The sequence below is a fragment of the Bufo bufo genome, chromosome 6 (assembly GCF_905171765.1).
Source record: "Bufo bufo chromosome 6, aBufBuf1.1, whole genome shotgun sequence".
Taxonomy (NCBI): Eukaryota; Metazoa; Chordata; class Amphibia; order Anura; family Bufonidae; genus Bufo; species Bufo bufo.
The window spans coordinates 26,429,396-26,717,753 of NC_053394.1; the positions used below are offsets into that span (position 1 = coordinate 26,429,396).

Here is a 288,358-nt window from a genome sequence, read left to right on the forward strand (position 1 = left end):
CTCCTCTCTCACACAGACTGCTCCCCCATATCTCCTCTCTCACACAGACTGCTCCCCCATATCTCCTCTCTCACACAGACTGCTCCCCCATATCTCCTCTCTCACACAGACTGCTCCCCCATATCTCCTCTCTCTCACAGACTGCTTCCCCATATCTCCTCTCTCACACACAGACTGCTCCCCCATATCTCCTCTCTCACACAGACTGCTCCCCTATATCTCCTCTCTCACACAGACTGCTCCCCCCATATCTCCTCTCTCACACAGACTGCTCCCCCCATATCTCCTCTCTCAGACAGACTGCTCCCCCATATCTCCTCTCTCTCACACACAGACTGCTCCCCCATATCTCCTCTCTCACACACAGACTGCTACCCCATATCTCCTCTCTCACACAGACTGCTCCCCCATATCTTCTCTCTCACACAGACTGCTCCCCCATATCTCCTCTCTCACACACAGACTGCTCCCCCATATCTCCTCTCTCACACAGACTCCTCCCCCATATCTCCTCTCTCACACACAGACTGCTCCCCCATATCTCCTCTCTCACACAGACTGCTCCCCCCATATCTCCTCTCTCACACAGACTGCTCCCCCATATATCCTCTCTCACACAGACTGCTCCCCCATATCTCCTCTCTCTCACAGACTGCTCCCCCATACCTCCTCTCTCACACAGACTGCTCCCCCATATCTCCTCTCTCACACAGACTGCTCCCCCCATATCTCCTCTCTCAGACAGACTGCTCCCCCCATATCTCCTCTCTCTTACAAACTGCTCCCCCATATCTCCTCTCTCTCACAAACTGCTCCCCCATATCTCCTCTCTCACACAGACTGCTCCCCCATATCTCCTCTCTCACACACAGACTGCTACCCCATATCTCCTCTCTCACACAGACTGCTCCCCCATATCTTCTCTCTCACACAGACTGCTCCCCCATATCTCCTCTCTCACACAGACTGCTCCACCATATCTCCTCTCTCACACACAGACTGCTCCCCCATATCTCCTCTCTCACACAGACTGCTCCCCCCATATCTCCTCTCTCACACAGACTGCTCCCCCATATCTTCTCTCTCACACAGACTGCTCCCCCATATCTTCTCTCTCACACAGACTGCTCCCCCATATCTCCTCTCTCACACAGACTGCTCCCCGATATCTCCTCTCTCACACAGACTGCTCCCCCATATCTCCTCTCTCACACAGACTGCTCCCCCATATCTCCTCTCTCACACAGACTGCTCCCCCATATCTCCTCTCTCTCACAGACTGCTCCCCCATATCTCCTCTCTCACACACAGACTGCTCCCCCATATCTCCTCTCTCACACAGACTGCTCCCCTATATCTCCTCTCTCACACAGACTGCTCCCCCCATATCTCCTCTCTCACACAGACTGCTCCCCCCATATCTCCTCTCTCAGACAGACTGCTCCCCCATATCTCCTCTCTCTCACACACAGACTGCTCCCCCATATCTCCTCTCTCACACACAGACTGCTACCCCATATCTCCTCTCTCACACAGACTGCTCCCCCATATCTTCTCTCTCACACAGACTGCTCCCCCATATCTCCTCTCTCACACACAGACTGCTCCCCCATATCTCCTCTCTCACACAGACTCCTCCCCCATATCTCCTCTCTCACACACAGACTGCTCCCCCATATCTCCTCTCTCACACAGACTGCTCCCCCCATATCTCCTCTCTCACACAGACTGCTCCCCCCATATCTCCTCTCTCACACAGACTGCTCCCCCATATCTCCTCTCACACAGACTGCTTCCCCATATCTCCTTTCTCACACAGACTGCTCCCCCATATCTCCTCTCTCACACAGACTGCTCCCCCCATATCTCCTCTCTCACACAGACTGCTCCCCCATATCTCCTCTCTCACACAGACTGCTCCCCCCATATCTCCTCTCTCACACAGACTGCTCCCCCCATATCTCCACTCTCACACACAGACTGCTCCCCCATATCTCCTCTCTCACACAGACTGCTCCCCCCATATCTCCTCTCTCAGACAGACTGCTCCCCCCATATCTCCACTCTCACACACAGACTGCTCCCCCATATCTCCTCTCTCACACACAGACTGCTACCCCATATCTCCTCTCTCACACAGACTGCTCCCCCCATATCTCCTCTCTCAGACAGACTGCTCCCCCCATATCTCCTCTCTCTCACACACAGACTGCTCCCCCATATCTCCTCTCTCACACACAGACTGCTACCCCATATCTCCTCTCTCACACAGACTGCTCCCCCATATCTCCTCTCTCACACAGACTGCTCCCCCATATCTCCTCTCTCACACACAGACTGCTCCCCCATATCTCCTCTCTCACACAGACTGCTCCCCCCATATCTCCTCTCTCACACAGACTGCTCCCCCATATCTTCTCTCTCACACAGACTGCTCCCCCATATCTCCTCTCTCACACAGACTGCTTCCCCATATCTCCTCTCTCACACAGACTGCTCCCCCCATATCTCCTCTCTCACACAGACTGCTCCCCCCATATCTCCTCTCTTACACAGACTGCTCCCCCATATCTCCTCTCTCACACAGACTGCTCCCCCCATATCTACTCTCTCACACAGAATGCTCCCCCCATATCTCCACTCTCACACACAGACTGCTCCCCCATATCTCCTCTCTCACACAGACTGCTCCCCCCATATCTCCTCTCTCAGACAGACTGCTCCCCCCATATCTCCACTCTCACACACAGACTGCTCCCCCATATCTCCTCTCTCACACAGACTGCTCCCCCCATATCTCCACTCTCACACACAGACTGCTCCCCCATATCTCCTGTCTCACAGACTGCTCCCCCATATCTCCTCCATTATACAGACTGCTCCCCCATATCTCCTCTCTCACACAGACTGCTCCCCCATATTTCCTCTCTCACACACAGACTGCTCCCCCATATCTCCTCTCTCACACACAGACTGCTCCCCCATATCTCCTCTCTCACACAGACTGCTCCCCCATATCTCCTCTCTCTGTCACACAGACTGCTCCCCCATATCTCCTCTCTCACACAGACTGCTTCCCCATATCTCCTCTCTCACACAGACTGCTCCTTTATATCTCCTCTCTCACACAGACTGCTCCCCCCATATCTCCTCTCTCACACAGACTGCTCCCCCATATCTCCACTCTCACACACAGACTGCTCCCCCATATCTCCTCTCTCACACAGACTGCTCCCCCCATATCTCCACTCTCACACACAGACTGCTCCCCCATATCTCCTCTCTCACACAGACTGCTCCCCCCATATCTCCTCTCTCAGACAGACTGCTCCCCCCATATCTCCACTTTCACACACAGACTGCTCCCCCATATCTCCTGTCTCACACAGACTGCTCCCCCATATCTCCTCCATTATACAGACTGCTCCCCCATATCTCCTCTCTCACACAGACTGCTCCCCCATATCTCCTCTCTCACACACAGACTGCTCCCCCATATCTCCTCTCACACAGACTGCTCCCCCATATCTCCTGTCTCACACAGACTGCTCCCCCATATCTCCTCCATTATACAGACTGCTCCCCCATATCCCCTCTCACACAGACTGCTCCCCCATATTTCCTCTCTCACACACAGACTGCTCCCCCATATCTCCTCCGTCACACAGACTGCTCCCCCATATCTCCTGTCTCTCACAGACTGCTCCCCCATATCTCCTCCATTATACAGACTGCTCCCCCATATCTCCTCTCTCTCACACAGACTGCTCCCCTATATCTCCTCTCACACAGACTGCTCCCCTATATCTCCTCTCACACAGACTGCTCCCCCATATCTCCTCCATCACACAGACTGCTCCCCCATGTCTCCTCTCTCTCAGACACAAACTGCTCCCCCATATCTTCTCTTATCTTATCTCTCACACAGGCCGCCCTCCTCTTGTTCTCGTCACTCTTCTAGTATTAGATTAGCCCCTCCCCCTTTACCCGCCCACACCAGTAACTGGTAATATAATGTTTTGCATATTTCAGTTTTGAACTTCAGCAGCCGGAGATGAAGGAGAAGAGTCGTCCTTCGGTCGAGGGCTTCTTTGAGGTAATCTATGTACAAAGTGGCAGTTCATGCCGGGGTCTGCTGGGACTTGTGGTTCTCCTCTGTATCACTGTAGTTGTGCTCTGCAGGTTGTTCTGGGACTTGTGGTTCTCCTCTGTATGACTGTAGTTGTGCTCTGCAGGTTGTTCTGGGACTTGTGGTTCTCCTCTATCACTGTAGGTCTGTACTGTAATGTACCATCCGCAGAGCAGAGTGACAGCTGTGATAATAGACTGCGGGTTATTCTGGGACTTGTGGTTCTCCACGTGGTTGTCTGCCGCTCCATTCAGACGGGGAGCACAGACCCTGTTCTTGTGATCACCAGGGGCCCCAGTGGTCCGACCTCCGCCAAATGCTAGGTTTTGCCACCAGTGTCAGATGAGTGCTGGTCCCGCTCCCAGAATGAGGCCCCTGAAGTAAAGGAGAGGGCCCCCCGCATGCCTTGTATTCTCTCCATTCACAGCTATTAGATCTCTGAAAAGAGACGAGCGCTGAAGGGAGAGTGCACTGCGCATGCGTGGCCAAGTCTCCATTCACTGCTATGGGACCACCTGAAATAGGTCAGACAGTGCTCAGCTATCTTTGTATCTCCCATATGGAGACTGCGCATGCGCTGCCGCTCTCTGGTCACTTCGGAGGGCCCAGGGGTGGGACCTGCACCTATCTGACCTTGATGTAGTGCAGGTATCCTCAAACTGCGGCCCTCCAGCTGTTGTACAACTACAACTCCCACAATGCCCTGCTGTAGGCTGATACCTGTAGGCTGTTCGGGCATGCTGGGAGTTGTAGTTTTGCAACAGCTGGAGGGCCGCAGGTTGAGGATGCCTGATGTAGTGTCTGATTTAGGAATACCCCTTTAACCCCTCTAAGGCCACCTGCACATGTTGTGTATTACACCCAGTAGATGGGATTGAAATCCTCTTTACGTGTCGTGGAAACGTTCCGCACGATCACTGACTTCTGGAACGGATATAATTAGATTTTATATCGAGCGGATGTCATGCAGAAAATCCCCCTTGACTTCAGTAGTTAGGTGATAATCTGCAGGAGTAATTGCCGATATGGATATTGATGCAGATGATTTGCTGTGAATCTACAAAATCCCCAAGTCCTATATTGGGGGGGGGGGGGAAATAAAAAAAATACTTGACCCCGGTGTTTTCCTGGTCCGGTCCTCTGTACCACTCGTCCTCCTGATCCTAAAGTGACCAACATGGCGATCGCCAGGGGAGGTGAATATTTTTATATTTTATCTGCAGGTTTAGTGCAGATTTTCCACGTCTTGTGCAGGTGGCTCTAGGGCTCACGCACACGGCCATTGGTGGTCGGGGACCGCAAACAGCAGGACCGCAATATACAGGCATCGGACGCAGGCGCACAGTAGCACGGATGCGGACTCGTTCATTTGAATGGGTCCGCAATCCGGACGATACGGTGCGCATCGGATCAGAGTTTCAGATCAGAAACCCGCGGAAGCACTACAGCCTCTGCACCGGATTGAGGACCCCATTCAAGTAAATGGGTCCATGTCTGCGGACGGTGGGCACAAAGTGGGTGCCCATGCATTGTAGACCACAATGGGTCTGCAGCACGGGCCTTGCTGGCACATGTTCGTGTGCATGAGCCCTTAGGCTGAGTTCACACTGCAGATTTGGTCTACGGATTCCACGCCGAAACCTCCTGCCTCGCCATTCAGGAGGCCGCAGATTATTTACACATGGACATTTCACTTCTTGCTGCGGTTTCCATGCTGACACCACTGCAGTCCGCCTGCGGATTAGTCCTATTGAATGGAGCTAAAACTACGAGCAGACCCGCCGTGAAGGGCGAAGCCAGAGGGCTCCTGCTGTGGTGGATTCTGGTAAAATCCGCCCTATGAGCCCAGACTAAGCGTGTTCAGTCCAGGAAACACGCTCCATGTGTGAGGGTTATGCCCCCGTGACACGGACTCGTGTATAACGCTGGGGGCACATCTACAGAGACCGCCGCGCCCCTGCCTGACCTCCACTGTAATGAATTGTACTAACGGCAGGACCCCACAGTGTTATACATCATTATAACTAGGGCTGCAGCTATCGACTATTTTTGTAATCGAGTACTCTAATAACAAAAAACTAATTAAAAAAATGTTATTCTTTATAAAAACATCAGGTTCCTCCCCAGTGCCATCAGGCTGCACCTCCCCCTTATTCTGGGACTTGTGGTTCTCCTCGGTGTCACTATATAGGTCTGTACGGTAATGAGGAGGCTCGTCTCCTCAGAGATCCCTCAGTGCGCCTGCGCCGATGACGTCTTCTATTTCGATGATGTCATCGGCGCAGGCGCACTGAGGGAGCTCTGAGGAGACGAGCCTCCTCATCTCAGAGCGCCTGCGCAGATTCAACACAGGCACGCGATTTTTGAAATGCCGACAGGGCTGGCCGGAGGAGGAGATCCCGACTGGCCCTGTCAATCAACAAGAGGAGGGGGCGGATTTCTGCAGCAGCTACCAGCAAGTAGACGCCCTACTTGCTGGTAGAGACCGAATTTGCATATGATAAAACTTCGTTTTTTGACTAAACTGCTGGATCAAAGTAAGGAACACTATTATATTTTCATATATCGCAATATAACTAATTTAACTAGCCCAACAAAAAAAAAAATCACTTTAGTGGGGTGACAGAAGCCCTTTAATAGTTTTTAGTTCGTGACGCCAATTGCAATGTGCGCGGGTTATAGTCTCAGGGCCCTTTAAAGTGTTATAGCTCACGTACCAGGTGAGGAATGCCAGAGGGGGAATAATGTCTCTGTGTAGTGTCAACGGTGTCTCCTACCTTGGTACGGCTGGAGTTCTGTATCCTGGCTCACTTGCAATAAATTGAGTGTGGTTAATAGGAGTAACTGAGGAACTTTGATAGCAGTAAATGAGATTCAAACAGGTAATATGATTCAACTTGTCTTTACTGAATGGCAGCTTTAAATCCATACAAGTTACAGCAATAGTCTTGGGTCCCAGCAGGTATAGGCAATGTATGGCAGGGATCAGTATCTCTTCTGCTCCTATACTATGTGCCTGGAGAATCTGGCAGGTATTTATCTTCTGCTCTGTCTATCTTCTGCTTGGTATGGGCCTGACTAGCTGAGGAGGTATTGGGCTTCTCCTGGTCTCAGGATCTGTACTCACAGCTTGGCTCACAGGGAATGCTTCTTCCTGGAGGCTGGAGATGGCTGCTTTTCTTGTCAACCAGCTGAGGCTGATGGCTCAGGCTGGGAAGGGTGATCTTGGCTTCAGCCGAGGCTCGATCCTAGGTTGGGATCCCTGTTTCTGGGAGCTCCTACTGACACAGCCTTCCCCTAGCCGGGAGAGCTGGACAAAACTGGCTCTAACAGTTTTTTCCCTCCCTTGCCGCAGGGCGTGGGAAACTCCACTTCCCTTAAGCAGGGGGGACAGAACAGAACTGGAATGTTCGATTCTGAATGGCCATAACATTAAAACTATGCCTACCAACTATGCCGCCACCTGCTGGTAGACCTGAAACATTACAAAGGAAAATATAACATTTAAAATGGTTGCAACTGCACAGTAGTGAATGACATGAAGAAATCACATCAGCTGACAATATTAATATTAATGCTCTTAGCAGATTGTAGTGGGGTAAAAGCGTTTAGTAACCCCACTCTGGGATGTTACACTTCCATCAAATACAGATACAAGCGCTCATTGCTGGAGCTCTGGGAGCTGCGGTCCTGTCACTCACCGCTCTCCGCGCTCCTCCCCTCCGTCAGGCTGGGGACTGTCATGGACATTCCCGAGACAGGTGGCAGGAGATCGGTGAGACTGGCAACACGTGGTGTAATCTGACATGTTTTCAGTTTGGATCAAATGACCTTCTTTCCCCAGGTGTGGCTAATAGGGTCATTTAACCTTCTCTATAGTTGCTTCTCCCACAATGCTGTGCGGTTTATAGCTTCTGTTTGGACCTTTGGATAGATTGTGGTTGGCTCTCGGCTGTTCCTGGTGCTTCCATTGCTTCTTTAAAGTTAAGTCTTTTCTTTCTCTTTTGTATTTTGTTTGGGTTCTGTGTGTTGCATTTCCCTATTGTTTGTATTAGGCCTGAAGGAGACTCCTGTTCGTCCTTCCCTTTGGAGGAACAGGTAGTCCCGTCCCTGCCATTAGTACCAGGGTCCTATAGGTATTCCTGCGTATGAACTCACCTACCTCTGGGGTCTGTTCATACTGGTAGTGAGGATTTTGGTTAGGGTTTTCACTAGGAGGTGTCCATTTTCCTTCCCTAGTTCTCAGGCCTGATTCCCTGTCCCCCCTTCCCTCCCCCCTTCCCTCCTATGCTCGGTGTGGTGTTTCCCTCCCACACTGAAGCGTGACAGCGGCGCTCTGGATGGTGAAACAGGAAGACTCCCTGCTCCACCATTCAGGCACAGATTGGGCTGCTGGCCTTTGTGGGCAGAGCCTTCAGGCCGGAAATCTGCATAAGCTCCGCCCACACAGTGCTGCAGAGCGATCTGTGTCTGCAGGGGAGAGAGGACTGTGAGCTTCTGGAACGGGACAAGGTGAGTAGTTACTGTGTTTTGTATTTTTTTTTTTAATTTTTTTTTTTTACGGAGGGGGCACAGAGGACTTTATTACTATGGAGAGGGCACAGATGGCATTACTACCAGTGATGGTCAGTTCGCAGTGTTCGCCAGCGAACACATGCGGGCTGCCATCTTGACTTACATGTCCGGTGATGTACAAGTAAGCCCTTACCTGTGCCGGGAGCCGGTCTGAAATCAAATGCGGTCACCGGGAGCAGGCAGTTCCGAGAACAGCCCGATGAAGGCCCCCGGCGGCTGCCTGCTCCCGGTGACCGCATTTGATTTCAGACCGGCACCTGGCACAGGCACAGGTAAGGGCTTACCTGTGCATCGCCGGACGGGTGAGTCAAGATGGCAGCCAGCATGTGTTCGCTAGCAAACACTGCGAACGGACCATCACTGATTACTACTATGGAGCGCAGAGGCCATTACTATGATGGAGGGGGCGCAGAGGCCATTACTATGATGGAGGGGGCGCAGAGGCCATTACTATGATGGAGGGGGCGAAGAGGCCATTACTATGATGGAGGGGGCGAAGAGGCCATTACTATGATGGAGGGGGCGCAGAGGCCATTACTATGATGGAGGGGGCGCAGAGGCCATTACTATGATGTTGTCCCACTCCTCTACACAGATCTCCTCTAGATCTGTCCGGTTTCGGGGCTGTCGCTGAGCAACACGGAGTTTCAGCTCCCTCCAAAGATGTTCTATTGGATTTGGGTCTGGAGACTGGCTAGGCCACTCCAGAACCTTGATATGCTTCTTACGGAGCCGCTCCTTGGTTATCCTGGCTGTGTGCTTCGGGTGATTGTCATGTTGGAAGACCCAACCGCGACCCATCTTCAATACTCTGAGGGAAGGAGGTTGTTGCTCAAAATCTCACAATAAATGGCCCCATTCGTCCTCTCCTTAATACAGTGCAGTCGTCCTGTCCCCTTCGCAGAAAAGCACCCCCAAAGGATGATGTTACCACCCGCCCATGCTTCACAGTAGGGATGGTTCTTGGGATGCAATTCATCCTTTTTCCTCCAAACACGACGAGTGAAGTTTAGACCAAAAAGTTCTACTTTGGTCTCATCTGACCACATGACTTTCTCTGGTGCCTCCTCTGGATCATCCAGATGGTCATCGGCAAACTTCAGACGGGCCTGGACATGTGATGACTTGAGCAGGAGAACCTTCCGTGCAATGCATTATTTGAAACCATGACGGTGTAGTGTTCTACCGACAGTGACCTCTGAAACTGTGGTCCCAGCTCTCTTCATGTCATTGACCAGCTCCTCCCTTGTAGCTCTGGGCTGATTCCTCACCTTTCTTATCAGTGATACCCCACGAGGTGAGATCTTGCATGGAGCTCCAGTCCAAGGGAGACTGACAGTCGTCTTTAGCCTCTTCCATTTTCTAACAATTTCTTCAACAGTTGATCTATTTTCACCAAGTTGCTTGGCAATTGCCCTGAAGCCCTTTTCCAGCCTTGTGGAGGTCCACAATTTCATTTAATGCTTGTGTGTGTCGTTAAAAGATGTCGACAGTATCCCCTATAACGGTGACCTCCACAGCCCCACCACCCCTTAACACTGACCGCCCACAGTGCCCCGCCTCCTTAAAATGGGACCTCCACAGCAGCCCATGTACATATGTACAGAGCCCCATGCCGCACTTCAAATCTAGAAGGCGTTGTATTCGCACCCCAGTTGGTTTCCACATATCGGCACCCATGTTTGTGGGCAGTTGTTGCCTAGCAACAGCTATTGTGAGGACCATGCAGTAGTCACCGGGTGTGTACGATCCACATTTTAGTGCAGGCTAAAAATCCACAATGAATTGGCGGACATCCTGTGCAATTTTTATTTACATGTTATGAAAATTTTCCAGGCCTTTCAATTTATGCTGCGGATTTCCATCATGGATGCATTGCAAAGCGTACGGTAAAATCCTAAGTAACTGCGAAAAGATCCGTGTGCTGCGTTACGCTCCATTTGGACATAATCCCAGACGGACGTCTTCTGTGACCTGTCCACATCCATATGTCCGTTCCACAAATGATAGAACATGTCCTATTCGTGGCCACAACTGCGGAACAAGAACGCAATTGGTCTGTGTTAAAAATGGGGACGTCTTACGTATTTTGTGGATCTATGTTTTGAGAACCGCAAAATCCATACTGTCGCATGAATGCACCTTAAAGGGGTCATCCAAGTTCTCAAACAGCCCCCCTATGTGCTGGGCCCCTCACCGGTAATATACTTACCCCGCTCCTGGTCCCTGCACTGCCGCTCCTGCTTCTCTCCGTGTGTAGATGAAAACATCCGGTGTCGGGGAAGGGGGGGCAGCAGCCAATGGCAGGCGGGGACGAGCCTCCCTAGCGTCACCCTGCTGGGGCCTCTGCTAGTCCCGAGAGTGGGTGCCTGTGCTCCCCTGCTTAAATGGAGCGGCAGTAACGTATGTGCGCAGCCATACTGTACAGCTCTATGACACTGACGAGATACACTGACGAGCAAAAGGTTAACATTGTTTTGACTTTCAGGCTCCATAACTCACCATTCAGTACAGCTTTGAACGTGAGACTCCCATCATTGTATAGACAATCCTCTCGGCTATCTCATACATACACTGGACTTGCAGCTGTTTAGCATATGATCAGTTCTGCAGATTCTTGTCATGTAACTGCATCGTTACTGTTTTGCTCCCAGAGGTGGAACAACCTGCTCTTACTTTTCCTACTCGCTCAGTATATTATTCAGTTGATTCCCTAGTGAAAGATCACTGCTTCGAATCCAGGAGCCGCCAGCAGGGCTCCATGGACTGGTTCTGGAGAATCTCCCGGTGCAGGAGCTGAATCTGCACATGAAGATTTCGTGTTCTGCAAGGTGTATTGTGGACATGGTCTAGGAGACCTGGCAGACCCTATATGCAAAATCTAGGTGATAGAATTCCTTTAACCCATTAAGAACCAAGTTCCAGCGTCTGGGAGACAAATCTTCCGGGTGCTGCCATCATCCACATGTCGGTACCTGCGTGAGTCTCATTAGGCATAACCCTCACCAGGCGGCTCGCATGATGTTTTCCCGCTCCCTTGTTGTGGGGCTCGTTTTAGTCTACAGGGTGCAGAGTATTTTGGCTGTAGTCGGGTCTCTTGTGTGAACAGAGCAGTAGTGCAGGTGCGTGACCATCGCTCCATTCACTCTTTATGGGACTGCCAGGTGCAGCACTCTGCAGTCAGTCCCATAGAAGTGAATGGTGCCACGGTCACACGTGGGCATCCCCTCTCCATTCACACATCAGGTCACCTATCTTGTGGGCAGCTTACAAATGTTCTTTATGGGAGCAACCCCTTTAAGTCCCATAATTCCTCCGAGTATATTCACACGTGGCAGATTTGTTACATACGTTTCTGAAACTGAAAACCTGTACCCTTCGTAAGAAAAGGGCTGTTTGGGTTACACATGCGGATTCTTGCAAACTCTGTGGAACAGTCCCAGAAATGTCTAATCTACCAACATGTACATTCCCTGTAAAAGGATTTTTTGTTCTAGCCAAGGATCGCAGTGTATGAGGGCAGCCATAGAGATGAATGGGGTGACAGGGCGACTTCCATGTTTGCAAAAAATAATCAAGACCGTTATAGCAGTCGGGGAAGCAACTACTGTTTTTGAACTTAAAGGGACTGTCCACTTCTTTACAAGTGATGGCCTTTCCTCAGGACAAGCCAGTAATATCTGATCAGCGGGTGTCTGGCACCCCAAACCTCTACTGATCAGCTGTTCTGCAGTCGCTCTGCTATCCCATTGTGTGTATTTCCATGATGCCATATACAGTTGCAAGAAAAAGTATGTGAACCCTTTGGAATGATATGGATTTCTGCACAAATTGGTCATAAAATGTGATCTGATCTTCATCCAAGTCACAACAATAGACAATCACAGTCTGCTTAAACTAATAACACACAGAATTAAATGTTACCATGTTTTTATTGAACACACCATGTAAACATTCACAGTGCAGGTGGAAAAAGTATGTGAACCCCTAGACTAATGACATCTCAAGAGCTAATTGGAGTGAGGTGTCAGCCAACTGGAGCCCAATCAATGAGATGAGATTGGAGGTGTTGGTTACAGCTGCCCTGCCCTAAAAAAAAACCCACACACTAGTTCTGGGTTTGCTTTTCACAAGAAGCATTGCCTAATGTGAATGATGCCTCGCACAAAAGAGCTCTTAGAAGACCTACGATTAAGAATTGTTGACTTTCATAAAGCTGGAAAGGGTTATAAAAGTATCTCCAAAAGCCTTGCTGTTCATCAGTCCACGGTAAGACAAATTGTCTATAAATGGAGAAAGTTCAGCACTGCTGCTACTCTCCCTAGGAGTGGCCGTCCTGTAAAGATGACTGCAAGAGCACAGCGCAGACTGCTCAATGAGGGGAAGAAGAATCCTAGAGTGTCAGCTAAAGACTTACAAAAGTCTCTGGCATATGCTAACATCCCTGTTAGTGAATCTACGATACGTAAAACACTAAAGAAGAATGGATTTCATGGGAGGATACCACAGAGGAAGCCACTGCTGTCCAAAAAAACATTGCTGCACGTTTACAGTTTGCACAAGAGCACCTGGATGTTCCACAGCAGAACTGGCAAAATATTCTGTGGACAGATGAAACAAAAGTCGAGTTGTTAGGAAGAAACACTATGTGTGGAGAAAAAGAGGCACAGCACACCAACATCAAACTCATTCCAACTGTGAAGTATGGTGGTGGGGGCATCATGGTTTGGGGCTGCTTTTCTGCGTCAGGGCCTGGACGGATTGCTATCATCTAAGGAAAAATTAATTCCCAAGTTCATCAAGACATTTTGCAGGAGAACTTAAGGCCATCTGTCCACCAGCTGAAGCTCAACAGAAGATGGGTGTTGCAACAGGACAACGACCCAAAGCATAGAAGTAAATCAACAACAGAATGGCTTAAACAGAAGAAAATACACCTTCTGGAGTGGCCCAGTCAGAGTCCTGACCTCAACCCGATTGAGATGCTGTGGCATGACCTCAAGAAAGCGATTCACACCAGACATCCCAAGAATATTGCTGAACTGAAACAGTTCTGTAAAGAGGAATGGTCAAGAATTACTCCTGACCGTTGTGCACGTCTGATCTGCAACTACAGGAAATGTTTGGTTGAAGTTATTGCTGCCAAAAGAGGTTCAACCAGTTATTAAATCCAAGGGTTCACATACTTTTTCCACCTGCACTGTGAATGTTTACATGGTGTGTTCAATAAAAACATGGTAACATTTAATTCTTTGTGTGTTTTTAGTTTAAGCCGACTGTGATTGTCTATTGTTGTGACTTAGATGAAGATCAGATCACATTTTATGACCAATTTGTGCAGAAATCCATATCATTCCAAAGGGTTCACATACTTTCTCTTGCAACTGTACCTGCTTTATACATGGGATTTGTATCTTTCATATAGTTTGTATCATATATTTCAGGTCGTGGCAGAAAACAGATTTCCATTGAAAGGAGGTGAAAAATGTGAGACCCCAGGAAAGTCCTTCTTACAGCGTTTTGGTAAATGTCACTTCTCACATTGTGATGTCATCTTATTTTGCATTTAATGGGTTGTTCCACAAAACACATTAATTTCTTATCCACAGAATAGGGGGTAATGATCTGATCTGGGGGTCTGAACACTGGGACCCCCACTGATCACAGGTCCTGTGCCACTCCATTTTTTCTCTATGGATTAGCCAGACATCTCCCAAAGTCCCACAGCCCCAATTTCATGGTTTGACCCCCGCTGATCACTCATCCCCTATCATGTGGTTTTCTGGGACGACACCCCCCCCCCCCCCAACCCCATTTAATGGATAATTCAGGTTTTCTAGGTTTTTATAAATGATGGCCTTTCCCTGCGGACACTGCGTGGTGTCACAGACCGATAGGAACCCCCTCCTAAAACAAGAGCAATAAAGTTCTGAACTTCAGTTTTGTTTGTGAATCGGCTTTATATTTGTACAATGAGGAAAGTCCCAGGTGGTCGCCAGGCAGACTTCAAGGGGTTGTGCCAAGTTTATAAGTTATTCCCTATCCACAGGATATGTGATAAGAAGGTGATCGGTGCACGTGCACTGCCGCTCCATTCATTCTCGATAGGTCAGCGCTGTACTCCGCTATCTCTGGTCTGCCACTTCATCGGAACGGGACCCCCGTTCTCGTGATGGGTGGGGGTCCGACCGCTGATCAGCTAATTAGCCCCTGTGGATAGGGGATAACTTATAAACCTGGCACAACCCCTTTACAAAGAATATTCATGTGCTTCAGTTCTACAGGGAGTGCAGAATTATTAGGCAAATGAGTATTTTGACCACATCATCCTCTTTATGCATGTTGTCTTACTCCAAGCTGTATAGGCTCGAAAGCCTACTACCAATTAAGCATATTAGGTGATGTGCATCTCTGTAATGAGAAGGGGTGTGGTCTAATGACATCAACACCCTATATCAGGTGTGCATAATTATTAGGCAACTTCCTTTCCTTTGGCAAAATGGGTCAAAAGAAGGACTTGACAGGCTCAGAAAAGTCAAAAATAGTGAGATATCTTGCAGAGGGATGCAGCACTCTTAAAATTGCAAAGCTTCTGAAGCGTGATCATCGAACAATCAAGCGTTTCATTCAAAATAGTCAACAGGGTCGCAAGAAGCGTGTGGAAAAACCAAGGCGCAAAATAACTGCCCATGAACTGAGAAAAGTCAAGCGTGCAGCTGCCAAGATGCCACTTGCCACCAGTTTGGCCATATTTCAGAGCTGCAACATCACTGGAGTGCCCAAAAGCACAAGGTGTGCAATACTCAGAGACATGGCCAAGGTAAGAAAGGCTGAAAGACGACCACCACTGAACAAGACACACAAGCTGAAACGTCAAGACTGGGCCAAGAAATATCTCAAGACTGATTTTTCTAAGGTTTTATGGACCGATGAAATGAGAGTGAGTCTTGATGGGCCAGATGGATGGGCCCGTGGCTGGATTGGTAAAGGGCAGAGAGCTCCAGTCCGACTCAGACGCCAGCAAGGTGGAGGTGGAGTACTGGTTTGGGCTGGTATCATCAAAGATGAGCTTGTGGGGCCTTTTCGGGTTGAGGATGGAGTCAAGCTCAACTCCCAGTCCTACTGCCAGTTTCTGGAAGACACCTTCTTCAAGCAGTGGTACAGGAAGAAGTCTGCATCCTTCAAGAAAAACATGATTTTCATGCAGGACAATGCTCCATCACACGCGTCCAAGTACTCCACAGCGTGGCTGGCAAGAAAGGGTATAAAAGAAGAAAATCTAATGACATGGCCTCCTTGTTCACCTGATCTGAACCCCATTGAGAACCTGTGGTCCATCATCAAATGTGAGATTTACAAGGAGGGAAAACAGTACACCTCTCTGAACAGTGTCTGGGAGGCTGTGGTTGCTGCTGCATGCAATGTTGATGGTGAACAGATCAAAACACTGACAGAATCCATGGATGGCAGGCTTTTGAGTGTCCTTGCAAAGAAAGGTGGCTATATTGGTCACTGATTTGTTTTTGTTTTTGAATGTCAGAAATGTATATTTGTGAATGTTGAGATGTTATATTGGTTTCACTGGTAAAAATAAATAATTGAAATGGGTATATATTTGTTTTTTGTTAAGTTGCCTAATAATTATGCACAGTAATAGTCACCTGCACACACAGATATCCCCCTAAAATAGCTAAAACTAAAAACAAACTAAAAACTACTTCCAAAAATATTCAGCTTTGATATTAATGAGTTTTTTGGGTTCATTGAGAACATGGTTGTTGTTCAATAATAAAATTAATCCTCAAAAATACAACTTGCCTAATAATTCTGCACTCCCTGTAGATATTCATTTCTTTAAATCTTTCACACCTCCACATCTGTGCACGTCACTGCTGCAGCCAGTCACTGTTCACTGCGTTAGGCTATTTTCACGCTTCGGGCAGAGGATCTCAATACCGCAGAAAAATGTTTCCGTTTATTGTCAATGGGGACAAAACGTAACTGAACAGAAGAGAACAGAGAGCTCCAGAATGCATTCCGTGCCATTTGGCTGTGTTCCCATAATGGAGAGCAAACTGCAGTTTTCTTTCCATCGTGAGATGTGGACCAAAACCGGCATGACCCACAATGCAAGTCAATGGTGCCGGATGCGTTTCCCGGAGACAATAGAAAACTGATCCGTCCCCCATTGACTTTCAATGGAGTTTATGACGTCATTGCTATGTTAAAGATAATACAACCGGATCCGTTCAATAGATGGTTGTATTATCAGTAACAGAAGCGTGTTTGCTGATCCCTGCCGCATCAGGCAAAAACACAGGTGTGAAAGTAGCCTTAGACCACTGAGGACAGTGATTGGCTGCAGTGGTCATATTCAGTATAGCAGCACATCCCCGCAGTAGTTAGTAAACAAGCAGTGGAAGGAGGTTCGGACCAGCACCACAGAGTGAAAGAGAAGGCCGAACAGCTCCCCCGCATTGACATTGAGGATGCCATTTGCCTGCTATGGCAGCCTCGGGACTCCTGAATGCTCAGACCTTTTTCCAAAGTATTAAAACACAAGAAAAACTGTTATTGTTGTAATCGTACTGACCCGTAGAATGAAGGGAACAGGTAGTTGTGCTGCATAGGGTATGCTGAAAAAACACGAAACCCCCTAAAGCTGTGGCAGAATTGTGGGGATTTTTATTTTTTGTGTTTTTGTTTTTCAAATTCCAGCCCATTTGGAATGTTTTTTTTCCAGCTTCCGACTACATCTTTTGCAATAGTAAATGGTGCCATTAGAAAGAACAACTTGTCCTGCAGAAAAAAATCCCTCATACGGCTATGTGAATGGATAAAAACGGCCCTGCAATGAGCAGAAAACTTGAAACTAAAAACATAATCTAAATGGGGAGGGGGGGGGGGGTGTATAAGTGACCTTCTGTTTCATTTCAGTGCACATTTTATTTTCCAGGAAGAAGTGTGACCGTTCCCCTTTGGCTCCTCCTGATTCTACTGGTTATTATCGTATTAACCATTGTTCTACCGCTCGTCCTTGGTGGCACAGGTCAGTGTCCAGTATTTCATGTCCTCATTTAGGATGAAGTCATCACATAATGTTACCCCCACCCATGGGGCATTAAGACTGATTGCCGGGATCATGTGACTCATCTCCCTCCTCTGCCGTCCTGGGTGGCGCCCAATTATCCCCCGACTGTGCATGATGTCAGTCTAATACAAGGAGCGGTAAATATATCAGTGTGACTGAGATAATAATCAAAAATTGTCATTTTATAGAAGCCTGTATTAATAAGAATGCCGGGAGCATGAGGACATTTTATACGTTAAGTGAAAGTCCTTTATCCCGGCATCTGACAGTCCGTCAGTTTCACAAGATGGAAGAGCGGAGCCTAGAAAACTGCTTAGAGAATTCTTAGGATGTCTTCCAGGATGTTCTCTACCTTCCCAGTAATTAAAAATTCTGCGCACTAATCTCATACATGTCACACGTGATGTCCCGTTACAGGTGAATGTCCGGCCCCTGTGACCACCCCCTCTGACCCCTGTGACGACGGCTGGATCTGGTACAAGAAAAAATGTTATTATTTCTCCACAAATATTACCGAGTGGGAGAAGAGCCAGGAGTTCTGTGTCTCCAGGAATGCTACTCTTGCCATTATAGACTTAAGACCTGAACTGGTAGGTACCTATAGGATGTAGGGCTGGTTCCTAGACTCCAGAATGTACAAGGAGCGGCACCACCATCCTGCTCTACATTAACCACTTAACCTGAGCATCCATTGCTCCTGAGTTCCCTCTAGTGGCGGCTCTAGGTAGCCAGGTGTTTAACATTTGACTCTGTATTGTTTATTTATTAAAGGGGTCTTCCAGGACTAACACGGGTGACCTATCCATTGATCTGCTATTCTAGTAAATGGGAGCTGAGGTGCAGCACCTGAGAACTAATTCATGTACCCAATGGGCGGTCCAGGTATAATTCAAATAATATTCAAGCAAATGGCCCAAGACCATAATAACCCTGTTTCTGGCCTATCATTTAAAATGTAATTTTTATTTCTTATTATAATTAAAGAAAATGATAATCCCCAAAATAAAGAAAATATTAAAATCACACCCTGGTCAAACAGTTTTTCAGATATCAATATAATAATGATAATATCTCTAGAGATTTTCAGCACCTTTACATTCAGGCACTGGATTACTACAGAGGTATGGCTATCATTTCCAGCAAATGGTTTGGCTGGTTAATTGGCTGTCACTCCGGGGTGCACCTAGCCTTTCTGCTGCCTGAGGCGAAAACTGAAACCGCGCCTCCCCCCCAATGCCAATTTCTTAACCTAACCCCTTCCCTCCAGCCCATGGCCCTTCGGCTGCCCCTCTCTGGTGCTGCCTCATTGGTGGTGCACCCCTGCTGTCTCTTATACAAGTGTCCAACACTGTGCTCTCTATGCTCAGAGCTCTCACCTGCTGCAGTGCCATCTGCTGTTTATAAGCTGTCACTTCATTTATTATGTGAGCTCCGATGTCTCACCTGTACCGTGCGAGTTTGGGGTTTATCACTTAATCCGGTGAAAGGTTCTGTATTTGATATGCTCAAGTCTCCCACCTGATGCATAACTATTGAGGCTGTCACTTAATTCCGTGCACAGCTCTATATTATATATAGTGTAGTTCAAAATATGGTACTTTATTGTATATATACAGGTTTCTCACCAGTTCCGTGCCTTTTAGTGTTTGTAACAGTGTTTGTAACAGTATACAGCGATATATGCTCAGGTCTCTCACTCAGTGCAGTACTATTTGTTGTTTGTAGGCTAATCACTTAATTCAGTGTACAGCTATTATTATTATTTATTATTAAAGCACCATTCATTCCACAGCGCTGTACATATGATAGGGGGTGCACATACATAATACAGACAATTGCACTAATCATAAACAAGACTAGTTACAGACTGGTACAGAAGGAGAGAGGGCCCTGCCCGTGAGGGCTTACAATCTACATGGTATGGGAGAAGGACACAGTAGGGAAGGGTGAATCTGGTCATGGCGGTATAGAGGCAGCAGGGTCACTGGTTGTAGGCTTGTCCGAAGAGGTGGGTTTTCAGGTTTCTTTTGAAGGATTCCACTGTACGTGAGAGTCTGATATGTTGGGGTAGTGAGTTCCAGAGTGTGGGGGATGCGCGGGAGAAATCTTGGAGGCGATTGTGGGAAGAAGTGATAAGAGGAGAGAAGGAGGTCTTGTGAGGATCGGAGAGTGCGTGTGGGGATGTCTCGAAAGTAGCTCAGAGATGTAGGGAGGGGACAGGTCATGGACGGCCTTGTATGTATTTGTTAGCACTTTGAAGTGAATTCGCTGGGCAATGGTGATCCAGTGAAGAGAGGCAGAGGAGTAATAGGGTGAGAGGTGGATTAGTCGGGCAGCAGAGTTGAGGATAGATTGGAGGGGTGCTAGATGGAAGGCCACAGAGGAGTGTGTTACAGTAGTCTAGGCGGGAGATGATGAGGGCGTGTACAAGCATTTTTGAAAATTCAAAGTTAAGGAAAGCGCGGATGCGGGAGATGTTTTTGAGTTGGAGGCGGCAGGTGGTGGAAAGGGCTTGGACGTGCGGTCTGAAGGAGAGGGCAGAATCCAAGGTCACTCCAAGGCAGCGGACTTGGTTGACTGGGGAGAGTGCGCAGATCGTGATAGATAGGTCTGTTGGGGGGGTTGAGGAAGATGGGGAAAAGATGATGAATTCTGTTTTATCCATGTTAAGTTTTAGAAAGCGAAAGGCGAAGAAGGATGATATAGAAGATAGACATTGTGGGATTCTGGATAGTAAGGTGGTGATGTCTGGACCAGAGAGGTAGATTTGTGTGTCGTCAGCATAAGAGTGATACTGAAAGCCATGGGACTATGAGCTGTCCCAGGCCAAAAGTGTAGATAGAGAAGAGCAGGGGTCCTAGGACAGAGCCTTGCGGGACACCAACAGAGAGGGAATGAGACGAGGAGGTGGTGCGGGAGTTAAATACACAAAAGTCTCTCACCTAATACCATACTACTTAAAATTTGCAGATTGTCACTTAAATCCCTGTATAACACTGTATTATATATGCTCAGGTCTTTCACCTAATGCACTGCTACGTAGTGTTTATGAGCTGTCACTTGTTTTATATACAGCGCGTATTATACACTCGCCTAAAGAATTATTAGTGCCCCCATACTAATACAGTGTTGGACACCCTTTTGCCTTCAGAACTGCCTTAATTCTACGTGGCATTGATTCAACAAGGTGCTGATAGCATTCTTTAGAAATGTTGGCCCATATTGATAGGATAGCATCTTGCAGTGGATGGAGATTTGAGGGATGCACATCCAGGGCACGAAGCTCCCGTTCCACCACATCCCAAAGATGCTCTATTGGGTTGAGATCTAGTGACTGTGGGGCCATTTTAGTACAGTGAACTCATTGTCATGTTCAAGAAATTAATTTGAAATGATTTGAGCTTTGTGACATGGTGCATTATCCTGCTGGAAGTAGCCATCAGAGGATGGAGACATGTTCTCATTCTGTTTACGCCAAATTCGGACTTAAATGTCTCAACAGAAATCGAGACTCATCAGACCAGGCAACATTTTTCCAGTCTTCAACATTCCAATTTTGGTGAGCTCGTGCAAATTGTAGCCTCTTTTTCCTATTTGTAGTGGAGATGAGTGGTACCCGGTGGGGTCTTCTGCTGTTGTAGCCCATCCGCCTCAAGGTTGTGCGTGTTGTGGCTTCACAAATGCTTTGCTGCATACCTCGGTTGTAACGAGTGGTTATTTCAGTCAACGTTGCTCTTCTATCAGCTTGAATCAGTCGGCCCATTCTCCTCTGACCTCTAGCATCCACAAGGCATTTTTGCCCACAGGACTGCCGCATACTGGATGTTTTTCCCTTTTCACACCATTCTTTGTAAACCCTAGAAATGGTTGTGCGTGAAAATCCCAGTAACTGAGCAGATTGTGAAATACTCAGACCGGCCCGTCTGGCACCAACAACCATGCCACGCTCAAAATTGCTTAAATCACCTTTCTTTCCCATTCTGACATTCAGTTTGGAGTTCAGGAGATTGTCTTGACCAGGAGCACCCCCCTAAATGAATTGAAGCAACTGCCATGTGATTGGTTGACTAGATAATTACATTAATGAGAAATAGAACAGGTGTTCCTAATAATTCTTTAGGTGAGTGTATATGCTCAGGTCTAAAGCATACAACACTTCGCCATATGCACTATTAGGGACTATAACCCTCAGTAGTTGCTGACCTCCTGTATATCTAACCATTGTGCTATATGTACTTGGATATGTCTCTAGAGAACAAATACATTTAGGGACTGTTGCCCTTTTTTTTTGGAATACAGTACGGAACGGTTTAGGCTACTTTCACACTGGCGTTTCTGGGTCCGCTTGTGAGATCTGTTTCAAGGCTCTCACAAGCGGCCCCAAACTGATTAGTTCAGCCCCAATGCATTCTGAATGGATAAGGATCCGTTCAGAATGCATCAGTTTGGCTCCGTTCCGCCTCCATTCCGCTCTGGAGCGGACACCAAAACGCTGGTTGCAGCGTTTTGGTGTCCGCCTGGCGATGCAGAGCCAAACGGATTTGTGCTGACTTACAATGTAAGTCAATGGGGACGGATCCGTTTACGTTGACACAATATTGGTGCAATTGTAAACGGATCCGTCCCCCATTGACTTTCAATGTAAAGTCAGGACTGATCCGTTTTGACTTACACTTAGACTTAGACTTTTTTTGACTAAGTGTATGCAGACAGATCCGTACTGAACGGATACAAGCGTTTGCATTATAGGTGCGGTTCCGTCTGTGCAGATACCAGACGGATCCGCACCTAACGCAGGTGTGAAAGTAGCCTTAAAGACGGACACTGGTGGAATTTAAAAAAAAAACTAAACCCTTTTGCTCCCCCGATATGTTTCGCTGGATAACCAGCGTCCTCAGGGGTAACAGAGCAAATAGCAAACATCTGAGCTCACATAATAAAGTGCTGCGCACTAAATTAAGTGACAGCTTTATAAAGATCAGATAGCACTGCAAGAGGTGAGAGTCCTGAGCATCTAAAACTCAGTGTTGTACACTTGTAGAAGTGACAGCCTATTAATCAGCTAAACCATTTGCTGGAAATGATAGCCATACCTCTGTAGTAATGCAGTGCCTGAATGTAAAGGTACTGAATATCTCTAGATATATTATCATTATTATATTGATATCTGAAAAACTGTGGGGTTGAGCCCGCACAACCTGCCTGTAGGTGCAGATCACTATGGCGAAATACATAGGCATTTTCCGTTTGTATATCTGAAAAACTGTTTGACCAGGGTGTGATTTTAATATTTTCTTTTATTTTGGGGATTATAATTTTCTTTAATTATAATAAGAAATAAAAGTTACGTTTTAAATGATGGGCCAGAAACAGGGTTATTATGGTCTTGGGCCATTTGCTTCAATAGTACCTGAGAACTGCCACTGCACAGTGAAGGTTAATCTGGGTGTTACCAATTGGGGGGGTGTCCCTGCACCATCTGAAATGATTCAGTGTCGGACTGTGCAGGACACACCCCCAACTGGTAAGATCCATCTGGAACTTGACTGCAAACTGCTAGCAATTCACTCATAACGTCTAGCAGGAATAATAGAGGGATGGCTCAAAATAGGCATAAGAACAGATGCTCAAGAGTTGTCATTACATTGGGAATGCAAGTAGTTCCTAAAACAGACATGTCAGGAGAAGGGGACAGGACCTCTTTAAGACTGCAGTTTCATATGCTGTCATAAAAAAATTGGAGTAAGGTGCACCAAATTTTCTAAGAGGTTTGGGCATCTTGTGGCACCAGCTAATTAAACCAAATGATAGTAAATAATTTAGACCATGAGAGGCCACATCCCCTCTACCAGGCTCTTTCCGCTTACAAAAAAATGGGGTTGGGTGAGCAGTGTAAAAAACCCCAAAAGTCAAAAACGTGCACCTTTTTAATGACAAAATAGGAGAATATCTATCTATATTTTGAGACCTTGTTCATCACAGAATTTTGGAATGTGTGAAATGTGTACATTCTGTGTGGGTAATTTGGGACTAGATTTTTACTTATATTATTTTGTTTCACCCCATGTCCCTTTTTTATTATGCTGTTTTATGGCTGTATTTAGTGGTATTTTAATACCAGTTGAATATGCTATAAATGTCAGACTAGTGGGGGTCCCCCGACCATAAGCTCACTCTGCTGATCATGGTTACCCCTGAGTATCAACATTACCATCGCTAGATCAGTGGTGGTTCCATAAATTGGTCTCTGACCCATCACACAGTTCCGTGGTATCCAGTTTATATGTCCACAAATGTATATTGTGAAAGCCATTTTAGCACAAATTGTAGTTTTTTTTTAAACTCCTCTGAATTGAGAGACGTCTATGGTTGATGGCGGTTTTATTTGGTTTTATCTCCAGGATTTCATAATCCGATACAAAGGGCCTTCTGACCATTGGATTGGTCTAAAAAGGGAAAGTGATGGAAAGTCGTGGATTTGGGCAAATGGCTCAGTCTTAAAGAATATGTAAGTATGACTTTTTTTTTAAGGGTTCTGAAACATAATGGTATAAATAAAGTTTATTGAACTGAGAGATGGGTTTCCTTAAAGGGGGTATCATGCCATATTGATGACCTATCGTCAGGGTAGGAGAACAATTCACAGATGAGCAGCACTCTGAATCCACATAAGTAAAGCCGACTAAGTGTAGAAGTGTATCAGAAACCTCCTTCAGGAGTACCTGGTGCAAGCAGCATCAGATCCTGGCTCGCAATCCCAGCGACAGTAAATCCAAAAGATCAGCCACACTCTTCCAGTTATAGCCTAGTGGTTTTAATCACCAACAGACATCAATACATAGCGATGTTTCAACTTCAAAGAGTCTTCTGACAGATTTTCAATGTTAATCCATTTCTTCCTGTAACACAGCAAGGGTTAACAGCCAAACAAAACTCAATATCTATTACCCTGATTCTGCAGTTTACAGAAACTCAAAAATAAAATTAATTATATCACCACACTGGATTAATCTGTGGCGATATCTGATTACACCCAAATAATTATCAGATTCGTTTTGTAAACTGGGATTACTTTAAAACATAACATTTACTAAATCATTTAAAATAATGGTTTCTGCAAGGTGATGGACAACAACAATATCTCCAATATACCACTTCAAATGCATGAAAAAGGGTGGATCTTACCCCATTCTGTGGGATCCACATTCAATGGAGAAATTCCCTGGCCTTGAATAGTACCAGGAACCGGTGTGACCAGGGTGCTTGCGTCGGTATTGGCACTGCAGATAACTCCTAGTAGGCCCTATTCTGCCTTTCCTGCCTCGTTAGGGGTCAGGGGCTACAAGCAGCGCCTACCTATCACACATGGAGCACCCGCCCCGACAGGGGCGACCCCACACCGAACCTTTCCCTCAGTATGGGTCTAGTGTTCTATATGGCCCTAATTACAAAGCCCTACATGCCATGTTTCTGTCTTTCTTTTGAGACATCATCAGGGGACTTCACACATGTATTCAAGGGCAGCTGGAAATAAAAATCACAAACATACACTAAATACAGGTCACATATATTACTGAGTACCGCATATGAGATAGTTATCAGCAGGCTCAGGTTACTTACTAAAGATCAAGGTGGTTTTGGCCTCGTGTCTTCACTCAGGATATTCAGTTGTTCCTATCCATGCTGTACAATGAGAAGTGTCCCATGACAGCCAGTGTCTCACCACAAACAGCAATGATTTGGGTGAGCACTCAACAGTTGTTATCCTCATCCTTATATACCTCACCTTCCGGTTAATGTACGCCCCCCCTAATTACCTACCTCACCTGTCCGTATCCATTGTGGTGCATGTTGCTGCAAATGGAACGCACGCCGCTCGCATGCGTTCCACCGGACCGGAAGTTGTAATCACATGGGTCGGGTTGACCGGAAGTGAGGTAAAGACCTGCATCTAGGCGTCGCTGGTAACATAGCAACCTCCAAACGCACGGCCAGTTCCCAGGCATATGATAATTTGCCTGCTTTTTTCTATATGCACAATCGCATGCCGGATTTATTAGGCAGGATTGCCAAACTCGATCTCCCACTCATCACAGCCATTACCAAATAGGCCTGGGGGACATACGATATCAGAAATCCATCCGGAAGGGGAGCAAGTGGATCCATATTTATACCGAATCGGCCATCACATCTCACATTTTTATTATGAGCGATGATGTTTCCACTCTATCCCAGTAGATCTTCAGTATTCTGGTCAGATCATCCATTACATCTCACATGCCCATCACTATGGATGAGCTACTGTGAGTGGGAGGGAGATCTGGCCATTTTACAACACTAAACCGCTCCTAGGATTAAGGATTATTCATATAAAGCAGCAGTAATTTTGTTGTTCGTTTAGGACAAAAGGGTGAACTGTCTTCAAATAGAAGATCCATTTTGCTTCACATTGAAGGATCCTTCTATCAAAATCGCCCCTTCTTATTCCTGGCTTGATTTTTTCAATCCCCATAAAGGAGAGACAGTCAGGCCTGCCATCATGTTCAGTGTTCACGTGTCGTGCCACCGATGTATCTCTGCCATTTCTGATGTCGCTCACGTGTTCTCCTATCCTTCTCCTCAGTTCTCTCCCTGTCTTCCCCACATATTGCTTTCCACATTTACATGTAATTTTGTACACCAATCCCATGCTTTTACAGTTAATCATATCATTAACTGTATACATTTTGCCAGTGTTATTGCTCCTAAATGACTTTGCCTTGGCCATAAAGGGGCACGCCACACATCCTCCGCACCTGAAGTTACCACTGATGCCTCTCTCAAGCCATGTTTTTTTTATGAGGCACTGGTGTATAGTGGCTACGCACCATCATATCACGGATGCTTTTTCCACGTCTGTACGTGATGCTGGGGTGCCCCTTTATGACCTTGCAAATGTCCGGGTCCATCTGGAGCACATGCCAATGTCTTGATATAATATCTCTTATTGCCGAGGAACAGCCATTGTATGTGCTAATGAGTCGGATTTCCCTGTTTTCACTGGCCCCACTAGTCCTGGGGATATCAATTTTTGGGGCCAATAAAGACCCCCTGTCCTTGTTTAGGGCCATTTGGTACGCTGGGGTGAGTACACCTCCTGGGTATCCACGATCTAAGAAGCGGGTTTTGAGGTCATCAGCCTGTTTAATGAACTCAGAGCGCCTGGAGCAATTCCTCCTTAAACGTAGGTATTGCCCTCTCGGTATTCCCTTCCTGAGGGGATATGGATGGCTACTTTCCCATCTCAGGAGTGAATTTGTGGAGGTCGGTTTCCGATAGATGGATGTCTCCAGGCAGCCCATCCCGTTTATACTGACGCAAATATCCAGAAAGGGGAGTTTAGATGGATCGCATTCTGATGTGAAATGGAGGCCTATCTCGTTCTGGTTCATTTCTTGAACCCAGGCAGAGAACGTCTCCTTGCTCCCCTTCCAGATGACGAAAACGTCATCTATGAATCGCGCCCACTTTTGGACACACTGTAATTCCATTGTGGACTCATCCCCAAATACTATGGTGTTCTCCCACCAGCCCAGGAACAAATTAGCATACGATGGGGCACACCGGTTCCTGGTACCATTCAAGACCAGGAAATTTCTCCATTGAATGTGGATCCCACAGAATGGGGTAAGATCCACCCTTTTTCATGCATTTGAAGTGGTATATTGGAGATATTGTTGTTGTCCATCACCTTGCAGAAACCATTATTTTAAATGATTTAGTAAATGTTATGTTTTAAAGTAATCCCAGTTTACAAAACGAATCTGATAGTTTACAGAAACTCCCCATATGTGGTGGTAAACTGCTGTACAGGCACATGACAGGGCGCCGAAGAAAAGGAGCGCCATATGGTTTTTGGAGAACAGATTTTGCTGGGCTGGTTTTTAGACACCATGTCCCATTTGAAGCCCCCCTGATGCACCCTTACAGTAGAAACTCCCAAAAAGTGACCCCAATTTGAAAACTATGGGATAAAGGGACAGTTTTATTGGGACTATTTTAGGGTACATATGATTTTTGAATGCTCAATATTACGCTTTTTATGAGGCAAGGTAACCAAAAAATGTCTATTCTGGCACAGTTTTCATTTATTTATTTTTACGGCATTTACCTTAAAGGGTAGATTATCTGATATTTTTATAAAGCAGGTCGTTACGGATGCGGTGATCCCTAATATGTCTTTTTTTAATTTTTTTTAATTTTGGTTTTACACAATAAATTTTTATTTTTTAATAATCTTATTTTCAACCACTTGTAATGTATTACAATACATTCAGTGAGGCGGTTAAGTACAGTTACACAAAGACACATGCCATAGAAGTGAGTGTGTTGAATTGAGGCAGCAATACCAGCGATGGAAAAAAATATTCCAATGAGAGACAATGAAAAATTCTAACTATTCGACCTCCAAACAAATAAGGGTGGGGGGGGGGGGGAGAAAACAAGGGTCACAGGGAGGTAGAAAAGAGGGGAAGGATTTGTGAGGGGTAGGCCTTACCCAGGTCTGACGCACTAGAGATCTCTACCATTAATGCAGAGGAGCTGTCGCATCTAGAGCCGTCAAAGCATATCCTGTGTCTTTTTTCCAAGGGTCCTAGAGTACAGACCAAAAGTTTGGACACACCTTCTCATTCAAAGAGTTTTATTTATTTTCATGACTATGAAAATTGTAGATTCACACTGAAGGCATCAAAACTATGAATTAACACATGTGGAATTATATACATAACAAACAAGTGTGAAACAACTGAAAATATGTCATATTCTAGGTTCTTCAAAGTAGCCACCTTTTGCTTTGATTACTGCTTTGCACACTCTTGGCATTCTCTTGATGAGCTTCAAGAGGTAGTCCCCTGAAATGGTTTTCACTTCACAGGTGTGCCCTGCCAGGTTTAATAAGTGGGATTTCTTGCCTTATAAATGGGGTTGGGACCATCAGTTGCGTTGAGGAGAAGTCAGGTGGATACACAGCTGATAGTCCTACTGAATAGACTGTTAGAATTTGTATTATGGCAAGAAAAAAGCAGCTAAGTAAAGAAAAACGGGTGGCCATCATTACTTTAAGAAATGTCAGTCAGTCAGCCGAAAAATTGGGAAAACTTTGAAAGTAAGGGCTATTTGACCATGAAGGAGAGTGATGGGGTGCTGCGCCAGATGACCTGGCCTCCACAGTCACCGGACCTGAACCCAATCGAGATGGTTTGGGGTGAGCTGGACCGCAGAGTGAAGGCAAAAGGGCCAACAAGTGCTAAGCATCTCTGGGAACTCCTTCAAGACTGTTGGAAGACCATTTCAGGGGACTACCTCTTGAAGCTCATCAAGAGAATGCCAAGAGTGTGCAAAGCAGTAATCAAAGCAAAAGGTGGCTACTTTGAAGAACCTAGAATATGACATTTTCAGTTGTTTCACACTTGTTTGTGTATATAATTCCACATGTGTTAATTCATAGTTTTGATGCCTTCATAGTCATGAAAATAAAGAAAACTCTTTGAATGAGAAGGTGTGTCCAAACTTTTGGTTTGTACTGTATATTTTTGTGAATAGATGTAGCGTGTGAGATTCCCAATGGGCAAGCTGCTAAAACCTGTAGATCTGATCTCCCCTAGTCAACCATTGTGGGTTCTTTTTGTCTCCAGTATCTTCTACCAATATTCTAGCGGCAGCTAGAAGCAGATGAGTCCGCTTTTTAACAGTGTTAGGAGCTTTGGAGTCCAAAAGAAGGCTCAGAAGGCAGATTTTAGGTGATACAGGGATAGGGAACTGATTTCTATGGGACAGAATGGCACAAATGTCGGACCAGAAACCTGCTATCCGACGGCATTCTCACCATATATGAAAGTAAGAACCCCTCTCCATCCCACACCTCCAGCAGGGAATATGTTAGATAGTCTTACTGGAGTATAGTGCCATCTAGTGAGTACTTTATAGTAGTTTTCCTGAAGTTTCACACATGTAAATGATCTAGGGCAGTGATTGTGAACCTTTTACAGACTGCCCAAACTGCAACCCAAAACCCACTTATTTATCACAAAGTGCCAACAGCAATTTACTCTGAATACTACAGTCCAGTATAGTCTATCTTCCCTGTACTTTATAATTTAGCTATAATAGCTGCCTACATTCAGTGCGCTGCCTGTGCCGTTCATGGTGCGCCCTGCGCTGATGAATGGCAGGAAAAGTCCAAGGCATATTGGTACACCATAGACTTTTTCCAGGGTGCAGGTGCCCACCAAAAGGGCTCTGAGTGCCACCTGTGGCACCCGTGCCTAGGTTTGCCACCACTGATCCAGGGGTTACGGACAGAAGAAATACAGCCTCCTTGTCTATTAATTTCCCCCCAAGTCACTTTCCCATTTCAAAAGAAACCAGAATTCTGTGGGGGTCTGTCTTGGCAGCATTTGGGAATACATAGAATACATAGATGAGATCGTTTTCATAGGTTCAGCTTTTTGTAATGCAAGTTTCTGAAAATTGGAGAAAAGGGGTGCAACTGTCAGGGGTTCAGTGTGTGGCTTCATAGATGTTCTAAAGCAACATCCTCTTCTATCTTCCTTCCATGCTCATCACCTTATAAGATCCATTGAGGGCGGAGCGCCCATATCGCATAGACCCAGGAGAGGAATGCGCATAGGGTTCGTCCCTTTGCCCTTTCCCACATCAACTTGTGTAAGTGATAGCATGTTAGTCATCAAGGTCTGAGGCCTCCTGTTTGTCAGAGGGCCAAAGTATGCCTAGTCAGCAGATTAGGACCCTAGGGCATACGGTTGTGTGCAAGGGCCCTTATGGTGATCAGCAATGAAGAGTGGCAAGCCATTTGTCAACTAAGGTGCTTCGATCCCCTTGCTCCGCGGGAGAAGCAGGGGTTATAAAGCTCACTATAGTATGAGCAGAAGTGTTTTGCGATAAACTCAGATGTATGTACAGGTCGAGCATCAGGTGATTTCAATAGAGAAATGTAGGAATATAAAAGAAACCGCGCAGCTCTAATATCCGCAATGAAGATTTGGCCCTTCAAGGCACACAGCAAGTGTTTTCTGATATGTTGAAGCCCAGGTTTCCAATCCAGTGATCGACCGTAAGTCAATATTCTTATCTTCCTAAGGCCTCTTTCACACGAGCGGATTGGCTCCAGATGTGTTCAGGATGCGTTCAGAAACTTGCACCATTTTTGCAAGCAAGTTCAGTCAGTTTTGTCTGCAATTGCGTTCAGTTTTTTTCTACGCGGGTGCAATGCGTTTTGATGCGTTTTTTAACAGGCGTGATAAAAAACTGAAGGATTACAAACAACATCTCTTAGCAACCATCAGTGAAAAACGCATTGCATCCGCACTTGCTTCCAGATGCAATGCGTTTTTCACTGAAACCTCATTCACTTCAATGGCTGCATGAAAAACTCAGAATATAGAACATGCTGCGTTTTTCACGCAACGCAGAACTGATGTGTAAAAAAAAACAGCTCATGTACAGACGCATTGAAATGAATGGGTCAGGATTCAGTGCGGGTGCAATGCGTTAACGTCACGCATTGCACCCGCGCGGAAAACTCGCTTGTGTGAAAGAGGCCTAAGTAATAGAAGAAACAGCTCGACATGGTGAAGAACCGCAAGTTCTTAGTTAATCCAACTTCTTTATTATACTTGCAAAATTCCAAGTAAAACCGTCACATAAAATATAGTCAACCAAGAGCATATGGAAAAGAATGACTATATTTTATGTGACTGTTTTACTTGGAATTTTGTAAGTATAATAAAGAAGTTGGATTAACTAAGAACTTGCGGTTCTTCACCATGTCGAGCTGTTTCTTCTATTACTTCGTAAGATCAGAATATTGACTTTTATGTTGAAGCCCAGGTTTCCAATCCAATGATCGACCATATCAGAAAACACTTGCTGTGTGCCTTCAAGGGACAAATCTTCATTGCTGATATTAGAGCTGCGCGGTTTCTTTTATATATTTTAAGACCGAGTGTGAACTGAACCCCACTTCACCAAGAACCAGCTGCCCTCAAAAGATATTCGCGGTTTGAGACTTATTTTTATTTTTTTGTTTTCTAATATTTGTAAATTGTATTTTTTATGTTATTATTTTATTTGTTTCTATTCAAAAGAGGAATGTGGGATTTATTTTTAAATTTGGGATAGTAAAAGCTTAGAAGCTTTATCCCCGTGAGAGTAGTGTTTAAATTGTGAGGATAGGAAGAGTTTAGTGGTGCTATTGTACAATATGTTCCTGAGATCAGTGCGAGCACTAGTTAATTGGTCCAGGATTGCTGGTGTGGGAAGGCGTTTATGGGATTTCTCGAGACCCCTGTTTCTTATCTGCCTAAGTTTGTTTATATGGGAACCTAGAGCTATGAAGTGCCCTCTAATTCCCGATACGCCCTTGGAAATGTCTGTGGAATCATTCATTCGGAAGTGTTCCTCCAGGACCCCTTCAATTTGTTTAACATAAGCCATATTACTGAGAAGAGTATTGTTTAGACGCCATTTGTATGCAGTCTTGGGCAGTCCCTGGTCTGACAGTAAGATAGTTCCTATATCGGCTAATTTGCAAAGGTGTAGCTGGTGTGTTGGGACACAAAATATAATCTATCAGTGATAAGATTTGTGCAAACCTTTCTAAAGCCGTGACCCCTTAATACAGTTCCTCATGTTGTGGTGACCCCCAACCATTACATTTTTTTTCCTTGCTACGTCATAACTAATTTTGCTACGGTTATGAATTGTAATGTAAATATCTGATATGCAGGATGTATTTTTATTGCTACAAATTGAACATAATTAAAGCAGAGTAATTAATCACAAAGACAAAATGTTATATATTGTCAAATATTTATTTCTAATTACAAATGAAATTTTGTATTGAAGCATGGTGTATAAATCAGTGGTGCTTCAAGTCCCCCCCAAATAAATAAATCAGAAGTGCTCAGGGTCCCCCAAATAAATAAATCAGCAGCGGTGCTTCAGGTCCCCCCCCAAATAAATAAATCAGCAGCGGTGCTTCAGGTCCCCCCCCAAATAAATAAATCAATGGTGCTCAGGGTCCCCCAAATAAATAAATCAGCGGTGCTTCATGTCCCCCCCCCCCCCCCCCCCCCCCCAAATAAATTAAGCCTTGCTCAGCCAAATAATTAAAATAAAATTAGCCAGGCTCAATTAAATCATTGGTGGCAGTGGTGCTCAGCGGCGGTGTCATTAACGAAAAAACTCGGACCTCAGCAGACAGGCGGCCCGATTTACCCGTCCAGACGTCAGGCTCCTTCAAGCACAGGCAGTGATAGCACATCACTTCCTGTGCGCGAGGATAAGGGGCCGCTGCCGTTGTGCGGGCGACCCACAATAGGAAGCCTCAAACGACCCCCCGGAAAGGGCCGATCGACCCCTAAAGGGGTCGCGACCCGCTGATCTAGAGGGTGAAAAGATCTCCAGGCATCTTCGAGGGTCGCCTCTGACAGGGCCAGTCTGATTTTTGCCTAGTGCTACAGTAGGTAGCGAGGAGCAGAAAGTGGAAGCGTCAAGGTGAGGTTGTACTGTGGCATTCAAAGACATTTTTCTGAGTCTTAAAGGGAAATTCTCTGAAATGTGCCCTGCTGGAGCCTAAAAAAAAATTATTTTAGGCCACGGCAGCACGGGCCTTAAAAATTAGGCATTCACCTGACATAAAAGAAATTCTGATTATGTGGCTCGAGGTACATTATGCGGTCAATAAATAAAAATTGTACTGTAGGCCAGTGGAGAACAGGCCCCAAACATGATTAGGTTATTGGGGAATTCCCTTGGGTCCTCTATTCTCTCCCCATTATCCTCACACTCCCCAACCCTACCTCGTTACCATATCCCCCTCCAAAAAGGACACAAAGCCGAATATTGGAATTAAATGGCCACAGCAGCCTTATATTAATACAAACATAACATGTATCATATATTATATACCTAGACCTGACGAAGGAGGTCCTAGAAGCCCCGATTCCAGCTGGTGCACCAAACACCCGGCTCAATCCACCTTGCCTCCAGCCATATCACTCCAGCTCGGAGACACCGAGTGATGGACACCCCACTGAAACCAACCAATTTTCCAACCCTGGGAGTCCAGCCCCACCAATTGAGGCCCTCCCATCAACAAACACCAAGCCCTAGCACCGTCTTCCAGGACCTCCTACCGCCGACTGCTATGACAAAAACCCAATCCCCCCAAAAACCTTCCCAATAATACCCTACCCAAACCCCTTCTGCCCACCCCCCCCCCCTCCCAGCTACCCAAAAAAGGGAGGGTGGGCGGGAGCTTTCTTACACCTAAAATGGCACCTGGGTTCCCGCTTCCCTTCCTTAAAAACCCTACAGCTCCACCCCTTTCCCTTAACCCAACCTCCTCCCCACTTAACCTCTCACTGCCCTCATCTAGCCTGCCACTTCCCCTGACATCCCCTCGTCCCCAAAACCTATCATGGCAGCCTCCTTTTATGCTGCGCTCTAGTACAGCTGCACTTGACTAGGTTATTGGGGAATTCCCTCTGGTCCTCTATTCTCTCCCCATTATCCTCACACTCCCCAACCCTACCTCGTTATCATATCCCCCTCCAAAAATGACACAAAGCCGAATATTGGAATTAAATGGCCACAGCAGCCTTATATGTTACATGTTATGTTTGTATTAATAAATTATATACTTAGACCTGATGAAGGAGGTCCTAGAAGCCCCGATTCCAGCTGGTGCACCAAACACCCGGCTCAATCCACCTTGCCTCCAGCCGTATCACTCCAGCTTGGAGACACAGAGTGATGGACACCCCACTGAAACCAACCAACTTTCCAACCCTGGGAGTCCAGCCCCACCAATTGAGGCCCTCCCATCCACAAACACCAAGCCCTAGCACCCTCTTCCAGGACCATATACCGCCACAGATGCGCAACTTGATCTTCTACCTCAAGCTTGCGCGCCCCTCCACACACCCAAAGCTCGCTCGATCCCCCCCCTTGCAGACCTAACTACCACAGATCAATGCCCACTGCATTGAGGTGGACCCTGTCCGCCCTCCAAAACTCACCCACTCCAGGCTCTAACTCAAAATGCCCTACCACAACCGCCCCATTCCGTGCCACAAATTTTCCCACCGCCCTGTTAACTTTAATGCGGGCCTTGTTTATCCTCTCCACCGATCGTGCCTCCCGCCAACGCCGTCTAGGAACGATGTCCGACCACACCACTACCATCCCGGGGAACAAAGACCACAACCGTAACAGGTCAAACTTAATGTCCTGAATTAATTCTCTCACCGGCTTCATGCCCAAGTCGTTACCTCCAGCATGCAGCACCAATACATCCGGAGGCCGGTCCAGCTGCACAAAGCGATGAACCTCCCTCAAAACCCTCCCCCCACAACATACCTCGGTAACCCAGCCACCGGATGGCCGCCACCTCCCTGTCCAAGCCCAGCTGACGACCGTTCGGACGCACATCGGCCCTTAACGCCCCCCCAAAAAACTATCGAATGCCCGATGATCCACACCAAAGCCGGGGGAACACCTGAAATGAAACAAACATAACAAACACATTAATCCAGAAGCCCGCAACCCGCACCCTTTACAGACCGCCCAAACGCACATAAGATCGGAACCTACCCGATTCTCACCGACCTATCCTCTTAATGACCTCCTCACTCATACCCCGACGGGCTGCCTCCGTCGCCGCCCCAATCCGGAACTAGTGATTCGTGTAACACCGCGGATCCAACCCCAAATCCCCCAAACACCTCTTCAAAACTGCCAGAAACTGAAATCTGGATAAAGAGGACCTATCCGCATGCTTCAAAAATGGGGCCGCCCCTTCTCCCATACCCAAGCGATACTCCCGCAGGCAAACGACCGGACACATCAAGCATCCCGGCACTGCAAACAAGCAAACGCAACACCTTCGCCCCTCCTGATCCGTTTTAGACTTGCGTATCCGGACCACCACCCTGTCATGAAAGACATCCACATCCTCATCCCGCAACCCCCCGGCACAACTAACGCTCCTACTCACTAATTCTCCCAACCTAAATCTTCGGACCGCCAACCTCTCCGCCAACCCTTAAACACCTGCCGAACCATAAAAGCCTTGGTGCAATCCACTAGCCCTCTCAACTTGAAACCAATAGCCAATCCCGACATGCACCTATTTACCTGAGCCACCGACCACCCTTCTTCCTTTCTCCATCCCCAAAACAACACCAAGGGAACTTTACCCGCATCCACACCAACTCGCCCAGCCATCCCAAGCCTCGTCGTACGCTGCCCACGTACCGGCCGTTAGGGAGGCCCTGAATAACCCACTCACAGTACCTCCAAGATCTCCCACAGCAACCCCGGACACTCCAACCCGACGACCTCTGCCTCTGGCGCCAGCTGCCGAAAGCGCTCCCACTGCGAACGAGAGAGCATCCGCAATACTGTTAGAGCCCCCCGGCACATGAACCGCTACCACCCACACATTCAACGTTAAACAACGCAATACCATATGCTGCAACAACCTTACCACCGGCGGGGAGGAAGCAGACAAATTAGTAATTGCCTGCATCACCCCCATGTTGTCACAATGGAACCTCGCCTTTTTGTCACGAAACTTATTCCCCACAACTCCAATGCTAACACAATAGGAAAGAGCTCCAACAATGCCAGATTCCGAACCCAACCTCTTACCCCCCACGACTCAGGCCAGCGGTCCGCTCACCACTGCCCGTTGCAGTAGACCCCAAAACCAATACCCCCCGCTGCGTCCGAAAAAAAACCAAAATCCACACTATCCACCGCATCCCCCAAAACCAACGCCCTCCCGTTGAACTCTGACAAAAACCTAGCCCACACTTCCAAATCCCTTCGCAGCTCGCACCCCAACCGAATGAAGTGATGCGCCGCCGTCACAGCCGCGGTCGCAGCCGCCAACCGCCTGCAAAATATTCGGCCCATGGGCATAGTGCGACATGCAAAATTTTACTTCCCCAACAACGATTGCAAATCCCTTAAACGAATCTTAACCGACCTACCCGCCCTGTCGACCTCCGCCCGCAAATCCCACAATTTATCCTCCGGAAACCTACACTCCATGGGCACCTTGTCCAAAACAATCCCCAAAAAACTCAACTCAGTCGTAGGCCAAACCGTCTTCCCTTCTGCAAGCGGTACCCCAAAGGACGCAAACACCGACTGTAACGTAGAAAGCAACAGATGACATACCCGCGAACCTGCCGGACCCAAGCACAAAAAATCATCCAGGTAATGGATGACTGACTTACAACCCGAAACTTCCACCACCACCCACTCCAGGAAGGAACTGAAGGCCTCAAAATATGCGCATGACAAGGAACAACCCATCGGCAGACACCTATCCACGTAAAACCCCCCGTCCCAAAAACACCCCAATAGATGTAAGCTCTCCGGGTGCACCGGGAGCAGATGGAAAGCTGCTTCAATGTCTGTCTTTGCCAACAAAGTTCCCGGACCCACGCCACAGCCACGTCAAACGAGGTATAGACCACCGAACACAATTCAGGATCAATACCCTCATTGACCGACGCACCCTTTGGGAATGACAAGTGATGAATCAGCCGAAACTTGTTCGGCTCCTTCTTGGGCACCACCCCCAAAGGCGAAACCTTAAAATCAGCGAACGGCGGAGCCTCAAACGGCCCATCCATTCGCCCCAACAACACCTCCCTTGCCAGCTTATCTGAGACCACCTCCGCATGCTCCCCTGCCGAGCGCAAATTCCTACCCGTAAAGGGGGACAGCCCCGAGTCCGACGGGATACGAAAACCAAACCTAAAACCATCTAACAATAACTGAGCCGCAGACCGAACAGGATACCTATTTAAAAACGGCTCCATCCTTCCCACCCGTACCGGCGTCAAACCCTTTTCCACTGGATCCCCCCCCCCTTGGAAACATCTGGACGCCCCATGAGCCCCGCCGCAGGAAGTGCACTCGTGCTTGAATTTGCACTTCGCCCCGAATTTGCAGTTCCCTTCATTAACCACCTCAGCCCCCAGTGCTTAAACACCCTGAAAGACCAGGCCACTTTTTACACTTCTGACCTACACTACTTTCACCGTTTATTGCTCGGTCATGCAACTTACCACCCAAATGAATTTTACCTCCTTTTCTTCTCACTAATAGAGCTTTCATTTGGTGGTATTTCATTGCTGCTGACATTTTTACTTTTTTTGTTATTAATCGAAATTTAACGATTTTTTTGCAAAAAAAACGACATCCATATAGAAATTTTGCTCTAAATTTATAGTTCTACATGTCTTTGATAAAAAAAAAATGTTTGGGTAAAAAAAAAATGGTTTGGGTAAAAGTTATAGCGTTTACAAACTATGGTACAAAAATGTGAATTTCCGCTTTTTGAAGCAGCTCTGACTTTCTGAGCACCTGTCATGTTTCCTGAGGTTCTACAATGCCCAGACAGTACAAACACCCCACAAATGACCCCATTTCTGAAAGTACACACCCTAAGGTATTCGCTGATGGGCATAGTGAGTTCATAGAACTTTTTATTTTTTGTCACAAGTTAGCGGAAAATGATGATTTTTTTTTTTTTTTTTTTTTTTTCTTACAAAGTCTCATATTCCACTAACTTGTGACAAAAAATAAAAAGTTCTATGAACTCACTATGCCCATCAGCGAATACCTTGGGGTCTCTTCTTTCCAAAATGGGGTCACTTGTGGGGTAGTTATACTGCCCTGGCATTCTAGGGGCCCAAATGTGTGGTAAGGAGTTTGAAATCAAATTCAGTAAAAAATGACCTGTGAAATCCGAAAGGTGCTCTTTGGAATATGGGCCCCTTTGCCCACCTAGGCTGCAAAAAAGTGTCACACATCTGGTATCCCCGTACTCAGGAGAAGTTGAGGAATGTGTTTTGGGGTGTCTTTTTACATATACCCATGCTGGGTGAGATAAATATCTTGGTCAAATGACAACTTTGTATAAAAAAAATGGGAAAAGTTGTCTTTTGCCAAGATATTTCTCTCACCCAGCATGGGTATATATAAAATGACACCCCAAAACACATTCCCCACCTTCTCCTGAGTACGGAGATACCAGATGTGTGACACTTTTTTGCAGCCTAGGTGGGCAAAGGGGCCCTTATTCCAAAGAGCACCTTTCGGATTTCACTCGTCATTTTTTACTGAATTTGATTTCAAACTCCTTACCACACATTTGGGCCCCTAGAATGCCAGGGCAGTATAACTACCCCACAAGTGACCCCATTTTGGAAAGAAGAGACCCCAAGGTATTCGCTGATGGGCATAGTGAGTTCATAGAACTTTTTATTTTTTGTCACAAGTTAGTGGAATATGAGACTTTGTATGAAAAAAAAAAAAAAAAAAATCATCATTTTCCACTAACTTGTGACAAAAAATAAAAAATTCTAGGAACTTGCCATGGCCCTCATGGAATACCTTGGGGTGTCTTCTTTCCAAAATGGGGTCACTTGTGGGGTAGTTATACTGCCCTGGCATTTTCCAGGGGCCCTAATGTGTGGTAAGTAGGTAAATGACCTGTGAAATCCGAAAGGTGCTCTTTGGAATATGGGCCCCTTTGCCCACCTAGGCTGCAAAAAAGTGTCACACATCTTGTATCTCCATACTCAGGAGAAGGTGGGGAATGTGTTTTGGGGTGTCATTTTACATATACCCATGCTGGGTGAGAGAAATATCTTGGCAAAAGACAACTTTTCCCATTTTTTTATACAAAGTTGGCATTTGACCAAGATATTTATCTCACCCAGCATGGGTATATGTAAAAAGACACCCCAAAACACATTCCTCAACTTCTCCTGAGTACGGAGATACCAGATGTGTGACACTTTTTTGCAGCCTAGGTGGGCAAAGGGGCCCAAATTCCTTTTAGGAGGGCATTTTTAGACATTTGGATACCAGACTTCTTCTCACGCTTTGGGGCCCCTAAAATGCCAGGGCAGTATAAATACCCCACATGTGACCCCATTTTGGAAAGAAGACACCCCAAGGTATTCAATGAGGGGCATGGCGAGTTTATTGAAAAAAACATTTTTTGTCACAAGTTAGCGGAAATTGATTTTTTTGGATTTTGTTCTCACAAAGTCTCCCTTTCCGCTAACTTGGGACAAAAATTTAAATCTTTCATGGACTCAATATGCCCCTCAGCGAATACCTTGGGGTGTCTTCTTTCCAAAATGGTGTTATTTGTGGGGTGTTTGTACTGCCCTGGCATTTGAGGGTCTCCGCAATCATTACATGTATGCCCAGCATTAGGAGTTTCTGCTATTCTCCTTATATTGAGCATACGGGTAATGAGATTTTTTTTTTCCGTTCAGCCTCTGGGCTGAAAGAAAAAAATGAACGGCACAGATTTCTTCATTCGCATCGATCAATGTGGATGAAAAAATCTCTGCCAAAAAAAGAAAAAGGAGGGGAAAGGCGTCTGCCAGGACATAGGAGCTCCGCCCAACATCCATACCCACTTCAGCTCGTATGCCCTGGCAAACCAGATTTCTCCATTCACATCAATCGATGTGGATGAATAAATCATTGCCGGGATTTTTTTTTTATATATATACAAAGTGTTTGCCAAAGTATATGAACACCGCCACCTCCTCAGCTCATATGCCTCGGCAAACGTATCTTTTACTGCAGAGGAGAAATCTCGTCTTGCAGCGCCGCATACACCGACTTGCGTGTAATCTGACAGCAGCGCAATGCTTCTGTCCGAATGCACATCAGTGCTGCAGCTAGTCGATCGGTTGGTCCACCTGAAAGGTAAAAAAAACAAAACAAAAAAGAAAAAACCAGGCCGCAAAGCAATAACTTTATTAACTTTAGAACAGAACATATTAACTTTTTTTTAACTTTTTTACTTACCGGTAATTTTTTTTTTTTTTGTTTAGTTTTTTTTACCTTTATAGAACAAACCTCTCCTTCCCCATGGGACAATGTGCAAAGCGCAAATCGCCCAAAGATGTGGCGAAGTACGTTATGCACTTTATCCCAGGTGAAAGGAGAGGTTTGCAGCAGCTGAGAGTAAAAGGGCCCTAATAGCCCTGTGTGCCTGTCCTGTGAGATGCAATCCCTATGCTAGGTGTACCTGTGTGTGGTACTTCCGGAAACACTCACCAAAGCATAGGGCAGGGTGGTCAGGACAGTCAGGACAGAAATAGCGGGTGTCACGCCTTATTCCACTCCTGCTACAGACACGACATCTTTTTCGGGGTGACGGGTGGGTTGAGGTACCAGGAACGACACTGGGGAAATGTCGCTCGTGTAGACGGCTAACTACACTGGTGGATGGGGCCACGGAACCTCCTGGGTAAAGGAGGTTCTCGATGATCTCTTCCTGGAATTTGAGGAAAGATCGTGTTCTCCCAGCCTTACTGTAGAGAACAAAACTATTGTACAGCGCCAATTGAATTAAATATACAGACACCTTCTTATACCAGCGTCTGGTTCTGCGGGAAACTAAATACGGAGACAACATCTGGTCATTGAAGTCCACCCCTCCCATGAGCGCATTATAGTCGTGGACACAGAGGGGCTTTTCAATGACACGGGTTGCTCGCTCAATTTGGATTGTCGTGTCTGCGTGAATGGAGGAGAGCATGTAAACGTCACGCTTGTCTCTCCATTTCACCGCGAGCAGTTCTTCGTTACACAAGGCAGCCCTCTTCCCCCCTTGCAAGACGGGTGGTTACAAGCCGTTGGGGGAAGCCCACGCGACTAGTTCGCGCGGTGCCACAGGCGCAAATCCGTTCTAGAAACAAATGCCTAAAGAGGGCCACACTTGTGTAAAAATTGTCCACATAAAGATGGTACCCCTTGCCGAATAAGGGTGACACCAAGTCCCAGACTGTCTTCCCACTGCTCCCCAGGTAGTCAGGGCAACCGACCGGCTCCAGGGTCTGATCTTTTCCCTCATAGATCCGAAATTTGTGGGTATAGCCTGTGGCCCTTTCACAGAGCTTATACAATTTGACCCCATACCGGGCACGCTTGCTTGGGATGTACTGTTTGAAGCCAAGGCGCCCGGTAAAATGTATTAGGGACTCGTCTACGCAGATGTTTTGCTCGGGGGTATACAAATCTGCAAATTTCTGGTTGAAATGGTCTATGAGGGGCCGAATTTTGTGGAGCCGGTCAAAAGCTGGGTGGCCTCTGGGACGGGAGGTGGTGTTGTCGCTAAAATGCAGGAAACGGAGGATGGCCTCAAATCGTGCCCTGGACATAGCAGCAGAGAACATGGGCATGTGATGAATCGGGTGCGTTGACCAATATGACCGCAATTCATGCTTTTTTGTCAGGCCCATGTTGAGGAGAAGGCCCAAAAAAATTTTAATTTCGGAAACTTGGACTGGGAAATGTCGCTCGTGTAGACGGCTAACTACACTGGTGGATGGGGCCACGGAACCTCCTGGGTAAAGGAGGTTCTCGATGATCTCTTCCTGGAATTTGAGGAAAGATCGTGTTCTCCCAGCCTTACTGTAGAGAACAAAACTATTGTACAGCGCCAATTGAATTAAATATACAGACACCTTCTTATACCAGCGTCTGGTTCTGCGGGAAACTAAATACGGAGACAACATCTGGTCATTGAAGTCCACCCCTCCCATGAGCGCATTATAGTCGTGGACACAGAGGGGCTTTTCAATGACACGGGTTGCTCGCTCAATTTGGATTGTCGTGTCTGCGTGAATGGAGGAGAGCATGTAAACGTCACGCTTGTCTCTCCATTTCACCGCGAGCAGTTCTTCGTTACACAAGGCAGCCCTCTTCCCCCCTTGCAAGACGGGTGGTTACAAGCCGTTGGGGGAAGCCCACGCGACTAGTTCGCGCGGTGCCACAGGCGCAAATCCGTTCTAGAAACAAATGCCTAAAGAGGGCCACACTTGTGTAAAAATTGTCCACATAAAGATGGTACCCCTTGCCGAATAAGGGTGACACCAAGTCCCAGACTGTCTTCCCACTGCTCCCCAGGTAGTCAGGGCAACCGACCGGCTCCAGGGTCTGATCTTTTCCCTCATAGATCCGAAATTTGTGGGTATAGCCTGTGGCCCTTTCACAGAGCTTATACAATTTGACCCCATACCGGGCACGCTTGCTTGGGATGTACTGTTTGAAGCCAAGGCGCCCGGTAAAATGTATTAGGGACTCGTCTACGCAGATGTTTTGCTCGGGGGTATACAAATCTGCAAATTTCTGGTTGAAATGGTCTATGAGGGGCCGAATTTTGTGGAGCCGGTCAAAAGCTGGGTGGCCTCTGGGACGGGAGGTGGTGTTGTCGCTAAAATGCAGGAAACGGAGGATGGCCTCAAATCGTGCCCTGGACATAGCAGCAGAGAACATGGGCATGTGATGAATCGGGTGCGTTGACCAATATGACCGCAATTCATGCTTTTTTGTCAGGCCCATGTTGAGGAGAAGGCCCAAAAAAATTTTAATTTCGGAAACTTGGACTGGTTTCCACCGGAAAGGCTGGGCATAAAAGCTTCCCGGGTTGGCGGATATAAATTGTGTGGCATACTGGTTGGTCTCTGCCACGACTAAGTCCAAGAGCTCCGCAGTCAAGAACAGCTCAAAAAATCCCAGGGCCGAACCGATTTGAGCCGTCTCAACCCGAACTCCAGACTGGGCGGTGAAAGGGGGAACTACAGGTGCGGCTGAAGTTGGTGACTGCCAATCAGGGTTTGCCAGCACCTCAGGGATTCTAGGGGCTCTACGGGCCTGTCTGCGCGGTGGCTGCGACGGGGTAACTAGTGCACGTGCCACCGTACCAGCTTCAACTGCCCTTCTGGTGCTCGCCACGTCACCATGTTGTACGGCAGTGCTGGTACTAGGTCCAGGGAGGGCTGCGCTGCTGGTGTATGCCTCACCACGTGATCCGGCAGCGACAGCCCCACTCTGCTGCTCTTGAAGCGGATCCTGCATAACCTGTGGTCTAGCGACACGGGGCCGGGTACGCCTGGTGCTGCCAGGGACCTCCACCTCCTCGTCCGAACTTTGGGTCAGAGAGCCACTGCTTTCCACAGGTTCATATTCTGACCCGCTAGATTCATCAGATGAGGGTTCCCACTCCTCATCCGACTGGGTCAGAATCCTGTAGGCCTCTTCAGAAGAATACCCCCTGTTTGACATTTTGGACTACTAAATTTAGGGGTATTCCCTGAGACTACCCAAGAAAAAAAGCAAACCTGTCTTACAAAGGGGAGGCTAGCGAAGTACCGGAGGCCGCTGCGGTTGATAAAAAATATCAAAACTGATTTTTTTTATCGCCGCAGTGCGTGTAAAATGAAAGTGCAGTGATCAAAAAATATATATTTTTTGTCACTGCGGTGGGGCGGGCGTGGGTGAACGCACGTGTGGGCGACCGATCAGGCCTGATCGGGCAAACACTGCGTTTTGGGTGGAGGGCGAACTAAAGTGACACTAATACTATTATAGATCTGACCGTGATCAGTTTTGATCACTTACAGATACTATAAAAGTACAAATGCTGATTAGCGATACGCTATTCAGCGAATAAAAGTGACTGCGGTGCGGTGGGGTGGGCGCTAACTGACGCTAAACTACCTAACCAAGGGGCCTAAACTATCCCTAAAACCTAACAGCCAATACCAGTGAAAAAAAGTGACAGTTTACACTGATCACTTTTTTTCCTTTCACTAGTGATTGACAGGGGCGATCAAAGGGTTAATTGGGGTGCAGGTGGGTGATCAGGGGCTACAGTGAAGTGTTTGGTGTACTCACAGTTCAGTCTGCTTCTCTGCTGGATCCAACCGACGAAAAGGACCAGCAGAGGAGCAGAGAAGCCATATAACAGATCATATTTACTAATATGATCTGTTATATGACTTTTGATTGGATTTTTTAAAAATCGCCAGCCTGCCAGCCAATGATCGTTGCTGGCAGGCTGGTGACGAACTTCTTCTTTGAATTTTGCCGGCCCGCGATGCGCATGCGCGGGCCGGCTTGGAGCGAAATCTCGCGTCTCGCGAGATGACGCGTATATGCGTCATTGTGCGCAGCGCTGCCACCTCCGGAACGCGAATCTGCGTACAGCGGTCCGGAGGTGGTTAAAAAGAAAGCACAAACCCTTCGCCGCAGCCGTTAACATCCCCGACTGCCCTGCCCCGCTACCTGCGTCCCCCCAAAAGGACTGCCCCTGCCACCCCGGCGCGGTCACCCGCATCCACAAACCAATATCTTTGTGGTCCCACCGCATGTTCGGGCGGACCGCTTTCCTCTGCCTAAACTGCTCATCGTAACGAAGCCAGCCCACGCCCCCATACACCCCATACGCCTCCCCGATCGCGTCCATGTAACAAAACAGCGCGTAGCAACACTCCGGCGATTTTTTCCCCCCCCCCCAATGACTCTTGCCAGAATGGCAAACACCTGCAGCCAGTTGGAGAAGGTACGCGGAATCAGCCGATACCTGCGTTTTTCATCCTACTCTTTTTTCCCGTCCTCCCGCCGCGCCCTATCCAAGTTAAATCTCTCCAGGGGCAACAAGGAAAAAATCTCTATATACTCCCCCTTCCAAATACGCTCTTTCGCCTCCTGCTTCAAATGTCCCCACAATGGGCCTTCGAAACAGACATATACCTCCCCTTGCGCCGAGTCATCCACTTTCCGCCGCTCCTCCTCGCCCCCCGCTTGGGTCTGCACCGATACCGACTCAACCCCCCCCCCCCTCGCACCGGCGTACTAGCAACGCCCGGTATATATTATATACCTAGACCTGACGAAGGAGGTCCTAGAAGCCCCGATTTTCAGCTGGTGCACCAAACACCCGGCTCAATCCACCTTGCCTCCAGCCGTATCACTCCAGCTCGGAGACACCGAGTGATGGACACCCCACTGAAACCAACCAACTTTCCAACCCTGGGAGTCCAGCCCCACCAATTGAGGCCCTCCCATCCACAAACACCAAGCCCTAGCACTGTCTTCCAGGACCTCCTACCGCCACAGATGCGCAACTTGATCTTCTACCTCAAGCTTGCGCGCCCCTCCACACACCCAAAGCTCGCTCGATCCCCCCTTGCAGACCTAACGACCACAGATCAATGCCCACTGCATTGAGGTGGACTCCGTCCACCCTCCAAAACTCACCCACTCCAGGCTCTAACTCAAAATGCCCTACCACAACCGCCCCATTCCGTGACACGAATTTTCCCACCGCCCTGTTAACTTTAATGCGGGCCTTGTTTATCCTCTCCACCGATCGTCACTGGTGTTGAATTCCTCCGGGGCCGCAACAATTATTCATTCACCGGACAGAAAAGAACAAGTAAGTATGTGGCTGGAGGTAGATTATTCGGTCTTTGGATATCACTGCACTACCCAAATGCACTGTGTAGATAGTATATAATTGGTATATAACACCCCTGCCTCAATCACTTTTTTGGGGGGGCAACTGGTATATCACACCAGTAGAAATTATTTGTACCAAGAGCGTTTGGCACTCTGTGTAGCTGCAGTATCGCAGCAGAGCCGCACACAACTGCTGCACAATACAAATGCAGACCCTTGAGGAAGCCCTACTGCGCCGTTGGGCGTTTCTCATTCATTCAGGTCCAATGCACCAGCTCTCCACACAGGTTTTGGCTCCTGTTATTTGACCCCATTGTGGTCTGTTTTTTATTTTTTAGTGGCCTTACCTTATCTGACATTTTCTCTATGCTGTTCATAGGTGCATATTGTGTATAGCTTGGTTATATTGTATGTCCCTACTCAGTGGACGCTCAGTGGACTCTGTATGTCGGTGACATTCATTCTTATACCAACACGCTGTTTATTTTGTATACAATTTTAAATGTGTTTGTTGGTGTGTCTAATAAACTTTATATATTTTAATACCTGGTTAGTGTTGGATGTGCATGTATAGGGTGGTTCTTGTGACTCTCTCTTAGGTCAGGTGTATTTTATATCACACCCCTCAGTAAGTCACACCTGTCGATAGCACACCTATATCAGTCCTTAAAAGGACTTTTGTGGCCCTATTAGCTAGAGTTTGGTGTCCCTAACAGCCTGTCCCTGCTCCACACAGCAACCTCTCCCTACACTGGCAAAACACTGAATGTAAAATGGTGGCCAGATCAGGTCTATTTATAAGGTAGGGGGGTGTCCATGGGCTGAAACGTCTCAATTGGCTGTCCTGTACCACCTGATGGATGTGTCATGGGTCAAATTTCTTTACAATGTAAAATAATATGGGGCCGGCCGGCAGACATCGCCATATGTTCGCCCGTTCGGCGAACCGCAGGACAAGCAAAGCTCGCCGCGAAACAACTGCTGGGCGAACTGCAAGGCCATCTCTAACCACCATTGTTTATATATGAAATTACTAGTGTGATACCTATATTTATATATGTATTATGTCTCGAAATTATGGACTGATTTGCCTCCTATTTTCTCTTTTGTACACCAGCCTGATGAAGGGCTTTCCTTTAGCCCGAAACGTTGTATTGTTTGTGCACCATCATGTCCGGCTGAATAAATACACTAATTAGCATATCTACCAGTTGGAGTGCTGTCTAATTGTATAAATATTACAAGTGCGGATCCTTAGGTGGAGTCAGGAACAGAACCTTGACGAGCACCCTCAAATAAGCCAGACTACTGCTGAGTGCTGTGATCATTTGGGATTACACTATCGATTTCTTACAGTGATAACTCCTCTGTTGCTTGAACATTAGCTGTCATAGTGGTCTTGTATGAATGTCAACTTTCAAACAAGACCAGTTCCATGCTTCTAGCTGCTACTATTCAGGAGATAACAGCAGCTAAAGCAGCCACTCCTCCACTTCTGCCCGAGCTGAGCTTGGGCAAAACAGGTGGTTAAGAGACATTCCGTTTTGTTTGTCCTAATACATGTCTATAGGCACAAATAATGGTTCCGATTTCTTCCGTTATGCATGATGGGAAAAAAAGTCCTGTCGACAGAACAAAACAGAAACGTTATTTGTGCCCATAGACATGTATTAGGACAGAGCAAAACGGAATGCCTCTTTAAAGGTTTACTTTTTGCATTCCATCCTAAAATTCCATTAGAACACACCCTTAGTAGTAGGGCCCGTAGCAAATAAATGGACAAGTTGTTCAGGTGGTGTCAGGTCTGTCATCCACAGGCTGCTGAAGTCTTCTTGGAGTCATCTTTCCAGGGAAATGCCTCCCTCCCTGCTGTCTGGATGAGGTAACGGGTCTAGGGGGTGATCAGGGGTAATGACGGCAACAAAGCAATGTCTTATGCCAGATTAAAGTCCGGAATATCCAGTGCCTCAATATTCAAAGTTTCATAGATCTATTAGAGATGAGCAAATGCCCATATCACAATCTTTCTGTCTGGTGTATTGTTTAACAGCCCAAATGGATGCAACCATCGATATGTGATCTTTCTGCTCCGCAAGCTTTCTAATCAAGGACGTAAATAGTTTCTCTTGCTCAGGGTCATAGGGAACAAGTCCTGGTAAATGGTAGACCCTTCACACTCCAGGGAGGAGGCTGTTGGTGCAGCTGTCAAGATTTGTTCTTTAGTGTGGAAGCTTATCATCCCGCAGATAACCTCTCGAGGTGTTTCATAGGTTTAGGTGGGAGTCTCAGCTCCCTATGTGCCCGGTCCATGGTTAAATCTCCTGTCTCTTGACCCAACAGAGCAGTAAAGAAGGTGGTGAGGGCTAGCATAAGGGCTTCAGATGTGACAGGTTCAGGCATGCCTTTAAAGAGGACTTTTCATGGTTTTGTATTAATTGAGATAAATACCTTTTACTTGCTGATGCTGCCACCCTGCACGAATTTTTTTTTTTTATATCGCTCCTACGCCCCGCTGTGCCCCCCTGCACTTTTACCCCGCAAGTAAAGGTATTTATTTCAATTAATACAAAACCATAAATGTCCTGGTACTTAAGGACACAGGGCGTACAGGTACGCCCTGTGTATTTCCGATCACTGCCGCGTGGCGGGCGGTGTTCGGGACTGGGTGCCTGCTGAAATCAATCAGAGGGGGGTCCTGTATCAGCGACCCCCCCCCGTATCAGCGAACGCGGCATAGAAGGGGTTGGAGTGAGCCCATCGAGTCCCCGCACTGCTGTGGCGGGGACTCGATGTCTCAGAAGGCAGCCCGATGCCGTGAAGAGGCTGCCCAATGCCTTGCACGGCAACGGGACCTGCCTTCTACAGAAGCCGAGGAGATTCAGCCTCAGACACTGAGTCATACACTAACAGGCAATGCATTACAATACAGATGTATTGTAATGCATTGCAGAGGGGATCAGACCCCCAAAAGTGAACATCAGAAATAAAGTAAAGAAAAAAAAAGTGTGAAAAAAAATGATTTAAATAAAATTTATAAAGTAATAAAATTTATAAAGGAAAAAAAAAGGAAAAAAAACGCCCCTTTCCCCTTATTTTATAATAAAAAATAGAACCCCCCCCCCCACACACACATATTGGGTATCGCCGCGTCCGTAATGACCGGCTCTATAAATATATCACATGATCCACCCTATACGATAAATACCATAAACAAAATTAAAAATTAAAACGGTGTAAAAAAAAAGCCATTTTTGTCACCTTACATTACAAAAAGTACAACACCAAGTGATCAAAAAGGCGTATGCCCCCCAAAATAGTACCAATCTAACCGTCACCTCATCCCGCAAAAAAAATGAGCCCCTACCTAAGACAATCGCCCAAAAACTAAAAAAAACTATGGCTCAGAATATGGAGACACTAAAACATCATTTTATTTGTTTAAAAAATGCTGATATTGTGTAAAACTTAAGTAATTAAAAAAAAAGTCTTTATATTAGGTATCGCCACGTCCGTAAGAACCTGCTCTATAAAAATATCACATGACCTAACCCCTCAGGTGAATACCGTAAAAAAAGACATATTTTGTCACTTTACATCACAAAAAGTGTAATAGCAAGCGATCAAAAAGTCATACGCACCCCAAAATAGTGCCAATCAAACCATCTCATCCTGAAAAAAAAGAGCCCCTACACAAGACAGTCGCCCAAAAAATAAATAAAACTATGGCTTTCAGAATGTGGCTTTCAGAATATATATATATATTTTTTTATGCTTTATGTAAAACTTAAACAAATAACCAAAAATTTGGTATTGTCACGTCTGACAACCTGCTCTATAAAAATACCACATTATCTAACCTGTCAGATGAATGTTGTAAATAACAAAAAATAAAAACGGTGCCAAAACAGCTATTTCTTTTTACCTTACCTCACAAAAAGTGTAATATAGAGCAACCAAAAATCATATGTACCCTAAAATAGTACCAACAAAACGGCCACACTATCCTGTAGTTTCCAAAATGGGGTCACTTTTTTGGAGTTTCTACTCTAGGGGTGCATCAGGGGGGCTTCAAATGGGACATGGTGTCAAAAAACCAGTCCAGCAAAATTTGCCTTCCAAAAACCATATGGCATTCCTTTCCTTCTGCGCCCCGCCGTGTGCCCGTACAGCAGTTTACGACCACATATGGGGTGTTTCTGTAAACTACAGAATCAGGGCCATGAATAGAGTTTTGTTTAGCTATTAACCCTTACTTTGTAACTGGAAAAAATGGATTCAAATGGAAAATCTGCCAAAAAAGTGACATTTTGAAATTGTATCTCTATTTTCCATTAATTCTTGTGGAACTCCTAAAGGGTTAGCAAAGTTTGGAAAATCAGTTTTGAATACCTTTAGGGGTGTAGTTTGTAAAATGGGGTCATTTTTGGGTGGTTTCTATTATGTAAGCCTCACAAAGTGACTTCAGACCTGAACTGGTCCTGAAAATGTTGGTTTTAGAAATTTTCTAAAAAATTTCAACATTTGCTTCTAAACTTCTAAGCCTTGTAACGTCCCCAGAAAATAAAATGTCATTCCCAAAATGATCCAAACATGAAGTAGACATATGGGGAATGTAAAATAATAACTATTTTTGGAGTTACTATTATAAAAATAGAGAAATTGAAATTTGGAAATTTTTCCAAATTTTTGGTAAATTTGGTATTTTTTTTGTAAATAAAAATGATTTTTTTTAACTCCATTTTAGCAGTGTCATGAAGTACAATATGTGACGAAAAAACTATCTCAGAATGGCCCGTATAAGTAAAAGCGTTTTAAAGTTATTCACACATAAAGTGACACTGGTCAGATTTGCAAAAAGGTCCTTAAGGTGAAATATGGCTGTGTCCTTAAGGGGTTAAGTCTTAAGTTATTTCGGCACCCCTGATTACTAAGGAGTAAAGGTAGTTTACATGGGCTTGGCAGACATTAAGTTATGGGAGACTGCTGTATTAAACTGAACCACTGCAGCCTGGGAAGTTTCAAGAGCCTCAACTCTAGAGTGTATATGACGCAGGTCTTGTTTTATATCTTTCAGTTCGCGGAGCACAGGTTCATGGGAACTCGTCAACAAGGATTTAAGGTAGGACTTGGATATAACCTGGTCATCTCCACTGCAGGAGTCCTCCTGTTCGCTGTATGCTTCTACCTCTGAGCCATCTTCGGCATAGGCTAGCGGGTCACATAGCTTTGGCGGCGCCATCTTGCCGGATTGTTGTGTCATGGCTCCTGGTGTTCTGCGCATGAAACGCTTGATTTCTCTGTGAGCAGTCATGGCTCTAAAGAGGTTGTCTCATCTCAGACAATGGGGGCATATCTCTGGGACCCGCACCTATATCAGGAACGTAGCCCCACAAAGTGGTGGCTGGATGACTCCGGTCCGGCCACTACCAAGTGCTCTCCCCATAGAAGTGAATGGGGATGCACCGTGGATGACCGGCCAACGCTCCCATAATCTTCTATGGGCCCGACAGAAATATCTGAGCTAGCTCTCGGCTATTTTCGGTGGCCCTAAAGTAAATTAATGGAGGGCAGCTGCGTATGCACAGTGCGCCCTCCACCACTTTTGGGGCTCCATTCTCGACATAGGTGCGGGTCCCAGCGGTAGGACCCTCACTTATCGGACAATGGGGGAATATCCTAACGATAGGGGCTCATTTTTGCGGGATGAAGTTGACGATTTTTTTATACCCAGACCCACTTGGTTCTTGAAGATCCAGTGAGTTTGATGGCTATACAATACACTGCAATACACTGTATAGTGTATTGTCAGTGAAACTAATCAGGCTACCACCTCTGGCAGGACATGTCAGGCTTAGATACCATGGCAAGCCCAGATGCCTGCGTAAGGCGTCTGGTTACCATCGGGCTCCCTCCCTCTGTTGAAAATGAATAAATGAGGATAAAAGTAATTGTGATGCAAACCACACAAATACTAAGTGGTTTCAAACATATGTCAGAACTTAAAAATGTGGGTCTAGGTAAAAATATAATCCTGGTCCAACAGCAGCCAAAGCAGGCCCTTGCATATAAGACGGCATAAGGTAAGGGCCCATTCACACGACCGTATGGACGCCGTACCCATGTTGTAAACTTCGTGCTGCTGTGTGGAACCATTGACTTGAATAGGCTCATGATCCGCAACATACGGAAAAAGATAGGACATGTCCTATCTTTTGCGGTGCGCAGACACGGACCTGGAAGCCCATGGAAACACCATGTGCTCTCCGCATCCATATGTCCTTTCCATGGCCCTGCCCTGCGGACAAGAATCAACATTTCTAACAAAGGGTGGAAAATACTGATGCGCAAAATGTGCATCCCACATGGCCAGTAAAACTGTCACAGCTTCTTACGGTAGATATGATGGTGGCCGTTGAAGGATGGAAATGAGCATGTGCGACCACCTCAGTAGGTGGATGTGCACATTACTATTTAGATCAAACACCAGGAGGCGCTATTATTATGAAATGAAGAGAATATCTCACCACTGGAACATTTTTGTAACAAAGTAAATTTAATGGTAGCACAACCCCTTTAAGACCCCATGTATTAAAAGGGAAAGCGTATTATGGCTTTGCTCAGAAAAGAGAGGTGTAACATAGCCATGTGCCTGAGACCTTAAACTGGTTACTTACAGACGTGAAGGCGTATTGCTAGAATGCCATCATTTCATGAATGGTTGGGGTCCGATCTCTGGGACCTCCCCCAATCCTGAGAATGAAGGGGCGGCAGCGCTGACTGCAGCTCTCCTGACCGTGCGGGGACTCTGCTCCGTATACTTGGATGGGACCGTGCGTAGTTCTCTGCACAGCAGCTCCCCAGCCGTGAGGGGGCTACATCAACACAGCAGACCATTCATTCTCGGAGCAGGTGGGGTTTACCAGAGGTCAGCCCGCCACCGATCATAAAAAACTGACCTCCTAGAGAAATTCCATCACTTTATATGATGGGAACTTACATTTAGGTGAGATCTAGCTGCAGCTCGTGGGCAGAATTGTGGACTTCTTACATTGTCATTATCTCTTCTTCACCTCTAGGTTCCTGATGATCGGCGTTTCGGACTGTGCGCTTGTGAACATCGGTCGCATCTCCAGCGCTTTCTGTTACTCTCATAAACACTGGATCTGTAACAAGCCCGACACTTACAATTCTCATTTTTAATATGAGACGCTATAAGACCAAGTGCACAGATATATGCAGTTGCCTTGATGCTCCCACCCCCATATACAGGAAAATGGTGGCCTGTCCAGGTTCATCCCACTGCAAGGCTACACTGCACTATACTGTGGTCCACCCATTCCAGTTGTGCTCGGACTCTAATGGCGGAGTCATATGTGTACACCTAAAACGGAGAAGCCATGCGTGAGAGCCTCTAATGGCGGAGTCATATGTGTAAACTTAAAACTGAGAAGCCATGCGTGAGAGACTAATAGCGGAGCCATGCGTGAGAGACTAATGGCGGAGTCATATGTGTAAACCTAAAACGGAGAAGCCATGCGTGAGCCTCTAATGGCGGAGTCATATGTGTAAACCTAAAACGGAGAAGCCATGCGTGAGAGACACTAATGGCGGAGTCATATGTGTAAACCTAAAGCGGAGAAGCCATCCGTGAGAGACTAATAGCGGAGCCATGCGTGAGAGACTCTAATGGCGGAGTCATATGTGTAAACCTAAAACGGAGAAGCCATGCTTGAGAGACTCTAATGGCGGAGTCCTATGTGTAAACCTAAAACGGAGAAGCCATGCGTGAGAGACTCTAATTGCGGATTATAATTATAATTTTTTCTTTTTTTTTCTTTCCCTTCTAAACTATAAACCACTTAACCCCTTAAGGACATAGGACGTACCGGTACGCCTTATTTCCCGAGTCCTTAAGGACGTACCGGTACGTCCTAACTTTAAATAGGCATTCCGGTGCCCCAGGGGTTAATCTGAACAGGATGCCGGCTGAAATCATTCAGCCGGCATCCTGTCACAACGCCAGGGGGGGTCATGACCCCCCCCCCGTGTCGACAATCGCAGCAAACCGCAGGGGTACAGGTGGGGGCGTTGGGCGGGGATGGGGGCGTTGCCGGAGGCGGGCGGTGTGGCAGGCGGGATCGCGATCCCTCGCCCATCTCCCCTTGAAAATTCGTTGGCTTCTAGTGGGTTATACCAGGGTGCCAGCACACCGTATAAACGGCTGACATCTGTGCAGATGTCAGCCGTTTAACCCTTTCCATACCTCGGTCCATACGGACCGCTGTATGGAAAAAGTTAACTGTCATCGGTCAGGGAGCTCCCTCCCTCTCCATCGGGGGGCTGCTGTGCCTTTGCAGCCCCCCGATGGAGAGGGAGAGAGCCCCCCGACAGCCCCCCTCAGCCCTGTGCTTACCCTTCCCCATCTGCGAAGTTGTGGCAGACGGGGAAGGTTCCCATGGCAACAGGACGCCTGCTCAGGCGTCCTGCTGTCCATGGTGCTGAACAGATCTATGCTAAAAGCATAGATCTGTTAAGTGTAAGTAAAATACAGTACAGAGCCCTATATAGGGTTCTGTACTGTATTATACAGACATCAGACCCACTGGATCTTCAAGAACCAAGTGGGTCTGGGTCAAAAAAATAAAATAAAGTGAAAAAAGTTAAGATTAAAAAAAAAACATTTATCACTGAATAAAAAAAAAAAAAAAAAAACACTACAAATATTAGGTAGGGGTGGGCGATATGGCCTAAAATCTATATTGCGATATAATTTGAATCATGTGCGATATGCGATATATATTGCGATATAATATTTTCTTCTGTATGTATACAAAAAATGCAAATTAATAAACTTTGCAAGAAATTTTTAATGTGTATTGTGTAACACATCTTTTTCCAAACAATGTAAAGATGAAGTGTTAGTAAAACACAAGTTTCTTGAAAATAAAGTGCAAATTGCAAAATGTAAAATAATAAATAACATCACATTTCTTCCTCCTATCCTGATTACTTAGGCTCCCCTCCATCCATGAAAATTACATACGACCCACTAGCACGTATTGAGACTTTGCATATGAAATTTTTAATTGGTCAGGGAGACCACAATTGTCTCTAGGTTAATACGTGCTACTAAATGTATCAATAAATTGTATATAAAATTTAACGTTTATTTGATACTCTTAAAATTAGATGCCTAGAACTCACATATTAAAACTATCAGTGGTGCCAGCCCTGTTGCAATATATCTTATATTGTATCATTTTATATGTGCTTATTGACCACTGGGGGGCCCGCACTCAATTCCCTTTAGTAGTTCCTGCTATCTGTTATTCCCACAGATACTGCTCTAAACAGCGGGCTCCTTCCCAGTGTGCTGATTGATAACTAGCATGTACTGCTTATACTTGGCAGGGCACTCGCTGCCTAAAACCACATTTAACACACTCTGCCCCCCGACATGTTTCACCAAGCTATCTTGGCGTCTTCAGGGGAACGGGCTGTTATCTACCAGCATATTGGAAAAAAGCCTGAGGCTTAGAGAAGTACACTGTGGCAACAACAGTGCACTATGTAACAACTATGATCACTGCTGAACCGTGATAGCAGGAACTACTAAAGGGAATTGAGTGCGGGCCCCCCAGTGGTCAATAAGCACATATAAAATGATACAATATAAGATATATTGCAACAGGGCTGGCACCACTGATAGTTTTAATATGTGAGTTCTAGGCATCTAATTTTAAGAGTATCAAATAAACGTTAAATTTTATATACAATTTATTGATACATTTAGTAGCACGTATTAACCTAGAGACAATTGTGGTCTCCCTGACCAATTAAAAATTCCCCTCCATCCATATCACCGTTTCTCCTTTCCGTTCTCCGGCTCGGTTGAGGAGCAGGAGAACGGAAAGGACGGATTTGGCACATAACTGACCACTAACTGAGCATAACAGAGCCTAAAGACCCCATAGACAATAATGGGGTCCGTTCCATGTCCACTCAGAACATGATTTTTGAGCAGAGACAAAAGTAGTGCATGCAGGACTTTAGTCTCCGCTAAAAAATCATGTTCTGAGCAGACACGGAACGGACCCCATTATTGTCTATGGGGTCCTTAGGCTCCGTTACGCTCAGTTAGGTGTGTCAGTTATCTGCAGAATCCGTCCTTTCCGTTCTCCTGCTCCTTAATGGAGCTGGAGAACGGAAAGGAGAAACGGTGATGTGTGAACGAGCCCTTACTTATATTGCACAAAAATAAAAAGTTGCACATATTTGAACGAAAAAGCCTTCAAGTTCAACAGGTTTCTTAACGGTAAACTGTTAAAGGGAACTTGACACCTGTCATCAACTTTATGCTGCCGAAACTAACAGCAGCATAAAGTAGAGACAGGTGAGTTGATTTCATCATCAGTCTGCATAGTTTAAAAGTAAGTGGTTGCCCGAGAACCACCATCACATTAATTGCTGACTGGGCCTGGAAAAGAGTCCCGGCCACCTGAGAAGAGTCCTGGTTATTCATAAATTCCTGCTCTCCCTGCCCACCTGCTGATGACCGACAGGCTTCTACCTAGTTTTCTCCCTTTCTCTCTAGGAGAGAACTGCCAATCATCAGCAGATGGGTGAGAGAGCAGGAGATTATAATAACCAGGACTCTTCTCAGGTAGATCTGACTTTTCAAGGCCTGGGCTACAATGATTATGATGCTGGTTCTCAGCAACCACTTACTTTTAGTTAATGAGAGACACACCGCTGAAATCAGAATTTTTGTCATTATTTTATGCTGCGGTCAGTGAGGTCAGCATAAAGGTGATGACAGGACAGGTTCCCTTTAAATATATAACAAATTGCAAACTTGCAAATCAATATCTAGTGCGAGTGCGACTGAGCATCAGCCTTGCGTGCCGTCATTACATTTAATATCTCCTTATTGGTCCAGAGGACCTGAGCGAGCATTACTTTCGCACACTCACTGAATAGTTTTATTAAAATTCGACTTTATTGATTATATCCTTTAAAATCACTTTGTGTTAGACAAGGAACTCAAAAATGTGATTAAAATTACTCAGGGAGGCCACGTCCCTTCCCTATAACCTGAACTCCCTGAGTAATTTTAATCACATTTTTGAGTTCCACTTCCTTGTCTAACACTAAGTGATTTTAAAGGATATATCAATATCAATAAAGTAGAATTTCAATAAAACTATTCAGTGAGGGTGCGAAAGTAACGCTCAGGTCCTCTGGAGTCGCCAATAAGGAGATAATAAATACAGGAGTATAGCGTTGCACGCCTCCTGAGGGGTCCTGTCATTACATAATGCACTTCAGCCAAGGTTTTTCGCCAGGAACACAAGTTTGTCCACAGTCTCGGGCTTCAGTGCAGATCGGTGGCATGTTACTATATTGCCACTGGTGCTGAATGCCCTTTCTGAAGGGGCACTTGTGGCAGGAATGCAAAGATATTTCTTGGCTAGGCTTGCCACCCTGGGAAAATTAGCCTGGTGCAACCTCCACCACTCCAGTGGGTCAGCTTCTCCTTTTACATCCAGTGCCTGCAGGTAACTCTTAAGCTCAATTTTAATCGCTTCTCTGTCAGTGAGGGCAGCTGGGCCAGGCTGAGCAGATGCATTTTTTAAAAAGCTGCCCAGACTTCGTTTACTCCTCTTGGGTTCTCTCTGGGCTTCTCCAGCAGCTCCTGTGCTTGTGTGTGATGGTGATGATGACTCTGTGGCAGACACAGCTTGCGTCTCTAGCAGTGCCTGAATTTATGCTGCTGCCTTTGTGAAGATGAACTCTCTTCGGTCATCTGCTATATATGATGATCTGAAGCGTGGGTCGACCAAGGAGGCCATATCCAGGAGGTCATCAGTTGCAACGTCCGAGTACTTCTCATTTAAATACTTGAGGATGGCTGTCTTCATGTCCTTCATCAGTTCTGTGTCAATGTCGTCATCAGCTAGAGGAAGAACTGTGGTGTTTAGAAGGTGGAGCACAGGTTTGACAGTCGACACACTCACATACTCTTCTCCAGACAGAGCATCTGTAAACTCCAACAGGGGACTGAGGGTCTTGTTCATAGATTCTAACACATCAATGTCCTGCCAAGTTGGTACCAGGTGCCTGGTTTTCCGGTCTGCTTTCAGGACCTGTGATATGGCCTTCTCTTGTTCGAGCAGCCGCTGAATCATCTGCTGTCGAGACCCCCATCTTGTTGGTGTTTCAGTGATGAGGCGGTGAGGAGGCAGGTTTAGCTCAGCCTGGGCATTAGCCATTTCTCTCTTCCTTTTCCAAGCGTAAGAAAAGGCACATACATATTTTCTTGCATTTGCCAATGGCATGTTCAACACGGGCGTCTTTCACACTTCTCTCTAAGGACAAAATTGGAAGATATCATTAGCACATCAACCCCAGTGCATAATGTAACTAGTCTAGGACTAAAAGAAACGTCTACCTACCTATGGCAAGGTGGAGCCTGTGACCAAAGCACTGCAGTCTTGTCCAGCCGTTAATTTCCACTGCTTTCACAATATTTGCGCCATTGTCGGTGGTTATGCAGACTTGTATAAGTCCCCATGACTCGAGCGCTTCCTTCAATCCCTGAGATATCAGTTCACCCGTATGATCCTCGGGAAAATAAGATGTCTGTAGGCATCTGCTGCACAACTTCCACTCGTCATTGATGAAGTGGATTGTGAGACTAATGTAAGGCTCCATTGTGCGACTTGACCACAAGTCCGTAGTAGTTGCATAGTATTTTATGCTCCGGAGTTCGTTCTTTACTTGCTCACGGACTTTGTCATACAGTTTGGGCATTTCAGTTTGGCTAAAGTATTTGCGGCTAGGTACCTCGTAATGTGGATCGAGTGTCTTAATCATGTTCTGAAAGCCGCGTTTCTCCACTGTAAGAAACGGCACCATGTCCTTACACAGGTATAGGGTAATGGCATTTGTAATATCAATCCACCGCCGATTTCTTTTGTCATACGGAGTGCCTTTAGAAAATGCTTTCACAATATCGGTCTGCTGGTGGGCAGGGCCACCTTTTTTCTTTCCACTAGACTGACTGGCCGTTTGTGGAGGAGGGCGCAGTTTTTGGCTATCTTGGTATTCCAAAAGGTGCTTCATTTTGAGGTGATGAAACAAATTGGTTGTATTCCCTCTCTTTGCTATTATTGTCGCACGGCAAACTTTGCAGATTATATTTTTCTGCTCCACATCAGACTTCTTAAACCCAAACCAGGTCCATATGACAGACGTCGCACCGGTCTTCTTTATGAGCACCTCCTCCTCTTCCTCCTCCCCACATGCTGTAAGCTCCTCCATGAAGTTGACCAAAACAGGCACAACTTAAGTTGATCTTGATGACATATAGGGCGCCTGCAGGAAACGATTATTTTAGCTAGGGTTGTCCCGATACCACTTTTTTAGGACCGAGTACAAGTACCGATACTTTTTTTCAAGTAGTCACCGATACCGAATACCGATACTTTTTTTAAATGTCATGTGACCGTTTTGGGGGATCTGTGGATCTGTGGATGATGCACTGTCATGTGGGGGATCTGTGGATGGCACTGTTATGGGGGACCTGTGGATGGCACTGTTATGGGGGACCTGTGGATGGCACTGTTATGGGGGATCTGTGGATGGCACTGTTATGGGGATCTGTGGATGGCACTGTTATGGGGGATCTGTGGATGGCACTGTTATGGGGGATCTGTGGATGGCACTGTTATGGGGGATCTGTGGATGGCACTGTTATGGGGATCTGTGGATGGCACTGTTATGGGGGATCTGTGGATGGCACTGTTATGGGGGATCTGTGGATGGCACTGTTATGGGGGATCTGTGGATGGCACTGTTATGGGGATCTGTGGATGGTGCTGTTATGGGGGATCTGTGGATGGCACTGTTATGGGGATCTGTGGATGGTACTGCTATGGGGTGGGATATCTGTGGATGGCATTGTTATGGGGTGGGGGGATCTGAGGATGGCATTGTTATTTGGTGGGGGATCTGTGGATGGTGCTGTTATAGGGGATCTGTGGATGGAACTGTTATGGGGAGGATCTGTGGATGACACTGCTATATGTCATCCACAGATCCCCCTCATAACAGTGTCCCCCAATACACCGGGCCCCGCCGCTCACCGAAGTATTTATAAACGTGAATCCTTATCCTGTTATTAAGTTGAACTAACGCTGCCCTCTCCCATGTTCCCCTGTATCCCCACAGCACTTACTTAAGCTTCCATAGCAGGCAGAGCGGACGGCACCAGTAACGTCACTCACTGACGTCGCGCGTCTGCTCCGCCTGCTTCATTCATAAAGTGGGCGGAGCAGGCGCTCTACGTCAGTGAGTGACGTTACTGGTGCCGTCTGCTCTGCCTGCTATTGAAGCTTACAGGGGGATACAGGGGAACATGGGAACATGGGAGAGGGCAGCGTTAGTTCAACTTAATAACAGGATAAGGATTCACGTTTATAAATACTTTGGTGAGCGGCGGGGCCCGGTGTAAGAGTACAGTGACTGCACCGGGCCCCGCCCATAGTTACGGACTCCAGCCCCTCCTCTCTCCCGATGCTGCATCTTTGCCGGGCCGCAAAAATATTCATTGCGGGAAAAAAAAAAAGTATTCTATTTATGTATCGGGGCGGGGTATCGGCGGCTGAGTACCGCCGAGAAAACTCGGAATCGGTCCCGATACCGATACTAGTATCGGTATCGGGACAACCCTAATTTTAGCAATCGAGTACTCGTCTCTAATAAGACAAACCGTCTCTTAAACTATTGCTAACGTATTGCTAATTGCTTTTTAAAAACAATATTTTTATGTGGTAATAGTATAGCAAATCATCACCCCAATGCCATTTGCTGTCAGTCAGCGTCAGACAGACCCATGGCATTTGCCAATTGCCATCATCAGACATGTCACCCAGAGCCAGTGCCATCAGCCCCATGGCATTTGCCATCATCTATCAGACTGTGTGATGATGGCAAATGCCATGGGGCTAATCTGATGGCACTGGCTCACTGCTGGGTGACATGTCTGATGACGGCAAATGCCATGGGCATGGGGCTAATCTGATGGCACTGGCTCACTGCTGGGGGACACATGTCTGATGGCAAATGCCACATGGGGCTAATCTGATGGCACTGGCTCACTGCTGGGGGACACATCAGACATGCCCCCCCCCCCCCCCCTTCAGCATTTGAGCCAGTGCAATCAGATCAGCCCCATGTGGCATTTGCCATCATCAGACATGTGTCCCCCAGCAGTGAGTCAGTGCCATCACACTTGAGCTCAACAACCCCATGTGGCATTTGCCATCAGACATGTGTCCCCCAGCAATGAGTCAGTGCCATCACACTTGAGCTCAACAACCCCATGTGGCATTTGCCATCAGACATGTGTCCCCCAGCAGTGAGCCAGTGCCATCAGATAATGTGGCATTTGCCATCATCAGACTTCATGTGTCTCCTCCCCTGCTATACATTCAGAGAGCATGGTCTCAGACTCTCAGTGCCATCATAAGATGATCACTGCATGACTGCAGCATCAGCCCCCATGGCCATCCATTCCTTATCCACTCCCCCCCCCCTCCGATCCTCCAGCGTCCCCCTCCGATCCTCCAGCGTCCCCCTCCCGATCCTCCAGCGTCCCCCTCCCGATCCTCCAGCGTCCCCCTCCCGATCCTCCAGCGTCCCCTTCCCGATCCTCCAGAGTCCAGCGTCCCCCTCTCGATCCTCCAGAGTCCAGCGTCCCCCTCTCGATCCTCCAGCAAGAGTCCCAGACAGTCCCCCTACAAGAGCGAGAGCAGCTGTTATAAAACTTACCTTTCCTGCAGGGTGCTCGGCAGCGGCTGGCTAATGGAGTCCGCGGGCGGTGTGGCGTCTTCTTCCAGCACTGGCGGGACCTCACTGACGTCACACACAGCGTCAGCAAAGCGGCCTGACGCTGTGCGCACGCCGGCCCTGGCTAGTACAGCGGTATTGCGGAGTCGGGAGGCCAAAAGAAGCTTCTGGGTAATGATTCAGGTGGTCATATCGCACTACGGCGATATAGGCGATATGGCAAAAATCCATATCGTGGCCCAAATTTATATTGCATATCGCCTATACCGCCCACCCCTAATATTAGGTATCGCCGCGTCCGTAACGACCTGATCTATAAAACGGTCATGTTACTTTCCCCGCATGGTGAACGCCATAAAAATAAAAAAATAAAAACTATGAGAAAATTGAAATTTTGCCCACCTTACTTCCCAAAAAAGGTAATAAAAGTGATCAAAAAAGTTGCATATACGCCAAAATAGTACCAATCAAACAGTCATCTCATACCGCAAAAAATGAGACCCTACTCAAGATAATCGCCCAAAAAATGAAAACTATGGCTCTTAGACTATGGAAACACTAAAACATGATTTTTTTTTGTTTCAAAAATGAAATCATTGTGTAAAACTTACATAAATAAAAATAAAGTATACATATTAGGTATCGCCGCATCCGTATCGACCGGCTCTATAAAAATATCACATGACCTAACCCCTCAGGTGACCACCGTAAAAAAATAAAAATAAAAACGGTGTAAAAAAAGCCATTTTTTGCCATCTTGCGTCACAAAAAGTGTAATAGCAAGCGATCAAAAAGTCATATGCACCCCAAAATAGTGCCAATCAAACCGTCATCTCATAAAAAATGAGACCCTACTGAAGATAATCGCCCAAAAATTGAAAAAACTATGGCTTTTAGACTATGGAGACACTAAAACATTTTTTTGGTTTTAAAAATGAAGTTATTGTATAAAACTTACATAAATAAAAAAAATTGTATACATATTAGGTATCGCCGCGTCCGTGACAACCTGCTCTATAAAATTACCACATGATCTAACCTGTCAGATGAATGTTGTAAATAACCCCAAAAAAACGTGCCAAAAAAGCTATTTCTTGTTACCTTGCCGCACAAAAAGTGTAATCTAGAGCAACCAAAAATCACATGTACCCTAAACTAGTACCAACAAAACTGCCACCCTATCCCTTAGTTTCTAAAATGGGGTCACTTTTTTGGAGTTTCTACTCTAGGGGTGCATCAGGGGGGCTTCAAATGGGACATGGTGTAAAAAAAAACAGTCCAGCAAAACCTGCCTTCCAAAAACTGTATGGCATTCCTTTCCTTCTGCGCCCTGCCGTGTGCCCGTACAGCGGTTTACGACCACATATGGGGTGTTTCTGTAAACTACAGAATCAGGGCCATAAATGAGTTTTGTTTGGCTGTTAACCCTTGCTTTGTAACTGGAAAAAAAATATAAAAATGGAAAATCTGCCAAAAATGTGAAATTTTTAAATTGTGTCTCTATTTTCGATTAAATCTTGTGCAACACCTAAAGGGTTAACAAAGTTTGTAAAATCAGTTTTGAATACCTTGAGGGGTGTAGTTTCTTAGATGGGGTCACTTTTTGGAATTTCTACTCTAGGGGTGCATCAGGGGGGCTTCAAATGGGACATGGTGTCAAAAAAACAGTCCAGCAAAATTAGCCCTCCAAAAACCAAACAGCGCACCTTTCACTCTACGCCCCGCTGTGTGGCCGTACAGTAGTTTACGGCCACATATGGGGTGTTTCTGTAAACAGCAGAGTCAGGGCAATAAAGATAGTCTTGTTTGGCTGTTAACCCTTGCTTTGTTAGTGGAAAAAATGGGTTAAAATTGAAAATTAGGCAAAAAAATGAAATTTTCAAATTTCATCCCCATTTGCCAATAACTCTTGTGCAACACCTAAAGGGTTAACGACATATGTAAAATCAGTTTTGAATACCTTGAGGGGTGTAGTTTGTTAGATGGGGTCACTTTTAGGGAATTTCTACTCTAGGGGTGCATCAGGGGGCTTCAAATGGGACATGGTGTAAATAAACCAGTCCATAAAAATCAGCCTTCCAAAAACCAAACGGCGCACCTTTCACTCTACGCCCCGCTGTGTGGCCGTACAATAGTTTACGGCCACATATTGGGTGTTTCTGTAAACGGCAGAGTCAGGGCAATAACTCTTGTGCAACACCTAAAGGGTTAACAATGTATGCAAAATCAGTTTTGAATACCTTGAGGGGTGTAGTTTCTTAGATGGGGTCATTTTTGGGTGGTTTCTATTATGTAAGCCTCGCAAAGTGACTTCAGACCTGAACTGGTCCCTAAAAATTGAGTTTTTGTAAATTTCTGAAAAATTTCAAGATTTGCTTCTAAACTTCTAAGCCTTATAACATCCCCAAAAAATAAAATATCATTCCCAAAATAATTCAAACATGAAGTAGACATATGGGGAATGTAAAGTCATCACAATTTTTTGGGGTATTGCTATGTATTACAGAAGTAGAGAAACTGAAACTTTGAAATTTGCTAATTTTTCCAAATTTTTGGTAAATTAGGTATTTTTTTGACTTCATTTTACCAGTGTCATGAAGTACAATATGTGACGAAAAAACAATCTCAGAATGGCCTGGATAAGTCAAAGCGTTTTAAAGTTATTAGCACTTAAAGTGACACTGGTCAGATTTCCAAAAAATGGCCTGGGCACCCATACCGCGTGGGGAACCGCACAGCTCCCTGGCATTGTGCGCCGGTGCGGGAGTGCCCCCCCTCACCTAGGGGCTGGTTATTGTGACTGGAACCGGCTGGGAGACTGAGGCCTGACCGGACCAATTTGTGACCCTGAAGGCTGACCTCCCAGGCCGTGGCTGACCCGTGTGCATGTCGCGACTTCCCGTAGATGCCCACCAAGTGCCTGTGGTCAAAACAGGAGTGCAACCGAGTCTGTGGACGTGACCGACTAGCCCCTGTAGTCGTGAGGGGACCCTACATCGAGAGTAGCGGTAACGGATCATCGCCTGTAGACGTGGTAGTATTACATCACGAGTCTGTAGTCATGACAGACTAATGCCTGCAGTCGTGGCAGGGCTTTATAACGAGTCTGTAGTCGTGACAGACTAATGCCTGCAGTCGTGGCAGGGCTTTATAATGAGTCTGTAGTCGTGACAGACTGATGCCTGCAGTCGTGGCAGGGCTTTATAACGAGTCTGTAGTCATGACAGACTAATGCCTGCAGTCGTGGCAGGGCTTTATAACGAGTCTGTAGTCGTGACAGACTAATGCCTGCAGTCGTGGCAGGGCTTTATAATGAGTCTGTAGTCGTGACAGACTGATGCCTGCAGTCGTGGCAGGGCTTTATAACGAGTCTGTAGTCGTGACAGACTAATGCCTGCAGTCGTGGCAGGGCTTTATAACGAGTCTGTAGTCGTGACAGACTAATGCCTGCAGTCGTGGCAGGGCTTTATAACGAGTCTGTAGTGACAGACCTGGAAAAAAATTGTATATTTTTTTTTTCTTTTTTATTATGCCAACTTCCCACCCAAAGGCCATGACTGTAGGCGCCACCCTGCAAGACATGCGTCAGCGGCCTGAGCATAGATAGGCCACCATACCCAGTCCCCCAAGCCCACGCAGGAGTAAAGGGGTGGCCCACGCATGCGCACCACCCCTGACTCACCCGGCGGCCATGACAGCCACAAACCCTGCAGTATCGCAAAGTAGCCAAGCACCTGCGGACCTGAAAAAACAAGGACAGACGTGTGAGTGAGTAAGCGAACCCCAGCTGAGTGACCCCTCACCCACGCAACTGCTCCCTAGCTAACAACCAGCTTGTCGTGGCTGCGCCCCGAAACCGACCCACTAACTCCCAACGTACCGTATGGGCGGCCAGGCTACGTGCACGCGACGTAGTGGCAATCCTAACGGAGACGCTGCTGACAAACCAGTGGTTGCTAATTATGTCGCTCTGCCTCTGTACATGTAATTCCCCCTTTTCACCTTAACCACTCCTTTTATTTATATATATATATATATATATATATATATATTTTTTATTTTATTTTAACAACTGATGTCTGCCCCAGTGTGCCTAGAACTAGTGCTGAGCAAGTAGCCCAGTTCCTAGACTGCAGTACCAGAATGGCCTGTAGTTGTCGCCCTCTCTTGAGACAAGAACCTGCTGGAGCGCCGAAGGCCAGTAAGCCGCCCTGTGAAGCCGGTGAGCGGCGTGAACGCTGCGCGCGATGGCATGAGTGCAACTCGCCGCAGAGGAGCCATAGGTGAGGGGTGACCAGGAGCGGAAAGTGCGGGGCAGACACAGGTGCGGCTGGGGACAGACGGCAACGCTCGGCAGAATCACATAACATAAATAAATGAGACGGGTGGGCAGCCACCCGGCCTACCTATTCTCCGCAGCGATGAGCCCGACGCACCCGACCACGCGAACTAACAAAGAGACACGCAACTTCTCTGGAACGGATAGCCAACGCACGAGCCGATTCGAAAGCGTTCGAACCGACAAGTGGGGGCAGGAGAGCCAGGTTTAAATAGTGAAAGCCCCGCCTCCCCTCACACAAATACGGCACTCTTAATTGCCTACCACTTATTACTTTAGTTGCCCTCCTTTAGTATACTGCTACAGGTGGATCGGGAGAGATTGGAGGCTTGGGCAGAGAAGTGGCAGATGAGGCTTAACCTGGTGGGGACATGTGAGATTGTGAAACAGCTATTTCTGCATAATGTTTGTACTGAAACTGTCATTTGGCATTCCGGGCACTAGAGGCCACTGTTTTGTAGCTACAGCCAGCACACTCTGGGATTTGAATATGCAAAACAGATGATGACTCATGCTGTGTGTGCCAGACAGTGCAGGAAGTGTTGATCTGGCATGGTGGAAGGATTGTGCTGTGAGGGACTGAATCTGATTCCATCCTGGCTTGCAGATGGCCGGCAGTTAATGGACACTCAAAAGAAGGAGAGTAACTGTTATACCCTTACTGAATCAAGCTCTTTTGAAAGAGAGGTTGTCCCAGGAAGACCAGTTCAGTGTGTGGACAAGAAGGCCTCATCATCAAGCAAGGTTGCACGGTTGCTGAGAGGTTGGTGGCCATCCCTGGTAGGCTGCATCCTCGGGCCCAGAACGGACGCAGGTCAGTGCACCCGGTTACGGATTGTAATATATTGTGTGGCGCCTGAAGTAACAGACTAGCCTAGGCCTCGCGTTAGTTAGTTAGGATTATATCGTTTTGCTAGGCTTTTCTGTAATGGACTGCAGCGCAGTTATTGACTTGCAGGCTCTGCTGCGTCTGCCACCGGCTAGGGGTGTCCTCTGTAGCGGCACAGCACGACTTGCAGGCCCTGCTGTGTCTGCCATCGGCTAGGCCTGTCCAGTGGGCAGGGACATTGACTGTGGGTCCGGGATATAGCGTTTTTTCTATGCATGTTTGCATTGTTTTGGTTATGTTTGTGATATTACTTTTTGCATAAGCAAAGTTTCTGTTCTTGCATATAAAGCTGGTGTCAGTGTCGCTTTCCTTGTCTGTGACTTCGCTGTATCCTGGGTAGCCCACCCCGCTACATGGCTTACAACTATATGATGTACCGATACATCATGATGTCCTGGTACTTAAGGACATGTGTACTTAACTCCTTGACCGCCTATCGCAGGATCGCGTTCCGGAGGCGGCAGCTCAGCGCAGAGTCATGCATATACGCGTCATCTCGCAAGACGCGAGATTTCGCTCAAAGCCGGCCCGCGCATGCGCATCGCGGGCCGGCAAAAGTTCAAGGAGTATTTCGTCAGCAACCTGCCAGCCAATGATCGTCGCTGGCAGGTTGCTGATTTTTTAAAAATCAAATCCGAAGCAATCTAACACCTTATATTTAGAAATATAAGGTGTTAAATGGCTTCTCTGCTCCTCTGCTGGTCCTTTTGGTCGGTTGGTTCCAGCAGAGGAGCAGACATCACAGTGAGTACACCCAACACCACACTTAGCCCCCAGATCACCCCTTGATCGCCCCTGTCAATCACTAGTGAAAGGGAAAAAAGTGATCAGTGTAAACTGTCACTTTTTTTTTTTTTCACTAGTATTGACTGTTAGGTTTTAGGATAGTTTAGGTCCCTTGGTTAGGTAGTTTAGCGTCAGTTAGCGCCCAGCCCACCGCACCGCAGTCACTGATTCGCTGATTAGCGTATCGCTAATCAGCATTTGTACTTTTATAGTATCTGTAAGTGATCAAAACTGATCACAGTCAGATCTATAATAGTATTAGTGTCACCTTAGTTCACCCTCCACCCAAAACGCAGTGTTTGCCCGATCAGGCCTGATCGGTCGCCCACACGTGCATTCACCCACGCCCGCCCCGCCGCAGTGACAAAAAAATTATTTTTTTTGATCACTGCACAATCACTTTGCAAGCGCCGCGGCGATAAAAAAAAATCAGTTTTGATATTTTTTATCAATCGCAGCGGCCTCTGGTACTTCGCTAGCCTCCCATTTGTAAGACAGGCTTGCTTTTTTTCTTGGGTAGTCTCAGGGAATACCCCTAAATTTAGTAGTGCAAATGTCAAACAGGGGGTATTCTTCTGAAGAGGCCTACAGGCTTCTTACCCAGTCGGATGAGGAATAGGAACCCTCATCTGACGAATCTAGCGGGTCAGAATATGAACCTGTAGAAAGCAGTGGCTCTCTGACCCAAAGTTCGGACGAGGAGGTGGAGGTCCCTGGCAGCACCAGGCGTACCCGGCCCCTTGTTGCTAGACCACAGGTTGCGCAGGATCCGCTTCAAGAGCAGCAGAGTGGGGCTGGCGCTGTCGGATTACGTGGTGAGGCATACACCAGCAGCGCAGCCCTCCCTGGACCTAGTACCAGCACTGCCGTACAACATGGTGAAGTGGCGAGCACCAGAAGGGCAGTTGAAGCTGGTACGGTGGCACGTGCAGTAGTTACCCCGTCGCAGCTACCGCACAGACAGGCCCGTAGAGCCCCTAGAGTCCCTGAGGTGCTGGCAAACCCTGATTGGCAGTCCCCAACTTCAGCCGCACCTGTAGTTCCCCCTTTCACCGCCCAGTCTGGAGTTCGGGTTGAGACAGCTCAGATCGGTTCGGCACTGGGATTTTTTGAGCTGTTCTTGACTGCGGTGCTCTTGGACTTAGTTGTGGCAGAAACAAATCGGTATGCCACTCAATTTATAGCCGCCAGCCCGGGAAGCTATTATGCCCAGCCTTTCCGGTGGAAACCAGTCCAAGTTTCCGAATTAAAAACTTTTCTGGGCCTTCTGAACATGGGTCTAACCAAAAAGCATCAATTGCGGTCATATTGGTCCACGAACCCGATTCATCACATGCCCATGTTCTCTGCTGCTATGTCCAGGGCACGTTTTGAGACCATCCTGCTTTACCTGCACTTTAGCGACAACAGCACCTCCCGTCCCAGATGCCACCCAGCTTTTGACCGGCTCCACAAAATTCGGCCCCTCATAGACCACTTCAACCAGAAATTTGCAGATTTGTATACCCCTGAGCAAAACATCTGCGTAGACGAGTCCCTTATACATTTTACCGGGCGCCTTGGCTTCAAACAATACATCCCAAGCAAGCGCGCCCGGTATGGGGTCAAATTGTATAAGCTCTGTGAAAGGGCCACAGGCTATACCCACAAATTTCAGATCTATGAGGGAAAAGATCAGACCCTGGAGCCGGTCGGTTGCCCTGACTACCTGGGGAGCAGTGGAAAGACAGTCTGGGACTTGGTGTCACCCTTATTTGGCAAGGGGTACCATCTTTATGTGGACAATTTTTACACAAGTGTGCCCCTCTTCAGGCATTTGTTCCTAGAACAGATTGGCTGCTGTGGCACCGTGCGACCTAGTCGCCGGGGCTTCCACCAATGGCTCGTTACCACCCGTCTTGCAAGGGGGGAGAGGGCTGCCTTGTGTAACGAAGAACTGCTCGCGGTGAAATGGAGAGACAAGCGTGACGTTTACATGCTCTCCTCCATTCACGCAGACACGACAATACAAATTGAACGGGCAACCAGTGTAATTGAAAAGCCCCTCTCAGTCCACTAGTATAATGCGCTCATGGGAGGGGTGGACTTCAATGACCAGATGTTGGCTCCCTATTTAGTTTCTCGACGCACCAGACGCTGGTATAAGAAGATGTCTGTATATTTGATTCAATTGGCTGCATATAATAGTTTTGTTCTCTACAGTAAGGCTGGGAGAACGGGATCCTTCCTCAAATTTCAGCAAGAGATCATCGCGAACCTCCTGTATCCAGAAGGTTCCGTGGCCCCAACCACCAGTGTAGTGAGCCGTCTACACGAGCGACATTTCCCCAATGTCGTTGCTGGTACCTCAACCCAACCGTCACCCCGAAAAAGATGTTGTGTCTGTAGCAGGAGGGGAATAAGGCGTGACACCCGCTATTTCTGTCCTGACTGCCCTGACCACCCTGCCCTATGCTTAGGGGAGTGTTTCCGGAAGTACCACACACAGGTACACTTAGCATAGGGATTGCATCTCACAGGACAGGCACACAGGGCTATTAGGGCCCTTTTACTCACAGCTGCTGCAAACCTCTCCTTTCACCTGGGATAAAGTGCATAATGTACTTCGCCACATCTTTGGGCGATTTGCGCTTTGCACATTGTCCCATGGGGAAGCAGAGGTTTGTCCTATAAAGGAAAAAAAAAACACAAAAAAAAAAAAAACACCGGTAAGCAAAAAAACGTTCAGTTCAAAAAGTTAAATAAAGTTTATACACTGCTCAAAAAAATAAAGGGAACACTTAAACAACACAATGTAACTCCAAGTCAATCACACTTCTGTGAAATCAAACTGTCCACTTAGGAAGCAACACTGAGTGACAATCAATTTCACATGCTGTTGTGCAAATGGGATAGACAACAGGTGGAAATTATAGGCAATTAGCAAGACACCCCCAATAAAGGAGTGGTTCTGCAGGTGGTAACCACAGACCACTTCTCAGTTCCTATGCTTCCTGGCTGATGTTTTGGTCACTTTTGAATGCTGGCGGTGCTTTCACTCTAGTGGTAGCATGAGACGGAGACTACAACCCACACAAGTGGCTCAGGTAGTGCAGCTTATCCAGGATGGCACATCAATGCGAGCTGTGGCAAGAAGGTTTGCTGTGTCTGTCAGCGTATTGTCCAGAGCATGGAGGCGCTACCAGGAGACAGGGAGGAGGCCGTAGGAGGGCAACAACCCAGCAGCAGGACCGCTACCTCCGCCTTTGTGCAAGGAGGAACAGGAGGAGCACTGCCAGAGCCCTGCAAAATTACCTCCAACAGGCCACAAATGTGCATGTGTCTGCTCAAACGGTCAGAAACAGACTCCATGAGGGTGATATGAGGGCTCGACGTCCACAGGTGGGGGTTGTGCTTACAGCCCAACACCGTGCACGACGTTTGGCATTTGCCAGAGAACACCAAGATTGGCAAATTCGCCACTGGCGCCCTGTGCTCTTCACAGATGAAAGCAGGTTCACACTGAGCACATGTGACAGACGTGACAGAGTCTGGAGACGCCGTGGAGAACGTTCTGCTGCCTGCAACATCCTCCAGCATGACCGGTTTGGCATTGGGTCAGCAATGGTGTGGGGTGGCATTTCTTTGGAGGGCCACACAGCCCTCCATGTGCTCGCCAGAGGTAGCCTGACTGCCATTAGGTACCGAGATGAGATCCTCAGACCCCTTGTGAGACCATATGCTGGTGCGGTTGGCCCTGGGTTCCTCCTAATGCAAGACAATGCTAGACCTCATGTGGCTGGAGTGTGTCAGCAGTTCCTGCAAGACGAAGGCATTGATGCTATGGACTGGCCCGCCCGTTCCCCAGACCTGAATCCAATTGAGCACATCTGGGACATCATGTCTCGCTCTATCCACCAACGTCACGTTGCACCACAGACTGTCCAGGAGTTGGCAGATGCTTTAGTCCAGGTCTGGGAGGAGATCCCTCAGGAGACCGTCCGCCACCTCATCAGGAGCATGCACAGGCGTTGTAGGGAGGTCATACAGGCACGTGGAGGCCACACACACTACTGAGCCTCATTTTGACTTGTTTTAAGGACATTACATCAAAGTTGGATCAGCCTGTAGTGTGTTTTTCCACTTTAATTTTGAGTGTGACTCCAAATCCAGACCTCCATGGGTTGAAAAATTTGATTTCCATTTTTTTTTGTGTGTGATTTTGTTGTAAGCACATTCAACTATGTAAAGAACAAAGTATTTCAGAAGAATATTTAATTCAGATCTAGGATGTGTTCAGTGCTTTAAGTGGGCCAAAAGAGGTTCCGGTACTCTATTAGGCGCCGGTACTGGTACAGAGAGGAACGAATGTGCGGTGGTGGGGGGGGGGGGTCCTGGTACATAGAGGAACTAATATATATGTGTGTGATGGGGGGGTCTGATGTGCAGGGGCCCCCTACACTGGGAGGGGGGGGGCTAAGCAGACAGATTGCCAACAGGAAGGGGGGTTGGGGGTGCTAGCAGGCAGATCGACAACTGGGGGGGGGTCGGATTAAAATTTTTGAGAACAGGTTCCCTACTACGGCGGGCGCGTGGCGTCGGGACACGTACACCATATATATCCAACACACATACATATAAATACACCATATACATGGTACACATACATAAATACACTATACTATACAGCAGCACGTACCTCTCACATCCAGGGCCTCCCAGGTGACGTCTCCTCCGATGTAGATCTTCTCTGTCATCATCTTCTCCGTTTGGTCCAGACACTTCTTTCAGCCGCGTCTCGTCTCTGCAGAGTGTGAAACACGGACATCTTAGTGTCCTCACTTTTCTATCATCATCCCCCAACCTGGAGTCCCCACAGTGTTATCCTGCGGCTCGCTGTGCTCCCCAATACCCCCAAAAACTATCCTGAAGAAATAATAGTGCCCCCATAGTAATTGTGCTCCTCATAGTCCCACCCATAGTAATTCCCTTCTAGAGTTCCATAATTAGTAATACTGCCCCCTACACTGCCCCACATTAAGTAATATGCCCCCCACACTGCCCCACATTAAAGGGGTTCTGCACTTTTTTTTAACTGATGATCTATCCTCTGGATAGATCATGAGCATCTGATCAGTGAGGGTCCGACACCTCCGCCGTTCAGCTGTTTGAGAAGGCAGCGGCGCTATAGGAGCGCCGCGGCTTTCTCACTGTTTACCGCTGGTCCAGTGACATCATGACTAGTATCACTGGCCTGGGCGGGGCTAAGCTCTGTTCACTTGAATAGAGCTTAGCCCCGCCCAGGCCAGTTGATACTAGTCGTAATGTCACTGGGCCAGCGGTAAACAGTGAGAAAGCCGCGGCACTGCTATAGCGCCACTGCCTTCTCAAACAGCTGAACGGCGGGGGTCCCGGGTGTCGGACCCTCGCTGATCAGATGCTCATGATCTATCCAGAGGATAGATCATCAGTTAAAACAAAGTGCAGAATCACTTTAAGTAATATGCCCCCCCCCCCCCCCACACTGCCTCACATTAAGTAATTTGCCCCCCACACTGCCCTCCATTATGTAATTTGCCCCCCCCCACTAAGTAATTCGCCCCCACACTGCCCTCCATTATGTAGTTTGCTGCATTTCCAGGAAATGCACTTTAATGCTCCATGAGTCATAGAGCATTAAAGTGCATTTCCACCTTCTGTTCAAGCTTTAACCTGGCTGAACCTGGCTGGACCTGGAGGCCAACCCCCCCCCCAAAAAAATTTAATCAATACTATAATGGGGTATTAAATGAAATCATCTAAATATAAAGTCAATATGCGCTCTCTGCGCTACTTACCACACCTCCTCCTCCCTCAGGCGCGGCAGTGGCAGGTCTGGCTGGCTGTGTGAGTGAGTCACTGCTGTCACGTGACTCACCACCCAATCCATTAGCTCCAGACTCGAGTCCTAGGCCTGCTGGCTGCTCCTGCAGTGCATCCGCCGCGGCGCCACTCATCAGGCAGTCACACCCCCTTCACCACGTGACGGCCGGGCAGACGTGCTTGCGAGTAATAAGTAAGGAGAACTCCGGCGGCCAGCGGGTGACACCCCATCAGACTGGTGTCACCCGGTGCGGCCCGCACCCCCCTCGCAACGCCACTGGATACTGCCAGCTCTCCGCTGCGCTCCGGTACCGGAAACCCACGTACTGGGCGCACGGAGAGGTGCTGGTACTCTCCAGGGCAATTTTTGGAAGTGGCGGTACTGAGTACCGCCGCGTTCCAGCCCACTTCAAGCACTGGATGTGTTATTTTTGTGTTCCCTTTATTTTTTTGAGCAGTGTATGTTCCGTTCAAATTTTATTATAAAGTTAATAAATTTATTGCGTTGCGGCCTGGTTTTTTCTTTTTTGTTTTAGTTTTTTTTACCTTCTAGGTGGACCAACCGATGAACCAGCTGCAGCACTGATGTGCATTCTGACAGAAGCATTGCGCTGCTGTCAGATTACACAAAAGTCAGTGTATGCGGCGCTGCAAGACGAGATTTCTCCTCTGCAGTAAAAGATACGTTTGCCGAGGCATATGAGCTGAGGAGGTGGCGGTGTTCATATGCTTTGGCAAACACTTTGTATATAAAAATAAATAAATCCCGGCAATGATTTATCCATGAACATCGATTGATGTGAATGGAGAAATCGGGTTTGCCAGGGCATACGAGCTAAGTGGGTATGGATGTTGGGCGGAGCTCCTATGTCCTGGCAGACGCCTTTCCCCTCCTTTTTTTTTTTTTTTTGGCACAGATTTTTTCATCCACATTGATCGATGCGAATGAAGAAATCTGTGCCGTTCATTTTTTCTTTCAGCCCAAAGGCTGAACGAAAAAAAAATAATCTCATTACCCGTATGCTCAATATAAGGAGAATAGCAGAAACTCCTAATGCTGGCCATACATAATATGATTGCGGAGACCCTCAAATGCCAGGGCAGTACAAACACCCCACAAATGACCCATTTTGGAAAGAAGACACCCCAAGGTATTCACTGAGGGGCATATTGAGTCCATGAAAGATTGAAATTTTTGTCCCAAGTTAGCGGAAAGGGAGACTTTGTGAGAAAAAACAAAAAAAATCTATTTCCGCTAACTTGTGGCAAAAAAAAAAAAATTCTATGAACTCGCCATGCCCCTCATTGAATACCTTGGGGTGTCTTCTTTCCAAAATGGGGTGACATGTGGGGTATTTATACTGCCCTGGCATTTTAGGGGCCCTAAAGCGTGAGAAGAAGTCTGGGATCCAAATGTCTAAAAATGCCCTCCTAAAAGGAATGTGGGCCCCTTTGTGCATCTAGGCTGTAAAAAAGTGTCACACATCTGGTATCGCCGTACTCAGGAGAAGTTGGGGAATGTGTTTTGGGGTGTCATTTTACATATACCCATGCTGGGTGAGAAATATCTCGGTCAAATGCCAACTTTGTATAAAAAAATGGGAAAAGTTGTCTTTTGCCGAGATATTTATCTCACCCAGCATGGGTATATGTAAAATGACACCCCAAAACACATTGCCCAACTTCTCCTGAGTACGGCAATACCACATGTGTGACACTTTTTTGCAGCCTAGGTGGGCAAAGGGGCCCACATTCCAAAGAGCACCTTTAGGATTTCACAGGTCATTTTTTACACATTTTGATTTCAAACTACTTACCACACATTAGGGCCCCTAGAATGCCAGGGCAGTATAACTACCCCACAAGTGACCCCATTTTGGAAAGAAGAAACCCAAGGTATTCCATGAGGGGCATGGCGAGTTCCTAGAATTTTAATTTTTTGTCACAAGTTAGCGGAAAATGATAGATTTTTTCTTTTTTTTCTTACAAAGTCTCATATTCCACTAACTTATGACAAAAAATAAAAACTTCCATGAACTCACTATGCCCATCACGAAATACCTTGGGGTGTCTTCTTTCCAAAATGGGGTCACTCGTGGGGTAGTTATACTGCCCTGGCATTTTAGGGGCCCAAATGCGTGCGAAGTAGTTTGAAATCAAAATCTGTAAAAAATGGCAGGTGTAATCCGAAAGGTGCTCGTTGGAATGTGGGCCCCTTTGCCCACCTAGGCTGAAAAAGTGTCACACATGTGGTATTGCCGTACTCAGGAGAAGTTGGGCAATGTGTTTTGGGGTGTCATTTTACATATACCCATGCTGGGTGAGAGAAATATCTTGGCAAAAGACAACTTTTCCCATTTTTTTATACAAAGTTGGCATTTGACCAAGATATTTATCTCACCCAGCATAGGTATATGTAAAATGACACCCCAAAACACATTCCCCAACTTCTCCTGAGTACGGTGATACCAGATGTGTGACACTTTTTTGCAGCCTAGGTGGGAAAAGGGGCCCACATTTCAAAGAGCACCTTTCGGATTTCACCGGCCATTTTTTACAGATTTTTATTTCAAACTTCTTCGCACGCATTTGGGCCCCTAAAATGCTAGGGCAATATAACTACCCCACAAGTGACCCCATTTTGGAAAGAAGACACCCCAAGGTATTTCGTGATGGGCATAGTGAGTTCATGGAAGTTTTTTTTTTTTTTGTCACAAGTTAGTGGAATATGAGACTTTGTAAGAAAAAAAAATAATAAATCATCATTTTCTGCTAACTTGTGACAAAAAATAAAAAGTTCTATGAACTCACTATGCCCATCAGCGAATACCTTAGGGTGTCTACTTTCCGAAATGGGGTAATTTGTGGGGTGTTTGTACTGTCTGGCCATTGTAGAACCTCAGGAAACATGACAGGTGCTCAGAAAGTCAGAGCTGCTTCAAAAAGCGGAAATTCACATTTTTGTACCATAGTTTGTAAACGCTACTTTTACCCAAACCATTTTTTTTTTACCCAAACATTTTATTTTTTATCAAAGACATGTAGAACAATAAATTTAGAGAAAAATTTATATATGGATGTCGTTTTTTTTGCAAAATTTTACAACTGAAAGTGAAAAATTTCTTTTTTTTTGCAAAAAAATCGTTAAATTTTGATTAATAACAAAAATTTTTAAAATGTCAGCAGCAATGAAATACCACCAAATGAAAGCTCTATTAGTGAGAAGAAAAGGAGGTAAAATTCATTTGGGTGGTAAGTTGCATGACCGAGCAATAAACGGTGAAAGTAGTGTAGTGCAGAAGTGTAAAAAGTGGCCTGGTCATTAAGGGTGTTTAAGCTAGGGGGGCTGAGGTGGTTAAGGACACAGCCTTATTTCACCTTAGGCCTCATGCACACGACCGTTGTGTGTGCATCCGTGGCCATTGTGCCGTTTTCCGTTTTTTTTCGCAGACCCATTGACTTTCAATAGGTCCGTGGAAAAATCGGAAAATGCACCGTTTTGCAGCCGAGACCGTGATACGTGTATCCTGTCCGTCAAAAAAATAGGACCTGTCCTATTTTTTTGACGGACGACGGTTCACGGACCCATTCAAGTCAATGGGTCCGTGAAAGAACACGGATGCACACAAGATTGGCATCCGTGTCCGTGATCCGTGGCCGTAGGTTACTTTCATACAGACGGATCCGTCTGCATAAAAGCTTTTTCAGAGCTGAGTTTTCAATTTGTGAAAACTCAGATCCGACAGTATATTCTAACACAGAGGCATTCCCATAGTGATGGGGACGCTTCTAGTTAGAATATACTGAGGACTGTGTATATGACTGCCCCCTGCTGCCTGGCAGGTGCTGCCAGGCAGCAGGGGGCAGGCCCCCCCCCCCCGTAGTTAACTCATTGGTGGCCAGTGGGCCCCCCTCCCTCCCCTGTAGTTAACTCTTTGTTGTCCAGTGCGGCCGGCCCCCCTCCCTCCCCTGTAGTTAACTCGTTGGTGGCCAGTGGGCCCCCCCTCCCTCCCCTGTAGTTAACTCGTTGGTGGCCAGTGGGCCCTCCCTCCCCCTCCTAATTAAAATCTCCCCCCCTATCATTGGTGGCAGCGGAGAGTACCGATCGGAGTCCCAGTTTAATCGCTGGGGCTCCGATCGGTAACCATGGCAACCAGGACGCTAGTCCCGGTTGCCATGGTTACTTAGCAATTTGTAGAAGCATTATACTTACCTGCGAGCTGCGATGTCTGCTTCCGGCCGGGAGCTCCTCCTACTGGTAAGTGACAGGTCTGTGCGGCGCATTGCTTAATGATCTGTCACTTACCAGTAGGAGGAGCTCCCGGCCGGAAGCAGACATCGCAGCCTCGCAGGTAAGTATAATGCTTCTACAAATTGCTAAGTAACCATGGCAACCGGGACTAGCGTCCTGGTTGCCATGGTTACCGATCGGAGCCCCAGCGATTAAACTGGGACTCCGATCGGTACTCTCCGCTGCCACCAATGATAGGGGGGGAGATTTTAATTAGGAGGGGGAGGGAGGGCCCACTGGCCACCAACGAGTTAACTACAGGTGAGGGAGGGGGGGGGGGGGGCGGCCGCACGGGACAACAAAGAGTTAACTACAGGGGAAGGAGGGGGGCCCACTGGCCACCAACGTGTTAACTGCAGGGGAGGGAGGGGGGGCCCACTGGCCACCAACGAGTTAACTACAGGGGAGGGAGGGAGGGAGGGGGGCCGGCCGCACTGGACAACAAAGAGTTAACTACAGGGGGGGAAGGGGGGCCGGTCGCACTGGCCACCAATGAGTTAAAAACAGGGGAGGGGGGTCTGCCCCCTGCTGCCTGGCAGCACCTGCCAGGCAGCAGGGGGCAGTCATGTACACAGTTCTTTTAGTATATTCTAACCTGAAGCGTCCCCATCATCATGGGAATGCCTCTGTGTTAGAATATACTGTCGGATTTGAGTTTCACGATCTAACTCATAACCGACAGTATATTCTAACACAGAGGCGTTCCCATGGTGATGGGGACGCTTCAAGTTAAAATATACCATCGGATTGGAGAAAACTCCGATCCGATGGTATAAAAGGGACTCCTGACTTTACATTGAAAGTCAATGGGGATGGATATGTTTGCAATTGCACCATATTGTGTCAACGTCAAACGGATCCGTCCCCATTGACTTGCATTGTAATTCAGGACGGATCCGTTTGGCTTCGCACGGCCTGGCGGACACCAAAATGACTTTTTTTTCATGTCCGTGGATCCTCCAAAAATCAAGGAAGACCCACGGACGAAAAAACGGTCACGGATCACGGACCTACGGACCCCGTTTTTGCGGACCGTAAAAAAAAAAACGGTCGTATGCATGAGGCCTTAAAGGGGTTATCCGACTTAAATAAATCTATTCTAATTGCATTTATTGTAGACCAGTGAAAGATTCTTAAAATCACTTTCATCACCTATCTTTCACTGTTTGGCCAGTTCAGTTCAGGGTCATGTTACACCTGACGTCAGTAAGCCTGCTCTGCTGATGACGTTTCGTTTACAAGCTTCTCTCTGCTTGGGGGAGTGGCCAGGCTGTGTAAACGAGACGTCAGAGCCTCTGGTGCCCTCCCCCCTCCAGCTCTTGTCACTGCCTCGGCTCTGCTATGCGATCTCTTCTCTGGCAGCAGGGTATGTTTGTCCCTCCTGCATTCACTGAGGCTAGAGGTGGCAGTTTGTAAACGTTCCCCTCTGCATCTGGGGATCGTTATTACAGCCCTGCCCCCCCCCCCCCCCCCCCCACTAGTACACATTGAACACCCCCTGGGAAATATAAATAAATTATTGGCCATCATTATTATCATCATCATCATCATTATTCAGCTATATAAAATCCTTATCTGCCACCAATATATGGATCTATCTAAGCAATATCCATATTGAATATATATTTGAATAATATAGATATTGCTTAGATACATATAATGCTAATGATATTTTCACACTAGCGGCAGGACGTATCCGACAGGCTGTTCACCCTGTCGGATCCGCCCTGCCGCTATTTGACGGTGCCGCTGGACGGATCCGTTATTGCAATTAATTTCTAGACGGATCCGCACCTGGATCCGTCTACAAATGCTGTCACTTGTCACACTGATCGGCGGATCCAGCAGGCATGCAGCTCCGACGACGGAGCTGCCGTGCGGATCCGCCGTTGCAAAACAACTGAAGGACGGATCCGCCCTTCCGGTCTGCGCATGCGCAGAACATGAAAACTGTGAAAAAGACTGACAGAGGGATCCGTCCATCCACATGACAAGCGGATAGACGGATCCGTTATTGCAATGCATTTCTAGACGGATCCGCACCTGGATCCGTCTACAAATGCTGTCACTTGTCACACTGATTGGCGGATCCGGCGGGCAGCTCAGACGATGGAACTGCCTGCCGGATCACAGTAACACTAGTGTGAAAGTACCATAAAAGGTAGAAAATCCAGGACTTTTAGTCAAGTGGCCGCTCGCTGTGCACTGCCGTGCTGCGCCATAGCTCCACCACCGTCCCCTTTATAGTCAATGGGGACAGAGCGGCAGTCCAGCGGCACGGCAAAATAGCGGCTGGCCGGATCCGACAGGGTGAACAGCCTGTTGGATCGATCCTGCCTCTAGTGTGAAAGTACCCTTAGGCTCCATTCACACATCCGCAAATGGGTCCGCATTTGTTCTGCAATTTTGCGGAACGGGTGCGGACCCATTCATTTTCTATGGTGATGGAATTTGGAATTAGTGCAAATACGTCCTCCTTGATATACTGTAATAACAGAAAATAGACTAGAAACAAAACCAAACATGAAAGAAATGTATGTAAAATAACATAACTTACACTGTGCAGCTGCAATGTGACAGGGAGGTCTTCTGCCCTGTGTGTGTATTTTTTAATTTTTTTTTGCAAAGTGCAGAGCAGGGTGAAGGAAAGGTCAGATTGTTCACGCCCAGAAATATTCATGAGGCAGAGCTCAGGCTTTGTTGTTACACGCCCCCTCAGCATGTACTTCAGCATGTAAACAAAGCAATGACAGAACCATGAAAAGGTGCAAATATGGGTTTTAACTTGATGAAATCAAGCTTAACCAAATTATATGTATATCCAGATGGATTTTAAGTGTTTTTTTATTTTTTTTATTAACTCGGATAACCCCTTTAAGGACCAGGCCATTTTTTGCAAATCTGACCAGTGTCACTAAGTGGTGATAACTTTAAAACGCTTTGACTTATCCAGGCCATTCTGAGATAGTTTTTTCGTCACATATTATACTTCATGACACTGGTAAAATGGAGTAAAAAAATAAATCATTTTTATTTATAAAAAAAATACCAAATTTTGCCAAAAAATTGGAAAAATTTGCAAATTTTAAAGTTTCAATTTCTCTACTTCTATAATACATAGTAATACAAAGCAAGGGTTAACAGCCAAACAAAACTCAATATTTATGGCCCTGATTCTGTAGTTTACAGAAACGCCCCATATGTGGTCGTAAACTGCTGTACAGGCACACGGCAGGGGGCAGAAGGAAAGGAATGCCATACGTTTTTTGGAAGACAGATTTTGCTGGACTGTTTTTTTTTACACCATGTCCCATTTGAAGATCCCCTGATGCACCCCTAGAGTAGAAACTCCAAAAAAGTGACCCTATTTTAGAAACTACAGGATAGGGTGGAAGTTTTGTTGGTACTAGTTTAGGGTACATATGATTTTTGGTTGCTCTATATTACACTTTTTGGGAGGCAAGTGTCACGGATGATGTTGCAGATAGCTGGAAGTTATGGATAAACATCTGACTGGCTTGATCCCAAACTAAGGAGCATAAAGGTGACCCCTATAAAACCCTAAGAGCTCACCCTGACTGCTAAGCACATACAAGGGTCTCAGAAGTAGACGATTGCATGCCCTCGTACCTAGACTGTGTGACACCTGAAAACCCTATAATAGTGAGGGGACACGACCACCGGCTCCCTGCACTTAATACGGAGGGAGTCAGGGTCACCTAGAATGAAGCCAGCAAGGACACACAATACATGAAAGGACTTATCTGAACAAGCAGCAACATAAGTCTCCAGCAGTGAACACTTCAATCCAGGAAGTAGTATAAACCGCAGTGAGGCAGTATAGGAGGGAATATAAAGGAAAGAGGACTAGTCTAAATAGGTGACACCTGGGAGAAGGAAATGAGATGACAAAGTGAAACCAAAACAAAGAACATCATGCAAGAGGTATAAAAGGACGTCTGTCAGACCTTCTCACAGAAGTGGCGGTGACAGTACCCCTCCCTCTATGGGTGGACTCCGGACACTCAGAACCCACCTTCTCAGGATGAGACCTATGGAAAGCCTTGATGAGACGAGTGGCCTTAATGTCCGCCACTGGGACCCACATCCTCTCCTCAGGACCATAACTCTCCCAATGAACAAGGTATTAGAGAGAACCGCGGATAATGCGAGAATCCACAATCCTAGAGACCTGGAATTCAAGATTACCATCAACAAAAATCGGAGGAGGAGGCAAAGAGGAGGGTACAGTGGGTTGGACATAAGGTTTTAATAGGGACTTATGAAAAACATTATGGATCTTCCAAGTCTGAGGAAGATCAAGACGGAAGGCAACGGGATTGATGACGGACAAGATCTTGTAAGGCCCAATAAACTTAGGACCCAACTTCCAGGAGGGAACCTTCAGTTTGATATTCTTTGTAGACAACCACACCAGATCACCCACACTTAGGTCCGGACCAGGCACACGTCTCTTATCCGCCACACGCTTATTTCTCACTCATCCTCTTCAGATTACCCTGAATCTTCTGCCAAATAAATGACAAAGACGAGGAAAATCTCTCCTCATCAGGTAAACCAGAAGACCCCTCTCCAGAGAATGTCCCAAACTGTGGATGAAACCCATATGCACCAAAAAATGGTGACTTATCAGAGGACTCCTGGCGACGGTTATTTAAAGCAAACTCAGCAAGGGACAAAAAAGAATACCAATCCTCCTGATTCTCCGCCACAAAACAGCGCAGATATGTCTCCAGATTCTGATTGATGCGTTCGGTCTGACCATTCGACTGCGGGTATAAAGCAGAAGAAAATGACAACTAAATCCCCAAGCGAGAACAGAAGGCCTTCCAGAATCTGGAAACAAATTGCGTGCCCCTATCAGAAACAATGAAGGAATGCCATTCAATTTAACAATGTGATCAACAAACGCTTGCGCCAACGTCTTAGCTTTGGGTAACCCAGGAAAGGGAATGAAATGCGCCATTTTGCTAAAACGGTCGACTACCACCAGAATCGCAGTCTTCCCCGAGGAACGAGGTAGGTCCGTAATGAAGTCCATGGACAGATGCGTCCAAGGACGGGAAGGAATGGGTAACGGGAGGAGAGAACCCGATGGCCGTGAATGAGGGACCTTTGAACGAGCGCAGGTTTCGCAGGCTTCTACAAAACCCTCAACCGTCTTACGAAGAGCCGGCCACCAGAATCTCCGAGCAATGAGATCTACTATGGCTCTACTCCCCGGGTGCCCAGCAAGGACAGTATCGTGGTGCTCCTTAAAAACCTTGTGTCGTAAAGTGAGAGGCACAAACAACTTCCCAGGAGGACAAAGATCAGGAGCCTCTGCCTGGGCTGCCTGAACCTCTGCCTCCAAATCAGGATAAAGAGCAGAGACGACCACCCCTTCAGCCAAAATGGGACCCGGGTCTTCAAAGTTCCCCCCTCCCGGAAAGCAACGTGACAGGGCAACCACCTTCACATTTTTAACCCCAGGGCGGAACGTGACAACAAAATTAAACCTAGAAAAGAATAAAGACCATCTAGCCTGTCTCGGGTTCAGCCGTTTGGCTGATTCCAAGTAGGCCAGATTCTTATGGTTGGTAAACACGGTAATAGGGTGTCTGGCTCTCTCTAGCCAATGGAGCCATTCCTCAAAAGCTAATTTGATGGCCAACAACTCCCTATCTCCCACATCGTAATTTCTCTCTTCGGAGGAGAGTTTCCTTGAGAAAAAGGCACACTGTCGCCATTTGGCAGCAGAGGGACCCTGAGATAAGACCGCACCCACACCCACCTCAGAAGCGTCCACCTCCACAATAAAAGGTAGAGAGACATCAGGTTGTACCAAAATGGGAGCGGAAGCAAAACTCTTTGATACTAGAAAAGGCCTTAAGCGCATCTACCGACCAGGAGGAAAAATATACCCCTTTTTTAGTCATATCAGTGAGTGGCTTAACAACAGAGGAATAATTCAAAATGAACTTTCTGTAATAATTGGCAAAACCCAAAAACTGCATCAGTGCCTTCTGATTCTCAGGAAGCTCCCAATCAAGCACAGCGCGGACCTTCTCAGGGTCCATGCGAAAACCAGAAGCGGAGAGCATAAAACCAAGAAATTGAATCTCCGGAACTGCAAACACACATTTTTCCAGTTTAGCGTACAATTTATTGTCCCGCAGAATGAGCAAGACCTGATGTAGGTGGTCCCTATGAGTTTTGAAATCGGGAGAAAAAATCAAAATGTCATCTAGATACACCAGTACAAATTTCCCCATGAAATGATAAAAAATGCTGTTCACAAAATGTTGGAAGACGACCAGAGCATTCATCAAACCAAAGAGCATAACCAATTTCTCGAAATGACCCTCAGGGGTATTGAAGGCCGTCTTCCATTCGTCCCCTTCCCTGACCCTGACTAGGTTGTATGCCCCTCTTAAATCCAACTTAGAAAAAACTTTAGCCCCAACAATCTGGTTAAACAGGTCCGGGATCAGAGGAAGCGGATATGGGTCACGAATTGTGATACAGTTCAGCTCCCTGAAATCCAGACAAGGTCTTAAAGAACCATCTTTTTTCTTAACAAAAAAAAACCCAGCGGCAACAGGTGACTTCGAGGGTCGGATGTGTCCCTTTCTCAGGCTCTCAGAGATATAAGTACGCATAGCGACTCTTTCAGGTTGGGAGAGATTGTATAAACGTGATTTTGGCAGCTTGGCGCCTGGGATGAGATTAATAGGGCAATCGTACTCCCGATGAGGGGGCAACTCCTGGACACCACTCTCGGAAAACACATCCGAAAATTCAGAGAGAAAAGATGGCACAGTCTTGGTAGAAACCTCTGAAAGAGACGCCGTGAGGCAATTCTCTCTGCAAAACTCACTCCAACCATTTATTTGCCTCGCTTGCCAATCAATGGTGGGGTTATGTTAAGTGAGCCAGGGTAGCCCCAACACTAGAGGAGAAGGTAATCCGCTTAGGACGAAACATGACATATCCTCAACATGAGCATAACCCACAGTCAAACGGATATTGTGAACTATGCCCTTTAACGATTTTTGAGAAAGTGGAGCGGAATCGATAGCAAAAACAGGTATATCCTTTTCCAAAGTGCATACCTGGAAACCATGTGTTATAGCAAATTGATTATCAATGAGATTGACAGCTGCTCCACTATCTAGAAAAATCTCACAAACAATGTTCTTGCTATCTAGCGCCACCCTGGCAGGTAGGAGAAAACGGGAACTACAAGCAAATGGCAAACCTTCAATTTCCGCATCAACCTTGCCGATAGTAGCAAATGGAAAGAGGGTTTTAGAGGGTTTTTTTCTTTTTGTTTCTTTATTACCCTCAGAAAACTCCCTGATATTTCCTAGAGGGGCAAACATTAGCCAAATGATTTATACCCCCACAACAGAAACAAATCCTCCTCTGAGAGCTGAATCCTCTACTATCAGAGGCAAGCAAACCCAGCTGCATGGCCTCCTGCTCAGAGGGGATTGAGAGAGACTGAGGCCCCTGCGCACTGAATGAGACCGCCCCACTGTCCTTGGACTGAATATGACAGGAAGGAGTGGTCTCTCCTCTCTCTCTAAGACGCCTGTCAATACGAACAGCTAGAGACATGGCAGACTCCAACGAGGCAGGTCTCTCATGAAAAGCAAATGCATCTTTCAATCCCTCCGAAAGACCATGGCAAAATTGACTTCGGAGTGCAGCATCGTTCCAACCAGTATCAGCTGCCCATCTCCGAAATTCTGAACAGTATCTCTCTGTGGCGGTGATCGGAACTGGGTGCCTGCTGAAATCAATCAGCAGGCACCCTGTGACAATGCGCGGGGTGTCCTGTGACCCCCCGTATCGGTCAATTCAGACCTGCGGTTTGCGGCATTTCCGGGTTCGGGCGGCGAGTGCAGTGGCTGCTGTGACGGGGACCCTATAGCAGGGAAGGCAGTGCGATGCCTTCCTTAGGCATCGCGGCTGCATTCCGGTGAAGAGCCTGTGAGATTCAGCCCCCTGGATCTCACAGGCAGGAAGCTGTATGAGTAATACACACTGTATTACTTATACAGCCAATGCATTCCAATACAGAAGTATTGGAATGCATTGTAAAGGGGATCAGACCCCCAAAAGTTGAAGTCCCAAAGTGGGACAAAAAATGAAGTGAAAAAAAGTTGAAAAAATAAAGTTTTCCCGGCACAAAATTAAGTTTCAAGTAAAAAAAACTAAAACGTCATTTTCCCCAAATAAAGTAAAAAAGAATTGGTAAAAAATAGGGGGGGAAAAGTAGACATATTAGGTATCGCCGCATCCGTATCGACCGGCTCTATAAACATATCCTATGACCTAACCCCTCAGATGAATACCGTAAAAAATAAAAACTGTGCTAAATTTAAAAAAAATTGTCACCTTACATCACTAAAAGTACAAGCAATCAAAAAGCCGTATGCCCACCAAAATAGTACCAATCTAACCATCACCTCATCCCGCAAAAAATTAGCCTCTACCTAAGACCATCGCCCAAAAAATAAAAAAACTATGGCTCAGAATATGGAGACACTAAAACATCATTTATTTTGTTTTAAAAAAGCTGTTATTGTGTAAAACTTAAATCAATAAATAAAAGTATACATGGGTATCGCCGCGTCAGTAATAACCTGCTATATAAAAATATCACATGACTTAACCCCTAAGGTGAACACCGTAAAAAAATTCAAATAAAAACTGTGTAAAAAAAAGCCATTTTTTGTCACCTTACATCACAAAAAGTGTAATAGCAAGCGATCAAAAAGTCATGTGCACCCCAAAATAGTGCCAATCAAACCGTCATCTAGTCCCGCAAAAATTGAGACCCTACCTAAGATAATCGCCCAAAAACTGAAAAAACTATGGCTCTCAGAATATGGAGACACTAAAACATGATTTTTCTTTTTTGTTTTAAAAATATTATTGTGTAAAACTTACATAAATAAAAACAAAGTATACATAATAGGTATCACCGCGTCCGTAATAACCTGCTCTATAAAAATATCACATGACCTAACCCCTCAGGTGAATACCGTAAAAAAATAAAAATGATGTAAAAAAAGCCTTTTTTTTTCACCTTACATCACAAAAAGTGTAATAGCAAGCAATCAAAAAGTCATACGCACCCCAAAATAGTGCCAATCAAACCGTCATCTCATCCCGAAAAAAATGAGCCCCTACACAAGACAGTCGCCCAAAAAATAAATAAAACTATGACTTTCAGAATGTGGAGACACTAAAGAATCATTTTTTTTTTAAATGCTTTGTTATGTAAAACTGAAACAAACAACCCAAAAAAGTAGTCATATTTGGTATTGTCGCATCCATGACAACCTACTCTATAAAAATACCACATGATCTAACCTGTCAGATAAATGTTGTAAATAACAAAAAATAAAAACGGTGCCAAAACAGCTGTTTCTTGTTACCTTGCCTCACAAAAAGTGTAATATAGAGCAACCAAAAATTATATGTACCCTAAAATAGTACCAGCAAAACTGCCACACTATCCTGTAGTTTCCAAAATGGGGTCACTTTTTTTTAGAGTTTCTACTCTAGGGGTGCATCAGGTGGGCTTCAAATGGGACATGGTGTCAAAAAAACATTCCAGCAAAATTTGCCTTCCAAAAACCGTATGTATGGCATTCCTTTCCTTCTGCGCCCTGCCGTGTGCCCGTACAGCAGTTTACGACCACATATGGGGCGTTTCTGTAAACTAAAGAATCAGGGCCATAAATATTGAGTTTTGTTTGGCTGTTACCCTTGCTTTGTAACTGGAAAAAATGGATTCAACTAGAAAATCTGCCAAAAAAGTGAAATTTTGAAATGTTATCTCTATTTTGAATACCTTTAGGGGTGTAGCTTCTAGAATGGGGTCATTTTTGGGTGGTTTCTATTATGTAAGCCTCACAAAGTGACTTCAGACCTGAACTGGTCCTTAAAAAGTGTGTTTTTGAAAATTTCAGAAAAATTTCAAGATTTGGTTCTAAACCAAAAAATAAATTGTCATGCCCAAAATGATCCAAACATGAAGTAGACATATGCGGAATGTAAAGTAATAACCATTTTTGTAGGTATTACTATGTATTATAGAAGTAGAGAAATTGAAACTTGCTAATTTTTCCAAATTTTTTGGTAATTTTTTTTTCATAAGTAAAAATGAATTTTTTTTACTCCATTTTACCAGTATCATGAAGTACAATATGTGACGAAAATAACAATCTCAGAATGGCCTGGATAAGTCAAAGCGTTTTAAAGTTATCACCACATAAAGTGACACTGGTCAGATTTGCAAAAAATGACCTGGTCCTTAAGGTGAAAATAAGCCTGGTCCTTAAGGGGTTAAAGAGCTATTCCCATCACAGACAATGGGGGCATATCGCTAGGATGGAGCGGGGAGAGTGGTGTCTGGAGGAGCGCTCTCCCCATCCAATTGAATGGGAGTGCACAGCGCTTGTGCGGCCACTGCTCCCATTCATTTCTATGGGGCTGACGGAGTCAGTGCGGAAGATGAGGAGCTCGCTCATTTGTTTCACAGCTTTGGAGACTGTTACTTACTTTACTTTGCATGTTATCTTTTGTATATATTACAAGGAATTGCTATCTCTCTGGGGGTCGCAATCACAGACTTCTTCTCAGACAACGGAGTTCAAGTCCAAATGGTGCTTTATTTTGGCACTTCAGCACCAGCAGAAACATAAACCCAGCAAAAATAAACCCCTCCTGTCTAGGCACTTCCTAATAGATTTACCGTCTCTACCTCACCTATAGAGCGCAGTTCACAAACAGAGTATCAGGTTCCGACACTCAGCCAAGTCCAGGGGAGAGATCCGGCTTCTCTAAGCCGCATGGTCTAGCAGCCCACCTGGCTGTGACCACACAAGCCTCCCAGGCTTCCCTCTCTGTAGGGTCACTTCCTCTCCCCCCAGACTCCTACACTGAGGGTTGATTTATCCCAGCTGGCCTCACCTGGGACCAGGGAACCTGTAATGGACTGGGAGTAGACTGGAAGACTCCCACTACCAACCAACCCAGTCCAAAAAATCCAGTCCATACAACTTTAAATAAAAAACTGCTCCAGCAACTATGCCTGGCTGAAGTCATACCATTTCTGGATTTCAGTTCTCACCCAGCTAAACTAAAGAACCGCGTGAGATACAACCCCCCACCACCACCACCATACCTCTACCGTGCACTTTACTGTACACATTACCACAATATATATAGTAAACTTTTAAGAACCTAAGTCATGTTAAGTCGTTTTTTTTCCAGAATCCACATTAATACAGTAACCTACGCATATATTAGATGTATATATCACTATATATAGCCCTGTAATGATCCTTTACAAATTCATATACAGAGCTACTTCTTTTTGCAATGGTGTCTATTTCTATGTTTATTATTTGATTTATTCTTATCTTTTAATTTACTTTCATTTTATATAATTTTGATGCTTCATGAGATCTGGAACACTTAAATCATGTGACTTGTCTATACAATATATCATGTTTTTGCACAATACTTACCTCTGCCATTGTATATCTGTACACATCATGTTATTTATGGTATTTTCTGTTATTCTGTTATAGTTTGATAAAGGTGGAATTAGGCTGAAACGTAACTAATATCAGCCGCAGACTCAATAAAACACAATTCATCAAGAAACAAATATTTGTGATATTTCTGGAGTTTCTCTATATATCATATATTAGAAGAGTCAGACTCTCCACCACCAGTGGTTGGGTTTTCCTGCTTCATTACTCCCTTACCCATTTTCCATTTCGAATTTCTTCATGTTTGCAACAGAGCCAGTTTGATGCCATTTCCGAAACAGACTGAGTACAACGTTTCGCTGGCGGTTTTGTTCCTGGATACTTGTCAACAAAGGTCTATTGCGTTATCTTAATCGATCTGCTTCGCACATAGCTTTGCACAATCACTACTCACTGTTCCAGGGAGAAACACCATCTTTCTGACACAATAGACCACTTTTATCAAACTAAGGCCCCTTTCACACGGGCGAGTTTTCCATTCGGGTGCAATGCGTGAGATGAACGCATTGCACCCGCACTGAATCCGGACCCATTCATTTCAATGGGGTTGTGTACATGAGCGATGTTTTTCACTTGTGCATTGCGTGAAAATCGCAGCATGTTCTATATTCTGTGTTTTTCACGCAACGCAGGTCCCATAGAAATGAATGGGGATGCGTGAAAATCGCATAGCATCCGCAAGCAAGTGCGAATGCGATTTTCCTGCATGGTTGCTAAGGAAACGAGGGATGAGCGACCCGGGTCCTCATTTACTTTATTATTTTCCATTAAAACGTGGTTATAATGGAAAATAAAAGCATTCTTTAATACAGAATGCAAAGTAAAATGTCACTTGAGGGTTAAAAGATAATATAAACATTACTCACCTCATCCACTTGACCGCGCAGCCGGGATCCTCTTCTTTGTTCTTCTTGAAGGACCTGCAAAAGGACCTTCGCTGATGTCCGCGCTTAGTGACGTCAGCGCAGGTCCTTTTGCAGGTCCTTCAAGAAGAACAAAGAGGATCCCGGCTGCGCGATCAAGTGGATGGGGTGAGTAATGTTTTTATTATTTTTTAACCCCCAAGTGACATTTTACTTTGCATTAAATGCAATGCTATTATTTTCCATTATAACCATGTTATAATGGAAAATAATAAAATCTACAGAAAACCTTCAGTGAAGAAGTCCGGGTTTGGGTCTGGGTACCATATTCAGTTTTTTCTCACGCGCGTGCAAAACGCATTGCACTCGCGTGGAAAAAAACTGAACATCGGAACGCAATCGCAGACAAAACTGACTGAAATTGCGTGCCTACTCGCGCGGGTATCCCGCAATGCACCCTGAACGCATCCGGCCCTCACCCGCGACACCCGTGTGAAAGAGGCAAATCGTTCTTAGTTGTCCATAGCAGCCAATCAGAGCTCAGCTGTCATTTGTTTAGAGCCCTGTAGGAACTTAAAACTAAGAATGATTTATAGGGGTGCACCGAAATTCCGGCAGCTGAAAATATCGGCCGAAAATGTAACTAATCCATTTCGGCCGATATTGTTACATTCATTTTACCTTACAATCGTGACGCTCCAGTAACAACTCTGCAGCCAGAGCGGAGGGCGGCGTAACGTCACTTACTCACGTGACGCGCCTGCTCCGCCTCCTTCATTCATAAAGTGGGCGGAGCAGGTGCGTCACGTGAGTAAGTGACGTTACGCCGCCCTCCGCTCTGCCTGCAGAGTTGTTACTGGAGCGTCACGATTGTAAGGTAAAATAAAGATGCAGTGAGTGATGCTGTGAGCAGCAGGGCCGGGGCTGTTATGGGTAGGGGGATCGGTCTATGGCACTGCTATGGGGAGGGGGGATCTGTGCACTGTTATGGGGAAAGGGATCTGTGCACTGTTATGGGGAAAGGGATCTGTGCACTGTTATGGGGAAAGGGATCTGTGCACTGTTATGGGGAAAGGGATCTGTGCACTGTTATGGGGAAAGGGATCTGTGCACTGTTATGGGGAAAGGGATCTGTGCACTGTTATGCCCATAACAGTGCACATATCCCCCCCCTCCATAACAGCGCCACCCACAGATCCCCCTCTCCATAACAGAGCCACCCACAGATCCCCCTCTCCATAACAGCGCCACCCACAGATCCCCCTCTCCATAACAGGGCCACCCACAGATCCCCCTCTCCATAACAGCGCCACCCACAGATCCCCCTCTCCATAACAGAGCCACCCACAGATCCCCCTCTCCATAACAGCGCCACCCACAGATCCCCCTCTCCATAACAGCGCCACCCACAGATCCCCCTCTCCATAACAGAGCCACCCACAGATCCCCCTCTCCATAACAGAGCCACCCACAGATCCCCCTCTCCATAACAGCGCCACCCACAGATCCCCCTCTCCATAACAGCGCCACCCACAGATCCCCCTCTCCATAACAGCGCCACCCACAGATCTCCCTCTCCATAACAGCGCCACCCACAGATCCCCCTCTCCATAACAGCGCCACCCACAGATCCCCCTCTCCATAACAGCGCCACCCACAGATCCCCCTCTCCATAACAGCGCCACCCACAGATCCCCCTCTCCATAACAGCGCCACCCACAGATCCCCCTCTCTATAACAGTGCCACCCACAGATCCCCCTCTCCATAACAGCGCCACCCACAGATCCCCCTCTCCATAACAGCGCCACCCACAGATCCCCCTCTCCATAACAGAGCCACCCACAGATCCCACTCTCCATAACAGCGCCACCCACAGATCCCCCTCTCCATAACAGCGCCAATCATTAAAAAAAATGTATTTTAAAAGTATTTGGTTTCGGTCAAGGGCATCCTGAATTTTCGGTTTCGGTTTCGGACCAGAATTTTCATTTCGATGCACCCCTATTTATCATTAGGCAGTTCGATTTGGAGATATTTGAGGTGGGCTACTTTTCGTGGGCCACCCTCTATATGGCCTTAGAATCTGTGCCAGCAAAGAATTCACGGCTTAAAGGGAACCTGTCACCTGGAAAACACATATTAAACCAACCACAGTACCTTAAAGTATCCCCCAGTGTGTTGCTAATCATGATTTTCTTTCCCCATTCTGTCTCCTCGTATTTGTTAAAATCGCAGTTTTAATGTCTGTTGGCGCCTTCTCCAAGTCAGGTTTGAAGTCAAGGGGGCAGCGGCCTCCTTTCTTCAAGGCACGATAAGCCCGCCCCTTACCCCTCCTATCTACATTGTGACGGACATCTTGCCGTTATGCCGGCTCCCTCACTCACCGCCTTTATTTTGCAGACTGCGCATGCGCAGATCAGTTCCATCGCGCTCGCGCCTGGCCGTCTCGTCTTTAGCGTTAGCTTGATCACTGGCTTCAGGCACTGGAGAACGCAAGCCAGTGATCACGCTCACGCTAAACACGTGTGAATGGACCCTTAATATGTGTTTTCCAGGTGACAGGTTCCCTTTAAATGGCTTCTTCAGGACTGTAGGAAAAGATACAGTATAATGCCTTATTCACAGTCAGTGTTTGGTCATTGATTTCCATCCGTGATTTTGAGCCAAAACACAGAACAGGTGCAGATCTTTCCCTTATACCTTATTTCTGTGGAGGCTCCAATCCTGGTTTTGGCTCACAATCACTGATGGAAATCACTGACCAAAACACCAACGTGTGAATAAGGCATACATTGTATTTCATTGATCTACATCTCTGTTCAATCATTGCTTAGGAGTCCAGTTGGTGGTCCTTCTTAGTGATTGTCTACATAGATCACTGTCAGTCTTAAAGGGAAGGCTGTTAGTCACTGATAGGACCACCCACTGGACTCCTAAGTCCACAATGAGTAGAGATTTAGATTGATAAAATACAATTGAGACTGAAACTTTTCCTACAAAGTCCAGAAGAACTTTTGAACTTTTTGAGGGCACCCATTCTAATTCTCAATGTCGTGTATCTAGACTAAGACAAAAAAAATTTGTTTTAAGGACACTATTGTATATAAAAAAAACAACTATGTGATCACTGTGGTGACGCCTGTTGCTCAAGTTTTTATAATTTATTTTTTCACCACTTCAAAGAAGCTAAGCTACAAGGGGACAGATGAGGGGGGGGGGGAAGGGGTGCTGTTTTTGGAAGAAATCATCTTCTAATCCCAGATGGCTCATTAACAACTACCCCACAAATCATTTTGTGGAGCTCTGAGCAGCCGACACGATCCTTTCCCTCACATTTTAGATTGAAAATCCTATTTACAGGCACAATGTTCAAAGTTTATTTTTATTTAAACTATGGTAAATAAAAAAAAGTATTTTTGGAAATATCAGTGATATTTCTTCTTCTGAAAGCAGAACGACAGTCAATGAGGTGAACTGGAGTCCATTTCATTGGAATAAGGTAAGAAATAGAATACTTAGAAACATAAATATTTGCTTTATGTAAAAAAAAATTAAGTTACATTTTTCATTTTATACACTTTTTAAGGGAATCTGTCACAAGTTTTATTCCCCAGTCTGAGTGTGTTACAACCATCCTGAGAGGAGCAGAATGGAGGATGGGAGTAGTAGTGGATCTGGCTGCAACAGTCGGCAGTCACAATCCTCACACTGTAGCTCTCTAGGGCCAGGGCAGTGTTAGGAGGGTGCACCCTTTCTTCCCTCGGGGCACACACTGATGTTGGGGTGCCCTTGATGTTGTAGGTTTGGTACAGGGAGAAAGCAGGAGATGTAGGTGTAGTAGCCGGCAAATGGTGCTAGAGTCAGTAACCAGGCCAGGTGTGGAAAAATAGTACATCCAACGGTATTAAAGCACACTTCCAAATTTGAAAATATTCAGGAGGGAGCAGATAAGCTGTTATATTGCTCTAAGTTCCAGAGAAGTGGAGAGGAGGATGAGAGTGGTAGTGGCTCTGGCTGCAATAAATATTCACAGTGGCAATCCTCACACTGATACTCCCTAGGGCCAGGGCAGGAGGGAGTACTCTTTCTTTCATCGGAGCACACCATGATATTGGGCTCCTGCAGTTGGGGTGCCCTTGGTGTTATGAGAGTTGTATGGGTACAAGGCAGGAGATGTAGGAGCTGAGGCCGGCGAGTGGTGGTGGAGTCAGAAACCAGGCCAGTTGTAGAGGATAAACAGGTCTGTCTTTTCGGAAGTGCGACGTTGAATACCTTTGCATTAAATACAAAAGTATTAAGGGAGTGATACCTTTTATAGGATAACCAAAATATATATTGCAAGCTTTCAGAGCACAAAGGCTCCTTCTTCAGGCTAGATTGCAAATAAAAGACTGAGAAACAGGTGTAGTGTCCCACTACGTAAAGGTGGGCACTAGTAAGGGTTATGTTGCTCCCACCTCCTGTGGGAGAATGGTGTTTTGTATTGCATTGTAATGCCATGTTAATTCCTGTGTACCAGGTCTGTTAGGGGTGTAGTTTTTCCTCCCAAGCTGTAGAGGGAGCTAGGGCACCCCCTAGTATATATAGTTAGGCCAGACAGGAAAGAGTCAGTGCAGTATATTCCAGGAGGTTAGTTAGTGCAGTCTAGCCTGCCTGAGGTTCCTGAGCAAAAGAAGCTCAGAAGTTGCACCAGGAGAAGAGTCTGCCTCCTGAGAAACCAAGTTCCTATAAAAGTACAGTGCAGAGCCAAGTTTATTCCAGCCAAACAGAGAGCTGAAGGGCAGAAGGATATATTTACAGCAAGGAGACATATACCAGAGGAAGTTTTCCCTACCCAAGGATAAAGCCAGCAATAGGGCATACGGGCCTTGGAGAAAGACAGACAGGATCCTGAGGAAAAGTGCAGCCTGATCTGTAAGTGTTTAACCCTCTGAGTATCTTGCAAGGACATTGCCTGCCATTTGATATAAAGCCTGCCTGTCACAGCCTTTTACAAAGACTAAATAGTTGAACTGTTCAGTAAAAGGAAGTTTTGATTCACTGCAACGTGTGTTCCTCAATTATTACTACAAGAAATCGGTGTGCCACCGCTACCGGCACTGGCATCACGAACTTAAAGGGATCTTGCCACCGGCACATTAAACCTGCAACATCCAGGGCACCTCACCTACCACCTGGCCTGGTCCCTATACACAGAGAGTGCCCCAGAGGATCCATGTGTCAGTCTCTCCATCACTGCTGTACGCCTGCCCAGGGTATATAAAAACTGTGAGTACCAAGAGCAACCCTCGGTTTGTTAACTACCCCTGTGACCTCACACTCGCTCACCCTGCAGGGGCTGCGTACTGCACAGGCACAACACTTATAGGATGTTACAGCAAAACATGTACATGGGGGGTGCATAATGAGGATGAGGCCGAGCAACAAGTGGACGTGGTCAGCAAAGACAATGTAGATTAGGGACTGGGAGTCGAACTGAGGCAGGTGTGAATTTTTTCTAAATAGTGGGTCATAAAACCAGGGGTGAGATCCCGTCCATCACTTAATAAATTTAAATTCCCAAGTTTTCTTGTGTATCATTCTTAAAATGCCCTTTGAGAATTAAAACGTTTAAGTCGTCCATGGAGTGTCCTGGTCCAGATAAATGGATTCCCACAATTGTATTATGGATCTGTGCGGTTTCTGTTATGCAGGAGTCTTCTCCTGTATAACGGAAACCGGACAGATCCATTATGCTGGCCATAGACTTCTATTGTGAAGGAATGCATACCGGAATGCCTGTAAAGGCTCTAAAGACATTCTGTTATACATTCCGTCATGGAATTGCGTTATGGTCCGTGGTAACGGAATCCATAACGTAATTCAGCACATACCCGAACTTCAAAAACTGAAGTTCGCACATCACTATTAGACAGGCTTTACACTCTTCTATTGGTCCCTGCTCTCTCCCTATAGCGTGGATAATGCCTTCCTATTATATCCCTACACTATCACTAAGCTGTCCCTGAACTGCACAGTAGTAATATTTTGTGAATTAAGTCTTTCCTGATCACTGTCCCTACTGTAACGTCTCTCCCTGCACTAAGTTCACTGGAAAATGTTGGCGACCGGGCATGAGAAGACTTTTCATAGGGCTGTGACATCTCAGGGGCTGGCTATCTGCTGATTGGCTGTCTTTGTGGGTGCTCCTTTGTTCCCAGGCTTCTTACTTTCACTTTGTAAAATGTACAGCAGCCATTATAGAAAAAAAAAACATTTGTTACCACGAATCGCAAGGAAATTCGGCTTTGTGTCAAATCGAATTTTTTCTAAAATTTGGATAGAATTCCTCTTCGTCAACTTCAATTCTCTCAAAACTACCTAAAATAATCAGACTGGTTGCCTCACAACTCCATCAAAAACACTGTGGTTGTCAGGAAGCAAATACCACAGTGCAGGACACTAGACTGCCGCCTTCACCACAGTATTCATCTCTATCACAGTCCTGAGGAGAGCACCTGCAGGCTCCAGAGCATCAGATCGTTATGTACCTGGTCGGTGGCCGTGAGGAGGGCTTTGGCATCAGCACAATGGGAAATTTCCACGTAGGGTCTATGTCCAGTTCTCCTCTGCTGATATCTCTTTGCCCTCTCAGGAATGAAGACCCCCTGTGAAAACAACTGGATCTGGTCAAGGAAAAAGGACAACCGTAAGACCTATTTTAAAGGGGCTGTCCACCCACATATCAATATTAAAAAATTCCCCCCACCCTATGGGACCTGTGGGGTGAAGCATAATTACCTGCTCCCCGACTCTTGGTTTCGCTTTCTTCTCAGGACTACCAGTGACCACAAATGAATATCCAGCACAGGCGGAGGGGGGAGAAGTGCACCACTGAAGCCAAGAACTGACCCTAGCATTGACATGTCTCCCGAGTGGCAGTTAAAGGGGTATTCCATTTGTTACCAGTTATCCCTTATCCACAGGATAGGGGATAACTATTAGACCGGCGAGAGTCCTACCACTGGAGCCCCCCTCCCTCCCAGCGAAGGGAGATACCATACCCTTCAGAGCCCCTGAAATGAATGGAGCAGAAGATAGAGCATGCAGCGTACTCAAGTTAGGTTTTGAAATGTTCCTGGGTGTTGTAGTGCAATAGACACTAACCTGGGACGGCTGACTCTCTGCAAGGGCAGGTGATGATGAGAAATGTTCGTGACGCCAGTGCCAATTAAACAGTGGCACGCCGTTTGCTGATAGCAGGAATAACTGAGGAACCACGTGATGTTAAAACAGAATTCAAACTTTAGTAGTCATCATATAGGGACATTGACGGAAGCGCAGTTCCTTTGAATACAGTTGATTTTCAATACAGTTGATGCAGGCAATATATATGTATATAGCAAGGTGACTTTAGAGTGTTAAACACAGGACTTGCAGTACAGGCGGCTTGCACTCTATTCCTGACTGATCCTGGAACATAGAAACTCTTCTCCAAGGCCCAATACCCTAGCTCTGGCATATATCCTTGGCTTTATAATTATCAAGTACCTCCTCTGTTGTCTGTAGTACCTCTTGCTTTTCTGAACTTGCCTCTGTCTCTCCCAGCACAGACTCTGGAAACTTCTGACTGACTTCCTAGGCTAGGCCCTAGCCTATTTATACTGAACTGGGGGGCTCCCTCTGCTGGCAGGAGTAAAGATTGCCTGCAACAGGCCTAACTGGCTTAAAGGGAACTACACCTTATAATCTAGCAGTGTCGGGTAACCTACCCGTATGCTGCACACCCCCAGACTTTAACGTGAGTAAGGCCTCGTACTCACACACACCTTCCTGAACCGGCATAACATGGTACATAACATTATAAATATAATAAATAATTATTTCACACAGAAAACATAACATTGCCAACTTCATGAATAAAGGACGCAAGGGAAAGGGGCGTCTTCTTGCTTCTTAGGCACGGCCGCTGACCTGGCACAGCGGACTTAGGGTGAACCAGGTTAGTCCATTTTTCTTTGGTTACAGTATAATAACGGAACTACCCAGGAGTTTCCTGTGGGTGTATCACAGGCAAGGGCTCACGTGGAGGAGTCCATTCTTGCGCACAAATGTCAAGTAAGGTATTACCAGTAGCAACTGTTTGGGAGGAGACACCACCAGAATAGTCAAAGTCTCCTAAACGGACTGGCGGGCGTCCCCTGGTCATCCTGGTAGACCTTCTCAATACAGGGGTCTCCTCTTCCCTTAGCAACGAGGTAGAAGAGAGAGGAGCAACAGGAGGGTCTCCATCAGAGAGACCTTGGTCAGGAACAACAGGAACAACAGGAACAACAATATCCCCTAGAAGGGGGACTGGATCCGGGGCGTCTTGAACCGGCTCTTCTGGAGGTGAAGATACATTAGGTGCCGGAGCGGGCACCAACAAGTTCAACCATGGTGTCAGAAGCCAATGCATGGGATCAGAGTCATACCTTAGATGATTGACAGCCTGCATAGGATCCTCGGGCTGTATTGCTGACTCTGACACAGGGAATTCAGATCCAGAACTCTCGGCACTGGGTTCTGGTGTCAGGCAGAGCTTTAACCGGTTTCAGTGTACAATTTGGGATCCCTTGCCTTCCCGGGTGATCTCATAAGCATGAGTCCCAACATTTGGGATTGCAGTGACAACATAGGGACTTTGCTCCCATTTACTGTCCAGTTTACTTGTACGGCGGTTATTTTTTAACCATACCACAGCCCCTATTGTCAAGGGTTCTGCATGGGCTGCCTGATCATAGTCTCTCTGCTGTCGGTCTCTAGCATAGTCCATACGTTCCTGAACAATAGCTTTGGCCGTATTCAATCGCCTTTGGTGCTCAGCAACCCAGTCTGTATTAGGTAATGGGTTGATGCAATCAGGTACATGTATATCCAAGGAGTGATCAGCAGGCAATGTCCCTTGGCGCCCAAACATCAAGTAAAAAGGGGTATACCCAGTGGAACAATGTATGGTATGATTGTACGTGAACATGAGCTGTGGCAACAGATTAGGCCAATCTCCTCTGGTTTCAGGAGGTACGGCCCTCAGCATCTCTATCAAGGTCTGATTCATTTTTTCACATAATCCATTACCTTGAGGATGGTAGGCCGTTGTCCGGATCTTCTTACAGTTGTGTAAGCGGCACAGTTCATGGAATAGATGGGACTCAAAGGCAGGTCCTTGATCGGTGAGGATCTTTTCTGGACATCCGTAGGGCAGGAGGAAGTGTTTCCAGAACAGTTCGGCTGTAGTCTTGGCTGTCTGGTCTCTCACAGGCACCGCTACAACAAACTTAGTGAAATGGTCAATAATAGTCATGGCATAAGCATACCCTGAGCGACTAGGCTCCAGCTTCACATGGTCGATGGCGACAAGTTCAAGAGGACGGGTACTTACAATGGGTCTCAGTGGTGCCCTCTGATCATGGTGCTCACTCCGTTTTAAGGCACAGGCTACACACTCCCGACACCATTTCTCAATGTCTTCTCTCATGCCCACCCAGTAAAACCGCTGGCGGATATTAGCCTCAGTCTTTTGGACCCCAAAGTGACTGGATTGATTGTGGTACATCTCCAACACCATACCTGCATCTCGTCGGGGTATGAGAATCTGGTGTACTCTTTCGTTGGACACTGGGTCTAGGCTTCTCCGTAGCAATAGGCCCTTTTGTATGAAGAGTTGATGGCGCTGTCTCCATAGTTTGATGAGCTCAGGATCTGCACTCTTACGCCGAATCCTCTCAGGGGCTCTGCCACTAGTAATGAAGTCCAACAACTCACCCAGCACTCTACTTTCAGACTGTAGTTTCACCCACCTTTCTTCTTTAGGTTCAGGCCTACTGGAGGGTGAAGGAACTGCAGCTCTGTCATTGGTAGCTCGAGCCTGATCCTGTTGAGCAAATTTGTTATAGAAGGCCGGCATCTCTACATCTTCCCAAGCATCTCACACATCATCAGGAGCTGTCTCTGTGGGAAGCCTGGATAAAGCATCAGCATTATCATTAGTACGTCCAGCACGATATTTTACAGAGAAAGTCGAGAGGCCCATCTTTGCTCCAAGGCCCCCAATTTAGCTGTATTTAGGTGTGCCAGAGGGTTATTATCAGTGAATGCAATGAACGGGGTGGCGGCTAGATAATCTTTGAATTTTTCCGTCACCGCCCACACTAATGCCAGGAACTCTAGTTTGAAGGAACTATAATTCTGGTCATTTTTTCTCAGCCCCTTTCAGGGAGCGGCTTGCATATGCTATCACTCTCTCTTTTCCCTCTTGGATTTGGGCTAACACAGCTCCCAGGCCTCGCTTGCTAGCATCGGTATAAAGATGGAAAGGCTTGCTATAATCTGGATAACCTAACACAGGAGGCTCTGTCAGTTTTTTTTTTAGCAATTGGAACGCTATCTCTCTTTCCTCATTCCACTCAATGGGCACAGGAGTTCTAGGACTTTTCTTGGGTTGCCCCCTCAAGAGTTCCTGGATAGGATCAGCTATTTGAGCAAAATGGGGGATAAACCGTCTATAGTAGCCTGCAAAACCAAGGAAACCCCTCACTTCCTTGACAGTAGTAGGAACCGGCCAATTACGGACAGCTGCTAACTTATCAGGATCAGGTTGCACACCCTCTCCGCTTACCACATGCCCCAGGTATCTTACTGCAGGTTTGAGCAAGTGACACTTGGATGGCTTTACCTTCAAGCCATATTTGATAAGGATTTCAAATACTTCTGCCAAATGTTTCAGATGATCTTCATATGTTTTTGAGTACACGATGACATCATCTAGATACAGCAGCACTGTTTCGAAGTTTTTGTGACCCAAACACCGTTCCATTAGTCTCTGGAAAGTTCCTGGGGCATTACATAGCCCGAACGGCATACAATTGAATTCGAACAGGCCCATGGGAGTAGTGAAAGCAGTCTTTTCCCTATCTGCAGGGGCCATGGGTACTTGCCAGTAGCCACTGGTCAAGTCCAATGTGGAGAAATAGGCAGAGGAGCCCAAAGCAGTTAGTGACTCCTCAATGCGGGGCAGTGGGTATGCATCTTTGTGGGTTATTTGATTAATTTTCCTATAATCCACACAAAAACGGATACCACCGTCCTTCTTCTTTACAAGGACCAGGGGTGCCGCCCACGGACTATGGCTGTCCCGGATTACATTAGAGTCTTTCATCTCTTGGATCATTTCCTTTACAGTCTGATATGAAGTAGGCGGTAAAGGTCTGTATCTCTCCTTGATAGGAGGATGAGAGCCAGTAGGTATGGTGTGTTGTACGGCACTAACCTCTCCATAGTCAGTAGCATGCTTACTGAAGGCCTGGTGGTGCTCTTTGACAAGCTGTATAATCCCTTCTTGTTGTTGTTGGGGAGTAGTCTCGTCCCCGACATGGAGCTCTTCCCACCAGGGCACTTGTGGCGGGGTCACCGGCGAACATCCGCTGACTGTAGCTGGCGGCTTTTCTGTCACTGGAAGACGAATGATGTCTTGGAAGGACACCTGAGAAAGCTGGGCAACACGGCAATGCTTACTAAGCGCCACAGGATGATCACTCAGGTTAATCAGACGGACAGGTACTTTACCTTGGGAGACGTTCACCAGGCACTTGGCAGCTCTCACATAAGGGTAATCCTCCATCTGGATTGGTTCCACCAGGGCTGGATAATCTCGGCCTTGGACTCCCAGGACAGCACGACACCATAAAAGAGTTTGAGAATTAGGAGGCAAAGTCACAGGCTTAATATCACGGATCCTGGCAGTACAAATTTCTCCTTTCCCATTAGCAAACCTCTGCTGGGCACTTAACACAGTAATAGTCTTTTGAATCACCCTCCTGGAAGCAGAGGAAGCAGTGGGCAAAGTCTGGTGTAATACGGCAAGTATTTCTGAATAACAGTTTTTGAAGACATTGGTGCCTAGGATGACAGGATGTCCCCCTCTGTCGCCGGCCTGTACTACTATCACCCCCTGTTGAGGCAAGGTTACTTCTCCCACCTGCAGGGTGGGTTCCCAGTATCCGTGAATCTTTACTGGTTTGCCATTGCTGGCGATAATCTCCACCCAGGATTCAGGTGGCTGGGTTAACTGGTTGGTGTCCCAGAACCTTTCAAAGGCGGGCAGCTGAATAGTAGTGACCTGAGACCCAGTATCTAATAGGGCTTCAAAGGGGACCCCGTTGATCTCTATATTGATTTTAGGATGGGATCCTACATACCGTGGCATCCAATTTGGATCCTCTGGACCTAGTGTTCTACCTCCCGAGGGGTGGTCCCTTTAACTGCCAGCACGTGGATTCTGTGTGTCCCAGCTTTTTGCAGTATGTACACACGGGCCGCTTACGGCCTTTATTGCGCCTCCCAGGATCCCTGGGGTGAGTCTCTTGGTAAGGAGGTGGGAACGGCCTAGGAGGTGACAGGAACTCTTCCTCTGACATTATGGGTTTTTCCCATTCCTCTATCTTTCTGCACACTCTCTCTAGACTTTTAGTGAGGTGATTTACTTGCTCTGTCAGCATTGCGATAGTATCGGTAGCCGAAGCTTGAACAGCTTGACCGGCCTGAGCTTGGTTAATGATAAGCTGTTTTGGCCTGCAGGCTGATGACTCAGGTGGGGTGCCCAACTCCGTAGGTACTGCTGACCCCAGAATTTTTATAGCCAGTTCTTTAAAGTACAGAAAGGTACTGTTAGGGTGCTGGGCGGACAGCATCTTTAATTGGGTCCTTATTTGCTCACTAGACACCCCGTTGATAAATTGTTCCCTCAGGGTCTGGTCCTGGTTATCAGCCTCCTTGGGATCTATCTGGATTACAGCCCCTAAAGCCTCCTGAAGTGATAGAGCATAGTCACGGAGGGACTCACCGGATTTCTGTTTCTTGCCAAAGAAGTGCATCTTTATCTCTGAGGCAGTCCTAGTTTCAAACGTGGCCCTGAGGCGGGTGAATATCTGTTCTAGAGTACCCCGCTCAGTAACAGGCCAGGATAATACCTCCCTGCGGGCAGCTCCCTCCAGTTGCGCTAGCAGGATTTCCATTTGCTGGTCGGCATTTATAGGGTACAGTTTGAATAATGCCAGCAACTTTTCTTTAAAGTCTCTTAGGGTATGGGTCTCTCCTCCGTAGCGGGGGAACCATGGGGCCCCGAAATAGTAAGGCATGGTAAAGGGCATCATGCTGGGGGCTGTAGGATGATTAGGAGCCGCAAGCTCTCCCGGGGCCGGCTGCTCGGGAACTGCCGGTTCTGACATGTTAGATTATTGAGATGTGGCCGCTGGCGACAAAAGGGGCCGGAACAATCCCCTTCCCTCCGGTTACAAGTCCTTACTGGTATCGCCGGGCTTGCGCAGGCCAAGTCTCGAGAGATTCCGGACGTCCTGAGTACGCGGTGACGTAGAAGAAAAAGGGCCGCGGCGGTGCGATGGTGACGAGGGGCGGGATTTTCTGTGTCTTTGTAGGGATCCACCCACGAAGGTCCTCAGCAGCGCGGGAAACTTTACTCCAGGCGGCCGGTGGCCATCTTGGTCACCATTCCCTGACAGCAAGCAGGGTTGTTGAAAAGTCCATAAAACCACACTCCGGTGTGGCGATTTCCTTCCTCTTGATATTGCAACACTGCACAGTGCGTTTTGGAGGTTTTAGGTACACTTTGGGTATGTTTTTCAGTCCACAAAGTCCACTTTAATAAAACAGGCAATTTGTCACTTTGGTCACAGGGCAACTGTATAAGGCACAAAGTTCACGCTTCTTGCACCATAAAGCGTGCGTATCCTGTTCGTGACGCCAAAAGAGAGGTGCAGCGTACTCAAGTTAGGTTTTGAAATGTTCCTGGGTGTTGTAGTGCAATAGACACTAACCTGGGACGGCTGACTCTCTGCAAGGGCAGGTGATGATGAGAAATGTTCGTGACGCCAGTGCCAATTAAACGGTGGCACGCCGTTTGCTGATAGCAGGAATAACTGAGGAACCACGTGATGTTAAAACAGAATTCAAACTTTAGTAGTCATCATATAGGGACATTGACGGAAGCGCAGTTCCTTTGAAGACAGTTGATTTTCAATACAGTTGATGCAGGCAATATATATGTATATAGCAAGGTGACTTTAGAGTGTTAAACACAGGACTTGCAGTACAGGCGGCTTGCACTCTATTCCTGACTGATCCTGGAACATAGAAACTCTTCTCCAAGGCCCAATACCCTAGCTCTGGCATATATCCTTGGCTTTATAATTATCAAGTACCTTGGCAGGAGTAAAGATTGCCTGCAACAGGCCTAACTGGCTTAAAGGGAACTACACCTTATAATCTAGCAGTGTCGGGTAACCTACCCGTATGCTGCAAGCATGCAGACTGCCATTCCATTCATACCTATGGGAGTTCCAAAAATAGCAGAGTCCGGTACTCCAATACAAACGAATGGAGATGCAATGTGCATGCATGACTTGTCACTCTGTTCATTTTAGGGGGCTCCGAGGGGTATAGGGTCCCTGTTCTCATGATTGTGGGGGTCCAACAAGACAGGAAAAACATAGTTGAAGAAGGAGGAGAACTCATAGAAGATCCCAAACAGAACGTCCTGGTGACACTGCCCTAGGATCTGAGGACTGGACATCTTAGGACACACAAGCAATCTTCATGGGTGTCAATCTCGGTACTTCTCTATTCTCTTCTAATCTCCTTGTGAGTGACCCCTGATGATGATGATGGCAAGCAGTACATCATACATTTTTACATAAGGTGATGATAGGGTGAGGTATTCCTGTAATATCCCTGGTGGACTAGGGGGATGAAGAAGTTAATATTGTAAGTCATTTTCTTGATGGTCTAGGATAGTTATGGATTAATACATACGATTCCCAGAGGTCTACGGTGTAATAATAATATTTATTATTATATATTTTAAGATCCGCGAGTGGGTAAATGTTGGTCTAGCGCAAAAAAGCCAGTGTACCTTCAATTCAATTTCCAAATATATTTCTGCTACAGAGCTCCAAATTCCCTGCTTTCTGTCACACCACCACGCAGCAGCCACTAGAGGGAGCTCGCCGCACAGAGATTTATACAACCCTCTCTGCGCTCAGTAATAGTCATGGTGCGCTACAGCTCAGGACACACAAGAGCTGGTCTCCTATACAAAAAAATGCCAGTACTAAATACAGATGATCAAAAAATGAAGAAAAGTGGCCAGCAAACCAGTTTTTACACAATACTGTGCTGTTTTGTAACATTCTGCAAAGTGTATCCTAGAGACAGGGACGAGTCCATAGATTGCATGTATGTGTGATATTCTGCATTATGTAAAAAAATGGTGTTACTGGCCACTTGGATCAACGTTTTACCTTTTTTGATCATGTTTATGATTTTTATGCATTAGTTCTGGTATTTTTTGCAACAAAAGACTTGCAATTGTTTTCTCTGTGCAGTAGTGCGCTCTGTATATTTATTTTAACCCTTTCAGGACCCTGCCATTTTTCACCTTAAGGACCAGGCCATTTTTTGCAAATCTGACATGTGTCACTTTGTGGCGATAACTTTAAAACGCCTTTACTTATCCAGGCCATTCTGAGAATGTTTTCTCGTCACATATTGTACTTCATGACAGTGATAAATTTGAGTCAAAATATTTCATTTTTATTTATAAAAAAATGCAAAATGTATCAAACATTTAGAAAAATTTGCAATTTTCAAAATTTCTATTTCTCTGCTTTTAAAACAGACTTTTTTGGGGGACATTAGAAGGCTTAAAGGTTTAGAAACAAATCTTAACATTTTCATGAAAATTTCCAAAACCCAATTTTTAAGGACCAGTTCAGGTCTGAAGTCACTTTTTGGGGCCTACATAATAGAGACCACCCATAAATTGCCCCATTTTAGAAACTAAACCCCTCAAGGTATTCAAAACTGATTTTACTAACTTTAACCTTTTAGGTGTTCCACAAGAATTAAAAGAAAATGGAGATGAAATTTCAGAATTTCACTTTTTTTTGAATATTTTCCATTTTAATTCATTTTTCCAGTAACAAAGCAAGGGTTAACAGCCAAACAAAACTCAATATTTATTACCCTGATTCTGTAGTTTACAGAAACACCCCACATGTGGTCGTAAACTGCTATACGGGCATACGGCAGGGAGCAGAAGGAAAGGAATGCCATATGGTTTTTGGCAGGCAGATTTTACTGGGATAATTTTAAGTTGCCATGTCACATTTGAAGCCCCCCTGATGCACCCCTAGAGTAGAAACTCCCAAAAAATGACCCCATTTTGGAAACTACGGGATAAGGTGGAAGTTTTGTTGGTACTATTTTAGGGTACATTTGACCACAGAAGTCGTACATCGTTGCGTTTAAGGCGGTTCTCTAGATCATCAGTCTTGGAGATCTGCTGTTCATGGGCGCGGGATGCCCTGGTTAGAGGGGGCAACTTATCTTCCACCTCACTGACTCGGCCCTCCACCTCTACAATTCATTCATTAACTTTCTGTAAGTCATGGTGAATAAAGGAGAACTCTGGCTTCAGGGACCCCATTTGCTGTTGTAATGCTGAGTAATACTCCACACTGGGTAACTGCCCTGAAGACATCTTTTAATGTTGGCTCTGCACTCTGGGAAATATGGACCCCTTCTCCACTGCCACCACTGCCTTCTCAGCCCCTGCTGCACCAACCTCCATATTTTCATTTTCATTTTGGGCTCCTCCTGCAGTAGTCTTCTCCTCAGTGGGTCCTCAGTGGGAATCGCCTCCTCCACCTCCAAATCTTCTGCCATATAAGGCCCCTGCAGCTCTGGCATCTTCTGTAGTGCCCAGGAGCTCACCACACTCCGCACCGCTACCGGCACACCTCCCGCTCTGCCTTGTTTCTTCACTGCGAGGAGCACGCCAGCGCCATCTTGCGCAGCGTGCTCGGCACCTCCCGCCATCTCCCTGCTATTTTTAGCGGCGTGTCCGGCTATGGGACCCCTCCAGAAGGACACTGGGCTATGAAGGCTGAACTGGGGATGCTGTGATCTCTCCCAGGGAAGCTCGGGTAAGCCCATGGAGCAGGCTTTTGGAGTAAGGTGGCAGGAGCTAACTCTCGCTGCTGCCGCTCACATCCCCGGTCAGGCCACACTCCATAATGGTTCATTTTGGCTGGGGAGCAATCATTAGGAGAAATAAAATGGCCTCCGTCCTATTATTACACACAAAACCTGTCCTAATCACACAGCAGGACACAGCAACATCCCCACCTCCTCTCTGTACTTCATGTCTCCTCATGAACTCTATTCCCACAGAGATTCAGCTGAAGATCTTATCATCTATATTCAGGATCATAATCCCTGACAAGCAGAGCAGAGAGGAAGATGAGGCAGCTCTTTAGCTCAGTGCTCGGAAGTAACTTGTCCTCCTGTGTGATTAGGACAGGTTCTGTGTGTAATAATAGGACGGCGGCCATTTTATTTCTCCTAATGATTGCTCCCTAGACAAAATGAGCCATTATAACTAATAAAAGAATTTTTGGAATTTATTTATAATAAAGTAATATATTTACGTATTGTCATTTTATTAATTCCTGGAGAACCCCTTTAAATGACTCCTCATGAGGAATTCCTCAATCTGCAATAACTTTATTTTGATGTACAGTGCTCATACCACCATCGTCATGGTCAGCTCGGAAGGCATGGCGCAGGTGCAGATACCTGTAGAAATCAGAAGTCGGCAAACCAGATTCTGTCTGAAGCTGCTCATATGTTTTCAATACATTGTTATCAAGAAGTTGATGAACTCTAGTAAGACCCCTTCATCGCTATCCCCCCATACCCTGCAGAGAGCACATATGTGGTAGCCACGGGGTGTCCCATATCGAAGTATACTGAGTTATGCCTTTTATACCTTGCAGGTCTCTCAGTTTTCACCATGCCTTATGCAGGAGAAGTATAGTAGGGAACGCCAGACCCAACACTTTAGACTTATCTGCCTTTAATGCTTCATATAAATTGGATATCCTCAGAAAGCTCCTCAATAGCCGGCCTTGGGGATTCCCCCCCCCCCCCCCCCCCCCGCCCCGAATGTGCTGAAGCTGAGCAGACAAGAAGTACACCCAGGGGTTCGGAAGGGCTAGTCCTCCATCTGTCTCACACCTCTGAAGTGTCTCCAGTCTCAAACGTGCCAAGCCTCCACGCCATATAAGCTCCCTAAAGATTCTATTAATTGAATGGAAAAAGCTGAGCGGTAACCATATGGGAGCATTATGCAACAGATGAAGTAACTGTGGCATCCATACCATCTTAATAAGATTAATCCGTCCCACCACCGACAGTGGCAGCTTAGACCAGACATGCAGCTTCTGCTTAAATCTACCTATGAGAGGGGACAGATTCAGTTTCTCATACTTCATGAGTTTCCTAGACACAACTACCCCCAAATACTTAAACTCACCGACCACCTAAAGTCCTGCCTGGGCATAAACCCTGGGGTCATCCACATTATCTAAAGGGAGGAGGGATAATTTATTCCAATTTATAACCAAGCTGGAATAACGCCCAAAGGTACCAATCACATCCATAACAATAGGTAGGGGGTCCCTAGCATTGGCTAAGAACAACAGAGTGTCGTCTGCATACAATGCTATTTTCGCTTGAGACCTCCCCCGACCAAACCCAGTGATCCCAGCATGATCCCTGATAATAGCCGCTAAAGGCTCAATGGCCAGAGCAAACAGCAATGGGGATAAAGGAGAATCATGCCTGGTTTCATATATACCATATAACCAGAATCCTTCTGATAGGCACCCATTCACTCGTACCCGTGCTGTAGGCCTACCATATAACAACCGAACCCAGGCAATGAATCAATCCCCCCATACCAAACCTCTCTAGTACGTCCCAGAGATACTCCTACTCAAAGCTGTCAAACCCTTAGCGGCATCTAAGGAGCAGATGACCCTAACCCCTGGATTTTCCACCGGGATTTGCAAATTAGGATATAGGCGTCTGATATTAACCGCCGTGGATCTGGCCGGCATAAATCCGGACTGATCAGTGTTTATAAGGGAGGTGATAACCCTAGAGAGGCGCACAGCTGGCACCTTAGCCAGTATCTTAATGTCTGTGGGCAACAAGGATATAGGCCGGTATGAGTCTGGGAGGAGGGGATCCCTCCCTGGTTTGGGAAGAACGACTATAATAGATTCCTGCATAGACGCAGGAATGTACCCCGTTTCTGAAGCCTCCTGATAAACCTGCAACAACTGCTGTAGTAAGAGGTCTCCAAATTTCTTATATATTTCCACCGGCAATCCATCAGTCCGCGGCGATTTATTGTTCGCCGTAGAAGACACTGCTTCCTTGATCTGTAGTATACGGGGACTGTAATGCCCGTCACTACAAAAGGGACACCTTGTGTGCTGTCGTCCTCCCCTTACTTATGGGGAGGTTGGTTATAAAATGTAATTGAATGTAATGCTATGTATTTCCCTGTTACTGTGAAACTTGCATGTACAGGCCTGCTAGGGGTGTCATTCCAGCTTCTGGTCATTAGAGGGAGCTAGGGAGCCCTAGTTTATATAAGGCCCAGTCAAGGAAGGAAAAGTCAGTCTAGTCTAGAGTCTTAAGTGGGAGTCTACAGCTGCAGCCTGTAGTCTGAAGTTGGAGCTTAGACTATGTCAGAGACAAGTCCAGGCCTGAAGCCTGCGGACCAGGAGAGGGTATTGAAGTCCCTGTAACCGGGTTCCAGATCCAAGGAGAAGGTTCCCCTACTGAATTTATATATGCAGAAGCAGGAAGACCACTGTTAAACAGTCTAGAGTTCAGAAGTTTCTAGAGCTGGAGGAAGCTGAGAGGGACAGAGGCAAGCCAAGGAAAGCAAGAGGTACTTAAGACCACAGAGGAGGTACTTTATAAGGATAAAACCAAGGATATATGCCAGAGCTAGGGTATTGGACCTTGGAGAAGAGTTTCTAGGATCCAGGATCAGTCAGGAATAGAGTGCAAGCTGCCTGTACTGCAAGTCCTGAGTTAAACACTCTGAAGTCACCTTACTGTAACTGTATTGCCTGCATCGACCGTATTGAAAAATCGACTGTATGCCAAGGAACTGCGTTTCCGTTAATGTCCCTATATTCATGATAACTACTATAGTTGGAGTTCTGCTTTAACCTCACGTGTTCCTCAGTTATTCCTGCTATCAGCAAACGGCGTGCCACCGTTTAATTGGCACTGGCGTCACGAACATTTCCTATTATCACCTACCCTTGCAGAGAGTCAGCCGTCTCAGGTTAGTGACTATTGCACTACAACACCCAGGAACATTTCTAAACACAACTTGAGTACGCTGCACCGTTCTCTTTTGGCGTCACGAACAGGATACGCACGCTTTATAGTGCAAGAAGCGTGAACTTTGTGCCTTATACAGTTGCCCTGTGACCAAAGTGACAATTTGCCTGTTTTATTGAAGTGGACTTTGTGGACTGAAAAACATACCCAAAGTGTGCCTAAAATCTCCAAAAAGCGCTGTGCAGTGTTGCGCTACCAAGAGGAAGAAAATCGCCACATTGGAGTGTGGTTTTATGGACTTTTCATCATCCTGCTTGCTGTCAGGGAATAGACAGCATTTCTACCCAAAGATGGCCGCTGAGGCTACTGAAATAGCTGCTGCGTCATCTTTATCCCGAAAGGGTGGGAAAAATTGGCGCCTTTCTGAGGAAATAGCGGGAAGGAGTTCAAGGTCAGGCGCCACTGCTTATCTGGACATTTGCATGTCGGCCAGCATGGACTCCGCCTTCCATATCCTGGAATACCTGGGGGGCGGCCTCCCAGTGCAATGGGAGGAGCTGGCTGATTTAATTGACACGACCCTATCGCTCTCCAGAGAAGGATCGAGCATGTTGGAGAGTGAACAGAGCTTTGCTGCAACGTCCGCGCCTGAAATACCAGAGATGACTGAAATTGGTGTAGAGCCAGAGGAGGCTCCACCGGCCTACTCTCCGGGACCGGAGAAACCCGCCTGCCCGCCACGGGAGAAAGAACCAGAGCCCTGCTATGGCTCTTGGAGAGACTTCTTTCAGCCCTCTTTCAAGTGGTCTTCACTAATGGCAGAGATCCGGGAGGCCGCTATCAAGCGGAATACAAAGACTAAGATCTATTATGAGGAATTGACCAAGTCTATCCATGAACGACACACCAACACTCAACCCCGCCTGGAAAGGAGAAAGGGGTTGGTGGTGTCCTTTGACAAAGCCACGTGGCTACGGGTTCATCCAAGACTACCTAACTGGCAGAGACTTATATGTTAACAGAAGATCTGTCAAAAGAGACTACCTCCCTTCACATCTACATAACCTCCGCGAGGGAGAGGAAGTGGAGTTCACCCCTGCCGAGAGCCTGAGAGGCCCTTATGCAACTGCCGTGACCCGTCCCAAGCGAGGACCTGAGGACTGGGAGGCAGAAGAAGAAGACTACTCTGGCTGCGAGCGGGAACCGGAACGCTCTCCAGAGCCGGCCCATCACGCCTTCCAGGAGCGGAGCTCCTTCATTGGGCCTAACGTCTTCTGGCAGCCAACCGTGTTGGAAAAATGGGTGAGCCCTTATCCTTCCCCCGAGCTTCCCCGTCGGGAGAAGACCATACAAGATATGGAAAACTTAAAAGGACTTCGCAATACCTTTGAGAACCTCCGGAGGGGTCGGCGACCCGATGCACCACCAGAACCTGCAGAGGCCGAGTCCGCGCCATCGTTGACTGTACCTGCGCCGGCGGCGCCAGCAGATGACAGCGACTCTGACACAGAGAGCATCGGTGAGCAGATTGTCCGGCTGGAGGAAAAGTTGCGGGAGCTGCGCAAGATCGCGACCGCCAGGATCCAGACGCCGCCAAAGAAGGACGAGGTAAGGGTGCCTGTCACCACCCGTAAACCACCGTCTGCTAATGTTGCTCCGTCAAGGCCCCAAGGAAGACCCGTTATTCCTGTGAGTGGCTGCACCGAGCCCACCGGACCGCTTGCGGCGGCGGTACCAACTGCCTTACATCCCACAATTATCATGCCGGGACCGGTACGGTCCACCCAAGGGTTTACCCCTAGGCCCATGGGGCCAATACCTATTAGGGGCCCCTTTACCTTGCAGCTGCCCCCTAACACCGTTATGTGGGCACATCCTCCTGTAGAGGACTACTACAGGCCGTATTTGCCAGCAGGGCCAAGTGATTATGACATACCCCTGTGAATCAGCCTGCTAGGCCTTTGATTTATTTCACCAAAGAATGATGTTATTAACCCTTCCAGGACAGGAGTCCTATTTTTCCCTGGTCCTTTGTTGCTGCTGCCAGTTCATCCACGGCTCAGTGGTAGGTGTTAACCACTGAAATTACAAGGTCAACAAAGCCAAGTTTGTTTCCAGGATCTCCTGCCTGCTTTTGCTACCCCACGCCAAGTTGTGCCTGTTCCTTAGTTGCACCTTTTACCCTTTACCCCCTTTTCAGGTTGATCAGGGGTATTACAGTACTTGTTTTATATTGTGCAACTTGATACTAAGGAACCGTGCCCGGAGACAGACTCAAAAGAACCTGAGCCTCTGAGATTTTTGCTCTTTTAAAAGGAAATGTGCCCAGAGATGGACTCCACCGTACGAGAGCCTCTGTGATTTAATAGGAAAATAACCTGGGTACGGACTCATGTTTGTTCTTTGAGCCTCCAAAAACTTTTATACTGTTTTATCTATTTTACTGTTCTATTATGGACTTATTCATTGTCATGGACTATCCTGGTTATAATGTTACGCTGTGCCAGGTCAGCGCCCCAGTTCCATTCACTATCCTGAGAGAAGAGAACGACGCCCCTTGTCCCCACACTTCACTTTTGCCAATTGGACCTGATATGAATGTAAATGCAGATGAATTACATATATGTATGCCTGCATGTGTCTTTTCTGTTTCAGGTACAGATTCCAGTTGGGCGAGCCCTGATGGAGTACGAGGTCGTACTCAGCTTAAAGCAGTGGGGTATGTAGTGTACGGGGACGGTAATGCCCGTCACTACAAAAGGGACACCTTGTGTGCTGTCGTGTCCCCTTATTTATGGGGAAGTTGGTTATAAAATGTAATTGAATGTAATGCTATGTATTTCCCTGTTACTGTGAAACTTGCATGTACAGGCCTGCTAGGGGTGTCATTCCAGCTTCTGGTCATTAGAGGGAGCTAGGGAGCCCTAGTTTATATAAGGCCCAGTCAAGGAAGGAAAAGTCAGTCTAGTCTAGAGTCTTAAGTGGGAGTCTACAGCTGCAGCCTGTAGTCTGAAGTTGGAGCTTAGACTATGTCAGAGACAAGTCCAGGCCTGAAGCCTGCGGACCAGGAGAGGGTATTGAAGTCCCTGTAACCGGGTTCCAGATCCAAGGAGAAGGTTCTCCTCCTGAATTTATATATGCAGAAGCAGGAAGACCACTGTTAAACAGTCTAGAGTTCAGAAGTTTCTAGAGCTGGAGGAAGCTGAGAGGGACAGAGGCAAGCCAAGGAAAGCAAGAGGTACTTAAGACCACAGAGGAGGTACTTTATAAGGATAAAACCAAGGATATACGCCAGAGCTAGGGCATTGGACCTTGGAGAAGAGTTTCTAGGATCCAGGATCAGTCAGGAATAGAGTGCAAGCCCCCTGTACTGCAAGTCCTGAGTTAAACACTCTGAAGTCACCTTGCTATAACTGTATTGCCTACATCGACCGTATTGAAAAATCGACTGTATGCCAAGGAATGCGTTTCCGTTAATGTCCCTATATTCATGATAACTACTATAGTTGGAGTTCTGCTTTAACCTCACGTGTTCCTCAGTTATTCCTGCTATCAGCAAACGGCGTGCCACCGTTTAATTGGCACTGGCGTCACGAACATTTCCTATTATCACCTAACCTTGCAGAGAGTCAGCCGTCTCAGGTTAGTGACTATTGCACTACAACACCCAGGAACATTTCTAAACACAACTTGAGTACGCTGCAGATCTCTAGCAACTGTAATGGGCGTTAAGATACTCTCTATCCGTATCTGACAACATAGGCAAGGATACCCCTGTAGGTAAGATGAGACGTCTTCCCTGGTGCAAGCGAGCCAGGACCAATACAGATCAGTGTAGAAGGAGCAAAAAATGGACACTATCACTTGCGTATAAAAAACCTCTGTCCCATCCAGACCCTTCAAGGCAGTAACATACGCCGAGGCAGTATGGGCCCTAGATACGAGAGCTAATTGGTGGCCTGCCTTCTCCCCCTCATCGTAATACTTCTGACGCTGAAAGGAATGTTTTATGCGGGCAATTTTCACAACATGGGAGCTATATGCATCCTGTGCCTCCTTCCAGACAAAGAGAGCTGGTTGCCCTTCTCTACAAACTCCTCCTCCGTCACCCCCACCCGCTCCCGCAGAAAATCCCCAAACTGTCGACTTTTAAGTTTAGCCCTACTAATCCCCTGAATAAGCAAGCGTTCCCCGCAGACAAGCCTTCAAGGCGTCCCACACCACCCCGCTCGTTGCTGAGCTTGTATTTAGACTGAAATACTCCTGTATAGTATGAGTAATATACGAGCAGTCAATCACCTGTAGCCAAAAAGAGTTAAGTGCCCATAAACGCTGTATAGGCGAGGTGGACAGGCGCAGGAACAGACGGGAGTGGTCAGACAAAGCCCTGGTCAAGTATTTTACCTCCACCACCTCAAATTTGGACCGCAATGCCAAATCAATGCGGGATAAAGCCTCATGTGACTGGCGCAGCAAAAGAATTGACATATGATGGGATGCCGGACGTGCCACAGATCCACCAGAGACAATAATCTCCCAAATAAGGACAATCGGCCACCTGCTTCTGCCTGTGTCCCCCCATATCTATCCCAGTAGGGGTGAATGGTGTTATTAAAGTCTCCCACCATAATGACTGGCACATCAGGGTTATCATTGACAAATGTCAGGGCCCCTCTCAACGTCACACTGCTATAAGGAGGAGGTATATATAGTGATATTACTCCTGTGTAAATATTGTACAATGCAAATAGACAAAGCGGCCATCAGGGTCAACCCTAGACAACTGCACCTGAAAGGGGATGGACTTATGGACCAGGACACTAACCCCCCGGGCATAGCTAGAAAATGCCAGAGTGAAAAGTATGGCTCATCCACGGCCCGTGAAACGTCTGTGCCCTATCCATCGAAAAATGTGTTTCCTGTAAACATATAATAGCGGGAAGGTGCGGGCGTACATAATCGATGACGGAAAAACGCTTTGATGGGTCACCCAAGCCACGAACGTTCCAGCTCACAATATTAAATACATTAGCCATAATTAAACACTGGAAATATGATCAGATCAACTGTGTAACAGAGTGGGAGCAGTGCAACATGAAGCCACAAGATGGCGAAATAAGATCAATAATTAAGCTTAGTGTCACAGATATAGAGCATCAAAATGGAAAAGCTGTAAAAAATCCCCTGAAATAGAAAACAGTAAAAACTGAAAACTGGACCAAAAAAAGGGCCTGCATAATGTCATCTAACAGGCTGAGGCATAGGTCCTCCATGAAACCGGACAAAGTTCAGAACTAGCTGTTTTTGCTGAAAGAGGTCATCTTCCTCCACAGATACACGTGCTCCGTGGGCAGTTCAGTAGTAGAACAGTAGAGTCCCGACTGGTCACTCAGTAGAAACCAAGGGAGCAAACTTTGAATAGACGGACGGCCATCATCTCTCCTCTTGACGCAGTTGTCGCTCATGCTGGTCGCTCCATGTAGCTGCATCTTTAGGAGCATTAAAGAAATGAGTAGATCCCAGAGCATGGAGTAGGGCACTTGCAAGGAGCGAAGTCGCCGCTTTGCATCCAAGAACTGGTATCACTTCCTTTGGACTTTGAAGAAAAATCTTGAAAGAACGCAATTTTTTGCCTATTAATACAGTTCTGCCCATAATTATTCATACCCCTGGCAAATTTTGACTTAAAATTACTTTTATTCAACCAGCGAGTAATTTTTTGACGGGAAATGACATAGGTGTCTCCCAAAAGATAATACGACGATGTACAAGAGGCAATATTGTGGGGGAAAAAAACATTTTTCAGCTTTTATTTACATTTGAGCAAAAAATACAAGATGTTTCGCACTGGAAAATCTCAGAGGACGTGGTCGGAAGCCAAAAGTGACACCTGTGCTGCCAGGAGGATAGTTAGAGAGGTGAAAAAGAATCCAAGGATCACCACCAAGGCCTTCCTGGTGAATCTGGGCTCTGCTGGTGGCAATGTCTCAAGGCAGACAATCCAACGGACACTGCACACTGCAGACCAAGGAGGACGCCACTTCTCCAGATAAGGCACACAAAAGCTCGCTTGGCCTTTGCAAAAGCTCATCTGGACAAAGAAGAAGACTTCTGGTCTTCTGTGTTATGGTCAGATGAAACAAAAATTAAATTGTTTGGTCACAATGACGTTTCCTTCATTTGGCGTTAAATAGGAGAAGCCTTTAACCCAAAGAACACCATCCCCACTGTCAAACATGGTGGGAACCTAATGCTTTGGGGGTGTTTTTCAGCCAATGGACCAGGGAACCTAATCACAGTAGACGGCACCATGAAAAAAGAGCAATACATGAGGATTCTCACTGACAACATCAGGCAGTCTGCAGAGAAACTTGGCCTTGGCCACTAGTGGCCATTTCAGCATGACAATGACCCAAAACACACAGCAAAAGTGGTGAAGAAATGGTTAGCAGACAACAACATTAACGTTTTGGAGTGGCCCAGCCAGAGTCCAGACTGGAATCCAATTGAGAATCTGTGGAGGGAGCTAAAGATCAGGGTGATGGCAAGAAGACCCCCCTCCAACCTGAAAGATTTGGGGCTCATTGCTAAAGATGAATGCGCAAAAATACCTGTGGAGACCTGCAAAAAGCTGGTCTGCAATTATAGGAAGCGTCTGATTGCTGTAATATCCAATAAAGGCTTTTCTATTGATTATTGAGAAGGATATGAATAATTTTGGACTGGACACTTTTTGCTGAAATGTAAAAAAAGGCTGAGAATTTTTTTTCCCCACAATAATGCCTCTTGTACATCGTCTTATTATCTTTTGGGAGACGCCTATGTCCTTTCCCGTCAAAAAATTACTCGCTGGTTGAATAAAAGTAACTTTAAGTCAAAATTTGCCAGGGGTATGAATAATTATGGGCAGCACTGTAGTTATTTCAGGGCGATTCCTGGCTACCCGTAGAATAGTGTCTCGGTCCCTGTGGTGAAGTAGCTTAATCAGCACGGGTCGCGGAGGCGCCCCTGGTGGTAACGGTCTGGTAGGGATCCGGTGCGCCCGCTCCACAGCATATAATTGGGAGAGCACCTCTGTGCCAAAGACGTCTTTAAGCCGATTCTCAAAATAGGACGTAGGGTCCTGCCCCTCTGCCTTCTCAGGGACCCCCAGGAGTCGGACATTGTTACATCTAAGGCATCTCTAGGTCGTTGGATTTGGCTATTAGCGCTGAGATCTGCTGCTCATGGGTGCGGGACACTGGTTAGGGAAGGCAACTTATCTTCCACCTCGCTGACACGGCCCTCCACCTCTACAATTTTCTCATTAACTTTCTGTAGGTCATGTCGGATAAAGGAAAACTCCTGCTTCAGGGACCTCATTTGCTGCTGTAGCATGGTTAGGGCCACTCCACACTGGGTAACTGCCCTGAAGACATCCTTCGGTGTTGGCTCTTCACTCTGGGGAGAAATGTCCCCTCCTCTGCCATAACTGCTTCCTCTGGTACAGCTCCACTGACCTCCATTGCCTGGGCTTGATCACCTCCTGCAGAAGCCTCCTCCCTTGCATGGTCTGTCTCCTTCACCTGCAGCTCTTTCTCCACATAGGGCCCTTTCAGCCCTGGCATCTTCTGTGAGGCCTTAGAGCCAGCCAGAGCCTGCGCTGCAGCCGACACAGCTCCTGCCCTGCTCATCTTCTTCACTGATGTAACCCGTGTACCGGGGAGGGCTCCCCAGGATACAGCGAAGTCACGAACGAGGAAAGCAACTCCAACACCAGCTTTGTCAAAACAGAATTTTACTTAAACATGGTAATGAACACAACCACAAATGCTGGGAACACACAATAAATTTACATACACCCAGTCCGAAGGCTGAGACCCTTGTGCTGCACTGCGCGGCGCCCTCCGGTGGATGTTGGAGGTAAGAGCGGTAATTTACCTACTGGCGGGCACAACTAAACAGCCACGCCTTACCTGTTACCATAAAAAAAATCAGGAACAACTGTTTGGGTGCGTGGTGCGGGCTAGCCTGCGGTGCAGCATAACAGCTTACAATCTTGCAGTGCTCTACAGTATTCCCCCTCCCATAACTGGTCCTGTAGCACGTGCCTGAGTATTGCTTCTGAGCAAAACTCCAGCCTGGCTTGAGTTTTTGGGAAGTTTATCAGCTCTCCAGTGTGAAGAGTCTTTGCAATGAACAGCCAGCAACAGTTGTGGCCTGATACAAACAGAAACCCTATCTAACCAACTACAGGCCTGCTCTCAGTCTCTAGGATCCTAGGCGCCAACACTGTGATGAGGTGCGTGCATGATCAGTCTTACCAACCTGGGTCTGCTCTGCCTCCGCTGGGGACTGTGAACTGACCAAAAGCTTCTTCAACAAGCATGCGGTACCGTGAAGTATGTTGCTTTGCTCCTCAGCTCTCATCAGCATTCCTGGAAGCAATTCTCGTTCCTCTGGACAGTATCAGGGCCTCGGACACGATTATCTTCACTGGGCTGTAGTTCTGGTCACTGAAGGGTGCTCCCACACCTGGATGTCGACTGATTCTCCTCACACACAACACAGCCCCTGTATCCTCTGCCAAGCTCTGCCCAAGATAGCTGCTCTACCTCTTCCTGTTTAGGATTTGTAACTCCACCTCTCATAAATATGCAAAATATGCAGCCTGTTAGCTGTGTTTAGGAAACAGCGGCATCTTGTGGCCAAACAGCAGAATGTCAGTCCAGATAATTTTATTTAATTTAGGCAGTGTTCACACATTGAGAGCTGTTTCCCCATCTCACACTGAGAGGAGCGTCTTGGCGCCATCTTGTGCCCCACACTCCGCACCTCCTACCACCTCTTTACTCTTTTTACCAGCCAATCCGGCCATCGGGAGGACACCGGACAGGTAGGGCAGCAATAACTAGGGGGGCCACAGTGAGCCCACGGAGAGCAGGATACAGGCTCTATTAGCGGGAGCTCAACCTCAGTGCTGCTGCTCACATCTCCGGCCAATCCACGCCCCTGCTCCCCCAAATCTCCTCCATCACACAGACTGCTCCCCCATATCTCCTATCTCACACAGACTGCTCCTCCATATCTCCTCAGTTACACAGACTGATCCCCCATATCTCCTATCAGACAGACTTATGTTGACTACTCATAATACCCTCAAAGAACGGACTTTATAACACCGCCCCCAGCTCAGTTAAGCAATGCCCCGACCCAGTTAGGTCACGCACCCACCCAGCCCGCAGCTGACGGAGATTTAAAAAGTGAAAGGCAGTATTAACTTCAGGTCAGCTGCTAAGGCGGGAGGGAGGGAGACTTTATCGCTGCATCTCACCTTCAGACAGCACGGTGCTGCTGTCTGAGCGTGAGCTGTTCAAAAGAATATCTCTGTGTCCGTCCTGGCCCTGTGCCGGACGGAGGAGAGGGAGTTTAAAAACCAGACTGTCCGGCCTAAAACCGGACCTCTGGCCACCCTACACAGAATGCTCTTCCATATCTCTTCTTTCACACAGACTGCTCCACCATATCTCCTCTCTCACACAGACTGCTCCCCCATATCTGCTCTCACACAGACTGCTTCCCCATATCTGCTCTTGCAATGAGCAGGACCGTGGTACGGTTAGGCAGACGCCAAAATATGCAGTGGGTCCGGATATGGGTATAGAAGTCTATTGTTTTTGTTCGTGACGCCAATTGCAGCGTGCGCAGGGTACAGTCTCAGGGCCCTTTAAGGTGTTGCAACTCACGTACCAGGTGAGGAATGCTAGAGTGGTATAATGTCTCTGTGTGGTAGCAGTAATAGTGTCAACGGTGTCTCCTACCTTGGTACGGCTGGACTCCTGGATCCTGGCTCACTTGCAATAAATGAGTGTGTTGCTAGTAGGAGTAATTGAGGGATTTTGGTAGTAATGAATGAGATCCAGACTTGGGATATAATTCAACTTGTCTTTACTGGTTGCAGCATTAATCCATATGAGTTACAGCAACAGTCTTGGGTCCCAGCAGGTATTGGCAATATCTCTTCTGCTCCTATCATGTGCCTGGAGAATATGGCAGGAATCTGTCTTCTGCTCTGTTTATCTTCTGCTGTGTATGGGACTGACTAGCTGAGGAGGAATTTGGCTTCTCCTGGTCTCTGGATAGTACTCACAGTTATCTCACAGGGAATGGTTCATCCTGAAGTTCTGGAGATGGCTGCTTGCTTGTCACCAGTTGAGGCTGAAGGCTCAGGCTGGGAAAGAAGATTTTTGGTCTCAGCCGAGACGAGATTCTGGGTCGGGATCCCTAGAACTGGGAGCTCCTACCAGCACAGCCTTCCCCTAGCCGGGGTGGCTGGCACACACTAACTATAACTTCCTTCTCCTCCCCATGAGACAGGACATGGGCCAGCCCACTTCTGCTCATAGAGGGGGAGCTAAACTGGAATGTACTATTCCAGTCTAGATATGCTAAACTGACACTAAGGTCCTGCTAACACATTGCTGCCACCTGCTGGTGTACATGGAAATTACAGCAATTACCTTTAACAAGGCTTAGAAAATGCACATTTGTAATGAATATTACATAAAATCACATTAGATGACAAGGCACATGTTACCAACAAATAGTAGCTGGGAAAAGAGTTTAGTAACATAACTCTGGGATGTTACACTCTCTCACACAGACTGCTCCCCCATATCTCCTTAATCACACTGACTTCTCCCCGATATCTCCTCTCTCAAACAGACTGCTCCCCCATATCTCCTTTCTCACACAGACTGAGCCCCCTTATCTGATCTGTCACAAAGACTGCTCCCCGGTATTTCCTCACACAGGCTGCTCCCCCATATCTCCTCTCTCACACAGACTGCTCCTCCATATATCCTCAATTACACAGATTGCTCCCCCATATCTCCCCCATCACAAAGACTGCTCCCCCATATCTCCTCAGTCACAGAGTACTCCCCAATATCTCCTCTCTCACAAACTGCTCCCCCATATCTCCTCTCTCACATAGACTGCTCCCCCATATCTCCTTCATCACACAGACTGCTCCCCGATATCTCCTCAATCACACAGACTGCTCCCCCATATCTCCTCTCTCACACAGACTGCTCCCCCATATCTCCTCAATCACACAGACTGCTCCCCCATATCTCCTCTCTCACACAGACTGCTCCCCCATATCTCCTCAATCACACAGACTGCTCCCCCATATCTCCTCAATCACACAGACTGCTCCACCATATCTCCTCAATCACACAGACTGCTCCCCCATATCTCTTCCATCACACAGACTGCTCCACCATATCTCCTCAATCACACAGACTTCTCCCCCATATCTCCTCTCTCTCACAAACTGCCCCCATATCTCCTCTCTCTCACAGACTGCACCCACATATCTCCTCTCTTACACAGACTGTTCCTCCATGTCTCTTCTCACATAGACTTAGGGTGGCTACTCATACCATGACTTACTGCCTGAAAATAGCGCTTAACCGCCTCTGGACCGCCTAACGCAGGATCGCGTTCTGGAGGCGGTCGATTCATTCCGCCTTTACGCACCGGCGCGTCATCTCGCAAGACGCGAGATGACGCTCACAGCCGGCCCTCGCATGTGCATTGCGGGCCGGCAAAAGTTAGAGGAGTATTTAGTCACCAGCCTGCTAGCCAATGATCATCGCTAGCAGGCTGGTGATTTTCAAAAAAACAAATCACAAGCCAGTTAACACATTATATTTATAAATAATAATGTGTTAAATGGCTTCTGTGCTCCTCTGCTGGTCCTTTTCGTCGGTTGGTCCCAGCAGAGGAGCACACATCACTGTAAGTACACACCAACACTACACTTAGCCCCAGATCACCCCTTATCACCCCAATTAACCCCTTGATCGCCCCTGTCAATCACCTAGTGAAAGGGAAAAAAGTGATCAGTGTAAACTAGTATTGACGGTTAGGTTTTAGGATAGTTTAGGCCCCTTTGTTAGGCAGTTAGCGTCGGTTAGTGCCCAGCCCACCGCACCGCAGTCACTGATTCGCTGATTAGCGTATCGCTAATCAGCATTGGTACTTTTATAGTATCTGTAAGTGATCAGAACTGATCACAGTCAGATCTATAATAGGTATTAGTGTCACCTTAGTTCGCCCTCCACCCAAAACGCAGTGTTTGCCCGATCAGGCCTGATCGGTCGCCCACACGTGCGTTCACCCAACCCGGGAAGCTTTTATGCCCAGTCTTTCCGGTGGAAACCCGTCCAAGTTTCCGAATTTAAAACTTTTCTGGGCCTTCTCCTCAACATGGGCCTAACAAAAAAGCATGAATTGCAGTCATATTGGTCCATGAACCCAATTTATCACATGCCCATGTTCTATGCTGCTATGTCCAGTGCACGATTTGAGGCCATCCTGCGTTTCCTGCACTTTAGTGACAACAGCACCTCTCGTCCCAGAGGCCACCCAGCTTTTGACCGGCTCCACAAAATTCAGCCCCTCATAGACCACCTTAACACCAAATTTGCAGATTTGTATACCCCTGAGCAAAACATCTGCATAGACGAGTCCCTTATACATTTTACCGGGCGCCTTGGCTTCAAACAATTCATCCCAAGCAAGCGCGCCCGGTATGGGGTCAAATTGTATAAGCTCTGTGAAAGGGCCACAGGCTATACGCACAAATTTCGTGTCTATGAGGGTAAAGATCAGACCCTGGAGCCGGTCGGTTGCCCTGACCACCTGGGGAGCAGTGGGAAGACAGTCTGGGACTTGGTGTCACCCTTATTTGGCAAGGGGTACCATCTTTATGTGGACAATTTCTACACAAGTGTGCCCCTCTTCAGGCATTTGTTCCTAGTACAGATTGGCTGCTGTGGCACTGCGCGACCTAATCGCCGGGGCTTCCCCCAACGGCTCGTTACCACCCGTCTTGCAAGGGGGGAGAGGGCTGCCTTGTGTAACGAAGAACTGCTTGCGGTGAAATGGAGAGACAAGCGTGACGTTTACATGCTCTCCTCCATTCACGCAGACACGACAATACAAATAGAATGAGCAACCAGTGTCATTGAAAAGCCCCTCTCGGTCCACGACTATAATTTTCTCATGGGAGGGGTGGACTTCAATGACCAGATGTCGGCTCCTTATTTAGTGTCCCGTCGCACCAGACGCTGGTATAAGAAGGTGTCTGTATATTTAATTCAATTGGCTGTATATAATAGTTTTGTTCTCTACAGTAAGGCTGGGAGAACAAGATCCTTCCTCAAATTTCAGGAAGAGATCATCGAGAACCTCCTGTATCCAGGAGGTTCCGTGGCCCCATCCACCAGTGTAGTGAGCCGTCTACACGAGCGACATTTTCCCAATGTCGTTGCTGGTACCTCAACCCAAGCGCCACCCCGAAAAAGATGTTGTGTCTGTAGCAGGAGTGGAATAAGGCGTGACACCCGCTATTTCTGTCCTGACTGCCCTGACCACCCTGCCTTATGCTTAGGGGAGTGTTTTCGGAAGTACCACACACAGGTACACTATTAGCATAGGGATTGCGTTACACAGGACAGGCACACAGGGCTGTTAGGGCCCTTTCACTCACAGCTGCTGCAAACCTCTCCTTTCACCTGGGACAAAGTGCATAATGTACTTCGCCACATCTCTGGGCGATTTGCGCTTTGCACATTGTCCCATGGGGGAGAAGAGGTTTGTCCTATAAAGGTAAAAAAAATAAAAGATCACCGGTAAGCAAAAAAGTTAATGTTCTGTTCAAAAAGTTCAATAAAGTTTATAAAAGTTAATGTTCCGTTCAAATGTTATATAAAGTTAATGTTAATAAATTTATTGCGTTGCGGCCTGTTTTTTTTTTTTTTTTTTTTACCTTCTAGGTGGACCAACCGATGAACCAGCTGCAGCACTGATGTGCATTCTGACAGAAGCATTGCGCTGCTGTCAGATTACACAAAAGTCGGTGTATGCGGCGCTGCAAGACGAGATTTCTCCTCTGCAGTAAAAAAGATACGTTTGCCGAGGCATATGAGCTGAGGGGGCGGTGGTGTTCATATGCTTTGGCAAACACTTTGTATATAAAAAATATATTAAAAAATCCCGGCAATGATTTATTCATCCACATCGATCGATGTGAATGGAGAAATCGGGTTTGCCAGGGCATACGAGCTGAGTGGGTTTGGATGTTGGGCGGAGATCCTATGTCCTGGCAGACGCCTTTCCCCAGCTTTTTTTTTTTTGGCAGAGATTTTTTCATCCACATTGATCGATGCAAATGAAGAAATCTGTGCCGTTCATTTTTTCTTTCAGCCCAGAGGCTGAACGGAAAAAAAAATATCATTACCCGTATGCTCAATATAAGGAGAATAGCAGAAACTCCTAATGCTGGCCATACATGTAATGATTGTGGAGACCCTCAAATGCCAGGGCAGTACAAACACCCCACAAATGACCCCATTTTGGAAAGAAGACACCCCAAGGTATTCGCTGGGGGGCATATTGAGTCCATGAAAGATTGAAATTTTTGTCCCAAGTTAGCGGAAAGGGAAACTGTGAGAAAAAAAAAAAAAAATGCAATTTCCGCTAACTTGTGCCAAAAAAATAAATCTTCTATGAACTCGCTATGCCCCTCATGGAATACCTTGGGGTGTCTTCTTTCCAAAATGGGGTCACTTGTGTGGTAGTTATACTGCCCTGGCATTTTAGGGTCCCTAAAGCGTGAGAAGAAGTCTGGGATCCAAATGTCTAAAAATGCCCTCCTAAAAGGAATTTGGGCCCCTTTGCGCACCTAGGCTGCAAAAAAGTGTCACACATGTGGTATCGCCGTACTCAGGAGAAGTTGGGCAATGTGTTTTGGGGTGTCTTTTTACATATACCCATGCTGGGTGAGAGAAATATCTCTCTAAAATGACAACTTTGTATAAAAAAATGGGAAAAGTTGACTTTTAGAGAGATATTTCTCTCACCCAGCATGGGTATATGTAAAAATAAACCCCAAAACACATTGCCCTACTTCTTCTGAGTACGGCGATACCACATGTGTGACACTTTTTTGCAGACTAGGTGGACAAAGGGGCCCAAATTCAAAAGAGCACCTTTAGGATTTCACAGGGCATTTTTAACACATTTGGATTTCAAACTACTTCTCACTCATTAGGGCCCCTAAAATGCCAGGGCAGTATAACTACCCCACAAGTGACCCCATTTTGGAAAGAAGACACCCCATGGTATTTCATGATGGGCATAGTGAGTTCATGGAAGTTTTTATTTTTTTGTCACAAGTTAGTGGAATATGAGACTTTGTAAGAAAAAAAAAAAAAAAATCATCATTTTCCGCTAACTTGTGCCAAAAAAAAAAAAAAAAATTCTAGGAACTCGCCATGCCCCTCACGGAATACCTTGGGGTGTCTTCTTTCCAAAATGGGGTCACTTGTGGGGTAGTTATACTGCTCTGGCATTTTAGGGGCCCTAATGCGTGAGAAGTAGTTTGAAATCCAAATGTGTTAAAAATGGCCGGTGAAATCCTAAAGGTGCTCTTTAGAATGTGGGCCCCTTTGCCCACCTAGGCTGCAAAAAAGTGTCACACATGTGGTATCGCCGTACTCAGGAGAAGTAGGGCAATGTGTTTTGGGGTGTCTTTTTACATATACCCATGCTGGGTGAGATAAATATCTCTGTCAAATGACGACTTTGTATAAAAAAATGGGAAAAGTTGTCTTTTAGAGAGATATTTCTCTCACCCAGCATGGGTATATGTAAAAAGACACCCCAAAACACATTTCCCTACTTCTCCTGAGTACGGCGATACCACATGTGTGACACTTTTTGCAGCCTAGGTGGGCAAAGGGGCCCAAATTCTAAAGAGCACCTTTAGGATTTCACAGGGCATTTTTAACACATTTGGATTTCAAACTACTTCTCACGCATTAGGGCCCCTAAAATGCCAGGGCAGTATAACTACCCCACAAGTGACCCCATTTTGGAAAGAAGACACCCCAAGGTATTTTGTGATGGGCATAGTGAGTGCATGGAAGTTTTTATTTTTTTGTCATAAGTTATAAGGAATATGAGACTGTAAGAAAAAAAATCATCATTTTCCGCTAACTTGTGACAAAAAATAAAAAGTTCTATGAACTCACTATGCCCATCAGCGAATACCTTAGGGTGTCTACTTTCCGAAATGGGGTCATTTGTGGGGTGTTTCTACTTCCTGGGCATTGTAGAACCTCAGGGAACATGACAGGTGCTCAGAAAGTCAGAGCTGCTTCAGAATGCGGAAATTCACATTTTTGTACCATAGTTTTTAAACGCTATAACTTTTGCGCAAACCAATAAATATACACTTATAGCATTTTTTTTATCAAAGACATGTAGAACAATAAATTTAGAGAAAAATTTATATAGAAATGTAGTTTTATTTGAAAAATTTTACAACTGAAAGTGAAAAATGACATTTTTTTGCAAAAAAATTGGTAAATTTCGATTAATAACAAAAAAAGTAAAAATGTCAACAGCAATGAAATACCACCAAATGAAAGCTCTATTAGTGAGAAGAAAAGGAGGTAAAATTCATTTGGGTGGTAAGTTGTATGACCGAGCAATAAACGGTGAAAGTAGTGTAGGTCAGAAGTGTAAAAAGTGGTCTAGTCATTAAGAGTTTTTAAGCTAGGGGAGCTGAGGCGGTTAAAAACTGTTTTATTTAGATCACTAAAACTACGTGGCTATCCGCCAAATTACTAAATCCGGCTGCGTGCAGGAGGGTGGCTTCTTTTAGTTTCATTGTTTATCACATAGTCGCGCTTATGTCACACATAAAGTATTGTTGCCCAATCCGGAGATATATAGAGACATATATTGTACGTGTATTGTATCCTTCAATGCTATATACAGTATCTCCACACAATGTATCTCTCTTCATTTATACCATGGATAACAATTAGATCTTGGGGAGCTATTCTGGGATGTTATGTACGGCGAGTGCTATTATTTTTCATTCACAAAACCTCCCGTACCCCTAACTCAAAGCCCCAATCACTCCCACACGTCACTGTATTGCTTCCACATAAACCCTTGTAGAATTCTGCGTCTGCTCAACGCGTTTCTATGCCCCCTAGAATTATATTGGCGTGTCATCAGGAGCAGAAGGAGCAAAGTACAAGGTTAGTTGAGCACTGCATGCCCATATACTTGGCGTTTACCAGCATATAGTTACATAGTTAAAGGGCTTCTGTCACCCCACTAAAGTCATATTTTTTTTTTGGGCTAGTTAAATTTATTATACTGCGATATTTTATTATTGTGCAAAGAAGCACAGTAGACGTTCACATTACAGTCAGTAAAACCATTTGGACTTAATGATTTTATATCATACACCTGCTTTATCTATCCACAATAGACATTATCTATAGATCTTCTGTAGATTACTCCGTTTCATTTATGTTTTACTCTTTTTATGAGCTCTACATGTGGTGAATGTACATATTAAGGTGAGCAACATAGTCTTTGTCACAAACTATGCTGTAATAGTCCAGATTTTTGCTAAGTTGTCCCTACTGCTGTTGTGACCTTTCCTTTGTGATTTCTTACTATTAACATTGGTCATTGTATGGGTTGAAGGGTCTAATGCACCGCATTAGTAGGTAGAAACATGCTATCACCTATAGAATGGTAAGTGACCCCTACATGATTATGACCATCGTTATAACAATGATTCTGATAAGATAATGATGTTGCGTAGCGACATCATTAAAGTAGGTTTCTAATGAAACTATTGGATATTTTGTTATTGTGGCGGAATGAATACTAGTAAGGGTTAGACAGGTCCATCCTATTATGACCCCAGACACTAAAAGTTACGTGATGACAATTAAAATGTACCCACTAGAGCAGAGATGCTCAACCTGCGGCCCTCCAGCTGTTGTAAAACTACAACTCCCACCATGCCCTGCTGTAGGCTGAAAGCTGTAGGCTCTCCGGGAATTATGGGAGTTGTAGTTTTGCAACAGCTGGAGGGCCGCAGATTGAGCATGCCTGCACTAGAGCATATCGCCATATATAGAAGGCAGGGTGGAGAGAGGACTTACCACTCCTCATTAATCGCTCGCTCCCCGCTGTTTGGGCTCTGCCCGGTTGGCGTGCCTTCAGCTATATAAGCAGCGGCTGTTGGCGGCGGCGCTACGGCAAATACAGCGCCGGAGGCTAAACATTATTGTTGCTGCACGCCCGCCATCAGAGGCGTGCAACGTCCTTCTTTGGTTTCTTTTTTGAGTGGGTCTTAGTTATGAAGAAAAATTAAAAGAATTGAATTTATTTAGTCTTGAGAAGAGACATCTAATGGGGGACATGATCAACCTGTACACGTATATAAATGGGCCATACACAAAATATGGTGAAAAACTGTTCCATGTAAAATGCCCTCAAAAGACGAGGGGGCGCTGCCTCCGACCTGAGAGGAAAAAGTTCAGTCTCCAGAAGCATCAAAGCTTCTTTACTGTAAGAACTGTGAATCTGTGGTATAGACTCCTCAGGACGTGGTCACTGCAGGAACAGGGGACGGGTTTATAAAGGGTTTAGACGAATTCTTAAAAGTAAACAACATTAATGCTTATGAAAATGTGTACAAATCTGAGTCTCACTTCCTGCTGGGAAAGACTTATGTCTTATTTGAACAATATTAACTATGTGCTGGTATTTGTGCCTGCAGTGCTCAACTAACCTTGTACTTTGTATTAATGTGTAGAGAGAATCTGAATCGCACATCCTCATTCCTATGCTTCTGATATAATAACTGCCTCTTTATAGTGCACAGCAAATGATTGATAACATCGCTGTATAGCCATGTTTTATCAAATAGAAATGCTGATAATTGAAAACAGTTGTTATATCAGAAGCATAGGAATGAGGATGTGCGATTTAGATTTTCTCTACATATTAATAACCTTGTACTTTGCTCCTTCTGCTCCTGATAACACGGCAATATAAATCTTGGGGACAAAAGATACAAAACACGTATAATATATGTCTCTATATATCTCCAGATTGGGCAACAATACTTTATGTGTGACAGAAGGGCGACTGTGATAATGAAACTGATAGTAGCCACCCTCCTGCACGCAGCCTGTGGATAGCCACATAGTTTTAATGATCTAAATAAAACAGTTTTTAAGCGTTCTTTTTCAGGCAGTCATTTTTTGTTTTGCTGGTGACACAAACTGATGTATTATTTCTAAGTTAATCCCCTGGCTACTCATACCACCCTCAAAAGACGGACTTCCCGACCCTGTTAGGTCATGCCCCCACCCAGCCCGCAGCTGACTTTAAAAAGTAAAAGGCAGAATTAACTTCAGGTCAGCTGCCAAGGCGGGAGGGAGGGAGACTTTATCCCTGCAGCTCACACTCAGACAGAACAGTGCTGCTGTCTGAGCGTGAGCTGTTCAAAAGAATATCTCTGCGTCCGTCCAGGCCCTGTGCAGGATGGAGGACAGGGAGTTTGAAAGCCGGACTGTCCTGCCTAAAACTGGACCTCTGGCCACCCTACAGAGACTGCTCCCTCATATCTCCTCCATCACACACACTGCTCCTCCATTATACAGACTGCTCCCTCATATCTCTTCTCTCACACAGACTGGTCCCCCATATCTCCTCTCTGTCTCACAGACTGTTCTCCCATATCTACCCTCTCTCTCACACAGACTGCTCCCCCATATCTCCTCTCTCACACACAGACTGCTCCCCCATATCTCCTCCATCACACACACTGCTCCCCCATTATACAGACTGCTCCCCCATATTCCCTCTCTCACACACAGACTGCTTCCCCATATCTCCTCCATCACACACACTGCTCCCCCATTATACAGACTGCTCCTCCATATTTCCTCTCTCTCACACAGACTGCTCCCCCATATCTCCTCCATCACACAGACTGCTCCCCAATATCTCCTCTCTCTCACACAGACTGCTCCCCAATATCTCCTCCATCATACAGACTGCTCCCCCATATCTCCTCTCTCACACACAGACTGCTCCCCCATATATCCTCTCTCACACAGACTGCTCCCCCATATCTCCTCTCTCTCACACAGACTGCTCCCCCATATCTCCTCTCTCACACACACACAGACTGCTCCCCCATATCTCCTCTCTCACACACACAGACTGCTCCCCCATATCTCCTCTCTCACACACACAGACTGCTCCCCCATATCTCCTCTCTCTCTCTCTCACTCTCTCTCACACAGACTGCTCCCCCATATCTCCTCTCTCACACACAGACTGCTCCCCCATATCTCCTCTCACACAGACTGCTCCCACACATTTCCTCTCTCACACAGACTGCTCCCCCATTTCTCCTCTCTCACACACACAGACTGCTCCCCATATCTCCTCTCTCACACAGACTGCTACCCCATATCTACTCTCTCTCTCACACACACACAGACTGCTCGCCCATATATCCTCTCTCACACACACAGACTGCTCCCCCATATCTCCTCTCTCACACACAGACTGTTCCCCCATATCTCCTCTCTCACAAACACAGACTGCTCCCCCATATCTCCTCTCTCACACAGACTGCTCGCCCATATCTCCTCTCTCACACACAGACTGCTCACTCATATCTCCTCTCTCTCACACAGACTGTTCCCCCATATCTCTTCTCTCACAGACTGCTCCCCCATATCTCCTCTCACAGACTGATCCCCCATATCTCCTCTCTCTCACACAGACTGCTCCCCCATATCTCCTCTCTCTCACACAGACTGCTCCCCCATATCTCCTCTCTCTCACACACACACACACACTGCTCCCCCATATCTCCTCTCTCACACACACACAGACTGCTCCCCCATATCTCCTCTCTCACACACACAGACTGCTCCCCCATATCTCCTCTCTCTCACACAGACTGCTCCCCCATATCTCCTCTCTCTCTCACACAGACTGCTCTCCCATATCTCCCCTCTCTCTCACACAGACTTCTCCCCCAAATCTCCTCTCTCTCGCAGAGACTGCTCCCCCATATCTCCTTTCTCTCACACACACACATACACACACAGACTGCTCCCCCATATCTCCTCTCTCTCTCACACAGACTGCTCCCCCATATCTCCTCTCTCTCTCACACAGACTGCTCTCCCATATCTCCCTCTCTCTCACACAGACTTCTCCCCCAAATCTCCTCTCTCTCGCAGAGACTGCTCCCCCATATCTCCTCTCTCTCTCACACACACACACACACAGACTGCTCCCCCATATCTCCTCTCTCTCTCACACAGACTGCTCCCCCATATCTCCTCTCTCTCACACAGACTGCTCCCCCATATCTCCTCTCTCTCACACAGACTGCTCCCCCATATCTCCTCTCTCACACACACACACTGCTCCCCCATATCTCCTCTCTCTCACACACACACAGACTGCTCCCCCATATCTCCTCTCTCACACACAGACTGCTCCCCCATATCTCCTCTCTCACACACACAGACTGCTCCCCCATATCTCCTCTCTCACACAGACTGCTCCCCCATATCTCCTCTCTCACACAGACTGCTCCCCCATATCTCCTCTCTCTCACACACAGACTGCTCCCCCATATCTCCTCTCTCTCACACAGACTGCTCCCCCATATCTCCTCTCTCACACACACACACACTGCTCCCCCATATCTCCTCTCTCTCTCACACACAGACTGCTCCCCCATATCTCCTCTCTGTCTCACAGACTTCTCTCCCATATCTCCCCTCTCTCTCACACAGACTGCTCCCCCATATCTCCTCTCTCACACACAGACTGCTCCCCCATATCTCCTCTCTCACACACAGACTGCTCCCCCATATCTCTTCACACACACACTGCTCCCCCATATCTCCTCTCTCACACACACATACTGCTCCCCCATATCTCCTCTCTCTCTCACACAGACTGCTCTCCCATATCTCCCCTCTCTCTCACACAGACTTCTCCCCCAAATCTCCTCTCTCTCGCAGAGACTGCTCCCCCATATCTCCTCTCTCTCTCACACACACACACACACACACACACACACACACACAGACTGCTCCCCCATATCTCCTCTCTCTCTCACACAGACTGCTCCCCCATATCTCCTCTCTCTCACACACAGACTGCTCCCCCATATCTCCTCTCTCACACACAGACTGCTCCCCCATATCTCCTCTCTCTCACACAGACTGCTCCCCCATATCTCCTCTCTCTCACACAGACTGCTCCCCCATATCTCCTCTCTGTCTCACAGAATGCTCTCCCATATCTCCCCTCTCTCTCACAGACTGCTCCCCCATATCTCCTCACTCACACAGACTGGTCCCCCATATCTCCTCTCTGTCTCACAGACTGTTCTCCCATATCTACCCTCTCTCTCACACAGACTGCTCCCCCATATCTCCTCTCTCACACAGACTGCTCCCACATATCTCCTCTCTCACACACAGACTGCTCCCCCATATCTCATCTCTCACACACACACACTGCTCCCCCATATCTCCTCTCTCTCTCACACACACACACACACACACAGACTGCTCCCCCATATCTCCTCTCTCACACACATTCTGCTCCCCCATATCTCCTCTCACACAGACTGCTCCCACATATTTCCTCTCTCACACAGACTGCTCCCCCATTTCTCCTCTCTCAAACACACAGACTGCTCCCCATATCTCCTCTCTCACACAGACTGCTACCCCATATCTACTCTCTCTCTCACACACACACAGACTGCTCGCCCATATATCCTCTCTCACACACACAGACTGCTCCCCCATATCTCCTCTCTCACACACAGACTGTTCCCCCATATCTCCTCTCTCACAAACACAGACTGCTCCCCCATATCTCCTCTCTCACACAGACTGCTCGCCCATATCTCCTCTCTCACACACAGACTGCTCACTCATATCTCCTCTCTCTCACACAGACTGTTCCCCCATATCTCTTCTCTCACAGACTGCTCCCCCATATCTCCTCTCACAGACTGATCCCCCATATCTCCTCTCTCACAGACTGCTCCCCCATATTTCCTCTCTCTCACAGACTGCTCCCCCATATCTCCTCTCTCACACACAAACTGCTCCCCCATATCTCCTCTCACACACAGACTGCTCCCCCATATCTCCTCTCTCACACACACACACACTGCTCCCCCATATCTCCTCTCTCACACACACAGACTGCTCCCCCATATCTCCTCTCTCACACACACATACTGCTCCCCCATATGTCCTCTCTCTCTCACACAGACTGCTCCCCCATATCTCCTCTCTCTCACACAGACTGCTCCCCCATATCTCCTCTCTCTCACACAGACTGCTCCCCCATATCTCCTCTCTCACACACACACACACACTGCTCCCCCATATCTCCTCTCTCACACACACACAGACTGCTCCCCCATATCTCCTCTCTCACACACACAGACTGCTCCCCCATATCTCCTCTCTCTCACACAGACTGCTCCCCCATATCTCCTCTCTTTCTCACACAGACTGCTCTCCCATATCTCCCCTCTCTCTCACACAGACTTCTCCCCCAAATCTCCTCTCTCTCGCAGAGACTGCTCCCCCATATCTCCTCTCTCTCACACACACATACACACACACACAGACTGCTCCCCCATATCTCCTCTCTCTCCCACACAGACTGCTCCCCCATATCTCCTCTCTCTCTCACACAGACTGCTCTCCCATATCTCCCTCTCTCTCACACAGACTTCTCCCCCAAATCTCCTCTCTCTCGCAGAGACTGCTCCCCCATATCTCCTCTCTCTCTCACACACACACACACACAGACTGCTCCCCCATATCTCCTCTCTCTCTCACACAGACTGCTCCCCCATATCTCCTCTCTCTCACACAGACTGCTCCCCCATATCTCCTCTCTCTCACACAGACTGCTCCCCCATATCTCCTCTCTCACACACACACACACTGCTCCCCCATATCTCCTCTCTCTCACACACACACAGACTGCTCCCCCATATCTCCTCTCTCACACACACAGACTGCTCCCCCATATCTCCTCTCTCTCACACAGACTGCTCCCCCATATCTCCTCTCTCACACACACAGACTGCTCCCCCATATCTCCTCTCTCACACAGACTGCTCCCCCATATCTCCTCTCTCACACAGACTGCTCCCCCATATCTCCTCTCTCTCACACACAGACTGCTCCCCCATATCTCCTCTCTCTCTCACACAGACTGCTCCCCCATATCTCCTCTCTCACACACACACACACTGCTCCCCCATATCTCCTCTCTCTCTCACACACAGACTGCTCCCCCATATCTCCTCTCTGTCTCACAGACTTCTCTCCCATATCTCCCCTCTCTCTCACACAGACTGCTCCCCCATATCTCCTCTCTCACACACAGACTGCTCCCCCATATCTCCTCTCTCACACACAGACTGCTCCCCCATATCTCTTCACACACACACTGCTCCCCCATATCTCCTCTCTCACACACACATACTGCTCCCCCATATCTCCTCTCTCTCTCACACAGACTGCTCTCCCATATCTCCCCTCTCTCTCACACAGACTTCTCCCCCAAATCTCCTCTCTCTCGCAGAGACTGCTCCCCCATATCTCCTCTCTCTCTCACACACACACACACACACACACACACAGACTGCTCCCCCATATCTCCTCTCTCTCTCACACAGACTGCTCCCCCATATCTCCTCTCTCTCACACACAGACTGCTCCCCCATATCTCCTCTCTCACACACAGACTGCTCCCCCATATCTCCTCTCTCTCACACAGACTGCTCCCCCATATCTCCTCTCTCTCACACAGACTGCTCCCCCATATCTCCTCTCTGTCTCACAGAATGCTCTCCCATATCTCCCCTCTCTCTCACAGACTGCTCCCCCATATCTCCTCACTCACACAGACTGGTCCCCCATATCTCCTCTCTGTCTCACAGACTGTTCTCCCATATCTACCCTCTCTCTCACACAGACTGCTCCCCCATATCTCCTCTCTCACACAGACTGCTCCCACATATCTCCTCTCTCACACACAGACTGCTCCCCCATATCTCATCTCTCACACACACACACTGCTCCCCCATATCTCCTCTCTCTCTCACACACACACACACACACACACACAGACTGCTCCCCCATATCTCCTCTCTCACACACATTCTGCTCCCCCATATCTCCTCTCACACAGACTGCTCCCACATATTTCCTCTCTCACACAGACTGCTCCCCCATTTCTCCTCTCTCACACACACAGACTGCTCCCCCATATCTCCTCTCTCACACAGACTGTTACCCCATATCTACTCTCTCTCTCACACACACACAGACTGCTCGCCCATATATCCTCTCTCACACACACAGACTGCTCCCCCATATCTCCTCTCTCACACACAGACTGTTCCCCCATATCTCCTCTCTCACAAACACAGACTGCTCCCCCATATCTCCTCTCTCACACAGACTGCTCGCCCATATCTCCTCTCTCACACACAAACTGCTCCCCCATATCTCCTCTCTCTCACACAGACTGCTCACTCATATCTCCTCTCTCTCACACAGACTGCTCACTCATATCTCCTCTCTCTCACACAGACTGTTCCCCCATATCTCTTCTCTCACAGACTGCTCCCCCATATCTCCTCTCACAGACTGATCCCCCATATCTCCTCTCTCACAGACTGCTCCCCCATATTTCCTCTCTCTCACAGACTGCTCCCCCATATCTCCTCTCTCACACACAAACTGCTCCCCCATATCTCCTCTCACACACAGACTGCTCCCCCATATCTCCTCTCTCTCACACACACACACACTGCTCCCCCATATCTCCTCTCTCACACACACAGACTGCTCCCCCATATCTCCTCTCTCACACACACACACATACTGCTCCCCCATATCTCCTCTCTCTCTCTCTCACACAGACTGCTCCCCCATATCTCCTCTCTCTCACACAGACTGCTCCCCCATATCTCCTCTCTCACACACACACACACTGCTCCCCCATATCTCCTCTCTCACACACACACAGACTGCTCCCCCATATCTCCTCTCTCACACACACAGACTGCTCCCCCATATCTCCTCTCTCACACACACAGACTGCTCCCCCATATCTCCTCTCTCTCTCTCACACAGACTGCTCCCCCATTTCTCCTCTCTCACACAGACTGCTCCCCCATATCTCCTCTCTCACACAGACTGCTCCCCTATATCTCCTCTCTCTCTCTCACACAGACTGCTCGCCCATATCTCCTCTCTCTCACACAGACTGCTCCCCCATATCTCCTCTCTCTCTCACAGAGACTGCTCGCCCATATCTCCTCTCTCTCTCACACAGACTGCTCGCCCATATCTCCTCTCACACAGACTGCTCCCCCATATCTCCTCTCACACAGACTGCTCCCCCATATCTCCTCTCTCTCACACAGACTGTTCCCCCATATCTCCTCTCTCACAGACTGCTCCCCCATATCTCCTCTCACAGATTGCTCCCCCATATCTCCTCTCTCACAGACTGCTCCCCCATATTTCCTCTCTCTCACAGACTGCTCCCCCATATCTCCTCTCTCACACACAAACTGCTCCCCCATATCTCCTCTCTCACACACACACACACACACACAGACTGCTCCCCCATATCTCCTCTCTCACACACACATACTGCTCCCCCATATCTCCGCTCTCTCTCACACAGACTGCTCCCCCATATCTCCTCTCTCTCACACAGACTGCTCCCCCATACCTCCTCTCTCTCACACACACACATACACTGCTCCCCCATATCTCCTCTCTCACACACACACAGACTGCTCCCCCATATCTCCTCTCTCACACAAACAGACTGCTCCCCCATATCTCCTCTCTCACACAAACAGACTGCTCCCCCATATCTCCTCTCTCACACACACAGACTGCTCCCCCATATCTCCTCTCTCTCTCTCTCACACAGACTGCTCCCCCATATCTCCTCTCTCTCACACACAGACTGCTCCCCCATATCTCCTCTCTCACACACACAGACTGCTTCCCCATATCTCCTCTCTCACACAGAATGCTCCCCCATATCTCCTCTCTCACACAGACTGCTCCCCCATATCTCCTCTCTCACAGAGACTGCTCCCCCATATCTCCTCTCTCTCACACACAGACTGCTCCCCCATATCTCCTCTCTCTCACACAGACTGCTCCCCCATATCTCCTCTCTCACACAGACTGCTCCCCAATATCTCCTCTCTCACACAGACTGCTCCCCCATATCTCCTCTCTCACACAGACTGCTCCCCCATATCTCCTCTCTCTCACACACAGACTGCTCCCCCATATCTCCTCTCTCTCTCACACAGACTCTTCCCCCATATCTCCTCTCTCACACACACACACACACACTGCTCCCCCATATCTCCTCTCTCTCTCATACACAGACTGCTCCCCCATATCTCCTCTCTGTCTCACAGACTTCTCTCCCATATCTCCCCTCTCTCTCACACAGACTGCTCCCCCATATCTCCTCTCTCACACACAGACTGCTCCCCCATATCTCCTCTCTCACACACAGACTGCTCCCCCATATCTCTTCACACACACACTGCTCCCCCATATCTCCTCTCTCACACACACATACTGCTCCCCCATATCTCCTCTCTCTCTCACACAGACTGCTCTCCCATATCTCCCCTCTCTCTCACACAGACTTCTCCCCCATATATCCTCTCTCTCGCACAGACTGCTCCCCCATATCTCCTCTCTCACACACACAGACTGCTCCCCCATATCTCCTCTCTCTCTCACACAGACTGCTCCCCCATATCTCCTCTCTCTCACACACAGACTGCTCCCCCATATCTCCTCTCTCACACACAGACTGCTCCCCCATATCTCCTCTCTCTCACACAGACTGCTCCCCCATATCTCCTCTCTGTCTCACAGACTGCTCTCCCATATCTCCCCTCTCTCTCACAGACTGCTCCCCCATATCTCCTCACTCACACAGACTGGTCCCCCATATCTCCTCTCTGTCTCACAGACTGTTCTCCCATATCTACCCTCTCTCTCACACAGACTGCTCCCCCATATCTCCTCTCTCACACAGACTGCTCCCACATATCTCCTCTCTCACACACAGACTGCTCCCCTATATCTCATCTCTCACACACACACACTGCTCCCCCATATCTCCTCTCTCTCTCACACACACACACACACACACACACACACACACAGACTGCTCCCCCATATCTCCTCTCACACACATTCTGCTCCCCCATATCTCCTCTCACACAGACTGCTCCCCCATATTTCCTCTCTCACACAGACTGCTCCCCCATTTCTCCTCTCACACACACAGACTGCTCCCCCATATCTCCTCTCTCTCTCACACAGACTGCTCCCCCATATCTCCTCTCTCACACACACACACACACTGCTCCCCCATATCTCCTCTCTCTCTCATACACAGACTGCTCCCCCATATCTCCTCTCTGTCTCACAGACTTCTCTCCCATATCTCCCCTCTCTCTCACACAGACTGCTCCCCCATATCTCCTCTCTCACACACAGACTGCTCCCCCATATCTCTTCACACACACACTGCTCCCCCATATCTCCTCTCTCACACACACATACTGCTCCCCCATATCTCCTCTCTCTCTCACACAGACTGCTCTCCCATATCTCCCCTCTCTCTCACACAGACTTCTCCCCCATATCTCCTCTCTCTCGCACAGACTGCTCCCCCATATCTCCTCTCTCACACACACAGACTGCTCCCCCATATCTCCTCTCTCTCTCACACAGACTGCTCCCCCATATCTCCTCTCTCTCACACACAGACTGCTCCCCCATATCTCCTCTTTCACACACAGACTGCTCCCCCATATCTCCTCTCTCTCACACAGACTGCTCCCCCATATCTCCTCTCTGTCTCACAGACTGCTCTCCCATATCTCCCCTCTCTCTCACAGACTGCTCCCCCATATCTCCTCACTCACACAGACTGGTCCCCCATATCTCCTCTCTGTCTCACAGACTGTTCTCCCATATCTACCCTCTCTCTCACACAGACTGCTCCCCCATATCTCCTCTCTCACACAGACTGCTCCCACATATCTCCTCTCTCACACACAGACTGCTCCCCTATATCTCATCTCTCACACACACACACTGCTCCCCCATATCTTCTCTCTCTCTCACACACACACACACACACACACACACACAGACTGCTCCCCCATATCTCCTCTCACACACATTCTGCTCCCCCATATCTCCTCTCACACAGACTGCTCCCCCATATTTCCTCTCTCACACAGACTGCTCCCCCATTTCTCCTCTCTCACACACACAGACTGCTCCCCCATATCTCCTCTCTCACACAGACTGCTACCCCATATCTACTCTCTCTCTCACACACACACACAGACTGCTCGCCCATATCTCCTCTCTCACACACACAGACTGCTCCCCCATATCTCCTCTCTCACAAACACAGACTGCTCCCCCATATCTCCTCTCTCACACAGACTGCTCCCCCATATCTCCTCTCTCACCTCACAGACTGCTCCCCCATATTTCCTCTCTCTCACAGACTGCTCCCCCATATTTCCTCTCACAAAGACTGCTCCCCCATATCTCCTCTCTCACACAGACTGCTCCCCCATATATCCTCTCTCTCTGACACAGACTGCTCCCCCATATATCCTCTCTCTCTGACACAGAATGCTCCCACATATCTACTCTCTCACACACAGACTGCTCCCATATATCTCCTCCCTCACACACACAGACTGCTCCCCCATATCTCCTCTCTCACACAGACTGCTCCCCCATATCTCCTCTCTCACAAACACAGACTGCTCCGCCATATCTCCTCTCACAGACTGCTCCCCCATATTTCCTCTCACACAGACTGCTCCCCCATATCTCCTCTTACACAGACTGCTCCCCCATATCTACTCTCTCACACACAGACTGCTCCCCCATATTTCCTCTCTCACACAGACTGCTCCCCCATTTCTCATCTCTCTCACACACAGACTGCTTCCCCATATCTCCTCTCTCACACGCACAGACTGCTCCCCCATATCTCCTCTCTCACACGCACAGACTGCTCCCCCATATCTCCTCTCTCACACAGACTGCTCCCCCATATCTCCTCTCTCTCTTACACACACAGACTGCTCCCCCATATCTCCTCTCACACAGACTGCTCCCCCATATCTCCTCTCTCACACACAGACTGCTCCCCCATATCTCCTCTCTCACACAGACTGCTCCCCCATATCTCCTCTCTCACACACAGACTGCTCCCCCATATCTCCTCTCTCACACACAGACTGCTCCCCCATATCTCCTCTCTCACACAGACTGCTCCCCCATATCTCCTCTCTCTCACACAGACTGCTTCCCCCATATCTCCTCTCTCTCTCTCACACAGACTGCTCCCCCATATCTCCTCTCTCTCACACACAGACTGCTCCCCCATATCTCCTCTCTCTCACACACACTGCTCCCCCATATCTCCTCTGTCTCTCACACAGACTGCTCCCCCATATCTCCTCTCTCTCACAAACAGACTGCTCCACCATATCTCCTCTCTCACACAGACTGCTCCCCCATATCTCCTCTCTCACACAGACTGCTCCCCCATATCTCCTCTCTCTCTCACACACAGACTGCTCCCCCATATCTCCTCTCTCTCTCACACGGACTGCTCCCCCATATCTCCTCTCTCTCACAAACAGACTGCTCCCCCATATCTCCCCTCTCTCTCACACAGACTGCTCCCCCATATCTTCTCTCTCTCTCTCTCACACAGACTGCTCCCCCATATCTCCCCTCTCTCTCACACAGACTGCTCCCCCATATCTCCTCTCTCACAAACACAGACTGCTCCGCCATATCTCCTCTCACAGACTGCTCCCCCATATTTCCTCTCACACAGACTGCTCCCCCATATCTACTCTTACACAGACTGCTCCCCCATATCTACTCTCTCACACACAGACTGCTCCCATATATCTCCTCCCTCACACACACACAGACTGCTCCCCCATATTTCCTCTCTCTCACACACAGACTGCTCCCCCATATCTCCTCTCTCACACGCACAGACTGCTCCCCCATATCTCCTCTCTCACACAGACTGCTCCCCCATATCTCCTCTCTCTCTTACACACACAGACTGCTCCCCCATATCTCCTCTCACACAGACTGCTCCCCCATATCTCCTCTCTCACACACAGACTGCTCCTCCATATCTCCTCTCTCACACACAGACTGCTCCCCCATATCTCCTCTCTCACACACAGACTGCTCCCCCATATCTCCTCTCTCACACAGACTGCTCCCCCATATCTCCTCTCTCACACAGACTGCTCCCCCATATCTCCTCTCTCACACAGACTGCTCCCCCATATCTCCTCTCTCTCACACAGACTGCTCCCCCATATCTCCTCTCTCACACACAGACTGCTCCCCCATATCTCCTCTCTCTCTCTCACACAGACTGCTCCCCCATATCTCCTCTCTCTCACACACAGACTGCTCCCCCATGTCTCCTCTCTTTCACACACACTGCTCCCCCATATCTCCTCTGTCTCACACACAGACTGCTCCCCCATGTCTCCTCTCTTTCACACACACTGCTCCCCCATATCTCCTCTGTCTCTCACACAGACTGCTCCCCCATATCTCCTCTCTCTCACAAACAGACTGCTCCACCATATCTCCTCTCTCACACAGACTGCTCCCCCATATCTCCTCAATCACACAGACTGCTCCCCCATATCTCCTCTCTCTCACACACACACACTGCTCCCCCATATCTCCTCTCTCTCTCACACACAGACTGCTCCCCCATATCTCCTCTCTCTCTCACACGGACTGCTTCCCCATATCTCCTCTCTCTCACAAACAGACTGCTCCCCCATATCTCCCCTCTCTCTCACACAGACTGCTCCCCCATATCTCCCCTCTCTCTCACACAGACTGCTCCCTTATATCTCCTCTCTCTCACACAGACTGCTCCCCCATATCTCCCCTCTCTCTCACACAGACTGCTCCCCCATATCTTCTCTCTCTCTCTCTCTCACACAGACTGCTCCCCCATATCTCCTCTCTCTCACACAGACTGCTCCCCCATATCTCCCCTCTCTCTCACACAGACTGCTCCCCCATATCTTCTCTCTCTCTCACACAGACTGCTCCCCCATATCTCCTCTCTCACACAGACTGCTCCCCCATATCTCCTCTCTCTCTCTCTCTCTCTTTCTCTCTCTCTCTCTCACACGGACCGCTCCACCATATCTTATCTTTTATCTTATCTTCTCTTATATTACCTTCTCTTATCTCTCACACATGACCTCTTGTCCTCACACTCTTCTAGTATTAGAATAGCCCCTCCCCCTTTACCCGCCCACACCAGTAACTGGTAATATAATGTTTTGCATATTTCAGTTTTGAACTTCAGCAGCCGGAGATGAAGGAGAAGAGTCGTCCTTCGGTCGAGGGTTTCTTTGAGGTAATGTATGTACAAAGTGGCAGTTCATGTCGGGGTCTGCTGGGACTTGTGGTTCTCCTCTGTATCACTGTAGTTGTGCTCTGCAGGTTGTTCTGGGGCTTGTGCTTCTCCTCTGTATCACTGTAGTTGTGCTCTGCAGGTTGTTCTGGGACTTGTGGTTCTCCTCTGTGTTACTGTCGGTCTGTACTGTAATGTACCATCCGCAGAGCAGAGTGTCAGGTCTGAAAGGAGACTCTGGGTTATTCTGGGACTTGTGGTTCTCCACATGGTTGTCTGCCGCTCCATTCAGACGGGGAGCACAGGCCCCTGTTCTTGTGATCACCAGGGGCACCAGTGGCCCCACCTCCGTCGATCAGATTCTTAAAGGGGTTTTACTTTCTCATACATATCACTAGGTTTTGCCACCAGTGTCAGGTGAGACCTGTGTGAATTTGGCACCCCATGTTTTTACATTTCAAAAATAAATACACCATTCGTTTGTGCTGGTTTGTGCCGCAAAAATGAACGTTTGCGCCGCTTTGGCTTCCGAGATATTGCGCGCTTGATTTGCTGAAACCCCGCCCACTTTCCACCCCATGTTTTTAACCCTGACCCTAGACCCCCCTGGTGTGCTGCAGCTTGCCCCCCTCCCGCCCCCCCCCCCACAACTTTTTTTGGGGCACAAGCATATTATTTTATTTTTTTCTGCGTACGCTGACGGTGCCCGGGACTCTTAGCGTCCGGCCACTGTTAGGCTAGTTTCACACTTGCGGCTATTTCGCCGTGCCCCCGGTCCGCCGCTCCGTCCCCATTGACTATAATGGGGACGGGGGCGGAGCTCCGGCGCAGCACGGCGGTGCACAGAGAAAGCCGCCGGACTAAAAAACCTGACATGCAGTAATTTTAGTCCGGCGGCTTTCGCCGTGCACCGCCGTGCTGCGCCGGATCTCCGCCCCCGTCCCCCTTATAGTCAAGGGGGACGGAGCGGCGGCCCGGGGGCACGGCGAAATAGCCGCAGGACGGATCCGACATGGTGAACAGCAGCATGTCGGATCCGTCCTGCCGCAAGTGTGAAACTAGCCTTAGCGCATCGCACACCCCACCGCTGATCAACTTCGGACGGTTGATCAGTGAGTTTGAATTTGTTTTTAAAAAAAATTCACATTTTTGGGCTTTTTTTTTTTTGTCTGTTAGGTTTAGGATAGGTTTGCGAACACCCGTCCCCCCACACACACGCACACAAAATAAAGTTTATCACGCACACACTCCCCTATGGCCCGCCGGATGTTCTCAGCCGAGGAGGCATACGCCCAGCTTGCCTCCGAGTCCGAGAGCCCCAGTGAGGACGATGATGACCGCACTTTTCTTTTGTCATCCGCGTCCTCATCATCATCTAGCGATGATGATGAGACCCCAAAACGGCGCAGACACCGCCAGGCGGAGCAAGGGGACCGCCATAATAGGGACCCAGTGGCCCACACTGGTACGAGAAGCTCTGGGGCTCGTACTAGTTTTCCGGCCCACCAGTTAAGTCCACCGGAGCCCCCTACCGGTGAACTTGTCTGTATACCCCAGAGCGTTTTGAGCCAGTGATTCCTGATTTTGTAGGCCAACCAGCAATCCAGATTCCCACAGTGGGCTTCACTGAATACGACTACTTCAGTCTTTTTTTCAGTGACCACTTTGTGAATCTGATGTTGGAGCAGACGAACCTATACGCCCAACAGTTCGTCGCTCAACACCCGGGCTCCTTTTTGGCTAGGCCCGGTGGCTGGACTCCGTTCTGTGCAGCCAAGATAAGGACGTTTTGGGGCCTCGTGCTGCATATGGGCCTAGTCAAGAAACCCAGTGTCAGGCATTACTGGAGTGGGGACGTCCTCTCCCAGACCCCACTTTACAGTACGGCCATGACACGTACCCGGTTTGAGGCCATCCGGAAATGCCTGCATTATGCAGATAATGCAGCATGTCCCCCCCAAGGTGATCCTGCCTATGACCGCCTGTACAAAATCAGGCCGGTCATCGATCATTTTGGGGCCAAATTCATGGAGGCCTATGTACCTGGAAGGGAGGTCGCAGTTGATGAGTCTCTCATTGCTTTCAAGGGGAGACTCATTTTCTGCCAGTATGTTCCCTCTAAGTGGGCGAGGTATGGCGTGAAGCTGTACAAACTGTGTGAGAGTACCTCAGGGTACACTTACAAGTTTCGTGTGTACAAGGGGCGAGATTCCCGTATTCAACCACCAGAATGTCCCCCCACTCTGGGTGTTAGCGGGAAACTTGTGTGGGACCTTATGCACCCACTGCTAGATAAGGGTTACCACCTGTACGTGGATAACTTTTATACTAGTATCCCCTTGTTCCTGTCCCTCGCCGCCAGATCCTGGCAACACAGGGACATTCCTTCAGTTCTATGAGGCAGTCCTCAAGGACCTGATCTTTTCTGACCGGGAAAGAGCAGGCCGGAGTACCTCGGATCGTCCCTGGCCAACACTTTCCAGGTGTGGTCCCCCATACTGGAAAGAAGGGACAGACTCAAAAAAAGGTGCAGAGTGTGTCACAGGAAGGGGATACGGAAGGACACCACCACTCAGTGTGACACGTGCCCCGATCATCTGGGCCTCTGCATTATTGGTTGCTTCAGGGAGTATCACACTTCCATGGAGTACAAAATTTATATCCCAATTTAGCCACTGACAATCGGATAAAAAACTATGGTTCTCAGACTTGAGACACTAAAACAAAAAAAAAATGTTTTAAAAAATATTAGTAGACATATTAGGTATCGCCGCGTCCGTAAGAATCTGCTCTATAAAAATACCCCATGACCTAACCCCTCAGATGAACATGGTCAAAAAAGAAAATAAAAACGGTGCAACGGTGATGTAAGGTGACAAAAAAAACTTTTGTTTGCACCGTTTTTATTTTATTTTTTGACCGTGTTCATCTGAGGGGTTAGGTCATGGGGTATTTTTATAGAGCTGATTCTTACGGACGCGGCGATACCTAATATGTCTACTTTTTTTAATTTATTTTAGTTTTACTAAATATTTTTGAAAGAATATTTTTTTAGTTTTAGTGTCTCAAGTCTGAGAACCATAGTTTTTTTATCCGATTGTCAGTGGCTAAATTGGGGAAGGGGAACATAAATTTAGTACCCCATGGAAGTGTGGTACTCCCTGAAGCAACCGTCAATGCAGAGGCCCGGATGATCGGGGCACGTGTCACACTGAGTAGTGGTGTCCTTCCGTATCCCTTTCCTGTGACACACTCTGCACCTTTTTTGGGTCCGTCCCTTCTTTCCAGTATGGGGGACCACATCTGGAAAGTGTTGGCCAGGGACGATCCGGGCACCTCCAATTCCCAAGGTACTCCGGCCTGCTCTTTCCCGGTCAGAAAAGATCAGGGCCTTGAGGACTGCCTCATAGAACTGAAGTAATGTCCCTGTGTTGCCAGCGCTTCGGGATAGTACAAAAGAGTTGTACAAGGCAACCTGTACCAAGTAGACCGCAACTTTTTTGCACCATGCCCGGGTTTTGCGCATGGCGTTATATGGCGTGAGGACTTGATCAGAGAGATCAACTCCTCCCATATACCGGTTGTAGTCGTCGATACAATCGGGCTTGAGGACCGTTACCGCGGTACCTCGCACAGGGACAGGGGTGGTGCTGTTACCATGAATTGTGGACAGTACAAGGACATCCCTCTTGTCCTTATATCTGACCAGCAACAGGTTTCCACTGGTAAGGGCATGGGTTGCATCCCTGGGGATAGGTACCTGGAGGGGGTGGGTAGGTAAGGAGGCCGTGCTGATTTTTCCGCACGGTCCCACAAGCGGACGTGGATCTGGCGGCGAGGGACTGGAACAAGGGGATACTAGTATAAAATTTATCCACGTACAGGTGATAACCCTTATCTAGCAGTGGGTGCATAAGGTCCCACACAAGTTTCCCGCTAACACCCAGAGTGGGGGGACATTCTGGGGGTTGAATACGGGAATCTCGCCCCTCGTACACACGAAACTTGTAGGTGTACCCTGAGGTACTCTCGCAAAGTTTGTACAGCTTCACGCCATACCTCGCCCGCTTAGAGGGAACATACTGGCGGAAAATGAGTCTCCCCTTGAAAGCAATGAGAGGCTCATCAACCGCGACCTCCCTTCCAGGTACATAGGCCTCCATGAATTTGGCCCCAAAGTGATCGATGACCAGCCTGATTTTGTACAGGAGGTCATAGGCAGGATCACCTTGGGGGGGACATGCTGCATTATCGGAATAATGCAGACATTTCCGGATGGCCTCAAACCAGGTACGTGTCATGGCCGTACTGTAAAGTGGGGTCTGGTAGAGGACGTCCCCACTCCAGTAATGCCTGACACTAGGTTTCTTGACTAGGCCCATATGCAGCACGAGGCCCCAAAACGTCCTCATCTTGGCTGCACAGACCGGAGTCCAGCCACCGGGCCTAGCCAAAAAGGAGCCCGGGTGTTGAGCAACGAACTGTTGGGCGTATAGGTTCGTCTGCTCCAACATCAGATTCACAAAGTGGTCACTGAAAAAAAGACTAAAGTAGTCGTATTCAGCGAAGCCCACTGTGGGAATCTGGATTGCTGGTTGGCCTACGAAATCAGGACTCACAGGCTCAAAATGCTCTGGGGTATACCAGACAAGTTCACCGGTAGGGGGCTCCGGTGGACTTAAGTGGTGGGCCGGAAAACTAGTACGAGCCCCAGAGCTTATCGTACTAGTGTGGGCCACAGGGTCCCTATTATGGCGGTCCCCTTGCTCCGCCTGGCGGTGTCTCCGCCGTCTTGGGGTCTCATCATCATCGCTAGATGATGAGGAGGACGCGGATGACAAAAGAAAAGTGCGGTCATCATCGTCCTCACTGGGGCTCTCAGACTCGGAGGCAAGCTGGGCGTATGCCTCCTCAGCCGAGAACATCCGGCGGGCCATAGGGGAGTGTGTGCGTGATAAACTTTATTTTGTGTGCGTGTGTGTGGGGGGACGGGTGTTCGCAAACCTATCCTAAACCTAACAGACAAAAAAAAAAGCCAAAAAATGAGATTTCTTTTTTTTCAAAAAAATTCAAACTCACTGATCAACCGTCCGAAGTTGATCAGCGGTGGGGTGTGCGATGCGCTAACAGTGGCCGGACGCTAAGAGTCCCGGCCACAGTCAGCGTACGCAGAAAAAAATAAAATAATATGCTTGTGCCCCAAAAAAAGTTGTGGGGGGGGGGCGGGAGGGGCGCAAGCTGCAGCACACCTGGGGGGTCTAGGGTCAGGGTTAAAAACATGGGGTGGAAAGTGGGCGGGGTTTCAGCAAATCAAGCGCGCAATATCTCGCAAACCAAAGCGGCGCAAACGTTAATTTTTGCAGCACAAACCAGCACAAACGAATGGTGTATTTCTTTTTGAAATTTAAAAACATGGGGTGGAAAGTGGGCGGGGTTTCAGCAAATCAAGCGCGCAATATCTCGGAAACCAAAGCGGCGCAAACGTTTATTTTTGCAGCACAAACCAGCACAAACGCAGCACAAACGAATGGTGTATTTCTTTTTGAAATTTAAGAACATGGGGTGGAAAGTGGGCGAGGTTTCAGCAAATCAAGCGCGCAATATCTCGGAAACCAAAGCGGCGCAAACGTTAATTTTTGCGGCACAAACCGGCACAAACGCAGCACAAACGAATTGTGTATTTCTTTTTGAAATTTAAAAACATGGGGTGGAAAGTGGGCGGGGCTTCATAAAAATCTAACGCGCAATATCTCAGGAACCGAACCGGCACAAACGTTCATTTTGCGGCACCAACGAATGGTGTATTTCTTTTTGAAATTTAAAAACATGGGGTGCCAACTTCACACAGGTTCAGGTGAGTGCTGGTCCCACCTCTGTGTCCTGCTCCCGTCCCAGGACGGGGCCCCTGAAGTAAAGAAGAGGGCCCCCCACATGCCTGGTATTCTCTCCATTCACCGCTATTAGATCTCTGAAACGAGACGAGCGCGTGCAATTATTTCCCTTCGCGGTGAAGGGAGAGTGCACTGCGCATGCGTGGCCAAGTCTCCATTCACTGCTATGGGACCACCTGCAATAGGTCAGACAGTGCTCAGCTATCTTTGTATCTCCCATATGGAGACTGCGCATGCGCTGCCGCTCTCTGGTCACTTCGGGAGGGCCCAGGAGTGGGACCTGCACCTATCTGACCTTGATGTAGTGTCTGAGATAGGAATACCCCTTTAACCCCTCTAAGGCCACCTGCACATGTTGTGTATTACACCCAGTAGATGGGATTGAAATCCTCTTTACGTGTCGTGGAAACGTTCCGCACGATCACTGACTTCTGGAACGGATATCATTAGATTTTATATCGAGCGGATGTCATGCAGAAAATCCCCCTTGACTTCAGTAGAGAGGTGATAATCTGCAGGAGTAATTGCCGATATGGATATGACCCCCGGTGTTTCCTGGTCCGGTCCTCTGTACAACTCGTCCTCCTGATCCTAAAGTGACCAACATGGCGATCGCCAGGGGAGGTGAATATTCTTTAATATTTTCTCTGCAGGTTTAGGGCTCACGCACACGGCCATTGGTGGTCGGGGACCGCAAACAGCAGGACCACAATATACAGGCATCGGACGCGGGCGCACAGTAGCACGGATGTGGACCTGTTCATTTGAATGGGTCCTCAATCCGGACGATACGGTGCGCATCGGATCAGAGTTGCAGATCAGAAACCCGCGGAAGCACTACAGCGTCTGCACCGGATTGAGGACCCCATTCAAGTAAATGGGTCCATGTCTGCGGACGGTGGGCACAAAGTGGGTGCCCATGCATTGTAGACTACAATGGGTCTGCAGCACGGGCCTTGCTGGCACATGTTCGTGTGCATGAGCCCTTAGGCTGAGTTCACACTGCAGATTTGGTCCTCGGATTCTGCGCCGAAACCTCCTGCCTCGCCATTCAGGAGGAACATGGACATTTCACTTCTTGCTGCGGTTTCCATGCTGACACCACTGCAGTCCGCCTGCGGATTAGTCCTATTGAATGGAGCTAAAACTACGAGCAGACCCGCCGCCTTGAAATTGAAAAACCGTGGGCGAAGCCAGAGGGTTCCTGCTGTGGTGGAGTCTGACATTGGTAAAATTCACCATAGGAGCCGAGGCTAAGGCCTCATGCACACGACCGTTTTTTTTTTAAGGTCCACAAAAACGGGGTCCGTAGGTCCGTGATCCGTGTCCGTTTTTTCTTCTGTGGGTCTTCCTTGATTTTAGGAGGATCGAGGGACATGAAGAAAAAGTAGTTTTGGTGTCCGCCTGGCCGTGCAGAGCCAAACGGATCCGTCCAGACTTACAATGCAAGTCAATGGGGACGGATCCATTTGACGTTGACACAATATGGTGCAATCCGATCGGTAACCATGGCAACCAGGACGCTACTGCAGTCCTGGTATTCATGGTTACTTAGCAATTTTTAGAAGCATTATACTTACCTTCGCTGTCTGTGACCGGCCGGGCGCTCCTCCTACTGGTAATTGAAAGGTCTGTGCGGCGCATTGCCTACAGCACAGACCTGTCACTTACCAGTAGGAGGAGCGCCCGGCCGGTCACAGACAGCGAAGGTAAGTATAATGCTTCTAAAAATTGCTAAGTAACCATGAATACCAGGACTGCAGTAGTGTCCTGTTTGCCATGGTTACCGATCGGAGCCCCAGCGATTAAACTGGGACTCCGATCGGAACTCTCCGCTGCCACCAATGATGGGGGAAGGTGATTTTAATTAGGGGGGGGGGGGGGGAGAGGGGAGGCCGCATTGGCCACCAATGATGAAGGGGTGATTTTAATTAGGGAGGGGGGGGAGAGGGGAGGCCGCACTGGCCACCAATGATGGGGGAAGGTGATTTTAATTAGGGGGGGGGGGGGGAGAGGAGGCCGCACTGGCCACCAATGATGGGGGAAGGTGATTTTAATTAGGTGGGGGAGGGAGAGGGTAGGCCGCACTGGCCACCAATGAGTTAAATACAGGGGAGGGGGGTCTGGCCCCTGCTGCCTGGCAGCACCTGATCTCATACAGGGGGCTATGATACGCACAATTAACCTCTCAGGTGCAGCACCCGAGGGGTTAATTGTGCGGATCACAGCCCCCTGTAAGAGATCGGGTGCTGCCAGGCAGCAGGGGGCAGTCATGTACAAAGTTCTTAGTATATTCTAACTTGAAGCGTCCCCATCACCATGGGAACGCCTCTGTGTTAGAATATACTGTCGGATCTGAGTTTTCATGGAGTGAAAACTCAGCTCTGAAAGCTTTTATGCAGACGGTTCTGCGATCCGTCTGTGTGAAAGTACGGTAGCCTACGGCCACGGATCACGGACGCGGATGCCAATCTTGTCTGCATCCGTGTTTTTTCACGGACCCACTGACTTGAATGGGTCCGTGAACCGTTGTCCGTCAAGAAAATAGGACAGGTCATATTTTTTGAAGGGACAGGAAACACGGATCACGGCCGCGGATGAACAACGGTGCATTTTCCGAGTTGAAAATTGAAAGTCATTGAAAGTCATTGGGTCCGCAGAAAATCACGGAAAACAGAACAACGGGCACGGATGCACACAACGGTCATGTGCATGAGGCCTAACGCTGGGGGCACATCTACAGAGACCGCGGCGCCCCTGCCTGACCTCCACTGTAATGAATTGTACTAACGGCTTTATGTGAGTACAGTTCACTACAGCGGAGGTCCGGCAGGACCCCACAGTATTATACATCATTATAACTAGGGCTGCAGCTATCGACTATTTTTGTAATCGAATATTCTAATAACAAACAACTAATTAAAAGAACATTTTTCTTTATAAACTCATCAGCCCCTGTGCCATCAGCTTTTCCCCCCTAGTGCCATTAGGCTGCCTCCACCCCCCCCCCCCCCCCTCCAGTGCCAACATCTCCCCCTCTTAGCCATTTCCCCAGCACTAGTGAACTGAAATGTGCACCTTTCCTGTAGGGGCGCCGCTCCACAGCTCCTCCATCTTCTCCGCGCGCTGCACTGTTGTCCTGATGTCATAGTGCGCGCTTATATGCAGTGCGGGCCGGCGGGTGACGACAGAGCGTGAGTAACGGCAAGCGCTTCACTCGCGCTCTGTGGCCACATAACACAAAGGAATCCTTAATGCAAAAAATTTGCATCGAGGATTTTTTGTGTCAAGTTACTTGATTTAATCGAGTAATCGTCTCAGCCCTAATTATAATGCATTGATTCTACATCAAAGAGGCTGCGTTCAGATTATTAATCTAGATTATTTGTGTTTTTACAAAAAAAAAAACGATAGTGAAAAATGGATGAAAAAATATGCATTTTGAATAAGTAACTGAGGAATTTAAGGGGTTAAACGCTGTTGGGCCACTAATCTAAGGGTGGAAATATAAAGAGTAAGGACCCCTCCATAACACCCAACTGTACCCAGCCTGGCCCAAACAGTGGATTGGCAGGAAAACAGGTGCCAACCTTGCCAACTATATACATTTTCAACATTTTGAATAAGTAACTGAGTAATTTAAGGGGTTAAACGCTGTTGGGCCACTAATCTAAGGTTGGAAATACAAAGAGTAAGGACCCCTCCATAATACCCAACTGTATCCAGCCTGGCCCAAACTTTGGATTGGCAAGAAAACAGGTGCCAACCTTGCCAACTATACACATTTTCAGCATTTTGAATAAGTGACTGAGGAATTTAAGGGGTTAAATGCCGTTGGGCTACTGATCAAAGGGTTAAAATATAAAGAGTAAGGACCCCTCCATAATACCCAACTGTACCCAGCCTGGCCCAAACAGTGGATTGGCAGGAAAACAGGTGCCAACCTTGCCAACTATATACATTTTCAGCATTTTGAATAAGTAACTGAGGAATTTAAGGGGTTAAACGCTGTTATGCCACTGATCTAAGGGTGGAAATAGAAAAAGTAAGGACCCCTCCATAACACCCAACTGTACCCAGCCTGGCCCAAACAGTGGATTGGCAGGAAAACAGGTGCCAACCTTGCTAATATACATTTTCTAAATTTTGAATAAGTAATGGAGGAATTTAAGGGGTTAAACGCGGTTGGGCCACTAATCTAAGGGTGGAAATATACAGAGTAAGGACCCCTCTATAATACCCAACTGTATCCAGCCTGGCCCAAACTGTGGATTGGCATTAAAATAGGTGCCAACCTTGCCAACTATATACATTTTCAGCATTTTGAATAAGTAACTGAGGAATTTAAGGGGTTAAACGCTGTTGGGCCACTAATCTAAGGGTGGAAATATAAAGAGTAAGGACCCCTCCATAATACGCAACTGTACCCAGCCCGGCCCAAACTGTGGATTGGCATTAAAACAGGTGCCAACCTTGCCAACTATATACATTTTCAGCATTTTGAATAAGTAACTGAGGAATTTAAGGGGTTAAACGCCGTTGGGCCACTAATCTAAGGGTGGAAATATAAAGAGGAAGTGCCCCTCCATAATACCCAACTGTATCCAGCCTGGCCCAAACAGTGGATTGGCAGGAAAACAGATGCCAACCTTGCCAACTATATACATTTTCAGCATTTTGAATAAGTAACTGAGGAATTTAAGGGGTTAAACGCCGTTGGGCCACTAATCTAAGGGAGGAAATATAAAGAGTAAGGACCCCTCCATAATACCCAACTGTACCCAGCCTGACCCAAACTGTGGATTGGCAGGAAAACAGGTGCCAACCTTGCCAACTATATACATTTTCAGCATTTTGAATAAGTAACTGAGGAATTTAAGGGGTTAAACGCCGTTGGGCCACTAATCTAAGGTTGGAAATATAAAGAGTAAGGGCCCCTCCATAATACCCAACTGTATCCAGCCTGGCCCAAACAGTGGATTGGCAGGAAAACAGGTGCCAACCTTGCCAACTATATACATTTTCAGCATTTTTAATAAGTAACTGAGGAATTTAAGGGGTTAAATGCCGTTGGGCCACTGATCTAAGGGTGGAAATATAAAGAGTAAGGACCCCTCCATAATACCCAACTGTATCCAGCCTGGCCCAAACTGTGGATTGGCAAGAAAACAGGTGCCAACCTTGCCAACTATACACATTTTTATCATTTTGAACAAGTAACTGAGGTATTTAAGGGGTTAAATGCCGTTGGGCCACTGATCTAAAGGTGGAAATATAAAGAGTAAGGACCCCTCCATAATACCCAAATGTATGAGGGGTCCTTACTCTTTATATTTCCACCCTTAGATTAGTGGCCCAACGGCGTTTAACCCCTTAAATTCCTCAGTTACTTATTCAAAATGCTGAAAATGTATATAGTTGGCAAGGTTGGCACCTGTTTTCCTGCCAATCCACAGTTTGGGCCAGGCTGGATACAGTTGGGTATTATAGAGGGGTCCTTACTCTTTATATTTCCACCCTTTGATTAGTGGCCCAATGGCGTTTAACCCCTTAAATTCCTCCATTACTTATTCAAAATGTAGAAAATGTATATTAGCAAGGTTGGCACCTGTTTTCCTGCCAATCCACTGTTTGGGCCAGGCTGGATACAGTTGGGTATTATGAAGGGGTCCTTACTCTTTATATTTCCACCCTTAGATTAGTGACCCAACGGCGTTTAACCCCTTAAATTCCTCAGTTACTTATTCAGTTACTTATTCAAAATGCTGAAAATGTATATAGTTGGCAAGGTTGGCACCTGTTTTCTTGCCAATCCACAGTTTGGGCCAGGCTGGATACAGTTGGGTGTTATGGAGGGGTCCTTACTCTTTATATTTTAACCCTTTGATTAGTGGCCCAACGGCGTTTAAGCCCTTATATTCCTCAGTTACTTATTCAAAATGCATATTTTTTCATCCATTTTTCACTATCGTTTTTTTCAGTAAAAACACCAATAATGTAGATTTTTTTTTTATTAATCTGATTGTTCACAAATAATATTTAACATTTATGTAGAAAAAAACAGATTTACTGCAGAGGAATAAGAGGAAAAAAGGTTTATTTGTCATAGTAATGTATAAGAAACTGCCGAATAAGAAACCAACCTCAGCCTCGTGTGTAAGACTTCGATCGTGCTGAACATCCGATCAATGGAAGCCACAGATCACTACAAAGACCCGTCTGCTGTTATCACAGATCAACCATGAACAGTTCAGAAATCGGCGTCTGTTGTACGTCCGTCTTGTCGCTGCTCTCGGGGGCGGAGCTTCTGCCTACTGTGGATGGCGCCCGCGAGTGGTACGTGATTCAGTAGGTTAATGCATACAAGATGTGGGGCTAAGGGTCGGGCGCCATAAAGCAGCGATCTAATGGGTTAAATGGCCGTTCCCGCAGCTGGTGGGCTACCTTAGTGTTCCGGCACCAGGAACCTCCTTTCCTGCATCCGGACCGGGATCTCCTCCTGCAGCTGAAGCAGACATTTAACCCACCAGGATTACTGGTCAGAACCCGGGTCCAGGGGCCACACAGAGCTGAACAGGAATGGGTGCTTAACCCATTAAGAACCATAATCCACCTGCTGGGGGGCATATCTTCCGGTGCTGCCATCATCCACATGTACCTGGTACCCGCGTGAGTCTCATTAGGCATAACCCTCATCATGCGGCTCACATGAAGTCTTCCCGCTCCCTCGTTATGGGTCTCTGCCTGTTCCCCAGTTAGACAGATCATCATCGTTCCTATAAACCGCATCACTTAGGCTACATTCAAACTATTGCATTTCCGGTACGCATTTTTTGACGATCGCACGTGGACCCATTCATTTCTATGGAGGTTATCTGTGTGCTGTCCGCAGCTGTACAGAAAATTGTACAACCTGTCCTGTTCTTGTACGTTTTATGGACAAGAATAGTCATTTTTACCAGTGCGGGATGCAAAAAGACTGCATCCGTATTTTACAGATCTGTGATTTACGGACTGCAAAATTTATACGGTGTGAATGGGGCCTTATCCATAGGCTTGGTCATAAGTGTACGATTGCTGGGACCCCCGACAATTACTAGGACATGGGTTCCCAAGTCCCTGTGTGACTGGAGCCGTAATGTGCAGGTGTCACTGCTGGATTGCCAGTTAGGCCTCGTTCACGTCTCCATCAACCAGATCCGGCACAAGGCGGCCTGCTGGATTTCGCTGCATCTGGCATTGCTGGATTCTCTAGTTCACCCATTGACTGTAATGAGGTCCAGCAGTGATCCGACCGTCGGTATTTGTGCCGGATCTGCTTGAGGGAGATGTGAACAAGGCCTTACAGAGCTTTACTCTCCGTCCTATAGAAATGAATGGAGCAATCGTTACACGTGGGCACCTCCTCTCCATTCAGACAGGGGACTTGGAGACCCCCGCTCTCATGATCGGTGCAGATCTTGGCGATCAAACATTTATCACCTATTCTGTACAAAGCTTCTTTATGGGAAAAAACCCATTAAGTTCCAGTAAACCCCAGAGTATGTTCACATGTGGCCGATTTGTGGCATAAATTTCTGCGACTGAAAATTTGTAAAAGTGAGAATGGAAGACAGTACTGTATGAACATCACCCTGTAAGGGGGTTTTCAATTATAGATTTTCTATCTTAATCAAGTCAGTCATAGCAGTCGGGAAAGCAGCTACCATTGTTGGCCTTAAAGGGGTTGTCCACTTCTGTCCTCAGGACAAGCCATCGGTATCTGATCGGCGCCGCACACCTCAGCTAGTGCAGTAACCAGCTCCATCCACCATATAGACTGAGCTAGTGGCTCCTGCAGAACAGCTGGTGGGGGCTTGGGGTGTCAGACTCCCACCCTGCGTAAAGGAGGGGACAACCCCCTGTCCCATGGGGCTATAATTTCAGGTTTTCCAGACACAGACCCCTTATTTTCCAGGCGTTGTTGCTCAGCCCCTCCTTATGAATGCTGCAGGGTCTATCACATCTATCATCACGTGGGCAGATAATTACCTTTCACCCCCCCAGAGGAGAACGGCTGAGCCCTTATGTCCAGGCGCTGCTATCCCATTGTGTGTATTTCCATGATGCCATATACCTGCTTTATACATGGGATTTGTATCTTTCATATAGTTTGTATCATATATTTCAGGTCGTTGCAGAAAACAGGATTCCATTGAAAGCAGGTGGAAAATGTGAGACCCCAAGAAAGTCCTTCTTACAGCGTTATGGTAAATGTCACCGCCTCATAGTGTGATGTCACCTTACCTTGCATTACAGAGGTTGTCCCACAAAACCCATTTATTTGCTATCCACAGTATAGGCGCAGGGCTGGGCGACCTGCGGCGCTCCAAACTACAATTCCCAGCATGCTCCATTTATTACTATGAGAGTTCTGAGAAGAGCAGAGCAAGTATGGATGCTAGGAGTTGTAGTTTCACATCAGCTGGAGTGCAGGAGGTTGCCCACCCCTGGAGCATCTGATCAGCGGGGGTCTGACTGCTGGGATGTAGGAAGAGTATGGCATGCACGGGTATAGACCCCTATCTGCTGTAAAAGCCCCTTTATTTCTGTACAGTCAGGAAAGTCCCAGGAAAGTCCCAGGTGGTCACCAGGGGAACTGAATGTGTTTCAGGTCTAGATATTAATTTCTTAATAAACCTTTTGTACACCTGTACATCTGTGCACGCACCGCTGCAGCCAGTCACTGTTCGCAGAATTAGCAGTTTGAGTACTGACTTACAACCGCTGCACGAGAGATGAGTGATGCAGCACGCCGTCCCCACCCCTCCCCCACTGCAGTACAACTGTTGTACTTGGGATAGGAAACGATCAGTCATGGTCTGGAGATGGGGGTGGCTGCTGACACTCTCTGTGGGCTTTAGCGGGTCAGTACTGACAGACCGCTGAAATCAGACAGATCGACGCTACACTATATTGACTTGATGAAAGTAGGATACGGCTGCTCAATAGGAACGTAGTGAATATCCCATAGACTGCAATGGTTAATTCATTGCAGTCTATGGGAGAGGTGATAAGAGGATCACATGTTCAAGTCCCCTAGCAGAACTTAAAGGCTATGGACACCGTTGTAAAAAAAAATAAAAAGGTTTTTACAGTAATTAATTTATTTTGTGGAGAAAATCATTTCTCCAATTGGTTCTTTATCTTATTTTCGTTTTTGTTCTACAGCCTTAGGTGCTTCCTATGCACAGCAGGCTGCCCTCAGTCAGTTTACAGAGAATCCGTCATCAAAAGGGTATTTGGACAGCTAGTGAACTGGTTAACCCATTATACCAGAACGTGGATGCATTAGGTGGTGCAGGGACAGTGGATCAGTGAGATCACAGCAATAAACGGATAGTGTTTGATATCCCTGCATTTCGCTACATCGCACTGTGAAGTGAACAGTGTCCAAACCTAGGACCGAGCAAATAACCAAGTGACACTGCTGAGAATTTTAGATAGTTTTATTTAAATAGTACATGTTCATAATCATTAGCAACATTAAAGGTTACATTTTAATATGTAGTAAGGCGGGTCCAGAAGTGACCTTCTGCTTCATTTCAGTGCACGTTTTATTTTCCAGGAAGAAGTGTGACCGTCCCCCTTTGGCTCATCCTGCTTCTACTGGTTATTATCGTATTAGCCATTGTTCTACCGCGCGTCCTTCGTGGCACAGGTCAGTGTCCAGTATTTCATGTCCTCATTTAGGCAGCGTTCACATCTCTGTGTTGGAGATCTGGTGCAAATGCCGGCTGTTGGCCGGACAAAGAAAACACTGCATGCAATAGTTTTGCTCAGGTCAAGAAATCTGACGGATCACCGCCGGATCTCATTGCAGTTAGTAGAGGATCCGGCGGTGAAGTAGAGGATCCGGCAGGCGGCTCTGCACTGGAACTGCCTGCCAGATCTCTGATTGGAGGTGAAGGAGGCCTAAGGGTGAAGTCATTCCATAATGTTACCCCCCACCCATGGGGCATTAAGAATGATTGGCGGGATCATGTGACTCATCGCTTTCATCTGCCGTCCTGGGTGGCGCCCAATTATCCCCCGACTGTGCACAATGTCAGCCTGCTAAATATATCCGTGTGACCGACATAATAACCAAAAATGGTCATTTTATAGAAAGCTGTATAAATAAGAATGCCGGGAGCACAAGAACTTTTATACGTTAAAGGAGTTATTCCAAGACTATAAAATGTCCCCCCATATGCCGGGCCCCTCACAGTGAATATACTTACCTGGCTTCCCGCTCCCTGCGCCACTCCTGGTCCCCGCACCGCCGCTGATGCTTCTCGCTGTGCACGGATAAAAACATATGGGGGAGGGGGGGGAGCAGCCAATGGCAGGGACGGGGACGAGCCTCCCTAGTTTCGCGGGTGACGCTAGGGAGACTTGTCCCTGTCCCCGCCTGCCATTGACTGCTTCCCCCGACACAGTATGTTTTCATCCGTGCACGGTGAGAAGAAGCAGCAGCAGCGGCGGTGCGGGGACTGATTTCATAAATTGTGTTTGTATTATTATTATTATTATTATTAGCAGAGAAATAGCGAAGAAAGTAGTTTTTTTGTTAATTGGCCACTACAATCCCCTTACCATATATTACCTTACTGATCTGGACTCCCCCCCCCCCCCCACTCCCAGGACATTTTATGGCGCCCAGAAGTAGAAGCATACCTTTCAGCTTTATAGCGGCATTTTTTCCACAGGCCATTAGATGGCAGCATGTTGTCCTTGCAGTAAAAATCACCTAAAAAGGACACTACTGAGTAAAATAGACATCCCAAAGTATTCAAAGAGGGGTATATTGTAAAATTGCCATTTTCCATTTTTTTTCTACTTTTTGTTGGAAGATGGAGCAAAAAATAAAAAAACTGCATTTTTTCACTTTTGCTGCTAATTAAGTCCAAATTACTGCAAACCTGCTGCAAGCTATCAAGAAAAAGCACCACAATATCAACGCGGGAAACACTCCTGCAAAAAAAAGACACCCCAATTGTGGGCATCGCCCTCTCCCAGGGCATTTTATGGTGCCCAGAATTAAAGGCATACCTTTCAGCTTAGATACCAGCACGCTGTCTATGCTGCTGATTTTAGCTCAAACTACAAACCCTAAATGTGTACCAAAAAACAAAAAGGGAACAGCAATATTATAAATATTTTTTCTTTTGCAAGAAAATGTAAAAGCGTGCCCGCGTATGATACACTTTAAAACCGTTTCCAATACACAGTGGTGGCAGAGGAGGTCAGTCAGGGCAAAAGTATCTTGTGTCTCGTCTGATGCCTCGTTTTGTGCAGACACGGCGCCTCCTTCTTGGATGTTTTTGGTTTAGTGTTGGGGTATAGGTATGGGAAATAAAGTGCCTTTCAACCAATCTCCTTGAGGCTAGGTCTACACGACGACATTTGTTGCGCGACATTTTGTTGCACCAATGTCGCGCGTCAATTTTTATAATGGCAGTCTATGGTGTCGCACTGCAACATGCTGTGACTGCAACACAACAGTCGCCGAAAAATCCATCTCGAATGGATTTTCTGCGACTGTTGCGTCGCAGTCGCAGCATGTTGCAGTGCGACACCATAGACTGCCATTATAAAAATTGTCGCGCGACATTGGTGCAACAAAATGTCGCGCAACAAATGTCGTCGTGTAGACCTAGCCTGTTTCTTCTGCTTCCAGAGGGTGGGGCCTCTAACGGGGTACATTAATTTTTTGTAGATTTTTTTTTACCAGCAGGGATTGTGGAAAACCTCTGCGATTTCTCCTGAATGTGCCACATGCTCCTGTATTTGCTTCTTGCCGGCTCTGGAAAAGGGGAATACTTGTGTAGTAATTGTCTATAAATAATTTGTACCCCTTTTGTAACAGTGGAGCCATTAGTTCCCAGATGACTTTTGCATTTGTTCTTAAACCAGCTGGGCATCCTTGGGGGTTTAGTTCGCTGTCCCTCCCTTGGTACACTCGAAATGCAGAAGCGTAACCTGCTGTGTTTTCACCCAACTTCTAAAGTTTGATGCCATATCTGACGCTTGGATGGAAGGAATTGCTTGAAATGTAACCTTCTTTTAAATTTAACAAGTGACTCATGAGCTGATACATTTTCAGAGAGGGTATAAAGAGTTAAACATTTTTCAGACCGGTAATTTAGAAGTGGCCTAATTTTATATAACCGGTCGTAATCTGGAGAAGAATTTGGGGGACACTGACTGTTGTCATTGAAATGAAAGAATTTGAGGAGAATTTCTGATCGGTATCTGGACATAACAGTTGCAAAACTTGGGGTGCTATGGATGGGACTTCCTCCTAATAAGGCCTAGTTCACACAAACGTATGGCTTTTATAGTTTTTTGCGGTCTGTTTTTCACGGATCCGTGGTTCCATTTTTGAGTTCCGTTGTGTTTCCGTTTCCTTTCCGTTTTTCCGTTCCGTTTTTCCGTATGCCATGTACAGTATACAGTAATTACATAGAAAAAATTGGGCTGGGCATAACATTTTCAATAGATGGTTCAGAAAAAACGGAGCGGATACGGAAGACATACGGATGCATTTCCGTATGTGTTCCGTTTTTTTTGCGGACTCATTGACTTGAATGGAGCCACGGAACGAGATTTGCGGGCAATAATAGGACATGTTCTATCTTTCTACGGAACGGAAAAACGGAAATATGGAAACGGAATGCATACGGAAGGCCAGTATTTTTTTCATGTCATTCACATTTGTGGGTGTCCATTGTCCAGGCCGGGTATTGTAAGAGGAGTGTTTTTTTATTTATTTTTATTTTAAATATATTGAGCACCAAATTAAATGAGTCTCTTTTACAAAAAGTTCATCCGTTACAAACAGCTGAAAAAACTGTAGTGGGTCAATTCCAGTTACATCCAATGTAATACCTGGTACAGCAGTAAATTCTGGGACAAACGGGAAGCCTGTACTTGGGGGTTTGCCAATTCAGAGAAGTAACTTGAGGGAGCGGTTCAGGCACTTGTGCCTCTCTGCTGGCAGTTGGTATATCTCTGCTGGTGCCGAGGCGTGTCAGCATCTTGTGGTTTGCTGGTTCTGCAAATCTTTGATAATCGTCCTATCTGCACACTACTGTCTGTATATATATATATACACTTATAGAGATGGCTTTTTTTTTTTTTTCCCTACCTGACTAATCTGGTTCGGGCAAATGGGATTATATATTGGAGATGATATATATCTATATACTATGTATACCACTGTTTGTTCTTCACTCGATCGCACTGTGAAGTGAAGGCGGGGGAGTGCTGGAGCATGTAACCATATGACCACCTCGATTGGACAATCATGGTGGTCCGCCACTACTATTCTGCCCAGAAACCGATGCTATAGGCTTGAAGAATAAAGCTGGGTACATGGCGGGATGCTCTGCAGAGAGCAGTGAAGCAGCGCTCCCTGACTTTCAGGCTGCCAACATTTATACACGTGCCAACTGCACGGGGCATGTGTAGTTATCATGTATATAGCCGTATGGCAGCCGGGAAGGGGTTAAGTGAACGGCCTTTAATCCAGCACTTGTTTCCATCTTAGAATGGCAGAATGATTAATGGCCGTCCCATAATTCAGAATATAGAATTTTGTCTTTCACAAGATGGAAGAACGGCTTAGGGAATTCTTAGGATTTCTTCCAGGATGTTCTCTACCTTCCCAGTAATTCTGCGCACTAATCTCATACATGTCACACGTGATGTCCCGTTACAGGTGAATGTCCGGCCCCTGTGACCACCCCCTCTGACCCCTGTGACGACGGCTGGATCTGGTACAAGAAAAGATGTTATTATTTCTCTGCCAAAATTACTGAATGGGAGAAGAGCCAGGAGTTCTGTGTCTCCAGGAATGCTACTCTTGCCATTATAGACTTAAGACATGAGCTGGTAGGTACCTATAGGATGTAGGGCTGGTTCCTAGACTCCAGAATGTACAAGGAGCGGCACCACCATGCTGCTCTACATTAACCACTTAACCTGAGCATCCAACTAGTGTATGCCGTGAGCTCCTGAGTTCCCTCTAGTGGCGGCTCTAGGTAGCCAGGTGTTTATCATTTGACTCTCTAGTGGGAATTTATTAAAAGGGTCTTCCAGGACTAATATTGATGACCTATCCATAGGACAGGTCATTAGTTTTAGATGTATGTGGGTCTGACCTCCAGCATCTCCACTGATCTGCTGTTTGCGGCAGTAACTATTTGGAACACCACAGCTCCATGCACAGAGTAGTGGTCGTTGTCCGTTACTGCAGCCATTCAAGTGACTGGGAGCTGAGGTGCAGTACCTGAGAACTGCCACTACACAGTGTACGGCGCTGTGGTGTTACCGCTCCATACACTGTTTGCTAACCGCTGAGGGGTTCTGGGTGTTGGACCCACTGATCTGCTATTGGTGATTCAGTTTGTTAGTGCCGGAAAACCCCTTTAAACCCTTTGTAACCTTTTTTTGGCATGCTGTCTTGGTAACTACTTGCGTTACCGATATAATAATTCTGGAGCATCTTAATATTCTATGATGTAGCATTCCTTCATTATTCCTGCTAGAAGTTATGGATAAATCACCAGCAGTTTGCAAAGAAGGTCCAGATGAGTGTCTTCAGTTGGGGGCTGTCCCTGCGCAGTCTTCAGTCAGTGCTGCCAGCGTCAGACTGTGCAGCCCCCCCCCCCCCCCCGACCCCAATTGTTAACACCCATCTGGACTTTCATTGCAAACTGCTAGCAATTCATTCCTAATGTCTAGCAGGAATAATAGAGGAATGGCACAACATGCAAACATAAGAATAGATGCTCCAGAATGGTTATTACATGGGGAATGCAAGTAGTTACTAAAACAGACGTGTCTTAATTGCACTGGGGTGAGGTGCAGACATCATAGTACATTTGGCACATATTTCTGGCAGTTATTGCACCAGATAATCAGATGTATGCCAAATCTTATATTAACGCTATAATTTACAGCAGTTACTGGCAAAAACGGTAGTACGTCTTTTAGTCCACGGGAGGCCACTTCCCCCTCCTGCTGTCACCGATGGTGTACAGGAAACAAGACAATGCAATATAATCTATGACTCACTGGATCCGCAACTAAGGAACAAAAGGGAGACCCCTGCATGAGACCTGGAACTCTCCCTGACTGCTCAGCCTATGCGAAAACCCCAAAGGTGGATGGTCGCATATCCACGTACCTCGACTATCTAACGCCTGAAGACCCTACAATAGTGAGGGGACACGACCACCGGCTCCCTACACAGACACGGAGGGAGTCAGGGTCATCTGGATCCATCAAACAGAAAATCACAAATGAATGTACAGCACTTATCTTGTAGAAGACTGGGAAATAGGAACAGCATGCACACACACTTCAGGAAGTTGTGTAAGCCGCAACCTAATGCATTATAGGGAGGAATTTAAAGGGATGCAATCAGTCCAAACACATGACAGCTGAGAGAGGCCAACGAGATGATGAACTGAAAACCAAACAAAGAAACTCAAGGAGGAAGTTCTGAAAGGTTTCTGTCAGAGCTTCTCAGCTGTCTGGTTGTGACACCTGCAGGCCATGTCCACTTTAGATAAAATGGATGAGGGGTTAGCAGCGTAAAAACGAAATGTGCACCTATTTAATTGGATCCCTGTATAGTTTAATACGTTTTAACCCTTAATCTACTCTGGATTGAGAGACGTCGCTGGTTGATGGCGGTTTTATTTGTTTTATCTCCAGGATTTCATAATGAGATTTAAAGGGTCTTCTGATCATTGGATTGGTCTGAGAAGAGAATATGACGGAAGCCCGTGGCATTGGACAAATGGCTCAGTCTTTAACAATATGTAAGTATGACTCTTTTTTTTTTAAGGATTCTGAAACTTGATGGTATAAATAAAGTTTATTGAACTGAGAGATGGGTTCCCTTTAAATGGCTGTACACATCAGATTAATGACAGCGGAACCCGGCGGTTTTCTTGGGATCCGCCACCCTTTTTTATGTGTTTGGGGGGGGGGGGGGCGTCCCAACAAGGGAAATATCCGGATCAGTTACTAAGGAACTCTAGGTTGACTCCCAGTTGCTCAGATAAGGTGACAATAATTACGAGAGCCTAGTCCCAAAACTCCAGCAATAAAATATGAATGAAAGGACTGGCTGTGCAGGTAATATTGCCAAAAACAATATGTTGAAGATGCCCTCAATCAGGGCTAATTACGTTTGCTCTACTGCTCCAAATTGTTCTGATCCTAGGATTTTACATGCATGGAATAACCCACACTTACACCAGGCAAGGGTCAAAGCAGTTTCTTATTTATCACAGGAAGTTAAGTAGTATATACAGTCAGGTCCATAAATATTGGGACATCGACACCATTCTAAAATTTCTGGCTCTATACACAATCACAATGGATTTGAAATAAAACAAACAAGATGTGCTTTACCTGCAGACTGCCAGCTGTAATTTGAGGGTATTTACATCCAAATCAGGTGAACGGTGCAGGAATTACAACAGTTTGCATATGTGCCTCCCACTTGTTAAGGAACCAAAACTAATGGGACAGAATAATAATCATAAATCAAACTTTCACGTTTTAATACTTGGTTGCAAATCCTTTGCAGTCAATTACAGCCTGAAGTCTGGAACGCATAGACATCACCAGACACTGGGTTTCATCCCTGGTGATGCTCTGCCAGGCCTCTACTGCAACTGTCTTCAGCTCCTGCTTGTTCTTGGGGCATTTTCCCTTCAGTTTTGTCTTCAGCAAGTGAAATGCATGCTCAATCGGATTCAGGTCCGGTGATTGACTTGGCCATTGCAGAACATTCCACTTCTTTCCCTTAAAAAACTCTTTGGTTGCTTTTGCAGTATGCTTTGGGTCATTGTCCATCTGCACTGTGATGCAAACCACAGTGGAGTAAGACACAAATACTAGATGGTATCAAACATATGTAAGAACTTAAAGGCTATGGACACCTTTGGGGGCAATTCTTTTTTTATTATTATTGCATTGTAATTAGTTTGAGATAAAAATCTTTTTTTCAATTGGTTTTATTAACAATATGGAATCCTTTTTTCTGTACAGAGCTGAGATGCACTACTAGTTGCCTGTGGATATTTGTCTTTTCCATCAGACCAGGAGCTGACTGCTCCTTATCTCTGCTCTCTGACTTTATAAACACTCATTACCGCTCAGTTCTTATCTTAGGGATGGGGACTGAATGTGGCTGAAATAAGTGTTCATGACCTCTCTCAGTAGTTTATGATAAGGGCACAAAGTGAAAGTATCAGTCACACAGAGAAAAAGTTAACCCTTTGTGACAGAATGGCTTAATAGTATTAATAAAGGCCAATTGAAAATATGATTTTTAGCTGAAAATGAGTAAAATGCAAACCTAAACAAAAATTGCCTCCAAAGGTGTACATGGCCTTTAAAGGGGTTTTCCCATCTCATACATTTGGGGAATTTTGCTAGGATATGCCCCTGATGTCTGCTAGGCACGGATCTCCCCTCTGGGACCCGCACCTATCTCTAGAACGGAGCCTACATATTTAAGAAGAGCAGACCCCACATGCGCGGCCGCCCTCCATTCATTTCTATTATAGTGCCAAATATAGCCAGTTCGGCATGCTCGGCTGTAGAAATAACTGGATGGCGGGCGCGCATGTGGGGTCCGCTCTCCTTCAATTTGTAGGCACCATTCTAGAGATGGGTGCGGGTCCCAGAGGTGAGATCCGTGCCTAGCAGACATTAGGGGCATATCCTAGCGATATTCCCCAACGCGGGGCCCTCATGTATAAGGCAGATTATGGTGAGGCTGTAATTGCAGTCAGTACGGCTGGAACAGATAAGTAAGTGCTCGCCCCTTACAATATGGTAGTCAGAACCAAGGAGCTCGTACAGTAATTGACAAAGAAGAATAACAGAGTATATGAGAGAGGCCTCATGCACACGGCCGTAGTTTTGGTCCGCATCACATCTGCATTATTTGCGAAGTAGATGCGGACCCATTCATCTCAATGGGGCCGCAAAATTTGCGGACATCACACTGAACCGTATGCCCGTTCCATTGCCCCGCAAAAAATTTAGCACGTCCTACCGGCTCTCAGCCGGTATCTGTGTTTTGCAGACAGATAGACTCGTGGGCAGGAGCCCTAAGGCAGTTCATAGAGAGATGTGCTGTGATCCTCAGTGTTACTCGTAGTCGCCGTGTTACTTGTATGAAGCACTGCTGCTCTGAGCTCATTCCCCTAAGTTCACAGTAAGTTCGTGCGTAGTGCGAATGCTGAGACGCCGACGACACCTGGTGATTAGTCTGGTATCGAACTGAACTGGTTGCACTAGAGATGGAAGATTATTAATGTTGGGAAGATGGTTCTCCATGATATAATATATTGTAGACAGGCAGTCTTCAGTTGGAACTACTTCAAGAACAATGATTGCATGAATGTGTATCAAATATATATACTGTACGTTTATTAAAAAATATAAAAATATATATAAAATCCAGAGATAAAACCCCTAAAAAGATAAGGTTTAAACCATATTGGACAATAATAGCACAATGTCTGTCAGTCATATGGCTGCATACATATTATGTGATGTTACTGAATAATCTCCGTATAGTAGGTTATATGTATGACAGACACTGATTTCAGTAGCTGATTTTATACACAACATTGGTAGTTTACAGTAAATAAGGGAGGGATTCACTCTGACCGCAATATAATATATATATATATATATCTCAGTATATGGAGTTCATGTTTGTATTCAGTTCAAAAATTCTCCTCTGTCAATAAAGACTGAATAATGGTCTATATATTCAATTTACAGTTGGTGATATAATGTAAACCAGCTCTCTGTCCCAAGTAATGGGGACCTAATAACAGTCCAAATAATATATTCCACGTTGGTGGTATAATGTAAATCAACCTTGTATCACACGTGGTAGGCAACAAATATTTGACAAGATGACAGATAGTCCGTATGGTTTACTCACTGATGATGGTATAGTGTAAGCCGACCTGCATCCCACGTGGTTAACCGTAGGATGGCAGTGAGGCTCATCTTACCTCCGCATCTCCATATATAATGGGCGCCGTTACCCGCTGTTACCCGCTGTTACCCCCCTAGTGTCGGCGTCCCACGTGGTATCGCTGAGCTCAGCAGTTTGTGAATATTCTGTAAGTCCTTGGAGCGCTCCAACTTTTCTTTGAGGACAATATTCTAGCGGTAGATGAATATAATTCTGTGGGTCTTGGTTCGTGTTTGTTAGATATGTATTACCAAACGCATATCGGAGTATACCGCACTCCTTCCTCAGTGACCATATTTCATCAAGGAAACATCCCACTTATATACCCATATTCTGTTATTTGCAAGACCTGAAATGGATTATCTACTATCATCAACTCAAAATATTGGTGTTCTAGGAATATATATTCTCTCTGTTTCATTCATGTGGTTTTTCGTCTATATGTGTTTTTTTTGTATACAATTGCAACTTGTTTCCAATAATACACCTATATATTCATTTTCAACATATTATGAAAATATTGTGAAAGATATGCAAAATTAATAAATATCAGAAAAATATAATAACTAAAAATTAATGTAATTAAGTGGCAAATTGATGTTTTCTTGCTCATTATAGTTGTCTTGTCATTACTTCTAAAGAATGGGCTTCTTATTTTCCACAGAGGATCTATTGTTGAAATAGAGATGGGGGCCTCCCACCAAGGAGAGATCGGAGTGCAGGTAAACAGCCTGACGCCGATCTCCCGTCAGTGAAGGGCACCCATCCCTGATCTACAGGAAACCAAAAAGTTCTAGTTCAGCATTGAGTCCCCCAGGTAGAAGTGTCAAAATCAAAAATCCTCCTTGATTCGAAACGTGACATCCTTGTAACGTGGTTCCCTCCTCTCCAATGTATTTTCTCCTTTTCAAAGGCAGCGAAGGTCAAAACTGCTGGATCTTTATTATGAAACTGTTCAAAGTGTTTAGATAAGAAATGTTTTTCATAACCATTCCTTATATTTCCTATATATTCAGATATTCTCTTTTTAAGTGATCTTTTCGTCCTACCGATATATTGTTTTTTTGGAAGGACATTCAAATATATATATATTCAAATGCCCTTGCAAAAAACAATATATCGGTAACACAAAAAGGTCACTTAAAAAGAGAAAAAAATTAATATATATATATATATATATATATATATACACTCACCTAAAGAATTATTAGGAACACCTGTTCTATTTCTCATTTAATGCAATTATCTAGTCAACCAATCACATGGCAGTTGCTTCAATGCATTTAGGGGGGTGGTCTTGGTCAAGACAATCTCCTGAACTCCAAACTGAGTGTCAGAATGGGAAAGAAAGGTGATTTAAGCAATTTTGAGCGTGGCATGGTTGTTGGTGCCAGACGGGCCGGTCTGAGTATTTCACAATCTGCTCAGTTACTGGGATTTTCACGCACAACCATTTCTAGGGTTTACAAAGAATGGTGTGAAAGGGAAAAACATCCAGTCCTGTGGGCAAAAATGCCTTGTGGATGCTAGAGGTCAGAGGAGAATGGGCCGACTGATTCAAGCTGATAGAAGAGCAACGTTGACTGAAATAACCACTCGTTACAACCGAGGTATGCAGCAAAGCATTTGTGAAGCCACAACACGCACAACCTTGAGGCGGATGGGCTACAACAGCAGAAGACTCCACCGGGTACCACTCATTTCCACTACAAATAGGAAAAAGAGGCTACAATTTGCACAAGCTCACCAAAATTGGACTGTTGAAGACTGGAAAAATGTTGCCTGGTCTGAGTCTCGATTTCTGTTGAGACATTCAAATGGTAGAGTCCGAATTTGGCGTAAACAGAATGAGAACATGTATCCATCATGCCTTGTTACCACTGTGCAGGCTGGTGGTGGTGGTGTAATGGTGTGGGGGATGTTTTCTGGGCACACTTTAGGCCTCTTAGTGCCAATTGGGCATCGGTTAAATGCCACGGGCTACCTGAGCATTGTTTCTGACAATGTCCATCCCTTCAGGACCACCATGTACCCATCCTCTGATGGCTACTTCCAGCAGGATAATGCACCATGTCACAAAGCTCGAATCATTTCAAATTGGTTTCTTGAACATGACAATGAGTTCACTGTACTAAAATGGCACCCACAGTCACCAGATCTCAACCCAATAGAGCATCTTTGGGATGTGGTGGAACGGGAGCTTCGTGCCCTGGATGTACATCCCTCAAATCTCCATCAACTGCAAGATGCTATCCTATCAATATGGGCCAACATTTCTAAAGAATGCTATCAGCACCTTGTTGAATCAATGCCACATAGAATTAAGGCAGTTCTGAAGGCAAAAGGGGGTCCAACACCGTATTAGTATGGTGTTCCTAATAATTCTTTAGGTGAGTGTATATATAGTCCAAAAAATAGAGCAGCAGCAAGCTTGAGAAAGGCTTCGTGTTGGAGCCGAAGCGTTGCGTCATCAATGGGTGAATAAACCACTATTTTCCACATTATCCTGGAGTGCTGCTCTATTTTTTGGACTGGATTTTTGGGTAAGCTTGCCCTTTTGAGCTTGCACCCGCAGTATTGTTAATAGGTTGGTGCTGCCTTACTTTTTGTATTGTGTGTGTGTGTGTGTATATACAGTACAGACCAAAAGTTTGGACACACCTTCTCATTCAAAGAGTTTTCTTTATTTTCATGACTATGAAGGCATCAAAACTATGAATTAACACATGTGGAATTATATACATAACAAACAAGTGTTAAACAACTGAAAATATGTCATATTCTAGGTTCTTCAAAGTAGCCACCTTTTGCTTTGATTACTGCTTTGCACACTCTTGGCGTTCTCTTGATGGGCTTCAAGAGGTAGTCCCCTGAAATGGTCTTCCAACAGTCTTGAAGGAGTTCCCAGAGATGCTTAGCACTTGTTGGCCCTTTTGCCTTCACTCTGCGGTCCAGCTCACCCCAAACCATCTCGATTGGGTTCAGGTCCGGTGACTGTGGAGGCCAGTTCATCTGGCGCAGCACCCCATCTCTTTCCTTCATGGTCAAATAGCCCTTACTTTCAAAGTTTTCCCAATTTTTCGGCTGACTGACTGACCTTCATTTCTTAAAGTAATGATGGCCACTCGTTTTTCTTTACTTAGCTGCTTTTTTCTTGCCATAATGCAAATTCTAACAGTCTATTCAGTAGGACTATCAGCTGTGTATCCACCTGACTTCTCCTCAACGCAACTGATGGTCCCAACCCCATTTATAAGGCAAGAAATCCCACTTATTAAACCTGACAGGGCACACCTGTGAAGTGAAAACCATTTCAGGGGACTATCTCTTGAAGCTCATCAAGAGAATGCCAAGAGTGTGCAAAGCAAAAGGTGGCTACTTTGAAGAACCTAGAATATGACATATTTTCAGTTGTTTCACACTTGTTTGTTATGTATATAATTCCACATGTGTTAATTCATAGTTTTGATGCCTTCAGCGTGAACCTACAATTTTCATAGTCATGAAAATAAAGAAAATTCTTTGAATGAGAAGGTGTGTCCAAACTTTTGGTCTGTACTGTATATAATTTTTTTTAATTTTAATTTTTTATTTCATAGATAAAGGTGTTTTGTGTGGAGCAGATCTTAATCCTTTCATATTGAGCCAATTGTGCATAGAATGATCTCCCCTTTTTCTTAATTTAATAGAAGGTGCTATTTTTAATCCTAAATTTGGGGCCTTTGTATAGGTTATTTGAGGGGTGGTGTTCATCAGAGGGCTAATAACCTTGTCTTTCAAGATATAATGCCAATGACTTTTTATAATCTGTTCTATTTTCTTATATTGTATATTGAAAGGCAGGATGATCCGTATGATGTCATCCTTCTGATCCTCTCCTCTATCAATACTCTCTGTCATAAAGAAAGATTGTCTATCCATTTCTCTAACTTTAGATAGAGACGTTTCTATAACGTCAAGTGGATATTCTTTCATAATAAATTGTTTCCTCATCTCTTTGGCCTCCTCCTCAAATTTCTCATTATCTGTACAGTTACATTTTATACGACGGAACTGTCCCATGGGTATGTTTAACAACCATCGAGGTAGATGGCAACTTGAGTACAAAATAAAACTATTCTTAGTTATTGGTTTATGATATGTACTACGTATCAATTTATGATTCTGTACTGTAACTAATCCAAAAATTCAATTTGTTCTTTACTAATATTCAATGAAAAGCATAGATTGTTTGGATTATTATTTATCTCCTCCAAAAATAACTGAAGTTCTGGCTCTGTCTTTTGCCATATAAAAATAACATCATCAATGTATCTACGCCAGAGCACCAGTTCTGTCCCCAGCCTCGGCACTATATTAAGTTATTCCCATTGTGCCATAAATAGATTGCCGTAGCTGGGGGTAAATCTGGTGCCCATGGCAGTACCTCTCATCTATAAATAATAATCTGACTCAAAGAAAAAATTATTGTGTCAATATATAAATATATATCACACTCCTTCTGCTATGAAATGTATTTGTTCCACACAAAGCCGACCCCTGATCTCTAATTGTCTTCATTGCTGCAATCCCTTGATCATGATCTATTATAGTGTATAATGAATTCATGTCTAGTGTGCCTATAATCCAATGTGATTTATAATCTAAATTTTCAATAATTCGTATTATTTGTGTAGTATACTTTATATATGCAGAGCAGATCTATTTTTCACAATAGGTTGTAAGATTCGGTCAATATAAAGAGGTAACTGAATAATCTCCGTATAGTAGGTTATATGTATGACAGACACTGATTTCAGTAGCTGAGTTTATACACAACATTGGTAGTTTACAGTAAATAAGGGAGTGATTCACTCTGACCGCAATATAAAATATATATATACACATACTGAACAAAAATATAAACGCAACACTTTTGGTTTTGCTCCCATTTTGCATGAGCTGAACTCAAAGATCTGAAACATTTTCTACATTAACAAAAGACCCATTACTCCCAAATGTTGTTCACAAATCCGTCTAAGGGTGCATACACGACCGTAAGTGTTTTGCGGTCCGCACATGGCCGGTGCCATATAGAGAATGCCTATTCTTGTCCGCAACCGCAGACAAGAATAGGACATGCTCCATATTTTTTGCGGGGCTGCGGAACGGAACAACAGATGCGGACAGCACACAGTGTGCTGTCCGCATCTTTTGCTGCCCCATTGAAATGAATGGGTCTGCACCGTTCCGCAAAATTGCTGAAAGGATGCGGATCCATTTATACAGTCGTGTGCATGAGGCCTAAATCTGTGTTAGTGAGCACTTCTCCTTTGCCGAGATAATCCATCGCACCTCACAGGTGTGGCATATCAAGGTGCTGATTAGACAGCATGAATATTGCACAGGTGTGCCTTAGACTGCCCACAATAAAAGGCCACTTTGAAATGTGCAGTTTGATCACACAGCACAATGCCACAGATGTCGCAACGTTTGAGGGAGCGTGCAATTGGCATGCTGACTGCAGGAATGTCTACCAGAGCTGTTGCCCGTGCAATGAATGTTCATTTCTCTACCATAAGCCGTCTCCAAAGGCGTTTCAGAGAATTTGGCAGTACATCCATCCGGCCTCACAACCGCAGACCACGTAACCACACCAGCCCAGGACCTCCACATCCAGCGTGTTCACCTCCATGATTGTCTGAGACCAGCCACCCGGACAGCTGCAGCAACAATCGGTTTGCATAACCAAAGAATTTCTGCACAAACTGTCAGAAACCGTCTCGGGGAAGCTCATCTGCTCGTCGTCCTCATCGGGGTCTGGACCTGACTGCAGTTCGTCGTCGTAACCGACTCACCGGACATGTCACCCATTGAGCATGTTTGAGATGCTCTGGATCGGCGTATACGACAGCGGGTTCCAGATTCTGCCAAAATTCTGCAACTTCGCACAGAAGAGGAGTGGACCAACATTCCACAGGTCACAATCAACAACCTGATCAACTCTATGTGACAGAGATGTTACACTGCATGAGGCAAATGGTGGCCACACCAGATACTGACTGGTTTTCTCCCCCCTCCCCCAGTAAGGCGTGCACATTTCAGAGTGGTCTTTTATTGTGGGCAGTCTAAGGCACACCTGTGCAATATTCATGCTGTCTAATCAGCACCTTGATATGCCACACCTGTGAGGTGGAAAATGGATTATCTCGGCAAAGGAGAAGTGCTCACTAACAGATTTAGAACAATATTTGAGAGTAATGGGTCTTTTGTGTGTGTAGAAAATGTTTCAGATCTTTCAGTTCAGCTCATGCAAAATAGGAGCAAAACCAAGTGTTGCCCTTATATTTTTGTTCAGTGTACATCTCAGTATATGGAGTTCATGTTTGTATTCAGATCAAAAATGTGGAAGATAAGAATCCCATTCTTTAGAAGTAATGACAAGATGACTATAAAGAGCAAGAAAATATCGATTTGCCACTTAATTACATACATTTTTATTTATTATATTTTTCTGATATTTATTAATTTTGCATATCTTTCACAATATTTTCATAATATGCTGAAAATGAATATATAGGTGTATTATTGGAAACAAGTTGCAATTGTATACAAAAAAATGCACATGTAGACGAAAAACCGCATGCGTTTTTTTTTTTAGAGTGATGGGAGAATTTATTGTAAATAAAAAAGAAAGGAGGAGAGTCTAAGTATTGGACACATGAACGAAACAGAGAGAATATATATTCATAGAATACCAATATTTTGAGTTGATGATGGCAGATAATCCATTTCGGGTCTTGCAAAATATGGGTATATAAGTGAGATGGATCCTTGATGAAATATGGTCACTGAGGAAGGAGTGCGGTATACTCCGATATGCGTTTGGTAATGCAGAGCTAACAAACACGAACCAAGACCCACAGAATTATATTCATCTACCGCTAGAATATTGTCCGCATCAAAGAAAAGTTGGAGCGCTCCAAGGACTTTGTGAATATTCTCTAACAGCGGATCGGCTCGAGCAGAATTTGCATTGTATCACGTGCACCGCTGAGCTCAGCGATACCACGTGGGACACCGACACTAGGGGGGTAACGGCGCCCATTATATATGGAGATGCGGAGGTAAGATGAGCCTCACTGCCATCCTACGGTTAACCACGTGGGACGCAGGTCGGCTTACACTATACCATCAACCGTGAGTAAACCATATGGACTATCTGTCATCTTGTCAAATATTTGTTGCCTACCGCTACCACGTGTGATACAAGGTTGATTTGAACTGTTATTAGGTCCCCATTACGTGGGACATAGAGCTGGTTTACATTATATCACCAACGGTAAATTGAATATATGGACCATTATTGAGTCTTTATTGACAGAGGAGAATTTTTGAACTGAATACAAACATGAACTCCATATACTGAGATTTTTATATATATTTTATATTGCGGTCAGAGTGAAAACTCCCTTATTTACTGTAAACTACCAATGTGGTGTATAAACTCGGCTATTGAAATCAGTGTCTGTCATACATATAACATACTATACGGAGATTATTCAGTAACATCACATAATACAGGGAGTGCAGAATTATTAGGCAAGTTGTATTTTTGAGGATTAATTTTATTATTGAACAACAACCATGTTCTCAATGAACCCAAAAAACTCATTAATATCAAAGCTGAATATTTTTGGAAGTAGTTTTTAGTTTGTTTTTTGTTTTAGCTATTTTAGGGGGATATCTGTGTGTGCAGGTGACTATTACTGTGCATAATTATTAGGCAACTTAACAAAAAACAAATATATACCCATTTCAATTATTTATTTTTACCAGTGAAACCAATATAGCATCTCAACATTCACAAATATACATTTCTGACATTCAAAAAAAACCCAAAAACAAATCAGTGACCAATATAGCCACCTTTCTTTGCAAGGACACTCAAAAGCCTGCCATCCATGGATTCTGTCAGTGTTTTGATCTGTTCACCATCAACATTGCGTGCAGCAGCAACCACAGCCTCCCAGACACTGTTCAGAGAGGTGTACTGTTTTCCCTCCTTGTAAATCTCACATTTGATGATGGACCACAGGTTCTCAATGGGGTTCAGATCAGGTGAACAAGGAGGCCATGTCATTAGATTTTCTTCTTTTATACCCTTTCTTGCCAGCCACGCTGTGGAGTACTTGGACGCGTGTGATGGAGCATTGTCCTGCATGAAAATCATGTTTTTCTTGAAGGATGCAGACTTCTTCCTGTACCACTGCTTGAAGAAGGTGTCTTCCAGAAACTGGCAGTAGGACTGGGAGTTGAGCTTGACTCCATCCTCAACCCGAAAAGGCCCCACAAGCTCATCTTTGATGATACCATCCCAAACCAGTACTCCACCTCCACCTTGCTGGCGTCTGAGTCGGACTGGAGCTCTCTGCCCTTTACCAATCCAGCCACGGGCCCATCAAGACTCACTCTCATTTCATCAGTCCATAAAACCTTAGAAAAATCAGTCTTGAGATATTTCTTGGCCCAGTCTTGATGTTTCAGCTTGTGTGTCTTGTTCAGTGGTGGTCGTCTTTCAGCCTTTCTTACCTTGGCCATGTCTCTGAGTATTGCACACCTTGTGCTTTTGGGCACTCCAGTGATGTTGCAGCTCTGAAATATGGCCAAACTGGTGGCAAGTGGCATCTTGGCAGCTGCACGCTTGACTTTTCTCAGTTCATGGGCAGTTATTTTGCGCCTTGGTTTTTCCACACGCTTCTTGCGACCCTGTTGACTATTTTGAATGAAACGCTTGATTGTTCGATGATCACGCTTCAGAAGCTTTGCAATTTTAAGAGTGCTGCATCCCTCTGCAAGATATCTCACTATTTTTGACTTTTCTGAGCCTGTCAAGTCCTTCTTTTGACCCATTTTGCCAAAGGAAAAGAAGTTGCCTAATAATTATGCACACCTAATATAGGGTGTTGATGTCATTAGACCACACCTCTTCTCATTACAGAGATGCACATCACCTAATATGCTTAATTGGTAGTAGGCTTTCGAGCCTATACAGCTTGGAGTAAGACAACATGCATAAAGAGGATGATGTGGTCAAAATACTCATTTGCCTAATAATTATGCACGCAGTGTATGTATGCAGCTATATGACTGACAGACATTGTGCTTTCATTGTCCAATATGGTTTAAACCTTATCTTTTTTTGGGGTTTTTATTTCTGGATTTTATATATATTTGTTTTAAATAAACGTGTGTATATATACTGTACGTATTTAATACACACTCATGCAATCATTGTTCTTGAAGTAGTTCCAAGTGAAGACTGCCTGTCTACAATATATTATACACTGCTCAAAAAAATAAAGGGAACACAAAAATAACACATCCTAGATCTGAATTAATTAAATATTTTTCTGAAATACTTTGTTCTTTACATAGTTGAATGTGCTGACAACAAAATCGCACAAAAATTAAAAAAATGAAGTCAAGTTTTTTAACCCATGGAGGTCTGGATTTGGAGTCACACTCAAAACACACACTACAGGCTGATCCAACTTTGATGTAATGTCCTTAAAACAAGTCAAAATGAGGCTCAGTAGTGTGTGTGGCCTCCACGTGCCTGTATGACCTCCCTACAACGCCTGTGCATGCTCCTGATGAGGTGGCGGACGGTCTCTTGAGGGATCTCCTCCCAGACCTGGACTAAAGCATCTGCCAACTTCTGGACAGTCTGTGGTGCAACGTGACGTTGGTGGATAGAGCAAGACATGATGTCCCAGATGTGCTCAATTGGATTCAGGTCTGGTGAACGGGCGGGCCAGTCCATACCATCAATGCCTTCGTCTTGCAGGAACTGCTGACACACTACAGCCACATGAGGTCTAGCATTGTCTTGCATTAGGAGGAACCCAGGGCCAACCGCACCAGCATATGGTCTCACAAGGGGTCTGAGGATCTCATCTCGGTATATAATGGCAGTCAGGCTACCTCTGGCGAGCACATGGAGGGCTGTGCGGCCCTCCAAAGAAATGCCACCCCACACCATTACTGACCCAATGCCAAACCGGTCATGCTGGAGGATGTTGCAGGCAGCAGAACGTTCTCCATGGCGTCTCCAGACTCTGTCACATGTGCTCAGTGTGAATCTGCTTTGATCTGTGAAGAGCACAGGGCGCCAGTGGCGAATTTGCAATCTTGGTGTTCTCTGGCAAATGCCAAACGTCCTGCCCGGTGTTGGGTTGTAAGCACAACCCCCACCTGTGGACGTCAGGCCCTCATATTACCCTCATGGAGTCTGTTTCTGACCGTTTGAGCAGACACATGCACATTTGTGGCCTGCTGGAGGTCATTTTGCAGGGCTCTGGCAGTGCTCCTCCTGTTCCTCCTTGCACAAAGGCGGAGGTAGCGGTCCTGCTGCTGGGTTGTTGCCCTCCTACGGCCTCCTCCACGTCTCCTGATGTACTGGCCTGTCTCCTGGTAGCGCCTCCATGCTCTGGACACTACGCTGACAGACACAGCAAACCTTCTTGCCACAGCTCGCATTGATGTGCCATCCTGGATAAGCTGCACTACCTGAGCCACTTGTGTGGGTTGTAGACTCCGTCTCATGCTACCACTAGAGTGAAAGCACCGCCAGCATTCAAAAGTGACCAAAACATCAGCCAGGAAGCATAGGAACTGAGAAGTGGTCTGTGGTCACCACCTGCAGAACCACTCCTTTATTGGGGGTGTCTTGCTAATTGCCTATAATTTCCACCTGTTGTCTATCCCATTTGCACAACAGCATGTGAAATTGATTGTCACTCAGTGTTGCTTCCTAAGTGGACAGTTTGATTTCACAGAAGTGTGATTGACTTGGAGTTACCTTGTGTGGTTTAAGTGTTCCCTTTATTTTTTTGAGCAGTGTATATTGGGGTGATGGGGTGAATCCTACAGACAGAGCGCCTTTCTTCAGATTAAACGGGGTGGTGAGCCAACTAATATATGGATATACTCTCCATGATATTACCTGCTACTACTGAGGAATGAGGAAGTTTGCTCCGAAACGCGTTTGGCTGATAAAATCTTCAATTCTGAGCCGACTTTTTGCCATGTCATAGATACAAGGACATTTCCAGAAGGGAAGTGCTCTGTATAATTTATTTCCCCAAATGTATGTAATTTAAAGTTGAATCATGTTCTGGAACTTCCCAATATACTTTTATATTTAATTCCTCATCGCTTTCAGGATCTCTGCTTGCCATCAGTAGATGGAAATATTCTCTGTTAGCATCCAGAGGCTGAAAACCTGCCCTGATTATAAGGAAGGGCTCTGATACACTGTGACAACCAGCAGCTGTGTGAGCAGAATGGGATTTCAGTCTCCGGAGTAAACAGCGGAGCACATTTATAAAGTTTGCCTGTTTTTAGGCATAAAATTAGACGGGCGTATTTCTTTTTCCAGGTATTTATTAAAAGTCGCAAAGACGTTCATATATTAGACTAGGCGTATTTTTATTAGGCCTCATGGACACGGCTGCTGCTCGGCCATTCTGTGTATTGTGGACTGCAATTTGTGGTCCTGAAGGCACGGGCACTACCGGTGCGGCTGCTGCAACAGCTCTAGACCCATTCAACTTGAATGGGTACGTGATCCATCCGCACTGTAAAAAAAAAATTGAGCAAATAAAAAATTTTTGCGGAAAGGTTCTGTGCCTCCATTCCTCACCACGCATTCCAGATTCACTTGAATGGGTCCCCCTCCGTGATGTGGTGAGCCCACGGCTGGCGCTCACATATTGTGGAAACGCTGTTTACTGGCCACGGCCGTGTGCATGAGGCCTTAGTCTGACCTCTAGTGGTTGTTTTTTAGTATGACAGGTTCATATTCACTTAGACTGGTCTAATTTATTTGCGCATGAAAAAAGTTGCATGTCTCCAGGTAATAGTGACTTTTAATGCCCAAAAAGTCGCATTTCACTGCTCAAAATGCACAAAAAGTACGCCAGCCATGGAGTTGAGCAGAAATTAGACTGTTTTTGTGACAAATTCAGGCGCAAAAAAAGGTATAGGTCAGAAAATGGCCACAAAAGTTAGTAAACTTCTGAATTAGTCTAGCAAGACACAAAAGACTCCAAAACAGTCGCAATTTCTGTAGTAAATGCAAAAAAAATTAAAATAAGACCGCATTTCTTAGACTAAAAACACGAGCAAACACTTCAGTAAATGTGTCCCAGTGTTTTGAGTCTCTGACAGCAAGCAGGGATCTAGAAAACTGTACAGGAAAGAAATACTACTTGGGGCTCATTTACGTGGCCAAGTTATTGGGAATGAATGATCACACGGACTCCTGCTCATTGCCATATGTAAATGTGCCGCCAATCACTTAACATAAAATAAAACCGCCTGTTCTGCAAGTGATCTGCGGCAGATAAATTGGTTTGTCGGCAGCACATCGCCCTGTGTAAACCGGGAAGTGCTGCTGCAAACGCTGTGGAGCTGAAATCTATGGGGGCAGCTGTACTGGAGGGGCAGGAAGCATGCGCGATCGACCGCCATTCGAATCAAACAGAGACATGGGGCCCCTCGTGATTGCCAGGTCATCGTTATCTAATCGGTGGGGGTGCTACACCCGGGACCCCCGCCGATCAGCTGTCTGAGAAGGCCGCTTTTCATCGCTCACGTGCCTAGGCAATGAAGTGAATGGGGCTGAGCCACGATACCAAGCGCGGCCACTATACGGCGCTGTCCTTGGTAAGTAGAGAGCGCAGGTGCCTTCTCAAAAAGCTGATTGGTGGGGGTCCTGGGTGTTGGACCCCCACCGATCAGATAGAACCGATCAGTAAAAAATAACCTTTAGTGGGAAAGCCCCTTGAAGAGTATCTGACGAGCAGTACCAGAAACCTCTGAGCAGCACCTGCAGTTTCCTCTTCTGGATCTTCCCATACTGTGTGACATTCGTGTAGCTCTGTGTCACCTGAGCCCGTCTCACCCACACTAAGGAAGAACTCTGTATTTTTAAGATAAAGGTTATCAGACAGTCAGTGGCGATGAGGACGCCTGATAACAGGGAAAGAGGAACTAAACATTGCATCGGGGAAGGCGTTTAACCTGTTGTGCAAAATGGGCGTTCTCCATCCTTTAGTTTTGCCTCACTTCCCTGTTGTCTTGTCTGATTTTTGTTCTTACTTTGTGACCATTATTATGCATGATTTGTACAAGTTTGCATAAATTAAAATGAGATCACCCATCGTGGGTTAATTAAAGTTTTTTTTTTCGGTTATTAACAGCAGTTATCCCGTATCCACAGGATAGGGGACACCTATTGGATCAGTGGGGGTCCTACCACTAGGACTCCTACCGATCACAAGAATGGGGACCCCGTACTACCTGCAGCCCCCTGAAAAGAACGAAGCAGCTGGTCCATTCATCTCTATGGGAATTCCGGAGATAGGCGAGCGCTGTACTCGGCCATTTCCGGAACTCCCATAGAAATGAATGGAGTGGCTGTGTGCCTGTGCGACTGGCTGCTGTGTTCTCTGCATGGGGTACGGGACCCCAGCAGTAGGACTCCCACCGATCTAATACGAAAGGGGGGTAACTAGCAACAACCAGAATACTCCAAATTGATTTGCTGCTAGATGTGATCGCTTGTATCTTGTAAGGCCCCATGCACATGGTGAGAAATGAAAATACCTCCTAATATAAGGTTTGACCCATTTCAAGATTTTTCATACACATTCGACTGTGTACTGCCGGCTTACAGACGCAGGGGCTGTGCCATGACTGATGTAGAAAATGATCATCAGACATCATATAGGACATGACAATCTCTTTGTAAGGGCTCGTTCACACGACCGTACTGTTTTTTGCGGTCCACAATTTGCGGAATGGAACAGGAGGCCCATTATAGAGATGCCTATTCTTGTCCGCAAAACTGACAAGAATAGGACATGTCACATAATTTTTCCGGGGTCACTGAACGGAGCAACAGATGCGGACAGCACATGGAGTGCTGTCCGCATCTTTTGCGGACCCATTGAAATGAATGGTTCCGTATACGGAACGCAAAAAACGTTTGTGTCAACGAGCCCTAAGAAAGCTAGAACCAGCCCTGTACCTCACATGGATCCAGAGATCTCCACATTCATTATTCTGGATCCTATGCTAGATTCTCTTCAGTCTGGATGCTCAAGGGTTGGATTCTTTCTCAGTGGGAAGATCCTTTCTGCTGCAGCTCTCTCCCTATCACAGCTCAGGGTGTGTGTCCTTTCTCAGGGGGCATGTCCTTTCTTCTGCAGCTCTCCCTATTGCAGGTCAGGGGGTGTGTCCTTTCTCAGGGGGCATGTCCGTTCTTCTTCAGCTCTCCCTATCACAGCTCAGGGTGTGTGTCCTTTCTCAGGGGGCATGTCCTTTCTTCTGCAGCTCTCCCTATTGCAGGTCAGGGGGTGTGTCCTTTCTCGTGGGGTGTGTCCGTTCTTCTGCAGCTCTCCCTATTGCAGTTCAGGGGGTATGTCCTTTCTGCTTCAGCTCTTTTCATGTAACAGACGCAGCTTCTAACAGTAGATATGGGTGGTGGCAGTTAAAGGGTGAAACCGAGCGTGTGCGACCACCTCAGTAGGTCAACGTGCACATTCCTATACAGGTTAAACACCAGGGGGCGCTAAAATTATAAACTAGAAAATATCTCAGCACTGGAGCATTTTTGTAACAGAAGGTCAATTTAATGGTGGCACAACCCCTTTTAAGACCCCATGTATTAAAAGGGAAAGCGTATTATGGCTTTGTACAAAGAGAGGTATAACTTAGCCATGTGCCTGAGACCTTAAACTAGTTACTTACAGACGTGAAGGCGTATTGCTGGAATGCCATCATTTCATGAATGGTTGGGGTCCGACCTCTGGGACCTTCCCCAATCCTGAGAATGAAGGGGCGGCAGCGCTGACTGCAGCTCTCCTGACCGTGCGGGGACTCTGCTCCGTATACTTGGATGGGACCGTGCGTAGTTCTCTGCACAGCAGCGCCCCAGCCGTGAGGGGGCTACATCAACACTGCAGACCATTCATTCTCGGAGCAGGTGGGGTTTACCAGAGGTCAGCCCGCCACCGATCATAAATCGCTGACATCCTAGAGAAATTCTATCACTTTATATGATTGGAACTTACATTTAGGTGAGATCTAGCTGCAGTGCAGAATTGTGGACTTCTTCTTACATTGTCTTCATCTCTTCTTCCCCTCCAGGTTCCCGATCGTCGGCGTTTCGGACTGTGTGCTGGTGAACAGCGGTCGCATCTCCAGCGCTTCCTGTCACTCCGATAAACACTGGATCTGTAACAAGCCCGACGCTCACAATTCTCATTTTTAATAGGAGACGCTATAAGACTAAGTGCACAGATATATGCAGTTGCCCCTCCCCCCCCCCCCCCCCCCCCCCCCATATACAGTAAAATGGTGGCCTGTCCAGGTTCTCCCCACTGCAAGGCTACACTGCACTGACGAGTCCCAAAAAGGCAGAAATATTTGTGCAGGCGCTAGGGAGGGTCTCCAGCTGATTCGCTCAGTTGAGCATCTTGGATCTTTGAGTCGTATTCTGCAAATTAGTTCACAAGGAACGGAAGAGAAGCTTTTGTAAATTAATTCACCCTTTGTAGCCCGCTGGCTCGGTAGACTAATTGGGTGTAGCTGGTGCAGTAGTATTCATTTTTTTTAAGTTTGTATTGTCTGTGCCTCGTGGGCTGTGGTTTGCACTGAAGTCTGCGGGGTGTAGATACTTCCTGCACGAGTATTTTTACTACTGTCGCCTTCTCTGGCATGAAGTGCTCAATGAGCATCATGTCCGAGCGATATGTGATGATCGGCCCTCTGCTGCAGTGGTCACGTATCGGGACGGCTGTAGTGTCGGCTTCAACTCTTGAGGTAGAATAGTGTTCAAATCTTTAGAGTCTACTCCAACATTCAGAAAACTAAAAAAAATCCCTTTTAAGCTTTACTTTATGGGTTAACCAACCGTAACCTACTCGTATATTAGATGAGTAGGACTCTCGCCCCCCAGTGGATGGGTTTTTCCATTTGATTACTCTTTTTTAATAATTTTTTATTTAGAATTATTTGGCAATCAACCTAATACATAGAGGGATTTAAAGGGCATCTGTCAGCAGTTTTGTACCTATGACACTGTCTGACCTGTTACATGTGCGCTGAAGACATCTGTGTTGGTCCCATGTTCCTATGTGCCCGCATTGCTGAGAAAAATTATGTTTTATTATATGCAAAAGAGCCTCTAGGAGCAACGGGGGCATTACCATTACACCTAGAGGCTCCGCTCTCTCTGCAACTGCCGCGACCTCTGCACTTTGACAGGGCCAGGTGTAATGACGTAATGACCAAATGCTGACTTTATTACCATGGAAGAACAGATGAAAGCATCCATAAATCAGCCTGAGGATTCCATTATGGAATACAAGCATAATAAGTACCAACGGGATCTCCATGATTACATGTCCAATCAGGTCTATGAATGGGGGAGGCGGGATAATCTACATTCCACGCCCAAATCGATCCTGAAAAATCGGAAAAAGGAAAATTGCAAAAAAGAGTATCCCGAGTTAGCTTTTCTTCGGACACTGATATATCGGACTATTCAAATACAACCAGGACATTGGACATTGAGTCTGATGCGTCCGTCCCCCTTACATCATTTGACACCGGAGAGAATAAAACATCATATTATAAGAAATATAAATCAGATAAGGATAAAAGAAATCCGGTGTGTGCTACAAAAAACGCAGAACCAGAGCCGGACGGAAACACCAGGCAGCAACATCCGAGAACAACCCGACTTCAAACAAAACACAAATAACTCAGGATTATTTAAACGTTTTGAATTTGTCTAGTATTGTACTAAGCAAGGAACAGGAATATGTTTTGTTATTGGGGCTGAATTTTGCGCCATCTACACATTTTGTTTTCTACAATATTAGATATTAATAAGTTTGTGTGCAATTTAACAGTCTCCCGACACTTCCATGATATCCCCGTCCCTGCTGATCCCCCGCTGACACAGCCATTTATCCAGAATGAAAATATATACAAAGACTTACTGTTCAGTGAGCAGGTGTCACTGTGTTGTCTTGCGGGGCTCCAGCAGGAGCAGGGAATCATGGAAATAGCTAAACCGGGTAAGAAATTGCATACCCGTAACCCCCAATTTTACCCAGTCATGTCACGCACGGATAGCATGAATACATTCCAAGAGGTACTGGAAAAGGAGCTGGAAAGATTAGAATCAGAGAGAAATGATGCTAGTTCTTCTGACAATTTGACCCGCTCTCAGATCCAGGCCCTCACGGAATTGCAAAAAAGTGATGAAATTGTAATAAAAATGGCCGACAAGGGGGGGGGGGGCGGTGGTTGTTCTGGACAACAGGACATATAATAATCAAATGCAGGATATGTTATCAGACTCATCAACATACAGAACATTAGCCAGAAATCCACTCAAGGAGTATGAAACCAAGTACATGACCAGGTATATTTAATGAGACAGAGTTCAGATATCTGTGCGTTGATGCGCCTGTGACTCCCATAATGCATGCCCTGCCCACGATACACAAGGGCGTCCCCTTGCGCCCCATAGTATCAGGGATGGGGTCCCTTACTGAGCGCTTGGGCAACTGGTTGGATAATCTTTTGCAGCCGTTGGTCATGCGCACACCAGGCTTCTTAAAGGATACAGCGGATGTATTAAGAGCTATGTACAGTCTTAAATGGGAATCCAACTATAAATGGATTGCGGCGGACGTAATAGCTTTATATCCCTCTATTCCTCATGGAGTCGCCCTGTTAGCCATGGAGTGTCATCTCCATAGACATACGGGATTCAGTTCTGGATTTATAGATTATGCATGTGAGGTTGCGAATTTTTTATTAACCCATAATTATTTTATGTTTGACAATGCCTACTACTTACAAATACGTGGAGTGTCAATGGGAGCGAAATTCTCGCCCTCAATGGAAAATCTAACCATGGCATACTGGGAAGACAAATATGTCTACAGTGTGAACAGTCCATTTTTGTCTGGATTGGTCTGGTACGGCAGATACATCGATGACCTGCTCATGATTTGGGCAGGCGATGTATCTGCCGTCCCGGACCTTCAAACTTATTTGAATGCCAATGATTATAATTTGCGCTTCACGTGCGTGGTAGGTGAGTCCGGCATTGACTTCTTGGACTTGACACTCCATGGCTACCCAAATGAGACTGTGCATACTCGAACATATAGGAAAAAAGTGGCAGGGAATTCTATTCTGAACGCCAGAAGCCACCATCCTTTACAAACTATAAAAGCGATCCCGGTAGGAGAATATATCCGGGCTGCGAGAAATTGCAGTTTACCAATGTACCTAGAAGAGGAATTCAGTATAGTAGATAGGAGGTTAAAGGCGAGAAACTACCCTGACTGGATGTTGTTGAGGGGTAGGAAAATTGCGCTGCGGAAAAACAGATTTGATATGCTCTTTGCACCTGGAAAGGAAGGGAGCAAATTTAAAAATCCAGGAAGGAGGGTGGGGGTACATGGGGACGGAGACCAGGACGGAGTTCCGACCTTATCCATTAAATACAGTAAGGAATTTAATAAAAATCTGTTCTGTGGTCAAAGGATGCTTGCCGATACCGTAGGACGATGACATCCTCTATAATGCATTGAAATCTGGCTGCAGAATAGTTCCTAGCAGGGCTGCGACCCTGTCCTGCTCTCTGTCCCCATCTCTCTTCACTTCTAATAGTCGACATACAAACAAAAAGCAAAACTGGCTCCGCTATAAGGATTTCACTAGGTGCGGGGGCAATCCATTATATCAGTAATCCAAACGCATTAAATGTCTCTAATGCAGCGAGACACTTTGTGCAGATGCACGCCCGCAAAGTTAAAAGCTTCAATGTATATGCAATTGAAAAGGTAATTGCACCCTCAAGAGGTGGAGACCACCGCAAAAAACTCCTTCTGCGGGAGGCATTCTGGATATTTAGACTTAATACTCGAGTCCCGGCTGGATTAAACCTAAAAAGGGAGCTAATGTATATTTATTAACAAAATTGCTGAAAGGAAGTAATGTTTCTAAGTTTATATTTATCATTATTTGTATGCATAGATATCTTCCTCCTAGAGGCGACTAAGGCCTCTTTCACACTTGCGTTGTCCGGATCCGGCGTGTACTCCACTTGCCGGAATTACACCCCGGATCCGGAAAAACGCAAGTGTACTGAAAGCATTTGAAGACGGATCCGTCTTCAAAATGCGTTCAGTGTTACTATGGCAGCCAGGACGCTATTAAAGTCCTGGCTGCCATAGTAGGAGCGGGAGAGCAGTATACTTACAGTCCGTGCGGCTCCCGGGGCGCTCCAGAATGACGTCAGAGCGCCCCATGCGCATGGATGACGTGCCCATGTGATCACGTGATCCATGCGCTTGGGGCGCCCTGACCTCACTCTGGAGCGCCCCGGGAGCCGCACGGACGGTAAGTATACTGCTCCCCCGCTCCCCGCTACACTTTACCATGGCTGCCAGGACTTTAGCGTCCCGGCAGCCATGGTAACCATTCAGAAAAAGCTAAACGTCGGATCCGGCAATGCGCCGACATTTAGCTTAAGGCCGGATCCGGATCAATGCCTTTCAATGGGCATTAATTCCGGATCCGGCCTTGCGGCAAGTCTTCAGGATTTTTGGCCGGAGCAAAAAGCGCAGCATGCTGCGGTATTTTCTCCGGCCAAAAAACGTTCCGTTCCGGAACTGAAGACATCCTGATGCATCCTGAACGGATTTCACTCCATTCAGAATGCATTAGGATAAAACTGATCAGGATTCTTCCGGCATGGAGCCCCGACGACGGAACTCTATGCCGGAAGACAAGAACGCAAGTGTGAAAGAGCCCTAATAGATCCCTATGTTGAGAATCCATTGGCATGAATATGGCCATTCTAGTAATGTTATCATATGTTTTTATATGTAGTACATCATTCACATTGTGCGGTTTTTCTCCTTTCCATAGTCTAGTCAAATTCAACTAGGCGCAACCCATAAGGGGTTAATGGGTTTGAGAGCTTCAGCACAATGTGAAGGACATCTACTCTGTGATTAGCAGTGTGGATGATGGGTGTTCACCACAGTGAAACCACCAATGAAAAGGTGCTCTCCTCCCCAGATAGTTGGAAGGATGGGTTCAATATCTAGTTAAATTCTTGTGTTTCACTGTTCTGTACTGTTACGACTAAGGGTCTAGTACCCGAAACGAATCAACTTGTCTTGTGTACCAAGTGGCTGTCTGCTGTAAACGAATATTGAATAAAGAAAAAGACACAAATGCAATAGCACTCTGCAACCAGCACTCTGCCCTGCCTCTATGCTGGATGAGACATTGGTGTACATTTTGGCCAAAGCGTAATAAGCCACTCACCACGTCAAGGTCGCCTCTATGGAGTGGTCCCTAACACTACTTCCTGTTTATGGGCCATGACAGCCACACAAAGTCCAGGGAATGCAGGTGCAGCATGAACGCCAGGCACACTCTGCTTTTAACCCCGTCCGGTGCCATTACAGCTTTCATCGGATCCAGGGATGCAAGTACCAACATGCATGCTGAGCCCACTATATACTTCTCCTGGAGCCAAATGGCTACTGGTAGGTACTATATATGCAGACTCAGTTTTATACTGACTTTAAAACCAGCCTCCAGGACAGATTGACAGAGACAACAGATTCCTGCCATATTCTCCAGGCACATGATAGAAGCAGAAGAGATATTGATCCCTGCCATACATTGCCAATACCTGCTGGGACCCAAGACTATTTCTGTATCTCATGTGGATTAATGCTGCCTCCAGTAAAGACAATTTGAATTATATTCCAAGTCTGGATCTCATTCATTGCTACCAAGTTCCTCAATTACTCCTACTAGCAACACTCATTTATTGCAAGTGAGCCAGGATCCGGGAGTCCAGCCGTACTACGGTAGGAGACACCGTTGACACTATACCCACTACTACATAGAGACATTACACCACTCTGGCATTCCTCACCTGGTACGTGAGTTGCAACACCTTAAAGGGCCCCGAGACTGTAACCTGCACACGCTGCAATTGGCGTCACAAACAAAAAACTATAGACTTATATAGCCATATCCAGACCCACTGCATATTTTGGCGTCCGCCTAACCGTACCACGGTCCTGCTCATTGCATATAGACGTCAGGCAGCTCTTTAATCCAAGAACTGCAAAACGCTTGGATTAAAGCTTCTGCCCCTGGACTGCTGCTATCACGGACAGCATACAGTGCAGTAATGCCGGCAAGGGACCAATCAGAGTGGTCCCTTGCCAGCAATCAATCCGATTGGTTAGTCTTTGCAGACTAACCAATCGGATCGCGGCAGTGAAAAAATGTCTGTTCCAGGCTCTGATCTGAAATCGGGTAATGTGTCCTGGTGCCCCCCCTGTGTGCCTCCAAACCCCCCCTGTCCCCGCCTGCTCCTGATGCAGTTCCCCGCCGCCCCCATCCATATTCATGTATCCTGCCCATGATGCGGTCCTCCCCCTCCCGCCCCATACATTCATCCTGCCCCCATTTGTGCACCCACAATGCTGGCCGTACCTCCCCCCTTTCCAGCGCTGCCCCCTGCCCCCAATGCGGTCCCCCTGCTGTGTTTGATGGCGGCGGCTCCATTCCTGAGCCGCTGCCATCAGCAGTGAGTGTCAACTGTATGCTGACACTCTGCTGTAACCCTTTAGATGCCGCGGTAGCGGCTTCCATGGGGGTAATAGAGGGAAGGGACAACCTCTCTCAACCATCGGGGCTGCCGCGCTGCGATGGCAGCGCCCGATGGTTGCCATGGCAACTGGACGCTTTGCAAAGGCGTCCGGTGTTGCCATCTACAGGAAATCTGATAGTATTATACTTTGCAATGCAATAGCATTGCAAAGTATAGTACAGTCATCAGCACCACTGGATCTTCAAGACCCAAGAGGGACTTGATAAAAAAAAAATAACAAAATAATAAAAGTAAAAATAAAAAAATAAATTAAAATGTAAATTAAAAAAATCAAATTGCCTTTTCCTATAAAAAACAAAGAAACAAAACTATACATAATAGGTATCACTGCGTCTGTAACGACCGTCTCTATAAATATATCACATGATAGACCCCATCCGACACCAACACCATAAAAAAAAAATAATATGTAAAAAAAGCAATTTTTGTCACAGAAAGTGCAACACCAAGTGAGTGATCAAAAAGGTGTATATCAAACAAAATGGTACCAATAAAACCGTCACCTCATCCCGCAAAAAATGAGACCCTACATAGGAAAATCGCTAATTCTTAGAACATTGAGACACTAAAACATAATTTTTTTATTTCAAATATGCTATTATTGTGTTAAAGTGAAATAAATAAAAAAAAGTGTACATATTAGGTATCGCCGCATCCGTAAAAACATGCTCAATAAAAATATCACATGATCTAACCCCTCAGGTGAACACCGTTAAAAAAAAAAAAAAAACTGTGCCAAAAAAGCCATTTATGTCACCTTACATCACAAAAAGTGCAACACCAAGCAATCAAAAAGGCTTATGACCACCCAAAATAGTACCAATCAAACTGTCACCTCATCCCACAAAAAATTATACCCTATTTAAGACAATCGCCCAAAAAATAAAAAAGCTATGGCTCTCAGACTATGGAGACACTAAAACATAATTTTTTTTGGTTTCAGAATTGCTATTATTGTGTATAACTTAAATAAATAAGAAAAAGTATACATATTAGGTATTGCCACGTCCATAACTATCTGCTCTATAAAACTGTCACATGACCTAACCCCTCAGATGAACGCTGTAAAAATAAATAAATAAAAAAACTGTTACAAAACAGCCAATTTTTTGGTCACCTTGCCCCATAAAGTGTAATAATGAATGATCAAAAAATCCTATGTACCCAAAAATGGTACCAATAAAAACCTCAAATTTTTCTCCAAAAAACGAGCCCCTGCACAAGACGATCGGCAGAAAAATATATATTTTAACAATTTTACCAAAAGTAGTTAAAAATACAATTTTTTTGAGAAAATTGCTGCCTTTTTTGATTAATATCAGAAGAACGAAAAATCTCAGCAGCAATCAAATACCACCAAAAGAAAGCTGTATTTGTGAGAAGAAAAGGAGGTAAAATTCATTTGGGTGGTAAGTTGCATGACCGAGCAATAAACCGTTAAAGTTGTGAAGTGCCGATTTGTAAAAAAGGGCCTGGTCACTAGGGGGTATAAACCTGTGGTCCTTAAGTGGTTAATCACAGGATAGTGGATAACTATTAGACCGGCGAGGGTCCTACCACTGGAGCCCCCCCCCCTCCCCTCCCAGTGAAGGGAGATGCCATACCCTTCAGAGCCCCTAAAATGAATGGAGCAGCAGATCGTGCATGCAGACCGCCATTCCATTCCAAAAATAGCGGAGTCCGGTACTCCAATACAGATGAATGGAGAAGCAATGTGCATGCTTGACTTGCCACTCTGTTCATTTTAGGGGGCTCCAAGGGGTACAGGGTCCCTGTTCTTATGATTGTGGGGGTCCAACATGGCAGGCAAAACATGGTGGAATAAGGAGGAGGAGAATTCATAGAAGATCCCAAACAGAACCTCCTGGTGACCCTGCCCTAGGATCTGTGGCTTGAAGACTGGACATCAGTCATCTTAGGACACACAAGCAATCTTCATGGGTGTCAATCTCGGTCCTTCTCTATTCTCTTCTAATCTCGTTGTGAGTGACCCCTGATGATGATGACAAGCAGTACATCATACATTTTTACATAAGGTGATGATGGGGTTAGTAGAGGTATTCCTGTAATATCCCTGGTGGTCTAGAGTAGTAAAGTGGTAAACACCTAGGAACCCTGGTGGACTAGGGGGATGAAGAAGTTAATATTGTAAGTCATTTTCTTGGTGGACTAGGATAGTTATGGGTTAATACATACGATTACATACGAGGTCTAAGGTGGATTGGAGATGAACATTTAGCATTATGTAATAATAATATTTATTATTATTATATATTTTAAGATGGCGAGTGGGTAAATGTTGGTCTAGTGCATAAAAGCCAGCGTACCTTCAATTCAATTTCCAAATCTATTTCTGCTACAGAGCTCCAAATTCCCTGCTTTCCGTCACACCACCACGCAGCAGCCACTAGAGGGAGCTCTCTGCGCTCAGTAATACAGTCATGGTGCGCTACAGCTCAGGACACACAAGAGCCGGTCTCCTATACAAAAAATTGCCAGTACTTCAAAAAATGAAGAAAAGTGGCCAGCAAACCAGTTTTTACTCAATGCAAAATGTCAGAAAACAACACAGTAAGGGTCCATTCTCACGTCCGTAATTTGGGTCCGCATTCGTTCCGCAATTTGCGGACCCATTCACTTTCAATGGGGCTGGAACGGATGCAAATCCGCATTTATAGGATCCGCATTTTCGGTATCCGCATCCGTTTTTTCGGTATCCGCAATTCTGTTCCTGAAAAAAATAGAACATGTCCTATTATTGTCCGCAATTGCGGACCAGAAAAGGCATTTTCTATTATAGTGTCTGTGATGTGCGGTCCGCAAATTGCGGATCGCACATTGCAGGTGTCCATGTTTTGCGGATCCGCAAAACACTTACGGACGTGTGAATGGACCCTTAAGTGTATCCTAAAGACAGGGACGGGTTCATAGATTGCAAGTATTTAGGGGGCTCGCCCAGTCTCTAGGGTGTTCTGTACTGTACTTTGCTGATTATGTGTAATATTCTGCATTTTGTAAAATAATGGTGTTTGCTGGCCACTTGGATCAACGTTTTACCTTTTTTGATCATGTTTATGATTTTTATGCACTAGTTCTGGTGTTTTTTAGCTGTTTTTTTTGCAACAAAAGATTTGTAATTGTTTTCTCCGTGCAGTAGTGTGCTCCGTATATTTATTTTAACCCTTCATGACAGTGGTAAATTTGAGTCAAAATAGTTCATTTTTATATATTAAAAAAAAAAAAATTTACCAAAAAATTTTATTTCTCTGCTTTTAAAACAGATAGTGATACCTGTTTGGATCATTTTGTAAATTACTTTTTTGGGGGGACGTTAGAAGGCTTAGAAGTTTAGAAACAAATCTTAAAATTTTTAAGGAAATTTCCAAAACCCTATTTTTAAGGACCAGTTCAGGTCTGAAGTCACTTTTTGGGGCATACATAAAAGAAACCACCCATAAATGGCCCTATTTTAGAAACTACACCCCTCAAGGTATTCAAAACTGATTTTACAAAATGTAACCCTTTAGGTCAAGCATGTCAAACTCAAAGGCTAACATGGGCCAAAAAAACAAAATTTTAGTTTATGTGGGCCGCATCAAAAAAATAAATAAAATTTTTTACAATATAATGCAGACGGATCCGTTCTGAACGGATCCACCGTCTGCATTATATGAGCGGATCCGTCTCAGACGGATCCACTCTGAACGCAAGTGTGAAAGTAGCCTTAGGGGCGAGAACCTGGGATCTTTCATCCCTTGTCCTATTCAGCTCTATCAGGGTGAATAGGACTTCACACTGTCCCTGCTGCTCTGTGCCTTGTGCACACAGCATCAGGGATGTTACCATGGCAACCAGGGCTTCTGTAGCGTCCTGGCTGCCATGGTAACTGATCGGAGCCCCAGGCTTGCACAGCTGGGGCTCCGATCAGAAGCTGCCACTGCGCCACCAATGAGGGGGAGGGGAGAGGTCCCTGTGGCCACTGCCACCAATGATTTTAATACTGGGGGGGTTGAGAGGGGCTGGCGCACTGTTCCACCAATGATTTTAATGGGATGGGGGGTTGAGGGGGGGGGCACACTGCACCACCAATGATAAATTACCCCTTTATACAGGAGGCTGGTACTGGCAGATCAGCAGTTAACCCCTCAGGTGCGGCACCTAAGGGGTTAACTGCCTCTGATCGCAGCTCCCTGTCAGCGGCAGGGTGCCGGCAATGCGATTCTGCTGCCGGCACCCGCCTCCTGTATTGTGTTAAAGACTGACTTTCACTATCAGGCCACACAGAGCGGCGCCCAGCGATGTCTCAGCACTCACCATTAGTTCTGTTCGCCGCTCCGTTCGCCTGCAGTGCTCCATTACTGTCTCCTCTCCTGCTCCACATGCTGCTGATTACTATCGGAGCGATGGGAGGAGACATCAGCTTCACTAGTGGGCGTTCCTTCTTCCTGGCTGTAGCGCTGTCCAATCGCAGCGCAGGGAGAAGGAACGCCCACTAGTGAAGCTGATGTCTCCTCCCATCGCTCCGATAGTAATCAGCAGCATGTGGAGCAGGAGAGGAGACAGTAATGGGGCACTGCAAGCCAACGGAGCGGCGCCCAGGACTAATGGTGAGTGCTGAGACATCGCTGGGCGCCGCTCTGTGTGGGAAATGGGAATAGTCCTATCATTGGTGGCTCAGTGCGCCCGCCCCTCCTCCGCCCCTCTCTCCTCATTGGTGGCGCAGTGCGCCCGCCCCTCCCCCCCCCTCTCTTCTCATTGGTGGCAGCGGCAGCAGCACAGGGGGAGGGAGGACAGCTTCCTTCTCCCCGTGCTGCTGAGAGAACATGAGCGCGCCGATAGCAGCGCGCTCATGTTCAGAGATACTAGACTGCCGGGCCGCAAAGATATTCATTGCGGGCCGCATGTTTGACACCCATGCTTTAGGTGTTCCACAAGAGTTAAAGGAAAATGGAGATGAAATTTCAGAATTTCACTTTTTTGGAATATTTTCCATTTGAATCCATTTTTCCAGTCACAAAGCAAGGGTTAACAGCCAAACAAAACTCAATATTTATTACCCTGATTCTGTAGTTTACAGAAACACCCCATATGTGGTCATAAACTGCTGTACGGGCACACTGCAGGGCGCAGAAGGAAAGGAACGCCATATGGTTTTTGGAAGACAGATTTCACTGGGATAATTTTAAGTTGCCATGTCACATTTGAAGACCCCCTGATGCATCCCTAGAGTACAAACTCCAAAAAAAGACCCCGTTTTGGAAACTACAGGATAAGGTGGAAGTTTTGTTGGTACTATTTTAGGGTACATATGATTTTTGGTTGCTCTATATTACACTTTCTGTGAAGCAAGGTAACAAAAAAATAGCTGTTTTGGCACAGTTTTTATTATTTACAATATTCATCTGACAGGTTAGATTATGTGGTATTTTTATAGAGCAGGTTGTTACGGACGCGACAATACCAAATACGACTACTTATTTTGGTTGTTTCTTTTAGTTTTACATAATAAAGCATTTAAAAAAAATGGTTCTCATTTTATGCGGGATGAGATAACGGTTTGATTGGTATGATTTTGGGGTGCGTATGACCTTTTGATCTCTTGGTATTACACTTTTTGTGAGGTAAGGTGACAAAAAAATGACTTTTTTTACACCGTTTTTATTTTTTATGGTGTTCATCTGAGGGGTTAGGTCATGTGATATTTTAATAGACCTGGTTTAATAGACCCGGTTGTTACAGACACGGTGATACCTAATATGTCTAATGTCTAATTTTTTTTATTTTTTTGCTGTTATTGTGTTAAAAACATAATAACAGCATTTTTAAAACAAAAAAACATCATGTTTCAGTGTCTCCATATTCTGAGAGCCATATATATTTTTTTGGGGGCGATTGTCTTAGGTAGGGTCTCATTTTTTGCGGGATGAGATGACGGTTTGATTGGTATTTTGGGGTGCGTATGTCCTTTTGATTGCTTGGTATTACACTTTTTGTGATATAAGGTGATAAAAAATGGCTTTTTTACACCGTTTATTTTATTTTTTTAACGGTGTACACCTAAGGGGTTAGTTCATGTGATATTTTTAGGTTCCTACGGACGCGGCGATACCTAATATGTATACATATGTTTTACACCATTACAGCATTTTTTAAACAAAAAAAAATCATGTTTTAGCATCTCCATATTCTGAGAGCCATATTTTTTATTTTTTTTGCCCGATTGTTTTATGTAGGGTCTAATTTTTTGTGGGATGAGATGATGTTTAATGGGTACTATTTTGGGGTGCATACACCTTTTTGATCGCTTGGTGTTGCACGTTTTGTGATGTAAGATGACAAAAAATTATTGTTTTAGCACAGTTTTTATTTAAATTTTTCTACGGCGTTCAGGTGAGGGGGTGGATCACATGATACTTTTATAGAGCCGGTTGTTACGGACGCAGCAATACACAATATGTCTGTTTTTCTTTTTTTTCTATTGTTTTCACAATTTTATGTGTCTAAGGCCTCATGCACACGACCGTTGTTGTGTCCCGTTTCCGTTGTTCCGTTTTCCGTGATTTTCTGCGGACCCATTGACTTTCAACTAATACAGACATGTGATCCAGACACCTGACTCTGACATGTGACTACTATACACAAACATGTGATCCAGACACCTGACTATGACATGTGACTACTATACAGACATGTGTATGTTTAGTATTTTTTATTATTTGCCTATGCAGCAGTTGCATGTAGTTATAGGGTGTTGCTGAGATCATGCCGCCTGTGGCAGCGTCCTCACCCAGGTTCCTTCACTAATCTCCTCACGTCCACCCTCTGAGTAGAAAAATGTGCAGCTGGACCACGAATGTCACTTGTCAACTTAAAGGATGCTATTTCTGCCCTGTAAATGGTTGTAAACTTCGGTGGTCCTCTGCTATGGAATCTATATCTGATCGGGGGCACGGGGGATGGTGTTCCGACCACCCCTACGATCATCTGTATGAAAAGGTCACGCTACACACTGCTATTCCTAGGCCACAGATGTCATGTTTATCGGTCGCATGGCCTATGTGCAGTTTAATCCCAAGTGAATGGGTCTGAGCTGCAATACCAACCACAGCAACTCTACAATGGATGGCGCCATGCTTGGTAAGCTTTGAGGAGCTGATCGTCCGGAGTGTCTGACCCCACCGATCACATAGTGGATATGGAGCCTGTAATATACATTATGAGTCAAAGGTTATGACAATGTTCAGATTGTATGTTTAGAAAGACCAGCACTCCGTTTTGCTGAGCTGAAAACTTCTTTATTCGTCACCCATGTGACGCACGTTTCGGCATAAGGTTTGCCTTTATCAAATACAGGTGATGATAGCTCAATACAACACATGCAATGCACCATTTAAATACACCTTTTGAAATACCCGCCCCTCATCATGTGAGCGGTCATGTGGCTGTAATTAAAGGCATACGCCCCCAGCCACATGACCAGTCACCTGATCACGGCATCATGTTGCTATGTAACTCAGTATAAACAAAACTCAATCAATGGAAAGGAAATAGGATACGGCAGAGTCTGTATCTACATTCATACCATACTACAGCGTCTGAGTTATCAATGATCAATTATAGAACCAAATACAAACAAACATATTATAATATACATATATTCTTTTAAGTGAAACTGCTCAGTGAATATTCTTTATTGAGGCCTTTGGGGGCAAGCGTCTCGAGCCGATGGATCCAATATGCTTCACGCTGGTGAAGCCTCTGGATGCGGTTTCCTCCACGTCTTGGTGGGGTCACTTCCTCTATAATTTAGAAAAGTAATTGTGAGATCTGATGTTTTTTCTCAATAAAGTGTTGAGGGATAGGCAGCAAAATATTCTCTTTCCTGATTGTGGATTTGTGTTTTCCCACTCTATCTTTGATACGCATTGTTGTTTCTCCAACATAGCACAACCCACACGGACATTTTAGTAAGTAGATAACAAAGCTACTGTCACAGGTAAAGTGACCCCGTACTGGGATTTGTTGTCCTGTGTGTGGGTGCGATATGTTGGAGCCCTTAATGACATTGGAGCAATGAACACAGTTCAGACAGGGAAATGTTCCCTTCCTGACTGTGGAGAAAGTGAGCTGTCGCAATGACGTCCTGTCACTACCTATGTCCGCCCGGATGATCTTATCTCTAATATTTTGATTACGTTTATAACACATCATAGGGAACTCCCTATATTCCTGAATTGTAGGATATGATCTTTGTAATGTAAAATATGCCAGTGTTTATTGGCAATTGCTCTTACTCGATCCATCCAGGGGTGGTATTTGACGATGAGTGGTATTCTCTGTGTTTTTATCACCTTTTTTTGTGTTATTGTGGGATTTTCTACCTTGTGCCTTTGTTCATCTAACAGCTTAGACGGATAACCTCTGTTGACAAATTTTTGTGTGATTTCCTGCATCCTCAAACTACGTGTATCAGGATCCGTTACAATGTCGGCCACTCTTTTTAACTGTGAAAAGGCGAGTGATTTTTTTACAGCTGCAGGATGATTGCTGTGAAATGCTAACAAGTCTCTTTGACATATAAATCAGTTATAATCCTGTTATTAGTTCCCCTAATTACCCATGTGTCAAGGAAAGAAACACGGTGTGAATCTTGATGCAGTGTAAATTTTAGTTCAGGTCTTATACTGTTAATGTGATCTATAAAAGACACAAGGGTCTCAGTGCCGCACCGCCATACGCAAAAAATATCGTCAATAAAACGTTTCCAAAATATACAATGGTTTTGATATAGCACATTTGGGTAGATATACTCTCTCTCAAAATGTGCCATATAACAATTTGCGTAAGGCGGTGCGGCATAGGACCCCATCGCGGTCCCACACCGCTGCTGAAAAAATGTGTCTTGAAATAAGAAGTAGTTACGCCGTAAAACAATAGAAAGTAGAGACAGAAAAAAATCCTTTTCAGCCTGTGTGTATGCGCTCTCATCCAATAATGCACGGACGGCCAATAGGCCTTTTTCATGAGTGATACTTGTATATAGGCTACATACATCCAGGGTGACTAGGATACAATCCTGCGACAGCTCAATCTCACTTATTGTCTCCAAGAAATGTTGTGTATCCCTTAAGTATGAGGGAGCTTTTTTAGTAACAGGGGTCAACACTTTATCCAGGAAAATTGCAGGGGGAGAAAGGATTGAATCTGTGGCTGCAACTATTGGGCGTCCTGGGGGCCGCTCCAAGGATTTATGCACCTTGGGGAGTGTATAGAATACGGGTGTTACAGGGTGTTGGTTGATTAAAAATTCTGCTAATTTCTTATCAATAATATTCTGTTTTAAATAATTATCAACCAAGGCCTGTAATTCCCGTTTTATTGCCCAGACCGGATCTCCCTGCAAAATTTCATAAACAGTTTGATCAGACAGTTGTCCCAATATTTCCTTAATGTAGTAATCCTTGTCTAAAATGACAAGGGCTCCCCCTTTATCCGCAGGTTTGAAGATCAGAGAGTCATCATCAGTCAGATGATTAACTATCTGTCTCTCCTCAGCGGATAAATTGTGATTTATATAATGATCTCCTTTCTTATATTGCATAATTAACATGGAAATATCGCGCTGTACCAGTTGTATATATGTCTCACTCGGATGATATATTTTCGGAGGCATGTAGTGGCTCTTCAGCCTTAAACCGAATTGCTGCACAATAAACACTGGCATATTTTACAAAGATCATATCCTACAATTCAGGAATATAGGGAGTTCCCTATGATGTGTTATAAACGTAATCAAAATATTAGAGATAAGATCATCCGGGCGGACATAGGTAGTGACAGGACGTCATTGCGACAGCTCACTTTCTCCACAGTCAGGAAGGGAACATTTCCCTGTCTGAACTGTGTTCATTGCTCCAATGTCATTAAGGGCTCCAACATATCGCACCCACACACAGGACAACAAATGCCAGTACGGGGTCACTTTACCTGTGACAGTAGCTTTGTTATCTACTTACTAAAATGTCCGTGTGGGTTGTGCTATGTTGGAGAAACAACAATGCGTATCAAAGATAGAGTGGGAAAACACAAATCCACAATCAGGAAAGAGAATATTTTGCTGCCTATCCCTCAACACTTTATTGAGAAAAAACATCATATCTCACAATTACGTTTCCAAATTATAGAGGAAGTGACCCCACCAAGACGTGGAGGAAACCGCATCCAGAGGCTTCACCAGCGTGAAGCATATTGGATCCATCGGCTCGAGACGCTTGCCCCCAAAGGCCTCAATAAAGAATATTCACTGAGCAGTTTCACTTAAAAGAATATATGTATATTATAATATGTTTGTTTGTATTTGGTTCTATAATTGATCATTGATAACTCAGACGCTGTAGTATGGTATGAATATAGATACAGACTCTGCCGTATCCTATTTCCTTTCCATTGATTGAGTTTTGTTTATACTGAGTTACATAGCAACATGACGCCGTGATCAGGTGACTGGTCATGTGGCTGGGGGCGTATGCCTTCAATTACAGCCACATGACCGCTCACATGATGAGGAGCGGGCATTTCAAAAGGTGTATTTAAATGGTGCATTGCATGTGTTGTATTGAGCTATCATCACCTGTATTTGATAAAGGCAAACCTTATGCCGAAACGTGCGTCACATGGGTGACGAATAAAGAAGTTTTCAGCTCAGCAAAACGGAGTGCTGGTCTTTCTAAACATATTACTAGAGGGATCCGACCTACTGACCGCGCACCCGGACCTTACCAGAGCGCAGTGCCGTCCAATTGTTTGTTTCAATGTTCAGATTGTGACTGCGAATTACACAGCGTTTATTACATTTCCCCAAGATATTGGATAGGGACTCGGGATCAATTTGTATGTATGATGTCCGTGATAAGGTTCCACATCTAATGACCCGGTACTGATTCTTTACAAAACTAACTATACGATCATTGAAAAGCGTGGTTGGTTAATAGGACTGCGGTGTGGGGGGGGGGGGGACACACCGCTTACGACTATGGATTGTGCACGCCTGCGCAGTTCAGATATATATATATATTTTTTACTACCCTGTATTACCAATAGAGGTGTAGACCTTGGAGCATGCGCCATGGAGATATTTACAGGCGGTAAAGTTAAGTATGGTGTATCTGCCTTGTCAAACAGTTGATCATCAGGGGTCCCGGGTGTCGGACCCCCACGATCAGATACTGATGACCTATCCTGAGGATAAAAGTCAGTATAAGGGTCCATTCAGACGTCCGAAAGTGTTTTGTGCGGATCCGACCAGGAGGACCGCAGCACAGCGCGGTATTCGTGTGTAACAGAGCCAAGGACGCACAGCCTGGAGATCAGTGAACGGAGGTGACAGGTAAGAGGCTGTGCAAGGGGGACACCCCAGCCTTATTGTTGATACCTGGCCTCCAAAGAGACCAATTTCATCTGTTCCAATATTTTGGCAATTAACTCTTTACAGCGTCACTTACTAACAGCGATATTCACCTTTGGGAGAACAACTCCTAACCACTAAGCGGTGACACTCTTTTTATAGCACATCATATGGTTTCATATTTTTATCATTATTATTGATACACTATTGGATTATTTTAGAGCTTTAACACCTTAAGGACCAGGCCATTTTTTGCAAATCTGACCAGTGTCACTTTAAGTGGTGATAACTTTAAAACGCTTTAACTTATCCAGGCCATTCTGAGATTGTTTTTTCGGCACATATTGTACTGCATGACACTGCTAAAATTAAGTAAAATAAATAAATTTTTATTTATAAAAAAATACCAAATATTTGTAAAAAATTGCAAATTTCCAAGTTTTAATTTTTCTACTTCTATAATACATAGTAATACCTCCAAACATATTTATTACTTTACATACCCCATATGTCTACTTCATGTTTGCATCATTTTGGGAATGATATTTTATATTTTGGGGATGTTACAAAGCGTAGAAGTTTGGAATTAAATCTTGAAATTATTCTGAACTTTTCAAAAACCCAATTTTTAGGGACCAGTTCAGGTCTGAAGTCACTTTGTGAGGCTTATATAATAGAAACCACCCAAAAATGACCCCATTCTAGAAACTACACCCCTCAAGGTATTCAAAACTGATTTTACAAACTTTTTTAACCCTTTAGGTGTTCCATAATAATTAATGGAAAATACAGATACAATTTCAAAATTTCACTTTTTTGGCATATTTTCCATTTTACTATTTTTTTTCCAGTTACAAAGCAAGGGTTAACAGCCAAACAAAACTCAATATTTATGGCCCTGATTCTGTAGTTTACAGAAACACCCCATATGTGGTCGTAAACCACTGTACGGGCACACGGTAGGACACAGAAGGAAAGGAATGCCATACGGTTTTGGAAAGGCAGATTTTGCTAGACAGTTTTTTTTGGACACCATGTCCCATTTGAAGCCCCCCTGATGCACCCCTAGAGTAGAAACTCCATAAAAGTGACTCCATCTAAGAAACTACACCCCTCAAGGTATTCAAAACGGATTTTACAAACGTTGTTAACCCTTTAGGTGTTCCACAAGAGTTATTAGCAAATAGAGATGGAATTTCAATTGTTGGGCAAATTTTCCATTTTACTATTTTTTTTCCAGTTACAAAGCAAGGGTTAACAGCCAAACAAAACTCATTATTTATGGCCCTGATTCTGTAGTTTACAGAAACACCCCATATGTGGTCGTAAACCGCTGTACGGGCACACGGCAGGGCGCAGAAGGAAAGGAATGCCATACGTTTTTTGGAAGGCAGATTTTGCTGGACAGTTTTGTTGGACACCATGTCCCATTTGAAGCCCCCCTGATGGACCCCTAGAGTAGAAACTCCAAAAAAGTGACCCAATTTTAGAAACTACGGGATAGGGTGGAAGTTTTGTTGGTACTAGCTTAGGGTACATATGATTTTTGGTTGCTCTATATTACACTTTTTGTGAGGCAAGGTGACAAGAAATAGCTTTTTTGGCACCGTTTTTTTTTTTTTTTTGTTATTTACAACATTCATCTGACAGGTTAGATCATGTGGTAATTTTATAGAGCAGGTTGTCACGGACAACAAAAAAAAATAAATCATGTTATAGTGTCCCCATAATTTTTTTATTTTTTGGGCCATTGTCTCATGTAGGGTCTCATTTTTTGCGGGATGAGGTGACTGTTTGATTGGTACTATTTCGGCGTACATGCGACTCTTTTGATCACTTTTATTACCTTTTTTGGGAAGTAAGGTGGGCAAAATTTCAATTTCCTGATAGTTTTTATTTTTTTTATTTTTATAGCGTTCACCGTGCGGGGAAAGTAACATGACCGTTTTATAGATCAGGTCGTTATGGACGCGGCGATACCTAATATGTGTAGTGTATTTTTATTTTTTTTGTGATAAATGTGTTTTTACTATCTTTACTTTTTTTCACTTTTTTTGGACCCAGACCCACTTGGTTCTTGAAGATCCAGTGGGTCTGATGTCTGTATAATACAATACAGTACAATATATATTGTACTGTACTGTATTTTACTTACACAGAACAGATCTATACTTTTAGCATAGATCTGTTCAGCACCATGGACAGCAGGATGCCTGAGAAGGCGTCCTGTTGCCATGGGGACCTTCCCCGTCTGCCACAACTGAGCAGACGGGGAAGGGGAAGGAGGGGAGCTCCCTCCCTCTGTCCCCCCATCCATCTGAGGGCTGCAAAGGCACAGCAGCCCCCCGATGGCAGAGGGAGGGAGCTCCCTGACTTAACCCTTTCCATACCGCGGTCCGTACGGACCGCGGTATGGAAAGGGTGAAACAGCTAAACGGCTGACATCGCAGCGATGTCAGCCGTTTATACCAGAGTATCAGCAATGTACCACTGACCACCAATGAAATTTTAGCGGGAGGCGGGCGGGGGATCGCGATCTCGCCTGCCGCACCGCCCGCCTCCCGCAACTGCCGCACCGCCCACAAACCGCCCCCTGCACCCCACCACATAAATGAATTCAGGGGTGCAGGGGGGGGGGTTAAAAAAATATATTTTGCCCATTTTTAGGTTTCTGAGATCAGAAACTACATAAAGCGCTGCAAACCGCAGGTCTGAATTGACCTGCGGTTTGCAGCGATCGCCGATATGGGGGGGTCACAGGACCCCCCTCGGCATTGAGCCTGAGTGTGTGTAACAGCCGGCACTCAGCGCTGTCACCATGTCTGCAGACATGGTGACAGTTTAATGCCAGGACGAGTATACTCGTCCTGGTGCGCTAAGTACCAGTGTTCCAGGATGAGTATACTCGTCCAAGGTCCTGAAGGGGTTAAGGACTAGATATATTGTATAAATTTTGTGAAACACTTTTGCACTAGCCGTCACCAATCTAACTATTTTAGATACATTGTTTAAGCACTAATGCACATATTTACAATTAGCTAACACGATTGCAACATCAGAATTGCGAGGATTAGAGGTCTGGTGTCTAACTATTACAGTATATTCCAGGACTGTATGGGCAGTTACGGCATTTATTTTAATCCATTTTAATAAAAATATTTTTTAATTTTAATATGAATCAGATGGTGAGTGCCTGTTTCTTACATTTCAAATTATAACAAATAAAGGCTTGAAATATCTCGCTTTGCATGTACTGAGTCTATCTCATATATTAGTTTCACCTTTTAAGGCTACTTTCACACCTTCGTTCAGGTGTCCGCTCGTGCGCACCGTTTGAAGGGGCTCACGAGCGGCCCCGAACGCATCCGTCTGGCCCCAATGCATTCTCTATGGAGGCGGATCCACTGAGAATGCATCCGCCTGCCAGCGCTCAGCCTCCGCTCCGCTCAGTGAGCGGACACCTGCATGCTGCTTGCAGCGTTCGGTTGTCCGCCTGGCCGTGCGGAGGCGAGTGGATCCGTCCACACTTACAATGTAAGTCAATGGGGGCGGATCCGCTTGAAGATGACACAATGTGGCTCAATCTTCAAGCGGATCCGTTCCCCTTTGACTTTCAATGTAAAGTCTGAACGGATCCGCTCAGACAACTTTCACACTTAGAAAATTTTCTAAGTTTTAATGCAGACGCATCCGTTCTGAACGGATGTGAACGTCTGCATTATCGGAGCGGATCCGTCTGATGAAACATCAGACGGATCCGCTCCGAACGCTAGTGTGAAAGTAGCCTAAGTTGTATTACTGAAATAAATGAACTTTTGCACGATATTCTAATTTTTCGAGTTTCACCTGTACACACCTCAGCTGCTGCAGAACCTCATAATACACACCTCAGCTGCTGCAGAACCTCATAATACACACCTCAGCTGCTGCAGAACCTCATAATACACACCTCAGCTGCTGCAGAACCTCATAATACACACCTCAGCTGCTGCAGAACCTCATAATACACACCTCAGCTGCTGCAGAACCTCATAATACACACCTCAGCTGCTGCAGAACCTCATAATACACACCTCAGCTGCTGCAGAACATCACAATACACACCTCAGCTGCTGCAGAACATCACAATAGACATCTCTGCTGCTACAGGACATGGATGCCTCCTGCCTTATCCGTAGCCTTCTCTAAATTGGGACTGGTGCATCCAAACAAGGGGATTGAAGCATCTGCTACAGGAAGGAAACCTCATATACCTGCTGCAGTCCTGACTGGTAGTGGACGGTGATTAATGCAGGACGCATCATCCACGTGGGTTACAGATGAAAAGCTGGACACTTCCTAGCTAGGATTCAGTCCTCATTTACATACAGCGCAGGATATAGCACTTCTGGGGCACATTTTCCTGGAGTTTTTAAAAACAGATTTATCAATCTCTTACACCACAGAAGATGACTGTGCTCCACGCTTTCTTTATGGCTTGAAACAGTAAACAGATCTTTAACCCGAGACAGAAACTATAGACGGTGGATCTACTACAGTGTTTACATGTGACGTAAGTGACACGTGTCCTGTGACTAATGAACGCTACAAATAGCTCAGTGAAACCATGAATCATGCAGTGTGTGGAGTAAAAAGTTCTATGGACTTTCTAAGATACTTTGGGGGGAATTTTTTAAGATTCTCTACAGCCTGTGTTGGCTTTATTTAGCAATACGACTCTTGTCCTGAAGCGTTTGCCCATTTTTGTTACGCCGCCCCCTACTGGAGTGACATTGTGCCTCTTTGAAAAGCAGCCTGTGATACATCTGGAGTGAACCTATTTAAAGGGGTTGTCCACAATTTTGATATTGATGGCCAATCATCAGGATAAATCATGGAGGTCCTACTACCTCTCCCCCGCCGATCAGCTGAACAGGCAGTGGAGCCCCAGTGAGTGCTGCAGCCTCCTCTCAGCTACTTTCACATCTGCGTTTTTGCTGGATCCGCAAAAACACTTCCGTCATGATAATACAACCGTCTGCATCCGTTCTGAACGGATCCCGGCTGTATTATCTCTAAAACAGCCAAGACGGATCCGTCTCTAAAACCATTGTAAGTCAATGGGGGACGGATCAGTTTTGTACTGTGTCTGAGAAAACGGTTCCAGCACCACTGACTTACATTGTGGGTCATGACTGATCTTCTTGCTCCGCATCCCAGGACGGACAACAAAAAAAACGGCTTGCTGCGCTTTTGTGTGTGTTATGGGAACGCAATGCATTCTGGATCATTCTGTTCCCTTCAGTTCAGATTTGTCCCCATTGACAATGAATGGGGACAAAACGGAAGCATTTTCCTCCGCTATTGAGATGACTGATCACAATAGCGGAAAGGGAAAGCGCAGGTGTGAAAGAAGCCTTACCAAGCACAGCGCCATCCATTCTATAGTGGCTGTGCTTGGTATTGCAGTTCAGTTGATTAACTTGAGAGGGACTGAGCTGTGTCTAAACTATGTGACCGATGAACGGGATGCCAATGGCTAAGAAGAGGGCACAACGCTCAGGGAGCACCGCGGCCTCTTCATCAGAGGGGGGTCAGGGGGCAGGGCCCCTACCATCAGACATTGAGGATAGCTCATCAATATGAAAATCTCAGGAAACCCCTTCAAAATAGTTAACTACGTCCCATTTTCCCTCCCATATTAAAGTGGCGAGCGCATCCTTGCAGGTAACAATTTCCAACTTTTTGATGCCACTTACAATTGTATCCAGTCCGGACAATGCTCTGTGAGAGGTCCTCAAAACTGGGGCAAAAGACTTCAGTTCGATTTAACACATCAGGGTGTATCCGCTCCGTTCGGAGGCCGTTGTATTAAATCGAAACTGAACAAAACCAGATGCGTCACCATTGACTTACAGTGTATTTAGTGCCGGATCCGGTTTGTTCCGTTTCACAGAACGGACACAAAACCGCAGCTTGCAGCGGTTTTCTGTCCGGTCACAGAATGGAACAAACCGCTACGGAATGCATCCTGGTCTGTTTTGTCCTCATTGACAATGCATGGGGACAAAACGGAGGCGATTTTACAAAGTGATGTGTAAAGTACAGTGGATCAGTGGTCCCCAGCCCGGGCTCTATGCCCCCTGTTCTGGAGGCTCAGCCCTGGGGTTCTCAGTTATGACCGTACACTTTATTAATTGTCATTATCATAGACAGATCCTATCATCAAACAATACAATGTGGATAGTTAGGGCTCATTCAGACGGCCGTATGTGTTTTGCGGTCCACAAATTGCGAATCCACAACACGGATACCGGTCCGTGTGGGTTCTGCAATCTGCGGACCACACATGGCTGCCACTCTCATAGAAAATGCCTATTCTTGTCCGCAATTGTGGAGAATATGACATGCCATATATTTTTTGCAGGGACGCGGAACGGAACTACGGGTGCGGACCTGTTCATTCGGCCGTGTTAATGGGCCCCAAAACTCACCTCCCCAGGGCCCTAACATCTTTGTATTTTTCTCCCAACCAAAACCCATATAAAGCACCGCAGACTTGTACGGGTTAAAGGGGTTATCCGGTAATTATTACTGATGACCTATCCTTCGGACAGATTAATATTAGATTGGCGGGGGTCTGACACCTGGGACCCCTGCTGATCAGCTGTTAGCAGAGGACGGACGCTCCGTGAGCATTGCAGCCTTCTCCTAGGTCAGTGACGTCACGTTCATCTCTCACATGGCCTAGTTGCAGCTCAGCCCCATTGAAGTGAATGGGGCTGAGCTGCAATACCAAAAACAGCCACTATACAACGTGCGGCGCTGTGCTTGGAAAGCTGCCGGGAGCCCGCAGCGCTCACCATAGGTCTGACCAGCGCGGCAGTTCCCTGAAACAGCTGATCGGTGGGGTAACCGGGACTCAGACCCGGCCAATCTGATAATGATTACCTATCCTGAGGATGCGTAATAATATTACAGGCTATAGCTACTAGAGAGGGGTCGTTGATCCAGGGAGTTATTCTGATTGCCTGATTGGAGTCGGGAAGGAATTTTTTATTCCCCTAAAGTGGGGAAAATTGGCTTCTACCTCACAGGGTTTTTTTGCCTTCCTCTGGATCAACTTGCAGGATGACAGGCCGAACTGGATGGACGGAGGGCTTTTTTCGGCCTTATGTACTATGTTACTATTATCCATCACTGGTGAACCCTTTAATCTCTTAAAAGTCACGTTAAAATTGGAAAAATCCTTCCAAAAATCTCACTTTTTTTTTATCTTGTTGGCGCACAACTCAGGAGACACAATTGCATTTTTAACCCTATAGTGACATAATTAATTTTAGCCTTAACCTCCTCAGGACCGCCGTACGCAGGATTGCGTCTTTGCGGCGGTCCTGTTGTTCTGGGTGGACGCGCCGGTGCGTCCTCTCGCGAGACGCGAGATTTCCTGTGAACGCGCGCACACAGGCGCGCGCGTTCACAGGATCGGAAGGTAAGCGAGTGGATCTCCAGCCTGCCAGCGGCGATCGTTCGCTGGCAGGCTGGAGATGTGATTTTTTTAACCCCTAACAGGTATATTAGACGCTGTTTTGATAACAGCGTCTAATATACCTGCTACCTGGTCCTCTGGTGGTCCCCTTTGTTTGGATCGACCACCAGAGGACACAGGCAGCTCAGTAATATGTTGCACCAAGCACCACTACACTACACCCCCCCCCCCCCGTCACTTATTAACCCCTTATTAGCCCTTGATCACCCCTGATCACCCCATATAGACTCCCTGATCACCCCCCTGTCATTGATTACCCCTCTGTCATTGATCACCCCCCTGTAAAGCTCCATTCAGATGTCCGCATGATTTTTACGGATCCACTGATAGACTGATCGGATCCGTAAAAATCAGACGGACGTCTGAATGCAGCCTTACAGGGGAGTGATCAATGACTGTGGTGATCACCCCATATAGACTCCCTGATCACCCCCCTGTCATTGATTACCCCTCTGTCATTGATCACCCCCCTGTAAAGCTCCATTCAGATGTCCGCATGATTTTTACGGATCCACTGATAGACTGATCGGATCCGTAAAAATCAGACGGACGTCTGAATGGAGCCTTACAGGGGGGTGATCAATGACAGTTGGGTGATCACCCCATATAGACTCCCTGATCACCCCCCTGTCATTGATCACCCCCCTGTCATTGATCCCCCCCCCCCCCCCTGTAAGGCTGCATTCAGTCTTTTTTTTGGCCCAAGTTAGCGGAATTTTTTTTTTTTTCTTACAAAGTCTCATATTCCACTAACTTGTGACAAAAAATAAAATCTCACATGAACTCACCATACCCCTCACGGAATCCAAATGCGTAAAATTTTTTAGACATTTATATTCCAGACTTCTTCTCACGCTTTAGGGCCCCTAGAATGCCAGGGCATACCCCACATGTGACCCCATTTCGGAAAGAAGACACCCCCAGGTATTTCGTGAGGGGCATATTGAGTCCATGAAAGATTGAAATTTTTGTCCCAAGTTAGCGGAACGGGAGACTTTGTGAGAAAAAAATAAAAAATATCAATTTCCGCTAACTTGTGCCAAAAAAAAATAATTTCTATGAACTCGCCATGCCCCTCATTGAATACCTTGGGGTGTCTTCTTTCCAAAATGGGGTCACATATGGGGTATTTATACTGCCCTGGCATTCTAGGGGCCCCAAAGCGTGAGAAGAAGTCTGGTATCCAAATGTCTAAAAATGCCCTCCTAAAAGGAATTTGGGCCCCTTTGCGCATCTAGGCTGCAAAAAAGTGTCACACATCTGGTATCGCCGTACTCAGGAGAAGTTGGGAAATGTGTTTTGGGGTGTCATTTTACATATACCCATGCTGGGTGAGATAAATATCTTGGTCAAATGCCAACTTTGTATAAAAAAATGGAAAAAGTTGTCTTTTGCCAAGATATTTCTCTCACCCAGCATGGGTATATGTAAAAAGACACCCCAAAACACATTGCCCAACTTCTCCTGAATACGGCGATACCAGATGTGTGACACTTTTTTGTAGCCTAGGTGGGCAAAGGGGCCCACATTCCAAAGAGCACCTTTCGGATTTCACTGGTCATTTACCTACTTACCACACATTAGGGCCCCTGGAAAATGCCAGGGCAGTATAACTACCCCACAAGTGACCCCATTTTGGAAAGAAGACACCCCAAGGTATTCCGTGAGGGGCATGGCGAGTTCCTAGAATTTTTTATTTTTTGTCACAAGTTAGTGGAAAATGATGATTTTTTTTTTTTTTTTTTTTTTCATACAAAGTCTCATATTCCACTAACTTGTGACAAAAAATAAAAACTTCTATGCCCATCAGCGAATACCTTGGGGTCTCTTCTTTCCAAAATGGGGTCACTTGTGGGGTAGTTATACTGCCCTGGCATTCTAGGGGCCCAAATGTGTGGTAAGGAGTTTGAAATCAAATTCTGTAAAAAATGACGAGTGAAATCCGAAAGGTGCTCTTTGGAATATGGGCCCCTTTGCCCACCTAGGCTGCAAAAAAGTGTCACACATCTGGTATCTCCGTACTCAGGAGAAGTTGAGGAATGTGGAGAAGGTGGGGAATGTGTTTTGGGGTGTCATTTTACATATACCCATACTGGGTGAGATAAATATCTTGGCAAAAGACAACTTTTCCCATTTTTTTATACAAAGTTGGCATTTGACCAAGATATTTATCTCACCCAGCATGGGTATATGTAAAATGACACCCCAAAACACATTCCCCAACTTCTACTGAATACGGAGATACCAGATGTGTGAGACTTTTTTGCAGCCTAGGTGGGCAAAGGGGCCCACATTCCAAAGAGCACCTTTCGGATTTCACTCGTCATTTTTTACAGAATTTGATTTCAAACTCCTTACCACACATTTGGGCCCCTAGAATGCCAGGGCAGTATAACTACCCCACAAGTGACCCCATTTTGGAAAGAAGAGACCCCAAGGTATTCGCTGATGGGCATAGTGAGTTCATGGAAGTTTTTATTTTTTGTCAGAAGTTTGTGGAATATGAGACTTTGTATGAAAAAAAAATAAAAAAATAAAAAATCATAATTTTCCACTAACTTGTGACAAAAAATAAAAAATTCTAGGAACTCGCCATGCCCCTCACGGAATACCTTGGGGTGTCTTCTTTCCAAAATGGGGTCACTTGTGGGGTAGTTATACTGCCCTGGTATTCTAGGGGCCCAAATGTGTGGTAAGGAGTTTGAAATCAAATTCAGGAAAAAATGAGGAGTGAAACCCGAAAGGTGCTCTTTGGAATGTGGGCCCCTTTGCCCACCTAGGCTGCAAAAAAGTGTCACACATCTGGTATCCACGTACTCAGGAGAAGTTGAGGAATGTGTTTTGGGGTGTCTTTTTACATATACCCATGCTGAGTGAGATAAATATCTTGGTCAAATGACAACTTTGTATAAAAAAATGGGAAAAGTTGTCTTTTGCCAAGATATTTCTCTCACCCAGCATGGGTATATATAAAATGACACCCCAAAACACATTCCCCACCTTCTCCTCAGTACGGAGATACCAGATGTGTGACACTTTTTTGCAGCCTAGGTGGGCAAAGGGGCCCATATTCCAAAGAGCACCTTTCGGATTTCACAGGTCATTTTTTACTGAATTTGATTTCAAACTCCTTACCACACATTTGGGCCCCTAGAATGCCAGGGCAGTATAACTACCCCACAAGTGACCCCATTTTGGAAAGAAGAGACCCCAAGGTATTCGCTGATGGGCATAGTGAGTTCATAGAACTTTTTATTTTTTGTCACAAGTTAGTGGAATATGAGACTTTGTAAGAAAAAAAAAAAAAAAAAAAAAATCATTATTTTCCGCTAACTTGTGACAAAAAATAAAAAGTTCTATGAACTCACTATGCCCATCAGCGAATACCTTAGGGTGTGTACTTTCCGAAATGGGGTCATTTGTGGGGTGTTTGTACTGTCTGGGCATTGTAGAACCTCAGGAAACATGACAGGTGCTCAGAAAGTCAGAGCGGCTTCAAAAAGCGGAATTCACATTTTTGTACCATAGTTTGTAAACGCTATAACTTTTACCCAAACCATTTTTTTTTTACCCAAACATTTTTTTTTTATCAAAGACATGTAGAACTATAAATTTAGAGCAAAATTTCTATATGGATCTCGTTTTTTTTGCAAAATTTTCAACTGAAAGTGAAAAATGACATTTTTTTGCAAAAAAATCGTTAAATTTCGATTAATAACAAAAAAAGTAAAAATGTCAGCAGCAATGAAATACCACCAAATGAAAGCTCTATTAGTGAGAAGAAAAGGAGGTAAAATTCATTTGGGTGGTAAGTTGCATGACCGAGCAATAAACGGTGAAAGTAGTGTAGGTCAGAAGTGTAAAAAGTGGCCTGGTCTTTCAGGGTGTTTAAGCACTGGGGGCTGAGGTGGTTAAGGACCAATATTTCCCTCTGTGTTCTAGCAGTCATAACTTAAGAGGTATTGCCATCTCAGACAATGGGGACATATCGCTAGGATACACCCACATGGTCTGATAGGTGCGGGTCCCAGAGGTGGAACCTGCACCTATCTTGTAAACGCAGCTGAAAACAAAGATGGCAGAGTGGTGGCCAGCGGTTACGTGTCCAGCATGTGCGTGCGCTGTGCCTTCATTCACTTTTACTTCTGTAGAAATGTCCTATCCTGGTCCGCAAAACGGACAAGAATAGGACATGTTTTTATTTTCTTCCCGGGGCCGTGGAACGGACACACGGATGCGAAGAGTACACGAGGTGCTGTTCACATCTTTTGGGCCCCATTGAAATGAATGGGTGCAGAAACTACACATGGCTGTGTGCATGAGCCCCAGACACGTGCCGTGCTCCATCAGGATACAACGTCTCAGACCCAACCGACCAGCACGGCCATTTCTTTCCTAGAACACCTGTACTGGTGTCTAGTAGCTCCTCCGCGGTCCTGCCCCCTTCTGCGCCGGGCACCAGTGGAGCGCCAACTCCATGGTATGTCTCTGGTCCATACTGTACGCGGCAGGGATCAGCAACCTCCAGCACTCCAGCTGTTCTGAAACTACAACTCCCAGAATCCTCCTTTCACTGCTATGGGAGATACAAGAACAGACAAGTAAGAGTGCATGCTGGGAGTTGTAGTTCACAGCAGCTAGAGTGCCAAAGGTTACCGATCCCTGGTATACAGGACCCTGAAGAAGCTCCTGTCCTCACCAAGGAAAGGGATTTACAGCTCCCACCATCTAGTCCTGTCCGTTCTCTGTATCCGTCTTGGTTTTCTGCACTTTTCCTTATTCTGGGTGACATTTTTGGGCTCTGCAACCGATTACTGGTTTTCCATAGAGTTATGGACTCCTCTTACAATAGTTTCAACTTTCACCATAAAATATTTGTCGCAGCATCAATGAATGTTGTAACCGGAGGGACGACTGTACACGAAGAGACGCCCGGCGTCGGAGGGGGGGGACGTCAATCATGGAGTCTCATTCCTTCTTCCCACATGAGAGACTTTCCAAAGGAGGAATCCAGACTCCTGATATTCTCTGTGACACTAAGGGCTCATGCCCACAATGCACGGGCACCGACCGCGGGCCAGCCGCCTGTGGATCATGGACCCATTCACTCTTGAATGGGGTCCGCAATCCGCATCCAACGGTACGCACCGCAAAAAAGTAGTGCTTCTGTGGGGTTCCGATCCGTGTCTCCGTGATTGCGGACCCACTGAAGTGAATGGGTCCGCGATCCGTGGTGCACACAGTTGATGCCTGTGTATTGCAGATCCCCTGTATGCGGGCCGCAATACGGCCATGGCGGGGCAACGGGTATGAGCATGAACCCCCACCGCTCCCCCATCACACACAGACTGCTCCCCCATATCTCCTCCGTCACACAGACAGCTCCCCCATATCTCCTCCGTCACACAGACTGCTCCCCCATATCTCCTCTCTCACACAGACTGCTCCCCCATATCTCCTCTCACACAGACTGCTCCCCCATATCTCCTCCGTCACACAGACTGCTCCCCCATATCTCCTCCGTCACACAGACTGCTCCCCCATATCTCCTCTCTCACACAGACTGCTCCCCCATATCTCCTCTCACACAGACTGCTCCCCCATATCTCCTCTCACACAGACTGCTCCCCCATATCTCCTCTCACACAGACTGCTCCCCCATATCTCCTCTCACACAGACTGCTCCCCCATATCTCCTCACACAGACTGCTCCCCCATATCTCCTCACACAGACTGCTCCCCCATATCTCCTCACACAGACTGCTCCCCCATATCTCCTCTCTCTCACACAGACTGCTCCCCCATATCTCCTCTCTCTCACACAGACTGCTCCCCCATATCTCCTCTCTCACACAGACTGCTCCCCCATATCTCCTTTTTCACACACATAGACTGCTCCCCCATATCTCCTTTTTCACACACATAGACTGCTCCCCCATATCTCCTCTCTCACACAGACTGCTCCCCCATATCTCCTCTCTCACACAGACTGCTCCCCCATATCTCCTCTCTCTCACACAGACTTCCCCCATATCTCCTCTCTCACACAGACTGCTCCCCCATATCTCCTCTCTCTCACACAGACTGCTCCCCCATATCTCCTCTCTCACACACACAGACTGCTCCCCCATATCTCCTCTCTCACACACACAGACTGCTCCCCCATATCTCCTCTCTCACACACAGACTGCTCCCCCATATCTCCTCTCTCACACACAGACTGCTCCCCTATATCTCCTCTCTCACACACAGACTGCTCCCCCATATCTCCTTTTTCACACACATAGACTGCTCCCCCATATCTCCTCTCTCACACAGACTGCTCCCCCATATCTCCTCTCTCTCACACAGACTGCTCCCCATATCTCCTCTCTCACACAGACTGCTCCCCCATATCTCCTCTCCCACACAGACTGCTCCCCATATCTCCTCTCCCACACAGACTGCTCCCCATATCTCCTCTCTCACACAGACTGCTCCCCCATATCTCCTCTCTCACACAGACTGCTCCCCATATCTCCTCTCTCACACAGACTGCTCCCCATATCTCCTCTCTCACACAGACTGCTCCCCATATCTCCTCTCTCACACAGACCGATCCCCCGTATCTCCTCTCACACAGATTGCTCACACTCTTAGTATTAGATAAGCCCCTCCCCCTACACACCCACATCGGTCATGTGACCATTTTAACGCGCCTTTTACACATTTGAAGGTTTAAACTTTTTGAACTGTTACTAATACTGACTGATTACTCAGCAGCCGGAGATGCAGGAGAAGAGCCGAGCTCCGGCCGAGGACTGCCCTGAGGTAATCCATGTACAAAGTGGCGGTTCTCCTCTTTATCACTGTAGTTGTGCTCTGCAGGTTGTTCTGGCACTGGTTCTCCTCTGTGTTACTGTAATGTACCATCTGCAGAGTGTCGGGTCTGATAATAGACTGCGGGTTATTCTGTGACTTGTGGTTCTCCACATGGTTGTCTGCCGCTCCATTCAGACGGGGGGAGCACAGGCCCCTGTTCTAGGTTTTGCCACCAGTGTCAGGTGAGTGCTGGTCCGGCTACCAGAACGGGGCCCCTGTAGTAAAAGAGAGGGCCCCCCGCATGCCTGGTATTCTCTCCATTCACAGCTATTAGATCTCTGAAAAGAGACGAGCGCGTGCACTTCCCTTAGCGCTGAAGGTAGGATTGTACCGGGCGTCAGGACTGGGGGCTGCGGTCCGCCTCAGGTAACCCCTCAGGTGCCGGGCAGTGGCCACAGGGGGCCCTCCTCCTCATTGGTGGCAGTTCCGATCAGAGCCCCAGCAGTGTAAGGCCTCTTGCACACAAACTTTTTTTTTTGCCATTTACATTCCGTTTTTTTTTTTTCTTTAGGGTCCATTCACACGTCCGTAATTTGGGTCCGCATTAGTTCCGCAATTTGCGGACCCATTCACTTTCAATGGGGCTGGAACGGATGCAAATCCGCATTTCCTGGTTCCGCATTTTCGGGATCCGCATCCGTTTTTTCGGGATCCGCAATTTCGTTCTTGGAAAAAAAATTGAACATGTCCTATTCTTGTCCGCAATTGCGGACCAGAAAAGGCATTTTCTATTATAGTGTCTGTGATGTGCTGATCCGCAAAACACTTACGGACGTGTGAATGGACCCTCATTCTGTATATACGGAACCATTCATTTCAATGGATCTGCAGAAAAAACGGAAGGTACCCCATATGCCTTCCATTTCCGTTTTTCCATTCCGTTCAAAGATAGAACATGTCCTATTATTGGAACAAAAGGTATAGGACGGCTCACCCTTTTAATGGTGATGTATAGGTGCTCCAATCTAGTGCGACACCCTACTCACCAAGTCAGTCAAATATATAAAAGTGAATGGGCACTCTGATAAATGGAGTCACATATGGAAATAGATCAATATCGAGAATTTATTAGTATCACACAATAATATACCACATTGGTATATTGGTATTGACTATTAAAGGACCCTAACATATGTTAAAAAATATACAATAAGAAAAATATGTATATATATATATATATATAAAAAAAAAAAAATTGTACAATCAATATAAAATCATATAAAATATGAGTGGTTGGTTCCACCTATCGGATCCCAGACAGGAAGGAACCAGATGTTGGCACAATATGGAGGCTAAATCAAACAATCTCTATAAACATAACGGGCACAGTTCGCTCCGCAATATATGTATCCTGATAGGTTTCTATTGAAAAAGCCTCTGATGTAATGGGGCGGTTTGTAGGTAATATTCACAGATATGAGGTCAAAGTTCTAAAGTTCCTCAGAGATGAGTAAATGGTAATCCTACAATCGTACAAGCTTAGGTTTGCTTTTTGGAGAATAATAGTCCTTTCTTATTCCACAGTTATATGCGTGTATCGGTAATAGTATTCAACCGATTGGTGGACAATGACACTTTCAGATAGAACGTTGTTCTGAATAGATTACACAGCAGAAGGTGATTGTTAAAGGGCTTCTGTCACCCCACTAAAGTGATTTTTTTTTTTTTTTTTTGTGGCTAGTTAAATTAGTTATATAGCGATATATGAAAATATAATTGTGTTACTTACATTGATCCAGCAGTTTATTCAAAAAACGAAGTTTTATAATATGTAAATTGGGTCTCTACCAGCAAGTAGGGCGTCTACTTGCTGGTAGCCGCAGCAGAAATCCGCCCCCTCCTCTTGTTGATTGACAGGGCCAGCCGGGATCTCCTCCTCCGGCCGGCCCTGTCGGCTTTTCAAAAATCGCGCGCCTGTGTGGATTCGGCGCAGGCGCTCTGAGATGAGATGAGGCTCGTCTTCTCAGAACTCCCTCAGTGCGCCTGCGCCGATGACATCACCGAAAGAGAAGACATCATCGGCACAGGCGCACTGAGGGAGTGCTGAGGAGACGAGCCTCCTCATCTCAGAGCGCCTGCGCCGAATGAACACAGGAGCGCGAATTTTGAAAAGCCGACAGGGCTGGCCGGAGGAGGAGATCACGGCTGGCCCTGTCAATCAACAAGAGGAGGGGGCGGATTTCTGCAGCAGCTACCAGCAAGTAGCCGCCCTACTTGCTGGTAGGGCCCGCATTTACATATTATAAAACTTCGTTTTTTGAATAAACTGCTGGATCAATGTAAGTAACACAATTATATTTTCATATATCGCTATATAACTAATTTAACTAGCCCAAAAAAAAAAAACACTTTAGTGGGGTGACAGAAGCCCTTTAAGGCAGTTTAGTAAGCTCTCAGTGTGAGCAGATAGTACTCACGTTTAGCAGCCTCAGTTCGTGGCGTCCCACGTGCTGTAATTGTATGATAAGCTTACCTACTGTTTCATCTAATGTAAAAGATCTTTCTTTGGTTGTATACCGGATCTTTAATCTTCTGCTGGATTATAGCTGTGTCGAGCTGTTGCACACGCGATCCCGATATTTCCACTGGTTGTACAATCAGTGGGATTCCTTTAGCGTCCCACGTGTCTCAAAGTCTATAGAGCCCCAGTGTTTAATGGTGAGGCGGCTGTGTGCCGATTCCTTTCAGAATGGCAAAATCGGGATTCCGCTAGTGGGTACCTTTGGTGAAGCGCTTCACTTGTGGACCATCCGATCGGTGTTGTCCGACATATATGACCAGCTGTTTTAATCCAATGACCGAGTGTTACCGCCAGACGCGTTTCGGGGACTATTCTTGTCTCCTTCCTAGCCACTGAGGAAGGAGACAAGAATATTTTCATATGTGACTCCATTTATCAGAGTGCCCATTCACTTTTATATACCGTATTTTTCGCTTGATAAGACGCACCTAGGTTTTTGAGGAGGAAAATAATAAAAAAAATATTTTGAACCAAAAGGTGTGCTTTTGGTAGCTTTTGAACTAATGGTGGTCTGTGGATGACGCACTGTTATGGGGGGGATCTGTGGATGACACTGTTATGGGGGGGATCTGTGGATGACACTGTTATGGGGGGGGATCTGTGGATGACACTGTTATGGGGGGGGGATCTGTGGATGACACTGTTATGGGGGGGGGGATCTGTGGATGACACTGTTATGGGGGGGGATCTGTGGATGACACTGTTATGGGGGGGGATCTGTGGATGACACTGTTATGGGGGGGGATCTGTGGATGACACTGTTATGGGGGGGGATCTGTGGATGACACTGTTATGGGGGGGGATCTGTGGATGACACTGTTATGGGGGGGGATCTGTGGATGAGGCACTGTTACGGGGGGATCTGTGGATGACACTTATGTCATCCACAGATCCCCATAAGTGTCATCTACAGATCACCCATCAGATGCATCAGTGTGGAGGGAGGAGGCGGAGACACTCATGGCGGGGCCCGGTGCAGTGACTCTACTCTAATACACCGGGCCCTGCAACTGTTAAACATTCAATCGGATCTATATCTAATAGTATATGCTCTGTACGGCTCTTACTGTAGTACTGTAAGTATAGCACAGACCGGCATCTCCATTGGTCATGCGCCGCCTGCCCCAGCTCCCTCCTCATGCGCCGCCTGCCCCAGCTCCCTCCTCATGCGCCGCCTGTCTACTTATCTCACTTTATGAATGAACAGGCAGGCGGCGCATGGCAGAGGGAGCTGGGGCAGACGGCGCATGAGGAAGGAGGTGCGGCAAGCGGCGCATGACCGATGGAGATGCCGGTCTGCGCTATACTTACGGTACTACAGTAAGAGCCGTACAGAGCATATACTATTAGATATAGATCCGATTGAATGTTTAACAGTTGCAGGGCCCGGTGTATTAGAGTAGAGTCACTGCACCGGGCCCCGCCTCCTCCCTCCACACTGTCACTGATACTTCGCTGGCCGCGCTGTGCAGCATAGCAGCCAGCAAAGTATTCGCTTTATAAGACGCACGGCCATTTCCCCCCCACTTTTGGGGGGGAAAAAGTGCGTCTTATAAAGCGAAAAATACGGTACATGTCCTATTATTGTCCGCATAACGGACAAGGATAAGACTGTTCTATTAGGGACCAGCTGTTCCGTTCTGCAAGAAACATAATGCACACAGATGTCATCCTTTTTTTTGCGGACCATACGGTCGTGTGCAAGAGGCCTAATCCTGGGGCTCTGATCGGTTACCATGGCAGCCAGGACGCTACTGAAGCCGTCCATGGTCAGCTCCATGCTGCTGCGTGCACTATGCGCAGGGCAGCAGGGACCGTGTGAGGTCCTAGTCACCATAATAGACATCTATCAGGGTGAATAGGACAAGGGATGAAAAGATCCCGGGTTCTGGGCCCTAAGGGGGAAATAGTTATTAAATAAAAAGTAAAAAAAAATAAAATAAAAAATATTAAGCATAAATCACCCCCTTTCCCAATTTTACATATAAAATATATAAACAATAAATAAACATATTACATATCGCCACGTCCGAAAAGTCCAAACTATTAAAATAATAAAAAATCTCTCCTATGTGGTGAACTTCATAACAAAAATAAAAACCATTTTTTAGTCACCTTGTTCCCCCAAAAAATAGGATAGGACTGTTCTATTATGGGCCGGACGTTCCATAAAATGTGAAATGCACGCGGCTTTTTTGGTGTGTGTGTGTGTGTGTGTGTTTTTTTTTTTTTGGCCTGGTATCACAGTACTTTTTTATGGTATCGAAAACAAATCAAATTTCGGTATCGTGACAACCCTAAGGCCCCTTTCACACGGGCGAGATTTCCGCGCGGGTGCAAAGTGTGAGGTGAACACATTGCACCCGCACTGAATCCAGACCCATTAATTTCTATGGGGAAGTGCACATGAGCAGTGATTTTCACGCATCACTTGTGCGTTGCGTGAAAATTGCAGCATGCTCTATATTGTGCGTTTTTCACGCAACGCAGGCCACATAGAAGTGAATGGGGCTGAGTGAAAATTGCAAGCAAGTGCGGATGCGGTGCGATTTTCACGCACGGTTGCTAGGAGACGATCGGCACGGGGACCCGATCATTATTATTTTCCCTTATAACATGGTTATAAGGGAAAATAATAGCATTCTTAAAGGGTTCTGCACTTTGTTTTAACTGATCTATCCTCTGGATAGATCACCAGCTTCTGATCGGCGGGGGTCCGACACCCAGGACCCCTGCTGATCAGCTGTTTGAGAAGGCAGCAGCGCTCCAGCAACGCCACAGCCTTCTCACTGTTTACTGCTGGCCGAGTGACGTCACGACTAGTATCGACTAGCGTGGGCGGGGCTAAGCTCTATTCAAGGGAATGGAGTAAACAGTGAGAAGGCTGAGGGGCTGGAGGGGTAAAAAAAAAATTTAAATAATTTAACTCGCCTTAATCCACTTGCTCGCGCAGCCAGGCTTCTCTTCTGTCTTCATCTTTGCTGTGCACAGGAAAAGGACCTGTGGTGACGTCACTGCACTCATCACATGGTCCGTCACATGATCATTTTTTACCATGGTGATTGATCATGTGATGGACCATGTGATGAGCGCAGTGACGTCATCAAAGGTCCTTTTCCTGTGCACAGCAAAGATGAAGACAGAAGAGAAGCCGGGCTGCGCGAGCAAGTGGATTAAAGGGAGTTAAATTATTTTTTAAAGGTGTTGTCATATCCTAATTTTCACCCCGGCAGCCCCCCCTGATTTGAGCATCAGAGCAGTTCATGCTCCGATGCTCTCCATTGCCCTGCGCTAAATCGCGCAGGGAAAAGGCATTTTCCGGAGTTCCAGTGACTAACCGGGCTCTCCATGGGGCTGCCAGGAAGCCGGTGATGTCACCGGCACTGATGGGTGGGCTTTAGAGCTGCCCTAGCCAGTAAAATGGCTAGGGCAGTGCTAAAGCACGCCGCTCAGAGCCGGTGACATCTCCGAATACACTGCTGGGCGAAAGCCTCCGCCCTGCAGTGTGTTATTGTAAATAAAAGAGCCCGTGCCCTGCGCGATCTAACTCAAGGCAAGGGAGCGCATCGGAGCATCATCATGGGGGCTGCCTGGGTGAAAATATGGGTATGTCCAGGTTCAGAGCTGAACCCCTTTAATTAGCAGCACTTGTAAAGAGATGCTTATATGCAGTGCGGTGCGGGCCGGCGGGTGACGACGGAGCATGAATAACGGCAAGCGCTTCACTCGCGCTCTGCGGCCGAATAACACAAAGGAATCCTTAATGCAAAATATTTGCATCGAGGATTTTTTTGTTGAGTTACTTGATTCAATCGAGTAATCGTCTCAGCCCTAATTATAATGCATTGAGTCTACATCAAAGGAGCTGCGTTCAGGCCGGGAAATAGCGCTCACTCATTCCCGGAACAAACGCGTTCGTCTGAACTAGGGCTGAAACTATTACTCGATTTAATCGAGTAATTCGACACAAAAAAAATCCTCGATGCACATTTTTTGCATCGAAGATTCGTTTGTGTCATGTGACCACGGAGCGGGAGTGAAACGCTTGCTATTACTCCCGCTCCGTGGTCTCCCGCTGCGCTTGGAATACTTATCTTTCCAGCAGGCGGCCTCCGGACACTCCACAGTACGTCCATGGTCCCGCGCTGCTCTGACCTCCTGACGTACGCACGCCGTGACCTGACGCACTGTGTGACGTCAGGAGCAGAGCAGCGCAGAACTATGGAGTGTCGGCAGCGCCCCTGCTGGAAAGGTAAGTTGGTGAAACCGAGGGGGTGGGGCGCAACTAAGGCCAGGCGCCTGGAGTGCACAGCGTCATAGTAACCAATGACACTGTGCAATCCGGGTGTCAGGAGGAGCATGGCAGCAGAGATTATGGCACAATAGGGGGAGAGCTGATGGCACAATGGGGGCAGAGCTGATGGCACAATGGGGGCAGAGCTGATGGCACAATGGGGGCAGAGCTGATGGCACAATGGGGGCAGAGCTGATGGCACAATGGGGGCAGAGCTGATGGCACAATGGGGGCAGAGCTGATGGCACAATGGGGGCAGAGCTGATGGCACAATGGGGGCAGAGCTGATGGCACAATAGGGGCAGAGCTGATGGCACAATGGGGGCAGAGCTGATGGCACAATGGGGGCAGAGCTGATGGCACAATGGGGGCAGAGCTGATGGCACAATGGGGGCAGAGCTGAATGCTCTGGGGTGGGGGAGAGCTAATGGGGCAGAGCTGATGGCAAAAGGGGGCAGAGCTGTTGGCACAAGGGGGGCAGAGCTGATGGCAGAGCTGATGGCACAAGGGGGGCAGAGCTGATGGCACAAGGGGGGCAGAGCTGATGGCAGAGCTAAGGGGGCAGAGCTGATGGCACAATGGGGGGCAGAGCTGATGGCACAATGGGGGGCAGAGCTGATGGCACAATGGGGGCAGAGCTGATGGCACAATGGGGGCAGAGCTGATGGCACAATGGGGGCAGAGATGAATGCTCTGGGGTGGGGGAGAGCTAATGGGGCAGAGCTGATGGCACAAGGGGGCAGAGCTGATGGCACAAGGGGGGCAGAGCTGATGGCACAAGGGGGGCAGAGCTGATGGCACAAGGGGGGCAGAGCTGATGGCACAAGGGGGGCAGAGCTGATGGCACAAGGGGGGCAGAGCTGATGGTGTTGGGGACTAATGGCAGGGGGTCTGATGAGTTTTTATAGAGGAAAACAGTCTATTATTTTTTTCTTATTAGATTACTCGATTAATCGTAAAAAATAATCAATAGAATACTCGATTACTAAAATAATCGTTTACTGCAGCCCTAGTCTGAACCCAGTCTAAGACGCCGATCGTGCTGAACATCCAATCAATGGAAGCCACAGATCACTACAAAGACCCGTTTGCTGTTATCACAGATCAACCATGAACAGTTCAGAAATCGGCGTCTGTTGTACGTCCGTCTTGTCGCTGTTCTCGGGGGCGTAGCTTCTGCCTACTGTGGATGGCGCCCGCGAGTGGTAGGTGATTCAGTTGGTTAATGCATACAAGATGTGGGGCTAAGGGTCGGACGCCATAAAGCAGCCGATCTAATGGGTTAAATGGCCGTTCCCGCAGCTGGTGGGCTACCTTAGTGTTCCGGCACCAGGAACCTCCTTTCCTGCATCCGGACCGGGATCTCCTCCTGCAGCTGAAGCGGACATTTAACCCACCAGGATTACTGGTCAGAACCCGGGTCCAGGGGCCACACAGAGCTGAACAGGAATGGGGGCTTAACCCATTAAGAACCATAATCCACCTGCTGGGGGGCATATCTTCCGGGTGCTGCAATCATTCACATGTCTATACCTGGTACCTGCATGAGTCTCATTAGGAATAACCCTCATCATGCGGCTCACATTATGTCTTCCCGCTCCCTCGTTATGGGTCTCATTATAGGCCCCTTGCAGACGAGCGTGTCCGGATTAGGTGCATTGCGGCAAAATCGCGCGAGTAGGTACGCAATTGCAGTCAGTTTTGACTGCGATTGCGTTCCGTTGTTCAGTTATTATCGCGCGGGTGCAATGCGTTTTGCACACGCGTGATAAAAAACTGAATGTGGTACCCAGACCCGAACTTCTTCACAGAAGTTCAGGTTTGGGTTCAAGGTTGTGTAGATTGTATTATTTTCCCTTATAACCATGTTATAATTTAACTCCCCTTAATCCACTTGCTCGCGCAGCCCGGCTTCTCTTCTGTCTTCATCTTTGCTGTGCACAGGAAAAGGACCTTTGATGACGTCACTGCGCTCATCACATGGTCCATCACCATGGTAAAAAGATCATGTGACGGACCATGTGATGAGTGCAGTGACGTCACCACAGGTCCTTTTCCTGTGCACAGCAAAGATGAAGACAGAAGAGAAGCCGGGCTGCGCGAGCAAGTGGATTAAGGTCAGTTAAATTATTTAAAATTATTATTTTTTTAACCCCTCCAGCCCTATTGTACTTTGCATTCTGTATTACAGGGGTTCTGCACTTTGTTTTAACTGATGACCCCTGCTGATCAGCTGTTTGAGAAGGCAGCAGCGCTCCAGCAGCCCCTCAGCCTTCTCACTGTTTACTCCGTTCCCTTGAATGGAGCTTAGCCCCGCCCACGCTAGTCGATACTAGTCGTGACGTCACTCGGCCAGCAGTAAACAGTGAGAAGGCTGTGGCGTTGCTGGAGCGCTGCTGCCTTCTCAAACAGCTGATCGGCAGGGGTCCTGGGTGTCGGACCCCCGCCGATCAGAAGCTGGTGATCTATCCAGAGGATAGATCAGTTAAAACAAAGTGCAGAACCCTTTTTGAATGCTATTATTTTCCCTTATAACCATGTTATAAGGGAAAATAATGATCGGGTCCCCATCCCAATCGTCTCCTAGCAACCGCGCGTGAAAATCGCACTGCATCCGCACTTGCTTGCGGATGCTTGCGATTTTCACGCAACCCCATTCATTTCTATGGGGCCTGCGTTACGTGAAAAACACACAGAGGAGCATGCTGCGATTTTCACGCAACCCCATTCATTTCTATGGGGCCTGCGTTACGTGAAAAACACACAGAGGAGCATGCTGCGATTTTCACGCAACGCAAGTGATGCGTGAAAATCACCGCTCATCTGCACAGCCCCATAGAAATGAATGGGTCCGGATTCAGTGCGGGTGCAATGCGTTCACCTCACGCATTTCACCCACGCGGAAATCTCGCCCGTGTGAAAGGGGCCTTAGTCTTCAGGGTGCAGAGTATATTTGCTGAAGCGCTGCTGCCTGTTCACCAGTTAGACAGATCATAATCGTTCCTACTATTCAAACTATTGCATTTCCGGTACGCATTTTTTGGCGATTCCACGTGGACCCATTAATTTCTATGGAGGTTATCTGTGTGCTGTCCGCAGCTGTACAGAAAATTGTACAACCTGTCCTGTTCTTGTCCGTTTTATGGACAAGAATAGGCATTTTTACCAGTGCGGGATGCAAAAAGACTGCATCCGTATTTTACAGATCCGTGATTTACGGACTGCAAAATTTATACGGTGTGAATGGGGCCTTATCCATAGGCTTGGTCATAAGTGTACGATTGCTGGGACCCCTGACGATTACTAGGACATGGGTTCCCGAGTCCCTGTGTGACTGGAGCTGTAGTGTGCAGGTGTCACTGCTGGATTGCCAGTTAGGCCTCGTTCACGTCTCCATCAACCAGATCCGGCACAAGGCGGCCCATTGACTGTAATGAGGTCCAGCAGTGATCCGACGGTCGGTGTTTGTGCCGGATCTGCTTGATGGAGATGTGAACAAGGCCTTACAGAGCTTTACTCTCCGTCCTATAGAAATGAATGGAGCAATCGTTACACGTGGGCACCTCCTCTCCATTCATACAGGGGACTTGGAGACCCCCGCTCTCATGATTGGTGCAGATCTCGGCGATCAAACATTTATCACCTATTCTGTGCAAAGCTTCTTTATGGGGAAAACCCTTTAAGTTCCAGAAAACCCCAGAGTACGTTCACATGTGGCCGATTTGTGGCATAAATTTCTGCGACTGAAAATCTGTAAAAGTGAGAATGGAAGACAGTACTGTATGAACATCACCCTGTAAGGGGGTTTTCAATGATAGATTTTCTGGGTATTCCCGTCTGAAAGATCATCAGATCATCTTTTAAAAGTTTACACTGGTGCCATACAGATTTTTTGTAAATAGCTTATATGATTATTATTTTTTATAATGCACCCATTTAGAGAAATGCACTTCCCTCTTACCCCATTGTTGACTTTTGCCAACCCATAGATACGGCCACCTCTATAGGCCGCGCTTGCGCGGACCACTCTCCCTTTTCACCCAGGCGGCCGGCGATTCAGACTAGTACGCGCACGTCAGTCATAGCAGTCATGGAAGCAGCTAACATTGTTGGCCTTAAAGGGGTTGTCCACTTCTGTCCTCAGGACAAGCCATCGATATCTGATCGGCACCGGCGCACACCTCAGCTAGTGCAGTAACCAGCTCCATCCACCATATAGACTGAGCTAGTGGCTCCTGCAGAACAGCTGGTGGGGGCTTGGGGTGTCAGACTCCCCCCCAGGTTTTCCAGGCGTTGTAGCTCAGCCCCCTACTCCTGAATGCTGCAGGGCCTGTTGTCGATCACCTCTATCATTCCGTGGATGTCATATACCTGCTTTATACATGGGATTTGTATCTTTCATATAGTTTGTATCATATATTTCAGGTCGATGCAGAAAACAGGATTCCATTGAAAGCAGGTGAAAAATGTGAGACCCCAAGAAAGTCCTTCTTACAGCGTTATGGTAAATGTCACCGCCTCATAGTGTGATGTCACCTTACCTTGCATTACAGAGGTTGTCCCACAAAACCCATTTATTTGCTATCCACAGTATAGGCGCAGGGCTGGGCGACCTGCGGCGCTCCAAACTACAATTCCCAGCATGCTCCATTTATTACTATGAGAGTTCTGAGAAGAGCAGAGCAAGTATGCATGCTAGGAGTTGTAGCTTCACAACAGCTGGAGTGCCGCAGGTTGCCCACCCCTGGAGCATCTGATCAGCGGGGGTCTGACTGCTGGGATGTAGGAAGAGTATGGCATGCACGGGTATAGACCCCTATCTGCTGTAAAAGCCCCTTTATTTCTGTACAGTCAGGAAAGTCCCAGGTGGTCACCAGGGGAACTGAATGTGTTTCAGGTCTAGATATTAATTTCTTAATAAACCTTTTGTACACCTGTACATCTCTGCACGCACCGCTGCAGCCAGTCACTGTTCGCAGAATTAAGCCTCATGCAGACGTCCGTGGAGCACAGACCGCGAAATACTGGACTGGCATTGCAGGAGCGCACAGAGTCATTGGTTGCTATGACGCTGTGTGCTTCATGCCGCTGCTGCTGTACAGTAATACACTCGTATAGATCATACGAGTATATTACTGTACTGCTGCGGCGGCACAAATCGCACAGCGTCATAGCAACCAATGACTCTGTGCGCTCCTGCAATGCCAGTCCGGTATCTCACGGTCTGTGCTCCACAGACGTCTGCATGACGCTTTAGCGGTTTGGGTACTGACTTACAACCACTGCGAGAGAGGTGAGTGTGATGCAGCACGCCGTCCCCACCCCTCCCCCGCTGCAGTACAACTGTTGTATTCAGGATAGGAAACGATCAGTCATGGTCTGGAGATGGGGGTGGCTTCTGCCGCTCGCTGTGGGCTTTAGCGGGTCAGTACTGACAGACCGCTGAAATCGGCCAGATCGACGCTACACTATATTGACTTGATGAGAGCAGGATACGGCAGCTCAATAAGAATGTAGACTGCAATGGTTAATTTATTGCAGTCTATAGGAGAAGCGATCAGAGGATCACATTTTCAAGTCCCCTAGCAGGACTACGGACACGTTTTGTAATAAATAAATAATAAATTAACATTTTTACACTAATTTATTTGGTGGAGAAAATAATTTCTCCAATTGGTTGTCTTTATTTTTCTATTCTTCTTTTTGTTCTACAGCCTTAGGTGCTTCCTATGCACAGCAGGCTGCTCTCAGTCAGTTTACAGAGAATCTTGTATCTGACGGATTCTCTGTAACTCCTCCTCACTCCACACGGGAGCGCGCACTGTCATTTACTCCCCCCCCCCCCTTTCAGGATAGCCGAGCAGTGCAGAGTGTCAGCTGTAACATACAGCTGACACTCTGCTTGAAACGGCAGACATAACCCCTTCCATGCTGTAGTCCTTAGGAACTGCTGTATAGAAGGGGCTAACCATTAGGGTGGGAGGGGTTAACCCCCTCCCACCCTGTTCAGTATGGCCCCCCCTCCACCCTCTCAACGCTGCCGGACAGAACACTGCCTGCATCTGGCTTGCCATGGTTTTTCTGTAAATGAAAATACACTGCAGTACACTATACAGAAGAGCCATCAGACCCACTGGATGTTCAAGAATTAAGTGGGTCTGGGTCAAAGTGTTAAAAAAAAAATATTTATTTTTTTAAAGGAAAAGAAATGAAGAAAAAAAACTTCTTCCTATATCCACACATATAATTGTTTAAAAAAAATTAAAAACACAAAAAATGTTTGGCATCGCCGCGTCCGTAACGACCTGATCTATAAAAGGATCACATTACTTTTACCACACGGTGAATGCCCCCAAAAAATAAATAAAAATAAGCTGTTATAGTAACAATCAAACCGTCATCTAATCCTGCAAAAAATTAGACCCTACCTAAGACAATCGTCCAAAATATGGCTTTCAGAAAGTGGAGACACAAACGCTTTTATTGTGTAAAACCGTAATAAATAAAAATGCCCATATTGGGTATCTCCGCGTCTGTAACAACCTTTCTGGTGAATGCCAGGAAAAGAATAAAAAAAAATAAATAAAAAAAAGCCATGTTTTATCACCTTTTCATAAAAAACAAACAAAAAAAAACAATAAAAAAGTTATGTGCCCCAGAATGGTACCAATCAAACCGTCATCTCATCCCGCAAAAACGGAGACCCTACCTAAGACAATCGTCCAAAAAATAACAAAAAATAATTAGCTTTCAGAAAGTGGAGACACAAAAACATGATTTAAAAAAAAAAAAAATGCTTTTATTATGTAAAATAAAATTTTAAAAATGCAAATATTAGGTATCGCCGTGTCCGTAACAACCTGCTTTATAAAAATATCATGTGATCCAACCTGTCTAGTGAATGCTGTAATGTTCACAATTAACATTGACAACCCCTTTTAATAAGCTAAAAACAATCCAGATTTTGGGTGGGTCCAGAAGTGACATTCATTTCAGTGCACATTTTATTTTCCAGGAAGAAGTGTGACCGTCCCCCTTTGGCTCCTCCTGCTTCTACTGGTTATTATCATATTAACCATTGTTCTACTGCTCGTCCTTGTTGGCACAGGTCAGTGTCCAGTATTTCATGTCCTCATTTAGGCAGCGTTCACATCTGTGTTGGAGATCCGGTGCAAATGCCGGCTGTTGGCCGGACAAAAAACCACTGCATGCAATGGTTTTGGTCAAGCCAAAACCCGGCATTTATGCCAGAAATCTGACGGATCACCGCCGGATCTCATTGCAGTTAGTAGAGGATCCGGCGGTGAAGTAGAGGATCCAGCAGGCTGCTCTGCACTGGAACTGCCTGCCAGATCTCTGAACGGAGATGTGAAGGAGGCCTAAGGGTGAAGTCATCCCATAATGTTACCCCCTACCCATGGGGCATTAAGAATAATTGCCGGGATCATGTGACTCATCGCTTTCATCTGCCGTCCTGGGTGGCGCCCAATTATCCCCCCCACAATGTCAGCCTGGTAAATATATCCGTGTGACCGACATAATAACCAAAAATGGTCATTTTATAGAAAGCTGTATAAATAAGAATGCCGGGAGCACAAGGCCTTTTATACGTTAAAGGGGTTATCCAATGCCCCCCCGGCAGTGCTGGGAGGTCAGGACGGGAGCACTCGCTGACTGACACTCTTGAGAGTCCAATGCATGGAGCTCGCTTGTGTAAGGCCTCTTTCACACGGGCGTCATGTTTTTTGCCCGGATAAGATGCGGGAAAATGTGCGTTTTTTTTTTTTTTTCGCACGAGTGCAAAACATTATAATGCGTTTTGCACGCGCGTGAGAAAAATCGGAATGTTTGGTACCCAAACCCGAACTTCTTCACAGAAGTACCGGGTTTGGGTTAGGTGTTCTGTACATTATTATTTTCCCTTACGCTGGGTTCAGACCTGAGCGCTCTGTATGCGCGATTGTATCGCGCGTTTACAGACGCGGCTCCGGAACAAGCGAACGCCCATTGTCGCGCGTTCCCACTGAAGTCTATGTACGGGAACGCGCGACAAGACGCCCCAAAGAAGCTCCTGTACTTCTTGGGGCGTCGGGCGTTTTACAGTGCGATCGTACGCGCTGTAAAACGCTCAGGGGAGAACCATTTCCATAGGGAATCATTGGTTCTTGCCTGTTGAGCGTTTTACAGCGCGTAGGAACGCGCTGTAAAACGCTCAGGTCTGAACCCAGCCTAATAACATGGTTATAAGTGAAAATAATACATTCTTAATACAGAATGCTTAGTACAATAAGGCTGGAGGGGTTAAAAAAAATAATTTAACTCACCTTAATCCACTTGATCGCGCAGCCGTCATCTCTTCTGTCGTCTTCTTTGCTGTGTGCAGGAAAAGGACCTGTGGTGGCGTCACTGTGCTTATCACATGGTCCAATCACATGGTTCATCACCATGGTGAGGGACCATGTGATTGGATCATGTGATGTGACGTCACCACAGGTCCTTAGCCGGCAGCTCAACATTACAGAAGAAGACAGAGATTCGCAACTACGCGATCAAGTGGACTCGGTGAGTTAATTTATTTTTATTTTTAACCCCTCCATCACTATTTTACTTTGCATTCTGTATTCAGAATGCTATTATTTTCCTCATGCACACACATTATTTTTTGTCTGTGTCCGTTCCATTTTTTGGGTGGACCTGATGTTGAACCATTCACTTCAATGGGGCCGCAAAAAAAATGAAATGTCTGTCTGTCTGTCTGTCTATGTCCGTTCTGCAAAAAAAAAAAAAAAAAAAAAAAAGGGGACATGTCCTGTTCTTGTCTCTTTTAGGGACAAGAACAGACATTGTTACAATGGATCCGCAAAAAAAACAAAAAACGGATGCAACACAGGTGTCACGCACATGTGATCAATTTTTTTGCGGACCCCAAAATTCATACGGTATGTGCATGAGCCGTAAGATGTGCAAGAGACGGCATCGCTAACATGATATATATGGTAAATTATATAAGAAAAAGAAGCCGCAGCGTGTCCAACTTCAGTGAAGAAAGCAGTGTCCTTTGGATATAGTGCGGCTTCTTTATCTTCTCTAACGCCTCATTCACACATCAGTGCTCCACATGTGCAGGATGCCATCCATGTTTCACGGATCATTAGGAGGAGATGCTTTGAAAATTATTTTTCAGCTGTGCAGTGTCGGTGAAACACGGATGACACACGGACAGCAAAAAACGGACACACGGACATCTTCACAGAGGCTGCAGTATATCGCTCGGCACTGCGGGAAATAGAGTGGCAGTGCACGTGTCCCAGGGCGGCCGTCACATGTAGTTAAGAGGGAAAAAGGACCGGCGCTCGCTGTTGGTATATAATCCTGTTGTGATTTATTGTCACGTTCCAGTGACTCATTTCGGCACGCAATCTGCCTTTATCAAACCGTGAACCAGCACCTGTTTAAATAACCCGCCAAACCTCAGACACTGCGTGAGGTAGTCATGGCAACACAAGAAAGAGAAAAAACTGAAAAAGGGGAAGGGTGGAGGAGGGGAAGTCACTGAACGCCAAGAGTCTACAAGATAATAGAAGATGTGGTCATTAGAGGTCATGGTAATCCATCTTGTCGTTGTGTAATCCTAACTTCATTTCACGTCCGCTGTAAGAAATTATATACGTGATTATTATCTTAATCAAAGAAAGTCATAAAAAGCTATTTCATGCGTAGTCCCGATTCAGTCCTCTGGGTTCCAGTGTCTGGAGACGATGAATCCAGTAAGCCTCTCTCTTGGGCCGGAGTTTGTACCTGTCGCCACCACGCCGTGGTTGGGAGACGCTATCAATGATCTGGAAGCGTAATTGCGCAATTGTATGTCTATGTGAGTGAAAGTGAGGTGGAACGGGTAAGATCAGGTTTCCTTTTCGTATGGTGGATTTGTGTTGTGAGAATCTGTCCTTCATTCTCGTGGATGTCTCCCCTACATATACCGAGCTGCGCGGGCACTTCAGGATGTATACGATGAACTGGCTGTTACACGTAAATGTCCCTCGTGTAGGTGAGTGAGGTGTGCGCCTCTTATAATGCTGGAGCAATGCATGCAACTCGGGCAAGTCTCTGTCTGGAGAACCCTCTATTACTCCCAATGTCAGCTCTGATTATTTAGTCCCTGATGTTTGCTCTTTTAGAACAGACCATCGGTGGTCTCTGGAACTCTTCTACCTGTAGATAGGACTGGGCTATCACATTCCAGTGTTTATAAATGACCGACCTGATCTTGTTCCTCCAAGGGTGATATTTCACAATTGGGGGAAAGCGCGGTTTCTTGGCAATTTTCTCTGTTTGTAACAGATCTACCTTCTTCCGTTGTTCTACCAGTAAAGATTCGGGATAACCTCTGGCCAAGAATTTATTAGTCGGACTCATTTCATTTAATCTGACCTCACGGTTTTCTCTTGTATAGAAAGGACCGGCACTCGCTCTGGTAGTAATTTTCAAGTGATTTTAACGGTCACATACATGTGGTAAGTGACATGTTTGACAAAGGCTCATAGTAGCCGAAACGCGTCACTTACCACATGTATGTGACCTTTAAAATCACTTGAAAATTACTACCAGAGCGAGTGCCGGTCCTTTCTATACAAGTACGTGCGGACCTCCCCTGGACACGCGCACCGCATCACTGAAAGCGGAGTGCCGCCTGTATCTTCTTTGGATCTCACAGTTTTCTCTATCGTAACTATTTCAGTTTGATAAAGGCAGATTGCGTGCCGAAACGCGTCACTGGAATGTGACAATAAATCGCAACTAGGGGTGCACCGAAATGAAAATTCTGGTCCAAAACCGAAAATTCAGGATGCCCTTGACCGAAAACCGAAACCGAAACGGCCTTTTTGCCCAAATACTTTTAAAATACTTTTTTTTTAATGATTTTATTAATAATTCTTTTTCATGAATGAAATTCATCTGTGGGTGGCGCTGTTATGGAGAGGGGGATCTGTGGGTGGCTCTGTTATGGAGAGGGGGATCTGTGGGTGGCGCTGTTATGGAGAGGGGGATCTGTGGGTGGCGCTGTTATGGAGAGGGGGATCTGTGGGTGGCTCTGTTATGGAGAGGGGGATCTGTGGGTGGCTCTGTTATGGAGAGGGGGATCTGTGGGTGGCGCTGTTATGGAGAGGGGGATCTGTGGGTGGCGCTGTTATGGAGAGGGGGATCTGTGGGTGGCGCTGTTATGGAGAGGGGGATCTCTGGGTGGCGCTGTTATGGAGAGGGGGATCTGTGGGTGGCGCTGTTATGGAGAGGGGGATCTGTGGGTGGCGCTGTTATGGAGAGGGGGATCTGTGGGTGGCGCTGTTATGGAGAGGGGGATCTGTGGGTGGCGCTGTTATGGAGAGGGGGATCTGTGGGTGGCGCTGTTATGGAGAGGGGGGTCTGTGGGTGGCGCTGTTATGGAGAGGGGGATCTGTGGGTGGCGCTGTTATGGAGAGGGGGATCTGTGGGTGGCTCTGTTATGGAGAGGGGGATCTGTGGGTGGCGCTGTTATGGAGAGGGGGATCTGTGGGTGGCGCTGTTATGGAGAGGGGGATCTGTGGGTGGCGCTGTTATGGAGAGGGGGATCTGTGGGTGGCGCTGTTATGGAGAGGGGGATCTGTGGGTGGCGCTGTTATGGAGAGGGGGATCTGTGGGTGGCTCTGTTATGGAGAGGGGGATCTGTGGGTGGCGCTGTTATGGAGAGGGGGATCTGTGGGTGGCGCTGTTATGGAGAGGGGGATCTGTGCACTGTTATGGAAAGTGGATATGTGCACTGTTATGGGCATAACAGTGCACAGATCCCTTTCCCCATAACAGTGCACAGATCCCTTTCCCCATAACAGTGCACAGATCCCTTTCCCCATAACAGTGCACAGATCCCCCCTCCCCATAGCAGTGCCATAGACCGATTCCCCTACCCATAACAGCCCCGGCCCTGCTGCTCACAGCATCACTCACTGCATCTTTATTTTACCTTACAATCGTGACGCTCCAGTAACAACTCTGCAGGCAGAGCGGAGGGCGGCGTAACGTCACTTACTCACGTGACGCACCTGCTCCGCCCACTTTATGAATGAAGGAGGCGGAGTAGGCGCGTCACGTGAGTAAGTGACGTTACGCCGCCCTCCGCTCTGCCTGCAGAGTTGTTAGTTACTGGAGCCTCACGATTGTAAGGTAAAATAAAGATGCAGTGACAAAGTAAACCGCCCGCCCGGAGATGGTGGGTGACAAATCCCACACCCAATATTTTCGGCCGATATGTAACAATATCGGCCGAAGTGGATTAGGTGCATTTTCGGCCGATATTTTCGGCTGCCGGAATTTCGGTGCACCCCTAATCGCAACAAGATTATATACGAACAGCGAGTGCCGGTCCTTTTTTCCTCTTATCTTCACTGACCACCTTTTCATGGATTTGAGCAAAGACACGGACGTGTGAATGAGGCTTAACTGGCAGATGGTTAATCCCATCTAAACTGCTGTCACTCCGTCCACTACCACATGGACAGCGCTGCTTCGAATGTAACAGTGTATATATAGAAATAGACCGAAATGACTTTTTTCCCTTCACCCACGAGAGAGAGGATCCACCCCCATAGACAGGAAAGACTCTCCTCCCAGTTCAGTGTGGTTTCCAGTCTCTGCTTCAACCTCAGCTCTCCCACCCTGAACTTTCCTCTGGTAAATCACTCGTGGTCCTGTCGTGGGTGAAGGGGAAAAAATGTTTATTACTCAGCGGTAATTGGATTTTCCAGAGCCCATGACAGCACCCTTATTTTCCCTCCCTTCTTGGTTATTCTGGTTCTCTTATTCTAACATATCTGCAGTATAAAAGAGAGAGAGAAAGTAAGAGAAGTGGCGTCCTTTATTCCCCCAAGCAGCGACGTTTCAGTCCTCTCACTGGTACGAAGCCGATTATCTCCCAGTAAGAACTAAAACATCACTAAAGGACACCACTTTTTTCAATTTACCTGGATGTGACGCTGTGTGTGTGTGTGTGTGTGTGTGTGTATATATATATATATATATATTATTATTATTATTATTATTATTATTATTATTTATTATTCACACAAGTATATTTTATCTATTTCATTTAATGTTTGAGTGTGTTAAGATATCCACAGTGACCTCCACAGCCCCCACCCCTTAACACTGACAGTGCCCCACCTCCTTAAAATGGGACCTCCACAGCAGCCTGCCCCTTTAACAGTGAGTTCCACAGCACCCCACCCCATTGACACTGACCTCTCGCCCCCTTAACAGTGACCTTTACAGCACCCGCCCCTTAACACGGACTATAGGTTACAGTCCCCTTAACTGTGACCTCCACCATTCCCAGCCCCTTAACAGAGACCTCCACAGCAACTGCCCCTTTTAACAGTGACTGCCACAGTACCCCACTCCCTTATCAGTGACCTCCACTGTACCCTGCTGCCCCTTTTAATAGTGGCCTCCACAGTCCCCTCTTCCCTTAACAGTAACCTCCACAGTGTCCGCCCCTTTAACAGTGACCCCGCCCCCTTAACAGTGGCCTCTACAGCAATCTGCCCCTTAACACTGACCTCCATAGCAGCCTGTCCCTAGGGAGGCCAGAGGTCCAGTTTTAGGCCGGACAGTCCGGCTTTCTGACTCCCTGTCCTCTATCCGGCGCAGGGCCTGGATGGACACAGGGATGTCCTTTTGAACACCTCACTCTCAGACAGCAGCACCGTGCTGTCTGAGTGTGAGCTGCAGGAAGAAAGTCTCCTTTCCTACCCACTCCTGCAGCTGACAGAAGTTGATTTTTACCTTCATTTTTTCAATCCCTATTGGCTGCAGAGTGGGAGGGACCAGGGGAGTGGCTTAGCTTGACCTGGGGGCGGGGTTTTTAAGTCCGTCTTTTGAATGGCCACCCTACCTGCCCTCTAAACTGTGACCTCCACAGCACAGCGCCCTGCCCTTTTTAAAGGAAATCTGTCACCAGGATAATCGCTATTGAAGTAAAGCCATGGCCTAATAGCACTTAGTACCTTATTTCCAGATGTGCCTTTGTTCCAGCAATAGATGTTTTTTATTCTCTGAAAATCCGGTTTATTTGGTATGCAAATGAGCCGGTAAGGTGCTCAGAGGGGCCTCACTCTTGCAGGAAGGAGCCCAGACACGCCCCCTGCCACAATGTGTCCGCCCACCCCTCCTCATCACATTCAAGCCATAACTCTGCCCCCATCATGAGGGCGGGCCTGGGCTCCTTTCTGTAAAGTGACATAAGACTGTGGCTTTACTTCAATAGCGATTATCCTGCTGACAGATTTCCTTTTTAAAGCTCTCCTACAGCAGTGAAGATAAATGGCTGGGTTCTTATTAGGGATCGACCGATTATCGGTTTGGCCGATATTATCGGCCGATATTGAGGATTTTGAACGTTATCGGTATCGGCATCTATTTTGCCGATATACCGATAACTTATTGGGAACACAGAACGCGCTGCTCTCAGCGCTCTCTGTGTTCCCTCCGCAGCACAGGGGAGAAGGAAGCAGTGTCTCCTCCCCCTGTGCTGCTGCTGCCGCTGCCGCCAATGAGGGGATAGAACATAAGACGAGGGGAGGGGCTGTGGCCGCTGCGCCACCAATGAAGATAACTCTCTCATTAATTCATATACAGGAGGCGGGAGCTGGCTGCAGAATCACATAGCCGGCTCCCGACCTCTATGAGCAATAGCTGCGGTCCGCGGTAGTTAACTCCTCAGGTGCCGCGGATCGCAGCTACTGCTGATAGAGGTCGGGAGCCGGCTATGTGATTCTGCAGCCAGCTCCCGCCTCCTGTATATGAATGATCGAGAGACTTATCTTCATTGGTGGCGCAGTGCGCCCCCCCAAGTCCCCCAGTATTAATCATTGGTGGCGCAGTGCGCCCCCCACCCCCATCCCAATCCCGGCCAATAGTAAAAACATTGGTGGCGCAGTGCGCCCCCCCCCCACCCCCCACCCACCCAGTATTAATCATTGGTGGCAGTGGCCACAGGATCCCCTCTCCCCTGCTCCTCCGATCGGAGCCCCAGCTGTGTAAGCCTGGGGCTCCGATCGGTTACCATGGCAGCCAGGACGCTATTGAAGCCCTGGCTGCCATAGTCAGTAACCTTGCTGCTGTGTGCACAAAGCACAGAGCAGCAGGGACAGTGTGAGATCCTATTCACCCTGATAGAGATCTATCAGGGTGAATAGGACAAAGGTTCTAGTCCCTAAGGGGGTTAAAAGTTAGTAAAAAAAAAAACACAAATTTATTAAGTATAAATGAAAAAGATTTATAAAAAAAAAAAATACACATTAACAATAAACAAAAAAAATACACATTAACAATAAACATATTAATTTTCAGCAGATTTGTGTAGGAATTTTTTTTCTTCTCAAAAATGAAAATTCCCAGAATATCGGTATAAATTATCGGCTATCGGCCTGAAAGTTCACAAATTATCGGTATCGGCCCTAAAAAATCAATATCGGTCGATCCCTAGTTCTTATGGAAACCTGGAGTAAAACTGTGTATGTGGCCTGTGAGCTTCTATTGGCTGGTAAGGGTCATGTGACCAGGCTTCTATTGGCTAATGAAACCGATGCTATAGGCTCCGTTATGGCTGGGCTGAAGAATAAAGCCGGGTACATGGCGGGGATGCTCTGCAGAGAGCAGTGAAGCAGCGCTTCTTTACTTTCAGGCTGCCAACATTTATACACGTGCCAACTGCATGGGGCATGTGTAGTTATCATGTATATAGCCATATGGCAGTCGGGAAGGGGTTAAGTGAACGGCCTTTAATCCAGCACTTGTTTCCATCTTAGAATGGCAGTATGATTGATGGCCGTCCCATAATTCTGAATATTGAATTTTGTCTTTCACAAGATGGAAGAACGGCTTAGGGAATTCTTAGGATGTCTTCCAGGATGTTCTCTACCTTCCCAGTAATTCTGCGCACTAATCTCATACATGTCACACGTGATGTCCCGTTACAGGTGAATGTCCGGCCCCTGTGACCACCCCCTCTGACCCCTGTGACGACGGCTGGATCTGGTACAAGAAAAAGTGTTATTATTTCTCCACAAGTATTACCGAGTGGGAGAAGAGCCAGGAGTTCTGTGTCTCCAGGAATGCTACTCTTGCCATTATAGACTTAAGACATGAGCTGGTAGGTACCTATAGGATGTAGGGCTGGCTCCTAGACTCTAAGGTTACTTTCACACTCGCGTTTTGGGCGGATCAGTTATGGATCTGCAAAAACAGATCCTGTACAAAAATTCAACCGCATGCATCCGTTCTGAACGGACCAGGTTATATTATGTCTTCTATAGCCATGACGGATCCATCTTCAACACCATTAAAAGTCAGTAGAGGACGGATCCGTTTTCTATTGTGTAAGATTGTGTCGGAGAAAACAGATCCGTCCCCATTGACTTACATTGTGTGCCAGGAAGGATCCGTTTGGCTCCGCTTCGTCAGGTGGACAGCAAAACGCTGCAGGCGGCGCCTCCAGAGTGGGATGGTGACTGAACGGAGGCAAACTGATGCATTCTGAGCGGATCCTTTTTCCATTCAGAATGCATTAGGACAAAACTAATCCGTTTTGGACCGCGTGTGAGAGCCCTGAACGGATCTCGCAAACGGAAAACCAAAACGCGAGTGTGAAAGTAGCCTAAAATGTACAAGGAGCGTCACCACATGTTGTTCTACATTGACCACTTAACCGAAGCATCCATTTTTTAACACCAACTAGTGTATGCCGTGAGCTCCTGAGTTCCCTCTAGTGGCGGCTCTAGGTAGCCAGGTGTTTATCATTTGACTCTCTAGTGGGAATTTATTAAAGGGGTCTTCCAGGACTAACCTATTGATGACCTAACCATAGGACAGGTCATCAGTTTTAGATGTATGTGGGTCTGACGTCCGGCATCTCCACTGATCTGCTGTTTGTGGCAGTAACGATTTGGAAGACCACGGCTCCATGCACAGAGTAGTGGTCGTTGTCCGTTACTGCAGCTGATGCAGCCGTTCAAGTGAATGGGAGCTGAGGTGCAGTACCTGAGAACTGCCACTACACAGTGTACGGCACTGTGGTGTTACCGCTCCATACACTGTTTGCTAACCGCTGGGTGTTGGACCCACTGATCTGCTATTGGTGATCCAGTTTGTTAGTGCCGGAAAACCCTTTTAAACCCTTTGTAACCTTTTTTTGACATGCTGTCTTAGTAACTACTTGCGTTGCCGATGTAATAATTCTAAGCGTCTTAAGATTCTATGATGTAGCATTCCTTCATTATTCCTGCTAAGTTAGGGGTAAATTACCAGCCGTTTGCAAAGAAGGTCCAGATGAGCGTCTTCAGTTGGGGGCTGTCCCTGCGCAGTCTTCAGTCAGTGCTGCCAGCGTCAGACTGTGCAGGACCCCCCCACCCCCCACCAATTGTTAACACCCATCTGGACTTTCATTGCAAACTGCTAGCAATTCATTCCTAATGTCTAGCAGGAATAATAGAGGAATGGCACAACATCCAGACCTAAGAATAGATGCTTCAGAATGATTATTACATGGGGAATGCAGACGTGTCAGGAGAGGTGACGCGTCATATGCGGTCTTAATTGCACTGGGATGAGGTGCAGACATCATAGTACATTTGGCACATATTTCTGGCAGTTATTGCACCAGATAATCAGATGTATGCCAAATCTTATATTCACGCTATAATTTACAGCAGTTACTGGGAAAAACGATAGTACGTCTTTTAGTCCATGGGAGGCCACTTCCCCTCCGGCAGGCCATTAACCTTTAATCTGCTCTGAAATTAGAGTTTTTTTCTGATTGATGGCGGTTTTATTTTTTATCTCCAGGATTTCATAATCCGATTTAAAGGGTCTTCTGATCATTGGATTGGTCTGAAAAGAGAATATGACGGAAGCCCGTGGCTTTGGACAAATGGCTCAGTCTTTAACAATATGTAAGTATAATAAAATAAATATATATACAGTACAGACCAAAAGTTTGGACACACCTTCTCATTCAAAGAGCTTTCTTTATTTTTATGACTATGAAGGCATCAAAACTATGAATTAACACATGTGGAATTATATACATAACAAACAAGTGTGAAACAACTGAAAATATGTCATATTCTAGGTTCTTCAAAGTAGCCACCTTTTGCTTTGATTACTGCTTTGCACACTCTTGGCATTCTCTTGATGAGCTTCAAGAGGTAGTCCCCTGAAATGGTCTTCACTTCACAGGTGTGCCCTGTCAGGTTTAATAAGTGGGATTTCTTGCCTTTATAAATGGGGTTGGGACCATCAGTTGCGTTGAGGAGAAGTCAGGTGGATACACAGCTGATAGTCCTACTGAATAGACTGTTAGAATTTGATTTTTTCTTGCCATAATACAAATTCTAACAGTCTATTCAGTAGGACTATCAGCTGTGTATCCACCTGACTTCTCAACGCAACTGATGGTCCCAACCCCATTTATAAGGCAAGAAATCCCACTTATTAAACCTGACAGGGCACACCTGTGAAGTGAAAACCATTTCAAGGGACTACCTCTTGAAGCTCATCAAGAGTGTTGCTAAGCAGTAATCAAAGCAAAAGGTGGCTACTTTGAAGAACCTAGAATATGACATTTTTTCAGTTGTTTCACACTTGTTTGTTATGTATATAATTCCACATGTGTTAATTCATAGTTTTGATGCCTTCATAGTCATGAAAATAAAGAAAACTCTTTGAATGAGAAGGTGTGTCTAAACTTTTGGTCTGTACTGTATATATATTTTTTTAAAAGATTCTGAAACGTGATGGTATAAATAAAGTTTATTGAACTGAGAGATGGGTGTCCTTAAATTGGCCTTACACATCAGATTAATGACAGCGGAACCCGGCGGTTTTCTTGGTTGCTGAGATGGGCGGACAATAATTACGAGAGCCTAGTCCCAAAACTTCAGCAATAAAATATGAATGAAAGGACTGGCTGTGTAGGTAATATTGCCCAAAACAATCTATCACTATAATGTACATAAAAACCCATATAGAAACAGAAATCCCATAAACAGAGTATGGATTGGAAACTCATATGAGTTTTACTGAATGCGCCTATCTGGGTATATATAGAAATGTGGTGATATATCACACAGGCTGCACACTGTAGGGCTGTGCATAAAAAAATAAGGATAAAAGTCATTGTGATGCAAGCCACAGTGGAGTAAGACACAAATACTAGATGGTATCAAACATATGTAAGAACTTAAAGGCTATGGACACCTTTTGGGTTAATTTATTTTATTTTATTATTGTATTGTAATTATTTTGAGCTAAAAATCATTTTTATAATTGTTCTTTATTAACAATATGGAATCCTTTTTTCTGTACAGAGCTGAGATGCTCTACTAGTTGCCTGTGGATATTTGTCTTTTCCATCAGACCAGGAGCTGACGGACTCCTTATCTCTGCTCTCTGATGTTATAAACACTCATTACAGCTCAGTTCTTATCTTACTGATGGGGACTGAATGTGACTGAAATAAGTGTTCATGACTTCTCAGTAGTGTAAAGATAAGGGCACAAAGCAGTGGCATGCCAAGGGGGGTGTGGGGGGGGGGCTATCCGCCCTGGGCGCCTGCTCTCAGGGGGTGCCAGAGCCTAGAAGCAATGAGCGCTTCAATCAATATAGATGGAAGCGCTCACTGCTGGAGCACAGGGAGCTGCAGTCTTGTCACTCAGCTCCCCGCGCTCCGTCTCTCCCGCATTGAATGGTGAAGCAGGAAGACTTCTCCCTGCTCCACCATTCAGCCTGCAGGCACGGATCGTGCTGCTGGCCTGTGTGGGCGGAGCTTGCAGCCTGGGAATCTACATAAGCTCCACCCACACAGTGATGCAGAGCGATCTGTGCCGGCGTGGAAGAGAGGACTGTGAGCTTCAGGAACGGTGTGTGTGTGTATATATATATATATATATATATATATATATATAATATTTATTTATTTATTTAACAGAGGGGGCACAGAGGGCATTTCTACTATGGAGGAGGCACAGAGGACAAAATTACTACAAAGGGGGTACATAGGGCATTATTACTACTACAAAGGGGGCACAGAGGGCAATACTACTACAAAGGGCATTACTAGTATTAGGGGGGCACAATGGCCATTACTACTGTGAAGGAGGCACAGTTGGCATTATTACTATGAAGGGGGCACAGAGCATTACTCTTGTAAAGTGGGTGGGCATAAACGTTATGGGGCACTGAGTGGGCATTATTACTGTTATGGGGGCACAGTGAGGGCAGAACTACTCTGAAGGGGCACAGAGAGGGTATTACAACTGTGAAGGGACACCGGGCATTACTACTTTGAAATGGGCACAATGTGGGCACTACTATGAAAGTTGTACAGTGAAGGCATAACTACCATGAGAGGGCACAAATCTGGACAAAACTACTGTAAAGGTTGTACAATGAGGCCAATACTACTGTAAGGGGGTACAAATATTTTAAAGTATTGTTGGGGGGTGCCAGAGAAAGTACCCGCCCTGGCTGCCAAACACCCTAGGCACGCCACTGGCACAAAGTGAAAGTACCAGTCACACAGTTAGAGAAAAATGTAACCCTTTGTGACAGAATGGCTTAATAGTTTTAATAAAGGCCAATTGAAAATATGATTTTTAGCTGAAAATGAGTGGTTTTCCCATCTCATACATTTGGGGAATATCGCTAGGATATGCCCATAATGTCTGCTAGGCACGGATCTCACCTCCGGGACCCGCACCTATCTCGGACCAGAGCCTACAAATTTAAGGAGAGCGGACCCTACATGCCCGGCTGCCCTCCATTCATTTCTATTAGAGTGCCAAATATAGCCTGTTCGGCATGCTCGGCTATTTTTGGCAGTTCTACAGAAATAAATGGAGGGTGGGCGCACATGTGGGGTCCGCTCTCCTTCAATTTGTAGGGCCCGTTCTAGAGATGGGTGCGGATACCAGAGGTGAGACCTGCACCTGGCAGACATTAGTGGCATATCCTCCCAATATATAAGATGGGACAACCGCTTTAAAAATGCTGGTCTAGATAACCATATAATCGTGGTCCAAGAGCACCCGACGCGGGGCCCTCATGTATAAGGCAGATTATGGTGAGGCTGTAATTGCAGTCAGTACGGCTGGAACAGATAAGTAAGTGCTCGCCCCTTACAATATGGTAGTCAGAACCAAGGAGCTCGTACAGTAATTGACAAATCAGAATAACAGAGTATATGAGAGAGGCCTCATGCACACTGCTGTAGTTTTGGTCCACATCAGATCTGCATTATTTGCGGATTAGATGCGGACACATTCATCTTAATGGGGCCGCAAAAGATGCGAACACCACACTGAACCGTATGCCCGTTCCACAGCCCCGCAAAAAATAGAGCACATCCTACCGGCTCTCAGCCAATATCTGTGTTTTGCAGATATATAAGAGTCGTGTGTAGGAGCCCTAAGTCAGTCTATAGAGATGTGCTGTATCCTCAGTATTAGGCCTCATGTACACGACCATGCTGTTTTTTGCAGATCCGCAAAAAAACGGAAGCCGCTCGTGTGCCTTCTGCAATTTACGGAACGGGCGGCCCATTGTAGACATGCCTATTGTAGACATGCTGCAAAACGGACAAGAATAGGACATGCTATATATTTTTTTTGCGCGGCCTCTGAACGGAGCAACGGATGCGGACAGCACACTGTCCGCATCTTTTGCGGCCCCATTGAGGTGAATGGGTCCGCACCAGAGCCGCAAAAACTGCGGCTCGGATGCGGACCTGAAAAACTGTCGTGTGCATGAGGCCTTAGGGTCCATTTACATGTCCGTAAGTGTTTTTGCAAAACACTGACACCGGCAATGTACGTTTCACATTTCGCGGACCGCACATCGCCATCACTATAATAGAAAATGCCTTTTCTTGTCCGCAGTTGCTTGTATGAAGCACTGCTGCTCTGAGCTCATTCCCCTAAGTTCACAGTGAGTTCGTGCGTAGTGCGAATGCGGAGACGCCGACGTCTCCTGGTGATCAGTCTGGTATCGAACTGAACTGGCTGCACTAGAGATGGAAGACGGTTCTCCATGATATATAATATATTGTAGACAGGCAGTTCTCACTTGGAACTACTTCAAGAACAATGATTGCATGAGTGTGTATCAAATATATATACGTTTATTAGGACATATATATAAAATCCAGAAATAAAAACTCCAAAAAACAAACCCTAAAAAAGATGATTTCAGTAGCTGAGTTTATACACCACATTGGTAGTTTACAGTAAATAAGGGAGGGATTCACTCTGACCGCAATATAAAATATATATAAATCTCAGTATATGGAGTTCATGTTTGTATTCAGTTCAAAAATGTGGAAGATAAGAATCCCATTCTTTAGAAGTAATGACAAGACAACTATTAGGCCTCTTGCACACGACCGTATGGCTTTTTCAGTATTTTGCGGTCCACAAAAAATACGGATGACGTCCGTGTGCATTTCGTATTTTGCGGCACAGAACAGCCGGCCCCTAATAGAACAGTCCTATCGTTGTCCGTAATGCGGACAATAATAGGACATGTTCTGTCTTTGAACGGAAATACGGAAAGGGAAGGCATACAGAGAACCTTCCTTTTTTTTTTTTTTTTGCAGATCCATTGAAATGAATGGTTCCGTATATGGAACGCAAAAAACGGAACATAAAAGGGGGGAAAAAAAGTTTGTGCATGAGGCCTAATGAGCAAGAAAACAACGATTTGCCACTTAATTACATTAGTTTTTATTTATAATATTTTTTATATTTATTAATTTTGCATATCTTTCACAATATTTTCAAGATGTTGAAAATGAATATATAAGTGTTTTATTGGAAACAAGTTGTAATTGTATACGAAAAACTGCATGGAAAACGCAATAGGGGTACTTTCACATTACCGTTTTTCTTTTCCGGCATAGAGTTCCATCACAGGGGCTCTATACCGGAAAAGAACTGATCAGGCATATCCCCATGCACTCTGAATGGAGAGCAATCCGTTCAGGATGTCTTCAGTTCAGTCATTTTGACTGATCAGGCAAAAGAGAAAACCGTAGCATACTACGGTTTTATCTCCGGCGAAAAATACTGAAGACTTGCCTCAATGCCGGATCCGTAATTTTTTTCCATAGGAATGTATTAGTGCCGGATCCCGCATTCGGAATGCCGGATCCGTCCTTCTGGTCTGCGCATGCGCAGACCTTTTTAAAAATGAGAAGAAAAAAAAACAGATCCATTTTGCCTGATGACACCGGAAAAACTGATCCGGTATTGCAATGCATTTTTCTGACTGATCAGGATCCTGATCAGTCTGAAAAATGCCTGATCAGTCTGAAAAAATTACATACGTTTGCATACAGTTTGCCTGATCAGGCAGGCAGTTCAGGCAACGGAACTGCCTGCCGGAATCAAACAACGCAAGTGTGAAAGTACCCTAAGGGCTCTTTCACACCTGCGTTATTGTCTTCCGGCATAGAGTTCCGTCGTCGGGGCTCTATGCCGGAAGAATCCTGATCAGGATTATCCTAATGCATTCTGAATGGAGAGTAATCCGTTCAGGATGCATCAGGATGTCTTCAGTTCCGGTACGGAACGTTTGTTGGCCGGAGAAAATACCGCAGCATGCTGCGCTTTTTGCTCCGGCCAAAAATCCGGAACACTTGCCGCAAGGCCGGATCCGGAATTAATGCCCATTGGAAGGCATTGATCCGGATCCGGCCTTAAGCTAAACGTCGTTTCGGCGCATTGCCGGAGCCGACATTTAGCTTTTTCAGAGTGGTTACCATGGCTGCCGGGACGCTAAAGTCCTGACAGCCATGGTAAGTGTAGCGGGGAGCGGGGGAGCAGTGTACTTACCGTCCGTGCGGCTCCCCGGGCGCTCCAGAGTGACGTCAGGGCGCCCCAAGCGCATGGATCACGTGATCGCATGGATCACGTCATCCATGCGCATGGGGCGCTCTGACGTCATTCTGGAGCGCCCCGGGAGCCGCACGGACTGTAAGTATACCGCTCCCCCGCTCCCCGCTCCTACTATGGCAACCAGGACTTTAATAGCGTCCTGGGTGCCATAGTAACACTGAAAGCATTTGGAAGACGGTTCCGTCTTCAAATGCTTTCAGTACACTTGCGTTTTTCCGGATCCGGAGTGTAATTCCGGCAAGTGGAGTACACGCCGGATCCGGACAACGCAAGTGTGAAAGAGGCCTAAAACATTTTTTAGAGTCATGGGAGAATTTATTGTAAATAAAAAAGATAGGAGAGGCTAAGTATTGGACACATGAACGAAACAGAATATATATTCCTAGAATACCAATATTTTAAATTGATGAACCCATTATATATGGAGATGCGGAGGTAAGATGAGCCTCACTGCCATCCTACGGTTAACCACGTGGGACGCAGGTCGGCTTACCGTCTTTATTGACAGAGGAGAATTTCTGAACTGAATACAAACATGAACTCCATATACTGAGATTTATATATATTTTATATTGCGGTCAGAGTGAATCCCTCCCTTATTTACTGTAAACTACCAATGTTGTGTATAAACTCAGCTACTGAAATCCGTGTCTGTCATACATATAACCTACTATACGGAGATTATTCAGTAACATCACATAATATATGACTGACAGACACTGTGCTTTCATTGTCCAATATGGTTTAAACCTTTTTTATATTTTTTTTTTTGGGGGGGGGGGGGGGGTTATTTCTGGATTTTATATACCGTATTTCTTGCCCCTGCGTCTTATGGGGCAAATACTAATGACGCGCTTCCATTTTGGAAGTGCTTCATTAGTACCGGAGGACCGGGAAGCGGTGAAGGATCTGTACTCACCGCTTCCTGGTCCTCCGCTCGGCTGTCTGCTGCGCACCATGTGACCTCACTGTGCGCGGCCTTCACAGCTGACAGCCGAGAACCAGGAAGAAGAGAGAGAGCGCTGGTGGTGAGGAGCGGCGGCGTCCAGGAGCAGGTGAGGTAAGTTGTTTTTTTATTTGCGCTGATGGCTGACACGGGGGGCTGATCTGAGGTCTGATTAACATTGGGGGTCTGATTGCTGGTCTGACCTGAGGTGTAATGGAAAATATTTGTATTCTTATTATTCTCCTCTAAAACCTATCTGCGTCTTATAGGGTGAAAAATACGGTATTTTTTTTATAAACGTTTATATATTTGATACACACTCATGCAATCATCGTTCTTGAAGTAGTTCCAAGTGAAGACTGCCTGTCTACAATATATTATATATTGGGGTGATGGGGTGAATCCTACAGACAGAGCGCCTTTCTTCAGATTAAACGGGGTGGTGAGCCAACTAATATATGGATATACTCTCCATGATATAACCTTCTTATGTTGCCAATTGTGTTTCGGAGATTACCTGCTACTACTGAGGAATGAGGAAGTTGGCGCCGAAAAGCATTTGGCCGATACAAGGACATTTCCAGAAGGGAAGTGCTCTATGATTTATTACCCCAAATTTATGTAATTAATGTTGAATCATGTTCTGGAACTTCCCAATATACTTTTTATATTTAATTCCTCATCGCTTTCAGGATCTCTGCTTGCCGTCAGTAATTGGAAATATTCTCTGTTAACATCCAGAGGCTGAAAACCTGCCCTGATTATAGCCAGCTGACAACTATGGCAAGGAAGGTCTCTGATACACTGACAACCGGCAGCTGTGTGAGCAAAATGGGAGATTAGTCTCCGGAGTAAACAGCGGAGCACATTTATCAAGTTCGCCTGTTTTTAGGCATAAAATTAGACGGGCGTATTTTCTTTCTTTTTCTCTTTCTTTCTTTCTTTCTTTCTTTCTTTCTTTCTTTCTTTCTTTCTTTCTTTCTTTCTTTCTTTCTTTCTTTCTTTCTTTCTTTCTTTCTTTCTTTCTTTCTTTCTTTCTTTTTTTCTTTCTCTTTCTTTTTCTTTTTCTTTCTCTTTCTCTTTCTTTTTCTTTCTCTTTCTCTTTCTTTTTCTTTCTCTTTCTCTTTCTTTTTCTTTCTCTTTCTTTTTCTTTTTCTTTCTCTTTCTCTTTCTTTTTCTTTCTCTTTCTCTTTCTTTTTCTTTCTCTTTCTCTTTCTTTTTCTTTCTCTTTCTTTTTCTTTTTCTTTCTCTTTCTCTTTCTTTTTCTTTCTCTTTCTCTTTCTTTTTCTTTCTCTTTCTCTTTCTTTTTCTTTCTCTTTCTCTTTCTTTTTCTTTCTCTTTCTTTTTCTTTCTCTTTCTTTCTTTTTCTTTCTCTTTCTTTCTTTTTCTTTCTCTTTCTTTCTTTTTCTTTCTCTTTCTTTCTTTTTCTTTCTCTTTCTTTCTTTTTCTTTCTCTTTCTTTCTTTTTCTTTCTTTTTCTTTCTTTTTCTTTCTCTTTCTTTCTTTTTCTTTCTCTTTCTTTCTTTTTCTTTCTCTTTCTTTCTTTTTCTTTCTCTTTCTTTCTTTTTCTTTCTCTTTCTTTTTCTCTCCGTTCTGCACCACGCCTTCCAGATTCACTTGAATGGGTCCCCCTCCGTGATGTGGTGAGCCCACGGCTGGCGCTCACATATTGTGGACCCGCTGTTTACTGGCCACGGCCGGCAACAGCCGTGTGCATGAGGCCTTAGTCTGACCTCTAGTGGTTGTTTTTTAGTATGACAGGTTCATATTCACTTAGACTGGTCTAATTTATTTGCGCATGAAAAAAGTTGCGTGTCTCCGGGTAATAGTGACTTTTAATGCCAAAAAAGTAGCATTTTTACTGCTCAAACGCACAAAAAGTACGCCAGCCATGGAGTAGAGCAGAAAATTCAGGCGCAAAAAAGGTATAGGTCAGTTAGTAGTTAGTAAACTTCTGAATTAGTAAAAAAAAAAAAAAGTAAATTATCTAACAAGACACAAGTCTCCAAAACAGTCTCAATTTCTGTACTAAATGTGACATAAATAAACGAGACCGCATTTCTTAGACTAAAAACAGGAGCAAACACTTCAGTAAATGTGCCCAGTGTTTTGAGTCGCCTAACATAAAATCAAGCCGCCTGTTCTGCAAGTGATCTGCGGCAGATAAATTGGTTTGTCGGCAGCACATCGCCCTGTGTAAACCGGGAAGTGCTGCTGCAAACGCTGTGGAGCTGAAATCTATGGGGGCAGCTGTACTGGAGGGGCAGCAAGCCTGCGCGACCGACCGCCATTCGAATCAAACAGGGACACGGGGCCCCTTGTGATTGCCAGTGGTTTTCTAAGGTTTTTTTTTTTGTACTGCTGCCCTATCCTCTGGGTAGGTCATCTTTATCTACACCCGGGACCCCCGCCGATCAGCTGTCTGAGAAGGCAGCTTTTCATCGCTCACGTGGCCTAGGTGCAGCTGAGCTTTAATACCAAGCGCGGCCACTATACGGCGCTGTCCTTGGTAAGCAGAGAGCGCAGATGCCTTCTCAAAAAGCTGATTGGTGGGGGTCCTGGGTGTTGGACCCCCACCGATCAGATAGAACCGATCAGTAAAAATAACCTTACGAGCAGTACCAGAAACCTCTGAGCAGCGCCTGCAGTTTCCTCTTCTGGATCTTCCCATACTGTGTGACATTCGTGTAGCTTTCATGCTCGTGACGTCGGCTCTGTCATCTGAGCCCGTCTCACCCACACTAAGGAAGAACTCTGTATTTTTAAGATAAAGGTTATCAGACAGTCAGTGGGGAAAGAGGAACCAGACATTGCATCAGGGAAGGCGTTCAACCTGTTGTGCAAAATGGGAGTTGTCCGTCCTTTTAGTTTTGCCTCACTTCCCTGTTGTCATGTCTGATTTTTGTTCTCGCTTTGTGACCATTATTATGCATGATTTGTACAAAGAGAGGAGTAACATAGCCATGTACCTGAGACCTTAAACTGGTTACTTACAGACGTGAAGGCGTATTGCTAGAATGCCATCATTTCATAAATGGTTGGGGTCCGACCTCTGGGACCTCCCCCAATCCTGAGAATGAAGGGGCGGCAGCGCTGACTGCAGCTCTCCTGACCGTGCGGGGACTCTGCTCCGTATACTTGGATGGGACCGTGCGTAGTTCTCTGCACAGCAGCGCCCCAGCCGTGAAGGGGCTACATCAACACTGCAGACCATTCATTCTCGGAGCAGGTGGGGTTTACCAGAGGTCAGCCCGCCACCGATCACAAATCGCTGACATCCTAGAGAAATTACATCACTTTATATGATGGGAACTTACATTTAGGTGAGATCTAGCTGCAGTGCAGAATTGTGGACTTCTTCTTACATTGTCTTCATCTCTTCTTCACCTCCAGGTTCCCGATCGTCGGTGTTTCGGACTGTGTGCTGGTGAACAGCGGTCGCATCTCCAGCGCTTCCTGTCACTCGGATAAACACTGGATCTGTAACAAGCCCGACGCTCACAATTCTCATTTTTAATAGGAGACGCTATAAGACCAAGTGCACAGATATATGCAGTTGCCTTGATGGCCCCCCCTATACAGGACAATGGTGGCCTGTCCAGGTTCTCCCCAATGCAAGGCTACACTGCACTGACGAGTCCCAAAAAGGCTGAAATATTTGTGCAGGTGCTAGGGAGGGTCTCCAGCTGATTCGCTCAGTTGAGCATCTTGGATCTTTGAGTCGTATTCTGCAAATCAGTTCCCAAGGAACGGAAGAGAAGCTTTTGTAAATTAATTCGCCCTTTGTATCCCGCTGGCTCCGTGGACAAACTGGGTGAAGCTGGTGCAGTAGTATTCATTTTTTTTTAGAGTTTGTATTGTCTGTGCCTCGTGGGCTGTGGTTTGCACTGAAGTCGTCTGCGGGGGTGTAGATACTTCCTGCACGAGTATTTTTACTACTGTCGCCTTCTCTGGCATGATGTGCTCAGTGAGCATCGTGTCCGAGCGATATGTGATCATCAGCCCTCTGCCACGGAGGCACGGCTGCAGTGGTCACGTATCGGGACGGCTGTAGTGTCGGCTTCAACTCTTGAGGTAGAATAGTGTTTAAAATCTTTAGAGTCTACGCCAACATTCAGAATACTAAAAAAAATCCCTTTTAAGCTTTACTTTATGGGTTAACCAACCGTAACCTACTCGTATATTAAAGAAGTAGGACTCTCTCCCTCCAGTGGATGGGTTTTTCCATTTGATTAGTCTTTGCCAAATAATTCTAAATAAAAAATTATAAAAAAATCAACCTAATACATAGAGGGATTTAAAGGGCATCTGTCAGCAGTTTTGTACCTATGACACTGTCTGACCTGTTACATGTGCGCTCAGCAGCTGAAGGCATTTGTGTTGGCCCCATGTTCCTATGTGCTCACATTGCTGAGAAAAATGATGTTTTATTATATGCAAAAGAGCCTCTAGAAGCAACGAGGGCGTTACCATTACACCTAGAGGCTCTGCTCTCTCTGCAACTGCTGTGCCCTCTGCACTTTGACACGGTCAGGTGTAATGACGTTTACACTGCCTGGCCCTGTTAAAGTGCAGAGGGCGCAGCAGTTGCAGAGAGAGCTGAGCCTCTAGGTGTAATGGTAATGCCCCCGTTGCTCCTAGAGACTCATTTGAGTATATTTAAAAACCCAATTTTTCTCAGCAATGCGGGCACATATGAACATGGGACCAACACAGGTGCATTCAGCTGCCAAGTGCACATGTAACAGGTCACCCAGTGTCATAGGGACAAAACTGCTGACAGATGTCCTTTAAGAACCTAAGACACATGCAGAATTGTGAATGCTGCTCTGGAGTATAATAGATTATAAAACTAGTAAGTCAAGATCAGGCCAGGGTAACGAATGTCAGGGCATGTTCACATGGTTGTTTTTTCACACTGATATTCTGCATGAAACCTGCCTCCCATTTTTTTTTTCTGTGAAATTTTTGCAGTGCCAACCGTATAGCTGTGGAATTTGTCCCCTATGGATTGCCAAGTGCCATTTCTTAGGAGGGGGGACATCACATCTGCATAGGTTGAACCTCTGTATCTGCCCTGGTAATGGACATGGTGGTTCAGATGTTCTTCAGCATTTTTACTGTCTGCACTGAAGCCCACACTGAGCATGTATATACTAGGATTCCTTTAGAAGGATTTTCCGGGATTATAATATCTGATCATCGGGGGTCCGACACTGCCACCAATCTGCTGTTTCATTAGGCGGCCGCCTCCTCCTCGTCAGCCCAGGTAACTTGACGTCACCAGCCTAGGTCTGGGCCGCAGCTTCTTCAAACGGCTGATCAGCAGAGACGTTGGGAGTTGGACCCCCACCATCCCCAATAAAGTGTCTGTGTGTCCTGAGGATAGACCATCAATGTTCTACTCCTGGAAACCCCTCTAATCTGGAGGATTCTTTATTCTCATATTAAGCTACCGCAGTGGGGGTCCACAGTCGGCCATTGAAATTAATGTAGAATGTTGTGTACATATTTCATACAGTTTGCCTAATGGTGACTACTGTGGGGCCCTTCATAACCTGCGTACAATTCAGGGGATCTATAATTTTCAGTCCCGCAAGATTAGAGCTCAGGCAGACAGTAAAATTGCTCTCATCACATTTGTGTACAGGGTCTCTTAGTCGTCTCCTATTAACATTGTGTTGGCTAATACATTCCGTTTTTAGTTTTATATAATTAATGTGCTATTTATATTTTCTAAGACAACTAAAGGGTCTCGTGCCACTAGTGCTTGAAAGTGTGTGAACCCTTCACAGTTTTCTATATATCTCCATAAACTGGACCTACAAATAAAGATGACCAAATCAAACAATGGAGTCAAAAATATTAAACTTACTGAGAAAATGATCCAATATGACATCTCTGTGGTCAAAAGTATGTGAACCTTTGCTTTCAATATCTGGTGTCACCGCCTTGTGCAGCAGTAATTGCAGCTAAACGTTCCAGGTAATTGTTGATTAGTCCTGCACATCGGCGTGGAGGAATTTTAGCCCAATCCTCCAAAACAGCTCCAAGTTCAACCCTGCTAGGTTTGTGGTTTCCTACCATGAACTGCTCGCTTCAGGTCCTTCTAGAACATTTCTATTGGATTGAGGTCAGGACTTTCCAGAACTTTACCCTTCTTCTTTAACCATTCTGTCGTATAATGACTTGTGTGCATAGGGTCCTTGTCTTGCTGCTTGACCCACATTTTTATGAACAATTGTCCTGACATTGTCCTTTAGAATTTGCTGGTATAATTCAGAATTCATTGTTCCATCAATGATGGCAAGTTGTCCTGGCCCAGATGCAGCAAAACAGGCCCAAACCATGATACTACCACCACTGTGTCTCATAAATGAGATGAGATTTTCATGCTGGGATGCAGGTTTTTTTTTCTCCAAACATAACACTTCTCATTTAAACCAAAAAGTTATATTTTGGTCTCATCTGTTCACAAAACCTTGTTCCAGTAGCCGCCTGTCTCGTCCAGGTGATCTTGAGCAAACTGCAGATGAGCAGCAATGTTATTTTTGGAGAGCAGTGATTTTCGCATTGTAGTCCTGCTTTGTTGTGACCTCCTGATGGTGGACTCATGAACATTATAGGGGTTGTCCAGGATTTAAAAAACATGGCTGCTTTCTTCTAAAAACAGCACCACCCCTGTCCAATGCATATATAGTTATATACCGTATTTTTCGCTCTATAAGATGCACCTAGGTTTTGCAGTGTCCTAAAACACACTGCTTAATATTGTGTTTCATAAAAATGTGCTTGTGCCTGAGTTCCCATAAAGTTGCATAGGGAGGTTCTATCAAGGGCCGACCTCGCCCTGCTCTGAGTAGGAGGAGGAGGAAAAGCTGCACCTCAGCAGCCATTTTGGAGAGTTATCTAAACTCCAGAGTTAGTTCCATGTGCCAGCCCATAGATGGAAAATATTATAGAAGATCCAGGCAACCCAGAGAGGGAGTGAGAATATTGGCAAAGGAAGGTAATTGTCGTTTATCAGGTTCCAGTCTCCTTTGCATTAGGTGGAGCGATTCTAAGCTCCCAGCTGCCCACCATAACCAAGGACAGAAAGGCCACCTTTCAGGAGATAGTATTCCTAGACAGGATACAGAAGTATATGATTATACAGTATAGCAGAGATAGTCCATCCCTTCAGCCTGGAGAAACAAGGGAGGAAAATTGATTGCTATAGAGTGAAACTACCCCTTATGCAACTTCTGGGAACTAACCTGAGCTATTGTAGAAGCTGCCTTGCTATAAATGACTTTTGCGCACATTGATGACCTTTTGGATCAGCTTCTGTAAAGTACTGGGAATTTGTAAAGAGAACTGGCCTCCTTATTGTGTGAACTTATCACCTATTTGCACCTTACGATGATGGCGTCAGGAACACCAGGGCCCCTGCCTCCGCGTCACCTTAAATACCACACCACCAAGGGCACCTCAACCACCATCTGGTGGGAGTCCCTGGACAATGTGCCCCGAAGGAACTGGTGCTGTCCTTCCATTCACTGCACGCCGGCACAGGGAGCTCTACAGAACAGTGAGTAAACAACTACTAGCCCCATCGACCCACCATAATTCGCACATATTGCCCCAATATTAATTAGACCTCAGAACCCCAATATACCAGACCCCCTTAAGCACCAGGCACATTTTTTTTTGTTTTGCATTTTTGTTTTTCCTCCCCACGTTCCAATAGCGATGTCTAAAAGTGACACGACATTCTTATTCTGCAGCTCTATATGAATCCAGCAATACCAAACTTGTGTAGTTGTTTTTTTTTTTTTTTTTAATAAAAGCCTTTAAAAAAAATCTAACTTTTCTTTGCATTGCTATTTTCCGACAGCCATAAGGTTTTTATATTTTGGTTTACAGAGCTGTACGAGGGCTTGTTTTTGGCGTAATGAACTGTAGTTTTTATTGGTACCATTTTTGGGGTACATATGATGTTTTGATCACCGTTATTAAAAACTTTTTTGGGGGAAAAAGGTGACAAAAAACGGCATTATGGCATTTACCGGAGAGGGATTTCAAAAAATATATATATTTTAATAGTTCAGACATTTTTGGATGACCATACCTAATATGTTTATTTTTTTTAACTGTATATATGTTTTTATATATAAATTGGGAAAGGGGGTGATTTAGACTTATTTTTTTTGTCTAATAGCACCCTTAGAGATATAGAACCTGGGATCTTTACATCTCTTGTCCTTCGCATAAAACTTTGTTCAAATACTGTACTGAGCAGGAGCTTCGTACAGTATTAGAATGTATTGGCTCCTGTGAGCCAAAGTTATTGCTTGGCGAAGTCTCGCGAGACTTCGCACAATAACTTAATAAATTAATTTGTACTGTAAACAAACATCTGCCGAACTCGGGTTTGGTTTCAAGTGGTACCTCTCCATTTATTGCGACTAATGTCCTCACTCGTACAACGATATATATCTCCAATAAAAACCAAACTTATACGACGACATTACTATACGAGCTGTACATTGACCACAGTTATAATTTCCTAGACTAGTCAGACCATTAAAAACAAGGTAGTACACAGCACTTTTGAAAGCAGGAAAGAGAACTGGTTAGAAAAGGGAATCCCACAAGGAAATTATAAATGTGGTCAATGTACAGCTTGTAGGTTTATAATTAGATCTAGGAATTTGAATATGGGGGGAGTGGAACATGTTAGAAAGTTTATTTTATGTAAAACACAGTTCCTGGTTTATGTCATTTTTTGTCCATGTGGAAGGTTCTATATAGGGAAAACTATAAGATGTCTGTAAGGTTCAGAGAGCATAAGAAATCTATACAAACAGGGATAGGTTCACCGAGACTGATAGAACATATTATATAAGCACATGGGGGGGGGGGGGCAGTAATGTCCTCACATGTGCAGGTATACTGTAGAAGTAGAGGGAATGTTAAAGAATGGAGGCGATAGACTTCGCCATTTACTTCAAAAGGAGGCCTCTTGAATAATGAGAACAAATGCCATAGGACCTTTTGGGTTAAAATTATAGAAAAGCTGTTTTCATTTAGTAATGTAGTCGTATAAGTTTTGTTTTTATTAGAGATATATTGTTGTGCGAGTGATGACGTCAGTCGCAATAAATAGAGAGGAGCCTACTGACGCCATCACGTGAGTGGCCAGGCGAAGTGCCCGTACCCCCAACAATGTTTTTATGACTCTGAATAAATACTGCAAGTAAATGGGGTGAGTGCCGCAAGTTTTTTTCCAATTTTTCACAAAAGAAGCAATAACTTTGGCTCATCAGAGCCAATACATTCTAATACTGTACAGAGCTCCTGCTCCTTACAGTATTAGAACGAAGTTTTATGTGAATCGACTTTGGATGTTTCATCCGAAGTTAATTCGTTCATCCCTACTTGTCCTATTCACCCTAATAGAGATCTATTAGGGTGAATAGGATTTTCACAGGCTTAGTGGTGTCCTGTGCTTTCTGCACACAGCAGCAGGGAGCTTACCATGGCAGCCATGAATGGCTTCAGTAGCGTCCAGGCTGCCATGGCAAGCAATCGGAGCCCCGCCATTTCACTGCTTGGGGAACAATCGGAAGGCAGTGGGAACCGCATACCTCTGCCTTCATTCACAGGTGCCGCAATCAGTGTTGATCGCTGCACCTGAGGGGTTAAATGACAGGGGCAACGCGATCGCCAACGTCAGTGGGGCCGGGTGCAGGTGGTATACAGCCAGCACCCACTGTGTATGGAGCAGGCCTGCCGCAGATCCAGCGCTGTTTTGTGACCCGAAGTTGCACAGCGCGAGTTCACTGAGTGTGCAAGTGACAGCACAAGGTGTGGCAGCGGCAGAAGGAGACCAGGGAGCGGTGAGTAGAGCCAGCACAAGGTAAGCTGTATTCTTCACACTCCGGTCCTTCCATACTAATCAGCATTTACATAATGGAAGCGCTCATTATTCACACCATAAGACGCACAGCCATTTTCCCCTCACTTTTATGGGGAAAAGGTGCATCTTATAGGGTGAAAAATATGGTATGTTTATATGTGTGTGCATAATGTAGGTGTATAGGTCTCCATTTTCTACTTTCACAGATAGCCCACTGTAACTGCTGCATGTGCTCCACGCTTTCCTCGTTGAAGCATATGGTGAATCGGCGCTCCTAGAAGGGTGGACATCTAATTGCTGAAATCCAATAAAATGGCCTTTATCAGAGCATTCTTTGAAGATCAACCCACGTTTGTTGCATGGACCTGGACCCTCTCACATACTATATAGTCGGCCAGTCCAGCTGTCTGATGTGTATGGCCATCACGTTACACTGTCGTCTCCTTACACTACCTCAGTCGGCATACTGTACTTTACACCAATATCTGTAGTCATTAATAAATTTGGTGTTTTACAAATCTTCCAAGTCATGTCCTATTTTCTACATTCCATGTCTAAAACACCCTGAATTGGGTGCAGAACACGTACTCAACATTTTGGTGGCACCTAAGAAACCTTTTTCAAATCGTCCTCTATGACAGCAGCACTGGCGTAGACCCTTAGGCCCCTTTCACACGGCTGAGTATTCCGCGCGAATGCGAGAGTTGAACGCATTGCACCCGCACTGAATCCTGACCCATACATTTCTATGGGGCTGTGCACACGAGCGGTGATTTTCACGCATCACTTGTGCGTTGCGTGAAAATCGCAGCATGCTCCTCTTTGTGCGTTTTTCACGTAACGCAGGCCCAATAGAAATGAATGGGGTTGCGTGAAAATCGCAAGCAAGTGCGGATGCGGTGCGATTTTCACGCACGGTTGCTAGGAGACGATCGGGATGGAGACCCGATCATTATTATTTTCCCTTATAACATGGTTATAAGGGAAAATAATAGCATTCTGAATACAGAAAGCATAGTAAAATAGGGCTGGAGGGGTTAAAAAATAATTAAGCTCACCTTAGTCCACTTGATTGCGCAGCCCGGCTTCTCTTCTGTCTCCTCCTTTGCTGATTGCAGGAAAAGGACCTGTGGTGACATCACTCCGGTCATCACATGATCTTTTATCATGGTGATGGATCATGTGATGACTGGAGTGACGTCACCACAGGTCCTTTTCCTGCAATCAGCAAAGGAGGAGACAGAAGAGAAGCCGGGCTGCGCAATCAAGTGGACTAAGGTGAGTTTAATTATTTTTTAACCCCTCCAGCCCTATTTTACTATGCATTCTGTATTCAGAATGCTATTATTTTCCCTTTATAACCATGTTATAAGGGAAAATAATACAATCTACAGAACACCGATCCCAAGCCCGAACTTCTGTGAAGAAGTTCGGGTTTGGGTACCAAACATGCGCGATTTTTCTCACACGAGTGCAAAACGCATTACAATGTTTTGCACTCGCGTAGAAAAATCGCGCATGTTCCCGCAAGTACCCGCACCTTTTCCTGCAACGCCCGTCTGAAAGAGGCCTTAAACTCTAACAGATCCAGGAAACAGAAAAAATCCTAGTGAGTTGCGATGGCCACACACCTCAGAGGAAATTCATCTGGACTGGCCGATTTACACTGCCTGTCTAAAAAACAAAAGTTGCCACAAAAAAAAAAATCTTAGTGGGGTTCAGGTCTGGACTCTGTGGTGGCCAATTCATGTGTGAAAATTATGTCTCTTGCTTTGAACCACTCTTTCACAATTTGAGCCCAATGAATCCTGGCATTGTCATCTTGGAATATGCCTTTGCCATCAGGGAAGAAAAAAAATCCATTGATGGAATAACCTGGTCACTCAGTATGTTCAGGTGGTCGCTGACCTCATTCTTGGAGCACATACTGTTGCTGAACCTTGACCTGATTAACTGCAGCAACCCCAGATCATAGCACTGCCCCCACAGGCTTGTACAGTAGGCATGATGGGGGCATCACTTCATCTGCCTCTTTTCTTACCCTGATGCGCCCATCACTTTGACTCCTCAGACCACATCACCTTCTTCCATTGCTCCAGAGTCCAATCTTTATGCTCCCTAGCAAATTGAAGCCTTTTTTCTGGTTTTCTTATGGTTACACAGCTGTTCAGTCCCAATCCCTTGAGTTCCCTTTGCATTGTGCGTGTGGAAATGCTCTTACTTTCACTATTAACCACCTCAGCCCCCCTAGCTTAAACACCCTTAATGACCAGGCCACTTTTTACACTTCTGACCTACACTACTTTCACAGTTTATTGCTCGGTCATACAACTTACCACCCAAATGAATTTTACCTCCTTTTCTTCTCCCTAATAGAGCTTTCATTTGGTGGTATTTCATTGCTGCTGACATTTTTACTTTTTTTTTGTTATTAATTGAAATTTACCTTTTTTTTTTTTTTTTTTTTTTTGCAAAAAAGACTTTTTTCACTTTCAGTTGTAAAATTTTTCAAATAAAACTACATTTATATATAAATTTCTCTAAATTTATTGTTCTACATGTCTTTGATAAAAAAAAAATACAATAAGTGTATATTTATTGGTTTGCGCAAAAGTTATAGCGTTTACAAACTATGGTACAAAAATGTGAATTTCCGCTTTTTGAAGCAGCTCTGACTTTCTGAGCACCTGTCATGTTTCCTGAGGTTCTACAATGCCCAGACAGTAAAAAAAAAACACAAATGAACCCATTTCGGAAAGTAGACACCCTAAGGTATTCGCTGATGGGCATAGTGAGTTCATAATAAAAGTTTTTATTTTTTGTCACAAGTTAGCGGAAAATGATTTTTTATATTTTTTTTTTTCTTACAAAGTCTCATATTCCACTAACTTGGGGCAAAAAATAAAAACTTCCATGAACTCACTATGCCCATCACAAAATACCTTGGGGTGTCTTTCCAAAATGGGGTCAATTGTGGGGTATTTATACTGCCCTGGCATTTTAGGGGCCCTAAAGCGTGAGAAGTAGTCTGGAATCCAAATGCCTAAAAAATGCCCTGTGAAATCCTAAAGGTGCTCTTTAGAATTTGGGCACCTAGGCTGCAAAAAAGTGTCACACATGTGGTATCGCCATACTCAGAAGAAGTAGGGCAATGTGTTTTGGGCTGTATTTTTACATATTCCCATGCTGGGTGAGAGAAATACCCCATATACCCATTTTTTTTTTATACAAAGTTGTCATTTTAGAGAGCTATTTCTCTCACCCAGCATGGGTATATGTAAAACGACACCCCAAAACACATTGCCCTACTTCTCCTGAGTACGGCGATACCACATGTGTGTCACTTTTTTGCAGTCTAGGTGCGCAAAGGGGCCCAAATTCCAATGAGAATCTTTACGATTTCACGGGGCATTTTTTACGCATTTGGATTCCAAACTACTTCTCACGCTTTAGGTCCCCTAAAATGCCAGGGCAGTATAGTGACCCCATTTTGGAAAGAAGACACCCCAAGGTATTCCGTGAGGGGCATGGCGAGTTCCTAGAATATTTTTTTTTTTTTGGCACAAGTTAGCGGAAAATGATTTATTATTTTATTTTTTTTCTCTTACAAAGTCTCATATTCCACTAACTTGTGACAAAAAATAAAATTTTACATGAACTCGCCATGCCCCTCAGCGAATACCTTGGGGTGTCTTCTTTCCAAAATGGGGTCACATGTGGGGTATTTATACTGCCCTGCCATTTTAGGGGCCCTAAAGCGTGAGAAGAAGTCTAGAATATAAATGTCTAAAAAGATTTACGCATTTGGATTCAGTGAGGGATATGGTGAGTTCATGTGAGATTTTATTTTTTGGCACAAGTTAGTGGAATATGAGACTTTGTAAGAAAAAACAAAAACACATACGGACGTCTGAATGGAGCCTTACAGGGGGGTGATCAGGGAGTCTAGATGGGGTGATCAGGGGTTAATAAGCGACAGGGGGGGGGGGGGGGTGTAGTGTAGTGTTGTTTGGTGCTACTTATTACAGAGCTGCCTGTGTCCTCTGGTGGTCGATCCAAGCACAAGGGACCACCCGAGGACCGAGTAGCAGGTATATTAGACGCTGTCAAAACAGCGTCTGATATACCTTTTTGGGGTTAAAAAAAATCGCATCTACAGCCTGCCAGCTAACGATCGCCGCTGGCAGGCTGTAGATCTACTCGTTTACCTCCGGTTCCTGTGAACGCGCGCTCCTGTGTGCGCGCATTCACAGGAAATCTCTCCTCTCGCGAGAGGACGCGCCGGCGCGCCCAGGAGGAATGACAGGGCCGCCGCCAGGATGCAATCCTGCGTACGGCGGTCCTGAGGTGGTTAAACATAGCCCTGGGTTCTACTGTTGTTTTTCTTCAATTTGATTTCACCAAACCTTTAAGTGATCACCGATCACAATCATTCAGGATTTTAATTTTTTTGGCCACATTTCTTTCTCGAATACGATGGTTCCCACTATCCTTCCAGTTTTTAATAATGCGTTGGACAGTTCTTAACCTAATTTTAGTAGTTTCTGCAATCTCCTTAGATGTTTTCTCTGCTTGATGCATGCCAATGATTTGACCCTTCTCAAACAGACTAACATCTTTCCCACGACCACGAGATGTGTCTTTTGACATGAATGTTTAAGAAATGAGAAGCAACTCATTGCACCAGTTGGGGTTAAATAACTTGTTGCCAGCTGAAAGATAATCGCCCAGTAATTATCCAATAGGAGGCTCAGAACTATTTGCCTAGTTAAATCCAGGTGGCGACTTTTTTTTTTGTTGGACAGGCAGTGTATGTAATACGTATGGGGGTCCAAGCCCAGAACTGAGGAGTCTTCTGCTAAAGTAGGACGGAGTGTGTATGCTTCTGTTCCCACGCCTGGGGTAGGTGCTTCCTTTCACTCTGAATTTACATAGCACATTGTGAACCTTGGTCCAGGAAGTTCCTCTTCTGCTATGGGGTATTTTACTTATTTCCTTCTTCCTTCTCTTACTGTGATCGGGATGGGTCCCAAAAAGGTTGAAGGTCATGCAAGCTTTCAGAAAAGCCCCTCTGTCTGTCAGCCCTGTACTGCAAAAAAAAGAAAAAATTTTGATGGGATTAAAGGGAATCTGACCACAATTTTGGACTATTATCTCGGGTAATACATCAATATTACTGTAGCTGAGGAGTCCAGTACCTTTTTATATTTTCCTACTGACCCCCACCCTCAGGTTCTCCTGCTGTCAGCTCTCAAACCTGCACTAAAATACAGTCAGGACTGTTCTGCCATGTCAACATAATGGAGAGGACTTGTGTCCAACACCAGGTGCCATTAGCTACCATGGCCATTCCCATCTGGTATTTGTGGAACACTGACCAGCCTTTGGTATGTTCAGGACATATGCTGAGGGCAGAGCTGTGTTCTAGCATGTACACATTATATAAACTACTTAATTTAGCCTTACCATGTGGACAATACAGGTTTTCTATGCTTAGGCTACTTTCACACCTGCGTTTAGGTGCGGATCCGTCTGGTATCTGCACAGACGGATCCGCACCCATATGCAAACGCTTAGATCCGTTCAGAACGGATCCGTTTGCATTACCATGAACAAAAAAAAAAAATTTTTTTTTTTTTTTTTGTTCATGATAATGCAAACGGATCCGTTTTGACTTTACATTGAAAGTCAATGGGGGACGGATCCGTTTGAAAATTGAGCCATATTGTGTCAACTTACATTGTAAGTCTGGACGGATTTGTTTGCCTCCGCACGGCCAGGCGGACACCCGAACGCTGCAAGCTGCGTTCAGGGGTCCGCCTGCTGAGCGGAGCGGAGGACAAACGGTGCCAGACTGATGCATTCTGAGCGGATCCGCATCCACTCAGAATGCATTAAGGCTGGACAGATGCGTTCGGGGCCGCTTGTGAGAGCCTTCAAACGGAGCTCACAAGCGGAGCCCCGAACGCTAGTGTGAAAGTAGCCTTAGAAATACATATTAGTTGTTTATTCACAGGCACAGTATATGATTATAAAGACACCAGTAATAATATTAGCTTTCTAAGTATACAAAACCACACTTCTCAATATGATAAGGCTGGAGCTTGGAGGTAAGTGGTCAGCCCTCTATGTAGCTGTCCCTGGTTCAAATCCCAGGAGAGACTTAGAATTTTATTTCTATTTTATGTTTTTCTCTGTAAAATTTTACCCATGATAAAAGGCTATATATAGCCTTACTATTAGAGATGAGCGAATTTCAAAATATGAAATTCGTTCACGCTTCGTTTGGTGGTAAAATCAAAATTGCGTTATGGATTCCGTTACCACGGACCATAACGCATTTCTATGATGGAATGCATAACGGAATGCCTTTACAGCTGATCTAGGGGGGTCCCAGGTGTCTGACTCCCACCGATCAGATACTGATCACTTATCCTGAGGATATTTTATCAATAAAAAAAACTCTGAAAATCCCTTTAAAGGGGTTTTTGACTCTGTACAGGAACAGTATACCCTAAGCGTAAGATTACAGCGTTATTGCACTATTGTTTTTAACCAATGCCAAATGGATAATATATGATTACAGCTTCTGGTTCCCAGTTGCATACTGAATCCTGCAGAGATTTACTTTTCTAGGCATCGCCTGTTGTTATCAAAACTGTTTACTTACTGTACGCTTCACAGATGACATTGGGTTTTTCCATTAGCAAAAGCAATTTTATTATTTCACCAGGCCCACGGAAGGAGTAAGGTTATTTTCACACTAGCGTTATTCTTTTCCGGCATAGAATTACGTCAAAAGGGCTCTTTGCCGGAAAAGAACTCATCAGGCATATCCCAATGCATTCTGAATGGATAGAAATCTGTTCAGTTTGCATCAGTATGCCTTCTGTTCAGTCATCGTCTGGCGTTTTGGCCGGACATAATACTGCAGCATGCTGCGGTATTATGTCCGTCCAAAATGCCTGATCAGTCGCCAGAATGCCGGATCCGGCATTAGTTCCCATTGACTTGCATTAGTGCCGACATTGCAAAACAACTAAAGGATGGATCCGTCCTTCCAGTCTGCGCATGCGCAGACTGGGAAAACTGTGACAATGACGTCATGCGGATGGACGGATCCGTCTCGCAAAGCGGAGAGACTGATCCGTTCTTGCAATGCTTCTTTAGACAAATCCGCCTATAAAGAGAAATTTTATAAGACTGGTGTTTCAGATAGAATAAGATATTTCAACTTGGTGGCTCACTTCCCTTCTTCACTATGTATAAGGTGCTCTGACTGTTTGACTCAGTGTGTGTGTGTGTGTGTGTGTGTGTGTATATATATATATATATATATATATATATATATACACTGCTCAAAAAAATAAAGGGAACACAAAAATAACCCATCCTAGATCTGAATTAATTAAATATTCTTCTGAAATACTTTGTTCTTTACATAGTTGAATGTGCTGACAACAAAATCACACAAAAAAAAATAATATGGAAATCAAATTTTTTAACCCATGGAGGTCTGGATTTGGAGTCACCCTCAAAATTAAAGTGGAGAAACACATTACAGGCTGATCCAACTTTGCTGTAATGTCCTTAAAACAAGTCAAAATGAGGCTCAGTAGTGTGCGTGGCCTCCACGTGCCTGTATGACCTCCCTACAACGCCTGTGCATGCTCCTGATGAGGTGGCGGACGGTCTCCTGAGGGATTTCCTCCCAGACCTGGACTAAAGCATCTGCCAACTCCTGGACAGTCTGTGGTGTAACGTGACGTTGGTGGATAGAGCGAGACATGATGTCCCAGATGTGCTCAATTGGATTCAGGTCTGGGGAACGGGAGGGCCAGTCCATAGCATCAATGCCTTCGTCTTGCAGGAACTGCTGACACACTCCAGCCACATGAGGTCTAGCATTGTCTTGCATTAGGAGGAACCCAGGGCCAACCGCACCAGCATATGGTCTCACAAGGGGTCTGAGGATCTCATCTTGGTACCTAATGGCAGTCAGGCTACCTCTGGCGAGCACATGGAGGGCTGTGCGGCCCTCCAAAGAAATGCCACCCCACACCATTACTGACCCAATGCCAAACCGGTCATGCAGGAGGATGTTGCAGGCAGAAGAACGTTCTCCACGGCGTCTCCAGACTCTGTCACGTCTGTCACATGTGCTCAGTGTGAACCTGCTTTCATCTGTGAAGAGCACAGGGCGCCAGTGGTGAATTTGCCAATCTTGGTGTTTTCTGGCAAATGCCAAACGTCTTGCACGGTGTTGGGCTGTAAGCACAACCCCCACCTGTGGACGTCGGGCCCTCATATCACCCTCATGGAGTCTGTTTCTGACCGTTTGAGCAGACACATGCACATTTGTGGCCTGCTGGAGGTCATTTTGCAGGGCTCTGGCAGTGCTCCTCCTGTTCCTCCTTGCACAAAGGCGGAGGTAGCGGTCCTGCTGCTGGGTTGCTGCCCTCCTACGGCCTCCTCCACATCTCCTGATGTACTGGCCTGTCTCCTGGTAGCGCCTCCATGCTCTGGACACTAAGCTGACAGACACAGCAAACCTTCTTGCCACAGCTTGCATTGATGTGCCATCCTGGATAAGCTGCACTACCTGAGCCACTTGTGTAGGTTGTAGACTCCATCTCATGCTACAACTAGAGTGAAAGCACCGGCAGCATTCAAAAGTGACAAAAACATCAGCCAGGAAGCATAGGAATTGAGAAGTGGTCAAGTAACCACCTGCAGAACCACTCTTTTATTGGGGGTGTCTTGCTAATTGCCTATAATTTCCACCTGTTGTCTATCCCATTTGCACAACAGAATGTGAAATTGATTGTCACTCAGTGTTGCTTCCTAAGTGGACAGTTTGATTTCACAGAAGTGTGATTGACTTGGAGTTACATTGTGTTGCTTAAGTGTTCCCTTTATTTTTTTGAGCAGTGTATATATCAACTTCATTTGTGACTGTAGTCAGGCACACTTCATTTGGAGGCCACCAGAGAAAATATGTCTGTTTTCCAAATATTCAATTTATTAGTTAATAAATAATAAGATAAAAAATATGTATATAAAGAAAAACAAAAAAGAAAGAAAAAAATAAATATATATACACACACAGTACAGACCAAAAGTTTGGACACACCTTCTCATTCAAAGAGTTTTCTTTATTTTCATGACTATGAAGGCATCAAAACTATGAATTAACACATGTGGAATTATATACATAACAAACAAGTGTGAAACAACTGAAAATATGTAATATTCTAGGTTCTTCAAAGTAGCCACCTTTTGCTTTGATTACTGCTTTGCATACTCTTGGCATTCTCTTGATGAGCTTCAAGAGGTAGTCCCCTGAAATGGTCTTCCAACAGTCTTGAAGGAGTTCCCAGAGATGCTTAGCACTTGTTGGCCCTTTTGCCTTCACTCTGCGGTTCAGCTCACCCCAAACCATCTCGAATGGGTTCAGGTCCGGTGACTGTGGAGGCCAGGTCATCTGGCGCAGCACCCCATCACTCTCCTTCATGGTCAAATAGCCCTTACTTTATTTTTCGGCTGACTGACTGACCTTAATTTCTTAAAGTAATGATGGCCACTCGTTTTTTTCTTTACTTAGCTGCTTTTTTCTTGCCATAATACAAATTCTAACAGTCTATTCAGTAGGACTATCAGCTGTGTATCCACCTGACTTCTCCTCAACGCAACTGATGGTCCCAACCCCATTTATAAGGCAAGAAATCCCACTTATTAAACCTGACAGGGCACACCTGTGAAGTGAAAACCATTTCAGGGGACTACCTCTTGAAGCTCATCAAGAGAATTCCAAGAGTGTGCAAAGCAGTAATCAAAGCAAAAGGTGGCTACTTTGAAGAACCTAGAATATGACATATTTTCAGTTGTTTCACACTTGTTTGTTATGTATATAATTCCACATGTGTTAATTCATAGTTTTGATGCCATAGTCAGGAAAATAAAGAAACTTTTGGTCTGTACTGTGTGTGTGGATATAGATATAGATAAAATGGCGGCACTGACTGCAATCAAAAAAGGGTGGGTCCACATTCCAGGGGAATCGACCTGTTACCCCAATAAATGGATGGCACTCCAGCAGGATAAAAGTGAAGTTTTCTTTATTCAACCATACGGTGCAACGTTTCGGCTCCAAAAGTGAGCCTTTCTCAAGCAGAGATACAAACCAAGTGAAGGCAAATATATAGGTGATTAATGAGTATACAAATCATGTGACCATGCCACACCCAGTGGGCGTGTTACAAAAATGACAACATCTGAATCATGATAAAATACAATAAAAGAAGTGCATAATAAGGCAAATGAAATAATTATATATATCTGACATTTGCATACATAAGTGAATAAAGGGACAGACCCATCGATCAGGTACACATAAAGGTCAACAATCGATGGATGCGTCCAGTGAATATAATATATATGTGCACAATTATTATAAAAACTGATTATTGTGTAAAATATGAATTGTAATTCATTAATTATATTATTAATAAAGTACTTTGTTTCTCCATTTCCCTGCAAGTTTGTTGTAGAGAAATAAGTAGGAACAACCTTAGGTATTTATACTTTTGTTATACAGGTTACTGAAGGAAATGGAGGAAATAAGTAAGAACAACCTTAAGCGTATATATTCTTATTGTACAAATGTTCCTCATTGGTTATTTCTCATATACATTCATATGTCAGTTTAATATCTATATACACTGCTCAAAAAAAAAAAAGTGAACACAAAAATAACACATCCTACATCTGAGTTAATTAAATATTCTTCTGAAATACTTTGTTCTTTACATAGTTGAATGTGCTGACAACAAAATCACACAAAAAAAAAAAATGGAAATCAAATTTTTCGACCCATGGAGGTCTGGATTTGGAGTCACACTCAAAATTAAAGTGGAAAAACACACTACAGGCTGATCCAACTTTGATGTAATGTCCTTAAAACAAGTCAAAATGAGGCTCAGTATTGTGTGTGGCCTCCACGTGCCTGTTTGACCTCCCTACAACGCCTGTGCATGCTCCTGATGAGGTGGCGGACGGTCTCCTGAGGGATCTCCTCCCAGACCTGGACTAAAGCATCTGACAACTCCTGTACAGTCTGTGGTGCAACGTGACGTTGGTGGATAGAGCGAGACATGATGTCCCAGATGTGCTCAATTGGATTCAGGTCTGGGGAACGGGCGGGCCAGTCCATAGCATCAATGCCTTTGTCTTGCAGGAACTGCTGACACACTCCAGCCACATGAGGTCTAGCATTGTCTTGCATTAGGAGGAACCCAGGGCCAACCGCACCAGCATATGGTCTCACAAGAGGTCTGAGGATCTCATCTCGGTACCTAATGGCAGTCAGGCTACCTCTGGCGAGCACATGGAGGGCTGTGCGGCCCTCCAAAGAAATGCCACCCCACATTACTGACCCAATGCCAAACCGGTCATGCTGGAGGATGTTTCAGGCAGCAGAACGTTCTCCACGGCGTCTCCAGACTCTGTCACGTCTGTCACATGTGCTCAGTGTGAACCTGCTTTCATCTGTGAAGAGCACAGGGCGCCAGTGGCGAATTTGCCAATCTTGGTGTTCTCTGGCAAATGCCAAACGTCCTGCACGGTGTTGGGCTGTAAGCACAACCCCCACCTGTGGACGTCGGGCCCTCATATCACCCTCATGGAGTCTGTTTCTGACCGTTTGAGCAGACACATGCACATTTGTGGCCTGCTGGAGGTCATTTTGCAGGGCTCTGGCAGTGCTCCTCCTGTTCCTCCTTGCACAAAGGCGGAGGTAGCGGTCCTGTTGCTGGGTTGTTGCCCTCCTACGGCCTCCTCCACGTCTCCTGATGAACTGGCCTGTCTCCTGGTAGCTCCTCCATGCTCTGGACACTACGCTGGCAGACACAGCAAACCTTCTTGCCACAGCTCACATTGATGTGCCATCCTGGATAAGCTGCACTGCCTTAGCCACTTGTGTGGGTTGTAGACTCCATCTCATGCTACCACTAGAGTGAAAGCACCGCCAGCATTCAAAAGTGACGAAAACATCAGCCAGGAAGCATAGGAACTGAGAAGTGGTCTGGGGTCACCACCTGCAGAACCACTCCTTTATTGGGGGTGTCTTGCTAATTGCCTATAATTTCCACCTGTTGTCTATCCCATTTGCACAACAGCATGTGAAATTGATTGTCACTCAGTGTTGCTTCCTAAGTGGACAGTTTGATTTCACAGAAGTGTGATTGACTTGGAGTTACATTGTGTTGTTTAAGTGTTCCCTTTATTTTTTTGAGCAGTGTATATTGTTCCAAAGTGCTCAGCTCCTATATCAGTTCCTGATTAGATAAACAGTTATAAGTTTGTGCTCAGTTACTGTATCAACTCCTGATTACACAAACAGTTCTTATACTTCGGCCCCTTTCACACTAGCGTTTTTCTTTTCGGTTATTGAGTTCCGTCACAGGGGCTCAATACCGGAAAAAAACGTATACGTTTTAGGCCGAATGCATACGACCGTGGAACACTGGCGCGAGCAGTCCGTGGTATCCCGGCCTGGCGTCCTGCTGACAGCAGGAGCGCACGGAGTCATTGGTTGCTATGACGCCGTGCGCTTCATGCCGCCGCTGCACTAGATTAATACACTCGTATAGATCATACCAGTGTATTACTGTAGTGCAGCGGCGGCACGAAGCGCACGGCGTCATAGCAACCAATGACTCAGTGCGCTCCTGCTGTCAGCAGGACGCCAGGCCGGGATACCACGGACCGCTCGCGCCAGTGTTCCACGGTCGTATGCATTCGGCCTAAAACGTATCAGTTTTTTCCCGGTATTGAGCTCCTGTGACGGAACTCAATAACCGAAAAGAAAAACGCTAGTGTGAAAGGGGCCGAAGTATAAGAACTGTTTGTGTAATCAGGAGTTGATACAGTAACTGAGCACAAACTTATAACTGTTTATCTAATCAGGAATTATATATAGTGACATCTCGGGATCACTTAGCTCTCCGGGATCGCCGTCTTCTCCGCTTAGACGGTTGGCACACCTCAAGAAGCCACTCCGACACTGCAGATTTGGGTGCAAACTGGCCATGACCAGCTTTATGGTCACTTTAAGCAGACCAAACCTAAATCATAAATACAAATCCTCCGCCGTCCAGCCACTGACTACACAGTATTTCTCCCGCTCTATTAGGATCTGGGTCTACCACCCAGCTCCCCAAAACACAGCACCGTGCTTACCCCACACAGGGTTAGAGGGTCCCGGCTCCCACAGGCCTTGGCGCAGCCTGTTCCTTCCCCAGACAGGGAGCCCTGATTGAGGAGCTGAGCCCACCTTTACCTGAGATCCTCAGTTGGCTGCTAATTACCTTCATTACCGGCCTAGCTGCTCCAGACAGTGGGAAAAACCTATTTTCCCAGGCTTTCATGTTCTAACCCAGGCTGAGATACACTATTTCAATGGCCATCATATGGCCCTCTGGCAGCTTCACTGTCACAATATAAAAAAAAAAATATATATATATATATATATATTGTAAGGGGTTACACTCTCAGGTTGGGCGGCGATGACAGATTCTCTTGCAGACCACAGGGTTAAAGTCCAAATGCTGCTTTATTTATCACACTCCGGCAATACAGGCATCCCAGTTATAATTCACTGGGTAGGGTGAAGGTCCAACACCACAAAACAGAAACCAAACTAAAATAAACACCTGCCCGTCTGGGCTCTGGCTAATACAGTGAAGATCCTATCTCACCTATTGAACACAGGTCACACAGAGAACTCGGCTTCTCTAGCCAGCAGCGCAGCCAGCTTCCCAGGCTTTCTCCAGGCATTCCTCTCCCCAGACTGACAGCCTGGACTGTGCTTTATTTCCCCTTGATGATCCCAGCTGGCCTCAGCTGGGGATCCCTCAGGCTAGGGGAAAACCTGTCCTGGAATGGGGTGGACTGGGGAGGTCCCTCTACCAATCCTACCTTCTCCCAGTCCAATAAAATCCAGCCCATAAACTTAACAAAACTGTCTCAGCAACCTACACATTGCTGAGACCATTTTAACCTTCTGGATTTTATTTACCTCACCCAGTTGAGGAAGCTGGGTGGGATATACACCCCTTCCAGGACTTTACCATACACTTTTCTGTTCACCTTACCACAATATATATATATATATAGCACGTATGTATGTGTGTCTGTATGTATGTATGTTACGTGAAAACTCAAAAACACAACCATCCATTTCAACTAAACTTGGTATACACATCCCTTGCTACCTGGAAAGAATTATTGCGGGGGTCACAGCTCTCTAGGACGTACTGTTCCCGAGATATTCCTGCATTATCCAATACAAGCCTGTCAGCCTTTCACTTAAATCCTAACTGCCATTAGCACGGTCACATGTCCCTTATCAGCCAATAGAAGCTCGCAGGTCCTACTCCAGGTTGCCATAACAACTGATCACAGGTGTTAGCAGTTCGCAGGTCCTGAAACATTCAGTCATATGACGTATGTCACTGTTAAAGGGGCGGGCACTGTTAAAGGAGCGGCCACTGTGAAAATCACTGTTAAAGGGGCGGTCACTGTTAAAAGGGCGGCCACTGTGAAAGTCACTGTTAAAGGTGCGGTCACTGTTAAAGGGACGGCCACCGTGAAAGTCACTGTTAGGCGGTCACCGTTAAAGGGGCGGCCACTGCAAAAGTCACTGTTAAAAGGGCAGCCACCGTTAAAGGGGTGGCCACTGTGAAAGTCACTGTTAAAGGGGTGGTCACTGTTAAAGGTGAGGCCATTGTGAAAGTCACTGTTATTTAATATAAAATTGAAATAAATAAATATCCGAGCAACGCCGGGTCATCAGTGTTATACATATATATATATATATATATATATATATATATAGATATAATTTGGGATATTTGGCTTGTGGGTGAAATTTCAGGATGAACCTAAAATGCACCTTTACAGGTGAACTTAATGTGACCTTCTCTAAACTTTTGAATGCACATGTTCAACTCTTCAATGTTTCAATACTATTTGCACAACTTGCTGTTCTCTAACAAGGAGCTTAAGGGCAAAATTCACAACAGGTATTTGATCCATGAATGGCCCAATAAATTTCCTGATTCAATTAGAATTGGTATTTAAACAGTCCTCCTCATCATGCTGTTCACATTTTGACATCATGAGACCAAGACGACACCTAACAATTGAGCAACAGTTCCTCACCATTGTAAGGCTTCAAGTAGGATGTTCTCATACTGAAGTAGCCACTGAGCTTCGAGTGTCACAGAGTGTCATCAACAGGTTGTATCAGAGAGACTGGAAGAAACACAAAGGCAGAGAAATGGATGTACTTTGGCCACTTTCCACACTGATGACATCTTCATTGTGAACAATGTCCTGTGGAACTGGATGATGAATGGCACAGAACTCTAGGCATATTTAAGGGAGGTGAGAGGCACCCAAGTGTCACGTCAGACCATTCAAAATCGTTTATATCAGTGTGGTCTGTGTGCTGGATGACCTGCAACAGTACTTGACCAAAACACCTGGCACAGGCTTCATCGTCTTGCATGGGCCAGGGAGTATCTACATTGGACGATGGACCAGTGGGCCTCAGTGCTGTTCATTGATGAAAGTCGATTCAAGTTGAGCAGAAATTATGGCGGTCAACGATGTTGGAGACCTCAAGGAGAGAGCTATGCATCAGCCACTACTGTTGTCACCAGACGAGCCTTTGGTGGTGGTGGTGTTACAGTGTGGGCAGGTTTGTCTAGTCAATACAGAACTGCCCTACACTTTGTGAATGGTCCAGTGACAAGCCCATACTACTTGAAGAACATCATTAATCCAGTCATTGTGCCTCTGCATGAACAACACAGGCCTAATTTCCTCTTCATGGACGACAATGCGCCAGCTCATCGAGGTCACATCATTAGGGAATTAAGTGGCCTGCACTTTCTCCAGACCTGAATCCCATTGAAAACCTATGGGATCAACTGAGTCACCATGTAGAGGCTCAAAACTCTGTACCCCAGAAGCTCAATGACCTGAGGGCAGCCCTTCAAGAAGAGTAGGACAATAAGTTGACTTGTGAACAATTGATGCTAATTGAAGCCACATGACAAGTGATTGAGACACTGACAATTTTGCGGGGTATACCCAGCACTGGTGTTGGCTTTTGTTTCCATAATTTGAGATGGGGAAATCACCATTGCTGCTTCTACTTAAATTCCCGACTTTCATGATGTAAAAAGTTCACGCTACGGTGATATTATGTTTTCCATAAATTTCACCCGAAAGCCAATGAGTAGTGTGTGTGTGTGTGTGTATATGCGCATATATATATATATATATATATATATATATATATATATATATGAAGTAAAAAATAGATGAGCAGCACACAATTCCAGTAGGTGCAATTCCTTGAAGAGGGCCACGGACTTGGTCCTAATTGGATATATGTAGAAAAAGAATCCAAGGCAGCACACAAATCTCCGTAAAAAGCAAAAGGGTATTTTATTCACCCATATGTGAATAGCAACATTTCAGCTCTCTCTTTGGAGCCTTTGTCAAGCCATAGTGTTTAGTGCAAAATCAGGTGCTTATAAAGCATGCAAATTTACAACAATCTAGATACATAATTACAATCCAATTAATACATAAATATAGAAAAATTCAAGTGAATCTTAGTTATACATAGTGAAAATATACAAAATGTAGTCAGACACTACAATTTATACAAAACAGTGTTACAAGTGATAGATAAAATCAACAGTACAAATAGTTATAGTGCATACATATGGTTAATTAGTCATCACTTACAGGTGCCCATACTTGTGTTAATTAAAAATTCATAAAAAATAATCATTTACTTGTGGATATCTCATATACATCAGAAGATCGCAGTACTCGCTCGGCGTCCGGAACTCGGCACTGCGCATGCGCGGGATATGTTACATCCCGCGAGATTATCTAAGTGAGCAGAGACCAGCGGCCCACAACCAAAATGGCCGCGCGGCAACACAAGCGGACTGGACATGCTCATTTCCCAAAGTGGGCGGGTATCGGGCAGCAGGCACGACAATCATGTGAACAATCACATGACACTCACACTTGGCAACGGACCTGTCATAATATTGATTACTCAGTTACACAGCCGTAGCGCAGGGGGTCCAGCGGTATAATCCAAATCAGTGGCAAACACCACTTCCACATTTCACCACCTCATCCCCATATTTATACACTCAGATTTACTACCTTACAGGTCCATACACCATGTACAGTCGTGGCCAAAAGTTTTGAGAATGACACAAATATTAGTTTTCACAAAGTTTGCTGCTAAACTGCTTTTAGATCTTTGTTTCAGTTGTTTCTGTGATGTAGTGAAATATAATTACACGCACTTTATACGTTTCAAAGGCTTTTATCGACAATTACATGACATTTATGCAAAGAGTCAGTATTTGCAGTGTTGGCCCTTCTTTTCCAGGACCTCTGCAATTCGACTGGGCATGCTCTCAATCAACTTCTGGGCCAATTCCTGACTGATAGCAACCCATTCTTTCATAATCACTTCTTGGAGTTTGTCAGAATTAGTGGGTTTTTGTTTGTCCACCCGCCTCTTGAGGATTGACAACAAGTTCTCAATGGGATTAAGATCTGGGGAGTTTCCAGGCCATGGACCCAAAATGTCAACGTTTTGGTCCCCGAGCCACTTAGTTATCACTTTTGCCTTATGGCACGGTGCTCCATCGTGCTGGAAAATGCATTGTTCTTCACCAAACTGTTGTTGGATTGTTGGAAGAAGTTGCTGTTGGAGGGTGTTTTGGTGCCATTCTTTATTCATGGCTGTGTTTTTGGGCAAAATTGTGAGTGAGCCCACTCCCTTGGATGAGAAGCAACCCCACACATGAATGGTCCCAGGATGCTTTACTGTTGGCATGACACAGGACTGATGGTAGCGCTCACCTTTTCTTCTCCGGACAAGCTTTTTTCCAGATGCCCCAAACAATCGGAAAGAGGCTTCATCAGAGAATATGACTTTGCCCCAGTCCTCAGCAGTCCATTCACCATACTTTCTGCAGAAGATCAATCTGTCCCTGATGTTTTTTCTTGGAGAGAAGTGGCTTCTTTGCTGGCTTTCTTGACACCAGGCCATCTTCCAAAAGTCTTCGCCTCACTGTGCGTGCAGATGCGCTCACACCTGCCTGCTGCCATTCCTGAGCAAGCTCTGCACTGGTGGCACTCCAATCCCGCAGCTGAATCCTCTTTAGGAGACGATCCTGGCGCTTGCTGGACTTTCTTCGATGCCCTGAAGCCTTTTTAACAAGAATTGAACCTCTTTCCTTGAAGTTCTTGATGATCCTATAAATTGTTGATTGAGGTGCAATTTTAGTAGCCACAATATCCTTGCCTGTGAAGCCATTTTTATGCAATGCAATGATGGCTGCACGCGTTTCTTTGCAGGTCACCATGGTTAACAATGGAAGAACAATGATTTCAAGCATCATCCTCCTTTTAACATGTCAAGTCTGCCATTTTAACCCAATCAGCCTGACATAATGATCTCCAGCCTTGTGCTCGTCAACATTCTCACCTGAGTTAACAAGACGATTACTGAAATGATCTCAGCAGGTCCTTTAATGACAGCAATGAAATGCAGTGGAAAGTTTTTTTTGGGATTAAGTTAATTTTCATGGCAAAGAAGGACTATGCAATTCATCTGATCACTCTTCATAACATTCTGGAGTATATGCAAATTGCTATTATAAAAACTTAAGCAGCAACTTTTCCAATTTCCAATATTTATGTAATTCTCAAAACTTTTGGCCACGACTGTACATTCACACCTGTACTCTCCGTCCATGCAACCTCCGTCTGGAAAGCCAATCGGAGGCAGCAAAGTACAAAGGGTCCGGTACACATAGATGTCACCGTAAGGTGACTCCATGTCCCAGCTACCTCATAGGGAGAAGCAAGCACTTGTGATCACTCAATACATGCGTCATGCCCGCAGTCACCTTCCCCCCCTGTATGTATTATAGGGAAACTCGCTGTCACAGACCGCATGTGTCACCAAGCCCCACCCACAGCGGCGGGCCCCAGGTATCCGCTCATCCACACCATATTATTAAAAAAAAATAATGTCAATTATTAAATGCCGGTCCAGTCCTGCCGTCTTCCAGTATTCAAAGAGGTAATCCATTACAAGATATGAGTTCACGTTCATCTACAAAAATATAGAAACAATTTTAGATATTAACTTATAATATATCAATTGCACTTATAGACAACCTTACACGTGAGAGAGGCTGAATTTCCCAGAACCCCACAAGGAATGACAAAACATGGGGAACTACACATCACTGGGACAACCCACATTAATGGACATACATATAGGGAGAGAAAACAAACAAACAAAAATCAGAGACATCAAACCACCCTGAAATCAACATTGAGCCCCCCTGGTTTAAGAGTCTTAAGCTCGAAAATCCAATAGAGCTCCCTCCTTTTAAGACGTATCGTCCTGTCCCCACCCCGTCTGGGTAAGGGCACTTGTTCAAATATCCTAAATTTTTCTTGGTGGCCTGCTTCTGTAAAGTGCTTAGGTACAGGTAAATCCAGCCTCTTTTTCCTTATAGTATACCTATGCTGGTTCAACCTTGTTTTGACATCCCAGGTTGTTTCCCCAACATACCATAGTCCACAGGGACAAGATAGCATGTAAATTGCATAGGTTGAATCACATGTCAAGTATTGCTTAATACGAACTGTCTTCCCAGAGGCTGGATTTACAAAAGAATCACCCCTAATCATATAGGGGCAATTCACACAACTGCAGCACAGATAACAGCCCCTCCGTGTAGAGCCGAAATACGTGCTACAGTCGACCTTCCTGGATCCAACATCTGACCTGACTAGTTTGTCACCTAAATTTCGGCTTCTCCGAAAAGAGCATAATGGAGGGATTTTAAATTCCTCTACATTATCAAAACCACTGGCTAGAATCGGCCAGTGCTTCCTGACAATAGTGGACAACCGAGGGCTACTAATACAATAATCAGTAACTAACGGTATCCTATGTGTTAAATTCTTAGACTTCACAGGGTCACCATCTCTCATCCTCACCTCGGTTTTATTAATACTCTCCCTGACCAGTTTTTTAGGGTAACCCCTGGACCGAAATTTTCTAGCCATTTCTGCTAGTCGTTGGTCCCTTACCGGACCCTCATCAACTATCTGGCCACTCGTAACATCTGGCTGAAGGGGAGAGACTTGATCATTGGCCGCGGATGATGGCTCTCATATCTGACAAGCGTATTTTTGTCCGTAGGCTTCACAAAGAGGTCAGTGGACAGGGTATCACCCTGGATCACCACCTCTGTGTCAAGAAATTATAATTTGTCGTGCGAATGCATCAAGGTGAACTTGACGCTAGAGTCAATCTCATTTAGGAACGAGTGGAAGGCCATGAGGTCCTCTATGGCGCCCACCCATATCAAAAAAATATCATCTATGTAGCGCCACCACCCCAGCACACGGCTGAAGTGGTGGCACCCATAGACGTAGGAATCCTCCAAGTGTGTCATATATATATTTGCATAGGTGGGCGCCACATTGGACCCCATCGCGGTCCCCCTCAACTGTACATAGTAGTCATCCTGAAATAGAAAGTAGTTCCTGAAGAGAATGAATCTCAATAATCCAAGTAAAAATATCCTGCATTCTTCTGTATATGCCGTCCGCAAGAGACATAATTCCACTGCATGGAGACCCAATTTATGCTCGATTGACGTGTATAAACTACACACGTCAAAGGAAGCAAGAATTGCACCATCTGGGACCCTCAGGTCCTTGATCTTCAATAAAAAATCACTAGTATCCCTTATATAAGATCTAGCGGACACCGCAAACGACCGCAAGATCCTATCAAGGAAAATCGCTGGATTGCAAAACAGAGAACCACTGCCGGACACAATGGGCCGGCCAGGGGGAGCACGTAGATTCTTGTGTATTTTTGGAAGGGTATATAGTATTGGAGTTATCGGTTTTTCACATAGTAAATAACTACACAATTTCTCGTCTATGATGCCACCGGATTTAGCCTGTATTAACATATCTCTGAGTTCTCTCAATAAATTGAACTTAGGGTCATTGGAGACCCGCTGGTATATATTTCTATCAGCCAACTGTGATAGGATTTCTTGCACGTAAAGATCTGTGTCCATTACCACAACCCCACCACCCTTGTCAGCAGACTTGATGGTGAGGTTGTGGTCCGCAGACAGATCATTAACGGCTTTAATATCCTCAGAGGTCATATTAGCATGGCCCATAGGATTCACTATCACTTCATGTTTCAGTTTTTCTATGTCTCGCCCTACTGCCAGAGTAAAGGCCTCGATGGCAGGATGGTGTGACACAGGATTAAAGTCACTTTTAAGAAACAGTCCCGTACCCTGTAGGCTCAATTCACTTGTTCTCATATTATCAATCAGGGGTCTATCCTGTTGCTCAGAAGCCCACACCTTCAATTTGATCATACGATAAAACCTTTGTAGGTCTAGTTCTACATTGAACCAGTTGGTTGTGGCAACGGGGCAAAAGGATAGTCCCTTATTTAACACATGAATATGTTCATTAGTAAGTGTGGTTGAAGAGATGTTTACCACTATGCTTTCTTCCTTTCTTTCACAGTCCTTGGTCTCTGGGATCTGGGTGCCCTCTCTCTTTCTCCACTTGTGCTGGCGCCGCCCGCCCCGCCGGAGTCTCCTGGTCCTATACTCTGCTCTGGAAAAGAAGGATGAGGAGCTCCACTATTGGGAGAATATGAGGCACCCTTATCCTTGGATCCTTGATAGGTATTTCTATTGTCACAATGTGGCAATGTGAACATTGAGGTGTTGTTTCCCCAGGTTCCAGTCCGGGCCTTGAGGCATGCTCATGTCCAGGGATCCTATTTAATCCTGCTACTGGATCTTGGGTGGGTCTCACTCTGGAGTGTCTTGTGAAGCAGAGTCCCGGTGAGGCTCTGTGTGAGTGGTCCCAGCCGGGTGGGCTAAGGGGCCACGAGGCTAGGCGATAGCCTGAACTTTGGGGGGCGCGGTGACGCCTGTGAAACAAGGATCACGAGGCCAGAGTCGGGAGGACTACTGGGCCACAATCCCCCAAAAGGTATTGAAGTGTCACAGCCTGCAGGTTGCTGGACTGAATGGCTGAGGAAAGCCGCATTTGTGTTCCATGTGTGAACAGGGCTCTCTAGGTGAGTCAGGGATACTATGCTTATGTGTTTAGTTAGAGCCTCGCCGGGCAAGGGTTTGTTATTTTGTGTGGATGTCACACGTGATAAGTTGAAGCTGTGACTTCATAACCTGTTTTGCTGAAACGTCTGGAATAAAACACGAGTTTGGACATTATAATTGTGTCTGCTAAGATATCTGTGAGTGTGACCCCCTGAATAGAGACGATCCCTTAGAATATATAATCAGGTGTGTATGCAGCAGAGCTCTGTGTGTGCTTGTATATATTATGTGTGTGCTGCACGGCTGTCAGTCAGTCTGATGCATGCTCCATCCCAGATCTCCCCCTCCACTGACCAGAGTGGTGACTGGCAAGAAATGAGCCAGTGCTGGAACGTGCCCAGGTAACATAGTTTATAAGGCCGAAAAAATATATCTGTCCATCCAGTTCGGGGGTATGGGAGGTAAAATCTGCCAACATTAAAATAACGTTTTAACATTTTAATTTCATCTAGTGTCTGCAAAATGCATGCTAAAATTAAAAAGAAAATTCCATTTCGACATTTGAATTTTCTTTTCCAACTCCAGTGTGGGTCATAGGCAGGGCCGGCTACAGGTTCATGTGGGCCCATGGGCGACAAATCCCAGTAGGCCCCCTTGAGGCATTTTTTTAACATTTACATGTCCCTCTGTGGCTCCCACACCGTATAATGACCCCCAGTGGACCCTTCACACAGTATAATAACCACCCCAATGCCCCACAAACACAGTATAATGACCCCACAGTGGCCCTCCATTCAGAATAATGATCCCAGTCATCCCCCATTCAGAATAATGGCCCCCACACTGGGGGTTATACTGTATGGTGGTCATTATATTGAATAAAGGGTCATTGGGGATCATTATACTAAATGGGGGGCACTGGGGGTCATTATACTGTGTAAGGGGCCCTCACAGTGTAATGACCCCCCAGTGGCCCCCTCACATACCTATCATTGCTGGAGCGCAGGGGAGCAGGCGGTCCTGTCATTCACTAACAGCAGCTCATCTCCATGCACTCCTCCTCCGGCCCGCTTCAGCAGTGAGACACACGTTACGATGTCACCGCTGGTCCGGGTCTGGAGGAGAGAAGGAGCTTTTCAGAAATGTAGCTGGAACTGACTGGGTCACACAGCAAATTTGAGTACGCCCCCGTCCTCCCCCAGTGGGTTCACATCACGTTTTTCCTATTGGTTTGATGTATTCAAATGTGCAGCACTCTACGTTTTTGAATCCTGCAGAGTCCAGTAAAAAATACATACGTTAACGTATATGTTTTTTTTCACATTGTAACTGTATGGTGAACGGACGCCACTGTACGGCATCAGTCTGAGGCATCTGTTAATGTATATGTTTTTGGTATACATTAAACGGATGGCAAAAATGGGATGTGAACCCAGCCCTAGGGTCAGAATAAGCAATAGTACAAAGCGGGGCAGATAGGGGAGGCCGCCGTGTTCTGACAGCGCACAACCTGGGCCTGGTGGTCAGGGGATTATTTGTCTATTGGGAAATACAGGGCACAGTATAATACACTAGAATCTATATACTATAAAGATATTAGCCCTACCCCCGAATAATAATACAATTAGGGGGTAATTTATTAAATAGAAATACATCTATATTAGGCGTATTTCTGACACAGATTGTGGCGCAAAGGTCCTTAGCACCACATTCTGCAACTTTTCCCCACTCATGCCAGGTCTAAAAAAGGTGGTGTGGGCAGAGAAGGTATACAGTTATTGGATAACACCTCTATACAGTCACTGGATAAAGGTGTATAGGAGGGCACAGTACAGGGAATGACTAGGGGCACTGTGCAGGGTATGGTAAGAGGGCACAATGCAGGGTATAAGGGGGCATAGTACGGGGTAAGGAGCACAGTCACGTGACCCTGTGACATTAGAAGGTTTACACACCACCATAACGAGAGGCAGAGGAGTGAGACAGGGGCCCGGGGCCCTGGATGGACAGGAGGTATGGACACAGCAAGTAGGTTGAAGGGGCTCTGAGGGGGATTCATACAAGTAGTGGCATGAGGTCTGTGCAGGGCAGCAATAGGAGATAGGAGGGTGGAACAGGAGCTCTGGATACATGAGGATGAGATAGGACAGGATATGGGGGGCAGGTGTCATGGAGGCAAACTGCTTAATGAGGCAGTAAAACAACTAAATATCATGAAGCTGCTGGTCTACTACAGCATCCGGCAGCAGCTCGAAGAGTTCCCTGACCCACCCCACCCTCCTGCCCCTCAGAGAAGAGACAGTCACAGTGCAGACTCACTCAAAGTCTTCACACTGCTGCTCCAGCCACTGGGGTCTCTCTTCCCCTTAGGCAGCACATCCTGTGTAGAGGGGGCATGTCTGAAGCTGGTAAGGCAACGTGTCTTCTGTGCTGGAGTGAAGAGGAGTCCGTGTCTAAAGCTCCGCAGCACAGGAGCTTCTAAGGAGGACAACAGCAGCGGGTCTCATGTGACTAGGTCCCACCAGAGAATGCTCCCTTGTTCCAGTCTGAAGCTGCGTAAGTGAAAGGACTGCAGCTCCCTTGCTTCAGCAATGAGCGCTTAAATCTGTATTGATGATAGCGCTCATAGCAGCGCAGGGGGCCCCGCCACTTGCCCGGGTATGCCGGGTGCTGACACCAGCCCTGGTCATGTGTCAAAAATAAATGTAAATATAAATAGCCTTTTTCATTTTAAATTTACACTTTGTCAATTAATTCTCCTCTTACTATAGTGGGTTTTTTATGTCAAAATCATAAATCAAATTAAAAAATCAAGTAGAAGGTGAAAATGGTAGATTGAGATTTCAATTTCATCTCTTGCAGGCATTTTCCCTGCCAATAGTCAAATGAAAAAGAAAGTCCATTTGAATTTTCATTTTAACGTTGTACTAACATTCAGATTCATTAATTTTAATGAGCAGCAGTGGGCATGGTGCAGCCTGCAAAATGTTATTTAATTCCTGACTGAACAAAGAGTGACTCTGTATGTCCACTAGAGGGCGCTGTGCTTCTCCACATTTTCAACAGCTAACACAGGATGTCCTCATGATCGTGGAGGGGTTGGGGTCCCCTACATAATACCCCTTTACACTGTTGTTGACTACAGTCGTGGCCAAAAGTTTTGAGAATGACAAAAATATTAGTTTTCACAAAGTTTGCTGCTAAACTGCTTTTAGATCTTTGTTTCAGTTGTTTCTGTGATGTAGTGAAATATAATCACACGCACTTCATACGTTTCAAAGGCTTTTATCGACAATTACATGACATTTATGCAAAGAGTCAGTATTTGCAGTGTTGGCCCTTCTTTTTCAGGACCTCTGCAATTTGACTGGGCATGCTCTCAATCAACTTCTGGGCCAATTCCTGACTGATAGCAACCCATTCTTTCATAATCACTTCTTGGAGTTTGTCAGAATTAGTGAGTTTTTGTTTGTCCACCCTATTTATATCCTATAAATTGTTGATTGAGGTGCAATCTTAGTAGCCACAATATCCTTGCCTGTGAAGCCATTTTTATGCAACGCAATGATGGCTGCATGCGTTTCTTTGCAGGTCACCATGGTTAACAATGGAAGAACGATGATTTCAAGCATCACCCTCCTTTTAACATGTCAATTCTGCCATTTTAACCCAATCAGCCTGACATAATGATCTCTAGCCTTGTGCTCGTCAACATTCTCACCTGAGTTAACAAGACGATTACTGAAATGATCTCAGCAGGTCCTTTAATGACAGCAATGAAATGCAGTGGAAAGGTTTTTTTTGGGATTAAGTTAATTTTCATGGCAAAGAAGGACTATGCAATTCATCTGATCACTCTTCATAAAATTCTGGAGTATATGCAAATTGCTATTATAAAAACTTAAGCAGCAACTTTTCCAATTTCCAATATTTTTGTCATTCTCAAAACTTTTGGCCACAACTGTAGAAGTTATTCAGGGTGAATTGGACGGAAATGTTTTCTTCTGTTTTGTCATGTGATGTGGTTACACTTCCTCTTGATTAAAATCTTTGCAACACCACTGAACTTACATACACACAGTTGCAGAACATTGGAGCGCCTTAAAGGGGTCGTCTCACTTCAGCAGATTACATTTATCATGTAGAGAAACTTTTCTGCATTAAAACCACTTTATTTTAAAAAAGAAGAAAATCTTTTTTGCATCCCAAGACCCATACCTTTTTTCTTTTTCTTTCTATAGAGCTGTGTGAGGGCTTGATTTTTGGGGGACAACTTGTAGATTTTATTGGTATTAGGCCTCATGCACACGAACGTTGTTTGCTTCCGTGTCCGTTCCGGTTTATTTTTGCAGATAGGATGCGGACCCATTCAGTTCATTGGGTCTGCAAACGTCTGCATTATAGGAGCTCACGAGCGGACACCCGAACGCTAGTGTGAAAGTAGCCTAAATAGGCGGAAAAATAAAAAACTTATCTCTTGAAAGGCCCACAATAGACTGGTCAGTAAGGGGTTAATGCCCTTTGACACCGGCCAATGACTGGCTGAACAAGTGTTCCCAATCACTGCCCACGATAAACAGGGCAATGATCATTTGCTTGTTCATCAGCTGGCAGATACTGTTAATGCTCACTGGTTGGCAGCATCTCGTCCCATGTAAACAGGTACCAAAATGTACCATGCAAAGCAATATCGGTGTATACAACTAGTGTAAGTCCTGTCGCATCTGTCAGCAGTTCTGCACCTATGACACTGTCTGACCTGTTCCATGTGCACTTGTCAGCTGAAGGTCTCTGTGTTCGTCCTATGTTCATATGTGCCAGCATTGCTGAAAAAAATTATGTTTTAATATATGCAAATGAGCCTCTCGGTGCAACGTGGGCGTTGCCATTACACCTAGAGGCTCTGCTCTCTCTGCAACTGCCACGTCCTCTGCACTTTGTTTGACTTAGTCAGGCAGTGTAAAAATATGGGTCATCTGAAAAGTCAAGGCAATCCAAGGGGGCCAGATTTTAACAAGACCATTTTTCTAGCTTGTACAAAGCAATGCCCACTGCCAAGCATATAAAAGTATATGTATTCCTCTTTATTTGAAAAAAAACATCAACTAAGATACAAAATAATGACGCACATCCCACGCCATAACAAGTTCTATAATAAATATAGAGAATGAGGTGTAATAGTATTAATCAATAAATAAGGTCATATCATGTTAATGTCAATCAATGTGTAAAAAAACCATATAAGCCAACATTGATGAAGACCTATATATACTCAAGCAAAATACATATCATAAAGTAAATACCAAAGATCATACAGACCAAATGATGGCACGCAGAAAAGCCAAACACGTGTTTCGCACTCGTTGTAATGACCGGCGTCACGCACAGGGAGGAAAAAAGGGAAAGCCCTGCCCAAGGGAGAGGGTAAGGTGGTGACCCCTGACTCACCTTGCAGCTGGCACCTGACTGCCCTGACGTCCCTAGATGGGTTCCTCACCCGTGCGGCGATCACGTGCCTAAACCCTGGCTTTCCCTGAAATGAGCCCTAGATAGTGAACGGGCCGGTGGGATCGCTAGTCCGCACCACTGAACTAAGATGAAAACACCACGGAGAGGACAGACAACACAGACAAACACATACACCCAGGTGGGCGACCACAGCAGTCCACAAAGGTCCAACAGGGATCCGGAGGGTAGCGTTTCTGGATCAACAACCAGAGAACGCAGTAACACAGCTGCAGAGGGTCAGTATAGATGTCCAGGCAGGAAGCTCTATATCTGGCAACCAGAGAAGTGTGAGAGGGGAATATAAGGAGATTTGGGAGTGCTGGACAAGGAACAGCTGAGGAGAAGGAGCTACAGATCCCTGAGTGAGCCAAAAGGGTTTGCAAAGCAAACCCAGAAAGCTACAATAAGGAAACAGCCCTATCTTACATAGAGCGCGCAGCCAACCGCTGCGACCTCCTGACCCCGGGTACAACGGAGTCAGGCGTGGCTCTTGACACCCTTGTGACAGTACCCCCCTCTCTACGAGGGGCCTCCGGACACTCAGGACCAGGTCTCTCAGGATGAGAGGCATGAAAAACCCGAACTAGCCTGTCGGCGTTTACCTCAGACGCAGGAACCCACATTCTTTCCTCGGCACCGTAACCTCTCCAATGCACCAGATATTGAAGAGAGCGGCGGACCCGACGAGAATTTATAATTTTGGATATCTGAAATTCTAGATTACCATCCACGACAACAGGAGGGGGTGGCAGTGGTGACGGTTCTAGAGGTGGAACATATTTTTTGAGTAACGACTTATAAAAGACATTATGGATTTTAAAAGTCTGAGGTAACTCCAGGCGAAAAGCCACGGGGTTGATGATGGCTACAATTTTGTAAGGACCAATAAACCTAGGACCCAGTTTCCAAGAGGGAACCTTCAATTTGATATTCCTAGTAGACAACCACACATAGTCATTCACTCCTAGGTCCGGACCTGGCGACCGTCTCTTATCAGCCATGCATTTGTATTTACATCCCATATTTTTCAAGTTAGCTTGCACCTTATGCCATACCGATGAAAGAGATGACGAAAACCGTTTCTCTTCGGGAACCTCCGGAAGACCCCCCCTCTTTGAAAGTACAGAATTGAGGATGAAAACCATATGCACCAAGAAATGGTGACTTGCCAGTGGATTCCTGACGACGATTATTTATGGCAAACTCAGCTAACGGTAAATATGATGACCACAACTCTTGGTTTTCAGACACAAAACATCTTAGATATGTCTCCAGGTTTTGGTTGGTACGCTCAGTCTGTCCATTCGACTGAGGATGGAAAGCTGAGGAAAAGGACAAGTGTACCCCCAAACGGGAACAAAAAGCTTTCCAAAATTTAGAAATAAACTGGGTTCCCCGATCCGAAACAACATCGGAGGGGACCCCGTGAAGCTTCACGATCTCACTGACGAATACCTGAGCAAGAGTTTTAGCATTAGGTAGTGCTAAACCTGTCCACTACTACCAAAATAACTGTTTTACCCGCAGACAAAGGTAAGTCAGTGATAAAAACCATTGACAGATGTGTCCATGGTCTATTGGGAATGACGAGTGGTAATAGAGACCCTGCAGGACGTGTATGTGAAACTTTTGCGCGCGCACAGGTAGAACAAGAAGACACAAAATCCAATACATCCTGACGCAACCTTGGCCACCAAAAACGACGAGACAATAGCTCCAAGGTTGCTTTACTACCCGGGTGCCCAGCAAGTGCCGAATTATGATGTTCCTTTAATAATTCGAAACGTAGGTTCAACGGTACAAACAATTTCTCTGAGGGGCAAGAGACCGGGGCGTCCCCCTGGGCCTCTAACACCTTCCCCTCCAGAACAGAGTGTACCGCAGAAACAACCACTCCTCTTTGAAGAATGGGCACCGGATCACTCACATTACCCCCTCCAGGGAAACAACGAGATAGTGCATCAGCCTTGGTATTCTTTGCCCCAGGACGATAGGTAATCACAAAGTTCAACCTGGTAAAAAATAGCGACCACCTAGCCTGTCTAGGGGTGAGACGCTTAGCTGATTCGAGGTACAGAAGATTTTTGTGGTCCGTAAACACAGTGACGGGGTGGACTGCCCCCTCTAAAAAGTGATGCCACTCCTCAAACGCAAGTTTAATAGCTAACAGTTCCCTATTGCCAATATCGTAGTTCTTTTCTGCTGCAGATAGTTTTTTAGAAAAGAAAGCACAAGGACGCCATTTGCCAGGAGACGGACCCTGAGACAGTACAGCCCCCACTCCCACCTCTGATGCATCGACTTCAACAATAAAAGGCTGAGAGACATCAGGTTGGACTAGTACAGGTGCTGAGGTAAACCTCTCTTTTAGAGAGGAAAAAGCAACTTTAGCGGCGTCAGACCATTTAGAAAAATCAGTCCCCTTCCTAGTCATGTCAGTAAGGGGTTTTACAATAAGTGAATAATTTTTTATAAATTTCCTATAGAAATTTGCGAAGCCCAAGAACCGTTGTAGTGCTTTGAGGTTCTCAGGAAGATCCCAATCCAAAATTGCCTGGACCTTCCTAGGATCCATACGGAAACCTGAAGCAGATAAAAAATAGCCTAGGAATTGTATCTCCTGAATGGCGAAGACACATTTTTCAATTTTAGCATATAATTTATTCGTCCGTAGGACCTGCAGTACTTGTCTGACATGCACCTCATGTGTTCTCAAATCAGACGAATAAATTAAAATATCATCTAGGTATATTACCACAAACCTGCCGATTAGATGACTAAAAATGTCATTAACGAAATGTTGAAAGACGGCAGGAGCATTGGTCAGACCGAAAGGCATAACTAGATTTTCATAATGCCCCTCAGGGGTGTTAAAAGCTGTCTTCCACTCATCCCCCTCCTTAATACGAATCAGATTGTAGGCCCCCCTAAGATCAAGTTTGGAGAACCACCTAGCACCCGCAATCTGGTTAAACAGGTCAGGAATGAGAGGAAGAGGGTATGGGTCTCGGATGGTTATCCGATTTAATTCGCGAAAATCTAGGCAAGGACGCTGGCCCCCATCTTTCTTTTTAACGAAGAAAAACCCTGCAGCCACGGGTGAAGAAGAGGGTCTGATGTGTCCCTTAGCC

At 46.0% G+C, this 288,358-nt stretch overlaps 2 protein-coding genes across 2 annotated transcripts; both read left to right on the top strand.

The window, feature by feature from the left end:
* Positions 1-10,570: 10,570 nt before the first annotated feature.
* Positions 10,571-184,376, top strand: LOC121005470 (C-type lectin domain family 2 member D-like). The gene is made up of 7 exons (XM_040438239.1): positions 10,571-10,593; positions 14,130-14,227; positions 17,661-17,753; positions 18,213-18,385; positions 24,197-24,303; positions 51,232-51,276; positions 183,458-184,376. Exons 1-7 carry the CDS (start codon positions 10,571-10,573, stop codon positions 183,579-183,581), a joined length of 663 nt encoding a protein of 220 aa, XP_040294173.1. The 3' UTR covers positions 183,582-184,376.
* Positions 184,377-215,707: 31,331 nt separating this feature from the next.
* LOC121003892 (early activation antigen CD69-like) lies at positions 215,708-251,639 on the top strand. The gene is made up of 7 exons (XM_040435832.1): positions 215,708-215,785; positions 227,077-227,155; positions 229,667-229,759; positions 238,659-238,831; positions 240,523-240,629; positions 250,968-251,145; positions 251,178-251,639. Exons 1-6 carry the CDS (start codon positions 215,744-215,746, stop codon positions 251,089-251,091), a joined length of 618 nt encoding a protein of 205 aa, XP_040291766.1. The 5' UTR covers positions 215,708-215,743; the 3' UTR covers positions 251,092-251,145; positions 251,178-251,639.
* The last annotated feature ends 36,719 nt before the right edge of the window (positions 251,640-288,358 follow it).

What these genes read in the sequence shown, in the direction of transcription:
- LOC121005470 (XM_040438239.1), top strand. Translation starts at nt 10,571, where the DNA reads ATGGATGCATTGCAAAGCGTACG. An exon ending in GGCTCAGTCTTAAAGAATAT is followed by an intron (nt 24,304 to 51,231) that starts GTAAGTATGACT and finishes TATATCTTTCAG; the next exon opens with TTCGCGGAGCACAGGTTCAT. An exon ending in CTCGTCAACAAGGATTTAAG is followed by an intron (nt 51,277 to 183,457) that starts GTAGGACTTGGA and finishes CTTCCCCTCCAG; the next exon opens with GTTCCCGATCGTCGGCGTTT.
- LOC121003892 (XM_040435832.1), top strand. Translation starts at nt 215,744, where the DNA reads ATGCAGGAGAAGAGCCGAGCTCCGGCCGAGGACTGCCCTGAG. An exon ending in CGGCCGAGGACTGCCCTGAG is followed by an intron (nt 215,786 to 227,076) that starts GTAATCCATGTA and finishes CATATATTTCAG; the next exon opens with GTCGATGCAGAAAACAGGAT. An exon ending in GTCCTTCTTACAGCGTTATG is followed by an intron (nt 227,156 to 229,666) that starts GTAAATGTCACC and finishes TTTATTTTCCAG; the next exon opens with GAAGAAGTGTGACCGTCCCC.